This window comes from Dama dama, chromosome 12 (assembly GCF_033118175.1).
Source record: "Dama dama isolate Ldn47 chromosome 12, ASM3311817v1, whole genome shotgun sequence".
In the NCBI taxonomy this organism is placed as follows: Eukaryota; Metazoa; Chordata; class Mammalia; order Artiodactyla; family Cervidae; genus Dama; species Dama dama.
The window spans coordinates 59,328,764-59,617,121 of NC_083692.1; the positions used below are offsets into that span (position 1 = coordinate 59,328,764).

General features: G+C 39.6%; 11 protein-coding genes, 1 long non-coding RNA gene, 2 other non-coding genes and 3 pseudogenes across 28 annotated transcripts; 9 read left to right on the plus strand and 8 right to left on the minus strand.

The window, feature by feature from the left end:
* Positions 1–2,180: 2,180 nt before the first annotated feature.
* ARF6 (ADP ribosylation factor 6) lies at positions 2,181–5,773 on the minus strand. Its single transcript, XM_061157424.1, has one exon. It carries the CDS (start codon positions 5,458–5,460, stop codon positions 4,933–4,935), a length of 528 nt encoding a protein of 175 aa, XP_061013407.1. The 5' UTR covers positions 5,461–5,773; the 3' UTR covers positions 2,181–4,932.
* A 15,785-nt stretch (positions 5,774–21,558) lies between these two features.
* LOC133067485 (U6 spliceosomal RNA) lies at positions 21,559–21,665 on the minus strand. Its single transcript, XR_009695277.1, has one exon. It is a non-coding gene; the product is annotated as a U6 spliceosomal RNA (small nuclear RNA).
* Positions 21,666–26,228: 4,563 nt separating this feature from the next.
* On the plus strand, positions 26,229–26,335 carry LOC133067508 (U6 spliceosomal RNA). Its single transcript, XR_009695300.1, has one exon. It is a non-coding gene; the product is annotated as a U6 spliceosomal RNA (small nuclear RNA).
* A 12,466-nt stretch (positions 26,336–38,801) lies between these two features.
* Positions 38,802–86,685, plus strand: NEMF (nuclear export mediator factor). Of its 4 annotated transcripts, none has more exons than XM_061157411.1 (33): positions 38,802–38,950; positions 39,774–39,842; positions 39,956–40,058; positions 43,211–43,336; positions 47,397–47,545; positions 48,796–48,863; positions 49,868–49,954; positions 51,175–51,248; positions 52,106–52,176; positions 52,257–52,332; positions 52,724–52,786; positions 54,720–54,797; positions 54,889–55,097; positions 55,336–55,527; positions 55,964–56,027; positions 59,877–59,965; positions 65,999–66,102; positions 67,458–67,520; positions 71,017–71,129; positions 72,501–72,558; positions 73,024–73,082; positions 73,172–73,292; positions 74,874–75,150; positions 75,906–75,948; positions 76,097–76,146; positions 78,248–78,401; positions 82,680–82,757; positions 82,905–83,102; positions 84,328–84,360; positions 85,167–85,267; positions 85,366–85,409; positions 85,491–85,570; positions 85,830–86,685. In XM_061157411.1, exons 1-33 carry the CDS (start codon positions 38,892–38,894, stop codon positions 85,905–85,907), a joined length of 3,231 nt encoding a protein of 1,076 aa, XP_061013394.1. In that variant the 5' UTR covers positions 38,802–38,891; the 3' UTR covers positions 85,908–86,685. The 4 variants fall into 4 exon arrangements, with proteins under 4 accessions (XP_061013394.1, XP_061013395.1, XP_061013396.1 ...); XM_061157412.1 differs by having other exon boundaries at positions 74,877–75,150; XM_061157413.1 differs by having other exon boundaries at positions 73,172–73,259.
* Positions 86,686–87,058: 373 nt separating this feature from the next.
* KLHDC2 (kelch domain containing 2) lies at positions 87,059–101,937 on the minus strand. Of its 2 annotated transcripts, none has more exons than XM_061157421.1 (13): positions 101,001–101,937; positions 98,413–98,492; positions 96,626–96,743; positions 91,225–91,340; positions 90,845–90,926; positions 90,598–90,681; positions 90,001–90,081; positions 89,865–89,923; positions 89,345–89,454; positions 88,870–88,942; positions 87,745–87,832; positions 87,600–87,652; positions 87,059–87,368 (listed from the first exon to the last, which is right to left on the minus strand). In XM_061157421.1, the coding sequence occupies exons 1-13, from the start codon at positions 101,151–101,153 to the stop codon at positions 87,245–87,247; spliced, it is 1,221 nt and encodes a 406-aa protein (XP_061013404.1). In that variant the 5' UTR covers positions 101,154–101,937; the 3' UTR covers positions 87,059–87,244. The 2 variants fall into 2 exon arrangements, with proteins under 2 accessions (XP_061013404.1, XP_061013405.1); XM_061157422.1 differs by having other exon boundaries at positions 96,626–96,699; positions 101,001–101,140.
* Positions 92,113–92,236, plus strand: LOC133067571 (small nucleolar RNA SNORA11; annotated as a pseudogene).
* A 381-nt stretch (positions 101,938–102,318) lies between the features above and the next one.
* On the minus strand, positions 102,319–140,951 carry KLHDC1 (kelch domain containing 1). 7 transcript variants are annotated; one of them, XR_009695128.1, is made up of 15 exons: positions 140,810–140,951; positions 130,825–130,895; positions 130,251–130,368; positions 129,703–129,821; positions 125,862–125,940; positions 125,480–125,527; positions 124,162–124,245; positions 119,868–119,951; positions 119,329–119,387; positions 116,436–116,548; positions 114,865–114,937; positions 110,699–110,783; positions 108,813–108,865; positions 107,691–107,783; positions 106,045–106,110 (listed from the first exon to the last, which is right to left on the minus strand). XR_009695128.1 is itself a non-coding variant. In XM_061157415.1 (14 exons), exons 1-14 carry the CDS (start codon positions 140,903–140,905, stop codon positions 105,924–105,926), a joined length of 1,269 nt encoding a protein of 422 aa, XP_061013398.1. In that variant the 5' UTR covers positions 140,906–140,951; the 3' UTR covers positions 102,319–105,923. The 7 variants fall into 7 exon arrangements, 6 of the variants coding, with proteins under 6 accessions (XP_061013398.1, XP_061013400.1, XP_061013399.1 ...); XM_061157415.1 differs by lacking the exon at positions 107,691–107,783 and having other exon boundaries at positions 102,319–106,110; XM_061157417.1 differs by lacking the exons at positions 107,691–107,783; positions 140,810–140,951 and adding an exon at positions 133,162–133,974 and having other exon boundaries at positions 102,319–106,110.
* A 2,034-nt stretch (positions 140,952–142,985) lies between these two features.
* Positions 142,986–171,998, plus strand: POLE2 (DNA polymerase epsilon 2, accessory subunit). 2 transcript variants are annotated; one of them, XM_061157427.1, is made up of 19 exons: positions 142,986–143,075; positions 145,849–145,949; positions 148,457–148,532; positions 150,713–150,790; positions 150,923–151,016; positions 153,449–153,523; positions 156,329–156,412; positions 156,998–157,054; positions 157,228–157,276; positions 158,680–158,748; positions 161,584–161,760; positions 162,321–162,410; positions 162,584–162,638; positions 163,321–163,380; positions 163,467–163,544; positions 165,200–165,308; positions 166,125–166,301; positions 168,398–168,465; positions 171,636–171,998. In XM_061157427.1, the coding sequence occupies exons 1-19, from the start codon at positions 143,008–143,010 to the stop codon at positions 171,652–171,654; spliced, it is 1,584 nt and encodes a 527-aa protein (XP_061013410.1). In that variant the 5' UTR covers positions 142,986–143,007; the 3' UTR covers positions 171,655–171,998. The 2 variants fall into 2 exon arrangements, with proteins under 2 accessions (XP_061013410.1, XP_061013411.1); XM_061157428.1 differs by having other exon boundaries at positions 142,993–143,075; positions 145,854–145,949.
* On the plus strand, positions 155,008–155,530 carry LOC133066399 (cytochrome b-c1 complex subunit 7-like). The gene has a single exon (XM_061157433.1). It carries the CDS (start codon positions 155,047–155,049, stop codon positions 155,380–155,382), a length of 336 nt encoding a protein of 111 aa, XP_061013416.1. The 5' UTR covers positions 155,008–155,046; the 3' UTR covers positions 155,383–155,530.
* On the minus strand, positions 167,934–175,522 carry LOC133066401 (uncharacterized). The gene is made up of 3 exons (XR_009695129.1): positions 175,386–175,522; positions 174,060–174,141; positions 167,934–169,484 (listed from the first exon to the last, which is right to left on the minus strand). It is a non-coding gene; the product is annotated as an uncharacterized LOC133066401 (long non-coding RNA).
* DNAAF2 (dynein axonemal assembly factor 2) lies at positions 173,241–182,573 on the plus strand. 2 transcript variants are annotated; one of them, XM_061157426.1, is made up of 4 exons: positions 173,241–175,996; positions 176,225–176,358; positions 179,516–179,659; positions 180,564–182,573. In XM_061157426.1, the coding sequence occupies exons 1-4, from the start codon at positions 174,520–174,522 to the stop codon at positions 181,068–181,070; spliced, it is 2,262 nt and encodes a 753-aa protein (XP_061013409.1). In that variant the 5' UTR covers positions 173,241–174,519; the 3' UTR covers positions 181,071–182,573. The 2 variants fall into 2 exon arrangements, with proteins under 2 accessions (XP_061013409.1, XP_061013408.1); XM_061157425.1 differs by having other exon boundaries at positions 173,242–176,358.
* Positions 182,574–182,846: 273 nt separating this feature from the next.
* Positions 182,847–185,372, minus strand: MGAT2 (alpha-1,6-mannosyl-glycoprotein 2-beta-N-acetylglucosaminyltransferase). The gene has a single exon (XM_061157429.1). The coding sequence runs from the start codon at positions 184,896–184,898 to the stop codon at positions 183,558–183,560; it is 1,341 nt and encodes a 446-aa protein (XP_061013412.1). The 5' UTR covers positions 184,899–185,372; the 3' UTR covers positions 182,847–183,557.
* Positions 185,373–185,411: 39 nt separating this feature from the next.
* Positions 185,412–186,758, plus strand: RPL36AL (ribosomal protein L36a like). The gene is made up of 2 exons (XM_061157434.1): positions 185,412–185,570; positions 186,247–186,758. The coding sequence occupies exon 2, from the start codon at positions 186,278–186,280 to the stop codon at positions 186,596–186,598; it is 321 nt and encodes a 106-aa protein (XP_061013417.1). The 5' UTR covers positions 185,412–185,570; positions 186,247–186,277; the 3' UTR covers positions 186,599–186,758.
* Positions 186,759–187,175: 417 nt separating this feature from the next.
* On the minus strand, positions 187,176–199,298 carry LRR1 (leucine rich repeat protein 1). Of its 3 annotated transcripts, none has more exons than XM_061157430.1 (4): positions 199,018–199,298; positions 195,758–195,859; positions 192,684–193,405; positions 187,176–189,331 (listed from the first exon to the last, which is right to left on the minus strand). In XM_061157430.1, the coding sequence occupies exons 1-4, from the start codon at positions 199,228–199,230 to the stop codon at positions 189,091–189,093; spliced, it is 1,278 nt and encodes a 425-aa protein (XP_061013413.1). In that variant the 5' UTR covers positions 199,231–199,298; the 3' UTR covers positions 187,176–189,090. The 3 variants fall into 3 exon arrangements, with proteins under 3 accessions (XP_061013413.1, XP_061013414.1, XP_061013415.1); XM_061157431.1 differs by having other exon boundaries at positions 187,177–189,331; positions 195,758–195,856; XM_061157432.1 differs by lacking the exon at positions 192,684–193,405 and having other exon boundaries at positions 189,173–189,331; positions 195,758–195,856.
* Positions 199,299–208,046: 8,748 nt separating this feature from the next.
* RPS29 (ribosomal protein S29) lies at positions 208,047–211,700 on the plus strand. The gene is made up of 3 exons (XM_061157436.1): positions 208,047–208,206; positions 208,446–208,545; positions 209,850–211,700. The coding sequence occupies exons 1-3, from the start codon at positions 208,145–208,147 to the stop codon at positions 209,856–209,858; spliced, it is 171 nt and encodes a 56-aa protein (XP_061013419.1). The 5' UTR covers positions 208,047–208,144; the 3' UTR covers positions 209,859–211,700.
* An 18,074-nt stretch (positions 211,701–229,774) lies between these two features.
* Positions 229,775–230,193, minus strand: LOC133067243 (small ribosomal subunit protein uS19-like; annotated as a pseudogene).
* A 2,804-nt stretch (positions 230,194–232,997) lies between these two features.
* On the plus strand, positions 232,998–236,925 carry LOC133067244 (DNA mismatch repair protein Msh6-like; annotated as a pseudogene).
* The last annotated feature ends 51,433 nt before the right edge of the window (positions 236,926–288,358 follow it).

Here is a 288,358-nt window from a genome sequence, read left to right on the forward strand (position 1 = left end):
TTGAGGGATTTGCTATATATTTTGGTAATGCTTTTAAATTTGGGCTTTAGGGAATTCCTTGGTGGTTCAGTGATTAGGACTCCATGTTTTCGCTGCCAAGGGCAAGTGTTCAGTCCCTAGTTTGGGAACCCAGATCCCACTAGCCTCGAAGTGTGGTCAAAAACCATCCCCAAAAACAGGGCTTTAGATCTGGGGTCAACAAACATTCTCAATCAAGGGCCAGATAAGTAAATATTGAAGGCTTTTCAGGATACTGTCTCTGTCACATATTCACATTTGGGTTTTTTTTTTTCAGTCTTTTAAGATCCTTTAAAATGTAAAAAAACATTCTTAGCCCTTGACCAGTTTCCCCACCCTTGTTTTACACTATACATATTATCTTTTTGTTACTGTCAATTTCATTAATTTTTCTGCCTTCAAATATTTGTTCAAATGTCACCTTCTCAATGAGTACTTCTCTGGATACATGCCTATCTGTCCCCTATGTATATATATATTTATATATATATAAAACATACTATGTAGTACATAGTATATCACCTAACATTTTTATCAGTCCTACCTCCCAACACCAATATAAATTCCATAAAGGAGATTTTTGTCTACTGATATATATTTTTTTCTTCATTGTACCTAGAACAGTGCCAGGCACATCAGTGGGCTCTCAATAAGTAAACTTACACACTTAGAAAAACCATGGAGGAAATACACAGTTGATCCTAGAACAACTTGGAGGTAAGGAGCACTGACCATCTGTGCAATGGAAAATCCAAATCTTCGCATAATATTGTAGTTGCACAGTATCTGCTGATTCAACCAACTCCAGATTATGTAATACTGTAGTATTTACTACTGGAAAAAAAACCCATGTATAAGTGGACCCACTCATATCCAAACAGTTCAAACCCATGTTATTCAGGGCCAACTGTATATCAAAATGAAGGCAGTCATAAAACATTTTAAAATTCAAAGGTTATTTTCTTACTGCCAAAGAAAGGTTATTTCTAGACTAATTCCCTGGAAGTTTACCATTACTTTGACTTATTTAACAAATTTCAATTGTTATTCCTAAACCCCTCTATAGGATCTATTCCGCCTCTTTGACCTCACGTCTCTGTATTCCCTGCCCATTCAACTCACTTATCTAGTCTGGCAACTTTCAAGTCTAGCAAAGCAGGGAGAGAAGAGTTACTTTGCCTCTTTTATCACTCCATCTCCCAACATTCCCTTTCTATAAATTTCATAATATTGTAACCCTTCCTACTTTGTCTTTACCATTCAACATAAAAAAAGCAAAAGAAGATTCTAGTGAATATTATATTCCAAATACATTATATTCAGTGATTAGATTTATTATTTCTAATTGCTGAACATGGTTTTACAATTTTTACCTCTAAGGAAAAATCTGCCTTCCCACCACCCATATATATACTTGGCAAGGTAAGGAGGAAATAACTTTGGGAATTCAGTAAACTTCACCACCATTCACATAACAGCTATAATATCTCTAAGCTTATATTAAAACATAAAAACTAAGATATAAAATATCCTCTACCACTATCTCTGATACTTGATAGCCATTAATAATATTAATGTGGGAGTTAAAACTATACTAGATATCAAAGATATTCTAAACGAATAGTAGAATACTACTATTCCTTGCTAAGAAGGAATGCCCACAAAAAAAGATGTTTTTAAAAAACCCTTTATAGGTTATTCTTCATCTATTTTATTTTCTAAAGGGCTACAATTCTGCCACACTTATAAGACAAGCAGTCTTGGTTTTTAAGACAAACTTTCTAAAATCCAAGTCAATTGTCAAGGATTAAAACTATGCTGTAGGCCAATTCTTTAAGAGACACAATTTGTTCTAAAAAAAAAAAAAAAAAAAGCAACATAATAAAAACTGCTATAGAACTTTTACTTTCTAAATTTTTCAACTGTTTCTGTGTCCTAAAAGTTATCATAAATTCAGATTAAATTTGGAGGAACTAAATCAGCACAAAACTTCCTTGATAGCCAGAATCACAAGAACCAAACTGATTCTTTTTCTTCTTACAAAGGCTAGATGACTCCCAAATTAAGTCACGTTAAACCATACATCCCTGGAGAAAAACATGGCCCAACACACCACACATCCCACTTAATCTAGTTCAAACGAGTAACATAACGTGAGAAACTGCACTGTGTAATTCCTTTATTTTCTGCATATTAGTGCTTTACCAACACTACAACCATAAAGAACACAATTCCAAGTACTGTACTTTTTAGTTTGGGGAGATCACAGTCTACAGACTCATTTACTTATATTAGACAAGATTAACCCATTCAACTTACTGCAGTTTTTAAATGCACATAAAATACAGAAATTGATGCAATTAAACAAAATCTTCAGGATCTTATTTCTTAAATTCTTAGATTGTAATTATTTTCTGCAGGCTTAATTACCGGTCCCCATGATCACCAATGGTTATGGCTCAATTTAACTACACCAATTTATCAACCTTTTATATCCTTAAAGATAACGTAAGTGAAAATTACAGTCTCTTATCAAACGGTTTAGGGTTTTCCAAATTTCAAATATTTGCTTCCCCTCCTCCCCCCACCTTAAGACATTTCAAATAAACTAAAAATAACCACATCTCACCTGCAACATTCCTTAGCAATCACTTGATGTATAAAATTTTAACTATGCCCCCAGTTATTTTAAGACACAAAAATGGCTGCCTACCAATCTGTCTTGTCACAAGTTAGAAATACTACATTTAAGAATTAACATGAGGGTTTCAAGTTTCCTCCAGTTTAGGCATTTATACCTTTGTGCTTGTCACTTCAGGATGTTACTGTAACATTGATATTTGTATAACCCATGTTTATGTACCTTATATGTAATCATTTAAAACACTAGTAATTAAATGTATGATGGAGCTTTGGGAATTTTAAAAGCAACTAAAATGTTCTTAGATGTGTGTCAGCTTCATTTCCAGAGATACTTCTACTAAAGTGAAACTGAGAACTTGATACTTTAGTTGCATTTTGAATTCAAAAATCCCTCTGCACCATTAGGAGCCTACAACATAGCACCTTTTCTCATCTGCTTTAAGTAAAACATTTGTCAAGAGTTTTACTTTGAAGAGTTAATTTTCTATAGCCTTATATTTCTCATACATCTTTGGTAAAAGCTCCATTATACAATATGGCCAAAGCATGAAGGACCAATACTGTCCAATCATATACCATGATATCCCGTTCAATTTTTGTTTTCAGACACCCTCATAAACAAAACCCACTTCACCTTTTCCTGTAAACTGCATTTGCAATCTACATTTCTGAAATTCCCTAAGTTTTAATTCCTCAAGGATCTCTACAATTAATCCTTAAGGCTATATAAGAACCAGATGCTGCTACACTATTCTGTATCAAGCATTAACATTTGGTTCAAAGTATTATCATAGTGGTCTCATTAATCTAGTTACTGGTCCTAACCAGCTAAGCAAGTAATCTTGTTAAGATCTGGGTATCACCAGCAAGCACACTGCTTACAGTTGAAGAAAAATAAGTTTACATTCATTGTCATCTGTAGGTTCTTCTTCTACATCCTACTTCCCCTTTGTCATTCCTCAAGTCTACACATCATTCATTCATCACATTTCCTTCCTTAAAGGAGATAGTGTATAATTGAACCAACAGGATATCTATTTGCATGAGTTAACCCAACAGAATAACTTTTTTTATAAAACATCTTTTCCAGTGTTCTAATTAATGGAGATATGGATCACTCATTTACTAAAAAAAAAAAAAAAGACATCTTCAGGTTAATCAGTTGCTGTAATGTGGAAAGAGATTTTTTTTTTCCAACTAGGTAAAAGGTGAATATAATTTGAATTGTTAAATGATTTATTAATGAACAAAGTAACCATTCCAGGAATTTAAATCTACTGGTCTTAGATATTTGAAACATGGTAAAAGGATATATTCCAGTTTTGCCCAAAAGTCACTTAAAATATCTACAAATATTTCATCTGTGTATGTTATACACCATTATTGCTCCATTTTCTGGAAGAGTCTGTTTTTAAAGTTAAAAAAGAGGGAAAATACAGCAAAGTTGCTAACTTTGCAGTGAAAAAAAATCTGTATCCTTGACAGGTTATATTTTCATAGTTTTATGCAGTGTAAGTTAGCTTTGCAATGGGGAACTTGAGTTTTATCCTTACTCATGCATGATGTATGTTTCAGAACTTAATAGCTGAAATTTCAAAGAACTTCTTACATTACCTGTTTAACATACTGATGTGCAACTGGAACATATTACAAGGATATTACTCATCATTTGCCACTGTGGGCTAAGTTTACTATACTGGTCTTAGATATAAAAGGTCACATTTGAATTTACTAAGTTAAAGTCAGAACTCATAAGGGGCGGGGGGGGGGGGAGGCCTTAAATATAAAAGACAAACGGCAGTTTGATTAAGCAATAATTTTCAGTTTACTAGATGAAACAGACTTGCAACATAGTCTGCATGAATGCAAAATAAGCCATCTACAGCAAGTGATAAGGAAACTGGGCAAAAAGGAAAAAAGCATACATTGGAAAAGAAGATTCTCTTGAGATAAAAAAATCAAACCATTATTATAAAGGAATTTACCAAGAACTGCTATATTTCCCCCATCCCATTTGCTGGAAGTCAACAAGAGCATCTAGCACTTTGTGTTCATGTCAAAAAGTCAGATCGGAGCATCCTAACGCAAAGCAAAAAGAAAAAAAGAAAGAAAGAAAATCCCTAACCCCCTCCCCCAAACCGCAGAACTGTAACTCCAGAGTTCAAATTCAAAAGAAGAGAAAGTGGCAATTGAAAGAGGTGATGGTGGCGATAATCCTATGAATGGGTTTTTGATTTCTCTCCTTTCCGGGGGATGGGTGGAGAATGCTCATTAGGATTTGTAGTTAGAGGTTAACCATGTGAGCCCCTCATAGAGTCCGTCCCCCGAGGTGGCACAGGAGGGCTGCACATACCAGTTCCTGTCCCGAATCCGGGTCAGGCCCAGTTTCTCCTGGATCTCGTGGGGTTTCATGGCATCGGGGAGGTCCTGCTTGTTGGCGAAGATGAGGATTATGGCGTCCCTCATCTCCCGGTCATTGATAATGCGGTGCAGCTCCTGGCGGGCCTCGTCGATGCGGTCGCGGTCGGCGCAGTCCACTACGAAGATCAGACCCTGGGTCCCGGTGTAGTAATGCCGCCAGAGCGGCCGGATCTTGTCCTGGCCGCCCACATCCCATACGTTGAACTTGACGTTTTTGTAAGTCACCGTCTCCACGTTGAAACCCACAGTGGGGATGGTGGTCACCGACTGGCCCAGCTTCAACTTGTACAGGATGGTTGTCTTGCCGGCTGCGTCCAGGCCCAACATGAGGATCCGCATTTCCTTGTTCCCGAAGATCTTAGATAGCACCTTCCCCATCGCGTCGGAAGAGCCGGGGCCGGGGGCATTCAGGTGTCCCGGGTCCCCTCCGCCAACAACGCCGCCGCCGCCGCGAAACAGAAACGGAGCCTCCCAGTCGCGAGGGCGCCCGTGCGGCCTGCGTGGGAGTCGCCTCCTCTGGGCAGAGGCCCGGGGCCGCCGCTCACTCGGGCATCACCCACCACACAACTTGATTCCTCCAGGCGCCGCGGCCGCCGGGGCGCTGAGTCTGCGCCGGGAGAGCCGCCGCCCTGCTGAGGCGCGGCCCGGCCCGGAACTGCCCTTCCCCCCGCAGGCGCCGCGCGAGCGCCGCCGCGGTTCCCGCTCCTCCGCCTTCTCCTGGCTCCGCCGCGGGAGACTGCGGCCCTTCGGCCCGGTCCCCGGTCCGCGACCACCGCGCTCACCACCGACCCAGGCCAGCCGAGAAGCAGCGCGGCTCCGGCGCCCGGTCAGGTCATGGATCCTCGCGGGAACTCGGTGCGCTGCCTGCAGAGACACAGAGAGGGAAAAAGGAGTTACTGCTGGAGCCCCAGAGGAGAGTGGAGGCCGAGGGGGCCCGCCTCGCCAGCTCAGCCCAGGAGGTTACCTCCAGCCGCCGCCCCGCGCGCGGGCTCCCTCCGGCCTCCACAGCCTCCTCCCAGTTCTGCCGCTGCCGCCGCCGGAAAAGGCGCCGAGGAAACCGCCTCACTTCCCCTCCCGACTACGCAGGCGCAACAGAGGGAAGCCGACCGTTCGGGCAAGAGCGACCTCTGTAAGGAGAGCGGCCCGCGCGCCAAGCGTCGGGGCGCCACGCGCGAGGGGCGGGGCTACGGCGGCCCGGAGGTCTCACAGGTGCGGCCAACCCCCACCCCCGCGAACCTCGGACTCTGACTAGCTCCCACCTGTCGCTCCTCTAGCGACGCCTTCCTCTGTGCATTCTTTCTTCTGCGCTCTCACTTCCTCCACCCCCCTACTCGATCCAGGGGAGCCGATCCTCTGCGGAGCTCCAAGGGGTGGGGCCCACGAACTGCCCGCTCCCCCAACGAACGCCTTCCCCGTGCTCCTTCCAGGCCTGTTCGCAGACCCCGGTGCCCGCCTGATGCTCCGCGAGGTGCCTCCGGCCTGCCCCAGCCTTCGGGAGCCCTCAGTCTCCCCGGGAAGCCCTAGCCACGGTTTTTACCTTTCCCCTGGCCCTCTTTGGCTTCCTTTTATCCCTCGTGTTCTGTGCGTTTCCTGAAAGGCACGTGGGAGGCAAGTGGTTCGCGTGGAATCTGCCAGTCAGTGCGGCGCTTTTACTGGGCTTGGGTTTGTTCTGAAGCCCGACTTTGGGGCATTTGAGCCCAATCTTAACACATCTCGGCAGGACCAGTCCACGTTTTTGTTCTGTGTTTTTAAATTACAGTATTATCAACAGTTTCCATGCTTTTTCAACGTTTTAGAAGGTGATAATTTTTCATGTGTAAATATTATCATCTTTTAGTGTGATTAGTAATAACTTCTCACCCAGCCACTCATTCTCAACTTTAAGAATTAGAAAGACTACTTCTGTTGCCTCGATTTGAACATTTAACCTTACTGAGTTATCTCATGTTTAAACCGAGTGCACTACTGACTTTGCTGTCCGCAAACCCTATTTGAGGGTTAAGTAATAAGTATAATGTTTGTATAAAACTTCAGGAAACCTTTTTGTGTCAGATGTTTATTGGTAATGTGTTTAAGTGAAAGCTGGAAATAAACCAAAGGAAGGAATAACAGGAAAATAGTGTTTCGGTTTTTTTAAGAAAATGCTGTAATAACATAAGGTAACATACTTCTTATTTCACAATTTAAGAAAATGTGATAATGGTAGATGGGTTAAATGATAAGCTCATAAACGTCAGCCTGAAGTAAATTTACTTACCAAAGTTATTAATATTCTAGCAGTGATTTACTTATCATCAGCCTGAATATGCCATGCACTGTCTTAAAACTGAAAGAAGGATTTACAGTCAGAAGATTGGGGTTCAGAGTGTCACCCCTCCGTTTCACACCTGTAAATCCTTTCCTCTAAACCTTTGTAAATTCCATCTTCTTTAAGCTGTTGAAACAGATGAAGAATGATATCATCTAGACTGAAAATAGCCACTATTTATTGATTGTCATGATGAACACTGTACTACATACTTTAAATATTTTCCTTCAACCTGCACAGCAACCATGTGAGGTGACTTTGAGTGTTAGTGGAAACTGAGGGTCAGAGAGGTTAAGTAAGTTTTTGAAGGTTCCAGAGTTGAGATCAAATGGTGAATCTATGGCTCATCCTCTTAACCCAAAATTATGCTATCTCCCTGAGTACTTCACACGGTTGTTTGGAAGCTCGATTATATTACAGTTGACTCTTGAACACCATGGGTTTGAACGGCACAGATCCACTTGTATCAGTACTTGGCTTTTTTTGTTTTCCCAATAGATTTGTAGTATGTTACGACACAATCCGGGTTGGTTGAATCCACAGATGTGAATCCTGGGATATGGGAGGGCTGACCTAGAAGTTATCCTCAGAATTTGGACTGTGTTGAGGTGAGACCTCTAATGTCCCTATTGTTCAAGGGTCAACTGTATTTCTTAAAATGCTTTATAACTATTGGGTTGACCAAAAAATTTATTCAGGTCTTTCTGTAAGATGATATGGGAAAAACCCAAACAAATTTTTTGGCCAAGCCAATATAAATAAGGTGCCATCAGTTCAGTTCAGTCGCTCAGTTGTGTCTGATTCTCTGATCCCATGGCGTGGAGCTTCCCTGTCCATCACCAACTCCCAGAGTTTGCTCAAACTCATGTCCAGTGAGTCGGTGATGCCATCCAACCATCTCATCCTCTGTCGTCCCCTTCTCCTCTTGCCTTCCATCTTTCCCAGCATCAAGGTGTTTTCCAAAGAGTCAGTTCTTCGCATCAGGTGGCCAAAGTATTGGAACTTCAGCTTCAGCATCAGTCCTTCTGATGCCATAGTAATTATTGTTTGAGGAAGGAATTTTTTTATATGAGGCAGTGACTACTGTATCTTCCTTCATTGCAACATAATAGTTTTCTCAGAGCAGATTCCAGTTTTCCCAACTAGATGGAAGATTGATTTTCCAGGCTTTTACTTATTTTTCAGTGAAAGGTGTGATACAATTAAAAATTGAAGCAACTTGAAGCACTGGCATCTACCTGGCACTGGCACTGTGCTAGGGCTAAAACAGTTTATGTTTGAAAGCCAACTTCCATTTATCTTCTAACAAAGTAAGTGAAGGCAGAGACTTTGCATTCTCCACATTATGTCCCCAGTGACAGCATGTAGGTATCAGGAGTTCAGTCATTATTTACTGAATGAATATCTTTTATACCACAGAGGAGGTAAAACAAAAAAGGAAGCACACATACAATTTTTATCTGTGGTTTGAAATAATAGGTTAGTCAAGATTTTCATACAGTGGCATATCTTACAGTGGCTCTTCATGCAAAAAATTATACAATAGATTATTTTAAGTAATGATCATAAAAAACAAATTATAACCAGAATATAAATACAGTGAAAAATCTTAACTTTATATATGCACACTTTTTAAAAAAAAGTGAATTTCACTAAAGCCAAATTTCTGCAAAAAGTCACAATTTAGAGAACTACTAAATCATCATATCACTGATGAAATTTTGTTTTCTTGACACTTTCTTGAAACAATTCAAAAAGTAAATTTCAATTTAAAAAATACTACTGTCGGGCTTCCCTGGTGGCTCAGTGGTAAAGAATTCACCTGACAATGCAGGAGACATGAGTTCAATCCCTGGGTTGGGAAGATCCCCTGGAGAAGGAAATGGCAGGTAGTCTTGCCTGAGAAATCCCAAGGACAGAGGAGCCTGGTGGGCTACAGTCCATGGGTCACAAAGAGTCAGGACAGAACAACTAAACAACAACAGTAACACAACCAGTGTAAGTATATTAAAAAAAAAAAAAAAAAAAAAATACTGTCATTCAGTGAAATATTTTGTAAATAAACTAAAAATACATTTATAAAATAAAATATTGGATTTCTCAGTTTGCATTCTATTTCACTGCTTTAAGTTACAGACACTAATGTAAGCTCTAAAGACAAATTCCTATAGAAAAATGGATCTCTGCTTTTAACTCAGCTTGCAAATGAGATTTCTCCAGCTTGCTTTCAAACCAGACTTCACTTTTAAATGCCATTTTATAATGTCTAATCTGTTCAATATCACATATGTTTATTGTATCCCTGACTAAGGCATCATCTTTTAATAAAAATATTTACTTTCATAAAATGACTTAGCTTTCCACTTTAAAATGAAATAAATGTCTTCTTTAACAATAGCACCTCATGCTACTTACCCTTATTTGTGAACTCCTATAACTTTGAAAAATCACTCACTTTGTATGACTCTGTTGTATCTTTCTTTCTATCCTATGCAGGGTCAGGGAAATTCTGGCCACACACTGAGGGTGGAAACCAAAATGATAGTTCACTCCCTCTTCCCATGTCAGCTGAAGAACTACTTTCTAGTTCTTCCTCTTTAACCATTAAAACAAAAAAGTTTATCCCAATCAAAACCTTGATAATTACTTTACTTATGCCTGAGTATGAAGACTTTCATCTCATTTTCAGCAGTATTAAGAGTGGAAAAGATATAACTAAAAACAAAAGTTTGAACTACAGTTGATATTTTAGCAAATAGTTTAATAGTTATGTCTTCAGACCATAAAAATAAACATTGGGGCAATGAAGTCTAGTGGCACAAGTGAATACAAAAAGCTAAATTACATCCTTAACTTACTCCTAATACTTCTTGATTTAGGTGTAACTTGGGCAATTTGTTCATCCTCATTAATCATAAATTTATCTGTTCCTGCATTAGAGAAATCTCTCTTAATTGATTAGAGCAGTTTATGTTATTTCCCTTTTCAGTTGAAGGAGCTGAGGCAGTGAGAGGGTAAGCAACTCCTTAAGATCAATAAATGGTTTAGAGGAGATTTAACATTTTTTTGATCCAAGTCTGGTGTTCTTTTCTCTATTGTGTGAACCCTGGAAGCTGGACTAGATCAATGGTTTTCAGCTCCAACTGCACTTGACAATCAGCTGGGGCATTTTTAAGCTATAAATGCTTGAGCCTCACCCCGGGTCAATTAAGTCACAATATCTATGATAGAAGTTCTGCCCACCAATATTTTTAAAAGCTTCCTGAATGATTCTAATGTGTAACTAAGATTGAGAACCACTGAATTAATTACTAACTTCCCATCACATCAAAAATTCTATGAATTCTGAATGCTATTTATTTTCTTCAAAATTCAAAGCTTGGACTAGGACGTCGATCAGTAAATTAATTGAGCCCAGTTCACCTCCCCAAACCCCAGCTACCAGGTAAATAGGACAAGGAATATCCATTTTCCCCCTTTCATCCTATCTTCTACCTAAATTATGATTAAGTCAAACAGGAGAAGTGTCTGTATACTGGGCAGACAAATGGAAAGTATCCACAGACAAGTTTTAGTCTAGAGCTTATGACTTTCATCACCCTATGGTTGCCAAGAATTCTGTCTTACTTTCTGTTCATTTAACGGTGTTGACTAGCTGATGAAAATGTGAAAAGTGAAACTGTTAATTGCTCAGTCCTGTCCAACTCTTTGCAAACCGATGGACTCTAGCCCACCAGGCTCCTCTGTCCATGGAATTCTCCAGGCAAGAATACTGGAGTGGGTAGTCATTCCCTTCTCCAGGGAATCTTCCCAACCCAGGGATCGAACTCATGTCTCCTGCATTGCAGGCAGATTCTTTACCATTGGAGCCACTGCTACTGCTAAGTCACTTCAGTCGTGTCCGACTCTGTGCTTCCCCATAGACAGCAGCCCACCAGGTTCCCCTGTCCCTGGGATTCTCCAGGCAAGAACACTGGAGTGGGTTGCCGTTTCCTTCTCCAATGCATGAAAGTGAAAGTGAAGTTGCTCAGTCATGTCTGACTCGTAGCGACCCCATGGACCGCAGCCTACCAGGCTCCTCCGTCCGTGGGATTTTCCAGGCAGGAGTACTGGAGTGGGGTGCCATTGCCTAGATTAGAAACCAAATAATTAAATGGTTTTAAATGCTACACATTGCTGTTTCAAAGAGAAAATAAATGAATGAAAAAGTAAGTAGGAAAGAAGAAGCAAAAAAGGAAGGAATATAGAAGGGGAAAAGGAAGGGACGTAGGGAGGAGGGAAGGGAAAAAAAGGGATTGTATTGAAAAGCAGAGCTTGGCAATGTTTTAAACTGATAGCCTAATCTAATCAAAACCCCAGTTTGGGGTTGAAAGGAAAAATTCCTTAGAAAAGCATAACCAGGTCCTCTTCCATAACCTCTTCTTTTTTTAAAATATTGTTTTATGTGCACCAAGAATAAACAGTGGAACAGTTTTTGCTATTCAGTACCTTTGGACTATCAGTAAATTACTGTTTGTAGTTACTCCTACTAATATAAAATTCTGAGCACAATGACCAAGATTTATGAGTGTGGAAATGGTTGTAAAATCCTAGCTAAATGTTACACTATAACCAATTTAACAATGGCTTAGCTGGGCAAAATTTATGAGTTTGTTTCCTTTTCAAGTAAGAAAGATTTATATTCCAAAAGGCTTAGAAAGACACCTACTAGATTATATGTCCAGAAATACTAGTCAAAATATAAGCCTGCTGAGCTCAAGATTGGCTTCAGGGGTAACTTTATAATTTTATAAACAGGGTCAATGGTGTGGTGACTCTCTTGCATGAACTAGGGGGACACTTCCTATACTCTCTTCACCAAAGGAAAACCCTGCTCCCCTGTATGCTGACTTCCCAAATTAACTAGAATGATGCTGGAAAAGGAAAGTTCTGAAGCCTTTTGAAGCAGTTTCTGATGTTTGACTTCATTTCCAAATGTAAAAATGGGTCTTTCTGCTGCTTATTATATCTTTTAAACATTACAAGAAATATTAAGTCATGAATTCAACTTTCACAGTAGTGATGTTGGTTGTATAAGAAGGTAAACCTGTGACTTTATAACCGTTTCAATGTAGATACATTGTTAACCATGTGTCAGAGATTCTAGGAATAGAACAAGATACCCAGTGTATTGAACACTTCAGGCTGTCTTTGGAAATGGCACCCCACCCGCAGGAACGCAGGAGTAGACTTCTGTCAGCCCTACTGGTTTTTCCATGTTCTCCTTCCACACATACACCTCACACCATACCAAATGGACTACAGGTAGAATCATGATCCTAATTTGCTAATCGTACTCTTATTCCTGAGAATTTAAAATCAGATCACTGACTCAATGGACACGAGTTTGGTTAAACTCCAGGAGTTGGTGATGGACAGGGAGGCCTGGCATGCTGCAGTCTATGGGGTCGCAAAGACTCGGACACGACTGAGCAACTGAACTGAACTGAAATGAACTGAAGGAAGACCATTATCAGTCTGTCTCTTCCCAGTGGGTCCATATCCTGTTAACTAGGGACTGTGTCACAGCCATATTCTGGTGGCAGGCAGAGTCTTCGGCAAGAAAGAGAAAGCAGGTGTACAGTGAGTAGTAGAGACAAAATAGATTATATCTTGGGCTCCACTGCACAGTTCTAGGCCCTTCCTGGAGTCTGTCTCCATACCAACCCTTGAGTTTCATGAAGTACTTGCACTGTTATATAAAATGACCTTTCTTTTTGCTAAAGCAAGCTCCACAAGGCTTCCCTGGTAGCTCAGATGGTAAAGAATCTGCCTGCAATGCAAGAAACCTGGTTTCGATCCCTGGGTCAGGAAAATTCCGTGGAGAAGGGAATGGCTACCCAATCCAGTATTCTTGCCAGAAAAATTCCAAGGACAGAGGAGGGCTGCAATCCATGGGATAGCAAAGAGTCAGACATGACTGAATGACACTTTCAGTTTTCTTTCAAGCTCCAGTAGGCTTCTGTTACTTAAAAGTTATAGCTTTACAAAATGTATCAATGTAGTATGCAAGCAAAACAAAATTTTAACAAATAACATATCAAAGTTACAGACTTTAATGCTTCATTGAAAATTATATATAACAATACCTAATATAAAATAATTGTATACTGTCATCACTATTATGTAATAAAACCACCATTAGAACTGGAGTAGGTAGGAACAGACTATTGATAAATCTAATAATTGATTTAGAAAAAGCTCTAAACCACTCTGTGACCTGGTCTTTTGACCTATTGCTGAATTGCTTTATAGAGCTCTTAGAATACGTTAATGCATTCTCTTATGCTACAGCAATAGTTCTCTTAATATAGGGAAAAGACATCTTAGAATTTCTGGAGAACTTTTTCGATCAGTATCATTTGCCCTGATCAGAAGGTAACCAATAAAATTAATAAAATCCAGGGGAATCCCCTGGCAGTCCAGTGGTCAGGACTTGGTGCTTTCACTGCCATGGCCGAAGTTCAGTCCCTGGTTGGGGAACTAAGATCCCACAAGCCACGTGGTGCAGCTAAAAAGAAAAAAGTTAACACAGCCTCTTCCAGGAAGATGGCGTAAACATACTTTTTCAATTCCTCCTTCTAAGTACAACTAAGAACCCTGGATATTACATATAAAAGAAGCATAAGAATACTGAAAGATGGAGAGAAGGCAGACTGATCAGGGACTTAAAGGCCCAAGGAATGACATGGTGGTGAGTTCCCTGGGTTTTCTTTTTGCCTCATGTATCCCAGACTTGGAGCTTAAGAAGCTGGCAACCTGGAAATGCCAAAAAACCTCCAGGCATATTCCCTTTTTAAAAAAGAATTAGGAAAGGGGCAACCTAGCAAGACAGAAAACTTTTCAAAAACAACCACTTTACTCCAGCCAAAACCCAAAGAAAAAAGCTGTAGCCCTACCTTCACCTATGGTGAAGGGCCAGGTGAGCAGCCTAGACTTTCACCCTTGCCAGTGTCTTAACAAGGTGCCCTAATCTCCTGCCTCCTCACTAGGCAGAGTGGGGAATGAAGTCTTTCATCCCCATGTCGTGTTGATGAGCCCCATCCAAGCCCTTGGTGTCACTGGAAACTTCATGGGGAGCCTGAACTGCCACCTCCACTAGGCAGTAAGGAGGTTGAATCAGCAGGGGTGGTATCAGAGGAGGCCTACTGGAAAGTCAGGATTTTCAGCATGTAGAGGCCAGGCCCCTCTTCCACTATTATCCTTTTGATCCACAACACTGCTCACCGTTCATGGTGTGGTATCAGTGAAAACCATGTTGGGAGCAGTAAAGAGGCACTTCTTCCCCTTCCAGCCTGGGAGGTACCCCTGGAGGCTTAGTGGGGAGCCAGTGATCCCCACAGTAGTGAGGTGATGTTCCACTTCCCTGTTGGAGAAGTGCTAGAGGAAGCCAGCTAAAACAAAAGGTTAAATAAGATTCAGAATCTTACAATAGTCAAAATATTCAGATCTCAAACAAAAAGCACAGTTTATTCTCCAAAAAAAAAAAATCATCAAATTCTCAAACAACAATGTCAGGGTGAATGAAAAAGGGCAATCAATAAATGCCAATGTCACTATGACAAAGATGTTAGGATTACCTGACAAAGATTTTACAGCAGCCATTGTAAAAATGCTTCAGTGAACAATTGTGAACACATTTGAAACAGCTGAAAAAATAGAAAGTCTCACCAAAGAAATAGGAAGTCTCAAAAAAGACATAGAAGATATAAAGATCTAAACTGAAATTTTAGAATTGAAAAAATGTAATAACCAAAATTTAAAAACTCAGCAGATGAACTCAACATAGAATAGAAGGGACGGAGAAAACAATCAGTGGACTGCCAGATAAAACAATAAACCTGATTTGAACAACAGAGAACAAATAGAATTTTTTAAAAATTGAGAAGAGACTCAGAAACCTGTGCTACTATAACAAAATTTCTAATCTTTGTATCATTGGACTCATAGAAGGAAAGTATAGAGTGGGCTGAAAAAGTTCCCAAAGAAATAATGGCTAAAAATTTCCCAAATGTGGCAAAAGACACAAACCTACAGATTTAAGAAGCTAAACAAACCTGCGGAGACCCACATCAAGATACATTATAATCAAGTTTCCTAAAATGAAAGCCAAAGAAAACATATTGAACAAAACCAGAGAAAAACAGCACCTTACCTACAAGGGAGAAAACTATTTAAATGACAGTGGATTTCTTATCCAAAACCATAGAGGCCAGGAGGAAGTGGTAGGACATTTTTTAAGTCCTGAGAGAAATGAGCTGTCAACCTAGAATCCTATATCCAGTGAAATTACCTTTTGAGAATGAAGAGGAAATCAAGACATTCTCAGACAAAGGAAAATAAAGAGAATTTCACCAACAGACGTTTCCTACAACATTACCAAAGGAAGCTGTAAGTTATCTGAACAGAAAGGAAAGAATTTTTTAAAAAAAGAACCTTGGGGATTTCCCAGGTGGCTCAGTGATAAAGACTGTCTGCCAGTGCAGGATATGCAAGTTCAATCCCTGATCCAGGAAGATCCCACATGCTGCAGGGCAACTAAACCCATGCATCACAGCGGTTGAGCCTGTGCTCTAGAACACAGGAACCACAACTCCTGGGCCCGTATGCCGCAGCTACTGAAGCCCACAGGCCCTAGAGGTTGTGTTTTGCAACCAGAGAAGCCACAACAGTGAGAAGCCTGCACACTGCAACTAGAGAGTAGCCCCCGCTCTCTGAAACTAGAGAAAAGCCTGTACAGTAACGAAAACCCAGCATAGCCAAAAATAAATAAATAAAAATAAAATGTTTTTAAAAAAGAATCTTGGAACACCAGGAAGGAAGAAAGAACATGGTAAGCAAAAATATGGGTCAATATAACAGATTTTCCTTCTCTTCTTTCTAAATTATTTTTGATGACTGCAGCAGAATTTTATAACACTCTCTGACTTGGTTCTAAAGATTGTTGAGGAAGGATTATGTATAATTATATTATAAATAATAACAAAGGAACATAAATGTGTGAAGCAAAAACTGGTAGAAATGAAAGAAGAAATAGATGAATCCACACAGTTGGAGGCCTGGGGTGCTGCTGTCCATCAGTCACAAAGAGTCAGACATGACTGAACGACTCAGCAACAACAACAACAACATAGTTGGAGGCATCAGTCCCTCTCTTGCAACAACCGATAGAACAAACTAGACAGAAAATCAACAAGGTTATAGAAAAACTCAACAATGGCATCAACCCACAAGATAATCAAAATTAAGAGAACATTTCACCTAACACCACAGCATACACACTCTTATCAAGTGTCATATCCTGGGCCAGAAAAGCAATACCAATAAAATTTAAAGACCTGTAAATCATACAGAGTATATTCTTCATCCACAATGGAATCAAACTAGAAATTAATGACAGAAAGGTAACAGGAAAATCTCAAAATCCTTGGAGACTAAACAACACACTTCTGAATAATTCATAGGTCAAAGAGGAGGTCTTAAAGGGAAGGAAAATACACTGAAATGAATGAAAGTGAAAATACAATGTATATAATTTTGAAGGACACAGCTAAAGCAGTGATGAAAAGGAAATTTATATCACCATTTGCCAAACTTTTTCATCACCCCAAAACAGAAACTCTATATCCATTAAGCATCCCCCCCCTTCTCTGCTCCCCTCAGCCTCTCCCTACTTTCTGTCTCTATGCATTTGCCTTTTCTAGATATTTCATATAAGTCGAATCATACAATATATGTCCTTTTGTGTCTGGCATATTTTTATTTAGCATAATGTTTTCAAGGATCATTTATGTTATTGTGTGCATCAGAACTTTATTCCTCTTTATGGGTGAGTATTTTGTTCACATGGTTTTCTATTAGGACACTTGGGTTGTTTCCACCTTTTGGCTATTGTGAGTAATCCTGCAGCAAACATCCATCTACAAGTAACTGATTCCTTGTTTTCAGTTCTTGTGTCTAGGTATAGAATCACTGGACTATATAGTAATCATATGCTTAACTTTTTGAGGAACTGCCAAACCATTTTTCACAGCACCACTTTTCATTCCCACCAACAATGTGCAAGATCTCCCCATATTGTTGCCAACACTTATTATTATCCAGTTGTTTTTTTTTTAATTATAGTGATCCTAGTAGGTATGACATGGTATCTCATTGTGGTTTTAATTGTATATCCCTAATGATTAATGATAGAGTGAATGAATGGATGCATAAACGAGCTTACTAGTTTAATAAATTTCTATCACAAAGGGTAAATCACTTTTAGTTTATATTATATTACTGTATAAGAGCACAAATATTTGTTTTAAAAATGATAAAGCATAACTCAGCATTTGTATTTATTTGTCTTGCTTATACAAATACTCTTTGTAATATGTAATATTGTTTATCCATACATCACGGTGACTATAGATTATCTCCTTTTACAGAATACTGCAACTAATATATAGTGATTTTGTCTTTCTTTGTTTCTTGTCACATGTCAGGCCATGGCCCCATGGGAAATAGGCTGAACAAAATGAATTAGAGTTCTGCCATTGTACAGCAAGGGGGTTCATTTGAATAGGCACAAGCAGACTGTGCCTTTAGTACACTGTGTATAAATAGGGCTTTTTTCAGGGCACACCCTGAGGAAACTATTAATCACTTTGATATTAAATTGTTATATACAGAAAACTTACTGTAACACATCTTAATTATTATCAGTGTGACTTGTGATAATATAATGTATTTATAAAACATCTCCTAGCAAGCACCATGATGCTATATATTCAACCATCACATCATAAAATCTCAAAAAGAAGTTGTCTAAACCACACTCCAAAAGTTTAAAATTTCCCCCTCCAAAATAAAAGTGAAAGTACATTGCCATTTTAACCTCAGAAGGCCTCAATGAGCTTCCACTGATTCAAAGTAAGGGGAGGAGTTCAAGGGGAAGACATTACCCTCCTCACCACCTCTGTATAAGGAAAGCCCTAGGATTTTTATACTAGTCATAACCAGAGGCCAGCAGTCATGCAAGGTTAGAACTGTTCTAGTCATTCTTCTCTTAGAAATTATGCCCTTTTCTCAAGGCTCAAGGTGAATAGACATAAGCCCGTATCTTAGACTATTTGTATCATGTCAAACAACTTCCTTGTTTCTCTGTTTACACTTTTAATCTAACTTTTATCCCCAATATTAATTAATAGTTAACATTTCAGAACACCTAGCACATAGCAGGCACTGGCTCAGTAGTTAACTGTTGGATGAGTGAATGAATGATTTAAAGAATGTTATCTTGATCCTCTCTCACCTTCTTCATTATAAGCTGAATGAAGTTTAAAATATTCGTTTCTATACCAAAAACCAGGCTGTTCAAATATACTAACCTCGATAAATAATTAACCTTGAGAATAGAAATTTACAAAAAAGCAAATTAATTTGCCAATTATTCTGGCAGGGCGTGGCATTAGTCTAATTGTATGGTGTCCTCAAACAAAGGAAGCACCATCTCAAACTTAATCTGATGAAAGTGAAACGTTCTAATGCATTCTAACACTTTCAAAATGAATAAATTAAATACAGTAGAAAGCTTTTGGCACATTGGTGTAAAGAGTTAGAATCAACAACTGAGACAAAGTTTGCTAAATATTAGGATTTTAATGTATTAAGTTTGGGTTTGGGGACGTGATTTATTTCATCTCAGATCAGAATCAATGTAACAAATAGCCCTGTTGTAATGGAGTGCTACTGTCGCATAAAAGTCAAAAGACATTCAAATTGAGGACAATAACCTCACAAGTTTAATTTATAAGTCTAGTAGCGTGACACCGTATAAGTAACTGTGTTCACTTTAGGATTTATTCTGATATTTGAAAACCTGCCACAAGAAATGCGCTTCTGATAAGACATTGTGAGATACTGTGTATTAACTATACTAAAGGCTTTTCCTTCAGAGTGTGGCCAAGAAGTAAATGTTTATTACGTCTCGTTAATCCATTGTTCCTTTATTAAATGTAACAGAATCGGGGTTAGCCCACATTGGCGTGTCTCTGAAATGCAAGTAATCTATCATAAAGAAAATCCGCAGCAGCGAACTGTCTCGCGGTTGCCAGGGGCCGCGGGGCCGGGAGGCTTTCTTGGGAGGAGGAAGCCCAGGACTGGACAGAGATCCGGGGACCGCGGAGATCCTCGCCCCCTGGCGGTACCCCTCTCTCCGCCTGCGCGTCTGGAGTCTCGGTCCTAGAGAAGCCCCGCCTCACCTTCCCCTAGTGACCCAGCCTCTCACCCCCTTCCCCTCCACCGAACCCTCCCTCGTGTCTCACCCCACCGCGCTCAGTGCCCCACCCCACCCCCCTCAGTGCCCCACCCCCTCCGTGCCCCCGCCCTCCTACGTGCCCCGCCCTCCTGCGTGCCCCGCCCTCCTGCGTGCCCCGCCCTCCTACGTGCCCCGCCCTCCTGCGTGCCCCACCTTCCGCAGGCCCCCGGCGACTCTCCTCTCCAGCCCTGCGGGTCCCGCCTCTCACGCCCCGGGCGGCCCCGCCTCTCCCTGCCCAGGTGGCCCCACCTGCCCTTTCGGAGGCCCCGCCTCCTCCACTTCCTCATTCATCAGTAGTGGGTTGGGCTGGGCTGGGCTGGACTGAGCTGGCGGTTGGTGCTGGAAGCAGTGCACTGGGCTCGTTCTTTATCTTGTTGGCGGGTGATCGTTCCGTCTTCTTTTCTTCAACCGCGTCAGCTCTCCTCTTGTGTTCTCCTCCGGCTGTGTGGCCCAGGGTCTGGCTTTAGGCTAGTCCCCTGCTTGACTGTTGCTGAGGCGGTAAGCCGGGACCCGGTTTTACCCACAAGCCTTCTCTCCCGGCTGCCAGGGCAGAAACTCTCTGGGTCTGACCCCATTAACGTTCCCCTGAAGGACTGATTTATAAATGACTTGAACGCAAGTGAATGGACGTGTGTAGACAGGTTGAGACATTCCATTTGGAATGAATGCAGAATCGATTCTGACATTTAGTGCCTCAAAATTAACTGTCATTCAGGTTATGTTTTGAAAGAGCAAAACCCCAGACAGCCCATAACCTTGGTTTCTGCACTGTTAATAAGTAAAAACCTAGGTAAAAGCTGGCAAGGATGTGGCGAAAAGGGAAACCTTGTGCATCGTTGGTGAGGTTGCAAACAAAGTTTAGCTGCTATGGAAAACAGTATGGCTGTGTCTCAAGAAAGTCAGAGTAGAATGATCACATGATCCAGCAATTCCATTTCTGGATGTACAATTGAAATTTGCTAAGAAAGTAAAACTTAAATGTTCTCACCAAAATAAACACATGAGGTGATGGATGTGTTAACTTGATGGCAGGAATCCTTTTACAATGGACACAATTCTTTACATTGTACACTTACCTTAAATATCTTACAATTTTACTTGAAAATCGTTCCTCAATAAAGCTGGAAGAAAAGTGACTGATGCAAATTTGTGCATAATTAACTTTGTACTGGGTATTATGTATATCACTAATTCATAAAATAATACAGGTGAGAAGTATAGAATGATGAAATAGTGGTTAGTGTAACTGATAGTGGTTCAATTTATTTTTTTTCATTTATTTTTATTAGTTGGAGGCTAATTACTTTACAATATTGTAGTGGTTTTTGCCATACATTGACATGAGTCAGCCATGGATTTACATGTGTTCCCCATCCTGAACCCCGCTCCCACCTCCCTCTCCATCCCATCCCTCTGGGTCATCCCAGTGTACCAGCCCCAAGCACTTGTCTCACGCATCCAACCTGGACTGGCGATCTGTTTCACACTTGATAATATACGTTTCGATGTTGTTCTCTCAGATCATCCCACCCTCGCCTTCTCCCATTGAGTCCAAAAGTCTGTTCTATACATCTGTGTCTCTTTTTCTGTCTTGCATATAGGGTTATCGTTACCATCTTTCTAAATTCCATATATATGCGTTAGTATACTGTATTAGTGTTTATCTTTCTGGCTTACTTCACTCTGTATAATGGGCTCCAGTTTCATCCATCTCATTAGAACTGATTCAAATGTATTCTTTTTAATGGCTGAGTAATATTCCATTGTGTATATGTACCACAGCTTTCTTATCCATTCATCTGCTGATGGGCATCTAGGTTGCTTCCATAAAAATATGGAACGCTTCATGAATTTGCATGTCATCCTTGCACAGGGGCCATGCTAATCTTCTCTGTATCGTTCTAATTTTAGTATATGTGCTGCTGAAGCGAGCACTGATAGTGGTTCAATTTAAATCATCATCAATTATACATCAAGTTGAGAGACATACTGCCACTAAAGGTATAGTGACAAATTTGAAAAGCAGAACATAAAAGTTTTACTTATAATTATGATTTTTAAAAATGGATATGAGTATAAAAGGGTGATTGTAGAAGGATACAGAATGCAAAATAGAAAATCAGACTCATTACAGGAGGTCAAGGCTGATTCATCCTTTTGGGGTGCCCTGGAGATGCCTGGAGCTCTTTCAGTTCCTGCCCTTTCTGAGTTTTGGTTAGCCAGAGTTTCCTCTGTGAGCTTCCCTAAATTAGAGGACAGAGTATGCTGCAATAATAGACACCCCAAAATATACTGATTTAAATGAAATAGCCATGTTACCAAATCAAACTTGGGTCCACTTAACTATGTGAAGTAAAGGCAATCTAATGACACTAGGTTGTGGTGAAAGAAAATGCAGCTTTTATTTCAGACACTAAGCAAGGAGTCTAGGCCGCTAATCCTCAAAAGGCCCAGACTCCTCAGTGGCCTTCAGGGAAAGGTTTTTAAAGACAGGATGACTAAGAGGGTTACAGAGTGTGTGATCAGCTCATGGACATTCTTCTGACTGATTGGTGGTGAGGTAATCAGGAGTCAACATCATCGCCCTTCTGATTCCAGCTGGTCTGCAGCCTACATTCCTGTGGGCAGCATACAGTTAACTTCTTCCACCTAGTGGGGGTTTTGGTATCTGCAAAGCAGCTCAAAGGACATGGCTCAAAATATTATCTATAGCCCTTGATGAGGCCCTAAAAATCCTTGACTTTACTTAATGGCTAAACTTTATTATTTTTCTTGCTTGACTGTTTTCTTTTGTTTTTACATTTTCTCACTTCTCTGATTAAATTTATTCTTTGGAACCCAGGGAAGGCTGAGGACGCTAAAATTTTTCTACAAAATAAAGACAGGTGGAGGATATGAGTGGCTTGGGAGGGTATGTCTTGGGAAAGCCACATAGGGTCCTGCTTAGTTACAGGAACTTATTTCTCATGTAACACTCTGGAGGTAGAAGTGGCCCAGGCAAACAGGGTTGTTCAACTCCAGTAAGTTATCCATGGGCTCTGGTTTCTTTCCTCTTAATGCTGCACCTCACCTCACCAGAGGTGAGGTCCGACTCTTTGCAACCCTGGGAACTGCAGCACACCAGGCTTCTCTGTCCTTCACCATCTCCAAGAGTTTCCTCAAACTCATGTCCATTGTGTTGATGAAGCCATCCAACCATCTCATCCTCTGTCGCCCCCTCCTCCTCCTGCCCTCAATTTTCCCCAGCATTATGGTCTTTTCCAATGAGCCAGCTCTACATATCAGGTGGCCAAAGTATTGGAGCTTCAGCTTCAGCATCAGTCCTTCCAATGAATATTCAGGGTTGATTTCCTTCAGGATTGACTGGTTTGATCTCCTTGCTGTCCAATGGACTCTCAAGAATCTTCTCCGGCACTACAATTCAAAAGCATCAATTAATTCTTTGGCACTCAGCTTTCTTTATGGTCCAACTCTCACATCCATACATGACTACTGGAAAAAACCATAGCTTTGACTCTATGGACCTTTGTTGGCAAAGATGTCTCTGCTTTTCAATATGCTATCTAGGTTTGTCATAGCTTTTCTTTCAAGGAGCAAGCATCTTTTAATTTCACAGCTGCGGTCACTGTCTGCAGTGATTTAGGAGCCCAAGAAAATTAAGTCTATCACTGTTTCCACTTTTTCTCCATCTATTTGCCATGAAGTGATGGGACCAGATGCCATGATCTTAGTTTTCTGAATGTTGAGTTTTAAGCCAGCTTTTTCACTCTCCTATTTCATCCTCATCAAGAAGCTTTTCAGTTGCTCTTCGTTTTCTGCCGTTAGAGTGGTATCATTTTTTTTATTTGCATGATTAAAGCTGGGGCACTGCCAGAGGTTTGCATTGGTGCCATCTAGTGCTGGGGGAAGGGCAAAAGAGCAGAACTGGAGGACAGTTGATTTATTTTTCAGCAAGTGATGCAGAAGTGGCACATATCACTTTCACTCATATTCTGTTGCTGACAACTTGACCACACTTGGCCTTAAGAGAAACTAGGAAATGTGGTCTCTAACTGGGGCTTCATGTGCTCAACTGAAAATTTATTAGTTTAGTAAAAGGAAAGAACAGACTTGGGGGGACAGCTATCATTCTGCCACATTTCTCCTGTCCACAAAAAAGTTAGTCAGTCTAAGAATTGGAAAATTTTATTCCAGCCAAATTTGAGGATTATAACTCAGGAAGAGTGTGTCAGAAAGCTCTGAGAACTATTGTAGAAGTATAGGCACAGTTATAAGTTTTTTTGAGACAGAGGGCTGTACATCAAATGACGCATATTGACAGATTACATAATCCAGATCTAAATGCTATTGTGGTAGGTCATGTGACCCCTTCCTTACAAGATCAAGAAGAAATGTTATTTTTGAAGGAGTTGCCTTGCTGATGCTAGGAGAATGTTGCTGTTTAAGGTTGAGGAGATGTTCCTGCTGATGGGGATGGTTTGGTTAATGCACAATGCAGATACACTATGCACGGTGGCAGGAGAGAGGAGGCCAAAAGGCAGAATTTTTTATATTTAAATTTTTCTCGTCTTGCCACAAAACAAATTTTACTTTTTAAATTTTTTTTCATAAAATATAAATTTTATTTCACAGTCCCCTTTCCTTCCAGTTAATCCCTTCTTAAGTGGAGTTTGTTACTTCAGTTTACAGACAGTCCTTACTGCTTTCAATTGAAGTGAAGAACACATCTGAGTCAGTCTAAATGAGGTGGATGAACCTAAAGCCTGTTATAGAGAGTGAAGTAAGTCAGAAAGAGAAAAACAAATGAGACCTCATTCTTCAGGTCTCAATTTAAATGACACCTCCTCAAGGAGGCTTATCTAGCTGTTACCCAAAAACTCTGTTGTTCTCTTGGTGGATGTTGATCCAAGCCAAAGATTGAAAGAAGGACTTATTTCTTGCAGCAGAAAAGGAGAACACCAGGAATCTTTCCCAAGCAGTGAGCTCAGAACTGCAAAACTTTAAGCTCAGGGTAAATGCATAATCATGAAGGGGTTTGGGCAGAGGAGAAGCCAGCACAGAATCGCTGCAAAGATAAACAGAGTCTAAGCTTTAGTTGATTAAAGTCATCAGGGTCTGACCCATGGTCAATATCATCATCCCTTAGGTTCCAGTTGATCTGGGAGTTAAGCACTTCAGGCTAATCTTTACTACTGAAACAGAACTGGGAGTCTTTATAAACGATTTATTATCTTTGCTTTTGTTACTTCTCTTGCCTGATAACAGTCACTTGTTCCTGCATTCCTTTTTTCCCTTAAGATCATTCATTAGAGACTTGTTCAAGGATAAGCATTGTGACCAAGGTTGGATCACAGAATGACTTAGGCCAAAATGCCTTCTCTTATGTCAGGAAAGTCATGCATGGTTCTCTCTTTCCATGGATTTCTGCCCCGCCCCCGCCCCGCCCCCAATCTGCTTATATGATTGCTTTCTCTAAAGTAGGTCCTCTCCCCTTTTTCTGCCATTATTGTTTTTATCTCAGCACTTTGTTTCCTTTATGGCACTTAACACAACTTGTAATTATTATTATTATTATTATTTTGCTATGTCTATCTCTCCACTGTGTCCCTTTTCTTCACCACTATATCTCCATTACCTAGCACACTGCTCATTATTGGATAGACAAAAAATAAATTTTACCTGGCGTTAAATGAATCAAACAGTGGTCAAGAATGACTCAGAGAGTTCTGAAGTGACCAACTAGATGTATTGGTAGAAAGTGAGAATATAGGAAGTTAGAAACCATTTGGAGAAAGGGACCAGAAGATGATCAGTTTTGTTTGCACATGTTGAATTTGAAGTTTTGAATAATTTCAGTATAACACCTGGTAGGCAGCTTGAAATACAGATTTGGAGCTCTGGAAAGACCATCACATTGGAGATATATATTTGAGAACCTTGATAACTGGTGAGATCAGTCATGAAGAGCATGAAAAAACTACAGAGAAGGTTTAGGAGGAACTACAAAGAATAACATTTATATAGTGGGCAGAAAGAGCAGCAGAACTTTAGAGGACCCAGCAGAGGCTGTCAGCAAGAACCAGGGAGAAAACTTCAGGGAGCAGGTAGTGGTCACAAGTAGTTCAGATGGCTGAGGGGGGCGTAAATTATGTTGCATAGTCTGAAAGAATCCCTTAGAACTGCCAATTAGGAGGCTTAGATACGGGAACCTTACAATAATTTCAGTGGGTAGTGGGCTGTGGTCTGAAGACAGAATGTTAGGAGTGAATGCAGTAACTGTAGAACATGCTTTCAGGAAGGGCAACCATGAAAACAACAGATTTTATTTAGAAAGAGAGGCAAGGTCAAAGAAGACTTGAAAGAAAGCTTAGAGTCTCTATATAAGAGGGGAGGAGAGACAGGGAGATGGGTGTGGAAATAACTGGTGGAAGAATTTGATAGGGGCACTTGATAGGAAGAGACAACAAAGAGTTGCCCTTCTTTGAAAATGTAAAGATAGTGCTCACTTCAGCAACACATATACTAAAATTGGAACAATACAGAGACAATTAGCATGGCCCTTCCACAACGATGACATGAAAATTCGTGAAGTATTCCATATTTTTAAATTAAAACTACAATGAGGTATCACCTCACACCAATCAGAATGGCTATCATCAAAAATCTACCAACAATAAATGCTGGAAAGGATGTGGAGAAAAGAGAACCCTCTTGCACTGTTAGTGGGAATGTAAATTGATAGAATCACTATGGAGAGCAGTATGGATATTCCTTTAAAAACTAGGAATAAAACTACCATATGACCCAGGAATCCCACTACTGGGAATATAACCTGAAAAAATAATTGAAAGAGATGCATGTACCCTAGTGTTCTTTCCAGCACTGTTTACAATAGCTAGGACATGAAAGCAACCTAGATGCCCATGGACAGATGAAACGATAAAGAAGCTGTGGTGCATATATAAAATGGAATATTACTCATCCATAAAAAGAACACATCTGAGTCAGTCTAAATGAGGTGGATGAACCTAAAGCCTGTTATAGAGAGTGAAGTAAGTCAGAAAGAGAAAAACAAATATCATATATTAATGCATATATATGGAATCTAGAAAGATGGTACTGATGAACCCATCTGCAGGGTAGCAATTGAGATGAAGATGTAGAGAACAGATTTGTGGACACAGTAGGGGAAGAAGAGGGTGGGATGAAAGGAGAGAGTAGCATGGAAACATATACATTACCATCTGTAAAACAGATAGCCAGTGGAAATTTGCTATATGAAGCAGGGAGCTCAAGTCAGGTGCTCTGTGACAACCTAGATGGCTGGGATGGGAAGGGAGGTGGGAGGGAGATTCAAGAGGGAGGGGATGGATATACGTATGTGCTATGCTGTGCTTAGTCGCTCAGTCGTGTCCAACTCTTTGCAACCCCATGGACTGCAGCCCACCAGGGTCCTCTGTCTGTAGGGATTCTCCAGGCAAGAGTGGAGTGGGTTGCCATGCCCTCCTCCAGGGCTATATGTATATCTATGGCTGATTCATGTTGGTATATGTCAGAGACTAACACAATACTGTAAAGCAATTATCCTCCAATTAAAAATAAAATTTTTAAAATGCAAAAATAAATAAATATATATAAAAGAAAATGTAAAGATAAATTTTAGAGGAGGGCAGAGTAACAAGGAGTTGAGGTGTTTCTGACAGCCTTTAAATTATCTATGAAGAGGGAGCAAAATAATCTGCTGCAAGGGAGGAAATGGAGGGGGAATTTGGAATAGTTTCTAAGAGAAAAAGAAGATGGAAAAGATTGCCTATATAAAACAGAAAAGGTCTGCTGATTGCAGATCTATCATGGCTGGAAATTCTTTTTTCCTCCTTCCTCTTTATGCCTTCCTAACCTAGTCTTGTTCCCAAAAGACTTCAGGTTGCCAAATGCTAATTCTTGCAAAGTCTACTCCAGTACTAGAATTTTCTTTCCCCAACAATAACGGGCAACGAACTGACGGCTCCCTCACGCTCCCTTCAACAGTGAACATTGAGCTGGCCTCCAGCACTTCTGCGGACCCCAACCCCCGCTACTATGGGTCACATTCCTTGGTACAGCGAAGGCACCTCCTAAAAGCTTGCTGTGGACAATGGGAGATTTAAGGACGGAAGGTCCGGTTCCCTCGTGAATAGCTTCTTCACAGCGTGCAGCACGTGTTCAAGATCTGCTGAAGAAACTCAACGCTGAGGGACCGAGCACTGCATTTCCTTTTGTGCTAGCTGCGTGACCGAATACAACACCTATGAGGATTAAGAGCCTACTGACCAACTTCTCTTAAATGAAAATACAGTAGTCCAAGCAAAACACCTGGAGCTGAGGCTGGAACAGGAAAACGTGTGAGTTCCAAGCTCTCAAACTGACAGAACAGGACGATATCCCCGCCCCCGTGACGTCAGATGGCCTCAGCCTCCCGGCCCACCCTGCACTGGGCGTGTCTTATGCCCGGCACCGCCTCGGCTTCGCCCCGCCCCAGATGACGTCACCACACCACAACCTCTAGTATCTCTCTGCGGCGGTTTTTCATCGCCGGGCGCGGTGGCGCGCGCCTGTAGTCCCAGCTACTCGGGAGGCTGAGGCTGGAGGATCGCTTGAGCTCAGGAGTTCTGGGCTGCAGTGCGCTATGCCGATCGGGTGTCCGCACTAAGTTCGGCATCAATATGGTGACCTCCCGGGAGCGGGGGACCACCAGGTTGCCTAAGGAGGGGTGAACCGGCCCAGGTCGGAAACGGAGCAGGTCAAAACTCCCGTGCTGATCAGTAGTGGGATCGCGCCTGTGAATAGCCACTGTACTCCAGCCTGGGCAACATAGCGAGACCCCGTCTCTTTTGCCTGATTTAAAGGAACCTAAATTTTCTGTACAACTAACGGATTCAAATCAACTAACGGATTCAAATTCTGTGTAAGCAAACAACAATTTACCTTTTTCAAGAGAAATACTTTTACGTGTTCAGTAGTTCACTAATGTGTGCATTAAAAACAGACGAGATATAACTGGCCTTTATTACTGGCTCTCTCTTCTCACTCTTTAACACTTGTCTCCTAGTTTATGTCTCCTTTACAGTTAAAACTCACTGGATAACTAGGATATTCGAGGAATTGTATCTACCTCATCACTGACCCCTACTGGAGAATCAGCAGAACGTCTTTGCGAAAAGCTGTTATCACCCTCGAAACCAACAGGGGTTGCTCGTTTCCTCACAACCTATTGGAGAAAACGGTTGCTCCGTTTTCAGTGGAAAAAATACAACTTCGAGGCCAGATTTCCTAAATTCTTCCCGTGGCGGTTAGATTTGCTAATTTTTATCGCCGTTTCCCTTACTTAACCGACCTTCCTTCCCCACCGTCCTGCCACTGGATGTCACCTCATTCACCACTAGACTATCAAGGTTTTTGCTTTTAAAGGTTGCTGGCCCCTCTGCGAATCCTTACTTAGTGCGGGTTTACAGACAGGGCTGAGTTTCCAAATACTCCCTCCTTTTAGGGGAACAAGCAACCTATAAGAGGAACCCAGAAGTGCCTGTGATAACCAAGGTAACCGGAACAATGTGGCAAAATGCTGTTAGCCTGTCATACCCTTTCGGATTGCCCACAGCTAATCTTAAATGTGGAGAAGGCAATGGCATCCCACTCCAGTACTCTTGCCTGGAAAATCCCATGGACAGAGGAGCCGGGTAGGCTGCGGTCCATGGGGTCGCTAAGAGTCAGACACGACTGAACGACTTCACTTTCACTTTTCACTTTCTTGCATTGGAGAAGGAAACGGCAGCCCACTCCAGTAGTCTTGCCTGAAGAATCCCAGGGATGGGGGAGCCTGGTGGGCTGCCGTCTATGGGGTCGCACAGAGTTGGACACGACTGAAGTGACTTAGCAGCAGCAGCAGCAACCTTAGATGGCTTAAAATTCAACATTTAAAAAACGAAGATCATGACATCCGGTCCCATCGCTTCATGGCAAATAAATGGGGGGGGAAATGGAAACAGTGACAGATTTTATTTTCTTGGGCTCCAAAATCACTGCAGATGGTGACTGCAGCCTTGAAATTTAAAAACTCTTCCTCCTTGGAAGAAAAACTATGACAAACCTTGACAGTGTATTAAAAAGCAGAGACTCTATATAGTCAAAGCTATGGTTTTTCCAAGTAGTCATGTGAGGGTTGAAGCATAAAGAAGGCTGAGCACGGAAGAACTGAAGCTTTCAAAATGTGCTGCTGGAGAAGACTCTTGAGAGTCCCTTGGACAGCAAGGAGATCAAACCAGTCAATCCTGAAGGAAATCAACCCCAAATATTCATTGGAAGGACTGATGCTGAAGTTGAAGCTCCAGTATTTTGGCCACTTGATGTGAAGAGCCTTCTCAATGAAAAAGACCCTGATGCTGGGAAAGATTGAGGGCAGGAGGAGAAGGGGGTGACAGAGGATGAGTTGGTTGGATGGCATCACCAACTCAATGGACATGAGTTTGAGGAAACTCCTGGAGATGGTGAAGGACAGGGAAGCCTGTGTGCTGCAGTCCATGGGGTTGCAAAGAGTTGGACACGGCTTAGCAACTGAACAACAATCTTAGAGATGGAATTGGAGTGCGGGGAATTTCGACCACTATATGGGGATGGGTCTCAAACTCAATTGGTTAGAGCAATGCCTCAGAGCCCTCCACTGAGCTATGTAGAGCAAGTGTTGTATCTTTGTCTTGTTTTTAAAAGAAATAAGTGAATAAGGTATGAAAGAAGAGACTCTTTAAAATTGTCAGAAATTTTTGGTGGTCTATAATACTAATTTTATCTTTATGAAAGAACTGTCTTAGAGCATCCCCCTTTGAATTGAGGCATTTTAGGGGCAGAACTTCTCAGTTTTATGGAACTGAGGTGTGGTAGGCAGGATAATGCCCCACAAAAAAGTGAACTTCCTGATGTTATTTTATGAGTTCATAGAGTGAACTTCCTCTATGTTATTTTATGAGGTAAGAGATATTTTATACATGTGAGTAAATTAAAAAATTTGAGATGGAGAGATTATTCTGGATTATACCACTGGGCCCAATGTAATTACAAGGATTATTACAATTATATAAGGGAGGAAGAAAGATCAGAGTCAGAGAGATGTGAACTGGAAGCAGAGATTGGAGTCATGCAGGATCACCAACCAAGGAATGTGAACAGCCTCTGGAAACTGCAGCCTTGCCAACCTGTTTGGGACTTCTGACTTTCAGAACTGTCAGATAAAAAAGCTGTGTTGGTTAAGCCACTCAATTTGTGGTAATTTGTTACAGCAGCAATAGAAAGCAAAGAGAAGGTCAGTCTGTACCTGAAAAAACTTGTGAGGTCAGAAAGGAATCATTCCAGTATCTGTCTTCTTTAATATGCTTGTACCTTTTTTTTTTTTTTTTAACTTTTCATGTTCAATAAGTTTTCAGGGTTAATCTTTTTCTGAGGGGTGTGTGTGTATATCTTTCTTTAAAGCATAATATTTTAACAGTTCATCCATTTATTCATCTATCCATTCACTTATCCACCTATCCATTTTTTAAAAGTTTACATGCCAAATATTTACCAGACCCTAGGTAATTGGGTACTAAATACTGATACTAGATAATCAGAAATAAGACAGACAAACCATTGCCTTTGTAGAGCTTCAGGTCTAATGAAAGGTGGGGCAGGGGGCAATGTGCTCAGTCACTTAGTTGTGTACAACTCTTTACAACCCCATGGAATATAGTCCACCAGGGTCCTCTGTCCATGGGCTTTTACAAGGGGGGCGGGGAGGGGGGAGGGGCAACAGTCATTTTAAAATAGGCCATTTTTAAAGTGATTTGGGTTCTCATGATCTCTGCCAAAAATATCTAATTCATTAGCTTGCCTGAATGCCTGAAATATCCAATACCAAAAAACTCTCTCCTGGCCTGGGTTAAAATATGGTTTTCAGAAGGTCATTGTCACAAATGCACTTTGTTTGGCATTTACTCAAAACCATTACTAAATATGTAATTTAACTATCTACCCAATACTTAGTAATACTCTACAATTTCCTACAATATCCATGAAAGAAGTTCAGTATATCATGCAGTTGACCATACTTTTTTCTAAGCCTTTACTTTTGTTAACAGTGGAATATTTTAGACATTCAGCAACTTTAAAGTTTTATATTTTCAAACCTACTAAGCTTTATCCTTTGTGGTTTCTGTTTTTGGTGTTTGCTTTGAAGGGTCTCACCATTCCAAGAACACATACATAATGACGTTAATATTTTAGGACTCTTTTATCTTCAGAGTACACACGTACCTGATTAAAAAATAATGCTTTGTCTCTCCAAAACAATGCATTTTTGTTCTTAAGTCTGCTTTGCTTTACTATTAATATTAGAACACTTACTTTCTTAAAACATTTTTTTCTTATTTGCCTTGTGTGTGTTATCTTTAGGGTATACTATAGATCGAATGTTTGTGCCCCCTCAAAATTCCATATGTTGAAACCAACCCACAAGGTCATAGTATTTGGACGTGGTGTCTTTGGGGGTGATTAGGTCATGGAGGTGAAGTCCTCATGAGTGGGATTACATGCCCTTGTGAAGGAAACCCTAGAGAGCTCCTTTGCTGCTTCCACCACATGAGGTCACAACAAGAAGATGCCTATCTATGAACCAGGAAGCAGTTCTTCACTAGATGTCAAATCTGTGGGCATCCTGATCTTCTACTTCCCAGTCTTCAGAACTGTGAGAAAAAAAAGTATTTCTTATTTTAGCCACCCAAACTATGGTATTTTTATTATAGTAGCCTGAAGGGACTAAGACAATGTAGAATAAACTATTCCAAAATTTTGTCATTAGAAATAACTATTTTATCTCATTATTTTGAGGCTCAGGAATTTGGGCAAAGCTCTGCTGAACAATTCTGCTCCAGGTGATGCTGTCTGTGGTCACTTACTGGTATTCAGCTGATGGCTGGTATCTGGACAGTCCAAGATGCCTTAATTGACATGTCTGGTACCTTGGCAGACTCGACTGTAAAACTGCATTCAGTCATGACACTGTGTCTCCATGTAGTATTCAGAACTGTCTGTGGCAGATTGTGAGACTTCTCACTCAGTGACTCACTCTTCAAGAGACCAAGTTGAAAGTTACCAGTCCTCTTAAAGGCTAGAGGCAGAAAGAGCGTAGCATCGCTTTGCTTTGTCTGCTGTGCTTTATATTAGTTAAAGCAGCCACGGGCCAGCCTAGATTCAAAGGTGTGGAGAGAACAGAACCTCCTCTATGGATGTTAAAGAATTTGTGGCCAGGACTCCCCTGATGGTTCAGTGGTTAAGATTCTGTGCTTCTATTGCAGGGGGCACATATTTAATTCCTCATTGGGGAACTAACATGTCACTCTGAGCAGCCAAAAAAAAAGAATTTGTAACTATTTTAATCCCCCATATGTATCCATTACATGGGTTTTCTTTTTAACTTCTGTGATATATGTCATATTTATGAAAGATACAAATGTAAAATTTAAAGTGTTTATAAAATGACCAACTAGATAACTGGTATTCAGAAATAGAACTTGCTAGCATCCTAGAAGCCCATACCCAAACAGCCTTCCCTCTTGGACATAACCACTATTCTAACTTTGTGACATTATTTTGTTATACTTTATGGTTTTGCCACCTATATATGCATCTCTAAATATTTTTTCCTTCTTTAAGTAGTGTTGACTTCTAGGAAGTTCTTGATTGTATTAAGACAATTTAGTTCTCTGAAGCTATAACCCCAGGGGTTACAGATAACAAATAAAACATTTTTATCCATCAACACCTCAACCATTTCTTGTCCTGCATTGTTTCAATCTCATTTTACCTTTCTGTTTGTCCAGTTTGTATATCTTTCTTGGAAAGTAATAGCCCCAGTAGAGAGCATAATATTCTATTTCTGGTTTATCATCTAAGTGTAGAATGTCTCATCTTTCATTTTAGATTCCAAACTTCTACTGAGAAAGCCAAGTAACACTGATGCCTAATGCTCACCTTACAAGAGACTAAAATACCTGATATAAAACAATGCCTGGGGCTCAATCCATGGCTATTGAATGAATAAGTGGATAAATTTAAAAACCTTGTAAAAACTTGGCCTACTGGAACATGGAGCAGTAGGGAACTCCTAGGCTCTGTCTGTTCCTCTCAGAAGCAATGAATAAGCTGGCAAAAACTGTCAGAATCATGTTTTTTTAGAACTTTAGAATCTTAAGTTTAAAAATTTACAGCAACTGGGAAAATGTTTAATCGATTAAAAAAAAAAAAACCTGCAGAATTTCAGTACTGGAGCTCTGTGGCATTTTCATTTTCTCTGTTCCATTCCTCACTCTTCAGTTCAGCAGGAAGAGATGCTCTAAGGGATGTATTATATTTTTAGCACACTTTTCCTTACCTCATTGTGGAGTAGCAGTCAAACTTCTGCTTAGTAGTCAGAACAAATCACTGCAGGCAGTGTAGCAACTCCCTTCTTTGCTTTTGATTCAGAGGAACAAAGAACCCCAAATTACTAGGCAGCAGTCTAAACTTTTAGTTCAATGGAATCATTATTGTGTCTTCTAGAAGAAGCATTTCTCGCTTTAGGCCTGAGACCTCTACAAGGGGCAAGATGAAAAATTTTTGCTAGTGAGTTACTAGGGGTAGTAGTGAATAATGCCATTCCCATTTCCAGCCCTTCTTTCCTGGACTTATGAATATTGGCTATGGGAGAAATAACACCCTATATTGGACACTGAGTCAGAGCATATAGAACCTCCTGAAGAACCTTGCCTCAGCCCTGTGAAGCATTGGCACCTAGCTGTGTTGTAACTGAATCCTTGAAAGGTTATGCCATCATTCTATCAAGTCAGTTGCTTCAGGATGGTGGGGGAAAATGGTAAAACCAGTAAAATCGATGAGAACAAGCCCATTACTCTACTTCATCTGCTGTGAAGTGAGTTTCTGATCAGAAGCAATGCTTGTGAAAAACCATGATGGTGGAAAAGGCATTCTGTAAGCCCTGGATGGTAGTTTTGGCAGAAGCATTGTATGGAGGGTAGGCAAATCTGTGGCCAAATATATGTCTGTTCCAGTAACAACAAACCTCGCCCCTTCCATGATGGAAGTAGTCCTGTGTAATCAATCTGCCTCTAGGTAGTGGCTGATCACCTTGGGGAAGGGTGCCATGTCCAGGACTCAGCGTTGGTCTTCGCTACTGGCCAATTAGGCACTTGGCACTGGCTGCAGCCATCTGCCTTGGTGAGTGGAAGTCCATGTTGCTGAGCCTCCACATAAGCTCCACCCCTGCCCCTGCCACCATGCTACTCTGTTCATGAGCCCTTTGGTTAATGACAGAGGTAGCTGGGGAAGGAGTTTGGCTAGTATCTACAGAATAAGTTAGTCAGCTTTCCACTTGATTATTAAAATCCTTTTCTACTTAGATCAATCTTTGGTGAGTATATATATGGGATCCAAATACCTCCATATTCTTCACCTATTTTGATAGGTCTGTCCACATACTTCTCCCAGACTTCATCGTCACCAATTTTCCAATTGCATTCCTTCCAAGTCCCTGACCATCTAGCCAAACAGTTGGCCTCAGCCCATGAATTGGTGTATAATTGCATAGCTGGAAATTTCTCCTTCCAAGCAAAATGAACAACCAGGTACTCTGCTCAGAGTTCTACCCGCTAGGAGGATTTCCTTCATCACATCCCTCCAGGGAATGTCCCAGAAGGGGTCAATAGTGCCCACTCCAGTGTTTTTGCCTAGAGAACCCTGTGGACAGAGGAGCCTGGTGGGCTGCTGTCTGTGGGGTCGCATAAGAGTCAGACACAACTGAAGTGACTTAGCATGCCATACATTTCACTTCTAGGGACACCATGCTCACATAGCCAAACCATCAGTCTCCCTAGTCAGACTATTCTGATTGCTGCTTTGACTCTGCTGTTCACTGTGATCATCACACCCCCCTGTCCTCTGTACTTGATTGCTGCTATTGTTCTCTGCCACTCAGGCTCCAGTTACTCCCCTTACATTCAGGTTTTCTGAATCAGTGGCACCTGCTCCCACTGTAAGTTCTGGCCTACAGAGAAACATGATCACTGATATCTTCAAGGGTGCCCAGGACCCCCTCACAAATTTATTTCTCACTGTTGTGGGGCAAGAATTGTCCTCTGGGACAGTGTAGGCCACCCCAAATTGTGCCTGAATGAAACACTGACTACTTTGAATTCAAGTTACTTAAGAAATGGCCAACACGAGAGAGACACTCTCACCCTCCTTTCTCTTTCTCTGAAAGCAGGAAATAATCTCTCATGTGAAGGGTACACTCCCTGCCTCTGGAGGTAGGACACCCTTATTCCCAGAGCCAGGGAACTCAGGCTGTATAAATGAACCTCATTACTTCTTTATTACCCAAGTCTATAATCAGTTTAGATTCCTCACTACTTGAGTGCCCAAAACCTAAGATTTTTTGTCCTGTCAGTTCCTTACAAATTTATTAATTTATCTAAAAAGTATAAAGGCTGCCTGCTTTGGCCACTTCTTAGGTCCCATTTCTATGAAACCTCCATGTATGTTAATTAAAATTTATTTTTCTTTCTCCTCTTATGTTGTCTTGCATCACTTTTATTATTAATCCAGCCAGAAGAACTGAAGAGGGATGAAAGTGGAGATTTTTCCCTCGCTGACGCTACACATCAAATATTTCCATGAGTTGAATAGAAAGCAAAATCAATAAATTATATAAATATAATTATATGGTAAAAATAAGACAAGATAAAAATAGTTTCAATAATTATGTAATAAAATCGGCTTTAATAATTATATGATAAAAGTAAGAAACATTAAAATAAATAGACTTTCTTCCCATGTATATATCTCAATAAGAAGTACCATGTTTACATTTTTGCAAGACTGATTTCCTGCTGTATCGTGAATCCTTTTTGGTGGGGCAATCTTGTCTTATAAGACTATAAATTATTTTGAAGTGAAACTTTGTTGGTTCCTAATGATTACCACTTCATCTTCCTGAGATCAGTAAACTTCCAAGTATGGGCTACAGGCCCTATTCATCTTGGAAGTTACAAATGCAGATACCTTGAGCCAAAGTTAATTCAAAATCTCTGGTGTTGTGTTCAGGAATTTGCTTTGACTATTACCACAGTAATCAGTGAATCACACCAAAGCTTGAGACTCACAGCTCTAGATGATCCTAAGTTATCCATTAATAACTACCTCCAAATTTTCAGTTGGGACAAATGCCAATAAAATCTGTTAGTGGTTTCAGATATTCACCTTTATCTTCTCTTTGAAAATGGGAAGATGATTTGTCCATTTACTCTTACCTCTTATTTTTCTCACAAGCCTCTAAGTATCCCTGATTCAGAATTTTTTCAAAATCAAGAAACTCTTCCAAAACCCAGAAATGATAGAATTCCATAGTAAATGATAGTTTCTTTATAACACTTATCTTTATCTTCTTCTTCCCCTTATGTGTTTTCTTGTATTTCCTTCTGATGCTCATTTTCCTTGAGAGACAAAGCAGAAGCTACCTATGAGTCAAGTGGCTGTCTTATGTATAACTTAAATTAGTATCCTGCTCCTATCTCATGGGTCTAGGTCTAGGGCCCTAACGTGGGTGTTTTGCCAGAAAGTATTTCAGTTTTTGTTTATAAAGAAGATCTGAGTGTTGTCCCTTTCAATGTGGATTGCTTTTATGCAAAATATTTAAGCATTATTCGGGAAATGCCTGAAAGAGCCAACATAAGAACCTTAATATTATTTATGTACAGTTAGACCTCTCGCTTTTACTGTTTGTACTACAGTTAGTGGGGTTCCCCATCTTTCCTAATACCTTCAAATGGCTTATTGCATATTTTGATCTATTTTGCATGATTTACTTTGCCATCTGATGCAGTAATGCTGCGCTGTTCGTGTTAAAGCAACCCACTGGAGCATCTACAATTCCCGGTTTCTTCTGAAATATCAATCGAGCCGTTTTTACTTAGAGTCGCCTTCTACTGGTGGGAATTCGGCTTGCCACGACTTGCAGCCGGTAAGCCCTAGAATTCTGGTAGGTGTAGATTCCTCGCCGGGCGCTGTGGCGCGCGCCTGTAATCCCAGCTACTTGGGAGGCTGAGGCTGGAGGATCGCTTGAGCCCAGGAGTTCTGGGCTGCAGTGCGCTATGTCGATCGGGTGTCCGCACTAAGTTCGGCATCAATATGGTGACCTCCCGGAAGCGGGGGACCACCAGGTTGCCTAAGGAGGGGTGAACCGGCCCAGGTCGGAAACGGAGCAGGTCAAAACTCCCGTGCTGATCAGTAGTGGGATCGCGCCTGTGAATAGTCACTGTACTCCAGCCTGGGCAACATAGCGAGACCCTGTCTCTTTTGAATTCTTACCTTAAAAAAGGCTTTCTTATTTTAATATTTTTCCATTTTTATTTTTAGTCTTACTTCACCATTATCTAACGAAACAACTGAATATTCAGGTTGCCAAGTATTTATAGAGCCCCTATTGTATATCAGCTTCTATGCTGCACCCAGGGCCTCCCAATACTTAGAATGGATAAGAATCTCACAGTAAAACGCAAAATGCTCTTCGGAGAGGAACACTAATCATAATAGGAACTTTTTTTTTTTTTTTTGAGAGTTGGTTTGCCTTGATCATTGAGGGTAACTGTAGGGCGAATGAAATAGTCCACTGCGTTAAATTTCAAGTGTACGCCCTAGGGAAAGTGGTCGTTGCTCAGGTACACGGAACGGTACCTGGGGAAATCCTCCTAGTACGTTGCTCATAAATTGTTATGACCAGTAGGAGTCACTATGGAGGCTGGCTTGAATCCCGAGAGGCAAGGGAGCAAAGTAACCGGACTAGTTTGTAAGCTTTCCAGGAAGAAATGCAGTTTCAAGAAAATAATATGTATCTATTTCGAATTGTTTTGGTACGACAAGAAGCTAATCGACGACGACTTGACTGCCGACCGCTTCACAAAATGTGACGAAAAAAACGTTCGCTTCAAGGAGTATTGGATCTTCTGCGCGGCCGTAGATCCGCCCAGTGCGCTTGCGCATAAGAGTAGCGGCGTTGAGTCAGGCCGGCAGTGGAGGAAACTGCGGTGGCGACCCTCAAGGCTCGTCATGAAGACCCGCTTTAGCACCGTTGACCTCCGTGCGGTACTTGCGGAGCTGAATGCCAGGTACTGTACGACGGGTGACCAAGCTTGTGCGGGGCGTGCAGGAGGCAGAGGCCATGGCCCCACCGTAGAAATAAGAACGGCCTTGTGTCGTCCCCCCCCCCCCCCCCCGGGTGCTGTTCTCCAGTAGACCTGGCTAGGCCTGAGTGGGCGAGCGCGTGACATCTTTCCGTGGCCCTGAGGATACCGGGGGGACCCCGGCGGCCGCGTGCTCCACCCCCCGGCTCTCGTGGGCTGCTGGTCTCGCCAGGTCTTGCGTCCTACTTTGGCAGGGCTCTCGGCTTGCCGACCTGAGTCGCCCCAGTCTGGCAGGAAACGTTTACTAAAAGAAGTCAGTTGGACTCCAGGACACCAGAGTAAGTCATTAGTTCCAGAGGTTTCCAGACCAGATGCTTGGTTTGGTTGCTCTCCTCCTCACCCCAGAGAGTTTTAGCTGGAGATAACAGATTCGGCCGGAGATCTGCATTCGGCCGGAGATCTGCATTAGCTGTGTGAGCCTTGTCATATTTCTCAGGGCTTCGTTTACATTTTTTCTTCTGTAATTGAGTTAGATTTGACTGTATTTCCTAATATATGTATTGGATCACTTAAAAAAACTCAAAGCATTGTATGGTGTTCCTGGAGCTGATCTATCCCCTTTTTTAAAGTTACATTCGAGATTTGGGCAGAAGGTTGCTGGCCTTCAGCCTCTGCACTCTGGTTGACTCCTTATCTTTAAGGATTCCCTCTTTGGCAGGCTGTGCTTCCGCCTACTGCTTTAAGTTGTGGGAAGTATTATGTTTCAAATGGTAGTATGATTTGTTACATGTTTTCTTTCTTTTTGCAGCTTGCTAGGAATGAGAGTAAACAATGTTTACGATGTGGATAATAAAACATATCTTATTCGTCTTCAAAAGTAAGAGCATTTTATAGGCTTGTTTTATCTTTTGTAATTAATTAAAAAAAAAAAAAAGCCTACCGTTAGTGCTGGTAGGACCCTAAAGAAATTTTGACTTTTTTCTTCTACAGACCAGACTTTAAAGCTACACTTTTACTCGAATCTGGCATACGAATTCACACAACAGAATTTGAGTGGCCTAAGAATATGATGCCGTCTAGTTTTGCCATGAAGGTAAACTTTATTATATTTGAAGCTAAATGTTAAGGCCCTGAGTGTGGTCACTAACAATTGAAGTTATAAACTGGTTTTTCTTCCTTGGTATAAATAAAACAGATATATACAAAGTAGTTGAGACATACCGGATGAATAAAGGAGATGTTTATTAACTTCTCCCTTTTACCCATCACACCACTTTGTGTTCCAGATCTTTCCTTCCCAAAGTTACCATTCTAATTCAAGCTTTTATAGAGCTGGACGTTATAGTCTTTTAACTCTGTGCTTCTCACTATCAAAAAATTTTTGTTTCAGACCAACACTGATTTTTCTAAAGCATCATTTTGATTAGTTATCCCACCTTTTACAATTCTAATCTGAGTCTATATCCTACACCCCCGAATTCTTGGCTTTCTGTTTTCTGCCCTCCTTCCCTATCCTTGTCCTCCATAGTTCACTTTTCAGCTGCCAGTATGTATTTTGTCGGAATACTCAATGACATTAGTATGCTACCAGCCATATCTTTTTACTTTTCTCTTCTCTCTGTTTTACTGTTAAAACTGAGATCCTGCATCTGTGAATGTATTACCCATTTGCTTATTGACATAATAGGTATACTGAGAGCTCCTGGTACAGAGGAAAGATGTTAGAATCAGATATACATAACTTTGAATTAATGGTTTTGCTGCTGAATAATTTTATAACTTGGAAATTTTTACTTAACCTCTTGGAACTTGTTTCTTTAAATGTAAAATATAGATAATGCCTCTTTAATGGGGTTATTGGTGAGGATTAATTGCAGTTAAATGTAAAGCACCTAACACAATGCCTGACACATAATAGGGCTCCATATGTATTAATTTCCTTCTTCCTCTCCTCCTCACTTTCCTTCAGAAATTTATTTGTTTTGGCATTGTGTTATTTCATTAGAGGCTTTACAGAGAAGATCCTTATCCCCAGCAACTTAGAATCTGTTTTGGATTACACGTTAGGTAAGTGTTTCCCAAATCACAAGGCCTGTCACAAAATTAACCAAATTCTTAAAAGTTTCATTTACTTAATAGTAACCCAAAATGTTTCTTTTGGAAATTGTCCTTAATAATAATGACACTTTATATTTGTATAGCACTCTTCAAGGAGTAATACTTCATTTGAGTTGTTTAGCAACTCAGTGAATATGAAGAACAAATATCATTTCAGTTTTACAGATGATAGATGATAAGCTTTATGCTTTTGGGATTGTGTAAACATCCCCAAATAAGGCTATATCGATAGGAGATCAGACACTCAAAAAAAAAAAGAAAACTTTTATGAGTTAGCTATACGTGTCAATCTAAATATGTATACAAATTCCCTCCAGTGGAGTAGACAACATTAAGCACTTTATAAATAACTAAGAGCTGTTACTGTTGTATGTCAGGCAGGATCATGTTTAGTATGTGGTAAATCAGTGACTTTTCCTAATTCTCACATATGGGGATGCCAGATACAGCTTTGTGGCACTGACAGAAGCTTGTTTTCACAAAGATGCTAGGAGAGAAATAAAAAAAAAAACAAGTTTTACATATGTATTATGTGTCTGTCTATACTCATGATAATTTTCCCTTTTTTACCATTCCATGGTGTGGACTTCTATTCCATTCAAGGATGCCTTTTAGCTTCGTTTTAACTTTATTTTTCTCATAAAAATGTTACTGGACAAATTGACTATGATTTTCACCTGGGGATTTAATGATAGCCCTGAATGTAGGTCACTGTTTAAATAAAAATTAATGTAGGCCACTTCTAAATGAAAACTGTTAAATTTAGGAGGGGGAGAATATTTATTCTGTGAAGGTTGAAAAGTGACATATCTGCCTGAATATAATATGAAAATAAAATTCTGCCTGAATACATAAAAAGAATTTTGGTCAGTTTGAACTGTAGCTCTGGAAAACTCTTCCTATTTATGAAAGAATTGGCATTGATTTGAAGAATGACCCTGCAAATTTCTTCTTTTTTTCTTTTTTTAAGATGGTTTTAGATGAACTTATCTGTAAAATTTGTCTTGGAGTTGATTCTTGAGGAAAAGAAAGCATCCTTTCTTTCTGGTCTTGACTAAGAGGTCTTTCAGATTCAAAAATGAGAAACAATTCTTAAAAGTTTTTTAAGGAGCCACAGAGTAGTTTTGTTTTTAGTTGATGTCGTTCTTAGATATTTATACTAAAGGGTAGTATGGGTTTCCCTCATAGCTCAGTCGGTAAAGAATCTGCCTGCAATGCAGGAGACTCAGGTTCAGTTCCTGGGTTGGGAATGTCCCCTGGAGAAGGAAATGGCAACCCACTCCAGTATTCTTGCCTGGAGAATCCCATGGACAGAGGAGCCAGGGGGCTACAGTCCGTGGGGTCGCAAGAGTTGGACACGACTGAGTGACTTTCACTTCGAAGGGTAGTACACGAAATATAAAACAGTAGGTATTTACCAAGTAAGTTGCCTTTGGGTTTAACATGTTCATTTTATTTTAATTGCTGATAAGAACAAGAACCTTACGACTAGGGATAGAAATGGGATTTGATAAAAGATAGGAGTTGCTGTATTTGGGTTTGAGCTAAGTTGTTCAAAAACTCTGCTTGAGCTTTATTTATAAAGTTTGTGAGAATAGGTTATTGGTTGTAAGTTGGAAGACTGATTTATAGAATTCTAGTAAGCTCATGGTTCAGAATTTGTATTTGAACTGAAAGATTAGTAGAAATCACTAATTAATCTTGGACACAAACACACAAAAGGAAATTTGGAATATTTAAAAAATTGGAGTAGAAAGGCCTTTAAAAAAAGGTTACGGTTTTGTGTGTGGTCTTCAGGACAAGGACAGAAATTTATTTAGCAGTGATATAAAGCAACAAAGTAAATTTCATTATCTGTTATTGTCTACTTAAAAATTGAATATGAAATACTGTTTCAGAGTTAGCAGTCAGAGTGGTCTGAAATAAAATGTATTTCTTCTGATTATCATTCTGTAAGTTTTGATTTTAAGACTATTTTATCTACTATTTAAGTACTATTTTATCTACTAGTCTTAAGATATTATTCCTAGTGGAAATTAGAAGGAGAAACTTACTTACAAACCAATACCAAATGATTAGAAATTCACTTTTACTATTTAAATGCCCTTTTCTTTTCTTTCTTGCTAGTGCCGAAAACATTTGAAGAGCCGGAGATTAGTCAGTGCAAAACAGCTTGGTGTGGATAGAATTGTAGATTTTCAGTTTGGAAGTGATGAAGCTGCTTATCACTTAATCATTGAGCTCTATGACAGGGTAAGTTAAATTTGAGGGTGGGGTGAGGAGAATTCACCCTCGATTACTTATGTAAGAGTGCTATCAGACATGAGCAGGGAACATTTTTTTCTTGTGAAAGGCCATTGATACACTAGGATAATGTAGTGCAATGCAAGTAAAATGTAATCTTCCTTTAATCTTCATCTTATCTGGAGGCCAGAATTTAGGCAGACCTTAGCCATTTAAAATAGTATTTGAGGGACTTCCTTGGTGGTTTGTGGTTAAGACTGTGCTTCCACTGGGAACTAAGATCCCATATGCCATGTGTGCAGCCAGAAAAACAAAAAATAATAGCATTTAAATGTGGTGGATGAAGATCTGAGAAGTGAAAATATTATCTGGTACTTTAAATTTCAGGACTGATGTGATAGAGCCAGCAAATTATCAAATAGTATTGTCCTAAACAGCATTTGAGACTTATGGATATAGCCATGCTTTCAGTGTCATCAGTTATAAGAGGAAGACTGCTAATGGCCTCACCATTCTTCTTGCCTCTTAATCCTTCCCTTAGTTACCTGTTCTGTCTTGGAAATGTTTTTTCATGAGCTATCAACAGCAAAATAAATTCCATTTGCATGAAAAATTTAAGTATAAAAAGTGAGACCATAGAAGTGCTAGGTGAAAATATGGATTAAGATGGACGAATTTGGGATGCAAAAGACTTTTAAGCTTAACAGTGAAAATAATAAATATGACTACTTAACCTACCAGTAAGACAGTTTGAAAACTGAGTAAAGCAGAAAACACCATGATCTACATATGAAGTGAAAAACTGGGGAGAAATATTTTTAACTCGTATGGTAAACAAAGTGTTCATAACCCTCAATATGTAGTTTTCACAAACCATTCAAGTGGAAAAAATGGGTAAAGTACTTGATTTCACAATTCAGAAAAGAATAATACAAATGGCTTATGAAAACGTGTATAAATTCACAAATTACTGAGAGAAAAGTGAGATATTTTTCTTTCTCCTCTTATTCCTTTATTTCTCAGTCAGCGTAGAAATGATTGGAATGTTTGATGACAACCACTGTTATCAAGAATGTATAGGGCGCTCCCTGGTGGCCTAGTGGTTAGGACTCTGAGCTTTCACTGCCATGGCCCAGGTTTAATCCAGCCAAAAAAAAAGACGAGTTTAAAAAAAAAGGTGTACAGGAACAAGGGCAGATTAGAACATTATTTTCGAGGATTATTTGACAGATTATAATGTGATTTTTAAAGTTTATGTGTCTAAACCTTTGACCCAGGAATTCCACTTCTAGGAATTTATTAGAAGAGTTTGAGGAAGTTATAAGAGGAAGGACCTTGGAAAGGACCATGTCGAGGATATTCTTACAGTGTTTATAATAGTTAAACTTGGAAAGAACCTGAATGTCTTTGTTTCTTTGCTTTTTCTCCTTTTCTCTGTGATTATCATCTCCTAAATGGTCCCATTTATTTCTTGCATGAGTCATTTGAACTGGACTTAACTACAGCTCTTCGGTGGAAATTGGTCCCTATTTGTTCCTTATATGTGAGATAGAAGAGAATTGTTGTCTTCTTTCTAGACTCCAAGAAACTCCAGTATTCACAGCTAAAGTAATGGGAACCATCTTAACAGAAAACTTTTGGGAAACCTTGGTTTAAAGAAAGCCCTTTTAGGGAACTACCTTACTTGAATCTTCCAGATGCTCTTGATAACTGAACAGTTTGAGTCAACAAACATTTATTGAGCACTTTCTAGATGCTAGGCCCTATGGCCAGATCTGTTTTTCAAGTCACATCTTTATGAACTAATTAGACACTGTATGGACTTCTGTCCAAGTCTCCTACTTTCCTTATGCAGTTAACATTTCTGTTCTTTAAGTTAAATAAATATTTAAATTTCTAAATTCATGGTTTCTTTGAAGTTAGAACCTTTAGCAGTAGGTCCTACTCTTTCAACACCAGAAACTTCAGATTATCTACAGGCATACATCATTTTACTGAGCCTTATTTTATTGTGCTTCTCATATGCTGCATTTTTTTTTTTTTTTTTACAAATTGAAGGTTTGTGGCAGTCCTGCATCAAGTAACTTTTTGCTTGATGTGCCATTTTTCAACAGCCTTTGCTCACTTTGTATCTCTGTTTCATTTTGTTAATTCTCACAATATTTCAGACTTTTTCATTACTATTTTTATAGTAATCTGTGATTACTGATCTTTAATGTTACCACAAACAGCTTGCTGAAAGCTCAGTTGATGGTTAGGAGTTCTTGGCAATAAAGTATTTTTAAGGTAAGATATGTACATTGTTTTTACAGTGTATTATTTATACACTGTTATATGTTTTGTTATATATATCACATTATATTATTACACATTACAGTATAGTATAAACATTACTTTTATATGCACCGAGAAATTAAAAAATTAATGTGACTTGCTTTATTGCAATATCTGCTTTATTTCAGTGGTCTGAAACCAAACCTATAATACCTTCAAGGTATATCTGTGTATCTGTGATCAGGGTGAATCTTGGCCCCATCTAGTGACATTTATGTTATTCTTCATCAGGTTGAGACTATTCCCACCATCTTTGATGACAACTTCTGAGTACTTGCTAAGGCATTTGTGACTGCTTCATGAATGCTTTTTTATATTTTAATTATACAACAACCTGTAGCTTCACTATCTGTAATAAATTTGGAAGGTTGTGTTCTTTGGGAAGTTTATTTTCATTAGGCTTCTCCCCCTCTTTTTTATTAAAAAGATTATGTTAAATTTTAAAAAGATTTTTAAAATCCTCACTTTTTAATGGAAAAAAAAAAAAAGTTGAAGTGTTAGTCACTCAGTCATGTCCAACTCTTTGCAACCCCATTGACTGTAGCCCGCCAGGCTCCTCTGTCCATGGGATTTCCCAGGCAAGAATACTGGAGTTGCCATTCCCTTCTACAGTGGATCTTCCCAACCCAGGGATCGAACCTGGGCCTCCCCATTGCAGGCAGATTCTTTACTGTCTGAGCAAATAAGTATTTTAATTTTTCCCTGTATTTGCCTTTCGCTTGCCAGGATACAGGATTTTTTGTCTTCCAATTTTGTATCTTATTATAAAACATTTTTCTACTTTTTAAACATTGTCTTAACAGCTTTTAAATATCTTGTCATATTGATATAATTTATTTAACACTTTACCCAATTTTTGCATTTAGGCTGTTTCCAGTTTTTTTTCTGTCGTAAATAAGCTGCAGTTTAAGCATGTAGCTTTTGGTTTTATTGAGTTACTACATTAGGCCACATAAATAACCAATCGTGGAATTCCTTGGTCAGAGGGTATTATGACCTTTATTGATTTTGCCACATAACTGCCATTAAAAGACAAATTGCAAGTGAAAATATAAATAAATAGCTTTGTGTTTGGCTTCTGAAATATATGTGGTTTTTCTTAATAAGCCACAGCGTTTGTAGATTTGCCTCAACCAGGTGCAACATTAAGTTCAACTGGTGGTCATCAAGGTGTTAATTGAAAGGTAGGAGAGAAGACAGAGAAGGCAACGGCACCCCACTGCAGTACTCCTGCCTGGAAAATCCCATGGACAGAGGAGCCTGGTAGGCTGCAGTCCATCTGGTCACTACGAGTCAGACACGACTGAACGACTTCACTTTCACTTTTCACTTTCACACATTGGAGAAGGAAATGACAACTCACTCCAGTGTTCTTGCCTGGAGAATCCCAGGGACGGGGGAGCCTGGTGGGCTGCCATCTGTGGGGTCGCACAGGGTTGGACACGACTGAAGTGACTTAGCAGCAGCAGCAGAACCATCACACAGAGTTTAACGTTGTTCCAGATCCCTTCATTGTGTTGCAGACTTGGAGTGTTTAGATTTATTTATTTTATTTCACAGTCTATGCTGGGTCAGTGTAAGGAGCATTGTTGAGATGTGACTCAAATGTTTTTTGTTTGTAACTTCCTTTCTGTAGCCTTCATTGGGGTTTTAAGAGACATTTCCTTTCTCAATTTTTAAGAAAATTTAAGAATGATTTAGGAAAAACATTAAATTATATTTTATTCTATTACAGGGAAACATTGTTCTTACGGATTATGAGTACCTAATTTTAAATATCCTAAGATTTCGAACTGATGAGTCTGATGATGTTAAATTTGCTGTTCGTGAACGCTATCCAATTGATCATGCTAGAGCTGCTGAACCGTTGCTTACCTTGGAAAGGTAACATGTTTTGTTTATTAACTCATTTCATACTGTATTAGATAGTAAAAGAGATTATACATCAGGATATGAAAGCACTGTCACATAAGGAAATAATTTGTTTACTTGCATAAAATAAATTAGGACTGCTTGAATTATATAAATATGCACTTGAATGTAAGCAGTTAAGCCTTATTTGGGAGTAGCAAGTATATTTTTTTAATCTTAAGTTTGTTGTTACTTCAGATGTTTATAATTTCTTGGTGAAGTGAGGGGACTTATTAGCTGTTCTTTAAGAAGACAGTGGATATCTTGGCAGAGTGCAAAAGGAGATAGAAATTCTGGTTTAGCTAAAAGAAATAGGAATATGTTGGGATAAGGTTCTGACTGTAGCTATAATCTTCTGACTGGAAGATTGCTGACTAAGAGGCTACAACAGTGGTTTTCAAAGTTTAGCATGCATCAGGACCACCTAGAGGGCTTGGTAAAATACAGACTCCATGCACAACTCCCCCTCTAGTTTTTGATTTAAGTATTTCTGGTGTAGGTCCTGGGAATTTATATTTCTAAGGAGTTAGTAGATGAAGTTGATGCTGATTAGGGGGTTGTAATGGCCCACAGCGTCCTTGAGTTCTTTCTAAATGCTTAATTAGGTAAAGCCATTTCAGGTGTTAAGGTATATTAACAGAGAGGAATAAATTGGGAGATTGGAATTGACATGTACACACTACTGTGTACAAAATAGATAACTAATAACATGTAAAAAGCACAGGGAATTCTACTGTGTAGTGACCTACGTGGGAAAAGAATCTAAAAGAGTGGATATATGTGTAGGTATAACTGATTCACTTTACTGTACGCCTGAAACTAACATTTTAAATCAACTATACTCTAATAAAATTTTTTTTAAAAAGATGGTAACACCAATCTCCACAAACTACATTTAACTATTGCATAAAACTGTGTCTTTTCATGTCATATGAGCACACTGATGACAAGCAGTATGACTTGGTTGAAAAAAGTATTGGGTTTCTTTGGAAAAGTTGGTTTTGAGTCTCAGCCTGCTGTTCAGGAACCTAGTAACCTTAGATAAGTTGCTTTTATGACTCCCCCCCACCGCTTTGGTTTTACCTATAGAGTAAACTAACTCCTCTTCTACTTTAGGGTATTTTGAAGATCAGGTAAATAGATGCGTGTCAAAGTATTGTGAATATTTCTGTAAGATCTATTAAATATAAGATAGTAAGGGGTGTGTTAATTTTGTTTCACAGATTGACTGAAATACTAGCCAGTGCACCTAAGGGTGAACTATTGAAGAGAGTTCTTAACCCATTACTTCGTGAGTAATCCTACATAGAGCAACAAAGTGTTTGTAAAATAATGTGGTTTTCTGGAATATGTTTAACACATTCAGATCTAGTTGTAGTAGAAATTTAAATCTAGTAGAAAATTAGAACAACTTGATAAATGTAGGAAGGAGTTTAAAATGATCTTTAAATAGAGGTTTATTTTCAAAGAAAGAGAAATTTGTTATACTGTATGAACTTTGACCATTACTTTTTAGATCTTATTTAACAGCAATACAGTTATATAAACTAATAGTATGTTATCTAGTACTTGATTGCTAGCTATAGTTTTCTAAGAAATCAGTTGGTTTTTTCAATGTCATAAGCTTTTTGGTTTAATAACCCACTTAGTGTGGCTGGGTTTTCTTTGTTTTTGCTTTTTGATTTTTATTGGTGAGTCTCAGAGCATTCCAGGGTCTGCCTGGTACTGTTGATAACCAGCATAAAGATTTTCCAATAAACTTTTATACTTGAGAAAAGTCATCACTTATCTCTGTATTAAGGAATCTGAAAAGGACATATGAGAAGACAGGTACCATTGATTACTAAGGGAGTTACCCTTCCTCTCCTATGAAATTAGAATGCATTAAGAAGTTATTTTGAAAACTTTCCATCAGTTAGTATAACATGTGAAATTTGTAAGTTTGGATTTTTCAATAGAAAAATTTTTATTCTGTTAATGTGATATATTACATTAACCAGTTTTTGGATGCTAAACCAACCTTGCATCCCTGGTTTATAATCCTTTTTATATGTGGCTAAATTCCATTAAATTCTTGTAACTTTTGCACTGACTTCCTCAGGTTTATTGTCTCAAATTTTTATAAGTAATTTCTAGTAACTGTCATTTCTGATAACATTTCAAAATAAATAAACCAATTGTTATTTTCACTGGTTACTGCTACTGAGTAGATGACTTATATTGGGATATACATTAGTATTTTGAATGTGAAATTTTGTAGGAAAATACTACAAATAATATCCTTTGCTTTTATAGCCTATGGGCCAGCTCTCATTGAGCATTGTCTTATAGAAAATGGATTCCCTGCCAATGTCAAAGTGGATGAAAAATTTGAAAGTAAAGGTATACGTGCATGCTACAAGTTTTGCCCATTTTTATTTATTTCATTTTTTTAAACCTGTGAAAATTATTTCTGGGAAAAGTAATCAGTGAGTGCGTAGTTTTAAACTTAAAAACAATTTGACCTATGAGTATTCTGTCCATATGATATTCCTGACTTTGTACTGTAATGTGACATTTTATCCCTAGTAACATGCAGTTTAATCTCTTGATCTACCCTATTACCTTTCAATTATGAAATATTCTTCCTCCCTCCTCCTAAATTTTTGAAGGGGTTACTACACTTGAGACAGTCTCTGGAGGCTTGAAGGAGCTGAATTATTCACCTTCAGACTCAGCACCTGGGGTGTTTCTAGAAGTAGCATTATTTATGGATTTTAACTCTGTAAGTGCTGTGCTGTGACTACATAATGAATTAGGCTTTTGTAACTACTTAAATTCACTTTCTAGATTAATTAAACCTAAATTAACTTCCAGATTAGGATAATAAAAAATTGTAGGAAATATAAGGAAAATGGAAGATTTGGTCTTTGAAACAAGTTTTTATCTGCAGATTCTCATGTAAAATTTAAAAATAAATCATTTTTGCTATTAATGTTTTGGGATTATATATTATTTCTTAAGGTTTAGGGATCATTTTTATGCTGTCAAATTTTTTTGTGAATTTAAAAATATAAACTGAATGTTTGAAATGAATGATTTAGTTTCTGGAGTATATGAATTCAGTGCAGTCCTGTTCAAAATGCCAACAGGTGGTATTGCTAATTTTGGTATTACACTTCCTTTTTTAAATGAATCTGATATGTGCAATAAAAAGCATATATAAATGTTCAGGAAAACTCTGGAAAATAATAGTAATGATAGAAAATAATCTTTTCATAGATTAAAATGCATTATGAAACTGTAGTAATTAAGTTTTGGAAGATGGAATACACAGCATAAAGAATTCAGAAACAAGCCCAAATATATGTGAGACTTTAGCATATGAACAGAAGTACCTTTTAGATCATGAGGGGAAAGATGGATTCAATAAAAGCTGTTGGGACAACAAGCTGACCAAGATATATTCTTATTTAATACATTGATTATAAGCATGAAATAACTAATTTTCTTAAATAACTTTATTATTTCATAAGCACTTTCTATTTTCTGCATAGATGTTTGGTAATAGCTAATGGACAATTGATTGGTACTCATTCTTTCCTTTCTTATTTCCCTATTAGATATTGAAAAAGTACTTGTTTGTCTACAGAAAGCAGAAGAGTATATGAAAACAACATCCAACTTCAATGGAAAGGTAGTGCCACATAATACTTGCTATATATTGTTGTGGCTTAGATATTAGAATTTTCATTGAAGGATCAGTATATGTAAATTTTTTGTTGTAATTTGGAAGTTTAACACCTGTAATATGCTTATTCTAAGGTAGTTTTTTTTTTTTTTTTAATTGCTGTTGGTTTCTGATTTTTGTTCTGTTCCTTAAATCTTCTACAAAGTACTAGGTCAGTATCAGCACTCCCAGAAGTTTGAGGAATTTAAAGATATTTCCTCTTAGGTTGATTTTTAGATAGAAAAGCACATTTTAATTTGCCTTCACTTTCCAAAAATTTACAACATCTTTTTAATTATTAAATATCTGCTGAATTACCTCGTATCTTGTTTTTCTTTCCTAGTCCAAGTATAACTTCACTTACAAAAAAGTTTAGGAAAAGTTCTGATTATTATAGCTAAATTCAGTCCAAATATACCCTTCACCCAGTTACTAAAATGGACTAAAATTTCCTACCAGCAGTGTGAACCAAAGACTTTTTCTGCTGAAAGTAAAGTGCTTTTGGCTCTTTTAAATTGCAGAACATGTGAAAAATGGAAGAAAAGAGCAAAATGCATATGTATAATCTCACTACTTTATCAAATCATTAATATTCATTTTCTTTATTCCCTGTTTTTCTCTTGTCCATGTGAATTAGTAGGTTCTAATGATTCTTACTAATCCTTAAAAACGTAATTTTGAGAAGTGATGCAATCAATAGACAAATCCTACTGATTATTTTTAACTAGAATAATTTTATAAGCTAATAAAGTCAATATCATTCACGGAAAGTAAATCTTTGTTAATTATAAATATAAATTAGTTTTAATGTTGGATTTTTGTAGGGGTATATCATTCAGAAAAGAGAAGTAAAACCAAGCCTGGAGGTAGATAAGCCAACTGAAGACATACTCACGTAAGTATGTAGGCATGGGTCTGTTTGCTTTGGGTGTTTATTAATGTTCTTGAATGTGATATAGTAAATATGTTTTACAGGTATGAGGAATTTCATCCTTTCTTGTTTTCTCAACATTCACAATGTCCATATATAGAATTTGAATCATTTGACAAGGTGGGTTTTCTGATTCTGTTTTTTGACCAGTTAGCATGATATATGAATTGTTAGATTAATCCAGCTTCCTTTGAGAAATTAAAAATATTTTTGCTTTACAATCACTATAAATCTGGACATTAAAAATCAGTGAGGTCACAGATACAGACTGTTGGGAAAGTTTGTTGCCACTTTATTTTAAGATGAAGGACCAAAGATCTGAACTTAATTTGATTCTTGACTGTTTAGCTGTATAATACATTTACTGGAAATCTGCTCAAGTTCTTCGAGTGGTATTATGAAACAAAATGAACTCTAAAATTGTGTGTATGAAAGTTAATGTAGAGACCATATTTTTGGTTTTTTTTTTTCAGCTGGTTGATTGTCTTTTTCTTTTTCTTTTTTTGATAAGGCCGTAGATGAATTTTATTCCAAGATAGAAGGTCAGAAAATAGATTTAAAAGCTTTACAACAGGTATGGTATTATTAAAAACATTTATATTAAACCTTAAGTGTGGTTTATATAAAAACCACACTTTAATATAATATAAATAGCATGATATTTAATATAATTTATTAAATTTATTTAATATAAACTGGCCTTAAGTGTGGTTTGCTGGGTAGGTGATGCTCTCATACAGAAATGGGTAGCCTTTTAGAAGTAGTATGGGAATGCCCTGATCTCTTGGGATATTGATAAAGGTCCAGGGGAACCGGTGTGTTTTTTTTTGTTTTGTTTTTTGTTTTTGGGAACCAGTGTTAAACAGACAAAAACCCCACTCATTTGCTCTATTAGAGTATCAGATACTCTCTAAACCAGAAAATACAGTGACAAGGAGGCCTGTTATTTATTCCCTAGTATGATTTGCTTTATTACAACTACCCAGAGCTTTTCAGACTTTGCTGTAAGAGGAGTAGTGTTTCAAGGAGGAGATTTTTAAATGGGCCAAAGGAGTGAAAGTGAAGTGAAAGTTGCTCAGTTATGACCAACTCTTTGCAACTCCATGGACTGTAGCCTGCCAGGCTTCTCTGTCCGTGGAGTTCTCCAGGCAAGAATACTGGAGTGGGTTGCCATGCCCTTCTCCAGGGCATCTTCCCAACCCACAGATCAAACCCAGGTCTCAGTATTGCAGACGTATTCTTTACCATCTGAACTACCAGGGAAACCCCGGGCCGAAGGAGAGGGAAGTGTTTTCAGCACGTGTGTTAAAGTGGTCTTTTGAACCAGACCTTTATATAATTTGTGTGTATCGTGACTCCGCAAGGAAGCTTTAATACGCTGTGTTTTCCCAGCACATCTGACCATGTTTAAGGGGCTCTCACTGCAGAGAAGTTTTAAAAAATGGTGACAGTCACTCTTGAGTTCAGGGAGATTTGATTTTTAAAAATATTCATAAGATCTTAAAATATGTGTGCAAAAACTTTACGTGAATGCCTGTGTCCTCCCCACCCTCAGTTGTTTTTTTAAAAAAATTAGTAAAAATCAGAATTTCAAAGCAGATGGGTTACCAGTTACACAGTATGATTGCCACATGGTGGCAGCACTTTATCAAGTAAACATGTTTAAGGGTAACATTGAATCCCATATTTTTATGTGCATCAGAATACTCATGGATTATATTAGCAATTGTTGTACATTCTTTTAAGAGTCACCATTCTTACAATTTAAGTATTTTTAATATTACATCCAGCATGCTCATATTCATTTAGTGGTAATGCTCTCACTATTGTGAAAACTTAGCTCCCATATCAGTAAGTTGTGTGGAACTTAAAATGTAAGTTCCAGGTGATAAAATGCTACACAGTCATCCCTCACTGCCTGCAGTGGATTGTTCCAGGAGCCTCTGTGGGTACCAAAATCCAAGGATTTTTACAAAATGGTATAGTACAATGAATATAGTCGGCCTCCCATATCTATAGGTTTTGTATCTGCAGATACTGAGTACTGACTATATAAAAGGTCAGATAACTACCATGAGCCTTTGTGTAATAAATTTAGGAAAAAGAATAGATACAAATAAGAGAAATTAAAAACAGCAATAAAATAAAAAGAAGTTATTTTAGGAACTCATGCTAAGGATGCATTCCCCCAAACTTTACATTTATGTCATAGGGAAAAATGTCTTGAATTCTGCCTTGAATAACGCAAGGGCATTAGGGGCATATCTTAAATATACATTCCTATGTAGGGAATGGGAGGTAGACGGTCAGGAGAGGTAATTTTGGAGCATGAAACACTTTGGGGTAGGATAGACCCGGGGAGGTGGACTACAGGGAGCTTCAGCCGGCTAGTAACAACATTGAGGAGGCAGAAGTAGGGGTGGGAGAGTGAGTCTCAGAAGGTAAGAGAGAAGGTACAGATGGTAGAATAAATCTGATTTTTAAAAATTCTGTTTTGTCAACAAAAGGAAAAACAAGCATTGAAGAAATTAGATAATGTCCGGAAGGATCACGAAAACAGATTAGAAGCTCTTCAGCAGGCTCAGGTACCATGTTTAACTTTCTTTCAGATACTTTTTCAGAAATGGGAACTTCAACTGGCATTGAAACAAATGTTTTTTTGGCTTATTTCTTAAGGAAATAGACAAACTTAAAGGAGAACTTATAGAAATGAACTTACAAATAGTTGACAGAGCCATTCAGGTTGTTCGAAGTGCTTTAGCCAACCAAATAGATTGGACGGAAATTGGGTTAATTGTGAAAGAAGCCCAGGCTCAAGGAGACCCTGTTGCAAATGCAATCAAAGAATTAAAACTACAGACAAACCATGTAACAATGCTGCTAAGGTAAGTTTGATTCTTAGTTAAGCAGTTAATGTTTATTTCGCTGTTTAATTTTTCACTGTATTCATTAAAAATTTATTTGAAAACTTTTCTTTGAAAATACTGGGAAACATTAATTTACATTAAAATAATTCAACTTTTTAAGTACTGTAGACCATTTATAATTTCATTGAGAAAAAAATTGAAAATAAGAAAGTGATGTCATTGACGTTAGTGAAATACTATTGAATATTTTTAATAGAAATCCATACTTGTTATCAGAGGAGGAAGATGACGATGTTGATGGTGACGTCAGTACTGAGAAAAATGAGACCGAACCGCCAAAAGGAAAAAAGAAAAAGCAAAAGAATAAGCAACTGCAGAAGCCTCAGAAAAACAGGCCATTGCTTGTTGATGTTGATCTCAGCTTGTCAGCATATGCCAATGCCAAAAAGTAAGTCACAAATTTAAGTATAAATTAAATTTATTTTTTGGCTGTGTTGTAAGGCATGCGAGACTTTAGTTCCCTGACCACCAGGGATCAAACCTATGTCCCTTGCAGTGAAAACACGATTCCTAACCACTGGACTACCAGGGAATTCCCATAAGTATAAGTTTTAGGTAAAATATTACCTGCAATAAATCTGTTAGGGTATTATGGATAAGAAGTATTATTTTGACTATATATACTTTGGGGTGAAATACTTTTCAGAAAATATTTTAAAACCTTGTGCATTATTTAACTTTTTCATATACAACATACAAAACAAAGTTACATAATGTGCAAAACTGGTTCTTAATTGTTTGAGAGTCTGTAAAATTAGGAATAATGTAAATGGAAAACTAAAGTGTAAAGATTTTATCTAAAATTAAGAGATATATTTTTCTAGGTATTATGATCACAAGAGATATGCTGCTAAGAAAACGCAGAAGACTGTTGAAGCTGCTGAGAAGGTACTTAATATGTTTTAGAGTAAACGTTCATTGTTTTTCTCTGCCTTATTAATTTAATGGACTTAATTATTTCTTTGTAATCTCAAAAATGACGGAATGATCTCTGTCAAATCCCTTATGACTATACAGTGGAAGTGAGAAATAGATTTAAGGGACTAGATCTGATAGAGTGCCTGATGAACTATGGATGGAGGTTAGTGACATTGTATAGGAGACAGGGAGCAAGACCATCCCCAAGAAAAAGAAATGCAAAAAAGCGAAATGGCTGTCTGAGGAGGACTTACAAACAGCTGTGAAAAGAAGAGAGGTGAAAGGCAAAGGAGAAAAGGAAAGATACACCCATTTGAATGCAGAGTTCCAAAGAATAGCAAGGAGAGATAAGAAAGCCTTCCTCAGCGATCAATGCAAAGAAATAGTTAGGAAAACAACAGAATGGGAAAGACTAGAGATCTCTTCAAGAAAATTAGAGATACCAAGGGAACATTTCGTGCAAAGATGGGCTCCATAAAGGACAGAAATGGTATGGACCTAACAGAAGCAGAAGATATTAAGAAGAGGTGGCAAGAATACACAAAAGAACTGTAAAAAAAAGATCTTCACGACCCAGATAATCATGAAGGTGTGATCATTCACCCTCACCTAGGGCTGGACATCCTGGAATGTGAAGTCAGGTGGGCCTTAGGAAGCATCACTACAAATAAAGCTAGTGGAGGTGATGGAATTCCAGTTGAGCTCTTTCAAATCCTAAAAGATGATGCTATGAAAGTGCTGCATTCAATATGTCAGCAAATTTGGAAAACTAAGCAGTGGCCACAGGACTGGAAAAGGTTAGTTTTCATTCCAATCCCAAAGAAAGGCAATGTCAAAGAATGCTCAAACTACCATGCAGTTGCACTCATCTCACACGCTAGTAAAGTAATGCTCAAAATTCTCCAAGCCAGGCTTCAGCAATACATGAACCGTGAACGTCCAGATGTTCAAGCTGGTTTTAGAAAAGGCAGAGGAACCAGAGATCAAATTGCCAATATCCACTGGATCATTGAAAAAGCAAGAGAGTTCTAGAAAAACATCTATTTCTGCTTTATTAAATATGCCAAAACCTTTGACTGTGTGGGTCACAACAAAGTGGAAAATTCTGAAAGAGGTGGGAATACCAGACCACCTGACCTGCCTCTTGAGAAACCTGTATGCAGGTCAGGAAGCAACAGTTAGAACTGGACATGGAACAACAGACTGGTTCCAAATAGGAAAAGGAGTATGTCAAGCCTGTATATTGTCACCCTGCTTATTTAACTTATATGCTGAGTACATCATGAGAAACGCTGGGCTGGAGGAATCACAAGGTAGAATCAAGATTGCCAGGAGAAATATCAATAACCTCAGATACGCAGATGACACCACCCTTACGGCAAAAAGTGAAGAAGAACTAAAGAGCCTCTTGATGAAAGTGAAAGAGGAGAGTGAAAAAGTTGGCTTAAAGCTCAACATTCAGAAAACTAAGATCGTGGCATCTGGTCCCATCACTTCATGGCAAATAGATGGGGGAACAGTGGGAACAGTGACTTACTTTATTTTTCTGGGCTCCAAAATCACTGCAGATGGTGATTGCAGCCATGAAATTAAAAGGTGCTCCTTGGAAGGAAAGTTACGACCAACCCTGACAGCCTATTAAAAAGCAGAGACATGACTTTGCCAACAAAGGTCTGTCTAGTCAAGGCTATGGTTTTTTCAGTGGTCATGTATGGATGTGAGAGTTGGACTATAAAGAAAGCTGAGCGCTGAAGAATTGATGCTTTTTTTTTTTTCATTTATTTTTATTAGTTGGAGGCTAATTACTTTACAATATTGTAGTGGTTTTTGTCGTACATTGACATGAATCAGCCATATACAGAATTGATGATGCTCTTGAACTGTGGTGTTGGAGAAGACTCTTGAGAGTCCCTTGGACTGCAAGGAGATCTAACCAGTCCATCCAAAAGGAGATCAGTCCTGGGTGTTCGTTGGAAGGACTGATGTTGAATTGAAACTCCAATACTTTGGCCACCTGATACAGAGAGCTGACTCATTTGAAAAGACCCTGATGCTGGGAACGATTGAGGGCAGGAAGAGAATGGGACAACAGAGGATGAGATGGTTGGATGGCATCACCGACACAATGGACATGGGTTTGGGTGGACCCCAGGAGTTGGTGATGGACAGGGAGGCCTGGCATGCTGCGATTCATGCGATCGCAAAGAGTCAGATACGACTGAGTGACTGAAATGAATTGAACTGAATTATTTCTTCTATTTTTAAATGAGATTTTCAAATTCAGAAATACCTTTCAAATTTAATTTTGCTTAAAATGTGTGTATTTTCAGTATTTATTTTCTCCCCTAAGCCTGTCTTCCCCGGAGTTCTCTATCTCAGTAATTTCCCCTTTGCTCAAGTTAAAAATATTGGTGTCATCTTAGACTTTTCTCATATTCAGTAAGTCCTTTTAAATAAAAATGAAGTGATTATTCTCTGTTCAGAATCTTTCAGTTTCTTCCTGTCTTATTTAAGATACTGTAAAGCCCTTCTGGCCCATCAGGTCCTACACAATCTACTTCCCTTTGATCACATCACCTATCCTGTTAAATGGGTCTTCCCTGGTGGCTCAGTCAGTGAAGACTCCTCCTGCAGTGCTGGAGACTAGAGTTTGATCCCTGGTTGGGGAGTTCCCCTGGAGAAAGAAATGGCAACCCACTTGAGTATTCTTGCCTGAAGAATCCCGTAGACAAAAGAGCCTGGTGGGCTGTAGTTCATGGGGTCAACAAAAGTTGGACATGATTTGGCAACTGCACCACACAGTTACATATTCTTTCCAACTACAGTGGGATCGTAAACTGTTCTACAACAGTGGCCCATACTACTTTCTCAGGGCCTTTGCACTTGCTGCTCTTTCTTCCAAGAATGTTCTTCCCTCAGACTTTTCGTGGTTGGATCCCCCTCTTCATTCATTTGTCTACTTAAATAATCCTTTATCAGAAAGGCCTTTTTGGACCACTCTCAGTAAAAATACGACTGCCCTCAATTTCTCTTGACTCTTTGTTTTTCTTGTTTAAAAACATACACCCCAACATATGATTATCTGTCTTCTCTCTAGAATGTAGATTGCATGAACATGGGATCTTTATCTGTTTTATTCATTGCTGTGTCCCAGTCCCTAGAATATTGCTTGGAACCTAGTCACACTAAAATCTGTTAAACGAATGGCCTTCATGACTTAGTTCTATCTTCCTCTCCGCCCTCATTTTTTGACACTTTACCCTGTGATTATACTTGCTGGTCAAGCTGCCCTTTTCCTTATCTTTTTATTCTTTGCATTGGTAATTCCATTAATCCTTCAGGCTTCAGCCTAAGTGCCATTTCCTCAGACATACCTTTGACCATGATCAATTATAAATCTAGCTTCCCTTGTTATACTCTTGCAGCATCCTTTGTAGCATTTACCATGTTTATTTGAATAATTGTGTATTTATATATCTCTTCTCCTAGACGCCAGTGACTTATTCATTGTTGTGTCTCTGACATCTAGCCCCAGATCTACTGTATGGTTGCACTGATTATCTGGCAAACAAATGAACTGTTTGGAAGCCCCCCCCCCCCCCCATTTTTTTTGATAGATCTTAAGCAGATATTTGTTTAAAATCATTTTAATATTTAAGGCAAAGTTTTTTTCATTACTTTCATGTGCATGTTGTGTGTATTAATATATAGATTGCGTCATTTTGTGGCATTTAAACTATTTCTTGCCCTATCATTTATTTGGTATTATTTAAATAAATTTTTCAACAAATTACTTAAAAACTCTTTTCTTATAACTAGGCATTCAAATCAGCAGAAAAGAAAACAAAGCAAACCTTAAAAGAAGTCCAAACAGTTACCTCTATTCAAAAAGCAAGAAAAGTATATTGGTAAGTGTTCGTTTTTAAAATATATTTTGTTTTTATCAAACTTCTACATGCACATTGTTTAGAAAATCAAGCAGTTCTACAAAGCCTGTTAAAAACCGCTAACCCTGCAAACTTTTGCAGGTAGTGGTCTCAGAGTTGTGGCATGCGGGCTCCCGAGAGGGCAGGCTCTAATAGTTGCGGCATGTGGGCTCTCTAGTTGTCACCCATGGACTTCGTTCCTCTATGGCATGTGGGATCTCAGTTCCCTGAGCAGGGATTAAAGCCGTGTCACCTACATTGCAAGGTGGAGTCTTTACTGCTGGACCACCAGGGAAGTCTCTCCCTGCTCCTATTGCCTCCTCTCCCAAGGAAACTTTTAGTTCTTTTAGCTGATTGTTTTGCTGCATACTTCCGTTTCTCTTAGTAATATATTGCTGCCTAATTTTTCTGTTTTACACTCTATTAATAACTTCCCATTATGGAAAGATGAAGATTTTATTCTTTTCATTTGTGCTCCATTACATACACACACATCACCTAGCTTCTCAATATAGTTACAGCATAATTTTGTCAAGATTGATATTCTATATTAAGAGTTTTGCTGCCAAGTTGCTTCAGTCATGTCCGACTCTGTGCAACCCCATAGACGGCAGCCTAACCAGGCTCCTCCGTCCATGGGATTTTCCAGGCAAGAGTAGTGGAGTGGGTTGCCATTGCCTTCTCCGATTAAGAGTATTATGGATATTTAAATTGTAGTCACAGCTGGATCATATAGTATTCTGCTTTCTTTTCCTTTCCTGCTCAGCATTTTATCTTCCCTGAAGTTAATGATTGTATTGTTTCATTTGCTTTCTTTTTCTTTTGTTCTTAATTATGTTCAAATTCTCTTTCAAGTATGTTCAAACAATTGAAATCTTAGCAGTATCATCTCCTTGCAGAAGTCTTCACTGGAGCTTTTTGATCTACTTTGTTCTAGATGGTTTCTCTAAGCATTTTTAATTTTCCTTTGATTATTATTCTGCAAGTTCTCTTTAACCTCTCTCTCCTGAATCTCAAACTTCCTTTTTCTTTGGTGATGGACTGTGTGGTCTAGAAACTTCATGAAAAGGGGTATGGAAGAGGTAAAGCTTTGAGGTCTCCAATGTATAAAAAAATTATTTTACTCTTAACAGTTTCAATGGGTATTGAATTCTAATTTGAAAATGTTTTCCTCAGACTTTTGAAAAGGCATTTTCCGTTGTCTTAACTTCCAGATTTGATCTTGAAGTTTGGTGTCATTTGACAGTTGAATTTTAATAGGAAACTTGTTTTTATCTTTCTGTAAGCTTCTGGATCTTTTTTGTTTTCTCTTAATTTTCCAAAATTTCACAAGAATATAGTGAATATGTTGGTGAGGATGTTTTTATCCTTATGCTGGATAATTTGTGAGCCTTTTTCCTTTGGAAACAGAAATTTTCTTGAACTTTTTCTTAGAAAATCGCCCACCCTCTGTTTGTTTTTTGTTTTGCGTTCTTTTTCCTACTTTCTAAAAGTCTTATTTTGTACATATGGGACCCCCTCAACAGTTCTCCAGTTTTACTGCATTGTTTTTTTCCATCTCTCTCTTTTTGTTGTGTATTCTGAGATTTTTTTTCAACTTTGTCTTCAATCCTTCCATTGAATTTTTTGATCTTCTATTTCTTCCTATCATGTTTAAATTTTGAGCCATTTTTGGTTATTTCAATGTTACTTAAAAAACTTAACTGTTTTTTAACAGTACATTTCTTTATAACTGAGAATAGTTTTGCTGTATTACATTTTATTTAGTATTGTTTTTTATTTATTTAGTTTTATTTAGTATCTTAACAGGTCTGTCTTCTCCAAGTTTCTTTTTTCTATTTTTTTAGTTCTGTCTCCAGTGTTCACTTGTGTTAATGTCTGGTGATCCTTGACTGTCTGCTCATGTTTTCTAGTAGAACAGTAAAATGCTGATTGGAAGTTCTTTGTGGTTTGTTGGACTTGTAAAATAATCTGTGTGGTCCATTTTCTGTGCAACTCTTAATGTCTTTTTGTCACTTCTTTTTGCCTCTTCAGCTGGTCTCATTTCCTAGAAAAGCTTCTTTTGCTTATGCTTGTAAAGTGAAGACTTGGCTGTCTCCGTTTTAGGAGCCCAGTGGAAATAATAAGCTAGAGAGTCTTAGTATCCAGTATTTTATACATTTACTTAATTGCCCTATTTTTACATATTAATATATGTAACTTGTGATTTATTTCCCCTAGTCCAGTAATCTTCTTTGTACCCTTTTTAGAGATTTAATTTCTGGCTTTTCTGTTAGAATGTTGAAGGGGTAATCACCATGTTCAAAGCTGGAAAGATCTAGGGAGGTTGTTACTTCTTAATCAGATTTTTAGCCAGCCTTTCTGTTTAAACTTCATCTTAAACCCTATTTCTAGCAGTACTTTGTGCTTTCTATGGGTCACACAAGTGTAAGTTGATTTGTTTCTTGACTTTTTGCACCATCAGCTTAGGATTCAGCTTCTTGAGTCGGCTCACTTGTCCATTTATTTTCCAGCTTTCAAAATTTTTTTGCTTCTTTCTTTTCTCTCTCTCTAACATCTCTTGAATATCCTTGACCTGTAATTTTCATTTCTCATAATGCTTTTGTTAGCTATTGATACAAGATTATATTATCTCATAAAACAACTGAGAAGTGTTCCTTTGTCAACTGTCCTTGATGGAAGTCATCTGAGATTTTCTTTATGGGAAAGTTTTTCATTACAGATTCAAATTCTTTAGTAAATAATAGGATCACTCAGATTTTCTAGTTTTGGTTAGCAATGCTTTTCTAAGATGTTGTCTATTTTGTCCAAAGTTTGAAATTTATTGGCAAAAAGTTTATAATATCCAACTTAACCTTCTTTTCTTTTTTTTGGCTGTACCATGTGGCATGTGGGATCTTAGTTCTCTGGCCGGGGGTCAAACCTTTGCCCCCTCTAGTGAAAGCGTGGAGTTTTAACCACTAGTTCATCAGGGGAGTCCCTCCACTGAACTTTCTAACATCACTAGACTCTTTAATTACTTTTCCATTTTCATTCAAGAATTATTTGTGCCTTCTCTTTTTCTTAATTAAACTGACCAGAGGATTTTCAGTAGTATTAGGATCCTTAAAAAACTAGTTTTTAACTATTGATCTCCATATTATATATGTGCTATTTTAATAATTATTTTCATCTTTGTGCTTTTCTTTGGGTTTTTTTTTTTTGCATTTCCCTTTCTGATTTCTGGAAACAGAAGCTTAGTTCATTGCTTTTTTTTCCCCCTCCCTCAGCTTCTTTTCTAATATATGTAAGCAATAAATTTATATCAACATGGCTTTATCTGCATCTAAAGCATTTTGTTGTTTAGTATTTTCATTATCTTTCATGTCAAGATATATTCTCATTTCCAGTGTGATTTCTCCACCCGTGCGTTATTTAAAAGTATATGTCTTACTTTCCGAACATATTGAGAGGGGGATTGGTTATATTTTTGTCACTAATTTTTAGCTTAATTTGTGTAATAGAGATGATATTCTGTACCTCAGACATTTGATGTTTGTTGAAACTTGTTTTCTGGTCCAGTCTATTTATACACAAGCTTTATTTATAAGTGTTTCATATATAATTGAAAAGAATGTCTTTTCTAGAGTTATTGAGTACATTTCTTTAAATATCAAGTCATGTTTATTAATCATGTTCAAATTTTTGGCACCTTTGATTCTTTTTAATGATTGTTTTTCCAATTACTGAGAGATGTGTCGAATATTGTACAATTATGGATTGTCGCTCCTTTTACTTTTGCATTTTTGCTTCATATATGTCAAGGCTATCTAGTTAGGTAATACCAATGTAGAACTGTTTTATCTTTTCACTGAATTGAGCCTTTTATTTTAATGAAATGTCCTTTTAACTTACATCCATTTTATCTGTCTATGCTAGATGTTCAGACTGTTTCAACTGGTTTTGGTTTGTGTTTGCATGGTATTATCTTTTGCTGTCATTGTATTTCAACATTTTTATATCCTTATGTTTTAAAGTATATATATATATTGTTTTTTTCCCAGTCTGATAGTCTTTGCATTTTACCTGGAAAAATGACTGTGTGTGTGTGTTAGTCACTCAGTCATGTCCAACTGTTTGTGACCACACGGACTGTAGCCCACCAGGCTCCTCTGTCCATGAATTCTACAGGCAAAAATACTGGAGTGGATTGCCATTCCTTTCTCCAGGGTATCTGCCCAATCTGGGGATCGAGCCTAGGTCTCTCTCATTGAAGGCAGATTCTTGACTGTCTGAGCCACCAGGGAAGCTCCAAGAGAATTGACTATGTTTATATTTAATACAATTTCTGATATATTTTGGTTTAAATCTTCTGTCTTACTGTTTGCTTTCTATGTGTCATGTGTCATTCTATGTTCTTTTTTGTCTTCCTTATTGCTTTCTTCTGATTAGTTGACTTTTTTTTTTGGCCTGTTAGTTATGCATTCCTTTGCTAGGATGATTAAAAAATACATCCCTAATTTACCTTTCTCATTCTTTTTGTCCTTATTGGGTATATGTCATTTTACAAACCTTTTTACCATCAGTGGGAAGTGGTTAAATCCATAGTACATCCATTCAGCAATGAAGAAAATATATTTTTAAGTAAAAAGAGAAAAAAAGATGCAGAACAGTGTGTTGTGTCTAAAAATGAAAAGGTTTAGAATAAGCAGTTTATTTTAGCTTTTTTATATATAAAGAAATACTTGAGAGGGGTACATCAGAAGCTAATGGTCCCTTGGTCAGTAGCAGTGGTAGAAGATAAAGAGATGTAGGATCTCTCAATCTACATTTCTATATAGTCTTAAATTTTGAACCATGTATATGTATTAATAAAAAATCATTTTAGAAAATAAGAGTAGAATCCTTCTGCTGTTATATTTGATATGAGAGTTTCGTTTAATGCCTGTGCTCAACCTGTCATTTTTTTTTTTTTTTTTTAATATTTATTTATTTGGCTATGCCAAGTCCCTTAGTTGCAGCATGAGGGGTCTAGCTCTTTGACCAGGGATCGAACCCGGTCCCCCTGCATTGGGAGTACAGAGTCTTAGCCACTGGACCACCAGGGACATCCCCAATCTATTATATTTAGCCAGAAATTTTAAAATTGTAGGTTAAATCATAAAAAGATGATCCTACCAGTCATATGTAGCATAGAAATATTTATGTTCATCTCATTTTCTAAATATCATACAAATATACACTTTTCACTTAAAAAAAAAAACCTTATTTTGTATTGGGGTGTATAGCTGGTTAACAGTGTTGTGGTAGTTTCAGGTGAATAGCAAAAGGACTCAGCCATACATATGCATGTATCTGTTCTCCCTCAGTCCTGCCTCCCATCCAGGCTGGCACATAACATTGAGCTGAGTTCCATGTGCTATACAATAGGTCTTGTTGGTTATCCATTTTAAATATAGCAGTTACACTCTGTTTTTCTGTGGTGGTATGTATTAACCATGAAAACCCAAGTTAATTTGCTTCTTCAGAAAAGTTGTAATTTTACACTTCTGATGACAATTTTTAGTTTTACGTATTTTAAGTGTAAAGAATGTCATATATGTAAACATTCAGTTGATTGAGGACAGGATGGGAAAACAATTTTTCTTTCTTACCTGCAGTCCCAAAGAATATCCAGTACCCCACTAAAAGAGAGCTAAACCTAGGGACCAGGTGACATTTTATACTTTTTGTAATTCATTATTACAACTTCAGTCTAAGACTGTCTATATGGGAAGGAGATAAAGAGAGAACATTTTTTTAAACATAATATTAAATTGCTTTCTACTAAGACTGTCTTAAGAATACCCTAAGGCAATTTATTACAAGTTTTCGGTAAAATTGAGCTTGATATCTTAAGAAAAGAAACTAAGCCATCAAGTTGTCTTAACCTACATGTAGGAGAGCCTTCTGGTTCATTTTGTTAATTAAAAGGATCTGAATGCAGGCAACTATGAAGGGGAAAAAATGTTAACTTTTTTCTTTAAAATTTGGTAGGTTTGAGAAATTCCTCTGGTTCATTAGCTCAGAGAACTATCTAATTATTGGTGGACGAGATCAGCAACAGAATGAAATAATTGTGAAAAGATACTTGACACCAGGTAAGTAAGATTAAAATTCGAAAGAATTTTCTCTTAAGTAATTGGATTGGTTATCTCAATATTAGGTGTAGATTTTCATCTTGTACTCCTTTGTTTGACAGATTTAATTGGTAGTTTCATGGTTTATGGTTGAATATGTGCTTTGATACTTAATTCTCATTTTAAGTGAATATTCCTAAAGGATTAATGCTGAGGTAATCTATAGTATTAGATTTCTGATTTTCTGCTACATTAACAAAATAGCTTTTAATTCTCCAAAGTGGCTGTACATCAGATTTTTTTAAAGCTTAATTTTTAAATGCTGAAGTTTGTAAACTTTTTACGCATTTAGAAACAGGGCTTCACACCTGTGTTGTAAGGCCTCTCATTTGTTTTTGTTTGCTGATAACCATCACTTCACTGTGGCTGAACTCTCAGTATGGGTATCAGAAATCAATAATCAATATCAGAGCTAATGTTATGTCCTTTGAGGATCCAGAAGCAGGAAAGAAAACAACAGGGTTCAGGTTACATGGTACCCAGGGCTTGCTCTCTGTCTTCTCTAACTCTATTCATTGTGAGCCGAGCCTTTCATGGAACTGTATGGGCTTTGCTCTTCTTTGAGTTTCAAATCTCAGATGAACTATCCATGGCAAACAGTGGCTGCTCATTTTTTCTGTTAGAAACCAGGCACTTTACTTTTCCCTAGTTTACCATCATCCATGCATTCATCTATTTCCTCATTTATTCATTTGTCATCACACATTTCAGAATAAAACTAGAAGTCCTTATTGTGGCTTACAAGGTTCCTGGCTTCTTCCCTAGTCTCATTTCTTACTTATCTTCAGTCTGGCTTCATGATTGTCACATTTGTCAACCATCTGTGGTTCTCAGGACCTTTGCATTTGCTAGGATGACTCACTCATCATCAAGTTTCTCTCACCAATCAGCAGGCTAGCCTGGGCTTGCTTATATGGCAACTCAGCAAATTTTTGAGAGGAAAAAGAGGAAGCATACAAGGCCTGTCTAGGCCTAGACTGGGAACTGGCCTTTGGTCATGTCTGCCACATTCTCTTCGTCAAGGGGTAGGCCCATATTTGAGTGACAGGGGAGTGGACTCCACCTCCTGATGCAGCTTCAGGGTCATAAAGCAGAAAGGTGTGGATAGAGGGAGGGAGAAGAACTAGGGCCATTTTATCTGCCTTATTAGCATAGCTCTCCTCTGAGGAGGCCTATGAAAAATCCTCCCACAGGTGGGAGATGGTCTTTTCTTTCTTTATTTTCATATATGTTTTGGGTTTTGAACCCTTTAAACAATAAATAAACAATTTCAACTTAAGCAGAAATAAGACTTACAGTATTTATTTGTTTTAAAGGGGACATTTATGTCCATGCTGACCTTCATGGAGCAACTAGCTGTGTAATTAAGAATCCAACAGGTAATGTAATTCATTCTGTTATTCAGAAGTTTAGTCTTTTGTTTGAACTATTTTTAGTATAAGAGAAAAAACACTAATAGAGATAAGGGACACTTTATAATGATGTTTCAGTCCATCAATAAGATACAGAGTAGAAATAAAACAGAAAGACCATAGAGAAAATCAATAAAACCAAAGCTAGTTCTTTGAAAAGATCAATAAAATTGATAAACCTTTAACTATACTAACTGAAAAAAAAAGATTCAAATTCTTAAAATCTATAGGACTTTTAAAGAAGACTGAACATCAATCCTTCATAAACTCTTCCAAAAGACAGAAGAGACGGGAACTTTCTAACTCATTTTATGGAACTAGTATTACCCTAATAACAACCAGACAAAGACATCACAGTGAAGGAAACCACTGACCAATGTCATTTATGAATAGAGACACAAAAATTCTCAACAGACTATTAGGAAATTGAATCCAGCAGTATATTATAAGGATTATACGTATGATAAAGTGGGATTTATTCCCAGGAATGCAAGGTTAATTTAACATATGAAAATTAATCAGTGTAATACAGTATATTAGTAGAATAGAGGACAAAAACCACATGATGATCTCAACTAATGCAAAAAAGCCTTAAAGCCTTTGGTAATAATCTAGTACTCATTTGTGATAAAAATACTCAACAAACTGAGAATAGATGGACACGTCCTCAAGTTGGTAAATAACATCTATAAAAAATCCATAGCTGAAAATCATGCATAATTGGGAAAGACTGAGAGCTTTCCCCCCAAGATCAGGAATAAGATGAGCACATCTGTTCTTGCCACGCTTCTACTCAACATCATATGGAGGTTCTGAGTAGGCCATTAGGCAGTGAAAAGTTTAAAATATCCAAATTGGTAAGGAACAGATAAAAGTGTCTCTGTTTGCAAATGGCATAATCTTATATATTTAAAACCTCCCACCAAAAATTATTAATTAACAAGTTCAGCAGTATCTAGGATATAATGTCAATATATAAAATGTCAGTTATGTTTTTATATACTAGTAATGAGCAATATTAAGAGGAAATTAATAAAACATCCACTTATAACAGCATTGAAGAAGAATAAAATATTTAGTAACAAACTTACCAAAAAGTAAGACATACACACCAAACTACAAAACATCATTAAAAGAAATTAAAGAAGATCTAAATAAATGGGAAGATTTCCAATGTTTATAAATTGAAAGTCTTAATATTGTTCTGATGGCAGTATTTCCCACACTAATCAACAAATTTGGTGCAGTCTTTCTCACCATTGCCTGTTTTTGCAGAGATGGACAAAATTCATCCTAAAATTCATGTGGAAATGCAGAGAAACCAGATTAGCCAAATCATTCTTGAAAATGGAGAACAGATTTGGAGTCCTCACACTTCCTCAAAACCTCCTACAAAATAGCTATCAGTGTTGTATCAAGACAGTGTGGTATTGGTATGAGAATGAACTGATAGATTAATAAAGAGAATTGAGATTCCTTGTTTATAGTCAGTTGATTTTTAGCAAGGGTGCCAAGGCCATTCAGTAAGGATAGAATAATCTTTCCAACAAATAGGGCTGGGGAAATTAATATCCATGTGCCAAAGAATGAAGTTAGAAATAGGAACTTCCTACCGCTTATAAAAATGAACTCAAATACATCATAGACCTAAATTTAAGAGCTAAAATTCTAAGACTGTTAGAAGAAAATGAGGTGTAAATCTTCATAATACTGGCTTTGGAAGTTATTGGCTTTGGTGTCATTTTAGATACGACACCAAAAACATAAGCAACCAAAGAAAAAAATGTAAATTAGAGTTATGCAAAAACTAAAACTTTAATTCAAAGGACTCTATCAAGAAAATTAAAAGACACCCCACAGAATGGGAGAAGATATTTGCAAATCATTTACCTGATAAAGGACCAATATCCAAAACACTCTGGAACTGTTTTGACTCAACAGTAGAAAGGCAGTTTTAAAATGAACAGTTATTAAAATGTCAAATAGATGTTTCTCTAAAGATATACAAGTAGCCCACAAGCACATGATAAGATGCTCAGCATCATTCATCCATTAAGGAAATACAAATCAAAACCACAGTGAAATGCCACTTAACACCCACAAGAACATTTAAAAAACACAGTGGAAATTCCTAGTGGTCCAGTGATTAGAACTCCAAGCTGTCTGTGCTGAGGGCTCGGGTTCAGTCACTGGTTAGGGAAGAAAATTCCACAAGCCACACAGGGTGGGGAAAAATCCAAATAAAAAAGCCAAAAACAGTAATGAGTTGGTGAGGTTGTGGAGAGACTGGACTCTTTATACACTGCTGGTGGGAATGGACAGTGATCTAGCTGCAATAGGAAATAGTTTGATAGTTTCTGAAAAAGTTAAACATAGAATTTACCATGTGACCCACTCCTAGATATATACCCAGGATAATTAAAAATGTGTCCAAACTTGTTTGAAAATATTTATAATAGCCAAGAAATGGAAATACCCTGTATCTCTGTTGTTATTGTTGTTTAGTGACTAAGTTGTGTCCCATTCATTGTGACCCCACAGCCCACCAGGCTCCTCTGTCCATGGGATTTCCCAAGCAAGAATACTGGAGTGGGTTGCCATTTCCTTCTCCAGGGGATTTTCCCAATACAGGGATCAAACCCGAGTCTCTTGCATTGGCAAGTGGATTCTTTACCACTGAGCAACCAGGGAATCCCCAACCTGTATCTCTGTCAATTGATTAATAGATACAATGTGGTATATCCATAAAGTAGAATATTATTCAGTCTTAAAAGGAAATGAAGTATTGACAAATGCTCTAACATGAATGAACCTTGAAAACATGCTAAGTGAAAGAAGCCAGGTATACATGATTCCATTTATATGAAATTCCAAAATAGGAAAATCCATAGAGACAGAAAGTAGATTAGTGATTGCCAGTGGCTGGGAAAAATGAAAAGTTACTGTTAATAGATACAGAATTTATTTTGCAGATGATGAAAATATTCTGGAATTAATGGTAATGATTGTAAAGCTTTATGAACATATCAAAACTCAGAATTATATACTTTAAAAGTGAATTTTATAGTATGTGAGTTATATCCTAGTTTTAAAATATTTGAATTCTTACTTAGGGATCTGTTAATATGTTCTTGATTTTTACTTTTTAGGCAATATAGTAATTCTCGCAGTCTTTAACCTTTAAATAGGTTTTTCTAAATTATCCTTTCTAGAATGAGGTTAGAATTACTGATAAAAATGAAAGGATATTTTCTGAACTTATTTACTTAGACCATTTAAAAACCTGTTGTATAAATACATTTTTTTAATAAAAATAGTAACTTCATACACTACTGAAGTTAAAGTGTGATATTGTTATTTAAAATACAAGAGAAATGAACCTGTCATCCTGTATATGGTTTCCATGTCTTGCTCTAGAAGGTCCGTACTTCGGTACTGAAACATCGTAGTATTGTTATTACAGGAGAACCGATTCCCCCTCGGACCTTGACTGAAGCTGGCACAATGGCTCTTTGCTACAGTGCTGCTTGGGACGCTCGAGTTATCACTAGTGCTTGGTGGGTGTACCATCATCAGGTAATAAGGGTGGTCCTGTTTCTTAATTTAGTGAGAAGGGTAACTGTGTTCCAAATTTTGAGGGTATAGAATGAACAAGGCAAAGTACCTTGTGATGGAGTTGACATTTTGATATTGAAGAAAAATATATAGTGGCGGTAACCAAGTTTTTTTTAAAGCATAGTAAGGGGATAGAGAGTGATACAGGCTACCATTTTGAATATAGTGTCAGGGAAAGCCTTTCTGGAAGGGTAAGATTTGAGCAGAGACTTAGAGCGATCCATGCTCTATCCATGGGATGGACTGTTCCAGTTATGACTGGCACACTGACCTAAAAGGTCTTTCACCTGTTCATCTTTCTTGAAATTTTCTGAATTCTCTCTAGCTTTTCCTGTAAAATAGGTTATCAGTGTTTTTTCTTTTCTTTTTCTATACCCTTGGTTTTAGTAATTGCCATTTTTTTGTGGTTAATGCTATTTTCTTGATGGTACTTCATTCCATATATGATTTCACATTCCATATATGATTTCACATTGCTTTTCAAAGTCCTAACGTTATATAGCAAGATTAAAAAAGTTCAATACCATTATCCTCCCTTAGATTTAGTTTCTTTTTATATTTGTTTGTATTTGTTTTCTGCTGTGCTGTGATACTGTGTTCTTAGGAAATTAATATCACTTCTGGGGTTATTTTTTCTGCCTGTTGCAGTGTAATAAAAATGGCTTTAATTGTTTTATGAATAGGTTTTTTTAGTGTGCTTTTAATCCCTTGCATACCTATTACTAGTAAAGATACTCTCAGATTTGGGTGTTTCACAGATGTGTAAAATTTTTTTAAATTTCGGAATTATATTGCTCACTTCCTATTTTGCCAAGTTAGAATATATTTTTAAAAATAAGCTATTATCCTTATTTACTAAAATGAAAGGTTATTTCATTACCCCCCCCAAATTAAATAAGATGAAAGGTTATTTCATCCCCTTCCCTCTGCCCCCTCTCCCCCGCCCCAGCCAGGGGAAAAAATCTCAGGAAATGATTTAATGTAATAAATAGAGTTAATATAGTTTTATACCTTTATGTTAAGCTTTTTAAACTATCCTTGTTTTTCTTGTTTTATCTCACATGAGAGGCAATGTAGGTCAGTTGTGGCTCTGGTCTACGGCATTTGAAAATGATTGATGTAGTATATCCTTTGTTATTTCTTCTCTTTGTTACTGACAAAGTTACACCTACCTTTGAAGAGATATTTATCCTTTCAGTGTTAAGAATTTTTGCTAAATTATAAACTTTTCAGGACATACTGCTGTTTACTTTAATATGGCTTTACTTTCTCAGGTGAAAATTTTAAAAATGTGTTTAAGACAAGAGTATAATGTATCATTGTGTTTCTCAGGTATCTAAAACAGCACCAACTGGGGAATATTTGACCACAGGAAGCTTCATGATAAGAGGTAATGATTTGTCAGTGGATTATGGAGACAGGTTTGAAGACCATCTGCTAACATTCTCAGAAGCTAATTATTCTGATTTCATATATGAAGTATGTTATTAAATAAGGAAGATTTTACTGTGGTTTGGCAAATTTAGCATTTGACATGCTCATGCCACATATATTTTTATTAATGACAATGTTCTTTCACATAGTTTATGTTTATAAGGGTAAGAAAGTAAATAACATGACCTTTTTTCTCAAAATAGATTATTCAGGATCTGACTAATCCAGATGAGAGCAAGCTTTCATATTTTTTCTTTCTTAATTCTTATTCCTATACATAATGCCAGAGTCTATTAATGGAAAATGTTGCTTGATGACAGCAAAAAAAAAAAAAAAAGAACAAATTTGACCACTGTGTCAGATATCTTACAAGCATAAAATGCAGAAAATGGAATTTTAAAACTGTACATTATCTTTGCAGGAAAAAAGAATTTCCTTCCTCCTTCACATCTAATGATGGGGTTTAGCTTCCTCTTTAAGGTATTCTTCAGCTTCTTCTTTTTTTTTTTTCTCCTGATTTTCACTAGTCTTACCTAAAGTTCCACCAATGAAAAGAACTGTTTCTGTAGGTAGATGAGTCTTGTGTTTGGAGACATCGGGGTGAACGAAAAGTCAGAGTGCAGGATGAAGACATGGAGACACTGGCGAGTTGTACAAGTGAGCTCATGTCAGAAGAAATGGAACAACTAGGTAGTATACAGATTTTAATAAAGTAGCTGATCATGTTTTCCATTGTCTAGTTTTGCTTCTGAATTTTTTAGAAGATCATCTCTTTTGGGATAGTTAAAATTTCAAAAATACCCGACTTGTTATCAATGGTATTGAATTTTTGTTTTTTGAAATGTTCAATATACTTATTCTAGTGAATTATAAAGTGTTTGAATCCATAACCAATACTTGAATGTATGTTTATATTGTAAAACTTCAGTATTGAATGCATGCATGCATGCTAGGTCACTTCAGTTGTGTCCAACTCTTTGCAGCCCTGTAAACTGTAGCCCTCCAGGATCTCCTGTCCATGGGATTCTCCAGGCAAGAACGCTAGAGTGGGTTGCTTTGCTCTTCTCCAGGGATCTTCCCGACTCAGGGTTTGACCCCAGGTCTCATAGGTCTCCTGCATCGACGGGCGAGTTCTTTACCACTAGTGCCACCTGGGAAGCCCAGTGTTAATGAGTAATACATAAACATGTTTATCAGAGATAGACTCAGGTATATATAAATAAGCATTTACTTTTGGATTTAGGATTTAGAAGCAATACAAAGATGAGTTATTATACGTGCAGTTTCTTATGAGAATTTACCTTGATTTAATAATATGTTTGCCAAAAAAAAAAAAATTAAAAAAAAAAAAAATAATGTGTTTGCTTCAAGTAGAGAGCAGCTATGGTTGCTGGAATAAATTAACCTGCCTACCTAAAGGAACTAGGGAATATATGCCCTCGAAGTTATTTTTACATATTTTATAGTCATTGCTTCTTAAGAATAGTATCTCATTGTTTCACTTAACAACTACTGTTGAACATGATTCTGTTTTACTGAATTTTCACCATGTTCCTGACATGAATACTTTATTTACATTATTTTCTATTGAATTCTCACAACCATCCTTGGTTGGTGGCATCTAATTTTTATAGGTGAGGTAACTGGAGAAGATGCAGGAAACACGGGTGCGATCCTTGGTTCAGGAAGATCCCCTGGAGGAGGGCATGGCAACCCACTCCAGTATTTTTGCCTGGAGAATCTATGGACAGAGGAACCTGGTGGGCCTCAGTCCATAGGGTCGCAAAGAGTTGGACGTGACTGAAGCAACTGAGTGCACACACATGCACAACTGGACCATATTATTACCACTGGATGGTGGTCCTTTTGCAAAAGTGTGAACACTTGCTGTGTGCCAGTTACATAACTTGTTTTATTTCATTTCAGTTCTCATGTGCAAATTATGATAAAATTGGCAGAATTTCTACAACTGCTTCTGTTTTTCTCGTTTTGGAAATAACAAAGAAAAGATACAGTTTTCATTGCAGAAATGATTGCAATGTCTAAGAAATTTATTGTGGTATAGGATCTTGGAGATCATTTATTCCAGTCAATTCCGGATACAGAGTATCCTTTTATCTAAGTCAGAGTAACCTTTGGGGACGATCCAATATTTTTCTGGTGATGTTTTGAAGAACGAGGAAGTGAACAGAATATTTTTATGAAGTTTTCAAGGAAATCATCTAACTTTGTTGTGATGATAGCTCTCTGACTTTCCTTATTGTAATTTAGCAGATGGGGGTGAAAGTAGCAGTGAAGAAGATAAAGACGAATTACATGAAACTCCTGTGGAAGTGGAGCTCGTGACTCAGGTTGACCAAGAGGATATTACTATTCAGAGTGGTGGCAATGAACTAAATGAACTAATTCAGGAAGAAAGCTCTGAAGATGAAGGAGAGTCTGAGGGGGTGGTAAAAGATCAGGAACCTGTTGGTGAAATGAAGGATGAAGAAGAGACATTACATTATCCTGATACTTCCATCGACTTGTCCCACCTTCAGTCCCAAAGGTAATTTCAAAGCCATAATTTTCAGTCTTATTTTGTAAGCTGGGAGTGATGACTTTATAAAAATAATGCCAAGATTGACTTCAGTGCTTTTACCCTCCGTTGTCCTACCATCTTACTGTCTGTTCACCATTTGATAAGGAGGTAGAACTCTCTTAAATTCTCAGGACACTGGGTAAAAAAATACAGTAAATGTGAAAGTTGCCAAACTAGATGAAAATAAGAACAAGTTAATGTTTATAAATTCTAATAATAAAAGGGCAGTTACACTCTTTTAAAAAGGGTGTCTTAGTCTTTAATGTCTCACAGATCACTAGGTAAACAACACCATAGCTATAAAAACTTTATTATATTAGTAGTTAAGAAAGGCTTAGGAGTCAGACCAGTATTGAGTCTTAAAGTGGGTCCTTAGGCGAGTGACTGAGTCTAAGCTTCAGTTTCCTTCTTGGTGAAAAGAGAATGGTACCACCCTTCGTAGGGTTTTTGTGAAGGTTATATGCATGTAAAGCGTCTCGCAGTACCTGGCATATTATAGGTGTCCAATACATGTCAGCTATTTAAGAATATAAAGTGGGAAGATGAGCAATTTTTTTTAAGATGAGCAATTTGATTATACTTTTTCTAATTTTACCAAATTTGAAAATGTATAGATAGCATTGCCAATAATTATTTAGGAGAGTAATATGGGAATGTCTGGGGGCTTTGTAACTGAATGCCTGTAAAGGCTTGTAGACTCCTCTTTCTGTTTGTTTCCATAGGTCCCTCCAGAAATTGGCTTCAAAAGAGGAATCTTCTAATATGGTAACATTTTTCTTCAATGTGTTTTGAAGAACATCATGTCATTCTCAATAAATAAGAGTAATTTTCTTTTTAATTTTGGCTTTTGAAAAATTAACAGTAGTGATGTTATTGTTTGTATCTGCTTGTGTTTTTGTTTTAATTTTAATAGAGTGACAGTAAATTGCAGAGCCGGAGGCATTTGTCAGCCAAGGAAAGAAGGTAAATATACTTGTGTTATTTAACTGAAAAGCATCTATTTTTTATAACTGACAGTTTGGTTATGACAGATCACTTGGCTGTTATAAAGATCTCATTAAAATTACCAAGATTTAGCATAAATTTTGTTTTGTTCTTTACATTCAGCTCTGATAGGTTTTTCTCTTTTAAGGGCCCCGTCTGCCACTATAATCAGATAGGTCAAGTAACACAAAACAGACCTTTTATTACATAAATATGTATGGTATAATTGCAGTATATTAAATAGATAGGCTGATTCTGTGATACTATTGACAGAAGTGAAGACGAATACAGGCATACCACATTTTATTGTGCTTTGCAGATTTTTAATTTTTTTTTAACAAATTGAAGGTTTATGGTAACCCCGTATGGAGTAAATCTGTTGGCATCACTTTTCCAACATCATTTGTTTACTTCATGTCTCTGGATCATATTTTGATAATTCTTGCAATGTTTCAGGCTTTTTATTATTAATTGTTCAGGTGATCTGTGATCAGTAAACTTTGTTTCTATTGTAAAGCGATTATGATGCACTGAAAGCTCAGGTGGTGGTATTTTTTTTTTTAGCAGTAAAGTATTGATTAAGGTATATACAATTGCTTTTTAAAAATATATTGCTTTGCACACTTGATAGACTACAGGATAGTGTAAGCATAAATTTGTATGCACTAGGAAACCAAAAAATTCATGACTTGCTTTACTGCAATATTCTCTTTATTGCAATGGTCTGGAACAGAAACTGTAATATCTCTGAGGCATGCCTGTACTGAAATTAGGCAGTTTTTATGTAAGAGGAAGACTTGGGGGTTTTTCCCCATCTTTTTTTTTTCTTCTTTAACATAATAGGGCGTAGAAGGCAGACAGAAAAAGATAGAGTGAAGGGGACAACTGAGACAACTACTGCAGGGTGGAAAAGACGACAGCTGGTGAAGCACTCCAGAAAGAGGCCCTAGATTGGAATGGATAGTAAACCCATTTGTTTGATAATCTTTATAAATTATAGAAAACTGAGTGCTGGTATTTATGAGTATGGTATTATGCTAGATATTATGGTAGACTACAAAGAGGTAAAATATAAAGTTTGTGCCTTCAAGAAGCTTTTGAGTCCTGGATTCAAGAAATAGCCATAAATCTGTAAACAGTGTTATCTGAAAGTGATACAGTATTTCAGGAATAAGAATTTTTTGTGCATTGAAGTGTTTTGGGAAATACCATCAGAAGTTTTTACCTTGAAGATACAGTTGCATCTTAGGTAATGCAAGTTAAGGTCAGAAACTTCAAGGAGAATTAGTATGATCAGAGACGGGGAGGTGATAGGTATTTGGAAGTAATGTTGAGGGTGCTTTGGGGAAATAGATAAGTAGATTGAGGTGGAAAGAACAAAATGTTCATGTTTGTGAACTGATAGATGATAAAATTGGCAAAGTGAAATAGAATCAAAAGTGGAGAACCTAGAATAACAAGCTAAGTGTTTTAGACTTATCTTAATAGTGATGTGAAGAGGACTTTTGGAAGATTTTGAATGGCAATGTGACATAGGTAAACAATAATGGAAAATTAATGTAGAAGTTCACGTAGAACAGATTATGGGGGAATATGGAGGAAGTCTGGATGGTAAGTGATAAGGACTTGGACTGGGGCAGTGACATTGGGAATGTGATTGCACAGTAATAGGATTTTCCTTTCCTCTTTATTTTCTAAGATCCATTTATTCCACTAACAGACCCACAAATGTTTTACTGAATATTTAACATCTGCCAAGGCCATGGTGATACAAAGACTACAAATCCCTTTGCCTGGCCATCAAGGTGTTGAGGGACTGAACGTGGCTACTGAATCAGGATAAGTCAAGGATGACAGTGTGTTGAGCCTGGATGCCAGGAAGAATCATAAATTCATGAGAGAAAATTTTTTAGCTTTTTCTTGTATGATGACTTGCACTCCTTTTATACTGTAGCCTGGTGATAACAGGTTAAGCAGAAGGCATGATCTCATACACATTCCCTTCTGCATATAATTTTTTTAGGATATTAAGAATTTGGAATTCTAAGATTAAGATATTTTTCATTTCATTTATATTTAGGGAAATGAAGAAAAAGAAGCTTCCAAATGACTCAGGGGATTTAGAAATGACAGAAGGAAAGGACAAAGAAAAAGAAAATGCTCTACACATTGAAACTCATCAGAACACAAGCAAAAATGTCCCAGTTGTTCAGCCAATGAAACGAGGACAAAAGGTAATATTTAGTACTATATGATTCACAAGTGAAGTTGTGAGGTTCCTTTTTTAAAGTTTAAGTGAAATAGAAAAATAATCTTGTGTGACTTCTTTTGAAAATTAGTTGAAAAGATAGTGTTTAGGAGCATAGAGATCACTCTCTGTTCTTTTAAGACCATCTATACAGAAACTCTCAAGTTATGTAGAAGAGGAATAGGAGATTGATTTATTTGCCAGAGACACTTAGCTAAAAACTGGCAGTGCTGATCTGATAATTTAACTTAGTAGTTTCTTTTTCAATTATTAATGCAATTTTGGTTACAGTTCTTACCTATTTTATAAAGATAGGGGATGAAGAAAGATGAGGTATAGACTATACTTTAAAAAATGTAGCTGTGTAGAGATTATGAGCTGATGTATAGGTGTATCTTTAAGAAAATTAAATTCTTTTGAAATTTTTTTTTTAAATTTAGTTTTCTTCTGCTATGGAGTTTTTTATTTTTGGTTGTGCTGGGTCTTCACTGCTGCTTGTGCTTTTCTTGAGTTGAGGCAAGCAGGGGCTACTCTCTAGTTGCAGTCCACAGACTTCTCATTTCAGTGGCTTCTCTTACAGAGCACAGGCTCTAGGCATGCAAGCTTAAGTTGTGGTGCACGGGCTAAGTAATTGCGGCTCATGGTCTCCAGAGTACACGCTCAGTAGTTGTGGTACGTGGACTCAGTTCAATTCCTGGACCAGGGATGAAAGGGGAAAAAAATCAATTCTCCCTGTATTACTATGTAAATTCAACATGAAGTCATTCAAAAAAGAATTGAGATTTTTAATTAACATTTGAAAGTTCATTTGAAAGAGTACATACCAGAGAATAGTTAAGGGAATCTTGGAAAAGAAGATGAAGGATGGATCTCCTTACTAGGTAGTAAAATATTTACTGTTAGACTTTCTAAAACAGAATGGTATTAACATAGGAACAGCCAGGTAGAAAAGTGAAGCAGAATAAAATCTAGACACAGAACCATAAATTGTGTTTTAAAGGGTATGAAGCATTCAAAATTAGTGGCTAGTCATCTTTTTAAAAATCTGGTTTTAAATCTGGTGGAGAAAAGAACCATCAATATAACTCAATATAATTGAAAGAAAGGGCAAATTGCAGGGTAGGGGGTAGATCAGAGAAATGTTTATGTAAACAAGGGGAATTTTTTCACCCATCAAATTAATAGATAATGTGTATTCAGTCATTCAGTACAAGTTTGAGTATATACCATGGGAATTCCAATCAAGAGTCCTAACAGTGCATTTATCATCTGACTCAGCAATTCTTATTTTTAGTCATTTATCTTAAAAAAAGTCGTATGTATGCACTAAGGGTATTCGTCCAGCTGATAGTATTAAGCAGTTTTACTTGAGTATTTAACATTTCATCTACAGATGAAGGAGAAGGCAACGGCACCCCACTCCAGTACTCTTGCCTGGAAAATCCCATGGATGGAAGAGCCTGGTAGGCTGCAGTCCATGGGGTCGCAAAGAGTTGGACACAACTGAGTGACTTTACTTTCACTTTTCACTTTCATGCATTGGAGAAGGAAATGGCAACCCACTCCAGTGTTTTTGCCTGGAGAATCCCAGGGATGGGGGAGCCTGGTGGGCTGCCATCTGTGGGGTCGCACAGAGTTGGACACGACTGAAGCGGCTTAGCAGCAGCAGTAGCAGCAGCTACAGATGAAATTTAGGCAGTCAGTCTGCAAATAATGGCTTTGCTTTTCTTTCTCATGTTTCTTGTACTGACTCAAACATCAGTACAGTGTGGCATAAAAGTAAGAATAGCATGCCTCTTTGTTATAGTAATACATTAAAGGGACTAATTCTAAGATTTTTAACATTGTAGTATGTTTCTTGTGGGTTGTTGGTAGACATCCTTTACAAAGGGCTAGTTTTAATAATCATGAGTTAAGTTTTACTGAATGCCTTTTCTGCATCTATTTTTCTCCGAGTGAGTTCATGTGTAAATTACACAATAAAATCCCCTAATTCTGTCCTTGCCTTGTTTGGGTATCTGGGTGATACCAGCTTCATAAAGTAAGTTTAGTACTTTTCCTTTTTTATGCTCTCTAGTGCTTTGTATAAAATGGAGATCATTTGTTCCTTGAAAAATTTTTTTTAGCAGTTGGGCCTGATGTTTAGGGATATCTGGCTTCCCTGGTGGCTCAGATGGTAAAGAATCTGCGTATAATGCAGGAGACCGGAGTTCCATCCCTGGGTTGGGAAGATCCCCTGGAGAAGGAAATGGCAATCCACTCCAGTATTCTTGCCTAGAGAATTCCATGGACAGAGGAGCCTGGCTGGCTACAGTCCATGGGGGTCACAGAAGAGTCAGACACGACTGAGCAAGTAACACTTTCAGGGTAGGTTTTTAAGTACTTAATAAATTTCTTTAGCGATCATAACTCCATTCAGGTTTTTTTTTCAAAGTTGGTTTTCCCAAGCTATATTTTTCCAAAAAACTATTCTTTTTGTTGAGTTTTCCATTTCTTGGTTCAATTTATTGGTAATAGTTCATTCTATTCTCAAGTTTTTTGTTTTGTTTTTTTGTGGTGTAACATACATATAGTGGGCTTCCCAGGTGGCTCAGTGGTAAAGAATCTGCCTGCCTGTGCAGGAGACGCAGTGGACCCAGGTTTGATCCCTGGGTTGGGAAGAGCCCCTGGAGGAAATGGCAACCCACTCCAGTATTCTTGCCTGGAAAAATTCCATGGACAGAGGAGTCTGGCAGGCTGCAGTCCATGGGGTCTCCAAGAGTCGGACATGATTCAGTACACATGCTACAAATATATAGTAATATGCAGATATTTTGCTTTTAGTTCAGTTTTTATATGCACATATATCTGTGTGAAACCAACACCCAGAACAAGACCCTTGAATGTTTATATTACTCCAGAAAGCTCACTCTTGCCCCTTTCTAAATAGTATTCCCACCAGAGAAAAACATGTCTTAATCACAATAGATTATTTTGCCTGTTTTTGAACTTTATGTAAAAAAGCAATCATCCTTTATATATTCCTGTCTTACATCTTTCACTCAACCTTGTGAATAATCCATGTTGTTGTAACAGTTCACTTGCATTGCTAAATAGCATCTGCCAGTTTCTGTCAACTATGTTGTTCATCATTGAAGACCTGTATCTTTGAGATTCACAAATATGCATTTCTGTCCTGTATAGCTACGAGTGGAAATGCTGGGGTTATAGCGCACGTGCTGTGTTTGACTTAGTAGATATTATCAGTTTTTTGGAGTACTTGTACCAATTTCCCACCAAGCTGTGTATCCGAGTTCCAGTTGCTTTACATCGTCACTTTCATTTGGTATTGTTGGGGTTTTTCAAGTCATTCAAGTGTGTATATACTGAAATCTTAATTTGGCTTTTAAAAGTTGGGTTGTCCAACTTTCTCACTGATTTATAGGAGTTCTTTGAAATCCTAAATACATGTCTTGTCTTGGTTTTCTGTACTACAAATATTTCTCATGTTTTGTGACTTGCTTTTTCACTTCTGTAATAGTGTTTTTTGATGAGCAGCATTTGTCAATTTTAATGAAGTCTGATTTGTCAATCTTGTATAGTGTTTTTTTGTGTGTGTCTTACTAAATCTTTATGATTTTATAAATTTGTTATTTGGGTCCTAGCTAAGACTAGTCAAGATGAAAGCCTTTGGAGGTGAAGCCTATATGTCTATGGTTTTAAAAACTGGTCGAGTGATTTGGATGTGTACCCAGAGTAAAGAATCAGTTGTTTAATTGATGAAATCCAAAGTATTAAGAGTCTCTGCAATAAATACCCAGCTAAATTTTGCTGCCCTATTTCCTAGTATGTGTATCCTGATGACAACCATGTGTGATGACTAGCTGTTACTACTCTGTTCTGTCTTTACATTATAATCTTGCCTTTCCTGTATTCCCAGATGCAGTGAATCTTCCAGTTCTGCTTTATTTCTTCCCTTTAGTTCTTGCTCAAGCTAAAAAAAAGTCTTCTTTCTCTAAATTATCTTAGATATAAACTTGTTTGCATTTAGAATATTTTGCATTAATTTATTCTGTGTATCTTTTTTTCCACAAGATGGTCAATTGTTTGAGGGTGAGGACTATGGATTATCCGTCTTCAAAGACTCCATATTGGTTGTTAAAGTGGTGCCTTTTTGGTGTTAACCATTTTGACAGAATTAGAGAAGTGCCTTTTCTTTATATACATGTCTTAACATTTTCTTACTGCTGAATTTTTCCAACCAAAAATGTTTTTTATTTTGTAGAGTAAAATGAAAAAAATGAAGGAAAAATACAAGGACCAAGATGAAGAAGAACGTGAGCTCATCATGAAATTGCTGGGAGTAAGTAACATTTAATAATAAATTTTCATTTGTTTTTCAAGGGGCATCCAGACCACTGCCTATCATATGCTATGCATTCAGTACTTCGTTAAAGAACTGACAACACTGAAAATACTGTCAGCATTAACTGCTTTTCCCTCTATGAAGTCTGCAGGTTCGAACAAAGAAGAAAAAGGGAAAAAGGGAAAGAAAGGCAAAATAAAGGATGAACCAGTGAAGAAACAGCCCCAGAAACCTAGAGGTGGACCGAGAGTTTCAGACAGCATAAAGAAGGAAACTCCATCCCTTGAAGTTACCACTCATGAGTTACAAGACTTGGCTGTAGATGATCCACATGATGACAAGGTAAGGCCACCACACACATGGGCTTTTGCTTCTTCATTAGGGTGACCAACGATCTCAAGGTTCCCAGGACATGGGATTTACAGTGCTAAAATAAAACCAGGGTGAGTGGTAACCCTATTCCTAATGGGAAGTTACCTTAGAAATACAGCCTAAAAAAAAAAAAAGGAAAAAGAATTAGAGCCTAAAAGACCTAAATTTTAATTGCCGTATATAAAAAATGGCAGTGTTGGTTAGCTCCTAAAAAGTTTATCATAAGCCATTAGGAAATTTCATGGAGAAACTAGATTCTGGTGGAAACTTAGTTAAAACAGATAATTAGGATTATGTTGACCATGAATGAGAAATGAATTTGCACTTTTCTAGGTTTTTCTATAAGAATATATACTGTATTACATGATGTCAAATGTGACTACACAGTGTGAGATGTTAACATTTTTCCAGTTAAGATAGTTGCCTAGTTCTATCAGCTGAGTACAAAAGTCTGGCCTTAATGTGTATCTTCTTGCAAGAATATGTACATCTTTTTGAAATTCTGAACAAAGGATTTATTGTTTTATAAATTGGTTTCATTTTATATTCATGGGGTATTTTGTGCTTTTATTCATGGAGTTAAACTGGTTGTATGTGTGCTCCATTCAGTGCAGGTCGTGCTTACAGGGATCCTAAATGTATTCCTGTTTTCTTGGTCCCCTGAACAGTGTTGTTTAGTAATATTAACTCACTTTTTGTCTTCAGATTTTTATATTACTTACTCTGTAAACCTTACAAATATTCATAACTGTTAAAAGAATATTCATAATTATCAATGGGCTTCCCTGGCAGCTGAGATGGTAAAGAATCTGCCTGCAGTGCAAGGAGACCTGGGTTCAATCCCTGTGTGGGGAAGATCCCCTGGAGAAGGAATGGCAAGCCCTCTCCAGCATTCTTGTCTGGAGAATCCCATGGACAGAGGAGCCTGGTGGGCTGTACAGTCCATGGGGTTGCAAAGAGTTGGTCCCAACTGAGTGACTAACACTTTAATTAGCATATATTCTGTGGAAGTCTTTTTTTTAACTTTAGGGCACATCCTTTTTTTCTTTGAATGGCATCGCTTTCTCATGTATTAGACACATGTATGAACTTAATCTATCTTATATTTATCAGTTTTTCTCTTCATAGATTTTAATGGTATAGCGTTTCAATTTAAGTTACGACTGACTTTTAAAATTTTATATATTTGAAACAGGAAGAACAAGATCTAGACCAGCAGGGAAATGAGGTATGAATTTGTGTTGGGGTTCATACTACAACACTGACTGCAATCTGGGTCCCACAATATCTGGCACACAACTTCTAGCAAGAACTTTAAAAAAAGGCTAAAAAAAAAAAAGAAAAGACTACAAGCTCTGGAGTAACACATTCTTGTGTTTGAATCCTAACTCTATTACATATAACTACAACCTTGGAAACATTTTTCTTTGTGCCTCAGTTTCCTCATCTGAAAAACGGGATATAATTGCCTCTACCGGGAGAGTTGTGCGAGAACTAAGATAGTATCATAAAGCATTTAGAAAAGTTCATGGCATATAGTAAGCACTAACTGTACCAAGTGTTTTGTCCTAAATCTAAATTTACTCATGTTGTTAGATAAATATAGGCAATCTTCTAGGCAGCCCACAAAATAGGAACTCTAAGAAGCCCTAGAATTTCTCCTTAAGAACAGGCATGAGAGATGACTGTTCTAATCCAGTTTCCCGACTTTGACATCTTTAACATTTGGGGATGGATAATTCTTTTTTGTGGGGAGTTGTCCCATCCCTGGCATCTACACTAATAGATGTCAATAATATTGTTTCCGCCCCCAACCCTGCTTCAGTTATGACAACCAAAAATGCCTCCTGTTTTCTCCCTTTCTCTTAAATATATCTAAGTGTCATTTTGAAAATCGTCATTAAGCTCTGCTTTATATATAGCCCCAAAGGGTGAAATATTATATATCAGAAAATGATATTGTTTTATTAGAATTTTCCTATTTTAGGGCTGGTGTAAATAGCTTTTGTAATTGTTTTTGTTTTCCCTTTTTAGGAAAATCTGTTTGACTCTTTGACAGGGCAGCCACATTCTGAAGATGTACTACTGTTTGCCATTCCAATATGTGCCCCATATACCACCATGACAAACTATAAGTAAGTCATTATGAGTTTACTCAAGCAGCTGCCACAACATTGATTTATGAATCATTTTGTAATCTCTGTTTAGTAACACATGCAATTCCTTTTTAAAGATACAAAGTGAAACTTACTCCTGGAGTTCAGAAAAAAGGAAAAGGTATTTAAAATCTTTCGTGAATTATGATTTTAAACATTTCTTGACTGAACAGAAGTAGATTCTTCTATCTTCTGCTTACAGCTGCGAAAACAGCCTTGAATAGTTTCATGCATTCCAGAGAAGCAACAGCAAGAGAAAAAGACTTATTCCGCAGTGTAAAGGTAAAGTATTCCTGTAGAAATCTCTAGAGATTGGTGGTACAGTTAAATGTGAGCAGTTATAATTTTTTTATTTTTGCATTGTTAGCAGATGGAAGCTGCAGCTATTAGAAGATTGCTGTCTTGCTAGAAACAATATAAAATAAAAAAAAATTTCACATGAAAATTTTAGAAATGCCATTTTTTTTGGCAGCAGAGGACATAGAAAGATCATAAAAATGTGATTGTGAAAATATTCAGCCTTTTTTTTTTTTTTTTTTAGGACACGGATTTATCAAGAAACATTCCTGGCAAAGTGAAAGTGTCTGCACCCAATCTTCTGAATGTAAAAAGAAAATAGCTGAAATGAAATCCTAAAATATTTGAGAAGAGTCAGTTTTATAGCCTTTTGGAAGTTCAGAGATGAAAACATCATGTAACAAGACTTCCGCATTTAAAAGTGAACTAACATTGCCTTGCTGTATTCACCAAAATGACTTGGTTTTTTTCCAGTTTTATAGAGAGGAAACACTATGATAGGGTTTCCTAAAATATTTGTGGACAGCAAATGCTAATTGTAAACAACTGCAATTATTCTACATTTTCTTGAAATTTGGAAGGTTAATAGTAAGTATTCATTTCATGTTGTAAAGAAATGGAATAGTGAAGTGGCTCAACTGGTTAGACTACTGACTTAGTAGTCTACTGTACATAACATCTAATATATCTATTACAGGCCAATCGCAAGTTTTGTTTTTCCTGGTGGGGGCTGGGGTGGTTGAGGAAGTAGATTTCTTCTGCTTTTACTCATATTAGACTAGATTTTAAATACAAATCATTCCCGTGACTTGGCTTAAGATAACACCTAGAAGAAATTGGTGTTGATAACTTCCACGCATTTATATAATACCATTACTTTTCATCTTAATTTCTTTCTTGTAATCTCATTCAGCTTTGTGTCATTTTATTTTCCACCTCTAGTAACTATCAGTAGCATGTTACTGATCTTAACCTCAGAGTATCTTAACCTATAATATTATAAGTGCACTTTCAGGTTTACCACTAAAGACTCCTGACCCAGCTTTTTTTCTTCTGTCTCCTAACAATGGAGAATAAAGTCATACATTATTTCCATTCTTTATGAGCTATAAAAGCTATTGATTTTAAAACAATTCAACAGGCTGCCTCGAGTCAACATGAGCAACTCCGCTTGCCCCGGCCCTTACACCAAAGCACTGGGGTCAAGGACTGGACGGCCGTTGGTCCTTGAAAGGTTTCTTCCACCAGCGTAGTCCTATCAACAACCACTTTATGTAGCCTACTGTTTTAAATTCAACATAATAGACTACTCATGCCATTAAAGAAACAGCTAAAATATTAATGTCTTTAGAAAGTAACTTGACCATTTTGATAGTGGTAGGAATAATTAATACAATGTTTCTACAGATATAGACCCTGATATTACCAAATAGGAAATAATCATTCCTTTGGGTAAAAAGCCCAACTATTAACTTCTGCTGTTAAATACATTTATTGTAAACTTTAGACACAAAAATAGGTTCTCTAGGCCATTCACATGCACATTAAAACTAAAAAGCTGCAAACTACAACAGTGTATATAATTATACAAATGATTTCACTCTGATGTTTACAGAATTGCTGTCCATGCAAGTGATCAGAGGCATTATCTGTGAAGCCTTAAGATCCAGAAGTGTTGTTACTACCAAACCTCTGATTAACACTGTGAAGTAAGTGTTTTGGAAGGCAGTTCCATGAGTTGGCTAACATTTCTTTAAAGCAGATGACAGCTTCTAAACTTAGCCTGCAAGTGGACAAAGAAAAATAATTTCACTTTACTGTTTAGAAGTATATTCACTTGAAAAACTACAAAAAAAGAAAAAGCACTTTAAAGATTTTCACAGGAACTGGATAGTTTTATCAATGAAAGTTTATTATTGCCCTTAAATTATCCATAAACCTATTTTTTCAAGAACACTAATTTAAAGTGTTTAAGAAACAATTTTAAATATGTACCAAGTAAAAAGTTACTTACCTTACAAGAGATTTTGGTTGAACTGAAAATATAAGTATTTCATTACTGTGTGCCTGAAAAATAGACAAGAATACATTAAAAGTACTTAACAAGAAAGTTTCAGCAATAATACGAAGTGTCCTTTAATAAAGGGTGGTGTACTTACAGCTCTGTGATGGACAAGAAGGTTATTGGCACACCCTCCAAACACAATTACTTCTCCTTCATCACTGGCACAAGCTGTATGCCATAATCTACATTTAAAACAAGAACTTGTTTGAAGTCACCCCAAAGACCAAATTGATAATTTATACTAGAGACTAGAGATGATGAAATAAAGACTAAAGGTCTTTAGCGCAGACCAAAACATAAAATTGAGACACAGTTATCTCAACAGTACAAAAAGCTAGAAAAATCAATGTCTTTTATCTGGATATCATTATCTCTCTGGTCCATTCCTAATTTATGCAATGAGGAGTCTGAACTGAACAATCTGTTCTCTTAAGTTTTTATGAGCAATAAAAGTCTTTGGGAGATGAGTGGTATATGCCCTCTCCTTCTTTTCATAGTCAAGGTCAGTTGTCCTTACACAAAACATCTGAGGAATGTTTTACTCTTCCTGAGTAAACAAAGCATCTTCAGGCCTGACTCTCTGGAAAGAGTATTTGTGCCGAAAGGCATCCTAGTGGCATGACTATACTACTTAGGTTAGAGGCATGGACAAAAATGCAAGCTAATGTTATACACATGTGCTTTGAACACCAATTCTGACTATATCATTTCCTTTTAGCAGTCTCTGTAGCAATTCTGAGATAAGAAAAGTAGCAGTGTTCTAACAGGTTCTTTTTGGACGATTCAACTTCCTAATATTTGTTATACAGTGTAACTGTACATTTGATTGAAAGTTCTTGATTCCCTCACCCTCAAAGATTCTTTAGGGTTTTTAATTCTCTCCTAGAAGAGAACCAGAAGTTCCTTTTTCAAATGACAAATCTAGAAACAGTTCTACTCTGGTAAAGAGCTTTAGTATAAATTTTAACGATGTCAGTATTCTGATGAAGCAAAAAGCAAAATCCAGCCCTGTTTTTCATGCACAGATGATGAAAAAGAAAGTACTAATACTATAAGAACATTGGTTTCCTTTCAAAAGGTATGATGTTAAACCTTAATGAATGCTAGGGTTTTTATGAGGAAGTGAATGCAGCCAACTGAATTTTCTCATTCATTACCAGTCTTATACATCTCTAAGGACCTTACTCAACATAAGAACTACCTTTTAAATAGTTCATACCTTGGTTTTTCAGTATGGGGATGATTAAACTGTATCCATTCATTTTTACTGATGCAGTATGTCCAGGCATCACCTGATTAAAGCAAAGAAAAAAGCATGAAGTGTGTTATTCTGTCAATGTGACACTGATATTTAAAGAGTGCAGCTTTAGTAAAAACAATAATAAATCAGATTTTGAGTAGATACAGAAAGTATATTTCCTTTTTTTCCCTGCAGTTAGGCATGTAAGCCCTTTTCATGTTACAGCCATTTAGCATGGCAAAGAGCTCTAGGTAACTTTTTTTTTTAAACTGGACAGATAGATGTGTCATATGAAAACAATTCTATGTATATTACAGGATCAATATTAATACCAAACCTTCTAACTATCCCTATAGCCCTCTGATACACCTAAAATACTGATTTTTTCCAGCTATTTATATATTACTTATGGATGACATATAATAACTTTTTAAAATATTTTAAAAGTACTTACTTAGTGGCTGTTTATCAGTGGTAAATCCTCCAAAGAGAAAGAGATGATCTGAAGAAACTGGTGTTAGTGAGTGCCAAGATCGGCCAACTGGGCATATGCCTTGTGGAATTCTGAAAATGACAGCTAAGTTATAATAATCTGCATTTAAAAGCCACTACTGTATTTAAAGCAGAGAAATACTGAAGTTTTCTTTAAAATTTTATATGGAATTTTGAAGAGACTTTAAAAAAGGCTTCTTGATATTAACAACTACATGCTTTTCAATGAACTATTTCCTTGGAAGGAGGGTCAACTTTAGATCTTTTCAACAAACACTGAGCACATGCTATGTGCTAGACATACAGTTATGAGAACTTAAAATTTAAAGATTCCCTAAGGATTTAGTGATCATGTTTACTTAAATTCATTGTTACTGAAAAGGAAAGCAGGTATATTATGTACTAATAATAGAGAGTAAGGGGAAAATCCATTGGAATTTTTTTGCAAAACTTTCCTAAATAATTAGCTAAATGATACCTACAGTTCATTCCACTCCCATGTATCCAGATTAAGATAGTGAAGGTCATTCATTCTAGCATCCTAAAAAATGATAAATTAACTAGTTATCTTTCTGAGTAACTGAAAAGCACATCTTTGAAGCTGTTTTATGTACTCACTCGGTATCTGCCTCCAAACACAAAGCCTTTGTTTCCAACAGCTGCACAGGCATGGGCAGCACGAGGTGAAGGTGGTTTACCCTAGTTGTCATAAAAACAATAATGAATAAGTGAACGTTTTATAAATACCAGAAAGAAGTCTTTTCTGGAGGTGGGATAGAATGTGCAGAACACTTGAGCTCTTAAGCTGAAGTGCAAACTTGTAATAAACAGCAATACTGAAGGCTGACTACCAAAACTGGGAGCTTTTAGGAAACATTACTGAATGGGCTAGTTAATAGAATGCTTACTTGCTTTACTTTTCTTTTAAAATAAAAGCTAGCACATTATATGACACCGTGTCAGAGGAAAAAGACATCTAACATTTGAGTAATTTAAATCCCAATCCAGCACTAGGTCATTTACTTAATTACAGACAATACCACTTTTAACAGCTATTAGATGACAGATACTGGGCTAGTCTATACATTCATTAACTTTTTAGTTTTAGACTCCTTGGAGAATAATGAGCTGTCAATTTTACACCACTTGCAAACTGCCCTTCTCGTTGAGGCAGCTTTGCTTTAATAATTAATTCATTATTTTTCAGTAACTCACAGTAGTTATAGGCTGGCTCCAGATAAATGTTTCAGTGTCTAAAATATGTACATGATCATTCCATCCTCTTGGATGACTTGAATTCTACAGAAAGAAAGAAAGAATCTGAGTTAGTTTTCACAAATAATGTTTGTAAAACAACCTTTGGTTTATTAACAGGGCAAAATGAACAAAGCTAATAGCAAACGAAGTATATTATTTCAACAGACTAAGTAGGCCACATATGCAAATACGAAACTTCATTTACCCAAAAAGATGTTTCATCAAATTCAAAAGTTCCCAATACTTTATCTTCAGGTAAATATCCATACCCTCCAAAAAATATTAACCTGTTTGATAAAAAACCAAGACATTAAAAATTCAAACATCCATAGGATACAAGAGATTTTTTTTCTTTTGTAATATTCCATGAGCTGAGAAGGCACACGGGTATATAAAAATACTTATTCAAATAATAATGGCTAATATGGCTAACAACGATGTCATAGGTGCTTTGCCGTTAATTTACTTAATCTTCATGGGCCTTCAGAGGCATGTTACATGATTACAATGGTTATTAGCGAAGGATACGTGAATGGCAAAGTACTTTCCACATAAAAACCCAAACCTATAGTGCTGCTGACTCACTTGTTTTTATATACCCAGACACCGAGTTTGTCCTTTGATGATGGAGGAACTCCTTGGCAGTCAATTCTTTCCCAGTGTAATACTCGATCCGTGGACCTTGAATCCAGCATGTAGAACTGCCAGAAGCAATGTTAGATTTTGTTACATGAAGGAAATTCAACCATGGCATTTAATGTTATTGCACTTATGCTAATAAAAATGTCTAATTCAGTACTACTAAAAGTATAATTGCAAACTGGCTGCCAGTCTGCAAAATGTTACCTAGTCTGAGTCTAGATAAGAAATTTCTGCCAGAATGTAAATTACCTAAGTCACTGTGCACCTTGTTTGTGTTCAGCCTATTTTTTTTCCCCCCATACCACTTTCTGGCTGAAGGATTAGAAAGTGTGTTAATTTACTACATTCTTTGCCTGAGATAGGCACTTTGAATTGTACTGATCTAATTTATGTATATTGGGATGGTATTACCAAAAAAAAAAAATCAAACTTAGCAATTCATATTCAAATTCAATTTAACAAACATGTCTTAAGTGCCCACTTAACTCTAGGAGCTAAGGATAAATCTTAAAAGATTAAGTATTCATTTGTCTTTCAGAGGGTTCACATCCAGGTACTTACATTTAAATAGTCAATAAGTTAACTTCTTTTTTTTAGGCTCCTAAAGCTTCCTCAACCCTACTCATTTAACTATTAACCATTTCTCTGACCACTCCCCTTTACTAAAGCCACAACTAGTCTTTCCCCCGAGTTTCCTCATGTTGTGTCAAAGTTAAGTTTTCTCCCCTTTGACCCTGAAAAACACATGGCTCAACTACAGCCTACAGCAGTGCCTCACAAAACCTTTTAGGCACAAAACCCTTTCTTCCAACAAAATCTTAAGCAAACACCTAAATATAAAAGTAAGAACCTGAAGAAATGGCTTCTCTGTTTACAACATACCCAACAAAAATCTGGGTTCACTGTGAGAAGGGGCAAAACTTGTGGCCGTCCTATGAAGAAACAGAAAACACATGCTCCCCTGCACCTCCACGTGCTGCTGGGCAGGACCAGTGTGACAGGGCTCAACACTGAAAGAAAAGCTACAGCATTTAGTGGGGAAGTTCGCCACTCAGAGCGTGTCAGGTCGATGCATGGGTGAGCCAGTGGTGTCATAAAGGCTTTTCTCTGGATGGCAAAGAAGAGAAAAATAGATTCCAACTACATGCCATCTGGAAAAGGCAAAACTATGGAGACAATAAAAAGACTGATAGTTAGCAGGAGTTTAGGGGGAGAGAGGAGATGTATACACAAAGTACAGAAATTTTTATGAGCAGTCAAATACTTTGTGTGACATTGTAATAATGGATATACGTCATACTTTTGTCCAAACCCAAAGAGCATGCAACACTATTCATTTAATTAAAGTGAACTGTGATTTACCTTAGGGTGAACTGTAAATAAATAAATAGGTGGAGCTACAATTGTTAAAAGGAAGGAGGAAAAGGGTGGTGTGAAGCCTGCCTAACCCTATATACTTCTCTCACAGGTGTTCCAAAGCATCCCCCCACAAATCCCTAGAGTTCCTAGGAGCACAGTTTGAAATCTGAAACCAGTTCAGCCCACATGCTCCATCTATACCAAATCACTTGGCATTTCCATAAACCAGACATATCTGCTTATAACTCTGCATCTTGGTACCTATATATCTTGCATAATACCCCTTCCAATTGTAGTATGTGATTCCACTCAAGCATCACCTCTTGGGTTAACACTTTTTGTTTTTCTGTTCCTCTGTCCTACCAAACACAATGGTAAGGATTCTTTTTCAGATTCAACAATATTTACTGAGCTATTACTATGAGCCGACTCTGTTTCTCTTTATGCTCCTGAAATTGTTTATGTATATGTGTCCCGTCTAGAATGTGAGCTTCTAGAGGTGGGGACTGTATCATTCATCTGTCTCCAATGTCTAAGCAAGTACTCGCAGTAAGGTGCTTACTAAGTTGCTAAATAAACTAATTTTTTTTAAAGTGTCTACATATATCACTGAAACAGATCAAACAGGCAAGAGTGAATGGTGACATTTTAGGAATCAGCAAACTAAAATGGACTAGAATGGGTGAATTTAACTCAGATGACCATTATATCTACTACTGTGGGCAAGAATCCCTTAGAAGAAATGGAGTAGCCATCACAGCCAACAAAAGAGTCCAAAATGCAGTACTTGGATGCAGTCTCAAAAATGACAGAATGATCTGTTTGTGATCAAGGCAAACCATTCAGTATCACAGTAATCCAAGTCTATGCCCCAACCAGTAATGCTGAAGAAGCTGAACGGTTCTATGAAGACCTACAAGACCTTTAGAACTAACACCCAAAAAAGATGTCCTTTTCATTATAGGGGACTGGAATGCAAAAGTAGGAAGTCAAGAAACACCTGGAGTAACAAGCAAATTTGGCCTTGGAGTATGGAATGAAGCAGGGCAAAGGCTAATAGAGTTTTGCCAAGAGAACACACTGGTCATAGCAAACACCCTCTTCCAACAACACAAGAGATGACTATACACATGGACATCACCAGATGGTCAATACCAAAATCAGATTGATTATATTCTTTGCAACCAAAGATGGAGAAGCTCTATACAGTCAGCAAAAACAAGACTGGGAGCTGCCTGTGGCTCAGATCATGAACTCATTGCCAAATTCAGACTTAAGCTGGAGAAAGTAGAGAAAACCACAAGACCATTCAGGTATGACCTAAATAAAATCCCTTATGATTATACAGTGGAAGTGACAAACAGATTCAAGGGATCAGATCTGATAAGAGTGCCTGAAGAACTATGGACGGAGGTTCGTGACATTGTACAGGAGATAGGGATCAAGACAATCCCCAAGAAAAAGAAATGCATAAGGCAAACTGGTTGTCTGAGGAGGCCTTACAAACAGCTGTAAAAAGAAGTGAAAGGCAAAGGAGAAAAGGAAAGATACATCCATTTGAATGCAGGGTTCCAAAGATTAGCAAGGAGAGATAAGAAAGCCTTCCTCAGTGATCAGTGCAAAGAAATAGAGGAAAACAATAGAACGGGAAAGGCTAGAGATCTATTCAAGAAAATTAGAGATACCAAGGGAATATTTCATGCAAAGATGGGCTCAATAAAGGACAGAAATGGTATGGACCTAACAGAAGCAGAAGATATTAAGAAGAGGTGGCAAGAATACACAGAAGAAGTATACAAAAAAGATAATCACGATGGTGTGATCACTCACCTAGACCAGACATCCTGGAATTCGAAGTCAAGTGGGCCTTAGGAAGCATCACTATGAACAAAGCTAGGGGAGGTGACAGAATTCCAGCTGAGCTATTTCAAATCCTGAAAGATGATGCTGTGAAAGTGCTGCACTCAATATGCCAACAAATTTGGAAAACTGAGCAATGGCCACAGGACTGGAAAAGGTCAGTTTTCATTCCAATCCCAAAGAAAGGCAATTCCAAAGAATGCTCAAACTACCACACAATTGCAGTCATCTCACACGCTAGAAAAGGAATGCTCAAAATTCTCCAAGCCGGGCTTCAACAGTACGTGAACTGTGAACTTCCAGATGTTCAAGCTGGATTTAGAAAAGGCAGAGGAACCAGAGATCAAACTGTCAACATCCGCTAGATCATGGAAAAAGCAAGGGAGTTCCAGAAAAACATCTACTTTTGCTTTATTGACTTCCAAAGCCTTTGACTGTGTGGATCACAACAAAGTGGAAAATTCTGAAAGAGATGGGAAGAGATGGCAGACCACCTGACCTGCCTCTTGAGAAATCTGTATGCAGGTCAGGAAGCAACAGTTAGAACTGGACATGGAACAACAGACTGGTTCCACATCAGGGAAGGAGTACGTCAAGGTTGTATATTGTCACCCTGCTTATTTAACTTATATGCAGAGTACATCATGAGAAATGCTGGGCTGGATGAAGCACAAGCTAGAATCAAGATTGCCAGGAGAAATATCAATAACCTCAGATATGCAGATGACACTACCCTTATGGAAGAAAGCAAAGAACTGAAGAGCCTCTTGATGAAAGAGGAGAGTGAAAAAGTTGGCTTAAAGCTCAGCATTCAGAAAACTAAGATCATGGCATCTGGTCCCGTCACTTCATGGCAAATAGATGGAGAAACAGTGGAAACAATGACAGACTTTATCTTTTGGGCTCCAAAATCACTGCAGATGGTGACTGCAGCCATGAAATTAAAAGACGCGTGCTTCTTGGAAGAAAAGTTATGACCAACCTAGACAGCATATGAAAAAGCAGAGACATTACTTTGCCAACAAAGGTCCGTCTAGTCAAAGCTAGTAGTACGGTTTTCCCAGTAGTCATGTATGGATGTGAGAGTTGGACTATACAGAAAGCTGAGTTCCAAAGAATTGATGCTTTTGAACTGTGGTGTTGGAGAAGACTCTTGAAGAGTCCCTTGGACTGCAAGGAGTTCCAACCAGTCCATCCTAAAGAAAATTTGTCCTGAATACTCACTGGAAGGACCAATGCTGAAGCTGAAACTCCAATCCTTTGGCCACCTGATGTGAAGAACCTACTCATTGGAAAAGACCCTGATGCTGGGAAAAATGACTGAAGGCGGGGAAGAGAAGAGGATGACAGAGGATGAGGTGGTTGGATGCCATCACCGACTCAATGGACATGAGTTTGAGGAAACTCTGGGAGTTGGTGATGGACAGGGAGGGCTGGCGTGCTGCAGTCCACGGGGTCTCAAAGAGCTGGACATGACTGAGCAACTGAACTAACTGAACGTATATTACATGCATCTTTCTGACTGCATCTGTCTTGTGCGGGCCTGAGAAAAACATGCCTTTTTCCTATTTGGGCAAAACATAGACAAAAGTCTGAACAACAGTATCTTATGGTGCCATGTTATAGGAATGTTAGTATATGAAATTTTGTCAGTGTTAATTTCTCCTGACAGCTTTTTGAGTTGTGGCCAGTTAAATTTTACTGTGTGTGTTAGTTGCTCAGGTGTGTGCAACTCACTGTAATTCCATGTACTGTAGCCCGCCAGGCTCCTGTCCATGGGATTCTCCAGGCAAGAATACTGTAGTGAATAGCCATTCCTTTCTCCAGGGGATCTTCCCAACCCAGGGATGGAACCCAAGTCTCCTGCACTGCAGGCAGATTCTTTACCATCTGAGCCACCAATACCCCACCTCGCCCCCCAAACTGCACCTTGTTTTTAGTTTACTAATATTCATCTAATACTACAGCATTTTATTAATAAGAGAATAAGTAGCTGCAAAGAATATATCACAATCAAGTACACATGTTTTTGAACTTGAACAGGAATAAACTAGGTTAACCTTAGAAATCTAAAGTGGTCTGAAAAAGAACAAAATTATCTTAAACCATCCTTACACACACTAACCTTATTCGTATTGCCTCTTGAATGGTGTCCTCCAAACAAGTACAGCACCCTGTCCACACACACGGCACAGCTTCCTGACATAGAAGGAGGAACATCACCCTCAGTGTTAATTTTTTTCCTGAGAGGGAAAGAACTGAATGTAAATAAATTTCCCCAAGAAGAAGAAATGCAACAATGTATCCATTCTTCTAATTCTATCCCCACAATAAAAGGAAAAAATAAGGTGTGAGTAGCCATGCTGAGGTCTCTTCTAGCTCTAAAATTAATTAGAAGAATGAACTTGTCCCTTCCACCCCCTCCACAGGCTGTGCCAGCAGGCACTAACATGACAGCATGGGAGGTTCTGAAAGCCTACATGTCATATATCACTCTAGGAGCAAACCATCTTAACATATCTCTAACTTAATTGTTTGCTTTTTCTAGTTACTTGACCATAAATGATGGTTTTGTTTTTTGAGTGGGCCAAGAACCCAAAGGAAGAAAACTTCAATATCTCAGTCCTGACAGATTAATAAGTGTTTTTTAATTCAGTCATCGTTAGCCATTCAAATTAGTCTGATTCCAACCTTATGTAATACTACAGACACTCAGGTAGTGTCTACTATAGGCCAACCATTCCTCTGAGTGCTCTTTACCTGTTTTAACTCATTCTAAGTCTAAAGTGAATCTGAATCAAAAGGTTAATTCTAAGATTCAGAATATTAATATGACATTCAAGCGTTTCTGCTCCTAATATCGCTTCATCTGTGTTAAGCTTTATGTCTGTCTGTTTCTGGCTGTGCTGTGGCACATGCTGGAGCTTAGTTCCTCGACCTAGAACTGAACCCGTGCCCCCTGCAGTGGAAGCATGGAGTCTTAACCACTTGACCACTAGGGAATTCCCAATTTTTAAGTTTTGATAGGCTGATTTTGTAAAAATTCTTTATGGGGTTGAATTTTCTTTTTTAATTAAAGTTTCCCCATTAAAGGAATACAATTGTAAATGTCCAGTTCTCTAGAAAAAGATCATTAAACAGCTAGATTAACACTGGCTATATGCAAAAATAATCCTGGTTTATTTTCTGTTGAACTCTTAAATCAAGTGGAACTAGTATTCTCCTACTTCTGAGATCTCTAATGAGCTAAAATATATAACAGACTAAGTTTTCATAAAGCAAACCATGGGGAAAACTACTTTCTAAATCCTCAAACCCAGCCAACCCAGCATTTTGAGAATTCATTAATTCTGCTAAGAACGTACTCGAGTATTACTGGTATGAAACTGGCAAAAAGTCCTTTCAGAATAACCCCAGTTTGCATGGATGGCAAATTTAATTTTGTTTTTAAGGCAAAACATGCTAACTCAAAGAAATGTGCATAGAAATTTTAATATTAGAACTCATTAAAATAGAATACTACCTTTATTTCTAGCAAATACAGTCTAGAAATTCTTCTCACATTCAAAATACATAAGACATAACATACTGAATATACATATGGAACTTTTATTGTATTTCCATTCCAGGATCTGAAGCCTCTACCTCTTACTATTGCTATAATACTTGACACAGTTCTGAATAGAAATTTCTTCAAGGGTCATAAAAGCATCTAGTAACTACTGAAGAAATACAAAAGTATTTAAGCTTAGAAGCTAAGCTAAACTAGTAGAATACTGTTTTCAAAATATACAGCTAGGTTAGCATCTTTAATTAAAGTGCTTTTATTCAGTAGTATGGGTTTTACAGAGTATGTTTTTGTTTGCAACCTTATTTGGATGTTCTAGTCCCCCTCTTAATATGCACAGTTACCATCTTCCAGTCTCCATGTTGTAGATCCAGAGTTCTTCTCTAGGCAGATAGAAGTCATATAATCCTCTGACTTGATTACTCTAAAACAACAACAAAAAGTTGCAAATACAAAAAATAACTTGTATTCTAAAAAGGCACTATTGTATATTTTTTCACATCTATCTCACTTGAGATACTGAGAGTTACAAGAAGTTAAACAGGTTTTAACAATTCAGGTACAGTTCTCCCTACCCCATGCCACATACTCAAAGTAATGCTTAATATAGACAGGCCTCAATTCAAATTCTTGATACAGCAGTTGCAATGATGCACGAAGTTAAGAGCTCTCCAGGTAATCTCTAAGGCCACTTTATCCTGAACACTCCACGCACCAAATCTGAGTTACATGACCTCATGGGAGATTATCTGTGTCATGCTGGCAGGCTAAAGAAAGTTCAACCTTGAAAGCACCTGATCCACACTAACAGGCCAGACGTTCTTCCCTTTTACCCATTTATTCTCTACCAGGAAGCAGAGAGGGCAGAACTGCAAATATCAAGTCCTTGTACAAAATCTTAAGTTCCTTGTTGTGCTCCATTTCCCTTCAGATCGAGCTTACTATATGCCAGAACCAGCGAAGTGCTATCCATGGAGTGCTACATTTAATCCTCACAACAACCATAAGAAATAACTGGTGTAGGTTTCTCAGAGAAGTTGCCCAAGGCTACTCCGCAAGGAATGGTGGAGCCACAATTCCAGCCTCCTTTCTCTGAATCTGCAACTCCAGCCACTCGGCCTGACCCCTCCAGACTTTGAACCACCCTGGCCACCTTCTGGACAAGGTTGACATACAGTAAACAGCTGCAGTTCACTAGGAATGGGTGTCAGAGTCACAAGCTTGAAAAACACACAGAAGAGAACCTCTGGGCATGTAAACATTTCTCTTTCCACTCCACCACTTATGAAACAAAAACGCGGGCAGCAAGATAGCAGGTTGACCCAGAGTACGTCAGTCTGGCAGGAGGAGGAAAACTGACTTCTGTGTATGAAGCTAAGGTTTATTGAAATCAAAACAATCCCCCAAGGGCCTCCGGTGTGTGGTACTCTTAGGGTTGTAGCCAGAATGTGGAGGGAAGCCTGTTTGAGAACTACAAACTTACTTCATTAGTAACGCTTCTCCACCCCGCCTCAGCCCTGGGCATCCAGGCCCTTCACAACTCACCTTCAGAATCTTCCACCTGCACAACCCTTCTTCTCCCCTCACCTTCCCTCTTCCTACTGACGATTAACAGTTTTATTTTTCTCCAAGGCAATTATTTACATTTTAAGAAAAGTCACCCAGTACCAGCCACCTTGCTCCTACCAAATACCCTCCTCTGAACACCTATTCATTGGAGGCTGGGGAAAACATGTCAGATTAATTAGGATTAGGAGAAAGGAACCAAAGGAAGTAATCAAGACAGCTTTCCCCCAGCTATCTTTTCAGAGTTATCTCAAAAAATGGTCACATCAACTGTAGCATAAGCTAAAATCTATTACCAGAATCACCTAGTGCTTCTAAGTCATGGAAGGCACTGCTGTCCAGGACTAGATTTCTAGCAAATTGAAGCGGGGGCAGATCATTTTTTTTAAAAAAAGGGACTAAAAATATTTCTGGTAAGAACAGATCCAAACCACCCCAGCAAATGAAATAAGACGATTCTAGAATGTGGAGTGTTATTAAGAAGCTCTAAAAGCAAAAGGGCAAGAGAACTAGTGAGAAGGTTTAAATAGGAGGCACTTGGGCAGGATTTCCAGACAGAGGAAAAGAGAAGAAACACAACTACATGCTCTCAACTGGTAACTAATCATACTGGTTCATGACTAAGGGTCAAAGGGCTGCATTCTGTAGTTAAAAGTTGTTACTGTTGATCTTTTTTTCTTTCCGGTTATTGATACAAATTTTCCATTAAATTTTCTTTATAGGAGTTTCATGTAGAAAAATCTCAACCCTTTCTCAGCTGCAACCAAAAGGAAAATAGCCCCGAAACATTCGAACAACACTAGGATGGCAGGTGCACAGGGTAGCCGGGACTCCTGAACCGGCGGGAAGCTTCAACAAGCCAATTCTTGCGGCCTTGGGGAATTTCGGTGCATATTCCCTACGCGGCCGTCTCCCATAACTGGGCCACGGGACCAGCGGGCACCGGACCCCGGCTCTGTAAGGGAGTGTGCTCCTAGGAGGCCCGATAACAAATAAAGAGTGACCTCACACACCGTCCCTTCTTACACCCCAACCCTTTAAATAAAAACACGTTTCGAGATCTCGCACCGCCCGCCTCGCCCTCCGCAGGTAAAGCTCGGACATCTAAGAGCGCGCTGGGTAAGCGCGGGCAGGGAGCGGGGAGCAGGCTTTGTAAGCAGAAGGCGGGCGTGACAACAGTCCAGGAGCCCTGGGACGGGTGGGGAGACCCGTGGGAAGATTCCCACACTCGCAAGAGAACGAACCAACCGGCGGAGTCGCGGCGCGGGGGCGCTGAGGCGCCCGGGGCGGCCACGCTGGCCCTTTCCGCCCGGCCCGCCGCCCCCGACCAGTAGCTGCTGGCCGACGCCCGCCGCGACCCACTGACCTTGTAACCGCCCCAGACGAACATGTGGCGCCCGTCGCTGACGGCTACGTGGCCGCTGCGCTCGGCGGGGCAGGCGAGCTCCGCGGATTCGTAGCCTTCGTAGGCCGGCCCTGGGAGCTCGTCCTCCCGCAGGTCCTCGTAGCCATCGGCCATCTTGAGGCTGCACTTCGGCTCACCAGAATCCCCGCACCCGCGGAGGAGAAAAAGACAAAGGAAAAGAAAGAGACGCACGGCGGCGGCGAAAGGCTCGGCGTTACGGCCGCGCCCCGCCGCCCGGGCTTCTGTCCTCCCGGCCCGTCTCTGCGAGGACGGCCTCTCGCCGCCTGAGGAGGGCTTGCGGGCTGGGGGCGGCCAGGGCGCTGGGACGCGAGCAGGGCGGGCAAGGGTCCGCCTCGGGCTGATACCAGCTCCAGCCCGTCAGCCCCGCCTCCAGCTCGCTTCTCGCCGCGGAGGGCCCTTGTTTACGCCGCGCTGGGAGCCGCCTGTTCCGCTGACGCCGCTCGCCGGGATCCGGAAGTGCGGCTGGCGCTGAGCGTCCCCAGCTCCGAGTCCTCCGGCCGCCTGCGCCTGCCGGGCCGGGGCCCAGAAGCTAAAGGTACTTCCAAGCACCTCCGAGCCTCCCTTCATTACGAGGAAATGCTGAATTAGCCAGACTCTTGCAAAAAAGTCTTTCTTCCCAAGAAGGTCTTGTGTGACTGAAGGATATTCACAGCCCGGAAGGGGGTAGCAAATGGCTCAGCTATTCAGGGTCTCCAGAGTCGGTGCCCTCTCTTTCCCAGGACACTGGATGGGGGTGGCACCTCTACCCTCACGCGTGGTCCCAGGTGGCCGCAGCCGCGATTGCTGGGCGGCTTCCGGGCGGAGGCGCCGCCGTGTCGCGCGAGGCAGCTCCGGGACTGCGTGCCACCGCGATTTGCCTGCGGAGCGGATCGTGACGTCTCTTCTCGATAAGCTCTTTTGGTCCAGCAGAAATTTTAATTCAGTGCTGCATCCTCCACCCAGTTTGGAAAATTGTGCTTAAAAAGTGTTTCAGAAAAAAAAAAAAAAAAATCTGCAAAAAAAAAAAGTGTTTCAGAAATCTTCACCTCCCAGGCCTTCAGGGAGGAAAGTGAATCCTGTTCACACAGCCGCTATTTTAGCTTACATTTTACATGACACTTTTCAATTAGATCAAGAGAAAATTAAGAATTATTGTGATCTAAGCTAGCCGGAATAGCTTAGTCAGGAGAGCGTTAGACTGAAAATTAAGAATTATTGTGATCTAAATTTGTTTCCTCACTTGTAAAACATTTGAGACTGGAATATTATTCAGTACTGGAAAATGAGCCATTTTTTTCAAGCCATGAGAAGACATGGAGGAAACTTAAATGCATATTGTGTGTTAGTTGCTCAGTCGTGTCCGGCTCTGCAACCCTATGAACCGTAGCCAGCCAGGCTCCTCTGTCCATGGGATTTTCCAGGCAAGAATACTGGAGTAGGTTGCCATTTCCTTCTCCAGGGGATCTTCCTGACTCAGAGATTGAACGCGTATCTCCCACATTGCAGGCAGATTCTTTACCATCTGAACTACCAGGGGAGCCCAAATGCATATTACTAATGAAATAAGCCAATCTAAAAAACGTACATACTGTATAATTCTAACTGTATAACATGAAAAAGGCAAAAATATGAAAACAGTAAGATATCTATGGTTGCCAGGGCTTAGTGGGGAGGGAGGAATAAATGGGCAGAACACAGAGGATTTTTAGAGCAGTGCTTAGTTTCTATGTTACTATAAAGGTAGATAAATGTTACTACACATTTGTCTAAGCCTATAAAACATACACCACCAAGAATGAACCCCAACATAAACTGTGGACTTCAGGTTTGTCTTAGCTCAGGCAAATATAACAAAATACCACAGACTGGATGGCTTAAACAACATTTATTTCTCACAGTTCTAGAGGCTAGGAAGTCTGAGATCAAGGTACAGACAGACTTGGTACTTACTGTGGGCCCTCCTGCCTGGCAGTGGGCTGCCTTCTCATAGGGAAGGGACATAGAAGGAGAGCTCTGGTCTCTTCCACTAATCCATCCCCGGTCCCCACCCTCATGACCTCATCTTAACCTAATTACCTCCCAAATACCCCACCTCCAAAAATCATCACACTTGGGGATTAGGGTTTCAATATATGAATTTTGTGGGGATATAAACATTCAGTCCATTACATGGGTGATTTAGAAAATGTTCTTGCTGTACCCACGTGCTGGACCACATGGTAACTCCATCGAGCTGGAAATTCCAATAGAATCACAATATTAATACAATGGAAAAACAGGCACCAAAAAATGGGAATTCTTAAAACTGCTTCTTTTCCTTTGAAGTGTTCTGAAATCAAAATTTTACTTTTTCAAACAATATGTACTACCACGAAAATTATTCTACTTTAGTGAGTTTATATTATTTCTCTCTCACACATACATACATATAAATAATGTATTTATGAAACATCACTTTGTTTCTGGGTTGGCAGCATGAAGTTCTAAAGAATATTTTTAAGCTTCTGTCAAGAGGCTAATAATTTTTAAAGGTGTTTTTGCAAAGATACTACTTGGAAAAGATACTACTAATTTTGATATGCCATTTACTGTATCATTCTAAAAATGATAATACCTCAAAAGAATCCTTCCTGACAACTGGAAGAATATTCTGATACACATAATAAAGATGGCCAGAAATTCTTTTTTCTTGAGAATCAGACTGGAAACCTATTTTGTGAACCACCTGGAAAAAGAAAAAAGTCAACCCTCTAGACCCATCTTTCAAACAGAGAACCCATAAGGGAGGGTTAAAAGTTGTGAGGCTGAAGAAAAAAAAAAATAAAGTTATGAGGCTGATGTTGCCTTGGGCTCCTATACACAGCACAGGTCAACAACAAAAGAGTTGACAGTAAACCATACAGAGGTAAGAAATGAGGAATGAAGACTGCTTGACTAGGGATTTTCAAAACTGGTTCTGCCAGCTCCCAGAATCTTTACATCTCTTAGTAGCAGGGAAGCCCTGATTTAAGGCAAGTTTTGGAAACTGAAGTTCAGATTAGAATTCCCTGCCACTCCTAACATGGGGCTAGCTCAGAACATAACTTTTTGAAGTAGTACAGCATAATCAGTCAAATAAGAAGAGCACCAGATTTGTGTGCCAAAGATAATACATAGATTTTCATTCTCTTAAAGCCTTACTCAAGTGTGTGTGTTTTGAGGGGCTAATCTAACTTTTAATGTTTAGGTAAACTGTTTATAAACAGAAGTACTTTTCTAAGAGGCTAGAGAAGGTACTGAAATAATTCAGAAGCCATTTAAAAAGAGGTCATCCCACTGTGTCGTCTATCACTATCTAATATATTTAGATAGTTTTTCCTTATAGACTGCTGATACTAAAGTTCATAGTAATAAAATAATTACTTCTAAGACCTGTATTACCTGTGAGACTCACTTTCTAAATCTGTTATTCAGCCTAAAAATAGTAAGCAGAAATGAAAACTTATGCTGAAGTATCATCTGCACAATTCTAATGACTGGTTCACACTAACAAAACTAGGAAAATAGTAATTCTATATAGTTTGTATAATAAATAAAATGCAAACACAAAATATTTCAATACATAAATAGAAGTTTTACACATCCAAAATACAGTACATATATATATATATATATAAAATATATCTCTAAAATTTAAGAAGATCTACAAACTACTGTAATTTTCATTATAAATTACACATATACTTCAATATAGAAATACATTTACTCTAACATTTTAAATTGCAGAGCCAACTTGCATGGTAGTATGGTAGAGAGAAATTTTATATACCGAGTTTTCAGCAATTCCTTGTTATTAGTAATTTAATGGATGGATATGACTGTGATATATGAAAAACTTCTTAATTATGGAAAAAGTACTATTTAAGGACTACAAAGATAAATATTCATGTTCCATTTCTTTATAGGGAGTTAATACTGAAAACAAATGGTAAGATAACATTTTGAATAACCTGGGTCTTGAGCACCAACTCTGTAGAACGGTGTGGGCCAAAATGAGTTTCTAGAAAGATAAATTACTAGGTTATCATCCCATTTCATAATTCACTGAAGGTTACTTTTTAGAAGTACGCCCCCAAGACAAAATGTATTTTAAGGTGTCTAAAAAGTTAATAACTATGCTGCCTCTCAGTATGTCAAACCCTGTATGATAAATCTCCACTGTAACACTTTCAAACATTGTCTTTATATATACAGAGAAAATGGGACAATCTAACAACTTAGAGGTAACAGAAAGACAACGAAGACATTCATTTCCCTACTCAAATAAAGATGACCAAGAATACTTTACTAGATAAATGCTAAAAGGAGTTCAATATTTAATCCCATACCAGTGCCTGCCTATTTTCTCATTTTGGCCAGCTACATTAGTTATTTAAGGAGAAGTTCTTTAAATAACTGAATTATTTAATGGGAAACTTTAGGTGACTTTAAAGTGACTTGAGAAAAATCTATTCTTTCTGAAAGCTGACATGAGGTGTTTTTATATATCTGTTTGTCTTTATGTTGGAGAATCCCTAAGTCCTTGGGTATAATTTCTTAATTCTTCTCAAATTTGTATAATCTTTCCTGTAAAGAGGACACAGTGAGTTAAAATCTCTGACAATTGTACTTACTTTCAGAAAGTAGATTTTTTCTGCAACTTACAATTAAATTAATTTACAAATATAAATATAAATTAATCTGCCATTAACATCTTCTTTTCACATATCTCATGCCATACAATCACTTTAACATAGAATTTCTGTTTCAGATTTTATCTTCTAAATAAAGCCTCCAATTTGGGGGGTAAATATACAGTCTGATTAAAATGTTTAAACATATTAAACATATAGCATATATAACAACTTAATTGCTACTGATCCACTGATATTTATTTTCTGTTTCTTCTTTTTGGGCTCTTTGTTCTTCCCGGTGATTAGCTGCAGTCCAAAATGTTATTTTTTTGAGTACTTGTTGGAGAAGTTTAGGAGGTAATAAAGATATCTGACTTTCTAAAATTATAGCATTTTTACCAATGCAGTCAAGGCATGACCTGTGAGCCAAACATAACAGAATTATTACTTTTTGAACCTGAACTTATAAAATATGTATAGGCAAGTATTATAAAAATAAAATTATAAAAATCTCACAGGATTATGTACTCCCTTTGTATTGTTTGGAACGTGACAGGATATATGTTCTTTCCAGAGCACCACATTAATTGTGTATTTTTATAGCATAGTGCCGTGTCTGACCAAAATCCAGTTACAACTTACCATGCATACTGTTCTTTAAGTAAAAAAGATTCAGACTTAATTTTGAAGCGAGTTAGTCTGAAGCAGACTCCTTTTCACATATTCTTCCAGCCCAATAACCACTCTTCTCTGAGAACTGTCTTCTTCTCCATCACCCTGAGATGCAACACTTTGCATCCATTTCATTCCCTGTGACCCAACCCTCCCTGCAGCTTGCACCCACCTCCAGAAATGGACTGAGTCCTAACTCAGCCAAGCTGAGTCCTAACCTCAAAGGCAGGCACGTCCAGTGTCCTATACTGGTTCATCTTCCCCATCCCTGCTTATCTCCCCTTCCAAATCTTTCCTTGGTGCCTTTTGGAACACCAGTTGTGTCCACAAACACTCCTGCTTCCTCTGACTTTCTGTCCTTGTTTTAAGTGAAATCTAAGAAAACTGCTTTCTGCACAGTTTTTTTTTTTCTTTCTCTTCTTGAGAAAAGGGAACAAATTTCCCCTTATCTCCATTTTTACAGTCAGGAGCGGATACTAGTATGCATTCTCCGTGCTCCTCCCTCCCGCTTCCAGGCTACAATCATCTCACCCTCCGGTGCTGCCATCTGTTAACCTCCCGCTCATTTCCCCCCATTGCTGAGGACTTTGGCCCTGGGCTCAACACAGTCTTGTCCCTAGACTGATTTTAACATCTGTGTGGAAAACCCTCTTTACTCATATGACTTCACTCTGGACAGTTCACCTCTGAAATCTTAAACTTCTGTCCTCCTCCTGGACCACAACCTTATATTCTTTTAACTCTTATACCCCTTTCCTCCTTTGACTCTTTCCAGATCTCCAAATAATGACACCAGTCCTGTTGTAACTTTCTTCCCTAACCAGCCTGTCCATATTCATTTCACAGTTTATCCATATGCATTTGCCTGTCCATATGCACTTCATTCTTCATTCTCTTGCCAACAATCTCTTTCTCCACTGTCCCTCTGTTTGTACCATCCTGGCTAAACTCAGCCAACCATCTCCTTTCTGCACTTACAACCTGGCTGCTTCATGCTGCTGGAGAAAACCACGTTTCTGTGGATGTGGCATACAGATTCTGTTCCATCTGCGCTGGGCCCTCCTGCGTGCTCAGCAGGACAATATTGTATTAATACAGCCCTCATCAGCATCTGCTCACTGTCTCCTCAGCAGCTGTGGCACATCTTCACTGTTCTTAAATTCACAGCCTCACCTCTCCTCTTCCTCCTCAGACAACCTCGCTGTCAGCCAAAACCACCTCAGTGCCCTGTCCCACCATCAAAGTCACCTATTCTTATAACTATATTTCCTTCTTTCCCCATTATTTTAAAAGTACTCTTCCTCCAGTCAAGGGATAGTTCTATTACCTGTTTGCTAAAATCAACCTCCTCAAGAGCCTGCTCCATTCACTTTCCCTTCATTTATTGTGTTTCCAATAACTGCCTCGATGATGGCTTCTTCTGTAAGCATAGAAACAAATACTCTCACTCCTCTGGTCGTGCTCACCCCCAGAAGTCATCCTGGCTTCCCCCTTTACGGTACCAACAACATCTTAGTACTGCCAAACTCCAGGGCACTTGCCGACCCAGATGTTCCGTGACCTCCTTACAGGAAGCAGATGCTCCATCTGCAGTGACTTCCTCGGTTTTTGTGCTCCCTTTATCTCCTGCTTCATCTTTAACTCTGGTCACTCTCTTGCGCGTCCTTGTCCTGTGCCTCAAATGTTATGAGTTCTTAATGCTCAGTTGTTGGCCCCCCAGCTTACTCTCAAAACTCTTCCTGGGCAGAGCTGACCCACAAAGTCACACCACTAACTAAATAAAAACTTTGGGGTTAAAAGAGAAATTCTATATACTAAATGAGACGTGCATGTATGTGTCTAGTATTAGACACACTCTGATTTCAGAAAGTTAAAATATGAAAAAGTCAGGCCTAGAATCAAGGAAGTACACTATGTTTAACACTACCACATGAAGTAAATTCAATTTCAGAAACAAAAATGTGACTATACTGTATATTTTAATTTTTAGAAATTATACTGGCATATGATGCATCATTACAAATTTGATTATGCTCTTGCTGCTGCTAAGTCGCTTCAGTCGTGTCCGACTCTGTGCGACCCCATAGACGGCAGCCCACCAGGCTCCCCCGTCCCTGGGATTCTCCAGGCAAGAACATTGGAGTGGGTTGCCATTTCCTTCTCCAATGCTTGAAAGTGAAAAGTGAAAGTGAAGTCTTTCAGTCGTGTCCGACTCTTCGCGACCCCATGGACTGCAGCCCACCAGGCTCCTCCGTCCATGGGATTTTCCAGGCAAGAGTACTGGAGTGGGGTGCCATTGCCTTCTCCGGATTATACTCTTAGGCAGCTGTAAACTTAAATTCAAGTGATAAACTACTTGAAAAATATTATAACACTTCCCAAAAAGGAAGAAGAAAGAAATTATCATATATTAATAACATACATATTTTAAAGTAATGAATTTTCTTACCTGAGTAATGAATAAGGCTGTGTTTGAAAGATCAATAAATCATTACAATGACCCTAATCAACATAAAAAAGGAGTGGTCAAGACTTTTAATAAAAATAACAGTAACATTAATAACTGAATATTTTTATTTTATAAATGTAGAAGAAATTATGTAAAGCAGCAAATAAATCTCTAGTCACACACACACAAATATATACACACCTGCTAGCTATACAAACTTTGGGTGTATGGTTACCATTTATTCAGTGACCCAACTTTTAACTAAGCACAGCCTATATAACTGCAAATGTTTTTTTTCTTAGAACAGTGGTTTCAAAATGAGAATGGCAGTGGTCTTCAAGTTTTTGTCTTTTAAGCAGAACTTTTTCTTCCAAATGACTCATTTTAAAATCTCTATTCTGTCTCCCTTTTCCAGGTGATAGATTCCCTGGGAATTCCTAATTTGAAAATCACAGATTCAGATGATTTTTTGGATAATGACTCTCTCATCAAAAAGTTAATGGGGAGGAGTCAGCAAACATTTTTTTCTTATCCTTTCAAGTAGGTCTTTAGAACTTCACAATTTATGATCATGATTTTAATCAGAATTCATGTTAATGATAAAGTTTGTATCCTAAATAGAGATTTCTAGTGCCAAGAAAACAAAGACAAACCACAAAATTTGCTTTTTATTTTTTTTAATTTTTAAATTTTTTTAATTTGCTTTTTAAATAAAGGTAAAGTTGTGGTTTTAATCTTTTCTTAAAGCACCGAGTTCTTAGCCATAGAAAGTTCTAAAACTTTCACTATACCTAACATTTGATTTGGAGGCCCCAGAACCTTACAGTAAACCAAATTCCCAGGAGAAAAGCCACCTTATTTCAGCTTGCCACTCTGTAGGAGCAAGCCTGGAAAAAACAATGCCTGAAGAGGTGAGAGGGCGCTGGGGTTCTTGGGGGCGGGCTCTGGCTCAAGAGTAGCCCATCCCCACCAGCTCCCAGTGTCAGCCATTCCCCAGCGCCTGATGCAAACCAGAGCAAGCAATCCTGAGCTCCTGGTCCATCATGTACAGACTGCGCCCATCTCTCTGAATTTCCCAGGGTGCTAGGAGGGAAAGAAAAATACTTTCCAAAGTGAAAAGTGAAAGTCATGTCCGACTCTTTCCGACCCCATGGACTACACAGTCCATGGAATTCTCCAGGCCAGAATACTTGGTGGGTAGCCTTTCCCTTCTCCAGGGGATCTTCCCAACCCAGGGATCGAACCCAAGTCTCACACTGCAGGCAGATTCTTTACCAGCTGAGCCACACAAGCTACAAAATCTACTTATTTATCCCTTTGACTTTAGTTTTATCAGATTTTAAAATTAGAATGCTTTAACTAAACTCAATTGTAAAACAGGTGTGGATAAGGCAGTGGCAAAGGGAACACAAAATAGAAATAAAATATACTTTAAACATTTCAAAGTAGTTTCCTCATGAAGGGAAAAGCTAGCACTGATAATGTTCCAGTTATTAAGTTAGGTAGCAAATTTCAAGAGTACTTATACTTAGTAGTTTACATATACATTATATATATTCTTTTCATGTTTACAAATATTTTAATTTGATAAAATTATAAATACCCAGACTATGGGAAGGGTCAAAGAGAAAAGGAAGAGTCATCTTTTAAAAGCTCTTCTTAATAACTTGACTAATGTTAATAGACCTATTTTGATTTATCAACTCCAAATATCCTGAAATGCTTCACAAAAGTCACTCATTCTGGAGATTAATCATACAACGGTGTAACATTTTGTGCCCTTCCATAGTTTTCAATGTGGGAATATCAATAATCTTTTTGAACAGCCATTTAGCTTCAATAAAACAATTACTCAGAGAAAATATTTAGATATGAAAATTTCTTACTGTATCCAAGGAAAGTAAATCATCTTTGCTCCCACCAAATACCATTATTTCATTTTCTTTTCCCAAACAGGCTGTGTGCCATAACCTGTGATTGAAAATTATAAACCGTGAAATACTATCAAGGAAGAAGCTGTACATCACTTATAAATCAATTTTAAACTGAACACTCTAAAATTGAATCTATTTCAAAAGAGGCATGATTGAACATAAGCCTGTGCCATATCCTCAAAGAGGTTAGATTTTAAATTCCTCTAGAATCATTAGAGACTTGGGTTCTAGGGTTTATTAAATCACATTATTTCAATGAAAGAGATGACTCCCAATAACTCTTTCATATTATATCCTTCAACTTTTTTCTAACCTCTTTATCTCATAGATAGTATCACAAAATAAAACAATTTTAAAAAGAACTGACCAGCCTATTCCATAAACAGTTTTCTTACTGCTATCTGCCATGGCGCTATTCTCATCATTCTCTTTACATTGTCACATTAATCACTTTGGGTACAGAATACCATAACACGTTCCTCACTTTTCTGTCTCTAATCTCTTCCAGCTACATAGAACTGATAAATAATATATTTCAAATATTTATTGTTTTTAAACATGGATATTTCCTGATCAGGAAGCATCTGTGCCATTGTTCTTAGCCTCAAATTTATGATCAACAGCTATTTCTTTTTCTGATAAATTGTAACTTTCTCAAATGAACCCTCCCTCCAACTTCAGCCAAGTCCATTCATTTGTGTCCCCTAAGAGAAAAGCTTACATCTCTTTCTAGGCTTTGGTTCGCCCTGTTTCTTAGGCTTAGAATGAGAAGTCATTCTCTCAGGGCCTAAAACAGGCTCAAAATCCCCAGGAAGGATTCCGAACACCGCCCAAATTGGCTCTGTTACCCTCTCTGCTCAGCGCCTTTCAACATTTATGTGCTTATTTTACAATATCTTAACTTACATTTGAAGACAAATTGCTCTATCTACTACTTCAATTGTTTGATGTAATTTGTTTTCTAACTCCCAACAAAAACTCTATAAAGTCTTTAAGGTAAAAAATGGCCCCAGTGGTGTGCTGGATTTGGGTAAAGCCAGTTGTGCCTGTCAACTCCAGGCACATCATGTTCAATGATATGTTGGCCACAGTGGAAATCAGCAAATGCTACAAATTAGGACTTTTTTTGGTTTTGTTTTTCTTGGACAGCAGTTGATAACTATTTACCAGCACACCACTAGAATTCCGGTAATCTAATTTTATGTTCTCCTTAAAAATGCTTAATAAGGTTTTCTGCATCCAGTAGGTGCTCAAAAACTTCTGACTAACAAAAGCAAACACAAAATACTAGCATAATTTACTCAATACACAAATTATTTCAGAAAGAACTAGAGCATCTGATGTTGTTTTGGAAATGGTCTGATAGCTCATATTCATGTACAATTTCACATTATTTACCAAAAGTAATGTTACGTTTTTATAAATTTCAATGTTTCTGGGGGTCTAACTCTCAGAAAATAGTACACATAATTTCTCACTTTTAGAAAATAAATGAAGTTTTACAGTCATTGCTTTGTTTCTGAGAGTACTTGATTGCTTTCCTTAATAGGCCAAATTTCTGAAGCAACAGATGCCTCCCAAATTACGTACTACCACGTCTTTTATTACCACATAACTATTTTTAGTACATTAATTCTTTTTATTTAATTTCCACAAGTGCAAACAGTGGGATTGTGCACAATTTGTTAAAATAGTTTTCTCAAACAATCATGACACATTCAAGGACTAATGCACTTGGGACCCAGAACAGAACTGAGTCATTAGAAATTTTGTTTGGGAAATATTCTTCCCAATTAACTCTCCAACTTGTATGTTAGAATATAAGTTATATAGATCTTCAGCAACACGCAGATTATGTTGTAGGATTGGGGACAGGGTTTGGAGGAGGGACTGAGCAAAGGAGACAGAGTATAATGAATGCCCTCACAGGAAGGAACAGCTTAATTTTGAGAAGAGAAAGCCATGTGTAACCTTGGCAATACTCACGGGATTCAACAGTGCCTAAGGCTCTACATATTAACACTTTATTGGACGTCTTTCACAGAAACAAAAAAGGGACTTTGCTGATAGCCATCTATATAGCTGATCTGATATGACTATATAGATGGCTATTCACCCAAGCATAGTTTATCTAAAGTAAGACCTAGTGAAGAGAGTGCTACACTGTAGGACAGGGTCAATTTTGCCCCCAAGGGGACATCTGACAATATCTGGAGATATTTGATTGTTATAATACCAGGTGTGTGTGGCAAGGGGGGAGTGGGCGCAACACCACTGGCATCTATTACATAAAGGCCAGAGATGCTTCTAAATATCCTAAAATGCACAGGACACCCCTAACAACAAAGAATAATTTGGTCCAAAAAGTCAGTAATACCAAAGTTGTGAAACCTTTCTGTAGAATTACAAGAGGAGGATTGGGCAGCTTACATTTCAAATTGTAATTTGGAAAAGTTTGCACGAAATACATTTTGATGTTACATACACTCTTACTTTCATAAAAACAATTAGTATATATACACTTATATATGTTCTCCTTACAATAAACTGTATCCCACCTGTTCTCCTTCTCACCTTGTAACCTGAAGATAGATCTGCCTTTGTCTTATCTGCCTGAGGGAAACTCTGGCCTGGACTTCATCATCAAGGAATACTGGAAAGCCTTTCCTGCCTTGATTTTGGTGACATCTAGCTTGCAACCTGATGTTTTTTCTATAGACTGATAGTTTATGTCCTCTCACAGCTGCTCTAAACTTATCACCTAAACATTCTAATAAAGCATATGATTTACATGACACATCAGTTGAGTTCAAAGAAATCTCTTTACATAGATCAGTTCTAACTAGTATTTTATTGATAACAGTTGTATGGCTCTAATTACTCATTAAGGATTGAAATATTAAACAGGAGCAATTAAAAATTAAACATATTCTTACTACCACTTTGGTCTATAAGTAATGCATTCACACAGACAACTGGAAGAGAACTAAGAGCTCATCTAGTCCAACTCCCTCATTTCAAAGATGAAGAAATTGATGCTCAGCTTCTTCAAAGTGACTTTCCCAAGCCAAAAAACTAAGTGTTAGCTGAGCAAGGACTAGAACACTGGGCTCCTGGATTTTAACATAAAACTCTTTAAATTAAACAATATATTTCAAAAGACCCAGAATTGCGAATACATCCACTGAATTTTTATACATAAGAATATAATAATCACATATGAAGTTATGATAAGCTCTAAATGTATTATGCATGCTAATATAGATATACTCAATGTATATATTCTTTAGGCCTTTTTCTCAAGTATGTTACTTGTTATTTCTTAAATTTCTGAAATACATAACATTAGGTTATGCATTAATATATCATTATTAGTAATAATTAATAGTATTAATATCATTAATTAGCTTAATTGATTAATATATCATTAATTATGAATTAATATATCATTAATAAGCTTCACATTAATATAATCTTAGTAAAAAATTCTGAAATACATGACATGAAAATGGATAAAACTACTTGAATCTCCTATGAATATATCTTCATTACATTCAATCAAATTAGAAAAAATAAGAATTACAATATGAATGTGATTTTCTTTGCAGTCTAATAATGGTATATTTTTCTACAATCTTTTACTCTATAATATACCACAAATAACTAATACATTTTCAAGAAATTTACACTAATGAGTACATCAGTTAATAAACAAAATAATAATCTGTCATCTACTTGATAAACATGAAAGCAACTTCCTCATTAAATTGCTATAAACCACTTCAAAACCCAAATAACTACTAATAAAGCCAACCCCATTTTCATCTACTTATTAAAAATATTAGCATTATATGATACTTTCAACTTCTTAGCCTTTTGATATTTATCAGGCAAGATTATGCAGTTAGCTAAAAGAGTACTACTTTCAAATATACAAATATGGATAGAAACTGAATATATCCTTTCTACTATGTATTATTTGGGTAATATCAAGTTTACTTGAAAGATATCCTCCCAAATGGTTCCTGGTTTTAATGACAAACACTATAAATTTACTGCTATATCTTAATACTTTAAAATTCTTAACTATTTCAATATTTGCCAACTTCTGGACTTACCTGGGTTTTGTTTTCGGTAAATGTGTAAGCTGTTTCCAACAATTTGTTATGACATTATGAATCCAACCATCACCTGCAATATTATGACAGTCCAGAAATTAAGATCAGGTCTTTGGGATAAAATTTTAATTTTTTTCCCCAAATTTATCATGCTACATTTATATGACTATCTTTTGTGTGTGTGCCTATTTTACCATAAAAATTCTCAAACATGGACAAAAGTCAAGTGAACATGACAATGAACTTTCACATAACCCAGATTCAACAACTATTAAGGTTTTGCCACATGTGCTCCATTTATGTCTTTTTGTCATTCTTGCTGCTGAATTATTCTAAAGCAAATCCTAGCTCTCTTATCACTTTCCCCATACATAGTTCAGTGAGCATCACTAAAAAAAAAAAAACAACTGGACATTTTGTAAATAGCCACAGTGCTATTATCATTTAACCACAATGCTACAGTCACAGTCAAGAAAACTCCAAATGGTTTTCTGGGATCATCTGATACCCACATGACCATATCTTAAACTGAATCTCTAAGGGAGGAAACTGACTAGACTAGGAGTTAGGACATTTAGTTCTCCATAGTTCAATGACAAAAACCAGCATATAGGCATCTGAAGCACTAGAGCTCATGAAGATATAATTAAGTAAACCCTAGTGTAATGGGTAAATGTTAATTTTTTTCTTCCAGTTTTGTTATTGAGATATAATTGACACAATACTGTATCTATTTAAGATGTATAGATGTTAGTTTTTAAGTTAGATTCCAAATCTCTTTTAATTAAAAAACCCACAAATTAGACAAGCATAAAAATCTATAAAAACTGGCTGTTCCTCCAACCAGCATCTGGAGTTTCTTGGCCAGCAGACTGCCAGATACACAGTTGATGCACAATAAAAATTTTTGTTGGAAAACAAGTAATTGTTTTTACAGCCTATATAAAATTATACAGATGGTCTTAATGGTATATAAAGTATCTTAAGGAAAATGTCTAGCTATAGAAAACTGTGAGTTAAATTACAAAACACTTAATATGTCAAACTAAGTGAATATTCTTGGTCATTTGTCTATCTTGATGCCACAATTTTTACTGCTGAAGAAAAACTGGGATACAAACTCACAGCCGTTGGAATCAGCAGTGTCAGAAGTTAAAAAAACTCTAGCTAAGCACTTTCTTTATACTTCTGGAACAAAAAGAGAAGCAAGTGGCATTCCCACCTTGTCTTTTCAGAGCCTTCTGGGAAAGGCTCTTCTTCTAATCCCTCTTCTAGACTATAGTGTAAGCATCTGGGTCAAAATTAGGAGGACACAAAATCACAGAATACTATAGTTGAAAGGGGCTTTAATTCCCCTAGGTTCAACTACTTCCTTTCCCTACACCAAGGAAACAGGAGAACTTAAGGAGAGGTAAGGGTACAAAAGCAAAGGGGACTTCTAAATTCTTGATGTGACCACATAGTTGGGGATAAAGGTAAACTATAAAATCAGAAAAAGAAAGATACCATAGTATCAAATACAATTAGGTAAAAAGAATAAGATAATAATTGTAGGCTAAACTTCAGCTTACTTAATGGAATATTGTCTGCACTTAGTCCACCAAACAGGAAAAGAGTATCATCAGCTATTGGTGTTAAAGTATGCCATGACCGATGTTTAGGGTTTTCTCCATTAATAGGAATCCTGTGGTGAGGGAAAAAATAGAAAAGTCTAGTCAAAAAAATTTTGACTGTGTTAGTGAAAATAAAAGGTTTTTGATCATCTCAGATCTCGAAAGAAAAAACTGCCCTTCCCAGTTTAAAAAAATTTGATTATACTAATCCCACCTACAATAATATTTTTAAAACATTCTTAAACTCTTAGACAAATTTACGCCATTTCTTTCCTTGTAACATCTATCCCTCTTGGCCATGGAACACAGACTGAAAATTTAAAAAGTCAATTCCTAGTTATTCACAATGCATACTGAGCATCATTCCTACAGAAATGCTGGATCCTATGGAGCTCCTAGGCAAAAGCCTTTCTATGTCCCCTTCTCTGAGTTCCAAAGGGCAGGTTCAAACAGTTGCTGATCAGGGAAAGGAGGGGGTGCAGAAACAAGGGAGGAGCAGTAAAGAAACAAAAGTGCATTCTTGGGGCAGGGTCCTGGTTCCACCTCAAGGGATATATATAATATCTTTGAACTCTTCTGTAGCACTGAAACCCTCACCAAATGGAAGATGTTAACTACTCGATGAAACATTCATCATGGCAGGGAAGGTCACAGTTTGCCCGTCATCATCTGACGTCAGACGATCTCTGGACTGAAGGAATGTGGACCCTGCACAAACCCTGATCCTTATCAGCAGTCCTGTTCCTGGACTGTAAGACTCCTCACAAGCTCCCTCGGGTGGGGACACACAGTTTTGAGGGCATTAGCCCACTGTTGTCCCCTTTGCCTGGCACAGCGATAGAGCTATTCTTTTTTACTTCACCCAAAACTCTATCTTTGAGATTTAATTCAGTGTCAGTGTACAGAGTCCAGATTTGGCTTCCCTGTTGGTAAATCAGTAAAAACTTCTTCAGGTTTTCAATGTAATTATTTTCATGTATATCATTTTTGACTGTTGTTTCACATTTAATTTTGTATTTTCAGCTGACTGTGGGATTTTGTTGTTGTTTTTTACTTTGGTCTTTTTATTATGGAATTTCTTGAAAACACTAGCTACTCTAATTACAAAATAAAAGCATGCAAGCTATTCCAGATCCAGGATAAACCTCTAAAGATTTCAAACAAATCTTGTCATATTCTTAAAAAACATAACCACAAGGACTTCCTGGTGCATGGGACACAGGTTCAAACCTTGGTCAGGGAACTAAGATCCCATAGGCCATGCATTGAGGCCAAAAAAAAAAAAAAACACACGAAAAGACCATAAGTGAAAAAGTTTAACTAATATAGGAGGTGAGAATAACATGGGCCTGTGGTAGAAGATGTAATTTGTTTTTTCCAAAATGGAAATATTTTTACTGTTTTTGTAACTATTAAAAAATATTTGGGTTACAAAATGTTCAACCACAAAATTATTTTTCATAAAGGAGAGTTCTATAATCCTGTTTTCCAGCAATAAGAAATCATAATTTGGTATATATCTTTCCTGACTTTTATGCACACTTAAACATATTTATTAAAAATATACAAATAGGATCACATATTCTGTTCTGTAAATTTTTTTCATTCAATTAATATGTTGCAGAATATTCCATGAAGCATAGTTTCCTTTGGTAATGGAAGCATGGCAGTTCACTGGGCAAATGTACCATGATTTAACAGCCCCCACTTATGGACATGAGGGTTGATGTCATGTTTTTGCTTTTATAAATAATGTTGCCATAAACATCTTTGTTGTGTATGCACACACATATACATATATGTGCACACATATAAACACTTGTCCAATATTTGTCTTGGAAGGAATTTTGGATCAAAGTAGAAATTCCATATTTTAAACACATTGCCAGACCACCTTCCAGAAAATTGTACCAATTTAAACACCCACTAATTGTGTTGTTACAACATAGGATACACTGGTCATTTGTAATTATTCTTCCTGGAAAGTGAAAATTATTATTTTTATTTCAATTTATTTAATAATTTATGAAGTTGAACATTAAAAATAATAATTTATAAATATTCGTATTTCTTCTACGAGTTGTTCATTCATGTTCCTTGTTCACTTTTACTGTATTGTCTTTTTCTTTCCGATTTTCTGAGTTCTTGTGAATCATAGCCCTTTCTGTTAGAATTACTGTAAATATTACTTCTAGTTTGCTTTTTGTTTGCATTTTCCAACTTGCCTCTTAACATTTTATGGTATATATTTCTACACAGAAATATTTAATTCTTAAGTGGTCTTATCAGTCTTTTCATTTATGAATTTTGGGTTTATATCATCTTTAGAAAAGCTTTTTCCACGCCAAGATTTTAAAGATAAATTGTTATATTTCCTTCTAGTACTTCTGTGGTTTCATTTTTTAACAGTATTTGTACTTTGGCATAATATATGGCTCTCATTCTATCTCATTACATGAACAGATGAATTGATAGCTAAATATATTATTCTATTTCTAAATATATATTAGGAGCAATAAAATCTGATTTTGACTCACTTGATTATCTGTTTGTTTCATTATTTCTTAAAGACCCTTAAGAATTTGTAATATAAAACCAGTAATTTCAAAAAAACCCAGTACTTTCACATAATCAATTAACTGTTAGTGTTCTCATGTTTTAGGTAGCCTGATTAAAGAACAAACTCTATATTTATATCTACATATTCCTTGCTTAGGCAAACAATCTGAAGGGTAAGAAAACATCTGTTCAGTTTTACAGACCCAAATTTGGATTATAGCATGCATGTGCAGACACACACAAACACAGAAATACCTATAGGTTAAAACAATACTTAGAATTTCGAACTTACCTTCCAGACCAGGTCCAGGTATCTAAGTTTAGATAGTGCAAATCATTCATCCTAGTTTGCTAAAATAAAAATGCATGAAATTGGTCAGTTGGTGTTTTACATATTTCGTGGACTTAAATTTTGGCTTTAAAATAAAGTCATATTAAAAATAGATCAACTCTATTTTACTTAATATCAGAAGTTTACATATTGGGAAACAATGCTAAGCGTTAATAAGATTATCATAGAGCTACCAAATGAATGTGTCAGGGGAGAAAGGAAAAAATGAGTATAAACTAACAAGATTTAGATAATAAGAAGTAAGGTGTTTCTGATAAATCACTGAAGTGAAGGATTCTCCCCATTAAAATATGATTTATAATCATTTGTGATTACTTAGATATGGTCTGTTCAGGTAATAGGAGATTTTTTAAAGCTACTATTGAATGGTATTTTAATTTCCAGACTATCTGAATGTTCAGCTATTCCACAAAAACAAAGGATAAATTTTTATAGGAAACATCAAACAAGAAAAGACCATTTCCATAAAAAACACTAACCAAAACACGTCCGCCAAAGACATAGCCCTTATTTCCAAGAACTGCACATGTATGCGCGGCTCGTGGCTGTGGTGGAATGCCACCCTGCAAGCAGAGATCAGAAAACAGAGCACTAAGGATTAGAATGGCTCTAAGTTACATTCCTATGCTCAGGATGCAAAATACTTGCTGCTAAGTTACAATTATGTATGCAGCTTAATTAAAAACCCTAATGCAAAAGTCTGTCCAAGGTAGTAAGCAATTATAGACAAATACTACTCTTAAGGAATTAATTCACTCAGATCTTTATTTTTTTTAATGTTTTTCTTAAATACCTGACACTATTTGGCAGCATGAGATTTCACATTAATTTTAGCTCAAAATGTAAAGATTTAAAAATTAAATTTAAAGACATTCTCTTTGTCTCTCTGACACACCCCACCCCTTCTTTCCTCTCTTTTTTCTCTCTCTCTCTCTCACACGCACAGAGTTAATAATATGAATGAGCAGTACACAGAATGGTAATCTCAGAGACTCTAATAAAAAAATTAAATCTGTCCCTGAAGACTCTTGGTGCTTCAAATTCCACAATAAGAACTTTACTTTTGGCTTAAGCCAGTGTTTTCTCTCTTACTAAAACTCTTGACATTAACTGATAATACACCTTTATCCTTTGCTTTGAATAAATATAGCAGATCTTTTCTTCAGAGAAGTTTCAGATTGGTGGGGAAAAAAGTGTAATGAGTAGATGAATGAATAAAATATAAATACTTTTCTGCATAATTTCCACATGTTCATGATGAGTACTTTTCTGTTTGTATTTTTCATTCCAAATTCTGAAGGAACCCAGTATTTTCAACTCATTGGCTACCAAATGTGGGCATACAAAATTTAATCTCTGCATCAAAGATCACAACTTTCTACACTTTTCAGGTTTACTTGAGTAACTGTAAGGTCAACACAGTAAGAAATAATTCTGATATTACCTATATGTGTGTGTGTTAGTTGCTCAGTTATGTCTGATTCTGCGACCACACTGACTATAGCTCACCAGGCTCCAAAGTCCATGGAATTCTCCAAGGCAAGAATACTGGAGTAGGTTGCCATGTCCTTCTCCAGGGGATCTTCCCGACCCAGAGATCAAACCTGGGTCTCCTGCATTGCAGGCAGATTCTTTATCATCTGAGCCACCAGGGAAGCCCCATTACCTATATAAGACTTTTAAATAAATGAGAAGGAACCATTTGTGTTGCGATTCCCAACTCTTCAAGCAAGACAAGTTTTAGTCTCCAGTATCTGATGTGAAATTTTAGAAAAATTCTTCTACTATGTATATGTTCATTATGAAATAAATGTTGACCTTCTCCTTTTTTTATTTATGAAATACATTTAATAGCCAATCAAAGCTTCTGAATAAACTGGGTTCATATGAGTCCAAACAAAAACAAAGTAATGGCATTTGCATTAGCCTATGTGATTGTGTAAACGATGCATAGTGCTTATTAAGTTGTTTGAAATACTCAAAATAACGCAATTCTGTTCTGATAGAGTTAAGAATCCTGTGCAGGAAAACTCTTTCAACCTTCCACTTTATGGATGACATGCTATGTGTGTGTGCTAAGTCGCTTCAGTCATTTCTGACTCTTTGTGATCCTATGGGCTGTAGCCCACCAGGCTCCGCTGTCCATGGAATTCTCCAGGCAAGAATACTGGAGTGGGTTGCCATGCCATGCTCCAGGGGATCTTCTTGACCTAGGGATTGAACCTGGGTCTCTGGCATTGCAGGCAGATTCTTTAAGTATTAAAAATCAATGCATCTCCTCCATTGGCAGGTGGGTTCTTTACCACTAGGGTCACCTGGGAAGCCTATGTCACACTCTATGGCTTATCTAAAAATACACAGCTCTTTCATGACATAATTAGAATGCAAATCCAGTTTCTTCAACTTCAAAACAAGTAACTGTTACACTGTATCAAGCTACCTTGCACTTTGATGCAGATATTTAGGAAAAATGAATTAATTTAAGGAAGTCTCTAGAAAATAAAGAAAACAGATTCTAGCTGCAACCACATCAGAAAAACTTTCAGATAGAATATAAACAATGTAACAGTTCTTTGTTGGAGTACATTTGTTGGAGAAGACTTTTGAGTGTCTCTTGGACTGCAAGGAGATCCAACCAGTCAATCCTAAAGGAAATCAGTCCTAAATATTCATTGGAAGGACTGATGCTGAAGCTGAAACGCCAATACTTTGGCCACCTGATGCAAAGAACAGACTCACTGGAAAAGACTCTGATGCTGGGAAAGACTGAAGGCAGGAGGAGAAGGGGATGACAGAGGATGAGATGATTAGATGGCATCACCAACTTAATGGACATGAGTTCAGCAAGCTCCGGGAGTTGGTGATGGACAAGGAAGTGTGGCGTGGTGCAGTCCATGGGGTCGACATAACTGAGCGACTGAACTGAACTGAACCGAAGAACGTATCTGAAGAAATGATCAGAGAGATCACAGTGAAAATATTTTTAAACAATAACTAAAAGTGTCCCTGTCCCTGGCACAGAAGGATGGGAGGGATACAAACTACAGTAAGGAGAGACAGTCACGGAAAGACCTGAAGTCCCAAAGAACTCCTTAGAAACTACCTCAGCTCACTGATCCCAAGGAGCACATTCTAAAACTATGTGTGCAGTAGCTCCAGATTCTTGCTTATTCTCTAAGGAAGCAAAGGGTTAAGAAGCCTGAAAGAGATCTAGGATGAGTTTTAGTAGATCCAGTATCAATAAAATTTCTCTCCACCTGCTTACTGATATGAAATTATTTTAAGAGAGACAAGATGCTTTTATTTCATTAACACATAAATCTTAACATTCAAATACTGACTTGCAGGAAACTTCCATCAACAAATATGACTGACTGATAGTTGATCAGTTCCAAAATTAGAACAGAAGAACACTGGAAATGTGAAAGCTACTGCTAGGAAAAAGAGGATGCTGAGATGGGTCAAGACTTGTAACACTTTTTATTTTGCATAGAACTTCCCTCACTTCCATTTACACAAGCTGAACTGCAAGGAATTTTAGGCATACATGCGTGTTGTGGTTTATTTATTAAGTTGTGTCCAACTCTTTTGCGACCCCAGGGACTAAAGCCCACCAGGCTCCTTTGTCCACGGGATTTTCCAGGCAAGAATAGTGGAGTGGGTTGCCATTTCCTTCTCCAGGGGATTTTCCCAAACCAGAGATCAAACTTGTCAAACTCCTGCTTTGTCAGTGGATTCTTTACTGCTGAGCCAACAGAGAAGCCCACATGCATGTTAGTGGACAAAAATTTGTTTTTTCCCTAGACTGTAGCAGCATCACCTAGCAACTGTTCTCATAGCATTGCTTGAATGACTCATAACTGTACTTGTTGACAATCCTCCAATCCTCTCAAATCCTCTTTCCTCTCTTTTAAAATCACAGAGAATAGAATTTGAACCAAATTTTTGGTTTTGTTCAAAAATTTGAACAAAAATTTTGTTCAGTATTTTATTCTGCACAGTTCCAATGATCTGACCAATCACAATACCTTGCTCCCCTAGGGACAGGTCTCAGACTCAGGCCTGACCAATCATACCCTTGGCAACGGGGATTGATATAGAGGAGGAACATAGCTAAGTAGAGCCAGGGTGAAGATACAGACATTGAGAAAATACAGCACCAACAGAAAGAACTGCTGGTATAGGCAGGGCCATAGTCCCTCCTAAATGAGCTGGCCAGTCTGCAGCAGACAGAATAAGCTAGCACACAGAGAAGCAGGGAGAAGCCAATAGAAAGATGGAAATACTGTGACAAGGTTGGGTAACCTGCTCCAGTTCCTAAGACCCTGGTCCCTGTAGCCTTTCCACTGTGTGAGCCACTTCAAAATATACCTCCCAGCTATGCAAGAATTCTTTATGGCTTAAAATCATGTGAATTTGTGTTTGCTCACTAGCACATGAAAGAGTACTGAGATTTCATGAGTTTATGAAACATGGGCTTTTCAAAATCATGAACTTTGTTACGAAAGGACTTTTAAAAAGAGCCTTCATTAAATCAGGGCATTACACTTGTGGGTAAAGAATGATGATGGCACCTCTCTAGATTTTTCTAGAAAACCTTAACCTGGAGAAAAATATGTGATAAAAAAACAATAATAGTGACTGCACTCAAGAGAACCCCTTTGTACATGATTACAAACTCAATTACTAACAGCCAATAACTTAGTAAAAGAAATTCACTTTAAAAGTATTAATGAATATAAAAACATAAAGGTAACTTTTCACAATACTTACTTTAATTTCGGGTTGAAGCCAACTCTGTGTCTTTGTGTCAAATATGTGAACATCATTATGCCATCCCCAGAATATCTGCTCTTCCTAAAACATAAATTTTTTAAATATTTTAAAAGTTTTTAACGACTTTTAGATTTGCATGATAGCTTCACTGCATATTTACTGGTGAAATAATAGACATTTTCACAGAAATAGACTCAAGTGTGACCATAGTTATAAACTTAACGCATAGACCAGTGGCTCACTGGTGATCCCCAGGCTACAGCAGCATCGCCTAGCACCTGTTCTTCTCATAGCATTGCTTGCACGACTCATCACTGTACTTGTTAACAATCCTCCAATCCTCTCAAAGGATTCTCTCTTTGAAAATTGCAGAGGAAAGAATGATATTTAGATTTGAAAATCTGTTTTCCTAAAGTACATGCGCCAAATTTCTCATCTTTGCTGTTAGAAACTTAAGGGAACAGTGGTTCTTTTTGTAAAAGAATTCTAATCACTTAACTAAGCAGCTTATTCTTATACATTAAATGTATGCTTACTCTCCTCTGTCTTCTAGGAAGACCTGGCAAGGCAAAGATTTAGCAGTTAGACTGTATGTAGTTATCTTCTGCGTTGTTGAGATCCTCTACCACCACTCGAGCTTACCTCTGCAGCAGTTTTGTGTTATACATCAGGACTATGTCATTCATTTTCATCAGGACTTGTCAGACAAGTCAAATAAACTAAATAATTTACCTAGTTCAGAATCTAAGTGAAAAAACCTACCTGTACACCATAAACTTCAGGACATGGTCATTACCCTAACTATACTAGTTGAGAAAAAAAATGAGAGCTTTCACTGATGAGTAAAAATAATTAGACATAATTAGTGGGAAGTTATATTACTAAAATTATCAGTAACACTGTAAGTAGCAAAACTTAAAAGATACTTCATTTTAAAAACTCAAAAACCATGTAAACCACTTTAATCACTTAAAAACCATTCAATTTTATTAACATATATTAATTTCACACACAGTCTAAGTAAAGCCTATGGCGAAATTTTAAATACCCATATACAAAGGGATATACAAGAAATGTACATATATATTTACATTAATAATGTACAATAATAAAATACGCTAGTAGAAGGTAAAAGTGAGGTTACTGTGTATCTTGGTGGTGAGATCAATGGCTTTTAAAGTTATCTTTTAAAAGATTTCATTTTAAAACAGATTTAGAGGATTTCATTTCATGACTTCTTTCATTAATATAATAGTTTATTCTCTAGCCCGTAAGAATAAGTAGAAAAAAGCAGTATCACTACCAACTTACTCACTGTCATACAGAAGCCAGTCTGAGCTATGAATAGTTCTGGCGGACGTACCTAAAAGGAGGTGTATGTCAGCAACAGCCACTGTGGTTACCTATGAACAAAGTTTTTCAAGTTGTGCTAAAGCCACTACTTGTCTAATAGAAGCATCTTTAAGTGATTTATGATATCAGAAAAGAAATTACTCTGCCAGTAGCAATGAAGGCTGATACCATTAGGAGAGAGAATCTCTTGCAACTGAACCCAAATTCAAAAGAGAGAAAAGACACTTTTTTTTCATAGTATCAATTATAGCAAATTAAAATGAGAAGGACTGGGCTCATTATTTCTAAAAACTTTAAGGCGACACTAAATTAGAGGAAAAGGTAAACAGGGATTACTCTCTTACCCAAGATGCATCATGAACATCAAAACAATCTTGGAGTTCATTATGTCTCCTACACCCATAGCCACCAAAATATATTAATCTGAAAAACAAAACAAAGGACACACTTTGGGAGTTCTGCTTTCAGCTTGTTCACAGAAAGCTGAAAGACATCATTTCTCTCACAACCTAAACAAGACATATAAACTACAAAACCATAGTTAAAAAAAAAAAAAATCAAACCGCTATGGGAACAAAGAGACCTAAGTGAACTAATTCCAGAAAGTGATGAGCCTGCAGTAGGAGAGAGAAACCCACCGTTGCTTTCATCCTTGATGCAACAGCAGGAGGAGGAAGAACCTGGCACACACAGGGTTTATAAAAGTCAGCCAAAATTTCAATAGTCACGTTGGCTAGCACAGCAAATTAGAACCTTAAGAGACTCAGTCACCTAGGGAGTTTGAATCTATTCAAAAAGTATTCACATAATCTTCAGAGAGGACTTTGGGCCAGTCACCAAAAGTATGAAGCAGCAGAGATTACAGCAACTCTTCTTGAGGCAATCTGAGCTATCAACTCTAAAGTTTGGGATTAGGACAGGAAATCTGAAGGAAACACCTTGGAGTGCTGCCCACAAAGGCCAGGGAGGACATGCAATGCTTAAAGACGTCACTCAAGGTACAAAAAGTGTAAAGTGGGATTGCGGAGCAAAGAGAACTCCCTAGCAACTGAAATACCTACCAATTAGGCTATGAAACAAGGAGGGATCTCTCACAGTTCTGAGAAGTAGGTACATGGCTGTGAAGTCCAGCTCAACACCTCTTCACAATTTCTAGTGTTCAAAATGTGGGGTCCTAGCAAAGAAAAGTCTTGATCCTGCATTAGAACATTTGAAGCCAGTGCTAAAACGGAATGAAACTAAAGCTGCAACAAAGCCTAAGCACAGGCCAACTGCAGGTTAGACTGACTTAAAGTCCACTCCAGCAGCCTGAAAAAGAAAGAAAGGGCATGTCCTTTTCTGGAGAGATGATTGTTTACTACAACCTTTACTGTTCTTTCAAACAGAATGTCTGCCATATGATGTAAAGTTAGAAGGTATATGAAAAGGCAAAAAGAAAAAGTGACCCACGATCAAGAGAGGAAAGAGTCAATATAAGCTGACTTTAGATATTGGAATAGCAGACCTGGCCTTTAAAACAATTCTAACAGAAATAGTAACAGACCAGTTTGTAAAAGGTGGACAAAGTTCAGGAAGAATGAGATAATTCTGGCAGAGACATGGGGACCCCTATCATAGAGGCAATCAAGTTAAGATGAAGTGATTAGGGTAGGCACTAATTCAATATAACTGGTATTCTTACAAAAGGGGGAAATTTGGAGGAAGACAAGCAAGTACAGAGAGAATGCTACATGACTATGAAGGCAGAGATCTGAGTGATGCTTCTACACACCAGATTACCAACAAGTCACCAGAAGCTGGGGAGAGGCATGACGTAGATTCTTCCTGAAAACCCAAAGAAAGAACCAACCTTGCTGACAGTTTGATCTCAGACTTCTAGCCTCCAAAACTATGAGACAATACATTTTTTGACACACCCCATGGCATGCGGGATCCCAGTTCCCTGACCAGGATGCACACCTGTGCCCCTTGCAGTGGAAGGGCAGAGTCTTAACCACTGACAACCACGGAAGTACATTTCTGTTGTTTAAATCGTTCAGTTTATAGAACTCTGTTACATCAGCCCTAGCAAAATAAACATTTACCACAATTATAAATGTATTATCCTTTGATCCAGAAATCAAATTATGGAATTTTATCCAACAAATAGATCTGCAATTATATGTATATAAACACAAAGATATTCATTAAAGCATAGATTGTAATGGCATATGAATTGAAATAATCTAAGTGTTGCTTCATTTATTGGGAAAAAGTTAAATAAACTATAATATATCCTCATGGAAGAATACTATGCAGCTGTAAAAACAAAACAAAAGCAAAAAAACAAGCTTTCCAACTAGAGATACAGAAAAATGAAAGTTCTCCATGGTACAGTGTAGACTAAAAGAAGCAGTAGGATGCTCAACATCACTCATCATCAGAGAAATGCAAATCAAAACCTCAGCGAGGTACCATTACTCGCCAGTCAGGATGGCTGCTATCCAAAAGTCTACAAGCAATAAATGCTGGAGAGGGTGTGGAGAAAAGGGAACCCTCTTACACTGTTGGTGGGAATGCAAACTAGTACAGCCGCTATGGAGAACAGTGTGGAGATTCCTTAAAAAACTGGAAATAGAACTGCCATATGACCCAGCAATCCCACTTCTGGGCATACACACTGAGGAAACCAGATCTGAAAGAGACATGTGCACCCCAATGTTCATCGCAGCACTATTTATAATAGCCAGGACATGGAAGCAACCTAGATGCCCATCAGCAGACAAATGGATAAGGAAGCTTTGGTACATATACACCATGGAATATTACTCAGCCATTAAAAAGAATTCATTTGAATCAGTTCTAATGAGATGGATGAAACTGGAGCCCATTATACAGAGTGAAGTAAGCCAGAAAGATAAAGACCAATACAGTATACTAACGCATATATATGGACTTTAGAAAGATGGTAACGATAACCCTATATGCAAGACAGAAAAAGAGACACAGATGTATAGAACAGACTTTTGGACTCTATGGGAGAAGGCGAGAGTGGGATGATCTGAGAGAACAGCATCGAAACATGTATATTATCAAGTGTGAAACAGATCGCCAATCCAGGTTGAATGCATGAGACAAGTGCTCGGGGCTGGTGCACTGGGATGACCCAGAGGGATGGGATGGGGAGAGAGGGGGGATCGGGATGGGGAACACATGTAAATCCATGGCTGATTCATGTCAATGTATGGCCAAAACCACTACAATACTGTAAAGTAATTAGCCTCCAACTAATAAAAATAAATGGAAAAAAATTAAAAAAAAATAAAAATAATAAATTATATAAAGTAATGGCTAAAAAAATAAATAAAAGAAGCAGTAGGATGCAGAATAGTGTACAGAGAACACAGATGTTTGTGTAAAGAGGCAGAAAAGATACAGATAAATATATAGAGAGATATATACATATGTATACATACATATACATATGTTTGTATTTGCTTCTATCTGCTTAAAGTAACAGAGTGCAACTGTTTCCAAACGTGTCTGCATCTTGGAATTACTTGAGGAGCTTAAAAAAAAATCATACTCCCATGGATTGTAATTTAGTTAGTCTAGGGTATCACCTCGGAGAAGGCAATGGCACCCCACTCCAGTACTCGTGCCTGGAGAATCCCAGGGACGGGGGAGCCTGGTGGGCTGCCGTCTATGGGGTCGCACAGAGTCGGACACGACTGAAGCGACGCAGCAGCAGCAGCAGGGTATCACCTGGGCTTCAGAGCATTAAAAAAAAAAAAAATCCCTATATTATTCCTATGGCAGACAAGTTTGAGAACCACTGCTATAAAAATACAAAGGATGTTGATAAAAGTAGCTATTTGTGCATCTGGGAGGGGTAGGAACAGGATGGATGGGCGCAACAATGGGAGCTAGACTTTTTAATATGGCTTTGATTTTTAAACCATGTGACTATATTAACTATCCAGAAAATTAATTAGGTAATTAATTAAAAAAAACAAATAGTTGCTTCCACCATATTTATTCTTATGACCTGGCTCTTATCTAGGATTCAAAACTGCCCTTACCATCAGTGTCAAAACAGTTTGTAATTATATCTTGAAGAAAATTCAGTTTCAAGTTTTCTCTGTTTTGAACACAAGCTATAATTCTTACTTGAATGCAGTTAATCAGGTGGTTTTGCTGCATTACCTGTCTTTATAAACCCAGCAGGAAAGTTTATCACGTGGTGTGGGTGGTTGCCCTTCAAAGTTGGTGATTTTTTCCCAAACGTAGGTTCCATCTCTTGTTCGTAAATTAACAAAATAAAGCTTTTAAAAGAGGAGAATACTATTAACAGACAGGGCATTGGAAAATTAAATATATGTCACAGGGACAGGTGATCCAAAATTAATAACATTACTTTTTATTTTTAAAAAGTAAAAATTTTAATTGTAGAGTTAATGAAAATGGGACTATGTTTTAGAAGCAAAAATGATATATGAAACATACTGAAATGAATCTTTACCCTTCTTGTTCTCGCCCTATGGATATCAACCAAGTAAGCAGTTAATTCTGAAGCAGAAGGATCTGGGACCAGAGAGGAGCAGGTATGCTGCATTTTCACTCTATCTTTTAAAACCTTATCAGTTAGCTCAAGCTTTTCTACATATGTCTTCTTTGCAAAATACTTGTGAGATGAAGTGACACATTAAACATTACATTTTTCTGCACTCCTGAATTGAAAAGAAAAAAATTACTCGATTGCTGTATCCTTTGTCATCATATCCTCCAAAAACGTACAGCTTTCCATTAATGCAAGCACCGCAGCTTCCTGACATGGAGGTAGGCAGTTCTCCTTCCATGAGGTGCATTGTCCTGCAGCAAGAACAACGTGGGATGCCGTAACTTTCCAGAAAGGCAAATTAAAATTCCTTTTGAACTCCATCAGAACTTTTTCAATGAAAATTGTCACTGACAATTACAATTAAGATATCATGGTAGCCAATACTCTAAAAAGTGTAAGAAGATCCATGGTAAAGACTTTTCAACCTACTGAGGAAAAAAGTTACAAAATCTTCTCATGTCACCAGAATTGGGAAATAGTAGAACAAAACAAAGTCTTCAGATAGGAATAGTAAAGGACAACAAGTGAAGAGAGGAAGGGATTTGGGGAGAGAAACATCCAGGGGGAGTGAAGCACTGAAGGAAAGGGAAAGGGAGACAACACAATATTGCAGTGTGTTCTGAGTACGGTCTCAGATCTCCTGTTGTCTATGATAACAGTTGTAACAGATATTAAGACTGGACATTAAGCAATGTAAAATTACTTACCACAACCCACTATCAATATCATAGGTCCAAATCTCATCATTAGGCAAATATACTTCATTGTCTTCAATAGACTAAAAACACAGAATACATAAAATTATGTTTATTATTTACAAAGTAACAACTAAATAGTTGCTCAGGATGGGAAAACCACAATGTAAAAAGTGAAAAAGACAAAAACAATAAACAACCTCGAAGACGTTTTTTTCAATAGAAATTAAGATAGATCAAAAGAGAAGGGGAGGAGAGACATTTTCTAAGAGAAAGTAGGCAAATACAAAATAGCAAGTATATGAGGCTCAGAAAAAGACTGAGGGTCATTAAACTTTCCAAGAAGTTCAAGAAAGAGAAAACAGCAAAACAATAACATTAGAACAGAATACTGAAGACTATGAAGCCAGAAAGAAAAGGAATATAGAAAAAGGGCAATATATTTGTGGTAAAAGGGAGGAGTTAAGAAAGGAAACTTTTATGAAATATAATTAAGAGCACCATATCATATACCTTGATTCACTGGACATGTTTTTTGAGTGCCTACTATGTGCAAGGCATAGTGTTAGATGTTGATTAAATATAGAATCTAAGGATCAAGATAAATTAAACTAGTCAAAATGCCAACTCCGAATATGAATAATCTCTAAAGAAGCTGAAAACATATATAGTACATTCTGATATTTATGATAAAAAGAGAAATAAGAATAAAATAACAATTTTCTTTATGTTAAGGTTAAAAACCTAGGGATTAAAACAAACCCTTACCCAACTCTGTCAGGATTACTTAAAAGTTATAAAATAAAAGATGGTAATGATAACCCTATATGCAAAACAGAAAAAGAGACACAGATGTACAGAACAGACTTCTGGACTCTGTGGGAGAAGGCGAGGGTGGAATGTTCTGAGAGAATAGCATTGAAACAAGTATACTACCAAGGGTGAAACAGATCACCAGCCCAGGTTGGATGCATGAGACAAGTGCTCAGGGCTGGTGCACTGGGAAGACCCAGAGGGATGCGATGGAGAGGGAGGCGGGAGGGAGGATCGGGATGGGGAACACATATAAATCCATGGCTGATTCATGTCAATGTATGGCAAAAACCACTACAATATTGTAAAGTAATTAGCCTCCAACTAATAAAAATAAATGAAAAAAAAGTTATAAAATAACTCAAAAATAGCTAGTTGCAAAAGATGTTTAAGAATATCTAAGAATTAAATGTCTAAAAATTTAAGAATTTCTGTATGATGTATAAATTATTAACATGCTAAGTAGAATTAGTTAATATTCTCATTGCTCTATTAGTTAAAATTTTAAAATAGTATCCTGACTACTAGGTCGATGTCTCTAACTCCGTCTCTGTTTCTGTCTGTATCTCTCCCCATTCCCTACTCTCATACACACACACTCAGAGCAGAAGAACATTATGATAAAATTTCCAAGGAAACTTCCACTCTGTCTGACTGAGGAAACCATGTCTGACTGATGGACAAGTAAATAATTGTTAAGAAAGGCAGTTAACCGTATGACTCTAAGGTTTAATGGCATCCAGCTCTAGTAGCCACATGAGTACACCTTTACAACAGAAACAGTATGAAAATGGCTTCTGTCACTTTTCTGCTTAAGTCCCTTCAGTGCTTCCCTGATGCTCTCGGGATGGTCTAAAATTCTTAGGATTCTATGCTGTATAGCACCTGCTATCCCTCCAAAGTTCTTGCCTTTAGTCATTCAGTTCCAGTCTTCCTTCCGTTCCTAAACCCATGCAAGTTTCCTACTGGACCTTCACCTATGCTCTTCTCTCTTCTTGCAGTGCTCTCCCAGAATTTGTTTGGCTAATTACTCTTTCTTTGGGAATCATTTTGTTGCTTCTTTAATCTTCTAGAATAAAGTTAAGAGGTTAAGGTCCCTGTTAAATGCTCTCATAAATCCTATACCTTCCCTTCCAAGTCCTTTGTCTGCATCATATCCACACAGCACCACCACTGCCATGATACAAGTTTCATGAGTGCACGGGTCATGTTTATTTTGTTGTTTCCAGAGTCTACCACAGTGACTTGGGCATACAAGACAAATAGAATATTTGTGGCTTAAGAGAATGGATACACGAACAATACTTATTAAACTGACTGTATGCTCATCTCATGGTTAAAAAGAGAAGTCCATTTAACTAATCTTTTAAAGTGGTGTTGCAAAAAACCAAATGGAGCACAGAACTGAACAATTTGGCCCTAGTTCCTTATTTTCTCAGTGATTTCACTCCTAAATTATCCCTTCTTTTCATCATCCCTTCTCATCATCAAATTTTGCTTCTGTGGTAGATCACCCCCATCGATACTCAAACATGCCTTAGTATTGCTCATCTTAAAACAAAACTCTTCCACAACTCCTTCTCTTATTTCTCAGCTCCCTTCATAACAAAGGTTCCATACTGAGTTATAGTGGAACTCTCCATTGCTTCATTGCTCGTTACAGCATCAACCCAGATTAATCAATTCAGACTCATTCCACTAAAACTGCTTTTGTCAGTTACCCTAAAAAAAAAAAAAGAGAGAATTAGTGAACTTATTAATCCAGAAACATAGCCCAGAGAGATGGAATATACAAAAAAGAAGTTAAGAGACATGAAGGAAGAGAGAGAATGAGAGTGAGGAAACTTGACTCAAAAAAAATGGAAAATATGAATAATCTCATAGTTTTGATTGAATCAGAGATTTAAAATCTCCCCCACAAAGTACCAAACACAGATGGCTTTACAGATGAATTCTTCCAAACACTCACAGAACAAGTAATTAAATCTTCCAAAAAATCTACTCCAGAATATAAAAGAAGGAATACTAGCCAAACCACTTTTGAACATAGATGTAAATTGCTTTAAAAAGTAATGAGTAAATAGGATCCAGTTGATGTATATAAAAGGTAACATATTATACTAGTACTTAATCCGAGGAATGGAACATTGATTTAATATTACAAATATTACTATTATTTTATAAGTCATCACATTTGGAGAGTAAAGAAGAAAAAACATAATTATCTCAGTATAATGCAAAAATCACTCTTAAAAACTCAACATTTACAAATTGAAAATTGGGTAGAAAGGCACCTTGTTCATTTGAAAAGGGCCATTAATTTGAAAAAGGACACCTACAAACAAACAAACAAAACCCTAACCAATCATCAAACTTAATGGTTAATAGTTTAAAACAATCCCTCTGAGATTAGGAGCAAGGAAAAAATAGCTTTTCTTTTACACTGTACTTTAGGTCCACCAGTATAGTAAAAAAAAAAAACTAGGAATAAAGATTAGGATGGAAGAAACAAAACTGCCATTATGTGTAGATTCCATATAGAAAATAAAGATTAAAAAAAAGAAAATAAAGATAATTAACAGATGGATTTTGAGAATGAATGTATGTTTAGAAAGTCTGCCAGAGTAAAAAATATTCAAGTTAATTGTATTTCAAAATACCAGTGATAATCAAGAAATTTAGTTTTAAAGAAACTAACAACCAAAAATACAAAGAAGCCAAGCGTAAACCCAACAAAAGATATATAAGATACTGATGAAGATACTACAAAACTTTATTGAAAGACATCAAAAAGTCTTGAATAGAGATATACTAGATATTTGGACCTGAAGCCTCAATTTCATAACATGTCTATCACTCTCAAATGATCTAAAGATTGAGTACAGTAACATAAAATCTTACAGAGTAATTTATTTGACAATCTGATTCTAAAGTTTATACAAATGAGGAAGTACAGTGGAAAGCAAGTTGGCAGTTCTTCTAAAAGTTAAACGTAGTATAACCAAATGATCCAGGAATTCCATTCCTACGTACCCAAAAGAATTGAAAATAGGGACTCAGATACTTGTAATGCCAATCTTCATATCAGAACTACTTAGAATACACAAAAGGGGGCAACAACCCAAGTGTCCCAACAACAGATGAATGGATAAACAAAATGTGGCATATGCATACAATGTAATCCTGTTCTCCTAAAAGGAATGAAGTTCTGATACATACTGCAACGTAGGCAAACCATGAATGTAATATGCTAAATAAAAGAAGCCAGACTCACAAATATAAACATTATTAAGATCTCATTTACATGAAATATCTAGAAAAAGGCAAATGTATAAAGATAGAATGATTAGAAGTTAGCAGGGCCTGGGGTAAGAAGGGAGGGAGGCAGAATTTCTGTTTGGGGTAGAGTTTTGCAACTAGACAGCGGTGTGTGCTAAGTCGCTTCAGTCAGGCCAACTCTGTAAGACCCTATGGACTGTAGCCAGCCAGGCTCCTTTGTCCATGGGATTTTCCAGGCAAGAACACTAGAGTCAGTTGCCATGCCCTTCTCCAGGGAATCTTCCCGGCCTAGAGACTGAACCCGTTTCTCTTACATTCAAGCATTGGCGGGCAGGTTCGTTAGCACCGGCACCATTTAGGAAGCAGACAGTGGTTAACACTGGACAACACTGAATATAACGCTACCAACTGTACACTAACTTGGTTAAAATGACAAATTAAATGTTTTATATATTTTACTATAATAAAAATAGTAAAGAAAATGTATATGAAACAACAAAAGTCCCTACATAACCAAAATATTCCTCAAGAACAAGATAGAGTGTGAGTGGGGCTTTTACCATCCAACATTCAGACTTCTAGTAAAGCTGTTGTCATTTAGACACTGAGGGAGGTTCTGTTCCAAGAATAAACAGCAAACTTCACAGAATAAAGAACCTAGAAACAGATGACACAAACATGGAAACTTGATGCATGTCAGAGTAGGGAAAGAGGGGACTATTTAATATATGACACAAGAATAACTGATTATCCACATTGAAAATATAATCAAATTGGATCCCTACCTTAAACCAACCAAACAAACAAAAAATTCAAATTAAAAGAAATTAAATGTGGAAGGCAAAACCAAAAATTGTTTAGAAAACAATATAGGAGACTTTATGATCTCCACGCTGGGAAAGATTTAAGATGCAGAAAGTATAAAGCATTAATGTCATTAATTAAAAGCCTCTGTTGAACAAAATATAATCAAGAAAGTACAAAGATAAGCTACAGACTGAGAAAAGTGAAAGTTGCTCAGTTGTGTCCAACTCTGCAACCCCATGGACTATACAGTCCATGGAATTCTTCAGGCCAGAATACTAGGGTGGGTAGCCTTTCCCGTCTCTAGGGGATCTTCCCAACCCAGGGATCGAACCCAAGTCTCCTGCATTGCAGGCGGATTCTTTACCAACTGAGCTGCCAGGGAAGCCTCAAACTGAAAAGCCATATTAAACTCCTACAACTATGTAATTAAAGAATTCCTATAAATCAGTAAAAGACAACTCAATAGACAAGTGAGCAAAAGACATGAACCAGTGTTTTTACAGAAAACACAAATAGTTCATAAAGCTATGAAAAGACACTCCACTGTATTGTAATCATGGAAAGCAAATAAAAACTACAATGAAATATGTCGTCACACTCACTGCATTGGCAAATTTGAAGGCCAGATACCAAATGTTGTCAAGGATGTAGAACAAGGAAGTTGGTGAGGGTGGTGTAAATTGATACAAATATTTTGGTAACACTGATGTGTCCAATTTAATTTGGAAGTGTGTGACCAGGCAACCCAGCATCCCATCCCTTGGTGTATGCCCTAGAGAATGTATATGCCCCCCTGCAGGTATAATAGGTGACATGCTATAAGGAATGCTCAATGTAGCATTGCTTACAATTCCAAAAAGAAAAAAAACAAACAAACCTGAAACATTCAAATATACATCAATAGTAGAATAGATAAGGAAATTGCTGTGAATTCACACAATAGAATATTATATAGTACACACATCAAAGGAATAAATCTAGGGGCGATTTTCAAAATATTTAATAACTGCACAGCATAGAAACTGACCAAACAAAATAAACACTAAGCACAGTCACAGCCATGCAAGTGCACAACTAGCTGAATACAAATCATGTATGAGTCTAAAACACAATGTTAACTAAAAGAATTAAGTCATGAAAGAAAACCCATGCTCTGATTAAAAAACCAAATAATATATTGTTCAGGGACAGATGCATCAGTGATAAAACTATAAACAAAACAGTGATTAATAAGAAATCAAGATAGTGGTACCCTATGAGCGTGGGAGGAACAATATAATCAGGGAAGGATAAACAGGAAACTTCTACGGTACTGATTTTAGCTGATTTCTTAATCTGATGTCGTTATTTTACATATCCTTTTGTATAAATATTTCAAATTTTTAAATTAAAGAATACAATTATAATAAATGAATATTAGGTAGCTCATGGAATCATCAGGGAAGCTGGAGAACCAGCTTGTGTTAAGAGAAGCAAGACCTAAAAACCCAGAGAACCAGTCTGAAGTGTAAACTGCCCTGGTCGCTGGTGAGCAGCTTGTAGCACTGCAGCGTGTAGAACTGCCTTTTACGCCAGGGACCTTATCTTCCTACAAATTCTATGGGTAGCCAAGAATCCTCCTTAAGTCCTGATTTTTACGTCTTTATTCTTAAGTCCAAATCTACCACACATACATCTAACCAATAGCATCCAGGCTACTTGCCCAGAACCTAGCTGTAAGCGAAGCTGGAAAAAACCTGGTACTCTGGTTCTTTTTTATTGGGCACCTACTATGAGCTATGTCTGACTCAGGAAACCAAGGACAGAATAGGGAACAAAATTCCTATCTTACAGAATATATTTTCTATGAAGGTACGTAGGAGGTACTCAGACAACTAAAATAAATACTCAGACAACTAAAGCAAGACTCACTTAGTGGGGGATACAACAAGAGGAAGGGGATTCAAATTCTGGCCATCTAAAAAGAATTAACATCTCCACATAATATGGATGGTCTGTGTGACCATCTATGAATAAATAATTAAGTTAAAGAAATACTCCCTTAAGGCTTTTAATACACATTGCTAACTTTCTCTCCAAAGAAGTTTACTAGTGCATGAATAATTCATTTCCCCACACTCTTCTCAAAAATTCTGAATATTTGCAAGTTGGAAAATAAAATTTTCATTTCTGTTTCTTTGATTCACAATCTATTTCTTTCCTTTTAAATTTCTGTGCCTGTCCATTGCTCATTTTTCAGGGAAATATCAGTCTTTATTTTTACAGAACTTTTGTCTATGACACATGTTGCAAATAACTTTGCCCGTTTGTCATTCACCTCCTCACTTTATGGTGTTTAAAAAGCACAGATTTTAATTTTTAAAACTCTGATCTTAACCGCTCTAAGATGATTAAACAATTTTCCTTTTATATTAAAAAACAACTTTGATCTACCAAGCTTTTTCCCTTATAGTTTTTTCCCAATTCAGTTTTTCTTTTCCCAACTCAGAATTTTACACGTCACATATTTTCTTCTGGTATCAAATAGCTTAATTTCTCTATATTTGTCAATCCTAAACTCTACTATCATTTTCCTCCAGTAGTCCCAGGAACATATTGAATAAGCAACTGTTTTTCCAGAACTGAAATGCTGCCTTTTATATACGAAACACTCTTATATGCTTGGTTGTTTATGTAATTTCTTCTCCATTCCATCATGCTATCTCAACTTGCATCACTGATTTGTTTCAGTATTATGTTTTAAAATCTGGTACTGTAAACCTCCAACTTTCATTCTTTTCAAACATTTTTTAAATTGATTCTTCTTTCCTTTAAGTCCTTTTCCAAAACAGAAACATATAGTTAAACAGACTCATACAGCTAGTTTGTATAAGGAAAGGTTTAGGGCAAAATGTATTAACATCAATTGTATTACAGAAATAGAACTGTTCATACGATTAAACCTTAAGAGAAAAGTATATCATCTGTAAACATGCTAAAACATTGTGTTTCTCCTCAAAAATTTAGAAAAAACTACTCACTTTTAAATGTTCCTAGTTGTAATACTGAAGTTTGTATGAATTTCAGTAGTGTGGAAAATATATGAAAAAACTAGGAACAAGAGAATATTCTGGCACCAATTAGAATTTACTTTTTTCAGCATTGCTGCTCTTACCTCTAGAGGTAGGGTTATTTTCAGATACACTGGACTTTACAAGATGTTCAATAATAGGGTAATAATAATTTAGACAGGTATATGTGGGCCATTCAAGTTTTAGGATATACTTTTGTCAGTTTTAACACACATTGTGTTCATGAGGAGGAAAACTGGGCTTGGAACCATCTGGAATCAACTGAATACTATTCTTTACGACTGACTACTGGGTTATCTCTAGATTCCAGGGCCTTTTAGCTGTTCAGAAGAATGTGAATAAAACAATTGTTGGAATGATTCTACTTTTTCATCATTATATGCCATGTCTTCTTTTCTGCCTCCCACTCTCTCTTTCCTTTCCCTTATGCCTTAGACATGTTTTAAGTGCTGACAATCCCTGGATTTAAAAGTAGGCTTGATCCAAATCTGTGTGGTACTTTCCAGGGTGGTTCTTATAGCATTTACTCATTGGGTCAGTAGCAGGAAGTATTTCTACTCACTAACTGTGATCTGAAAACCTGGAATCTTACCAATTACACAATTTTCAAGATTAAAATGAAATGTAAAAACACCAGACCTTTCAGCTATGGGCCCAACAGAAATCTATACTGTCACCAGATATGAGATATTACAGATTACTATCTTAAGTGAGATTTTTTTCATCTGTCACAATACTAAAAATTAATATAGCCATGAAGTCTGACAACTGTACATCTTCAAGTAGTACAGCTCAAAACATTACAAATATTTCTTCTGCAAAAACCATCATTATATCTAGACTACTTTTTCACCAAGAACACGAGGTGGAACTATTAGACCTTAGGAAAGCCTAATTTATGTTTATCATAAAAATAAAATAGGCTTTGGAAATCCAATATATTTAAGTTGGAATCTGCTGCCCTTGCAGCCAAATGGTCATTCAAATTATTTACTCTTACTGACTCATAGACCTTATTTTTTAAATAGTATATTACTTACCTTACAAGGTATAGTAAGGATTATATAAGATTGGGAATATGAGATTTCGTAACACATGCCACGTATAGTAGGCACTCAAATGTGAGTTCTGATTTTCCCATCCTGACACTGAATCAGATTAAAAATAAACACACAAACAAAACAACAAAAACCAACTTGGATTTGAGAATCATTTAACATACACAGTATGTTCTTTATTTCTTTGAACGATTCAATCATGTTACATCTGTCACATAATAGTATTGAATCAGTCAGAAAAATATCTGTTCTACCTCCAGTAGAACTCCAGATGGCTCGCTTTTTTTGTTTTTCTTTTCTTAAATCTTAAACTAAAGGGGTTGGCATATATTCCAGAACTGCTTTCCATCTTTAGAATCCTTGATTCTATAATCCTACGATTATAGAAACAAAGCACATATTCAAACCTCCACTGTAATAAGAATTTTAAAGCCTAACATTCATACTGTTAATATGAGCCTGTTTTCAGATTCGGAAAAAAAAAAAAAAAAAATCATTACCCACTGGTAAAGGAATGCCACTAAAAACAACTTAGGAATACTTAAATGCTTCAGTGATTCCGAATCGCGCCGCGGGAATAAGGAAATATTTATGGACATCCTCGGTGGGCTTTTGCGTCTGCGTAAGCATTTAAAAATGATCATCAATCGCGCAGTAACCGCCTGCGCGCTGGGCAAGCCAAGCTATCCGCCAGCTGCGAGGACCCGGCGGACTGGAGAATGGGAAGAGCCCCGGAGCGGGCTTTGAAGGCTTTCCCAGTGCAAGCAACGGCGGCTCGGCGTCCAGCCCCGAAGCGGCGGGAGAGCGGCCGACAGCAGAGGGCCGGGCGGGGCGCCGGCGGCGCCGGCCCGGGCCGCGGACCGGCCCCCGCCTCTGGGCCGGTGTGGGCGGGGGCTAGCCGGCCGGTGGGCCCGGGAGGCCGGGCGGGCTCCCGGCGCGAGTCCGCCCCGTCCCGCCTCTTCCCCTTACCACGTAGCCCCCCCACACGTAGAGCAAGTTTCCGTCCACCACGGCACAGTGGCCGCTGCGCTCCTCGGCCACGCAGAACAGCTGCGAGTCCGCCATCCGCGCGGTCGCTGGGCCCAGCCGCTCGGCGCGCCGCAGCCCCTGCCCACGGAGCGGCCTCTCCTCCCGCCCGGCTCCTCCACGCACGAACGGAACGCGTCGAGGGTCGAGATTGGTGGGAAGGCGGCACCAGTGCGGCTGCGCCGTCCCGAAGCCCGCCCGGGAAGCCGAGCCCGGGGTGGCGTCGCCAGCTAGGGATGCTTGAGGTCTGAGTGGGCAGGGAGGTGCCTTCGCGTCTCCGCAGCCCTGCCACTCGCTGATTTCGTGTCCCTTGCGATTGTGTTGTGTGGGCGGAACAGCCTAACTCTGTACCTTATCCAGTGACTCTGTGGACTTCTTGTACACGGACTTGATGCTGCTGTGACTTAAATCAATGTATTAGTACACAAATGCTTTATGAGGGTTTGCCTTTTCCATTCAACTTCCAGCAGAGATAGTTATCCAGAGAGAGAGAGGATAGGAGAGAATGAGAATTATATATATATATATATATATATATATATATATATTTAATTGAAAATTTTCTAAAACATATGCCAGCAAGCTACAGCCTGCAGGCCAAATATCACTACGTGTTTCTGTGGCGCCCACAAGTTAAAAATAAGTATACATTTTTTAATGGTTGAAAAAAATTAAAAATGATATTACTCATAAAAAATACAAATCCAAATTTCAGCGTCTGTACATAGTTTATTGGCACACAGCCACTCTAATTCGTTTAAGGATTGTCTGTGGCTGCTGATGTAAGCCACAGAGTTGAGTAGGCCCCGCTGAGCACCTGCAACAGAGACCAGACAGGTCTCACTGTGGAAAATGTTTACTGTCTGGCCCCTTCCAGAGAAAGCTGCCTAACCCTTGCTATAATATGATGTTACTGAAGTAAAACTAGTGCCAAGAGGGAAGACAATAATCATTCCAGTGTCTATAGATGCCCCTGGCCTTTAAGAGAATGTGGCTGCTCACCCCTCAGAACGTTAATTTATTCATTTATTCAGCATATGTTTATTAAGTGCCTGCTTGCTGTAGCTAGTTGGTCCTGAGGTCCCGTTAGACACAAACGCTGAAATAATCAAGTATTATTGACTCCTCAGAGTCTAGTAGTAATAGATATTAAATAAATTCTAAATATATAGATACTGGCCTTCCCTGGTGGCTCAGCAGTAAAGAATCTGCCTGCCAGTGCAGGAGACCTGGGTTCAATCCCTGAGTCGGGAAGATTCCCAGAAGAAGGAAATGGCAACCCACTCTAATATTCTTGCCTGGGAAATCCGTTGGACAGAGGAACCTGTTGGGCTCCAGTCCGTCGGGTCGCAGAGTCGTACATAAGCAACAAGTTGAATACACTGGAAGTCACCATATAGCAGTTCTTAGGAATCATCCTCACATTTCATAAGACTACACGTTCACTTATATGTACTCCAAGGTTTTATTTTAACTCATTGGAACAAGCGTTTTGACGCGTGGCAAATTAACAACTCACTTGCTGGAATAAGCCTGAGTAATCCTGGCTCCATCCATCACTCACCAAATGTTTCATCTTGAGTGAGCCATCTACCTACCATATCTGTGTCTCACTTTTCTCATCAGTAAAAGGAAGATGTTGAAAAAACAGCACACAGCTCATTTGGCTTTACGAGCAATATATTAATACATTTAAAGCGCTCAAAGGCAGCTCGCAACTTAAATATAAAGTGGAGTGGGTGAGAATTACGGTGACGTCTAACAGCTGCGAGTGAATGTCGGGGAAAACCCTGTGGTGACACAGAGCATTTCCAGGGCTTGTGTGAAGCAGAGAACATAAGTACTGAAGGGCCCCAAGGTCCGGAGGAGCCCGGCCGGAGTCACGGAAGGTGGAGGGCAGCGATGAGAGCGCAAAGTGGGTTCCATGAAGCACTTGAGATAGGGAAGCACGTTCCCAACCAAACAACGGGGCACTCGCTGGTCAATGGCCCGCGGATCTTTCCACGCACCGAGAGGAGTAGTGGCCTCTGGCGCTATTTAAATTGCGTGTTATTATAAAGAACTGGCGTGTCTGGGGCGGGGCCAGGACGGGGCACGCCCGGGAAGGGGCGGAGCCGGGGCCGTGGCGCCAAAACGCGAACATGGCGCCTGAGCGGTTAAGGAGCCGGGCGGTCTCCGCCTTCAAGCTTCGCGGATTGCTGCTCCGGGGGTGAGTGGGCCGGAGAGCTGGCGTGGTAGGAAGGGAGAGCTAGGGCCAGGCCGCCGTGCGGGGCCGCGGGATGAGCCGTATGCCGAGAGAGACCCTGGTCTCTGGCCTTAAAATCACAGAGACCCTGAAAGAGTTCTAAGAAGCGAAGAGGATTTGGCGGTGCCTTAGATTCCCCGACGCGGACTCGTAAGGTTTCTCCCGGAAGGGATGAGGCTCTCCTGCACTTGCCAAACAGCCGGAGAAGCGGCGATAGGTTCCGCAGCATCCGTATATTATTAGCACGGTGCTTGGGCGCTCTCTGCTCGCTTAGTCTTTTCCTCTGCGGCTTGGGAATCCCAGCATCGCTGCTCACGTGGTTACGGAGACAGCGAATGAGAGCCCTGGGAAAGCCCATTGCTTGCCAGTAGCTGTCAGATTAGTACAAATTGTGGGCCCTGCCAGCCCTCCCAATTTTAGGTCCGGTCCTATTCTTGAAAGAGAATTCCTGACAGGTTAAGAAGTGGGTAGGTTTGAAGCATGTCGTCTTTTTTATTTATTTTTTAAAGATTTCCTTTAGAACTTCTCTTGCCATATCCGTGTTTTCTACGATTTGTAGAATGATCCTATACAAGATTTTTCTCATTAAATCTGCCTTTTTTTTTTTTAAAAAAAAAGAAAGAATACTGTATTTACATACGTAAATACCTGCTGGACGGGATACACGTCTCTACCAGGTTTTGATTGGTCTTGTGTGTGTAGAGGTTTTTGGTTTGTTTTTGTGAAGATGAGTTTTATGGGACTTTTACCATGTTTTGGGGTTAGTGGTGACAGGGGCAAGAGTGGATATTCTGTAGGAGAAAATAATAAATTCTGATTATTTGATTATCTGTTGATCCCCGACATTTAAAAAATACAAGCAATAAATCAGTATTTTTCTTTTCACTTAGGATTTGACTTAACACCGAGATGTCATTCATTAATTAAGTCAGAAATACACTGAAATATATTAGCTGTAAAATACTTACGGAGCAAGGGAATAGGAGAGTACAACACTGAGGAGGTTGGAGGGCAGATAGTGTATTAATTATTTATTGCTGCATAACTCATTACCCCCAATTTAGACGTTTAAAACAGCAGGCACTTAAATTCTCACATTTTCCATGGGTCAGGAATTCAGGTAGGCTTAGTTGGGTCCTTAGCTTCACCGTCTCTCAGCAGGCTGCAGTCAACATGCAGTCATCTCAGGTCAGTTGGGCAGGGTTTGCTTCCGAGTTCATTCAGTAATTGGCAGGATTCAGTTCATCCCGGATTGTCCGACTGATGGCTTCAGTCCTTCCTGGCTATTGGGCCTCCCTAACATGGCAGCTTACTTTATCACAACTAGCAACAGAGTTTGCTAGTAAATGAAAGTCACCGTTTTTTGTAACTTAAGGCAAGAAAGTGACATCTTGTCACTTAAAAATGTTTGTTTTTAAAAGTACAATACATTCAAATATTTGATCACTTGTGCTATATTCTATTATTAGAAGCAAGTCATTAGGTCCAACCTACACTCAAGGGGAGGTGATTAAACAAGGATGTGATTACCAGGAGGTGTGGATTATTAGGGGTCATCTTAGAAGTCTGTCTAGCATGGATATTAAATAATTCACAGTTATTTACTTTCAATTGTGAAAAGGATCTGAGGAAAGAAGTGCTATGATAGTGTATAACCAGGTGTATAAACAGTTCTAGAGTCAAGAAAGTCTTCATTAAGGAATGATTTGGAAAAAAAAAAAAAAAAAGAATGATTTGGGGGAAAAAAAAAAAAAGAATGGTTTGAACTGAGTATGAGCAGGACTTGAGTAGGTAAAGAGGAGGGGAGAAGTGACCATATAAAGATCTTGAAGCCGGAGAGCATCAGGAAGTCCAGAGACACTGGATAAGACCAGTGAGATTTGACAGGGACCAGATCCTGTATGACTTTGGTCTATCCTAGTAGCTTTCCCAAGATTCACCCAATATGTGTGTGATTTTAGGGAATCAATCATGTTCTATAATAAACTAAAGGGATGTGACACCCACACATGAAACAATAAGCAACCTAAGATATATGACTATAACAATTAATATTGATATAAAGTGTAAAGTTGTGGTCCACAAATACAGAATGGCATGGAATTAGCTAATTGTTTAAGGAGACAGTGTTCACTCTGAGAATTATTGTTATTTAAATCAAGAAGTCATGTGATTTATTAAAAATCTCAGTTTTATTGATTATGGGGGGGATTCATGTGAATTTAGTGAATGTTATTCCCTCTACGACAATATTCAAATGTCAAAGTTTTTTCTAGCCCGTTTTTTTTCCTTATTTTACAATTGAAAACGATGATGAAATTACTGGAACTTAAGCAAATGCATTATCAAGTTAATAAATATTTATTTGTCTGTTATATTCAGAACATTGAAGCAGACTGAGTTTATTAATGTCAAGTAATACACAGTACAAGGCTACTGATGTAGCAGATGTTAGGTACCTATAAGTGAGATTAACAATTTCAGAAGGAAAGGGAGATTGCAGCTGGTAGAGCTGGTTTAGGAAGTCTTCCTAGAAGAAGGATATGATTTGGGATTTTAAGAATGGTTCTGTTGGCAGTGGGTGGGAGAAAGACTTTGTTCAGAAAGCACAGGAAAGGGGAGTGTTGCTTGCCGGGAGGAGTGAGTGAGTAGGTCTTAATTTCAATGCTGGATTGATGAATGTTTGCCAGATTTTGGCATAAAACATGTAGCCTTAATTACCAGTCTTTCTTATCAGTGAAGCTGTTAAGTGCCTCACAGAAGCTCTTCAGTCTATCAATGAAATAGAGCTTGAAGATGCACTGGAAAGGATCATCGATGCAGTTGAAAAGCAACCCTGTAAGTAACATTCTCTGTAACTTATATTGTTCATATAGTTCTACATCCTCAGTTATCTTAAAAAGTTTAAGGAGCAATTGAGGACTCAGTATTGAATGTCCTGGTGGCATGAGACATACCCCTGGTAGCACTTGCTGCTAAGCGGGAACCTCTAATTCTGTTGGAACCTTGGGGCATTCCCAGAGACTCTTCTACAGTTCTTCCCTTTTATGAATTTCCCTCTGATTCCTTTATGGTCACTGTCTTTTCTCTGTATGCCTATTTCTTTGTGTTACTTCAGTTCAGGTCAGTTGCTCAGTCGTGTCTGACTCTTCACGGTGTCATGGACCACAGCACTCCAGGCCTCCCTGTCCCTCCCTCTCATCTCCATTGAGTCGGTGATGCCATCCAACCATCTCATCCTCTGTTGTCCCCTTCTCCTCCTGCCTTCAATCTTTCCCAGCATCAGGGTCTTTTCAAATGTGTAGTTCTTTGCGTTAGGTGGCCAAAATATTGGAATGTCAGCTTCAACATCAGTCTTTCCAATGAACACTCAGGACTGATCTTCTTTAGGATGGACTGGTTGGATCTCCTTGCAGTCCAAGGGACTCTCAAGAGCCTTCTCCAACACCACAGTTCAAAAGCATCAATTCTTCGGCACTCAGATTACTTTATAGTCCAACTCTCACATCCATACATGACTACTGGAAAAACCATAGCCTTGACTAGACAGACCTTTGTTGGCAAAGTCATATCTCTGCTTTTTAATATGCTGTCTAGGTTGGTCATAACTTTCCTTCCATGGTGGCCTTCCTTCCATCCTAAAATGGCTTACGCCTCTTTTAATTTCATGGCTGCAATCACCATCTGCAGTGATTTTGGAGCCCAACAAATAAAGTCAGTCACTGTTTCTACTGTTTATCCATCTATTTGTCATGCAGTGATGGGACCAGATGCCATGATCTTAGTGTTCTGAATGTTGAGCTTTTTTTTTTTTTTGAATGTTGAGCTTTAAGCCAACTTTTTCACTCTCCTCTTTCACTTTCATCAAGAGGCTCTTTAGTTCTTCTTCACTTCCTGCCATAAGAGTGTTGTCATCGGCATATCTGAGGTTACTGATATTTCTCCTGGCAATCTTGATTCCAGCTTGTGCTTCATCCAGCCCAGCGTTTCTCATGATGTGCTCTGCATATAAGTTAAAGAAGCAGGGTGACAGTATACAGCCTTGACGTACTCCTTTTCCTATTTGGAACCAGTCTGTTGTTCCATGTCCAGTTCTAACTGTTGCTTCCTGACCTGCATATAGATTTTCAAGTTAGTTATTTTTAAATGTTTGAGGGGGAAAAAGAGTGAGTGAGAATAACTTTCCCTTCCTGCCTCAGCCTTTCTTGAGCGATCTTTTTGTTAAATATTCAATCTTTTGCCATAAAGCGTGGACCTACAAAAGAGAAATGTTCTTCTCCTAGAAAAAAATGTCCAGTTTCTAGAGCACTGAAGGAGGGAGGTGGGTGTGGCTTGCTCTCATAGGTTGTACAGATGCCGGTTTCTTCAGTTAAACGGGTGGAAACTTTCTGTGATAAAGGAGAAATTGCTATTATATCTCATTTTTACTTCTAAGGGGAGAATTTTAAATATATCTTTGTTTTAAAATTTTCTTTATAGTTGAAAATTTAGAAATGGTTAATTTTGGAAAATTAGTATATATTAATGGCACATGATGGCATTTTGCTTGAGAACATACCACAGTGGTTAAGGGCACCCAATCTGGAAACAGGTTCTGGTTTGTGTTGCTCTCTACTCCTTCCAGTTATGTTCATCAGCAGGTTATTTGACCTCTTGGAGTTGCGCTTTCCTCATCTGTAAGACATGGCTTGAACATCAGTCTTATAGGACATCTATCCAGTAATGCTTGTGAAGTACTGAGCATAGTGTACTTGTTTACTAAGGGTTTGATAAATGGTGGCAGTTATTGTTATTACTGTTACTCTCATGCCTGTTGAAACATAGCAGTTGTGGGGATTTCTCTGGTGGTCCAGTGATTAAGAATCTGCCTTCTAGTGCAGGGGATGTGGTTTCTGTCCCTGATAGGGGAACTAAGATCCTGCACGCCATGGGGCAACTGGAGAAGCCTGCACACCGCAACGAAGACCAATCACAGCCACAAAAAAAAAAAAAAAAAAGGAAGAAACATAGCAGTCGTGATGAAAAGTTATACTACTGTAACCATATTAACCTAGGAGCTTACAGAAGCATTTGTATACCTGACTGTATATTGCTAAACAATACTTAGAAACCTGAGGCATTTGACTGTGTGTCAAGTGTATTTGAGAGAAGAAAATTAAGATATTTGAGATAAGACTTTTGTTAGTTACTGTTCTAACCTAACATGTTTTTTCCTCCTAAAACCTATGTAAATGAGAATCTTGGGGTTACTGTTTACAGATTATTTTAAGGAAAAACAGCCATGTATGGAGAGAACTAAATTGTATACCTGTTTTTAAAATTTGACTTTGAACTTCTCTTTTCAGTGTCATCAAACATGATTGAACGATCGGTAGTGGAAGCAGCAGTCCAGGAATGCAGTCAGTCAGTAGATGAAACTATGTATGTGGACAAATTTCAATTTTTCCCTGTACAGAAGTGTTTTTGAGTGCTTATTTTAAATTATTTTCTTGGGAAAATAACCAGTGGTCACCATTTCTACAGTGGTTCTTTCCTTGAGTTTCTTTTTGGTGATAGCTTACATTATAAGCTATCTTTGGGCTTCCCTGGTGGCTCAGATGGTAAAGAATCCACCTGCAATGCGGGAGACCTGGATTTGATCCCTGGGTTGGGAAGATCGCCTGGAGAAGGGAATGGCTACCCACTCAAGTAGTCTGGCCTGGAGAATTCCATGGACAGAGGAGCCTAGCAGGCTATAGTCCATGGGGTCGTAGAGTCACATGACTGAGTAACTTTCACTTCACTACATTATAAACCTCAATATTACATGACTCATCTTTACTATTTTTATCTCAGGATTTGAGATTTTGATGTGTTTGTACCATGACAGACTTTTGCCACTTACCCAACTGATTTGATTTAATATTTTATATGCTACAGGTGAATTGAATTGATTATTCAGAGGTATAATTTACTTTTTATCTTAGGAAAGGGCTGAATCCTGAAGTTCAGGGACTTAACTTGGGTAACATGCTGAATGGCCCTGGAGGGTGGAACCTCAGCTTTATGACTTGTTACCCTGTCTCATGCTGTTAGAGCTTAACAATTTATATGGCAGTAATTTTTCTGGGTTTTATTCCCAAGTGAACCTCTTTCCTTTCCTCCTTTGACTGTAATACTTCTTTCCAAATTCACAGGGTTTAACTGAAATGAAAACATCTGGGAAAAATGAAGAGAAACAGTTTTAACATTTTTTTTCCTATTGGGGCAATGGAGATAATTGAAAGGAGTCATTACTCCTTTTGGTCAATAGTTTTAATCTTTTTTTTTTTTTTGGCTATATGATAGGTTTTTGTTGGTTATCTATTTAAAATATAGCAGTGTGTACATGTCTATCCCCAAATATTAATCTTTTTTCTATTAGAACTTATTAGAGCTGCAAAAAATAGAGAAATTAAGGTATTTAAAATGTATCCTTGCCAACTCATTGCTTAAGATACTAGAGTACTTGCTCCTAAATCCTTCATTAGAAATTCAAAACAATTGTATCAAAGTATAAGGATTATAATCCTAAAATAGGCGTTAAAGTTACCCATTGTTTCTGTCAAGCGGTTCCTATGTGCTGTGCTCAGTCGCTCAGTTGTGTCTGACTCTTTGCAACTCCATGGACTGCGGCCCTCCAGGCTCCTCTGTCCATGGGGATTCTCCAAACAAGAATACTGGAGTGGGCTGCCATGCTACTGTCAGCCAATATAGAGGTCGAGTGGGGACTGAATTATAAATGATCTTTGCAACTCCAATTGTCAGAAAGTCATTATATTATAGCAGAAGGGACAGGCTCTCATTATTATAGATGCATAAGGAGCATTAAATAACTTGCTGAGACTGATCCACTAGAAAACCATGGAGCTGTACCTAGAATCAAGGCTTGCTTCAAGTTCACTGGTTTTCTGCTTCTCTATACTAGGTGCTACCAACAGGCGAGCATGAAGTTTTTTTGACCATTTTCATTTTGGGAAATAGATATAATTTTAGGGAGGTTTTTTTTTTTTAGATTGGAATATTTATGCAGCAGTGCTGAGAATAGTGCTATTTAACCTCATTCAAACATGGTTATATTAGAAGTGTCTGAAGGTAAATTATTTTGTGAATTGTCCTTCTCTAACACTGTAAGTGTCAATGATACAGTCAGAATTTGGGGGGCGGTTCATTTTTGTTTACATCTTTTCCTGGGTCACTTTTGCATGATATTTTGGATTAAAAAATAGTTGGAAATGAATTACACCCTTTAATAATATTGTAGCCTATAAAAGCAGTATATATTAGGAGAGATTGCTTTAAGATGCCACTATTTTATTATAAATGTTCTTTCCCAACAGAGGACATTATTAATTAGAAGTTGATTAAATTTTTTGTTTGTTTGAGAGTATGTGCTTTCTTTTCTCTGAGAGGAAAACATACAGGCTAAAAACCCCATATTATTTTTGACACTACAAGAAATTGTGTACATGATCTGTGGAAAGTATATGTGTATGACATAAGATTATAATGCAAGTTTTCATGTTCACTTGGAATACTTATTTTTTAGTAAATCAGGTTTGTTCTTATGGGTTGTTTTTCAGAGATCATATCTTCAATATCATAGGAGCATTTGATATCCCACGCTTTGTGTACAGTTCAGAAAGAAAAAAATTTCTTCCGTAAGTATGCCATCCATTGATGTGAAGCTAATTTCAAATGTATATTTTTTTTCAGAAGGTATATAGCTTTCATTTCTGATCTGTCTTTGTGTGTTACGGTAGTCATAAATAGACATATTCTTTTTTTTCTAGTTTATTAATGACCAACCACCCTGCACCAAATTTATTTGGGACAGCAAGAGATAAAGCAGAGCTGTTTCGTGAACGATACACAATTTTGCACCAGGTAAGTTGGAGGGGGAGAAAGAGACTGTTTCAATGTAGGTTAGACTCCGGAATAATCAAAGGATGGACTTTTGTGCACTAAAGTTTGTCCTTCAGTAGACTGCTATTGGGCTCTCTCTGTTTGAGACCGTATAGAGGATACAGATATGAAAAAAACACTTTAACCATCATGATGGTGGTAAAAATAGTAGCTAACATTTTTCACATGCTTTTGATGTGCCAGGCATTGTTTATTACTTTACAGACATTGCTTATCATTTGATCATCATAATATCAACATTCAGTATGTATAAATGCTATTATTCCCATTTTATGGATGGGGAAACTGAGACATAGAGAAGTTTAGTCACTAGCCCAGAGGTTATATCTAGTAAGTAGAATGAGGATTTGAATCTAGTCAGTCTGACTTGAGCCTAGCATTTGCCTCCTACACTATAGTCTATGAAGTTGAAGACATGTGCACAAATAAAATAAAGAGTAGAATTTTATACATGCTTTAGAAGAAATACAAAAAGAATGCATTCCATAGAAAAATCAGAGACGGCTTCAGGGAAACGATGACATTTGACAGGGACCTTGATTGCTCTGATCTTGTGGAAATGGGGGAAAGGTGGCAAACAGTGTGAACAAAAGCAAAAGGTAAAGTGGACTCTGTGCAGGAAATGATGAGTTCTCAGTCCTTCGTGTGGAGGGGAAGGCTCGTGAAGAGGAGTAGCTTGGGATAAGTCTGTAAAATCAAGTGGCAGCTAAATCACGGATGGGCCATCTCAGATTCCTCTTGTGTCCCGAAGCCCTCCGCGATCTCCAGTTGGATGCAGTCTCTCTTTGCTTTCAGCCACTGACAACTCAATGTGTCTCCCGTGTCAATTACTGGAGTGGGTCCTGCTGGGCATTCGGGGTGCGTAGCCCTGGTGTCAGACTGCACACTCCTTGTTTATTTCCTCCGCCACATTTGGCATAGTGCTTTTCACAGAGAAGATGCTCAGTAAATACCACTTTCTTTTTTCTTTCTTTTTAAAAATTATGTGTTAAAGCCTACGATATTATTTGGGGGTGTCACTAAACCCTCCCGAGCCTCATTAAAAGGGTTGAATCTGGTGGTCCAGTGGCTAAGACTCCACACTCCCAATGCAGGGGGCAGGTTCGATCCCTGATCAGGGAATTAGATCCTACATGCCTCAACTAAGAGTTCACAGGCTGCAGCTGAAGATCCTGCATGCCTCAGTGAAGATCCAAGGTCCCCTGTGCAACAGCTAAGATGCAGCACAGCTAAATAAATAAATACATACATTTTTTAAAAGGGTTGAATTTTAGTCCATGCATATTTTTATTGCAGTTTCTTCCTGAACACAAATCTGCTTTTACCATTCTGCTTCAAAATTGTTGTTTTCAATTGTGTGTAAGACTAACTTGGTTTGGCATGCAGAGTCTATATTGTTAGGGCTTTTTTATTAGAGGTAATGGAAACTCAAACTGGCAAAAACAGACAAAGGAATTTCTTGGCTTGTGGAGAAGGTCCAGCTGTGTCAAGCACGACTGGAGTCAGTGCTCACACAATGTCTTGAGGCATCTAGCTCTTCCCATCTCCCAGCAACTTTACAAAATTCATCTTACTTTCAAACATATTCTCCCTATGAAGGGACACAGGTGGCCAATAGTAGCCTTAGTAACTCTTAGAGAGTTCTTCTTTTTCAAAAGTTCTAGTAACTGTCCCTTATTGGCGTGGCTTTAGGCACTTATTCAACCCTGAACCAATCAGTGGCCAAGGGGATGGAGTACTTTGATTTGTTAGGTTTTGGTGGTATGTCAGTGGAGGGGGAAGGGCACCTGCCCTACCTAAACTTTGGGTACCACAGTGTGGAGGGGGGCAGGGTTTCCCAAATAGAGACTCCCACCAACCTCTCGCATTTTCTGACTTGTGCACCTTGTGATCCAGCTGTACTAAACTTCACATCACTTCCCTAACACTCCTTGACTCAGAACTCCTTCTGTGACACATCCCTTCCTCTGCCTAAAATATCTTGTCTCAGTCTCCTTCTGTTTCCTACTAGCAGAGTCTTTTTTATCATTTAGAATCTCATTAAATGGCCCCTTCTTCTCAGGGTCCTTGGTTGTATTGTGACCTATTGACACTTCTTTCTCACTCCCCCTGCCTCTGAGGATGACAGCTTTAGTTTGTCATTTCATATCAGCCCAGGGCACATTACTGCCAGGTACACAATAGACCTTTTTAAAAAAGCCTTAAAAGTTTTTTTTAAATTGCATGAGATGAGATATTTGTACTTTAAAGTATGTGAGTTTTCAAATTTGTTGAGAATAAATAATAGTAATGTTAATTTAAGAACAATGGTTTGTCAGGGTGCTATTTTAATGAACAGCACTCTGTTTCAAAGGTTTGCCTCAGTAATTCATGTGAATTTTTCTTTTTCCTAGAGAACCCACAGACATGAATTATTTACTCCTCCAGTGATAGGTTCTCACCCTGATGAAAGTGGAAGCAAATTCCAGGTTAGAACGTTATCCTTATTATTTAGGGGTGTAAGTGTACAAGCTTAATATTTGTTGCTTAATTCTAATTTATTGAATTTTAAATGCAAATGAACCACTGATAACTGTTTCGCTAACTGACCTGCATGTGCCCCCTCTTGGCAAAGTCCATGCCTTGTGTCCTGGGTGCTACAAATCTCTAACAGAATCATCTACTTCCTTCTTTGGGGCAGGCCCTGAGATGCTGGTAACCCCCAGATAGTCTCTCACCACCAGGACAGAACCCTAGTCCTCCTGGTCCATTTGCTGACTTTCTGACCAACCCTCACCATTACCCATCTTGCCCTCACTCCCACTCTGAAATCCTGCTCTTTGCCCAGTCCAGCCATCTAGTGACCACCACACACTTGTTCAGCCGAGACATGTTACATCAGTTGGAGTGAAAACTGTGCTGAAGGCGCTGAAGAAACCACATGTACAGAATGCATGAGAGGGCACAGACAGGCCACGGCGTCGTCTAGGGAGAGGGAGAGCGTGTGTTCCTTCTGCTGTTCTATTTCAGGAAGCGGTTACCAGACAGCACCGTCACTTTTGTTGCAGCCACATACCTGGTTACTGTCAGTGTGTCGGTGGCTTTGTTCCCTGCTTCAGCACATGGAACCCTGTGGGGGACACTCCTTAGTGCCTTCGGGCTAGGCCCCACCGTTTCTATGAGTTCCCACATAACTTCTGAAGAGCCCAGGCTCTGCTCAGGTGCATTCACTTCTCTACCATGTTAGATCAGAATTCATAATGATGAGCAGTCTGATAGATACTAAAACAATAATACTAGATGATGCTTAAATTAATGTTTGATGGCAGCACCATGAGGAGAAAACATTTATAGTGTTTGATAGTTCTGCTATCAGAAAAAAATAAGTTGTGGAAATTGACATTATTTATTATTTCTCTACCAATGATTATCTATGCATTTTCTCATATATATTAGGTTTCCTATAGCAACTCAGATACCTACAGCCCAGAAGCATTATTTCACCTTTCCTCTTTGCCAAAGTAACGTTAAGACTTAGCTAAATAATTTATTGTTCTTGTTATCTTTCCAGGCTGTTTAACTTTGTATCCCTGTTGGTATGTTATTTGAATCCCCATTTATAGTCCCTGTATGGTATTCTATCTTTGCAAACTACAAATATGGTATCCTCACTTTGTTATAGCTTTGTACTCCTGTGTTGCTTTATTTACTGATTGTGAATTGCAATATTTTTCCCAGTCTGTAAGTTGTCTTTTTATTCTCTCAACAGTCTTTTTGAAATACTTAAGTTCTTAATTATGTTGAAGTCTAGCTTATGTTTTTTTTTTCATGGCTCATATTTTTAGTATTATTTCTAAGAAATCTTTACCTAATCAAGTTTTTAGGATACATGTCTTTTCTTCAGATTTATTCCCAAGTATTTCATTTTTTAAAAACTGTTAAAAATGAACATTGTATTCTTGTGTCACTTGAGGTTCATGTTTTTAAAGAGAACTTCAGGTGTCAGGTCAACATGGCGGGCCGGCCAGCTGTTTCAGCATCAAGCAGGTGGCTGGAGGGTATTCGAAAATGGTATTACAACGCTGCCGGGTTCAATAAACTGGGCTTAATGCGAGATGACACAATACATGAGAATGACGATGTAAAAGAAGCCATAAGAAGGCTTCCTGAGAACCTGTATAACGACAGAGTGTTTCGCATTAAGAGAGCGCTGGACCTCAGCATGAGGCAGCAGATCCTGCCTAAAGAGCAGTGGACAAAACATGAGGAGGATAAATTCTACCTTGAACCGTATCTGGAAGAGGTTATTCGGGAAAGAAAAGAGAGAGAGAAATGGGCAAAGAAATAATTTAGTAGTCTAAATCTGTGGGTACAGCTGTTCTCAAGTATTTTTATGAAGTTGGTTAAACCTGAAGTGTACAATGTAGAACTATTTGGGCTGTAAATGTATTACTTTAAATAAATATCATAATTACTGTTAAAAAAAAAATAAATAGAACTTCAGTATCATATGTTAATGTGATTATTATGGGATGTTGTGATTATGTCCTTTAAGTTGTTTGGTATATTGTTGTATATATACTATAGATATTTCTATCCATTAATAAGAATTAAGTGTATCTAAATATAGTTAAATGCAACAATGTCTAAGATGTATTAAACTTAAAAAGTTAAGTTGAAGAATAATACAAATAATATTTCATCTTTGCAAATAAAACAAACTGTATGGGTATGTGTTTATAAATTATGTATGTGTGTATTAATATATTGTTAGGATTATATGTATAGAAAAGGGTCTGAAACGATTTCTTTAAAATAGTGCCCCAATTACTACTACGTTTAACTTTCTGGTAAAAATATAATGATCAAATTGAGACTATAAGTAATAATGACAGACTTTCAAAATACTAAATAAAGTAAGAGTAGAATATAACTTTTTAAATAGCCCACTAATTTACAGGTGCTGAAGAGACTGACAAAATTCATATTCTTCTATATTTTAAAGATAAATATACTTATCATTATTCAAAATAATAGGGTATGAAACTTCAGTCATTGGTAAGGGCCTGTGTTGACATGGTGTTTTTTTAGGCATAATTCTTCCAAGACATCATCAGTTTCTATTTTAGCTTTTTGTAGGATAAAATTATATTTTCTAAGTTTTGATTTTCTACTGTAAAATAGATGTAAATACTGCAACGTGCACTCAAAATTTACTTATTTTTATAAAAAAAAGATTGGTCTCTTAAAGGAACATATTTTCAGTCCTTAAGAGTTTCTTTTGTTTATTTTAGCTGAAGACAATAGAAACCCTATTGGGCAGTACAAGCAAAATCGGAGATGTGATTGTTCTTGGGATGATAACCCAGTTAAAAGAGGTAAGTGAAACTTGATAAGTATCCATCCTTTATTTTCAGCCTTCAGACTGATGAAATGTCAGTTAAATTCAGCATTTTTACAGAGGGCACTGGAAGGTATTCTTCTTTGAAAGCAGCTACTTCAGTTACCAAGTAACTTTTTCATTTGCATTTGGTTTCCTGAGTAGACATCAGAAAAGAGTGTCTTAGACAAGCCACCAGTTTGCATAGCCTGAAATTAGTTCCCCAGTAGTCTCTGGTTGACGTCTCAGTTTCTAAGCATTCAAAGCTGCAGACCACATCCTGCTCCCTGGGAGATGCTGTTGGCTATCTTAGTTGAAGGCACCTGGTGAGGTCCCTCTTGTGGCAGCCAGCAAATGTCCCTGCTGCCATCTCTTGATCAGCAGTAGTCATTGTTTGATACCTCTGAGGACTCTGAGTCTCAATTAAGTGATGGAAAAGCCTAGACTTGGAATTATTAATTTTTTAAAAAATCCATGGTACTCTCTACTATATTCTGTTGTCAAAATTGTCAGTATCTTAATTATTTTACCATAGTATTCATTTTTACATAAATGTGGACATATTTCTTTTAATTTTTTTTAGGGAAAATTTTTTCTGGAAGACCCTACAGGAACAATACAACTGGATCTCAGTAAAGCTATATCCTTCACTTTTATTTTTTTAAAATCTGTGTTAAATGAATTGGGGAAATTGATTATATATCATTTTCACATTTACCTATTTGGATACTTAGTGTAACTTCCAAAATGTATATTGACTTTATCACCACCTCAACCACAGAAATAGAATTATTTTCCTTAACTACTGTATACCAGTTCCATAGTGGTTTATATACAGAATCATGCTTTGTCTTAGCAGAGGGTAAGTTAGTATTTTTTTTTTCCCCCTGTCCTAATCATTCTACAGTAAAACCCTTTCTACATTGGTTAAAATACATTAACAGTGTAACTCAGGGGAATATTGATTATCAGAGCATACTTTTGACATTATGTAACTCTCAGACTTCTAGTGGGCACAGGGTTTCCTTCTGGGATGATGAAAATATTCTGAAATTAGTACTGATGGTTGTACAACTTGTGAATAGACTAAAAGCTACTGAGGTATGCACTTTTAATTTATTTTTATTGATTTACTTATTTTTGGCTGCGCTGGGTCTTTGTTGCCATGGGTGGGCTTTCTCTAGTTGTGGCAAGTGGGGGATACTCTTTAGTTGTGAGTCATAGGCTTCTCATTGTGGTGGCTTCTCCTGTTGCAGAGCATGGGCTCTAGGGTGTGCGGGCTTCAGTAGTTGCGGCTCCCGGCTCTAGAGAGCAGGCTCAGTAGTTATGGCAAAGGAGCTTAGTTGCCCTGCAGCATGTGGGAATCTTGCCAGACCAGCGATCAAACCTGTGTTCCCTGCATTTCAAGGCGGCTTCTTAACCACTGGGCCACCAGGGAAGTCCTGAGGTATACACTTTTAAAGGGTTGTATGACGTGTGAGTTATATCTCAGTGAAGTTAAAAGAAAAAAAGATTGCACGTAGAGTCATAAAATGAGACATTTTTATGCAGATGTAGAGAATGGCCTTGTGGATACAGGGGGAAAGGGGAGGGTGGGACCGCTTGGGAGAGCAGGATTGACATAGATACATTACCATGTGTAAAACAGATAGCTGTGAGAAGCTCCTGTGTAGCACAGGGAGCTCAGCTTGAAGCTCTGGGATGTCCTAGAGGAGGGGGAGGGAGGCTTGAGAGAGAGTGGATATATGGATACATTTAGCTGACTTACTCTGTTGTACACTTTGTTATATAATTATACTCCAATAAAAAATAAATGTTAAAAAAAAGAAACATTTTTATCTGTGTACCTTATCTATCTGTACTCTAACATGTACTGTGAAATAAGAAAGGGAAAAGTTTTACTTCTAAATCTATTACAGTTTCATGACTTTTTTTTTTTAATAGATCTGGGACTATCAGGAATTCTCTGGTGGTCCAGTGGTTAGCACTCGGCACGTTCACTTCATGGCCCCAGGTTCCATCCTTGGTCAGGGAACTAAGATCTTGCAAGTCACATGGTGTGGCCAAAAATAAAAAACAAAAAAAGAACTGAGACTGTCTGAACCTGAAACTGTTCTGTAGTTCAGTGGGACTGGTGAATTCTGTAGTTAGTTGACCGGGGATTAAACGATGGCCTAGCATTACTGCTTTATGTGCCACAGTTTTGTCCTTTCAAACAAGAAAATTGGACAAATAAAAGTGATTTGTTACTTATCTGTTTTTCAGGTTGGTTTGAAGATCAGGTGTTTCATGTCAATGCCTTTGGATTTCCACCCACTGAACCCTCTAGTACTACTAGGTATAAAAATGTTTCACTTAAGCTCTATAGAAATTTTAGAATACTGGCAGTAATAAATGTAAGATAGTATATCACATGTCAATTATTACAAGTCCTCAGACTTTGTGTTAGAAGGTGAAGAGCAGTGGAAAATGAGAGTTAAAAGACTGGACTTTATGTGAAACTGAAAACTAGGGGGTTGACTCCAGACTGGTTGCAATAGCATCTTTGTATTTGGCTCTCACTGGGAAAGATTTCCAATCCATTGGTCTTATTTATCTATAGGACTGAGACAAGAGATAGGAAAACAGAAGAATATAATTCCCATGTTAATATAAAGTTCTTATTTTTGTATTTTACTGAGTAAAAGCTATAAGAGGCAGATTATATAGTTATTTAATATGTGCAAAATCATTATAATATTAGAGGGGTTCCAAAAGGACCTTCTCTGAGAGGAGTGAATTCCCTGTCACTCAAGGAATTTGACAGAGGCTGAATAATGGTGTGAAAGTTGTAGCTGGTGGCCTGTGGGTTGAATGTAGTCTATAGACATTTCTTGTTTCCCCTTGGAGGTGTTTAAGCATATTTTGAATTAGTGTTCAATATTTGACAATTAGGAGATTTCTGAGTTATCTTGAACAGTCAGCTCTGGCAGTGCTTTGCACCTGAATTCTCTCCTGGAACATCTTCAGTGATGGCTCACTGTGGGCGGGATAAATGTATGCACCCTCATTCACACCTAGTCAGCCTCAGCTGGCTGCTGCTTTGATATTTAGTATTAGCTTCCTGGAGCCTCTAGGCATCTGGGGTAATTAAAGTAGTTGCATTCTGATCCTGAGATTCCATGATGATGGTGATGATTTCAAGAAGTCTGATGATTAAGATTTTAGGTCCAGTCTGCTGTTATAAATCAGGTGCTAAGGCCACGTTTGCTGGAGGGGAGTCACTGGCAGGCAGCTTTTGCTGTGCATCTTCTTCTTGGTGAAGTAAATCCAGGGTAAAGTGCTGGTCATACCACAGAGAATACAAGCCCGCATCAAGCCAGTTTACTTTTAAGTGAGTGCTTTTAGTGCTAGTTTGTGGCTAGGCTTATATCATGGTAGGGTTTCTTGGGGCTATATTGAAAGCATAATTGCTGTTGTCTTGGTGTTATAGTTTCATACAGGCCTCAAAATTACTCTTCCGAATGAGAGGTATAATCAAGGAAGCTGGCCTTGAGTGTTACCATTTGTTTCAGTTTAGCCAAGCATTCATCTTTGTAATGTCTCAAATAATCTTCTATTTAAATTGTCCCACTTTCTCTAAATTAAAGTACAGATTTGCTGAGATTCCATTGCCATGTTGCTCTCTTTCACTGGTACAAGACATGTGACTTATGTTTTCTGAGCCTGATGCATTGTTAAAGTTCCTAGAATTCCTAGATCATTTCTTGGGAAAACAGCCTTCCTCTTGCTCCTGTCTTTGTACCTTACATTCCATGAACCAAGGATGGAGGATGTTACTGAGGCTTTTTTAAGCTTTAATTTCTCAAGAATCAGCCTAATAGGTATTTCTGTTTGTAATGTTCTGGTTTATGTTTGGGTATATAACTGAAATCATCTGTATCATCTTATTTCATTCCTCTGATAGCTGCAAGATTAAAACCTAACACTGTCACCTGTTATTGGGATGGCCTCAGGCACGTCACTTAACACTTCTAAATCTGAACCTTGCTTTCTCTTTTGTAAGATAAAGAAAAATACCAAGATACCAAAGAATCTACCAAGATGAGGTTTTTTTTTAATGATTTAATATTACAATCTGTCTGATACCAGTACACATTTTCCTTAAGAGAAAGGTTCAGTATTCCCTAAGGCAGTGTTTGCAGTGACTTTATAGGATATAATTACAGTGACTTAATAAGAATATACAGGTTCTATATCTATTCACTTTTTTTGGATGCTGAAAATGAATACATACTGTACAATGCTTTGTAACCTGCTTCATCATTTAATAATATTCAGTCAACATTTTCCATTACCATGAAATTTATTACATGGTTTGTGACATTCAGCAATGTACTTTAAGCACATACTATATTGCCAGACTCTGCTAGGTGTTGGATTAGGGAGATAGACATTACACGTCACCATTACACGTCACATTACAGTAATTTGCTAATTACAAATTTGATGAGTTCTGTGAAAGAGAAGTGCAGGGTCCTCCAAGTGTGTGTAGTGGGGAAGTCTGACCTCTGTTGGGATCCTCAAGGGGCAGTTCTCTGGGACAGAATTCAACATTTAAACTGAGGACTGTAGAACGGCGGCCGGTGAAGGGTAGGTGGCAAGAGCAGTGGAGGCTGGGAGTGCAGATCACTCCAGTTTCCGTTTGGCGCAAGCTTTAGTGTTCCTTGCAGATTTTCACAGTTCTGGGATATAGATAAGTCTTTGTAGACATCCTTAAATTCTTAGAACAGATATCTAGAAGTGAAATTGCTTAGTCAAATGGCTAGCACTTTTTTTTGAGACTTTTATTAGTTATTATTCAAATTGAGTACCTATGTCTCCTACTTTCAACTATATAAGGAAATTATGATTTATTTTAATATTTGCTTTAGTAAGTTTTAAAAGGTCCAGATATAGTTTACTTATCTTACTTTGTTTACTGCCTCAGTGTTGCTTCCTTTCTCATTTTAGAATGTTTAAATAAACTTGTTTGCTTTTTAAGTGATACAGATAATACATTTTCATGGTACAATTTACATTGATGGGAAAATAACCTCATTAGATAGACAGAAGCTTAATTTGTAGAATTAGCAGAAAAATATCTTCAATAGAATATAGGATAGAAGGTAATAATTGTGTTATAATTACCTAGGGCATACTATGGAAATATTAATTTTTTCGGAGGGCCTTCTAATACATCTGTGAAGACTTCTGCAAAACTAAAACAACTAGAGGATGAGAATAAAGATGCCATGTTTGTGTTTATATCTGATGTTTGGTTGGACCAAGTAGAAGTATTGGAAAAACTTCACATCATGTTTTCTGGTAGGTGTCATTTTTTTCTATTCTTTTTTATGAGAGCTCATGTCTTAAAACGAAATTCTTTTTAAAAAAATGTATCTTTTTGAGTAGTCTATTTTTGTTAAAAAAGTTGATTCAGCCGTGAAATATTTTAAATGAGTTATCTTAAAGAGTTACATTTTTACATTTGAAAAATAACTGTATGTGTGTGTTCATGATAAATATGAATTAGTCCTAAAACAGTACAAGAGTGGATAACAGCTTAGGCTTTGGAGTTTGACAGAACTGGGTTTAAACTGCAGCCTAATACTTTGGGCAGGTTACTTAATCTCTTTCTCAGTTTAGAGAGATGTTGTGAGGACTAATCAAGCCTTTGCAGGGCCTGGCACAAAATAAGTGCTCAATAAATGGGCACTATTATTACTATTTTTTATAATAAGTTGTTACTAAAATAAGGTATTGCTTTTAGACAGTAAGGTTTTATTATTAAAAACTCATGGCTAAAAAAAAAAGCTCATGGCTAAAAGATTTTAATATGATTTCTAGACCAGAAAAGTGATGTTCATTTATTCTTTTATTTTTAGGTTACTCACCAGCACCTCCAACCTGCTTTATTCTGTGTGGTAATTTTTCATCTGCACCATATGGAAAAAATCAAGTTCAAGCTTTGAAAGGTATTGAGGATCTATTTAATAAGTGTTCCTACATTTATATAAACTAAGTTGATAAGAAATAATCTATATTAATTTAAATTTATTCATAATATATAGAGTTCTATCTGATCAAATAAAATTTGATTTATGTATATCATATGCCAATTAAATTCAATATCCCTTTAAAATTTTAGATTCCCTAAAAACTTTGGCAGATATAATATGTGAATACCCAAATATTCATCAAAGGTAATGATTTCTGTTGCTATATTTTTTCATTTAAAGGGTTATTTGAGAAACAAAAATAAATCCTAATTTAAGGAGTGAGTGGAAGAAAAAGTTGAGAAAATTAGTATAGCTGGGAGATAAAATTATCCTTCTGTCACAATAATATATTGGAAAGTATTAAATGGAAGAGTAATAATTTCAACCATAATCCAAATTTCTTGGTGACATTATTACTCTAAGGGTCTAGAACTATACTGTTCAATATGATAGTCGCTGGCAGCATGGATCTCTTTAAATTTAAAGCTATATCATTTAAAGGAATTCCCTGGTGGTCCAGTGGTTAGGACTCTGTGCTTTCACTGAGGAGGGGTCCAGTTTCGATCCCTGGTCAGGGAACTAAAAGAACCCTATAAACCTGGCAGTGCAGCCTAAAATTAAAAAACTAAAAAAAAAAATTCAGTCACACTAGCCACAGTTCAGGTACTCAGTAATTAGGCAGTACAGATATAGAACATGTCCATCATTGTAAAAAAGATCTATTGAATGATATTGATCTAGAGAATTTTATTAGTTCATTTATTAAAATGTATGAAATTTAATTTAAAAATTTTATAATTTAATTAAAGGTGATAACTTGGTTTTAGACTATTGGGTAGTGGTATGATAATATTTTTAGAGTGATTTATGTTGAATTTTGCTACAGTAGTCGTTTTGTGTTTGTACCTGGCCCAGAGGATCCTGGATTTGGTTCCATCTTACCAAGGTAAGTTTTATTCAGATATTTGCAACAGTAAAGAAAACTCTGTCAACTAAAAAATACATACTGTATCACCTTAATTGTATTTATAGGCCACCATTTGCTGAAAGCATCACTAATGAATTCAGGCAAAGAGTACCATTTTCAGTTTTTACTACTAATCCTTGCAGGTAAATATTAATATTTTATATCGTGTTTTTTCTTACCTTTCATTTAAAAATTAACCTATTTCTTAAAATTTGTCTAGATTTTGATTGTCATGGAGTAAAAAGAGAATTTCTCTTTATTTTAGGTTTCTCAAAACTTTAACAATACTTTAATATATTGTTTATATTGTATATATTGTATATATTATATATATACACAATATATATATTGTGTATATTGTATATATTATATTAATATATATAATAATTCACTATATATATATTATATTTATATATATATATATATATAATAATTCACTAACATTGAATTTAGAAACTTAATGGATGGAGATTTTAAAATAGATATTCCGATTATACATCCTTTAAGAAAAGTTACAATGGAAGGATGGAAGGATTACGCATTTACTGTATGTGCCACGGTGACCATAGGTTCTTATGGAGGGAATGCTTTCAGTCTTTGGTTCCCTCTCTTTTCTACCTACATTCACTCCTTCAGTGACTTTATCCAGTCCATGAGCTTTAAATATCCTCTATGTACTGACAAGTCCCACGTTGATATCTCCACCTCAAACCTTCTCCCTGACTCCAGATGCACAATTCAGTTGCCTACACATCACCTCCCCGTGGATGTCTAATAAACAACTTCAAACCGAACTGCTAATCTTCTTCCCCCATCAGCCCCACCCTGTCCTGTAGCTTTCCTCATTGTAGTTCATGACACCTTTATCCTTCCATTCATTCAGGCCAACCTTTGGGGTTTCTCCTCACATGCAGGGTTTTAGAAAGTCCTTCAAAAATCTGAAGGAGGACTTTAAACATTTATATCCAGAATCTGGCCATCTCTCTATACCTCCCCCTCTATGACCCTCTACCATCTTCTCTAGCCTTGACTACTGTAATAGCCTCCTCACTGGTCTCTAGCTTCTACTCCTGCTCCTCCGTAGTCGGCCCTCAACCATGTCAGCGTGATCCTTTAAACCAGAAGGTGGATCTGCCCTTACAGATTCAGAAAGATGGACCCATCGTTTTATTTGGTAACAGCCCATATCCTATGCAATGGTGGTCATGGCCCTGCGAGACCTGGCCCCGTTTCCTCTGTGATTTCTTCTCCTCCTCTTTTAGTCCAGCCACTCCAGCCCCCTTTTGTTCTTCAGATGTGCCAGGCATGGTTCATCCTAGGGCCTCTGCCTGCCTGTCCCCTCCGCCTGCCTCTGCATGTCTGCATGAATCTCACTTCCTTCAACTCTGTGCTCAGATCAGACTTCATGATGAGTCCCACCTGTTCCGGTCCTCCTATATAATACTCCAGCCTTTGACCTTCCCTTCCTGCACATGATCCCTGTTAGTCTTTTTCTTTTTGCCATACACTTAATCATCTCTCAACATACTATTAGTTTTCATATCTGTTGTTTATCGTCTTTGAACGCCCACCCCCAGTAGAATGAACTGCTTTGGGGTTGGGGTCTTTTTGTTTTGTTCACTCATCCCTAGAGTAATGCTAGACACATATTGAGAGCTCAATAAATTACTGTCAAATGCATGGATGAATAGATTATGGTTGAATTTGAAGTAGGGATGTATCATAAAATATCTTGCCTTTAAAATTACATTATATTTTTTTCGGCGGAAGTCACATTCAACTACCATTTTCATTTCAGAATTCAGTATTGTACACAAGAAATTATTGTCTTTCGTGAAGACTTAGTGAATAAAATGTGCAGAAACTGCGTCCGTTTTCCCAGTAGCAATTTGGATATTCCTAATCATGTAAGTTAAACATCTTCTTTGTTAAGATATCTTACATGTGACTTTATATAAAATTTTAAGTCACTTAGTCAGTTGCCCTTTTGTTTTTTGTTTATAGTTCAAAATAATTTCAACACACTTTTGTCAGTAAGGTAATTTTGGTTCCCTAAATCAGTGTTTCTCAGTTTTCTTATTGAGGTATCCCCTAATAGACAGAAGAAAGCCCAGAACAAGCAGGAAATTTCTTTGGAGCTTCCCATTTTGTCTTTAGAACTCACAAATCTTACATTGTACTTTTACATATATTTAAAGAAAATGTGTTTTTAATCATGTTTATTAAATATTTCCTATGATATGCCCACATTAGGAAGATGTGGTGTTTATCGAGATTCCCTGACATACAGCTTTCAATCACTGGTTACATGTATCCTCATTTGGAAGTATGGAAATAGATCATATACAGCATTTTTAGTATGTATTTTATAACCTTTAATGTGTATGTAGGTCAAGTATATATTCTTGGCATTACCCAAGCTGTGGAATTATTTTTAAATGAACAGAATTAGGAAATGAGTTTATTGTACAGCTAAAAATATAACTGCTCCAAAATGACTCTTTGGGGAAGTAGCTTTTATAGTATTAAATGAAAACTCATTAATTTCTCCTAAAATACAGGATAATTTCATATCAGTGTTCCCAAAGCTCTGGGATTCAGTTTTCCCAAATGTTTCTCAAATTTTCTGTCTCTTTGGTAATCGGTATTTAATTTGAAATCCTCTGTTGCTCTTTTAGCTTTTACAAATGCACTGAAGTTTGTTTTGTGTTGTTCTTTTGTAGTTTGTAAAGACTGTCTTATCCCAAGGACACCTGACTCCTCTCCCTCTTTATGTCTGCCCAGTGTATTGGGCGTATGACTATGCTCTGAGGGTGTACCCTGTGCCTGACCTGCTTGTCATCGCAGACAAATATGATCCTTTTACTTTGACCAATACCGAATGCCTCTGCATAAACCCTGTAAGAATGTAGTTAACATTATGTATCATAATTTGTCAAGATTAGAGTGTTACTTCTTTATGTTTAGTCAGTTACTGTTGGAGTAAAAACATACTATCAATGAAATAACAGAATTAATTTGGTATAAAGAGAAAGTTCTTAAATTTTCAAAAGAACATGTGACTATAAAGTAATGTGACTTAGTCTTAAAAAAAAAAAGGCACCATTATAAATCCAAATAAGTATTTTCCCCTTCAAAGTAACTTGCCTTGGGATTCCTTTCTGGAAATTACTTTCAGAGCATGTATCCTGCTCTCTGTACACATATTAATGGTACTTGTTCATTGAGGGTGATTTTTTTTTTTTTTTTTTTTTTTTAGAAATTGTCCAGGTCTCCAAAATCTAAGCCTGATGAATGTTGAGATTCTTACTGGGACACACTTTAATATTTCATTTTTATGCAGAACCTTGAAATGCTTCAGAATCCTGAAGTTGCTTCTGAATTTCTGTAAAAATATAATTGACTTTTTTAACTTGGGGCTTAAATGCTGCATAAATGTTGCTATTTATATCAAGTATCTTCACTGGTGATTTTTAATATGTATGTTTCCTTGATTCTTACAAATTTTAGACTTTAATTTTTTGGTTCTTTTTTTTTTAAATCTAGGTCACTTTTAGAAACATCATCCTTACTGCTTTTCTTACACATTTATTGTGTCTAGCTTCCTCAACCACAGAACTATCGACATTTTGAACCAGATAATTCTGTTTTGGGGCACTGTCCTGTTCATTTCAGGGTGTTTAGTAGCATCCCTGACTTCCACCCATTAGATGCCAGTAGCAGCCCCCAGGTTTAACAATCGACAGTGTCCTCAGGTATTTGCCAAATGTCTCTAGGGGACAGAACTGACCCTGGTTGGGAACTACTGCTATAAGGATGCACACAATTGACTTGGTTTCATTGTTTTTGTAATGTGTGGCCTAATTTTTACAGAATCTTTATTCATGTTTCAATATTCTTGTCATAATGAGGCTATTTCCTTATTTAAACTGAACTCTTTGGGTGTTCACATAGTTAATGCTGTATTTGAAAACACTTTATTTCTGAATTTTTCTTCTTTTTCATCTTGTAAATGAGTAAACCACCATTTCCTACACCATCATTTTATCTTTTTTTTACCTTATTTATACCTTTGTGGACAAGTTCAAAACTTTTTTTTAACTTTCTTTAAATAATTTTATTTATTTTTGGCTGCACTGGTTCTTTGGTGCTGCATGGGGGCTGTCTCTAGTTTGGCGAATGGGGGCTATGCTGTAGTTGCAGTGCATGGACTTCTCATTGCAGGGGCTCCTCTTGCTGCCGAGCGCGGGCTCCAGGGTAAGCGGGCTTCAGCAGCTGCGGCGACTAGGCTCTCGAGCACAGGCTCAGTAGTTGTGGTACATGGGCTTAGTCCCCTGCAGCATGTGGGATCTTTCAGGAGCAAGGACCGAACCCACGTCTCCTGCATTAGCAGGCGGATTCTTAACCACTGGACCACAGAGAAGTCCCCAAAACATGGTTTTTACATTTTTCCATCCTTTCTTGATACTTACTCACATTAATGAAGATCTGCAATAGGCCACGCATTGAGCTAGTGCCAGGGACACCAAGACTGAAAAGACAAGAGTCTGCTTTATTTAGTTTAGTAATGGACAGTTGTATATGTGACCCTGCTCTGTTGCATTGAGGGGACCATGGCGGGGCATCAATCCCAGATTTTCACTGGGGAGAGCGGCAGGAAAGATTTCTCGAACATGATGTTTGAGTGTCTTATATGCTTACTAAGCATCATTCAGTACTGCTTATTTCTTATACCAAGTAGACCCACTCCTAAGCATTTCTGGCCACATTTTTTTAGCATGACTATTCTGGTCAACTTTACTTTTTCCTTCTAGTGGAGATACTTTATAGTAATATTTTTGCTCTATAAAGAGCATGCAGAAATTTGTCTCATTACTTTATAGTCACATCTTGTACCTTCATCTTTAAGCCACGAGCAAGGAATTTGATTTTAAAAATAGGGGTTCTTTTTTTTCAAAAGTTGAGTATTCACTGATGGGCATTTTTCTCTCCAAAGGGCTCTTTTCCAAGAAGTGGATTTTCATTCAAAGTTTTTTATCCTTCCAATAAGATAGTAGAAGATAGGTAAGTGTGCCTTCATAAACAGCTGTCTCTTGGCATAATACTGCTAAAAATCAGATGTTCTGAAGGTGTGCTGAGGTTTTTAAAAATGACTATAGTAGCTCATTGGTAATGTTCTAGGCTGAACTTACTGTGTTCATGCTGTGTGACACAGAATTGTATGTACTTGATGGCACATTTGTATGAAACAGACCAAGAACTGTTTTCTGCGGGAAATCTCAGATTGGCTGTGGGGCTGGGCTAGTTCTTTTACAGGCTGATTTGTGATGAGGTTATTATTCCGAAAGGGCAGGCTTGCCTTCCACATGTGAAAGTCCCTCAACCAAGTCTGACTCTTTGAGACCCCATGGACTATATAGTCCATGGAATTCTCCAGGCCAGAATACTTGGGGGGGGGGGGGCGCCGAGGGGGGTAGCCTTTCCCTTCTTCAGGGGATCTTCCAAACCCAGGGGTCAATCCCAGGTCTCCCGTATTGCAGGCGGATTCTTTACCAGCTGAGCCACTCAAATCCCAGGTAATCTGCCTTAAATTGGTAGGAAAGAATTGTTGGTGTCGGGAGATCCTGAGGAAAAAAGAATAATTACCCAGTGGGTAGTAGTTTTCAGGGGGTGTCCTATAGACCACATGCATGAGAATCCTCTGAGGTCCATGTTAAAAGTGTTACATTACAAGATCCCACCCCAGCGTTATTAAATGTCTCTCCAGTTGTAGTACCCAGAAATGTGCATCTTTAACAGTTTCCCTTAGATGCAGGCATCCTAACATGTGATTTCTCCATTAATTGTATTTTGTTTCCCACCAGTTAAGAACAGTAACCAAATACCTCCAGGTTCTCGTTAGAGAATATAATCTTGACACTCAACCTTTTTTTACTTTTTGTAATTAACAAATTTATTTAAATAAAAGCACAAATACATGATAAAAATTTCAAACAATGCTTAAAAGTATAAAATAGAGAAAGAAAACATACCTCTACTTCGTAATCCTGAAATCATGATTAATAGTTTCTTATATATATTTCCTGAAAAAAATTGTTTGCATTATTTTTGCTGCTCAGTATTCATGGAGGTTAAAGTCTGTTCATTTTGGGACATACTAAATTTTATTATTGGATTCACTCATTTGACGTGTATTTTATTCTTACTGTATTCCAGCACTGCTTAGTTTTCAGAGTATAACCAGGCAGATACTCATAAAAGTAACTGATATTCTAGCCTCTGTTCCATAAACTGAACATGTGTTTGACTTTAGTTAACAATGAATCCTTAAGGAAATTTTTTTTTTTTAAATCTGGAATGCCTTTAGGTAAGGGCAAACACTCTTACCCTGTCTTAACCACTTCCTGTTATTGACAGTGATTTTGTGACCCCAGGATTAAGCTACCTCTGAAGCATATTTTGTCTATCTTTCAAAACAATCTTTGGCTGCACCATGCCAGATTTCGGGATCTTAGTTCCCAAACCAGAGATCAAACCCATGACCTTGTCAGTGAACGTGCAGAGTCCTAACCACTGGACCACCAGGGAATTCCGTTTTGTCCACCTTTAGATTGACTTTTACTGAACTGAGTTTTGTTGTAAATTAACAGACATATGAAAACCAATAGTGAGCACTTTCAACAGGTCTCAGAACAAAAGAAATCTGTGCCTGTCCCAAGCAACTGTTCATTTTCATCTTGGGAAAACTGTAAATCTGATAGACTCCCTTTGCTTTAGCTGCCAGGAGCACAGACAAATGTGCGGCCCACCTCTACAGCAGCAGGAATTACTAGCATAAATGTTGGCTGTGGCTCTGGCCTCATCTTTTTTGATCTGTATTTTTCTCTTACCTGAGTTTCCTTCTTTCCTTAACTTTTATCCTTTTATTATATCTATCTTAGCAAACCATTTAATATTCTAGAGATAGAAAAACCACAATAGGATTTAACTGATTTATTAATTATGATGGCACAGGACACTTCAGTTAAATTTCTTATAATGTTTCCTGAATGACATGCAGAATTGTTTAGTGTTTTAAGTACACACTTCTATGACAGTTCTTAACATGCTGAATGAGAAGTCACTTATGTGCCTGTCCCTCTTAAAGTTTCTAACACAGGCCTTGACTTGCAATTGATATTGACTATTGTTGACATAGTTGGTCCATTTATCATCTGTGGAGTCAGATACTAAAACCCTTGACCTAATTTCCAAACTATAATTTAGTAGTGATAATTTGAGGCGTTTTTTCAGTGCTAGATCAAACAAGTTGATGTATGCTTTTTCCTTTTTTTTGAGAGAAAAAATTTTTATGATACAGTGAAATAATTTTGTGAAATAACTAATTTAGTGAAATAACTTATATTTATACATAATACTTAGTTTCTCCTAAAAATAATTTTTTCTTAGAATATTTGTGAAATCATATTTTAGAGTTAACACAGAAATGTAGCCAAAGTGGACTGAGGTTAACCCTGTTTCAACATGTGCTTTCAAATGTAGTAGTTTTATTTAAAAACATAATGTTAGTGATGTACAAGAGAAACACCCACTCTCACACAATAGTTGGTCAGAATAAAAATGGTAAAAAAAAAAACAAACCAAAAACCTCTACAGAGGGCAACTGAACAAGATTTCTTAAGACCTCAACTGCATATACCATCTATTTCATTTCTAGGAATTTATCCTACAGGTATACTTGGGTTTATGCATAAAACTGGGTACAGCTGTTTTTACTGTAGTTTTTATAACAGCTAAGCAAGTAGTTTAAATATATACCTATGTAAAAGTTATATTCTGACTTTTCTAATTTACATTAATTTCAAAGCCATAAAGGATTAGTTAAAATTATAAATATATTGTGTATTTATTACTAGTTGAAAAAAAGGCATAGAATAGTGTTCATGTATTCTACCACTTGTGTTTGTGTTTTTAAAGCATTTATCCCTACGCATGCTTATATGCGATTAGACAGTCCTTTATATATGATTAGACAGTCTTTGTAAGGATATAACTAACTGTTGCTTCTAGAGAACAGAAATAGAGTGAGACAGGCTTATTTTCCACTGTGTCCCCTTTGGAATTTGGAGCAATGTGCATGTATTGACCTATTTTTAAAATTAAAACTAGATATTAAGAAATGTATAACTTAGCTTTCCAAGATGTTTAATTTTATGAATATTTTCTATTTTCAGCAAACTTCAAGGGTTTTGAGATTCTTAGACCATCTGAAGAAACAGAATTCATCAATCATTTGCTTATTTTATATAATTTTGTTATTAAATTATAATAAAATTATGGTAAACTTTAGAATGTCTTATTTAAATTTCTATTTATAAAATTTTTTTATAAACATAATGGTATACTTTACAGAGTTTCATAGGAAAAATATTTTCTGTATAATCGCTAGGAAAATGTGTAAAAATACATAATCTAAGTATATATTTGTATATAAAAATTTAAATTTCATTATTCCTATACTAGTTATATGCTTGGATATGAACTTGAGCAAACTCCAGGAGGTAGTGAAGGAGAGGGGAGCCTGGCATGGGAGCGACTGAACAATTCACATGCTAATTGTTCATCATAAGAGTCTTAATGGTGTATTTAATAATTTCAAATTGTTTAAATTTCAAGTCATAGAATTTATTCTAATGATAGTGAAAACCGTTGTTTCAGGATATTACTGAGATATTCATTACATTACCTTTTGGCACTGAAAATTTAAAAACATTGTCCCCACAGTTTTTACCTTTAAGAGGAGTAATATTCACTTTGAAGCAGCCCTGTTTTTCTATTTTGGGCATAACCACTCAACACCATCCCCTTATCTTTTAGTTTATGGCGGGAACTACAATGAAAGCCCAGAAATGAATCTGAGTGACAGGACATTGTTAAAGGTACAAAGAGTGTTTCAAACGTAGGAATAATCTTAATATTATAGACAACTTGGAATGGAATACTCTTCTTTCAAAGAAACTTAGCTTTTGGGGGAAGAGATACTAATAAAAAAACTAAAATGACATTGAAGGAAATTCCTCAAAAAATTTAATCTGAATATTGTGATATTGCGAATTGTGGTTAAGGATAAAGTGGCAATTTGAGATATGGTTTCAGGATGTAAATTTTCAAAATATTAGAAAAGACCTGATGTTAAAAGAGCAAGATTGAGCTTTAATCTCAAGAATAGCCTGGCAATTTTGACTAAAAGTGAAATCAAGGCATAATTCCAAAAGCTACTAGATTACTTGGAAAAATTTACAATCTAGGCCTTGAAAGTGTTACTGAAATAGACACTGCCAGATTGTTGGTCTAGTTTCAAGAACCATAGAGCTAAACATGAAAGATTTCTTTAGGAACACATTTAATGCCTAGAAATACAGGGTACATTTAGGGGTTAGCAAGGTGAAGAAAGATGAAGCAGAGCAGTTAATTATAATTATTAGAATTATAATTAGCAGAATTATAATTATTAGAATAAGACGGGAATTAGAACCAGTTAATGGTAGACATTGTCTGGAAATTAAAAGGAAGCACAGATCTGAAAAATGGGGTAGCAGACGAACAGTACGGCAGGAGTACCCAGAGCTAATACTGTTGAGGAACAACAGAGGTGGTATGCTCCCCAACTTGGTGTTTAATCAGCATGGCTGACCTCACCTCAGAAATCTGGGTCTAAAGCACTTTCATGTGACATTATGCCTTAAGAGGCCAGGTAGATCACACAAGAGGGGAATGGGCTGAGATTTCTGTGCTATGGAAAAAGCCAACACTTGGTCTCTGTGTGGGGAAACCACAGGAACTGTATCTGATGAGGTAGGAGGAAAACCTGGATAGTGTCTTGTCATTGAGGTAATGCCAACATTATGTTAAATGTTGCAGAGGCTGTCAACAAAATGAGGACAGAAAAATGACCACTGAATTTAACAACTACCAATTAATAACTTGGAGAAGGAAATGGCAACCCACTCCAGTGTTCTTGCCTGGAGAATCCCAGGGACGGGGGAGCCTGGTGGGCTGCTGTCTATGGGGTTGCACAGAGTTGGACACGACTGAAGCGACTTAGCAGTAGCAGCAGCAATTAATAACTACATCAGTCAATAAATATTCTTCTATAATATCAGTTTGAATGGCTGCTTAGAATCCCATTGTATGGCTCTACCCAAATCTGCTCAACCAGTCCCGCTGTTGAATTCTTAGATTCTTCCCAAACCTTTAGAATCATAATAGTGCCTTGAGCAAGATCTCAGAATCGGAATTTCTGCGTTAAAAAAAGTACGCACAAAAAAAAAAAAAAAAAAAGTACGCACATTCTAAAGGCTTTTGACATAGGTACCAAACTACTTTCTAGAAAAATTTTAATATAAATTCTACCACCCCAAGGAAATAGAGTAATTGTTTTTGTAAAGAAAGCCTTTTCTATTTTTATAGGTGATACGTGGTATCTTATGTTTGCATTTTTATTATTAACAAAGTCATGTTTACTGATGATTGGTTATTTATGAATGACCTGCGCATAACTCTCACACCAAATGAGAGTTGTAAATAGGGTAAATTGGTGAACTATCTAGACGACTGAAATGTTGGTTTAGCGAAGTGAGTAAAGCAGAAAAACTTACTGTAGAGTCAGTTTGTGACTGCTGGGTGGTGCATCGACTGTGTGACTTTGGTGAGGTAACTTTTCAGGTCTCATCTTCTCATCTGTGAATTGAGGATCAGGTCTACCTTGAAGGGTTCTGAACAACGAATAACGTACATAATGCTGGAAATTACAGTTATTAAGGTGCTTATTCTGCAGAGGTAACTGTACCATGGCACAGGAATCTAAACAACGTAGGATGTTGGTCTGAAGAAACTAAGGCTATTTCTGTCATTTCCATCATCCCTGTTCCAGCCCCTCCTCCTGGGTGTTGGTGGTGTCACTATGGCAACGAGCACGCGCCGCCCAGGCTCAATTCTGAAGCGGTTACTGACCTCTGCTGCCTCACTCTCCGCAGACTAGTGATTTCACCGCGCGTCCCACCCACTAGGTCTCAGATACATCTCCCTTGGTCTCCGCGCAAGGAGCCGAAGGGCAGCATGGCCAAGGCGGCAGCCTCTTCGCCGCTAGAAGACTTGGATCTGAGTGGAGAGGAGGTCCAGCGGCTCACCTCCGCCTTCCAGGACCCGGAGTTCCGGCGAATGTTCTCCGAGTACGCCGAGGAGCTCACAGACCCTGAGAACCGGCGGCGCTACGAGGAGGAGATCACGGCGCTTGAGCGTGAGCGCGGGGTGGAGGTGCGGTTCGTGCACCCGGAGCCGGGCCACGTATTGCGCACCAGCCTGGACGGGACCCGGCGCTGCTTCGTGAACGTGTGCAGCAACGCGCTGGTGGGCGCGCCCAGCAGCCAGCCCGGCTCTGGGGGCGCGGTGTCCGGCAGCCAGTGGTCCCTGCCCTACAGCCTGGCCCCGGGCCGTGAGTACGCGGCGGGGCGCGGCACCCGCTACACCGTCTACGACGTGGTCTTCCACCCAGACGCGATCGCGCTGGCCCGGCGCCACGAGCGCTTCCGCCAGATGCTGGACGCCACGGCCCTGGAGGCCGTGGAGAAGCAGTTCGGCGTGAAGTTGGACCGGAGGAACGCCAAGACCCTGAAGATCAAGTACAAGGGGACTCCGGATGCCGCCGTGCTGCGCACGCCCCTGTCCGGAGGCGCGCCGGCCCGACCCGAGGGGGAGCCGGAGAGCCCTCTCCCCGATTTCCCCTACCCCTACCGATACCCGGCGGCCGGCTTGAGCGCTGCGGTTCCCCGGCCCCAGGCGCCCTCCCCTCCGGAGGCCGTGCGGCAGCCCGCCCCCACCGAGCCTCGCTACAGCGTGGTGCAGCGCCACCACGTGGACCTCCAGGATTACCGCTGCTCCCGGGACTCGGCTCCCGGCACCGTGCCCCAAGAGCTGGTGGTTACCATCGAGCTGCCGTTGCTGCGATCGGCCGAGCAGGCGGCGCTGGAGGTGACGGGGAAGCTGCTATGCCTTGACTCAAGGAAGCCCGACTACCGGCTGCGACTCTCGCTCCCGTACCCGGTGGATGACAGCCGCGGCAAGGCACAGTTCAACAAGGCGCGGCGGCAGCTGGTGGTCACGCTTCCCGTGGCGCCGACTGCCTCGCGCCCGGAGCCCGCCGCGTCCCCGGAAGGGGCAGCCAACCCGCCAGGAACTGACGGTGCGGCCCGCGCTTCCGCTTGCCCCGTGGAGGCGGGCCCGGCGGGGGTTTGTGCTGGGGACGCAAGCTCAGGTCCCAGCCGAACCCGGGCTGCAGACGCCGGGATCACCACTCCGGACGCCGCCGGGGAGAAGCGCGTCGCAGAATCCGAGGAGCGGGATTTCGGCGGGCAAGAGATATCAACCCCGGGGACCGGGGAGGAGCCGCCTCCCGGAGCCGGGAACTCACCTGGGGACCGTGGCGGAGGCGCTCTTAGTACTTCCTGCGGGGTCCTTGACGCGGGCCTTTCTGTAGGGAGCGCGAGCGTGCGCCCGACCCTCGGCGTGGAGGCGCGCGAGGTCCCGGAATGCACCGGTAGGGAGCCGGCTGATCGAGCGATGGGTGGTCCCGAGACCGACCGCGGGGAAGCTTTGTGTCCGCCTTTGCAGTGTAGTCAGGATGAAGAATCCCTGACTCTGCTCATTCAAGTGCCTTGGATCCTGCCTCAAAGTCTTCAAGGGGAAGTGAACCCCCTCTGGTACAAATTGTCCTTCTCTACCCAAGACTTAGTTTATTATTCCTTCTTTTTGCAATTTGCTCCAGAGAATAAATTGAGTACCAAAGAACCAGTGGTTAGCATTTCTTCCAACAATGCAGTGATAGACCTGGCCAAGTCTCCAGAATGCCATGGATACTGGAGAGAGTGGTATTACGGCTTAAACAACTATTGTTTGGAGGTAACAGTTCTTTCTAGAGTCTTAATGTTTAACATATTCTATTCCACTTATCACAGTCATCTTCACAGTTTATCCTGAACAAAGGATTTCCCAGTATAACTTCTTTCCTGACGACTTGAAGTTGATAACCCTTGATGAAAGACGTCAGTACACGTTAAACGCATAATTGGGGAAAAAAAAAAAACACGAAGAAAATTTAACGCATCCTCTCTGGTGGATGGGTTTCAAGTCTTCAAAGTTGCCCTCAATGCATGAATCGATTCTCAGGGATCCGTAGACCTCTAAAATTGTATACACAAAGTTGAGGGTTTTCTTCTGGGGAGAAGGACTATAACTTCAGTCATATTCTCAAAGGGGTTTGTGACACAAATAGGGAAGAGACATTCTATCATAGCGTTATTTTCGGTTTTAAATAGCTTTTCCCAACCTTAGAAAGTAAATAATAGTTTACTTCCAGAAAGCAAAAGTAACGGCCTGTGCCGGTTTTTTTGTGGGAAAACCAACTCAGACCCAGGGCTGAATCTAAATACTTTGCGTTCTCTGCCATACGGTGCAGCTTAATTTTACTCCTTGGTGTTGGTGGGATTGACCTCTAGTGGTCTTTACATTACAGTGAAATTTCTTCTTTTGGCATCAGTTTTAATCTCTTCCCTACTAGTATTTGGCATAATGGCTGGCATTTAACAAAGTGTAATATAATCCTTTGTTAGCACCGACATCAGCTCCATCTCTTTTAGTCAAAAAACAGGCTGAATCTTAGGTTTACCTAGGATATAATTTTGTAGTTACTACTAGGATCTTGAGATTCAATTCAGTACTCCAGTACTATTGGCAAATACTGGAGGCGGGGGACCTACTTAAAATTTGAAGAGTTCTATAGAAAGTTTACACTCATAAGTCAACAATTGGTACTTTTGATTGAGGTTTGTGTCAATGTTACATGTAATTTTATTTTGCTCTTTTAAGATCTTCAAGGGTTAAATTCCCTAATTCAGAACCCTAGTTACACAGATTATATATTAAAATTTAAGCTTTGGGCCTTAGGCTTTATTTAACCTGCCAGAAAGTTTTACTTCTTCCTGTGTTTTTCTAGAAATTTACTAGTAAGTTAAATTTTTATGTTTATGAGGTGCATCTTCTATGAGAAGTGGTTAATTGAAACCCTCCAAAAATGGTAAAATAAATAGGCAGGGATAGGTAAGATACTTTGTGAGAAAATAAAATATGAAATCGACTATCTGTTTATGTCATCAGAAGGGGGAAATTTAGGAAAGGGCAGTCGTTTTCCTGTAATTGTTTTAGTAAATGAGAAAATAACTCACAAGGTGGGAAGAAAGCTTTAATGGACACCATTTGAGAGAATACTAAAGAATTTATTTTAATCTGACTTTCTAGTATCTGAATGTTTTTTTAACAAAGAAACTAGACCAAAATGGGATTAGGGCAACTGTGTTTTATATCTTTGAAGCCTGAAATAGATTTATAATTACTTCATTAATCATCACATTTGCTGAGGCTGATGGAACCATAATGTTATTTTTTTCCTTTAAATTTTATTGATCAGGCTGTAAGTATTAAAGTAACAAAAAATGTTTTTTTAAAATCACAACAGTATTTTGTGAGTAGACATATATAATGATTACATTATTATATGCATTATATGAAAATATTATAAAGAGACTGATTTGTGGCTGTCAAGGTCAGAATTTGTTACTTTACAGACAGGTGTGAAATACATTTCTGTAAACCTTAAGTCTTCACTGGGAATTTTCCTAGAGCTTTAGGACCTCTGAATTTATTATATTTTATAGTAAAATTAGTCAGACCGAGAAGGCAAGTTTATGCAAGTCCTTTCTATTTTAATCATAACCATTTCCATTATAAATGTTACTCTTCCGAGGTAACTGAACTGTGTAGTGTAGTTTTTGCAGTTAATGTGTAAGTCTTTTGCAGAGACATGAACCTTAGAAATGCTTTGAGGGGAGGGTTGTTTGTACCCTACTGTATTATTCTGTTGCCTAGATCTTCAGATAATACAAGGCAAATTATTTCAAATGTAAAGTTTTTCTTTCACCAAAGTTCACTTTTGTTTGGTAGGTGTTCACAGGTTATGTTTAATAGAAGGGAATTCGGAACATCTGATTCCCCTCCCCACCACGCCCCCAATTTGGACCAAATAATGCATTGTGTGTATTTGTAATTAATTTGTTTATATTGTAGTACAGAGGAAAAATTTTTACTTGGGGCAACGGTGAACTGATTTGAAGAATTTAAAATATGGTTATTCCTTCAAAGACCTAACCATATACCTATATTCACTTTACATACTCGAATAGGAACAAATTGCTTTGTCTTTGGGATTCCCTGCAAAAGTGACTTTTGTATATCCTACAGTTTGGTAATCTACCTCCTTCCTTTTTATTTTTTTAATTTTTTTTTTCTCCTTCCTTTTTTTAACTTTCAAAAATTTTATTTAAGTATAGTTGATTTATAATATTGTGTTTCCTCATTCTTTTTTTTTTTTAAGATTAGTTGATATAAATCAACTATAAATCAACTATAAAGTGCTTCCTCATTCTTATATACAGTTATATGCTAGTGTTGCAATGGATTATCACAGTGCTTAAAAATAGAACATAATTCTCTCAAATAAAATATTATATTTGGCTCTTACTTAGCCAAGAACTAAAAGGCAAATTGGTTACACAAAATTTGAATGCATCCTGTCTTGTCTATCTTTAGCTGACTCATTAGGAAGTATTCTAAAATTGAATTACATTTTATAGTTTGGACTGCATCTAAAACTAGAGGTGATGTTATTCTTACAAAATACTGAGAGGGGGAAAAAAAAGGAAGATATGATTTGTAAGTAGGATTATCTGGAGGGAAAGCATACCTCAGATTTATACAGACCTAGAAAAGGAACTAAGACTTTTTATTTTAGGGTCTTCTCCTAGATATGTGTGTACTCTCGCTATTTTTTTGCTCTGTATAATACTGTTTTCTTTGGCCAAAACAGCATAGGAATAACATGAAATAAACATTTTAAAAGTGAAGACCTGAACTGTGTGAGAATTGTTATGAGATGATTTTAGATACAATTCTTTCTGTCAAGTATGACCAATAATGTAGAATATTTTTTCTCTTTTTATTTTAGGAAAGGTTATTTGTCAATGAAGACAACGTTAATGAGTTTCTTGAAGAGGTCCTGAGCCCTCCATTCAAACAGACATTACCCCTGACGCCACCATTAATTGAAGTTCTTCAGGTTACTGATAGTAAGATTGAAATACATGCAAAGGTAAGGATTTGGGTAGGCTTTATAAAGTAGTGATTTGGGGCAAGGTTGAAACCTGACAAATCACTTAATTCTTGATTTTTTATATCATAACTTTAAATGCACATAATGGCTGGGAAGAGTGATGTTAAGAATACAGACCTTTTTTGATGTGTATTTTACTGTTAAACATCTGTGATTCATTTTCACTTATGTTATCTCATTTAATTCCAAAATAACTGTCCAGTGAGGAATAGAGAGAAACTGACATTTGGGAAATGTGAGTATTAGTCCAGGGACTAACAACTCTTTTTGACTCTCAAACCACAGGAACTATATACGTTATATATGGTTTGTTCATTCTTTCTAGTTTAAGTTTGATTATCTTTATAGTCTTCGATATTAGACTTAAATAATTTAGTAACTAGCACAGTTGACTTATATGTGAACTGGGTGAGAAAGAGGTTCTGAAGAATCACAGAAATACAGGAAAATTCAAGAATGCCCTTTTAAAAATTTTTTGGCTGCTTCCGGAGGCCTGAAGGATCTTAGTTTCCTAATCAGGGATTGATCCCAGGTCCTTGGAAGTGAGAGGGTGGAGTCCTAACCAGTGGACCAAGAATGCCCTTATAAGAATGACTGTTAATGGGCTTTATAGGCCATGTTAAAAGATTTGTAGGCCAGGATTGTTTTATCCTGAAGAAGATGAAGAGTCAGTGAAAGGATTTAATTAGAGCATCAATGCCAGGTTTGCATTGTTAAAAAATGACTGGCAGCATTTGGAAATTGACTTTGAGGGGGAAGCCAGGAAGTGGATTTGCAAGTCTACTGGGTTATTCCTTCACAACTTAAAGAAGTTTCCAGAGGGTACAATTTACTTTTCTGTTTGTTTCAATGAATTATTAATTTGCTGTTTCTCTTAACATAGTTGCAAGAATGCAGTAACTCTGAGCAGCTTCATGAAAAAGAAGAAAAAGTCCATGAAGGAAGTCCTCTAACAGAAAAAGAAAATACAGAAAATGCTTCCACTTCAACAACTGATTCTGATTCATCTGTAGCAGTCACGGTACTAGAAGCAGACAGTTGTGGTTCAGTCGCATGCTTGCAACAAGGGGCTCTTGATGTTTCTCAAAAGCTGTTTGCAAAGTCTCAGCAACCTAAGTCAGAAAAGGAAGGTGAATTTATAAAAGACAAAAGTGCTGTTTATGCAAATGAAGAAAAAGATAACTTAAAAGAACCAGCAATAACTGAAGAGAAAGAATTGAATGGAAATCACCCATCTTCGTTACTGAACAAAACTGCAGTTCCCAATACACCTGGTTTTGACCACATAAAGGAAACCAATATGCAGGACGGTAGTGTGCAGATCATTAAAGATCATGTGACTCACTGCTCATTCAGTTTTCAGAATTCTTTGCTTTATGACTTGGATTAATTCTGTATCATTTTTTAATTTAAAGGCTGAGTAAAAACTTTTGGACATAAAATAGATTGTTTACTATCTTAAAGCCAAAAGTATTAAAAAAAAGTATAAAATTAAAATTTATATTTTTATTCTTATGGGGAAACTGAAGCTAATATTTTGTGTGTGTGTGTGTACAGTTTATGTCAATACAAAGCTTCCTTAATTATGGAAATAAATTTTGTGATTCCTCTGTTGTATATTTTTTCTAATGGAGAGTTAAATGTTTAGTGTCAATACAACCTGTTTATAGTCTTGTTTTTGGTTTCTTTTGTTTGCCATTACTTTAATAAAGTTTCCAAAATATTGTGTCACAAAAAGTAATTCTCAAGAATGCAATGAACTAAAAGCACACACAATAGAGTGTGTGTGTTGGGGGAAGGAGAATCTCAAAACTATGTGTTTATAAATCTCACTTAATAGGATTTATTCAGTATTTATGCTTGTCATAGAGATTCTGAAAGAACTTTATTAACCAATATTAAATGATTCAAACAATACAAATAGACTGAAATTTAGTATTTCTGCTTCAACTCTGTATCTTACTCTTCTCATATGTAAGTCACCATATATATGTGTGGGTGTATACATATACAAATAAAAGTTATTAATGACTTTGAAAGCTCAAAATTTAAAATAATTTTTTGGAAATTAGTAAAACATTCCTTGGTTTTATAAAATTAGTTTACAAGTTTTAGAACAAGACAATTTAAGAAAATCTGAGAATTTACTCCAATAGGAAAATTGTCTTCCTGTATTATTACATGAAGACAACAAAAGCTAGTGTTTCCTAATCAGTTTCTTTTGTAATACCTAAAAGAGGGCAGCAGATGTTTCTAATAGTTGCTAAGTTATGAGTTGTGGAATATTTTATATAAGGCCAGGAGAAAATCCCAATAGTTTCTTTTTTCTCTCACAAAAAGTTTTAGGACAACACGAAAGACAATATAGAAAGGAAAGTATTTGTTGATCTAATTGCTGACCCCAAGACCATGAGCTGCTGATGTATTTCCGTTCCAAAGTCAGCTACTAACTCAAACCTCTGGCCTTATAGTCCAGGAAACTACCTAATTTCTTTAGTCTTTTTGAACTAGGGAGGTCAGGTCAGAGCACCAAAAGCTGGAACACCACCTGGCAGTTCATCCTGATATGCAGTATAAAGGAACTCATAAAACAGAACTATTTGCATCATTATAGATGACCATATACATTTTTCAACCATGACAGGAATCTCTTGATTCAGTAATAATTTTGAGACTGTCCATTAGGTACACAATCTTGAGGTTGAAATGACTATTTGCAATATGAACACAGAAATTAGTCTATGAGTATACTTTTGGTTGAATGCAATGATGTATGTTAAGGGAAACTTTTATGTTAAATATGGAATAAATTTTAAGCCTGTTTCTTATTTACTTTGTTGTTTTAAATTTAAAAGTACAATTTCTGATCAAATAAAGCTGGCTCTAGAACATGTTTCACTTCGGCAGGACTGAACTTTGTTTCACTTCTGGCTGTATTTCACTTATGCAGCAGCTTTTCATTGCTCATTATCTCTGTGAGGCTAACTTGAAAGCCAGTTTCCTCCAAAGGGAATGCACTGTCAGCTGGGTTTTATTTCAAACTTATTTACACAATGTACAAATAAGATGTAATGCTAATTTTAAACCTTCAAGAGTGTCTTTAGTGGACTTTGATGTAAAATTATTCTGAAAAATGATTAGGAACCTTTTAATGCAAAAACAAGTATTTTATTTTGGCAGCACTAAAAGAAAAAAAAAAAAATCACTGTATTTCTACATTGAGGTGAAAAGTGTTTAAACTTTCTTATCAGTCAAATACATTCCAAAAGAAAGTATGTTCTATGCAGGTTCCAGAGCACAGGCAATTCTTAACACAATAATACAGGAATCTTTAATACTGAAAATGACTCTGTTCTGACAGGGTGTTTAACAAACATAACTTTCTAATTATAAAACCACTGAAGCAACCTCTTCCTAGTTACTGTGTCAAGAGTGAAGCTGGGCTTGTACATTAATACTCTTAATTTCACTGTAATACTTTTTACTGATATGACGATTTTAAATAAACTTTTCTGTACTTAAAATAAGTCTTGAAAGTGGAAAAGTGTACAAAGTTCCAGATAAAAAGATTAATAGATGCAATTTAAATAGTTTCCCCTCTTCTCTCTTATCAATTAACGATTTTACCTCTAGCAGATACATACTGAACTTTAAAACGCAATTCTCAAAATGAAAACTTTTAAATCTTAATCAGACATAAACAGAAAAGATGACTATATTTGGACAACTTTTACAAGAATTTTGTTGTTGTATTAAAGCAGAAACCAGTTCCTAAACCTTTTTATTCAATTGTATATCCTATTTGAACAAATATCAAAAATAGAAGACTGTTACTACTTTTGCTTTTATAATTCTGATTTTGTTTTGTTTTTTTTTCTTACTGCAGTCTTCTATAACTTTTACAGAGTTCATGGTCCCTAATATCTCCCCACCCTCCATTTTTCCTAGGTGGGGAAAGGGCTGTCATAAACTTCTCACTGATAGTTAGAGTTTCTGGAAACAGGTACTGTTTGTTATTATTTAAGAGTGACTCAAGTTGGGCACTCTGGGTGGCTGGTCTACAAGTTTTTTGGTGATGCATACCACAGTCTCCAGCATGAAAAATCCTAGGAACTTGAGGAACCAGCACTTTCCAGAATTTTGGAAGACAAGATACAGTCAAATATTGAAGGGTCCAGTCCCAGTTATAATCATCATAAGTACAGAAAGTGTCTGTGCACTCAATCAGCTTCTGATAGGCTTCCCGGGTCAGGGCCAGACCCATATTGTGCTCTGTGGATTTCCACGTTTTCACATCTACCTTGTCAGCCACGTCATAGAAATTTCGAATGGCAGTATAGGTCCCCAGGGAGAGAACATCACACTCGGGGCACTCTAGCTGCTTTAATTTCCACATCTTTTTGAAGACATGGTAAAAGTCTGGGGCTAAGTAGTGATCCTCCTCTAGGAAAAGTATGAGGCCAGCATAGTCTCGAAGGACTTTGACCCTCTCCCATACAAAATGCAGCTTCCACCACCAGTGGTGTTTGGTTTGGGAGAACTTGGCCTCTCTATAATGGCCGAAGGAGTCGGGATATTCAGCGTTAATGCATCCCATCCGCAAAGCTGCATTCTTCTCCACGTCTCTGGGGCAATCTCTAGGGTCAGTGCCCGGGAACTCGTTAGGGTACAACTGAATGCTGAAAGGAAAGAACACCTGCAGAACTGGACAGAAATCCACCCCAGCAATCAGCTGATTGATTTCGGTCGACCAGAAGTCATGGCTAAAGATGACGAGGACGTCGTCGATTCCTTGGGCTTTTCGAAGTGAGTCCAGCAGCAGTTTGAGGTATTCGGGCCGGTTGTGCACCTGGACCACCAGCGCCAGCTCTCGGGGGGTCCAGGAGCCGGCCTTATCTACATTCCTCAGCGTCTGGTCAAAGTTCAGCTGGTACACTAGGGACCGGTACCGCAGCGTCAGATTGTCCACCTCGGGCTGCGGGGCCGCGGCGACCAGCGGAGCCGCCGACTCGTTGGAGCCCTGGCGGATGCCCACCGACACGGCGAGATGGTCCCCGGCCCGGACGCCCGCACCCCGCGCGGGATCGGCGTCCAGCAGCGGCGGGGCGAGGGCCTCGTTCTTCCTTTGTCGCCCATTGCTGCTCCAGAGGACGAAGCCGCAGGCGGCCACCACGAGCGTCAAGATCAGCACCTTCCGCTTATAGATGCGGAACCTCATGGTCTCCGGGGCCGGGCGCGGGAGGGCGGGCGCGGAAAGGAGCTAGCGGCTCCGGCGGGGAAGGGGCGGGCGGGCGGCGACCGTGGCGGTGGCCTGCAGCAGTCGGAACTGGCCCCCGCGGCTGCCCTCGCTAACTCATCCCGGGCCCCGGGGGTCCGGGGACCCGCAGGTTTTCAGCTCCCCCGCGCCGCCCCGGCTCCACACATCTTCACCTGGCAACTGCAGCTCGGGCAGCGGCCCCGCCGCTAGGAGCCGCGGCACGGCGTCGCTTCGGTCCTCTCCATTCAGCACCGGCGCGGCCCCACTGTACTTCGGCTCCGTTACCTGCGCCTCCAGCGGCCCCGCGTCCTCCGCACTCTCATCTCTACGCGGCCCCGGACATCCCGGAACGAGAGACACAGCCTCGCCTCGCCTCACCCCGGCGGCGACTGTCCTGACAACCAGCGACTGGCCCGCCGAGCGCCGCGGCCCCAGGACCCACACCCCTCAGGCCCGCCCCTGGCCGTCGGTTGGCGCTTCCCGGACACGTCCGGAGACGCCCGGCCGTCGCTGCCCGCCTCCTATTGGTCCGCTGCACTGCCGCTCAGGCCCAGTTCCTACTTCCGCCACGTCCCTCCTTTTCCGGTGAGGCGCGAGCGGAGCGAGGCAGGAACGTGGACGGCGCGTCTCTCGGTAAGCCGGGTTTTGGGTGGTGGCGGTCACGGCGGAGCCTCCAGTGCTCAGGATTCGAGGCTGGGCCGGGCCGGGGCTGGTAAGCCCTGTTAGGAGAGAGAGGGCGAGGCCCGCCGCCTTGGTTAGTGGATTTCCAGAATTCACTTTTCCCTTCCGGAAAGGGCCCTCTCATGGCGGCTGCTCGGCCTCGAGGCACTCATTAAGGACACGTCAGCCTTCAGGGCTTTTACGGGTGACGGTGCTTTGAAGGCAAAAGTGAAACTAGGCAGATGCTGTCCTCGAAGGGACTGAGCGGGCCGTGGCGGTGGCTGTACCCCGCGTCCGAGCCAGGCATGCCCGGGAGCTAGAACATGGAGGGAAAGGGTGCGCTGAGAGTCGAAAATAAACTCTAGCCTCGGCCCTCTCTCTGCCGGAGAAAATAAGGTATCACACCACTACGCTTTAGTTGTTGGGCAACCACGATAAATTAAGCCCCAAAAGGATCCCACTTTGTACGCGGGACTGACCGTACTGGGCGTCCCTATGCTGCTGCTTTTGCTGTTTTTCAGTGAGTCTCATTCTGTAAATCTAAGCATTCCAAAAAGTTGTGCACTTACTCATACGGAAAATGAGTACTTGGTGGATTTAACGCTGCTGTTTCAAGTGTTCTAACGTTTGCTGTCGGGTTTTACAACAGTTTGCACCGCGAAGACACCTCTACTGCAAAGATGGTCAATGTCCCTAAAACCCGAAGGACTTTCTGTAAGAAGTGTGGAAAGCATCAGCCGCACAAAGTGACCCAGTATAAGAAGGGCAAAGATTCCCTGTATGCCCAGGGAAAGAGGCGCTATGATCGGAAGCAGAGTGGCTATGGTGGGCAGACCAAGCCAATTTTCCGGAAGAAGGCGAAAACCACCAAGAAGATCGTGCTGAGACTTGAATGTGTTGAACCCAACTGCAGATCCAAGAGGATGCTGGCCATTAAGAGGTGCAAGCATTTTGAACTCGGAGGAGATAAGAAGAGAAAGGGCCAAGTGATCCAGTTCTAAGATTTGGGACTCTTTTGTTCTTATGTTTTGAGAGGAAAATGTTGAAGTTATAGAAAAATTTCCTGAGAATAAATACAGTGATATCCTTACTAAAATCTTGTGTATGTTTTACATTAATTGCATGCCTAATATGGTTCTAAATTAAAATAATGGCAAATTATTTGTGGGTTAAAGTTCATCCTCTTCTCAAATTCATTATTTAAATTTCGTTCCACAAGAACTGGCATTTTGTATGTATCTATAAAGAAGATAGGAGTCCCACCTCAAATTTTCTAACTAGGTTATGGAGATAAATCATAAAGAAGGGAAAAATTGATCCTTTACTTTTCCAGGTCAATTTAAAATATATATTTATGTTGGGTGAATTCATAATTATGATTGATGAGCTGCTGGGAAAGTTCTTAATCAGACTTTGAAAAAAAGTAAATGAGAGTGCTCGACCATTGAATGAAATAACCCCATTTGCAACAACATGGATGAACCTGAAGATTATCATAATAGGTGAAGTAAGCCAGAGAAAGACATGACATGGCTAAATATGATACAAATGAATTTAAAATTTTACAAAACAGATTGACAACAAACTTCGGGTGGGGGGGAAGGGATAGAGTGGGAATTGGGGATTGATGTACACACTGCTAATATTTAAAACAGACAACCAACAAGGACCTACTGTATAGCGCAAGGAATTCTCAATATTCTGTAATGACCTAAATGAAAAAATAATTTGAAAAAGAGTAGATCCATGTATAACTGAATCACTGCTGTACACCTGAAACTAAATACTGTGTTATGCTCCAATGTGAAATTTTAAAAGTGAAGGGGATAAGCTACAACTGTGTACAGTAGACTGAGTCAAACAGAGGATCCAAGTTGAAAAAATTAAAAGCTGACTTTGGGAATTCCCTAGTGGTCCAGTGGTTCCAACTGAGTGCTTTCATTGCTAAAGACACGGGTTCAATCCCTGGTTGGGGAACTAATATCTCACAATGGCTGCCAAAAAAAACCCCTGATTTTTTTGCAAGTTTACACTCCAGCAGGGACTACTAGCCCCATATAGCTACTTATATTAATGCAGTGCCTCATTTCATTACTACATTTATTGCTCACTAGCCACATGTGACCACCCTATTGGACAAGAGACAGAACAAACAATTCCATCAGTTTTTTGGACAGTACTTTATTAGACCTCAGTCTTGAATGTAAGGTAGGAGTTGATAATGGACTTCTAACTACAAAAAGTTCTGAAGCTTGTGAAAAAAGCATGAGTTATGACGACAAACTCTTGTTTGAACCCTTTTGAACACACTCGGGGGGGGGGTACTCTAATGTTATAAATTAACTGTGGGGAGGGCTGAGGTAAACAACCATGACTGAATAAAATGGAAAGTTAAAATCAGAATGAAGTGAGTCTAGTAAACACATAAAGGCAAGAAAGAAAAAGAAGTTTGAATATCAAGTGAAAGGAAAAATAAACTGGGAAAGGGTATGGGTTATGAGAACAAATTCTGCTTTCTGTACATGAATTTTAAATAGGCTAAGATGCTTACATGGAGATGGCTTGTAGATGAAGAATGCAAAGGGCTAGTGCGTTAGCATTTATTCCCAACATAGCCTATTATACCTGTGTTTATTGATGAAATAATTCTCTACAGGAACATGTAAAAATCAGGTAAGCACTGAATTACTTTTAAATATGTTCCCCCCAATCACTTTTTAAAGAACCATGTTTGTAAAGAAACTTACTAAAATTTTATAATATTTTTGGTCAATATCTCAGTAATTTATGAGTTTAGAAAGTCCTAAGATTCTTATAAAATTCTTAGTTTTAAAGACCAAAAGTTGGTGTACAGCACAGGGAGCTCAACTTGGTGCTCTGTGATGACCTAGAGGGGTGGGAGGCTCAAGAGTTGGGATGTATGTATACAGAGAGATGCAAAGAGTCAAACACGACTGACACACACAACACAACAACAGCTAATTCACTATGTTGTACAGCAGAAACTAACAACACTGAAGAGCAATTATACTCCAAGTTTAAAAAACCTGACCAACAGAAAAAGAACAACCCTCATATAATACAGAACTTAATCAGTAAAAAAGTAGAAATTTTCTCCTATTCCTATCCAACACCAAAACCTTATTCCAACCCTAAAAATGGAAAAACTTAAAAATCACAACAAAGATTATGCGATTAATATTATAAAACTTTTAAAGGCTGAAGTCTATTTGTCCAAAACAACTTCTACTTTATGTTTGGTGAATATAAAATTCCGTATATAGAAAAATATACCAGAAAATACAAGTGTTTAAAAACATACGTAGTTTCATTTTGAACAAGTTTTCACTACAATTTAGACTGTATTAGTCCAAAGTGTATTTTCTGCAAACAAACTCAATTTAACTTAAATGCAAGAAAAAAATTAAGAAAATTCTACAACCAGAGTGGTTAGGATCAATACCTGTTTAACATTAAAAGATAACCCCACCTATTACTTGAGCATATCACAAGAATTTACATAACAGGCTAGAGAACAGAAGTAAGAGATAATGGGTGCTTCAGTACCACCCATATTATCTACTAAGACCACAGTGTGAGCAACAGAGTGTAGATTCATGGTAGTAGTTCCTTGAATAAAACTGCTTATGCTGTATCTTCCACAAACACAGGTTTTTGCAGTATCCAAATCTTGACAAAGATGGAAAGGAATGATATGAGAGCCATATGGAATCCTATTGGAAAAAACATTTTAAAGGTATTTTTTAATAATTCAAAACTTCATGTATTAGGACATGAATTATTAGACACTGAATTATAACCATGGGAAAATAAATTAATCCAGTATGTTGTTTTTATTTTCCAAACTGGTACAAATGGGAAAAATATACTAAATAACAGCATATGACATAAGCCTAAGAGGATCTATACTACTCCATAAAGTAGGTACCTTTTAGTATGGCCACTTAATAGTATAACCCACTGAATACAAGGAAAGAGTCATCTGTCCTTTATATAATTATACTGTATGGCCAGTGTAACATAATTTAAATGTATGGTGCTCTCATACAATTCCTATAAATGGTAATGAGAGAATTTCTCAGTTCTATCTGTGAAGAAACATTTATTTAAATAAATACATATACACTCCTAGGCATCAGGTGTTCAAGAGAATCCTACACGGTGTGAAACAAATTTAAAAAATGTTGTTTGTGATATTAGTTTTACTTTACTAAAGCAAGCAAGGCTCCTAACGGTGCTTAAATTAAATCATTCACCCTCTTACTTAAAACTTCGGTGGCCCCCAATACAACTGCTCTCACCCTGTGTAACACTTTCCTGGTGGCTCAGGTGTAAAGCGTCTGTCTACAATGCGGGAGACGCGGGTTCGATCCCTGGGTGGGGAAGATCTCCTGGAGAAGGAAATGGCAACCCACTCCAGTATTCTTGCCCGGAAAATCCCATGGACGGAGGAGCCTGGTAGGCTACAGTCCTTGGGGTCACCGGACACAACTGAGAGACTTCACTTTCACTGCATAACACTGAGACAATCTCGAGATTGCCTGCTCAGTGCCCAGCTCTCTCCTGCACCCTAAACACAGTCGTACCCCAAGCACTTTTGTGTCTCCCACACTCTTTTCTTTATTCTTTCTCTAGTACATAGGCTGGCACATTAACAGGTGTTCAGATCTTTAGCAACAAGCAAAACCTACTGTTACAATTTAAACTGGTGCTGTTTGTTTTGCCACACAGCATGTGGCATCTTAGTGCCCTGACCTGTAACCCCTGCACTGGAAGTACAGTCTTAACCACTGGACCTCCAGGAAGTCCCTTAACTGGCATTTAAAACCCTAGTAGAAAAGTGCACATCAAATAAAAAATAGTGGCTTACTTACTTAAAGAATGGGATTGACTTTGTTTAAATTTTTCATTTTTTCACATGTACTAATCTGTTAACTTGTGTAAGTGATTTTTTTTTTTTTAAAAAACCACTTGCTTATATTCCAGGCTCTTGGTTATAGACTAAGAAAAACAGGAAACAGTTAAAAACTGTATTTTCTACCCAATGTAAGTCCCCGCATATTTTTCTAATAGACTATAAATTTATGTTTGTAACCAGTAGTTAGGACAATCTGCTGCTGCTAAGTCACTTCAGTTGTGTCCAACTCTGTGCAACCCCATAGACGGCAGCCCACCAGGCTCCCCCGTCCCTGGGATTCTCCAGGCAAGAACACTGGAGTGGGTTGCCATTTCCTTCTCCAATGCATGAAAGTGAAAAGTGAAAGTGAAGTCGCTTAGTCGTGTCCAACTCCTAGCAACCCCGTGGACTGCAGCCTACAAGGCTCCTCCATCCATGGGATTTTCCAGGCAAGAGTACTGAAGTGGGTTGCCACTGCCTTCTCCATAGGACAATCTATCAACAGCTAAATAGCAGAGATTGTTCTCATGGCTTTGGATCTATATTCTTAAACCTAGGCAGTTGGAAATTTGCAAAATTATACTTCAGTAAAGATCAGAGTCGTCCTAGCCAATTTATGATCCTTTCAAATCATCAGTGACCATTTACAGCATTTTTCACTTGGACATAATTTTCAAATTTGAATAAATACATTATTTTTTTTTCATATATAAGTCTCAGAGAATGCAAAGAACAAGAGAGCTGGGAGTAGTTTATTGCCAAAAGACACCATTTAGAGTTCTCTCAAATCAGCGGTTTTAACCTGAATCATGAATATCACTTCTGGAGACTTTAACAAATATATGACACACAGTAGGGGCCCATCTCTGGAGATTCTGAACTAGTTGATCTGAGGTAGAATCTAGGACCCATATGACCAGATCTAGGTATGTATTTCACATCTATATTATTTAGAAGCTCCTCTACAACTAATGATAACACTGATTTTTAATTTGCTAAATAAGCAAATCACATGTATTTATAAATCCAGTGAGTATTTATTGAGACCTATTATTAACCAGGCACTATTCTTGGCACTTACATGTACTGTCATTTAAGAGATAATTTTAAACTCCTAATTAAGAGTCAATACCTGAAACCAGCAGCCCTCCCAAGTGTGGTCCCCTGAGCAGCATTGTCAGCATCTCCTTAGAACTTGTGAGAGATGCAGTTTCTTCATCCCCACTCCAAATTTACTGAATAAGAATCTCTGAGGGTTGGGACCAGCAATCTGCTTTAGTTAAGTACCATGTTACAATAAGCATGATTGGTGATGCACTCCTCAACTTTCAAGGATCATTGCCTTAAAACAATAATGAGCCCTTTGAGGTACTTTTGGTGGTGGTGGTGATGTTGTTGCTAAGTTGTGTCTGACTCTTGCAACCCCATGAATGGTAGCCTGCCAGGCTCCTCCATCCATGGGATTCTCCAGGTAAGAATACTGGAGTGGGTTGCCATTTCCTTCTCCAGGGGATCTTCCCAACCCAGGAGTCAAACCCGGGTCTCCTGCACTGCAGGCAGATGTTTTACCAACTAAGCTACAAGGGAAGCCCAAGTTACTTTTAGAGCTTTAGTACTCAAAGTGTAACTCAGGAACTAGCAGCCTCACCTTGAATGCAGTTTAAAAAGCAGATCTCTACCTCAGACCCCTAAAACAAAATCTGCTAAACAAGACTCCCAGGGATGTGATGAATTTAGAAGTAAGCCAAGACTTAATCCTAGCTAGCCGTACATTAGAAACACCTGGATATTAAAAAAAAAAAAAAAACTCAGTCCTACTCCCAAACATTCTGATTTAGTAAGTCTGGGGTGGGGACTAATCATCAGAATTTTTTAAAGCTCCTTAGGTAATTCTAATGTGAAGTAAAATCTGAGAACCACTGCTTTAGGATAAGAGTACTTAAGCTGGGATGGTGAAGAGGGAAGACTGGCTTGGGTTTCAGTGGGTGTCTATGAGCATTATAAAGTTTATCTGTGTTTATTCATATGCCCATTCTTCTAGGCCCATAACTTTTCTTTTTAAAAGAATCCACTGGAGCAAAGGGTCAGATTGTGCACAGTATAAACAGCTATGTTAAAGATTTAACTGTGAGAATGGTGAAAATACCATGATGCTATCAAAGGCTTACCTATTATATAATATGGTTCGTGCAGAAGATTCCAGTAAAGTTAATGGCATTTGCAGGTGTATAATTGGAAGGACTTTTGGTTGTTCAAAAGTATTTCCAAAAAGATCCAAGTACTCAAGGGATAAATTTTTAAATTCACTAGGCAAAAATGGAAGCTTATTTCGAGCTGCTGACAAAAAACGCAGCTTCCTCAGTTGTCCCATCTTGAAAGGAAGTCGAATCAATTCATTATCATCAAGTTTTAAATCTGTAAGTTCTCGGAGCTGGCAAAACTGCACGGGGAGTGCCTTAATTTTGTTCTTGCTGATATCCAAACTCCGAAGTGACTTCTGGAGTGTAGACTGACACAAGGCTACACTAAATGATTCCAAGTGGTTATCATTCAGGTTAAGTTCTTGAAGGTGGATGAGGTCTCCAATTGTAGCTGGAAGCTTTTTTATATGATTATGACTCAAGTCTAATTTTCTAAGGTTTTTTAAGCAAAGCATACGCATATCAACCCGGACGAGCCCACAATAAGAAGTCTGAAGATGTTCCAGAGAATAGGGGAAGTTCTTGCTTAGAGGATAGTCCTTTTTGGATGTGATAACCATTTTAGTTTTAAATTTTTCAAATTCTGAAGTCTTCACTGGTGTGAGGGTTGACAGTGGTGCCTCAACATCACAGCCTCTATGAGCCAGTCGCACAGCTGAAAGGAAACCCTTTAGACTGCTGGAATTGGCCTGAAGATGTAAAAGTAGGTTGTACAATTATAAATTCCATTTTAGGTAATACATACATGCTAATTCATCCTAAAACGTGGTGAAGTTGTATATGTAAATCATGCAATTATTTATTGAAAATTACTAAATTTTTTTTCAGTATTCTATTTTCACTAAATTTCATTACATATACAAAAATTTTTAAAGTTTTTGAAAAAATTATGTTGACACGCTCTAAATAAAACTGTTCACAGGGGGAACCATATGAATATAAAATAAAACAGGAAAACATGAAGATTCCACTGAAGACTTGGATTTAAGATGAACTGACCCATCAACTATAATCCAACAAAAAATTTTTTTAAAGCCACTTAACCTTGGTAACCAAAAGAAAATGAAAAGATGAGCTGACTCAAATCTCTGGTGCCTTTGAGACAGACTGAGGTAGTGCTGTGAAGTGCAAAGTACCCAGGAGGGTTATTCTCAAAGACTAGGAACTGTGAAAAGCAATAGCCCAGTCAAAAGCAAGGCCAAGGACTTCCCTAGTGGCGCAGTGGATAAGAATCTGCCTGCCAATGCACGGGACATGGGTTCGATCCCTGGTCCGGGAAGATCTCACATGCTGCAGGGCAACTAAGTCCAAGAGGTACTACTGAGCCCACAGGTCACAACTACTGAAACCCACTCGCCTAGAGTCTATGCTCCACAAGAGAAGTCACTGCAATGAGATGCCCATGCACTGCAACTCTCAATGCAGCCAAAAATAAAAGAAGTAAAAATTATATATATATATACATATATATATCAAGAAACTTTAAAAAATAAAGGTAGGTGTAACTTAGCATTTACTGCCAAAAGTTGTACAACACATCAAAAGCAAGAGACTGCTTTCAGCTGGACAGAGAAATCACTATTAAAGTGATATGTGAATTAAGTCAGCAATAAAAATACTTGCTGGATACTTTAGAAGTTTCAAAAACTTTATATATGAAGGACTAGTGAAATTTCAGCAAGTTTGGGAAACTATTTGGTTGGAACGTGGGAGTTTTGCAGAAGAGTAAAAGAGTAGAAATATTGTATGGCTATAGAGTATAAATGAGTACCCTTGATGCCAGGGTAAGGAGGACAGAATGATCAAGCTGTGGGAAATCACTGAAGAATTTTGAGTTGAGAATGACGTAACAAGAGCTACATATTATTCTCGCAGCAATTTACACAGTGAAGTGAAGTGAGGAAAGTCTGGTGACCTGGGTTAGGTAGGTCCAGCAGAGGGACCGACTTGGGAGTTACACACATTAAAGGCTGAGCTGTGGTAACAGCATGTATGGCAGACAGCTGGCAGAGAAGGGAATAAATTCTTCACTCCCAGGATAGAAAAAAGGTTGCCAAGAAACAGGAAACAAAGGAGCAGCTAAGAAAACTGAAGATAAACCGGCACAGTGCCCTATCACAGGTGGCAAGAAAGAAAAGTTACTATGAAGGGAGTGGTCATCAGTGTCAAATTCTACAGAGCTCAAAAAGGATGAGTAATCATGGCAATGTGATTAGCATATAGGAAGAGATCACTGACTTTTGATAGTGTTTTATGAATAAAACAGTGAAAGTAGAGGTCAAAAGAGATACTGAGAAAGTGGAACCAACAGTTTTAGCCTCAATGTTCTAGAAATTTGTCTCTTCTATTGTAATTGGTAGGACTCTCAGCTTGTTTGTAGGTAGGAGTCAGTGGCAGGACAGGCTGAATAGCAAGAGAAAATGAAAAACCAGAACAGGAGGAGGTAGGACAAAGCGCCTCCATTCAATAAAACAGCTTAAACAGTTATTAAACTTCAAATGTTTACAAAGCACTTGACTTGGGGTCAAGGATAAAGGAAAATGCAAGGTTGAACAAATCACAGCTCCTACCCTCTGGGAAGGGAAAAAAAGGAAAAAGCGAGAAAAAAGGCAAAGAAGAAAACAGTTTTTTATCTTAATGGTTTCTGTATTTTAAAAAATGATTATAGTAAGTAAAATGTCCCCTAAAGTGTTTCTAATTGTATTTTATCCTTTTTTTTTTTTTTAACACCAAATTTAGATTTGTCACCTGTGATTCAGCTGGCAACATGCAGACCTGTGCCACCTGCTTACAGAGTTCTAAGAACACCCTGAGGCTCCATCTTGGGCATAGAAGCAAAACCAGTTTTCCTTCTCATCCTGGGCAACTTTTCTAAGACTGACTCTGCTCTTTTCAAGGCCACACAAGCAAGCCGGGAAGCTGCCATCACTTCCTCAAACATGCCTGCAAGTGCCTGCTCTGTTCAGCTCTGTGGGAGATCAGGCTCCTGACACAGCCTCCATTCTCTTTACAGTAAACCAACCTACGCATTAATACCATACCTTACTGAGACAGATGTCCACGGGAGGCTCCTTTAACCGAACAGTGGCTTTCCCCTCATCCACAAATTTGGTGAAGAACTGCTCAATGTTCTCCTTTAGCTGCTTAAAACCAATGGGGGAAGAAAATGACAAAACCAGGTACTGTTATTCAGTATTTATTACAGCTGCAATATGCCACTTAGTCAGGATTCAGTTTGGCTTTTAGTCCTTACGTCTGGGTGCTTTGTGGTTTTAAGATTTAAAGGTTTTTGCTTAATTGGTTTTGGGGGTATTTATACTCCTCATCCAGCTTTGGGTAAGATACAATTGTTCTACCTGTCCAGTAACTCTTCCTTCCTCAGAATCCCCTTTGTTTGAGGAGAATGCTTCTCCCCTCCCATTCTAACTCTGGCTGTAGTAAGAGTTGCCAATAGTAGTTACCTGCTTTCTTAACTTCAGTCTATTAGCCTGGGGTAGGCATATATATATAAACTTGATGAAAGCAGGAATCTTGTCTCCTTTGTTCAGTATTATTTTCCCAGAGCCAGAAGAGTGACTAACATAAAATAGCTGCTCAGTAATCTTTAATAACTGATGTTGATTCTGCTGCAGACTTTAACAACTATTTATTGAGAAGCCACTATGTACCAGGCACTATGACAGGGGGCTTGGGACAAGAGTGGTAAATAAGACCAACATGGTAATTACACTTATCAAGTTGCCAATTTCATGAGAGAAAGTTTATTAAACAAGTAATTACAAGCATAACACATATTAAGACAATAAAGTACAGGCCGCTATAAGACCTTATATAGGAAAGGAGTCTTACCTGGTCTGGGGGTATGAAAGAGAACCGAAATGAGTAAGAAATGAAGGATTAAGAGATGTTAGGCAAGTGAAGATACTGAGGGGAGGGGAGGAGAGGGAGGTAGTATATAAATAAGATGGAATAGTGTGCAAAGCCTTGAAGGTAAGAGAGTTTGGCAACTGTGAGGAGGTTGAAAGACGTTCGGTATGCCTGGAAGATCAAGTGAAAAGAGGTGAGTGTAGAGAGGTAAACAGATTAGACGGTAAAGATTAGATGAATATTCAGTGGATATTACTGTTAGATCTGCATTTTGAAAAGTTCCCTTTAACTACAAAGTTTAATAATGAACTTTGGGAGAGGGGGGAACAGGATGGAGGAAAGACAATGGTAGAGGTAGGAGATCCTTTAAGAAACTAGCCAGGCAAGGGACAATGGTGGTTTAGGCGACACCTGGGATGGAAGGGGGTATGAAAATACGAAAGTTACCCAGGAAGCAGAATTGAAAGAATTCAACAAATTGGATATGGGGAAGGAAAGTCTTTAAGGTTCCTGGAGAGGGACAGAATACTCCTTAAAGGAGTTGCAGAACACCATCAGAAAAGCTGGGTCAGGGGTGGCAAGGAAAATTAATCTGGAGGTATTCTGAGTTTGAAATACTGTGACACAACCAAATGAAGATTTCCAGTAGGTAGCTGGTTAAAGTTGGAAGTTAAGGGAGAGGACTAGCAAAGATACAGATGTGGAAATCAGTCAGATGGATGACAGCTGAAGTCATGGGACAGCAAAGTAGAAGGTTGTAAGAAAGAGCCCCAAGGTGCTTCCACACTCAGCACTAATTCCTACTCCTCAAGGCCAAGACCAAACCACCTTAACTTATCAAATAAATGTTTACTTGCCACCTACTATGTCCCAAGCCCTGTGGCACCCACCTCTTCCACAAAATTTCTCAAAGACTTGAATCAGAATTCATTTCATTTTTAATATTATACTATATGATACTACTCTGCTTCTACCTTTATTATAGCAATTATAGCCCACCTTTGTAAGTGGTGGCTTCTGTTTTTCCCTTTCTAGTCTTGGAAAAACAGTGACTAAATCAGGTTTATTTCCCATAGTATCTATCCAGCATTGCATCCTGCAAACACTAAGTCTTCAATTAGTGGTTTACAATAAAATTTTTGTTAGGATTTTCAGGTACTGACATTAGTACAGCGGAAGTTTTAAAGGAGAGATCATAACAGACTCTTAAAACAGACAGTACCTAAGGTAGGCATGAAGATAAGTTTTAGGGAGGTCAACAGGGAAAAAAGGGAGACCCAATTCTGGTTATGAGTTTGCTTCGCTCACCTAACAGTTTTCTAATCTTTAAAATTTGGTGACAGAAGTCCTTTCCATTTGAAAAATTACATGAGGTGATTCCACTGGAAAAGTGGAATTATTTAGACTTTCAACTACTTACACAAACATTTACCTGGCTCTGAAAAACATCAACTCTTCCTCAACAAAGAGTATTTACTGAGGATACAGCACTGTAAGGGAAACAATCCTAGAAATTGTATAAAACCCAGTCAAGAGTTAGATGCAACAGAGGGTGATGAATCGCCCCTCAATTTTATTATAGTAGGCACAAGGGTATTCCAATCATTTTCACAAAAGAACGTGCCTGGGAATCAAGGTAAAAGGATTTTATAAAACTTGTGCTTTAAAAATTCTATTTCAGTTTCCAACTTCTTCTAGAGGGTTTACTCCTGTTATGTAGATACAAAAAAGCCCTGGACCTAACAAATCAAAACTTAGGAAATTAAACAGCTAAGAGAGAGAGATGCAGTAGCCAAGAATTTTAATAAAATTGTCAAGATGCAACCCAAGCATCACTGCTTTACTGCTGTACTAGTCGGGAAGATCCCCTGGAGGAGGAAATGGCAACCCACTCCAGTATTCTTGCCTGGAAAATCCCATGGACAGAGGAGCCTGGCGGGATGCAGTCCCTGGGGTCGCAATGAGTCGGACAAGACTGAAGCGACTTAGCACCGCACAATCTGGCCTAACAACCTTAGACGCATCCCACAAAGTCTTAAGAACAAACAAACTTAGCGGAGGAACTGGGAGAAACAATCTACTGAACCAAAGTGTAGTCATAAAAAACAAAAACAAAGTGTAGTCATTTTACGGTTCTCCCAAACTGGACTGATGCTACACGCAGGCCGAAATTTCAATAAAGGGGCAGGGTTGCTATCTACTACTAAGTAGCAAGGCGGTCAATAAAGTCGCAGAAATGGGCAAGAAAAATAAGAAGTGACTCTCAAAATCTTTCCGCCTTCGGGTCCGTAGGGAGACGCCAGGGTCCGGATGATGGTGGGGTTCAGGGACCGCGCGCTCGGGAACCCCCAAGGCGGAGTCCAGCTGGGGAAACAGTCGAGCGCTTAGGGCAAGAACGCCTGGCTGCCAGCCCTGAGCCGCCGGCTCCACGCACCTCATAGCGGGTCCCGCGCTTGTCCTTCAGGGTGGAAATGAACAGGCAGGCGGGGTGCCGGCAGCCCCGCTCGCCTCCAGCTCGGGGACCCGGCGGAGTCCTGGGCGCCTGCTGACAGAGGCTCAACACCGCCCGGACGCCCTTGCCCCGGTTCCTCAGCCCCAAGGCGGGCAAGTGCCGGCTGACCACCTCCACCTCGCAGTGCAGCCTCATCCCGCCGGGACACCAGCCACCGGCTCCCACCACTCGGCTTTGAAACTTCCCCCTTCCCGCGCCGCCGCGCCGCCGCCGGGGCCCTCGAACACGGGCTGTCCGGGGATCTGCCTGCCGGCTCGCGGTGCCGACGCGCCCGTTTCTTCGGGCAGCGGCCCCACGAGTCCTGCGGGGGCGGACGGGGTCCCCTCTCTCTTGCAGGACCAAGCCTGCACTGTGGCTGTGAACCGCCGAAACCGACCGCCGGAGGATCCGGCTCGCGCCTCCCGAGCCGGGCGATCGGCGGGGGCGCCAGGTCCTTTCCCGGGAGCGCGCGCTGACCGCCCCAGCTGTAACACTTTGGGGCCGAGTACGAGTTTCCGCTGCTGACAGTTTACACGCAGCCCGCACACGTGGGGTCTTTGAGTTTCCCAAGAAAGGCTGTAGTTCCTGTGTTTTGGGGAAAGTCTTTTTGTCTACCTAGCTTTGAGAGTTGCCCACTGCCAGCTGGGGCGCTGATAGGCTGGTGTTTTGTTTTGGGTGCTCTGGAAGAGACAATAGCCACATCAGAAGGGAACTTGATATGATAATATTTGTCTTGGTAAATGATGGAGAGGGAACTGGCAACCCACTCCAATATTTTTTGCCTGAAAAATCCCATGGACAGAGCAGCCTGGCGGGCTACAGTCCATGGGATCGCAAAAGAGTCCGACAAGACTTAGAGACTAAACAACAATCCCTATTATACAGATTCCCTGTTTACAACCGCTAGTGGATTGGATGGAGTGACTGACTTAACTGCATCTGAGACTTGGAAAGACCTTCTGGACCATTCGGACTCCTTGTCTGACTCTTTGGGACCCGGTGAACCGCAGCACGCTAGGCCTCTCTGTCCATCACCAACTCCCGGAGCTTACCCAAACTCATGTCCATTGAGTAGATGATGCCATCCAACCATCTCATCCTCTGCCGTCCCCTTCTCCTCCTGCCCTCAATCCTTCCCAGCATCAGGGTCTTTTCAAATGAATCAGCTCTTTGTATCAGGTGGCCAAAGTATTGGAGTTTCAGCTTCAACATCAGTCCTTCCAATGAACACCCAGGACTGATCTCATTTAGGATGGACTGCTTGGATCTCTTTGCAGTCCAGGGGACTCTCAAGAGTCTTCTCCAACACCACAGTTCAAAAGCATCAATTCTTCAGCGCTCAGCTTTCTTTATAGTCCAACTTTCACATCCATACATGACTACTGGAAAAACCATAGCTTTGACCAGATGGACCTTTGTTGACAAAGTAATGTCTCTGCTTTTTAATATGCTGTCTAGGTTGGTCATAACTTTGCCTCCAAGGAGTAACCGTCTTTTAATGTCATGGCTGCAATCACCATCTGCAGTGATTTTAGAGCCCAAAAATTAGTCAGCCACGATTTCCATTGTTTCCCCATCTATTTCCCATGCAGTGATGGGACCGAATGCCATGATCTTAGTTTTCTGTATGTTGAGCTTTAAGCCAACTTTTTCACTCTCCTCTTTCACTTTCATCAAGAGGCTCTTTAGTTCTTTTTCCCTTTCTACCATAAGGGTGGTGTCATCTGCACATCTGAGGTTATTGATATTTCTCCCAGCCATCTTGATTCCAGCTTGTGCTTCTTCCAGCCCAGCGTTTCTCATGACGTACTCTGCATATAAGTTAAATAAGCAGGGTGACAATATACAGCCTTGACGTACTCCTTTTCCTATTCGGAACAAGTCTGTTGTTCCATGTCCAGTTCTAACTGTTGCTTCCTGACCTGCATACAGGTTTCTCAAGAGGCAGGTCAGGTGGTCTGGTATACCCATCTCTTTCAGAATTTTCCACAATTTATTGTGATCCACATAGTCAAACACTTTGGCATAGTCAGTAAAGCAGAAGTAGATGTTTTTCTGAAACTCTCTTGCTTTTTCGATGATCCAGCGGATGTTGGCAATTTGATCTTTGGTTCCTCTGCCTTTTCTAAAACCAGCTTGAAGTTCACGGTTCATGTATTGCTGAAGCCTGGCTTGGAGAATTTTGAGCATTGCTTTACTAGTGTGAGATGAGTGCAATTGTGCAGTAGTTTGAGCATTCTTTGGCATTACCTTTCTTTGGGATTGAAATGAAAACTGACCTTTTCCAGTCCTGTGGCCACTGCTGAGTTTTCCAAATTTGCTGACATATTGAGTGCAGCACTTTCATAGCACCATCTTTTAGGATTTGAAATAGCTCAACTGGAATTCCATCACCTCCACTAGCTTTGTTCTAGAGATGCTTCCTAAGGCCCACTTGACTTCACATTCCAGGATGTCTGGCTCTAGGTGAGTGATCACACCATCGTGATATGGGTCGTGAAGATCTTTTTTGTACAGTTCTTCTGTGTATTCTTGCCACGTCTTCTTAATAAATATCTTCTGCTTCTGTTAGGTCCATACCATTTCTATTCTTTATTGAGACCATCTTTGCATGAAATGTTCCCTTGGTATCTTAAATTTTCTTGAAGAGATCTCTAGTCTTTCCCATTCTATTGTTTTCCTCTATTTCTTTGCATTGACTGCTGAGGAAGGCTTTCTTATCTCTCCTTGCTATTCTTTGAAACTCTGCCTTCAAATGGGTATATTTTTCCTTTTCTCCTTTGCTTTTCGCTTCTCTTCTTTTCACAGCTATTTGTAAGGCCTCCTCAGACAGCCATTTTCATTTTTGCTTTTCTTTTTCTTGGGGATGGTCTTGATCCCTGTCTCCTGTACAATGTCACGAACCTCCGTCCATAGCTCATCAGGCACTCTGTCTATCAGATCTAGTCCCTTAAATCTACTTCTCACTTCCACTGTATAATCATAAGGGATTTGATTTAGGTCATACCTGAATGGTCTTGTGGTTTTCCCCACTTTCTTCAATTTCAGTCTGAATTTGGCAATAAGGTGTTCATGATCTGAGCCACAGTCAGCTCCCAGTCTTGTTTTTGCTGACTGTATAGAGCTTCTCCATTTTTGGCTGCAAAGAGTATAATCAATCTGATTTCGGTGTTGGCCATCTGGTGATGTTCATGTGTAGAGTCTTCTCTTGTGTTGTTGGAAGAGGGTGTTTACTATGACCAGTGCGTTCTTTTGGCAAAACTCTATTAGCTTTTTCCCTGCTTCATTCTGTACTCCAAGGCCAAATTTGCTTGTTACTCCAGGTGTTTCTTGACTTCCTACTTTGCATTCCAGTCCCCTATAATAAAAAGGACATCTTTTTTGGGTGTTAATTCTATAAGGTCTTGTAGATCTTCATAGAACCGTTCAACTTCAGCTTCTTTAGCATTACTGGTCGGGGCATAGACTTGGATTACCGTGATATTGAAATGGTTTGCCTTGGAAACGAAGAGAGATCATTCTATCGTTTTGGAGATTGCAACCAAGTACTGCATTTCGGACTCTTTTGTTAACTATGATGGCTACTCCATTTCTTCTAAGGGATTCCTGCCCACAGTAGTAGATATAATGGTCATCTGAGTTAAATCTACCCATTCCAGTGGTTTTTAGTTCGCTGATTCCTAGAATGTCGATGTTCACTCTTGACATCTCCTGTTTGACCACTTCCAATTTTCCTTGATTCATGGACCTAACATTTCAGGTTCCTATGCAATATTGCTGTTTACAGCATCGGGCCTTGCTTCTATCACCAGTCCCATCCACAACTGGGTGTTGTTTTTGCTTTGGCTCTATCCCTTCACTCTTTCTGGAGTTATTTCTCCACTGATCTCCAGTAGCATATTGGGCACCTACTGACCTGGGGAGTTAATCTTTCAGTGTCCTATCTTTTTGCCTTTTCATACTGTTCATGGGGTTCTCAAGGCAAGAATACTGAAGTGGTTTGCCATTCCCTTCTCCAGTGGACCACATCCTGTCAGACCTCTCCACCATGACCTGTCTGTCTTGGGTGGCCCCACACGGCCTAGCGTAGTTTCATTGAGTTAGACAAGGCTGTGGTCCTGTGATCAGATTGGCTAGGTTTCTGTGATTGTGGTTTCAGTCTGTCTGCCCTCTGATGCCCTCTCTTAGTGCCTACCTGCCTACTTGGGTTTCTCTTACCTTGAAACACAGTTTATAGTATTCTAATTCAGTTCTCTCATTTTACGCAAGAGTAGTGGAGGCCAAAAAGAGTAAAGGAGTTTGCCTGTGACCTCACAGATAGTCACTGGTAGAACAAATAGTACTAGAACGTAAGTCTCAAATGCTGTATTTAATTCTTCCAAGAAAACTTCATGAATTTCCACTCTGCAGTTTAATTGAATACAGTTACCCAAAGCCTTGCCTCTTTTTCTCTTTCGAATCCAGGTCCTAAAAACTAGCTAGACAAATCTCTCCAGAGCAGCCTTTGTGGTTTTCAGTTACTTCTTAATATGCGATCTTTGAGAGTCCATGGAGCTCACCTCTGCATTTTTAAATGTACCATGTTTCTTCTAGCAAGTTTGGATGTTCACAGCAAGAGGAATCTTAGGTTATCTTCTCCAAAATAATTGCTATATGATTACTTATTTAATGCCTGTCTTCACCAATAGACTACAAGCTTCCTGGACAGCTTCTTGAGTCACTACTGTTATATTTAAGATCAAGCATAATGTTCACATATTGTAGGTACTCAATGCATATTTGCAGCATAAATGAATGAATAAATGGATATCATTTAACAAATATGTATGAGAGCCTATATTGTGCTAGAATAGAGTAAGCTTACTGATTAGTAGGCATTTGGGTAATCCTTGTGTTAGAATAAGTAGGTAGCCATTTGGTAGGGAAAGAAACTGGATTTCTCCCATACTCGTGGGGGATGGAGACATAACTTTTGGGTGGATTCAGGATTTAAAATGAAAACCAAAATTATAACAGTACTACAAGAAAACACAGTGAAAAAAAAATTGTAAACCTATCAGTTTTATAAATTTTGATACAAAACCTTTAAAACCATTTGCAACCAATATGATGATCAAAGAGCTAATTTTCTTTCATGTAAACATTTACAAATACACAAACTACAGCCCAGTAAAACATTAAGAAAGTGGACTGTAGACTGGAAGGAGAAATTATCAGATAAGGATACATGGCTGGCTTATAAACATAGGAAAACATGCTCTGCATCATCAAAATTCAAATAGAAAGAACAGTTGTCATTTTTAGGCCATTAGAAGGCCAAATATAAAAAAAGTTTGTGAAAAAAAAAGTTTGTTACTTCACACTGTTGGGGGAGTGTGGAAAAACAGATACATTCTATGGGTATGAGGCTGAATTGTTATAATATCCATAGAAGGCAAACTGGTAATCTCTATCAAAATTTTTTAAAAGTTCATATTCTTTAGTCTCTGAGTCCCATTTCCAGAATTTTATTTTATAGATGTACTTTATAATATAGATATACTATATAGATATGACTACACTTTAAGTATGCAAAAGAATGTTCAAAGATGTTCCCATTTAACTTCATCTTCTACTTTTGCTACTTATTTCTTTATAGCTTTTATACTCTTCTGAGATGCTTTATGATCTATTTGTGAAAATACTGGGTATGGTATTCTGTTTGTGTAAATGAAAGGAGAAGTAATAAACATATATAAAGATAAGTACAAATGTGTATATGGACACATTTATACATATACCTAGGTATAACACACACACACTTCTGAGTGGATGAATACATAGACAGATAACACTGTTTTTTAAAGATCCTCTCCAAAACTGGTAACAGGTGAGTTTGGCCAGAGAGACTGGAGAAACAGGGGTCTGGGTTTAATAAAAACTTACTTTTAAAATATACTTTATGTATCTGTGTTTTTCTTAACAGTATGTGCTGTGCTGTGCTTAGTCGCTCAGTTGTGTCCGACTCTTTGCCATCCCACAGACTGCAGCCTGCCAGGCTTCTCTGTCCATGGGGATTCTCCAGGCAAGAATACTGGTGTGGGTTGCCATGCCCTCCTTCAGAGGATCTTCCCAACCCAGGGATTGAACCTAGGTCTCCTGCACTGCAGGTGGATTCCTTACGGTCTGAGCCACCAGAAAGCCTGCTTTACAGTATACAATTAATTAAAATATCAATATCTGTTGAAATGTTTTCTAAAAGAAAAATCTGTTAAATTTTTGATGGAGATTACCAGTTTGCCTTCTATGGAAATTGGAACAATTCAACTATACCCATAGAAAGTATCTGTTTTTCCACATTCCTCAACAGTGTGAAGTAGCAAACATTTTTTTTTTGGTACTTGTCCTTCTGATAGCCTAAAAATGGCAACTCTTGTTTCTATTTGAATTTTGATGATGCAGAGTTTAATGCATCATAAACATAAACATATATATGTTTATATATATATATACCCATTTCAATATATATATTTAATATATATTCTGAAATTGAAGTCAGCTCAATAGAGATATAGGTCTTTAATTATGGATGTAGAATCACAAATAATTGCAAGACTAAGTTAAGGAGGAAAATAGGCAATATCTTGAATAATGGTGTCTTAACATGCAGATAATTCCAATGTGCTTAAATTAAAAAATAATATCTATACTCAGATGAAACAAAATATTAATAGGTGTTATCTGGGCTAGGAGATTAGTGGCACATTTTTTCTTTGTCTTTGACTTTCACTGTATTTAAGAAAGAAAGAGTACTTGGTATGTATTATATTCAGGGAAAATGTAATCTAAAAGAAGGTTTTAAAAGCCAAATATAAATGAGTAATAGGATTTTGTAAAAATAGTATAGAATTAAGCTAAAAGCTCTTTACAAATACTGGGTTAAAATGGATTTTTAAAATGGTATTCTCAGCTTTCTTATTGAAAAAGAAATTGATAATTCCACTGATGGAGATAGACGGTGCTACATCATCTTAAGACTGAGTGGGAAGTACAGCTTTTCAACTGCAATTTTGTAATATCTCCATCAAGGAGAATAATTTTCAAGACCAGAATAAACATTAAGAACTACTTGAATATCACTATAGTTCAAGATAGTTTAAGGTATAAGAGATTGTTATTGTTCAAGTGTAATTAATTGTTTCTTGTTTATCCTCCCCCTTCTCCCTTGAGGATTTTATAGCAGAGTATTGAAAATATTTATGGAATTGATCTCAGTACCATTGTCATCTTTTAACAATTACGGAGAACAACTAGGAAAGGCCCGAGAGACTATAGGTGGGCAAATGTTTGATTAGCTTCTGAGAAGCATATGGATTTTGGAAACTCCACATCTATGACTGATACAAATTCCAGGCAAACTGTAGAAGCTTGAAATTGGACCGTCTACAGTCAGGCTTTAAATTTTAATTAATCATCTGTCACTAGGTCTTTTGTGCATCCTCCTCTCTAGTTCCCCAAGGTTGTCATCCTCCTTAAGCTTCTCCCAACTTCAGTTCTGGGCTCAAAGCCGCCCTCTCAATGTGTTCCCTTCCATCAAGTGCTGCCTGTGTAAACCTCACTCTTCACTTAAGGTCTACTTTAAAGGCCCCTCAAATGAAACTCATCCTGGAATTAATCTTTCTTCTTTGCTCTTCTTGTGCTCTATAAGTACATCTATCATTGAATACAGTTGTCCTACCTACTTAGAGTCATGAAAGTTGAAACTGAAAATAAAACAAAAAAGCTGAAACTGGAAGGAAGGGCTCTGAGATAGTTCTAGTTTTCTCAAGACATTCGTTTTGAGAACATGATCAGGTCATATCAGTTTTTAAATCTCTGGCTTGACTCCTTCCTTTATCAGGTAATAAAGCGCCTAATTTAGATTGGGAGGGGCACTAGACCTGAAAGAATATATCTTCAAGAAGTATAGTATTTCAATTCTAGTATAAGAGTTCATGTGTAAAAGTTTTCTGCATTATTGCACCCTGTGGTACATTTTATAGATCTGGTTAAAGCTTTGATATCAGAGCCATGTATAATTTTAGGTTTATTTAGAGACATTATAAATAACTACGTGGATTTTAGGGACAGTTTTCACTAGTTTATTGGATGGCATTTGGTTTTCACAAGTTGTTTTATTACCGAATCACCTAGTCAAATCAGCACACATTGGCTATTTACTTTTTCTTACTTTAAACTCAACTAGTTACACGTAAATATTAAAGACATTATCTCATGTCATTTTTCCGGAATAGTGTAGGTGTCTTTAGAAGTTGTGTGCCAATTAAAAAGAAGTTGCCTAACAAAACAGCAACTCCTACCGTCCACTCCTAGTTATTACAATTGATTTTAAGTTATTTTGCAATTTTATTCCAGTAGGTGTCAGTGCTGAGTTCAGAAAAAATTCTTTTTCCAAGTGCAAAATTTTAATTAGAAGAATATAAAAGGTTCAGACGACGAGGAAGAAACTGAATAGTTACGTCGTTTATTTCTTAAAAGTTCAAAACTCTTTCCTGGAGGCTCAAAAGAGACAGGGTCTCGCTATGTTGCCCAGGCTGGAGTACAGTGGCTATTCACAGGCGCGATCCCACTACTGATCAGCACGGGAGTTTTGACCTGCTCCGTTTCCGACCTGGGCCGGTTCACCCCTCCTTAGGCAACCTGGTGGTCCCCCGCTCCCGGGAGGTCACCATATTGATGCCGAACTTAGTGCGGACACCCGATCGGCATAGCGCACTGCAGCCCAGAACTCCTGGGCTCAAGCGATCCTCCAGCCTCAGCCTCCCGAGTAGCTGGGACTACAGGCGCGCGCCACCGCGCCCGGCGATCGCAGGGCAGCGCAAGACAACACTTGAAGCTGAGGTGTGGTGACGTCATCAGCTGTGCCCGCCTAGAATATTTCCAAGCCTCTCCCCGCCCCTGCGACTCCGTAGACGCATTGCGCACGCACCATTTGTCAGCACTGCCTTCTGGGTAAACGGTCCTAAAATTTTGAAGAGCGCATGCGTACGCTTTCTCGTTCTTTTTACCTCGTTGCAACCGAGAAAGCAACATGGGTCACCAGCAGCTCTACTGGAGCCATCCGAGAAAATTCGGCCAGGGTTCTCGCTCTTGGTGAGAAACAGAATGTGGCTGTATGGAAGGGTTGCTTTGGGGCGCGACACTGCTTGAAATAGAATATAGAGGAGCCCACGGGCGGCGCGTGGGGGCGGAAGGAATCGGAGAGGTGGCTGCCGCCATTTACAGGCCCCGGATGAGTCCGTGGTGACCTGCAGTGCGAGTGATGGGCCCTCCCCGCCGAGTGCCGATACTTTACTTTCTGTGACTAATGATAATGCCGTTTCTTTTTGCAGCCGGGTCTGCTCAAACCGGCACGGTCTGATCCGGAAATACGGCCTCAATATGTGCCGCCAGTGTTTCCGCCAGTATGCGAAGGACATCGGCTTCATTAAGGTACGCTGGCGGACGCCATGGTCTCCTGATTCGGGAGGGGCGGACAAGCCGGCCGTTGGGTGTTGGCGTTTGATCAATGCCGTTTTTCTTTTACGTAGCAGGGCTCTTCCTTTGTAGCGGACAACACAGTTGAGAGGCTCGGCAGTCATCTTAATATTATTGGGGGGGATGTGAAGGCGTGGAAAAGTAGTTTTTCTAATACCTTTTTACCCACTTCTGTTAGTTTTAGGTGCTATATGTAATGTTGGGTAAACATTACTTTTCAGAAGTCGCTAAAATGAAACATTAGATCACTAATCATATCTTGTTAATTTTCGGCAAAATACATGCCTTGACCGCTGCCCTGAAATAACTGAATATAGGGTCATGTAGTGGAATGAGCTTGAGGTTTGGGGCTAGATAGATCTTTTTAGGATTCAGAGGTCTGTCATTTAATAGTCATGACTTTGGTCAAGTCACTCAAAGTTTAAGTTTTTTCCTATGAAAAATAAATAGTAGGGTTGTTGCAAAAATTATATGTGACGGTTTCTTGGCTCCTAAAAGTCACTTAAATGTTGGTTGTTGTTTTTTTTAAGTTGAAGATTAATTTCGAACTGGCTCTTTGAGATATAAAATTCTGTCACTACCTTTTTATTAGTAATTAGAATGCAGCAATGTTGAGTACAACGTATTTGTTTAAATTAGAAGCTCTTATGTTGAAGTATTACCGTGGGTATAATTTGTTAATGTAATAGCGGAGATGAATTGTTAATGTGCGATTTCTGTGACAAAGTATCTTAAGCTTAAACTTTTGATTTTGACCGAATACTTAAGAAATACTTGTTTAGTGTTAATTATGGAAGTTGAGATAACTATCACAGATGGGAGAATGGAGTCAAGTCTGCCAGCTTTGTGATTAAGAGATTAAGAAGAAATGAATTGATTTACGAATGTCTTATAGAATAGTGTCTGGCACACAATGAGTAACAAAATATTAGCTGTGTTGTTAGTTACTACTTAATGACAGTCCTGAGCTTTTGGTAAGGATAATTTTCTGAAGCAATGTTTTTCTACTGGGAAATTTCTTTGATGGTAGAAGTGGGTGTCCCAATACTAAAATTCAGTTAGAGATCAAGCTGAGATTCATGGAGCAGCTTGTAGTAGGTGTTCAGTAAATATTTAAGCTATTTAGGTCTGGATTACTAGTTTGGGTGGGTCAGATTTCCAGTTTAAACCTCATTCTACAATGAACCATTTCTTTCTGAGAATAAAACGGATATTTAAGGCATTTTGAATTAATTCCTTTTCTTTTTTTTTTTTTTCAGTTGGACTAACTGAACTTCCTTAGATGGCTCATCCAGAACATCACCCCTCGGCGGAAATAATACTAGCTCTTTGTATATAAAATAAAAGTTTTCAAAACTTCAAGTATGAGTGAAATCTTTAAAAATTTACTTCTCTGGATTCAACTTAAAAATGCTTCTTTTCCCTGGCTTATGCAAAAGTATGCATGCTGAACTCTTGTAATGTCAGTTTTAGCTTTATACTTCAAAAAAGCCGTTTTTTGTTAGTTAAGGTGCCCACTGCATATAGCAGCATCCAGCATATAACCTGAGACAATTGGACTCTTGAGCAGCAGTTGCTGTCATTTAGATCTGCTCTGGGTGGGAAAAAAAAGACCTGCTCTGAGCATTTACCTAGTGTTTAGTAGTCCTGGCTTTTGGGATAATTCATCAGTTTACAAGAAAGCTTGTAAATTTCTCAGCGTGTTTGGGTGAGGTGATTAAAAGTGAAATGGGTCATATGAACAAAAGTAGCTTTTAGTGGGGCAGAGTTTAACAGAAAAACAAGTCAATCAGAATAGGCAGCATGAAAGTTGAGCTAGTCAACTAGCACACAAGTCAAAATGACTTATGAAGAGGAAGACAGGATTTGTTGAAGGATTAGGTGTGGGAGAGAACCAAGAGTGATTCTAAGGGTTTTGGCCTGAACAACTGGAAGGGTTACTCTTGAGCTAGGACTTGAGAAGGTAGCTTGGTTTAGGGAAGAAAAAGTTGAGTTTCAGGCATATTGAATTTTAAATGCTTATTAGCCATTTGTGTTAAGCTCTGAAGCAGGCATTCATCTGGGGTTGACAGGAGCCTATCTTGAGCTCCCTCTGGGGCCCGCTGTTAGGTGGGGATCTTGCAGTGTGTGGTGTGGCTTTGTCCCTGAATAACCTGGAGAAAGAAATGGCAACCCACTCCAGTGTTGTTGCCTGGAGAATTCCATAGAGCCTGGTGTGGGGTCACAGAGACAAGACTGACTAACCCTGAACTGAACTGAACTATGACAAGATAGGCTTGACTGGTTCTCAGGTTATGAATAGTGTCTGCTGTTTGGGGATCTCATTTTCCCGACTGGGTGAGATCTCAGCCCTAAAGTCGAGAGATTAAATGATAAACATGGAGAAGGCTGTTCTGGGTTATTCCCAAGAGCAGGTAAAATGAAGATTCAACAGAGTAGAAGGAAAGGCCAAAAAGTGGTATGTTAGAAAACTTCAAAAACAGTTGAACACAGTGTAAGACTTGAGCTCATGGAGGCTAGGGACCCTGAAGCTTAGGTCTCAAGAGCTTCATGGTAAATTCAGTTCTTACTGGCCCTGAGTTGCAGGAGTACATGGTAATTCTGTGGTGGACTTCTAACGAAATTTTAAGTGTTTCTGGGAAAGTGTTTAGGGAACAGGTTTCAAACAGGGTAAGGAAGTGGATAGAATTTTAGGAGAGGAGATCAGACAGGAAAGTGTTCTATGTTACAGATAGAGTGGCTGGGTGAGAAGCAATACCAGCTGAGCAAGAGTAAAAAATTTTAGGTGAAGAGGAGAGGTCTAAACAGTGATTTAAGTAAATGAAGTGATATATTTGGGTATGAGAACTGGGGGGAAGATGAACACTGCTCTAGTGGGATAGTCCTACGTAAATGGTCTTGTAAGAACTGTGTGTTAGTTGAGAATTATGTGGAAGGGAACATTCTCTAGTAAGTCCTGGCCCTGTGGGTGTGGTGGGTAGGAAGGCTGGTGTGAGCAGATGGTCTCTATTCAAAGTTGAATAACTTACTGCTAAAGATTATTTTAAAATGTATGTGCCCCAACATTGTATATCAACTATGACAACAAAATAAAATAATTTAAAAAGGTATGTGTGAGACATTATGCTAAGAGCTTTTATGTGTATTATCTTTTTCGAGTCTCAATCCACTGTGGATTGATGTGGATATCCACATTTGTGGATATCATTACAAAGCTAGAGATTAAGCAGTTTCCGCACAGTCTTCTTAAGTTAGAATGGTGTCAAGACTGGAACTTGAGACTGACATCAGTGCTAATATTCTTAATACCCACAGCACACTTATTTTAAGGTTGAAAGACTGTACCTCTTGATCCCAAAGAGGAATTTACATGACAGGAAGTACTATTTTAATTTTAAGGTTGAAAGACTACCTCGTCCCCAAAGGATGCATTTACATGATAATAAGTTATCTTCATATTTACCATAGCATGTAGCATTATACATTGTGTATTAATAGTAGATACTGAATTGTTGGAAGAGTTGAATTAAATTTGCTAGTAAAAGGTTGATAATTTTTTTTTTCTTGACCACACCTTGCAAGTGGGATGTTAATTCCCTGACCAGGGATTGAGCCTGGGCCCTTGGCAGTGAGAGTTTGGAGTCCTAACAACTGGACCACCAGGTAAGTTGAAGCTCAATAATGTTGATGGCAAAACAATAGATTGTACAGGAGAGGTTTAAACTACCATTAAAACAAAGAGTATATGGTCTTAGGTTGAATTACTGAGTTTGGACTGAGTTGGGACCTATTAAAGGACCTGTTGAAGATTTTGCTTAACTCATTAATGAAGCCAGTAAGATTTTTCTACCAGTTCAAAGGAGAATTGAAAGCATCACAATCAAGGATTTCTATAATGAATTTATAAATAAATGTAATACTGGATTTTTTTTTTTTTTTTTAACAGAGAAGGGAAGTCTGTTATCCACCAGACAAATGTGTGTGTCTATGGGTAAATGTGTGTGGACAATGTGCATGTCTGTATCACTTATGTATAACTTGGAAAGTTGTAAAATAGCTCTTAACACAAAAACTCGGGGTTCCTTACCTGGAAAGTGTGTAGGCAAAGATTTAAGTTCCATGAAAAACAGCTAGTAATTTTTTGGTCCATTTTGAGGTCTTTCACAGTAGTTCTCCATAGACTTAATGCTTTTACCTAAAATTGATAAAACTTTTTGAATGAATGCTATGCCAGGAACTGTTCGTAATGCTTTACTTAAATTAACTCTAATAAAACAACTCTGAGGCATAATAGTATATTATCAGTGATTGCCTTTGGGTCATAGAGTTAGAGGTGATTTGCTCTGAAGCATCAGATTAAGATTTGTTTTAGAGGTGGGCTATCCAGTGGTGCAGTTTAGAGTGCCCCAGCTAACAACTTTGCTAATTAGGCTTCTGCTCCTCCCCACACATCTGATTCTATCTTTAGATTGCTCTGAGAGCAAGTTCTTGTTATTTCCTTCCATCATTGATTTCCACCCATTGATATTGATTCAATGTGGTCCTATATAAAACAAGTCTAATATTTCTTCTGCAAGAAAACTGGTTAATTATTTAGGCATGAGGATTCTCATCTTCAGAAACCTTATTTCAGGCAAAACCATCCCTGATTATTTGAACTGTTCCTTATAGGATCTGATTTAAGCGCCATCTTTGGTGTTCTCTGATTTCCACTCCAGCTAGATCCTAACTGACCAGCATAGTATGTTTCATAGGACAGGCATGCGGAAGAAAATACAGTGAATGAATGAGCAGATTTGGTAATGACTTTAATCTGGTTGAACATCATTACTTTTTCACTTTTTATGGACCCTTTTTACCATTTCAGAAAAACCAGAGACCCTGGCCTTCAACAGCTATCTATATGGCTAATGCCCCTGATAATTTTAAATTAGCTTGCTCTGCATAACCTCTGTCTGAGACATAGTTCTTGTTGAAAACTATCTTTAAAAATTGGTACCATAGAGAATTGGGCTTTTGGGTAGGCAGAACAAAGCTGTTCTAGTGGAATGACTAAGGGTAAAACACGGTGTTTGAATTTCCTCAATATCCACAAAAATTGAAAAAGGAAAAAAGAGAAGGCTGAGCTACTAGATATTTCTTGAGGGTTAATCTAGAAAATTAAAGGCTCAGTTTGTTGATATCACTGGGTATATACAAGGGTAGCCATCAAAGCTATATAGTGGCTAAAGAGTAGATTATTGGGTGTGCTTCCTCCAGGTGTCCTCTGTCTATAAGAGCTTTAAAAGAATTGAGATTGGAATTGACAAATTTATCTAGATGGGCTAGTTATCATATAATGTCTCAATTTAAAGTCATTTGGTTAATGAGAAAATAATTCAAAGAAAGCAGGGCTGGCTTTGGTTTTTACTGAAAATCGTTTTAAATTCAGACTACTATGTTCATCAGTTCATCAGTGACCACTCCCTTGAGCTAATTCCAGACTTGACCTTCTGAGTTCTATAAACAAATGCTGGATTCCCCAACAGAAGAATTGAAAGCCACAGTGCCCCACTCCCTCCTTCTGTTCTCCCAACCCCTCACATTGTTCCTATTGGTCCCCTTATCCCCTAAACATCTTATCTGCTTGTGAAGAAATCCCTAACCTACTTGAATTGTTTCAGAACCACTAATCGTGGGGCAAGGACTAAAATATCTCTGATTCTGAGAGTGGCTGCTGGGGTCCTCAACTGGACCCCATCCTAAGAGTTCAAAGGATACGTTTCAGGAAGCTGTCCTTCTGGCCAAAATGGCCAACATTCCCTTTACCTTGGAATGTCTGCTGTTGGTCACTTTCCTGGACTTGTTTTGTCAGCAGATAGGTAGGAGATCATCAGAGAGAACCAGTCATGGCTTTCTTGACAGAAGAGAAGCCATTTTTGGCTAAGCCATTTTGTGATAAGCCTGGCCACAATGCTTGTCCTTGAACAGGTCTTAGTAATAATGATCTTAGGAGAACAACAGGACAAACTTCCATGCAAGAGAAATAACAGTGACAAAAATAACAAGTCAGTTGTAAAGACTCCCTGTTCTGTTTCAATGGTAAAGACTAAAGCCCTGTCTGGAGCTACTTTGCAGAATTTAAATCCCCTCCTTGGGTGCCAGCTACCAGATTCAGCTGGAATCTAAGGGATGATGCTGCTGACCTTTTCTGGGTGGCTGCTGACCAGTACTTTGATGTCCTTGGTCAACTCATTTGGTTGTTCAGCGGCCTGCCATTCAGCTGTCTCACTGTAATGTTATTGTCCTTTAGTCTCTCTGTCATATGTGACTCTTGGAACCCCGTAGACTTAGCCCTCAAGGTTTCTCTGTCCATGGGACTTTCCCAGGCAAGAATACTGGAGTGCGTTGCCATTTCCATCTCCAGGGGATCTTCCCGACCCAGGGATCAAACACGTGTCTTCTGCACTGACAGGTGATTTTTTTTTTTTTTTTTTAAACCACTGAGCCACCAGTGAAGCCTGTGTTACTTACTGTAAAACCTTTATTAATTCTATTAGGGGAACCACTGACTGAAACCACCCACCCTGACCCAGCAAGATAGTAACTTCTTGTATGTGTTAGCTTACAACAGTGTTGCAGGTTTGAAAAGCCAATTCTGACACCCATTGGGAACTGTTTCTTTGACTTGCTTTCCATTGCTTTTTAAAATTATAACATACTGGCCGGCCTCAGAGAATGCTGCCCCTCTGCCTGACTGTTAAACTAAAGTGCCTTTGTTCAGAACCCTATCCGCCTGTAGATGGCAGGAAAGAAGAAATTAACACATCCTCTGCCTGAAGCTTGCCATTCTAGGAAATATTTGCAAGATTAAAGACTTTTTTTCCTTTGTTTCCTCACCTGTCTGCATATTGATCTATAAAAGAACCTGGCATCCAAGACCCCAAAAAGGTGGTTATTTTGAGACCTTCGTCCGCCATCTTCTTAGTCAGGCAAGCTCAGGAGCAGGAGTCCTGGTAAGGAACGTGGAACTAATGAGCTGCCACCAGCTGGAAGTATTGGGGAAAGGTGAAAAGGAGAGAAGAAACACCCGCCCGTATATTTTACCAGCCTCCCAGAATCCTTTTCACTGGCATCCTGGGCTGAGCAATGTGTGCACCACCGGGAAGGACCCTGAGTCAGAGTGATTGGCCAGAGACAACCCCAAAACTAACCCCATTACTGTAAAACCCGAGGTTGCCAGCCACATGACACTGCACAGTCCTTCTGGGTTCTCCCTCCTGCTCTCCACCCAGGTGCCCCTTCCCAATAAAGCCTCTTGCTTTGTCAGTATATGTGTCTCCTTGGACAGTTCATTTCTGAGTGTCAGACAAGAGCCCACTCTTGGGTCCTCCTTCCTGCAACAATTTAGATAGCCTTAGATCTTAACAGCGTTAACAAAAGGGAAGGGAGGAACGAATTTCTGTCAACAGGGACTGTGACTAGAGTTGCTGAGGTCCCAGTGAAAGGGGGGAGACTGAAGAAGCACCTGGAGAGATGAGGAGAGAGAGATTAGTGTTAAGAGAAACATCAGCCTTTTTTCCTGCTTATATATAACAGTGATTCTGGGGCCAGTAATGCAGGATCTCAATGGCCTCTTCAAACACATTTTAAGACAGGTACGTATTCAGGAGTAACTGTGTAACTTCTTACTGTGTATAATCCAGGTTTCAGAATAGGATCACTGTAGGTATGTTTATGGTTTTAGATGTTGCGGCAATGAAAGGAAAAAACAGCCTTGCTTAATAAAGTTGTAAAGAGTGTTAAGTACCAGTAGCCTCATGCACATTATACAACCCCATAATAATTATGCTGATCGTGTAAACAGCTTCCCTGTGTAGACTAGCTGAGCCTCCACTGCCAAACATCAAGAATTAACAGCAGGAGCTAGAAAAATCAATAAGCCTTTACCCAGGGAACCAAAGATATGTAGGTTGCTAAAACTGTTAATAGTTGCCCATAAAGAGTAATATCCCATTATGTTAATGCTAAAGGAGGTTTTGTTTTATTTCCTAAATAATAAAAAGATTACATAATAAAGGACTAGTTGACAAAGTGATAAACATTCATGGCAGCAATGACAAATCAATAAAAGCATCAAATAAGAAAAAATGGAACCTGTTTCTTGGCATTCCAGTTAGTTGCATTTCATGGACTGAGTCTGGCTTATCTTGTGGTCTCTTTTCACATACCCACAAATCCCATTTTAAGATGACAGTGGTGCATCTGTTTGTCCTTTGATGCTAATAAACTCCTACTGCCATTCACTCAGATTAAGTGGGGATGGCTAGCACAGATGATACATTCAGTCCACCATGAAAAGAATATATTTTCACAAATGTTTTCACATTTGGAACTTTTTGGGTAAGTAATCTTAAACACAATTTCCTTTAAACTTTTCTCCATGATCAGGAGTCTTCATTATATGATTCCTGAGTATCCTAGCTTCTTTATTACCAAGGGAGCACCTCATGGAGATGACTGCTCCTCATTTGGAGCCTTCATTATAGGTTTTCTAAATAACCTTATCTCTTGTTAATGACTTTAATTTGTTCCTGAAAACACTGCCACTAGGTTAAAAGCTGTTAAATGAAAAATTTTTTTTCATTAGTTTTATTAGAAAAAAAAATATGGTGTGTTCCACTGCCCCACAAGGTCCTCAAGTAATTTTCACAGATACAAAATTTACCAAAATACAAAATATACCAATTAAGTAGTGGGGAAATAAAAAAGCTTATAAAAGTAAGAAACAATAATTGGAAAATGTTCTGTTACTAACCAGTATACTAAAATTTAATTCTGGTATTAACAAAGATTGAAGGCAGGAGGAGAAGGGGATGACAGAGGATGAGTTGGTTGGATGGCATCACCAACTCGATGGACATGAGTTTGAGCAAGCTCTAGGAGCTGGTGATGGACAGGGCGGCCTGGACAGGGCTGCAGTCCATGGGGTCGCAAAGTGTCAGACACGACTGAGCGACTGAACTGAACTAAACTAACTAACTAGAGTTAGCACACACCTCACAAGTTAAAGGTCATAGGTCCACAGCCAGACTGCCCCCACTTCCGATGCTAGCCACACTGGGCAAGTCCCCAGGCTACCTGTAGGATATTTACTTCCTGCCTTTTCAGGTGCAATGCTTTGTGGGAAAATGGGACAAAAGTCTGTCAAACTTCTTGATAGAAATTGGAGCTTAAGTGCATAGCCTCTGCACAGGGTACTAGATTCTGAGACCTAATTGTGCCATGTGGATGCCTGAGTCAAGAGAAGTATTCTTATGTCTGCCTGGAACTACTAGGTCATGCAATTCCTCCACCGTTGGGCAAGACGGAAGCTAAGCCCTCCCAGGAAGTGAGGGAGAGAGAGGCAGAGATGGAGAGAAGTGGAGATGGAGGAGTTGGGAGGTACAATTTGTGAGGCTCATTTCTTGAGAGCCTGTGAAGCAGGATAGATCAGCGTCTAATACAGCTGTGGCAACCTCCATGCAAGTGTATGCCTCAGATTCTCTCCTTGCAAGTTCAACTTCTCTTTCTTTGATTTTATATTTATGTGGAAAATAGCTGGTTTACAGTGTTGCCTAATCACCCAAAATAACCCTTACTGTCTGAGTGAAAATTCCCACTCTTATATTTTTTATTTTATTTTATTTTTTACTGTGCTGGGTCTCTGTTGCTGCACGGACTTTTCTCTAGTTGCATTGAGCACAGGCTACTCTCTGGTTGTGGTGCACTGGCTTCTCATTGTGGTGGCTTTTCTCTCGTTGCGGAGCCTAGGATTTAGAAAGCTCGAGCTTCAGTAATTGCAGCTTGCAGTCTCAGTAGTTGCTGCTCCTGTGCTCAGGAGTACAGGCTCAGTAATTGTGGCACATGGGCTTAGTTGCTCCACAGCATGTGGGATCTTCCAGACCAGGGATCAAATCGGAGTTTCCCGCGTTGTCAGGTAGATTCTTTACCACTGAGCCACACAGGAAGCCCTCCGTTCTTACATTTAAACACACTAATTGGTTAGTTATTTTCATAATAAAATGTCAATGAAATGTGGGTCCTTCTAGAGGACAGCAACCTCATCTACAAAATAAGCATGATAACAAGATTTACTTTATGGAACTGTTACAAGTATCCAGTGAGTTGATGTGTAAAAGTGTACAGATTGTTGGCTGTGGATGGTTTTGGGTGGTACAGGGCCTTAAGGACTGGATACTTGATGCAAGACTTACTCTAGGCATCTGAGGACCCTTGAGGAGACGGCTGAATGCACTAGGAGCACACATCTCACTTTCATTGGCCCATTGAATGGTCACCAGGAGTTGGAATGGTCGTGGCTCCAAGGGTCTGAAGAGTGTATTGACTCCTTGAGCTCTGCTGTTCCAGGGGTTAGAATATCAAAGCACTATGGAATGAGTGCCTTGTGTATCCAAACAGGTCACACTCTTTCTGGATATCAGTACCCTGTTTTCATTGTTCTATGTATTTGAGAAGAATGAGTATTTTGCTGCTGTTGAATAGCTTGTTCTATGTGTGTCTGTTAGGTTCATTTGATCTGCAATATGGTTCAGGTCCAATGTTTCCTTATTGATTTTCTGTCTGAATTATCTATCTATCCATTATTGAAAGAGAGGTATTGAAGTCCCCTACTATTATTATGTTTTTGTCTCTTTCTCCTTTCAGATCCATTAGTATTGGCTTAATATATTTAGATGCTGCAATGTTAGGTGAGAATATATTTAACATTATTATATCTTCTTAATGAATTGACTCCTTTATCATATAATGACCTGTTGGGACTTCCCTGGCAGTACAGTGGTTAAGACATTGTGCTCCCAGTGCATGGGACATGGGCTGGGTCCCTGGTTGGGGAACTAAGATCTTGCATGCTGTGTGGCACAGCCTAAAATATAAAAAAAATTAAGAATTATATAATGACCTTTGTACTTCTTTCTCTTTCTTTTAACTTAAAAGTTAATTAATATATAAGGTCAGAGGGTCTGAAGCCACAGACAAGAAAATGTCTTACATTACTGTGGGGTAGGGAACTTCCTTAGTGAAAATATCTGTTACCACTGATGCTCAGAACTGGATGCCAGAAATTCCACTGCTGCTACCCCTCAAGGAACCCAGTGATGATGGGGTGGAGATAGAGGTGAGGATGAGTGTTAGGATTAGAAAGTCCTGGCTTCAAGTCTATAACTCTATAGTCAATCCAGTGAAGAAAGATATGCTCATGCATGCACGCATTCATTCATTTCACAAATATATATGAACTGTCTCATTAGTGTGAACAACTATGCTAAGTACCAGGGATAAAGTGATGGCAAAAAAAAAGAATGTTCACATTTCTTGCTGTCATGATGCTTAGAGTCTATTGGATAAGATAGAGCTAGTAAGCCTATGTGGAGAATGACAGAGGCAGAGTTCTGCCGAGGAGTGTAGTGTTGAGAAGGAATCAGAGGAGGAGGGCTGTGTGTCCTGTCTACTGTCTGCATTAGTGTTCCTCCAGGACCTTTAGCTTCAAACTTGTAAGATTCCCTCTCCACTACATCACTGATGTCTCTGTTGCTGCCTTTGGGCTCCTTCTTTGGTCTTGTGGCTGTGGGTTGCAGCCCAACACTCCTGCTCTACTGGGTATCTGGAGAGGGACCTGTCCTTACCATTGGGGATTTTCCTTGAAAATATAAATGTTTCTTACAAAAGGTAAACTCCTACTTGGTTTTCAAAGAGTCTGCTGTCTCTTCCTAAATAACCGGGATGGCAAATTCTGTTCCCCATTGAAGGCAGGAGGAGAAGGGGACGACAGAGGATGAGATGGTTGGATGGCATCACCGACTTAACGGACATGAGTTTGAGCAAGCTCTGGGAGTTGGTGATGGACAGGGAAGCCTGGTGTGCTGTAGTCCATGGGGTCACAAAGAGTCAGACACAACCGAGCAACTGAACTGAGCTGAGCTGACAGTAGCTTAGGTGTAGCAAGTTTAAAGAAACTGTTGTTATAGAACATATACAGACTATCACAAAGCAGTTTCTCTTTTCAACTAAGTTTAGAAGATTTAGTCAACAGATGGATGCTTGGTGTTTTGTATGTTGGCTTTTCATGTTAACTTCACTCACTTTAAGTCTTAAAATCTGCATTCCAGATTCTTGAAAAGAAGGAATGCTATTCCATTGTTCTTTTGTTTTTTTCCAAGCAGAAATCTCAACTGGCTCAGTTATCTCTCACCACCTTGTAGACTGACCTTTCTGACAAGGATGTCTTCCTGTTGAAGAGACAGCATGCTTCTTGTTCCTGCTGTGTGTATGTGTGTGTGATCATTGAACGGTTGTTAAGTAATCTAAAACAATGCATTTTAAACCAAAGCAGCGCTTAGCCCTAATATGCCCCAGGATAGTCTCATGAACAGCTATATAGGCGTAGGAAGCTAGATGGCAGAGTAATCACACAGTTAAAGGCTTAATGTGGGGTTGGAGAGAAGATAAACCCTGTCTTCATTAAAAAAAAAAAAAAGAAACTCCTGTTTACCCATCTGAATGATAGAAAAGAGGCAGTTGAATGTGATGTTTAGGAGGTTTAGGAGGTTTAGGAGGAACAATTTTTTCCAGGTTACTGAGACATAATTGACATATAACGTGTATTTTTAAAAGTTTGCAGTGTGTTGATACAATATATTTACATATTGCAAAATGATTACCACTCACCATAGCATTAGCTAACACCTCCATCACAGAAACACCCTATCAGAAACACCCCCTTGTTTGGTGGTAAAATTGTTTAAGATTAGTCTCTTAGCAACATTATAGTGTATGATACAATATTATTAGCTATAGTCACCGTGCTGTACATTAGATTCCTAGAACTTGTTAATATTATAACAGAGTTTGTACCCTCTGGCCATGATCTCCCCATTTCTCCCACCCCCACTCCCTGGTAACCGCCAGTCTACTTAATTTTTAAGAGGAACAATTTTTTTTCTTTTATTGAAGTAGAGTTTCTGTACAATATTCTATGTTACAAGTGTACATATAGTGATTCACTTTTTGAAGGTTATACTTCATTTATAGTTATTATAAAATATTGGTTATATTCCCTGTGTTGTACAATATATCCTTGTAGCTTATTTTATAGCTAATAGTTTGTACTTCTTAATACCCTACCCCTATTTTGCCCCTGCCCCACTCTCTCCCCACTGATAACCCCTAGTTTGTCAGGCGAATGTGATAACCACTACACTACGGAAACCTGCTTTAACCCCTAGTTTGTAACAGGAACAATTTTCAAGGTTAAAAAAAAAATCAGGAAAATCGTCTGCTATGACAGGAATTTGATGAGCATAACCAACTTCATGCTAAAGGGTTCTTTAACCCTTTTGTGGAGTTATCAGTGGGGTAGGGGGTGTGTTAGAAGCATAGAGTTGGCATGAGCCTGGATGAAGAGTGTCTTCCAAGCCCTTTTGATGATTACCCTGTTATTTAGTCTTTTCCTCCTTGTGGTCTCACCTGTAAAGTGTACATCAACTCCTTTAAATTATGATTAAATAGGTTTAGTTGCTCAATCATGTCTGACTCTTTGTGACCCCATGGAATGTAGCCTGCCAGGTTCCTCTGTCCATGGAATTCTCTAGGCAAGAATACCGGAGTGGGTAGCTTCTCCACGGATCTTCCTGACCCAGATTGAACCCGGGTCTCCTACACTGCAGGCAGATTCTTTACCACCAGGGGGAACCCTTAAATTATGATGCTAAGTAACAAATGCAAATAACTTAAATACTTAAGACAACTGATTAAAGCTTATGCAACCAAGGAATATAATAGGGTAATAGGTGCCCAGAACTGTGGCGTCACCAAGCTTCCAATCCTCAGGCTTATGACCTCAGCCCAGTTATAGAGTTTCATTGTCTCATTTTTCTTATTAGTAAAAATGGAGCTTACAATGGTACCCACATCACAGAGGTAAAAACATCTTAGAAGCAGACAGGATAGGAAAGTTGCCCAAGCCCAATCCATCCACAGAGTTGGAGACTGTAGGACTTAAGGCTCAGAGGCACGTTCGGCATCCTCCTGCCGAGGTGGGCAGAGGGTGACCAGGAAGGAGCAGCCGGTTCCAGTGGCCTCAGACCCAATGACTGGGGAGTCTGCTATAAAAGCCTTGAAAGCAGACATCTTCATCTTTGTATCCCAGGTCCTAGTATGTGTCATTGCAGGTGCATAATAAGTGTGTGTTGACCTGTATGTATAAATGCCCCAGGAAGAGATATTCTTTCTATTTAATGACTGTGTTGAGATGGGATAAAAAGTATTAACATGAGAGAATCTGTGGACTTTCCATCCTGCACCCTGGAGTCCATCAAGAGGATTCTGCAACAGTCAACTTGGGTTCTTTATCTCCCTATGGGGAGATGTGTATGTGTGTGTTTGTGTGTGTGTGTTGGCTATAAACTATGCATATGTATTCATATGCTTGGATTGCCATAACAGAACACCTCAAACTGGGTGGCTTCAATAAGAAAAATTTGCTTTTTCACAGTTCTGGAGGCTGGAATCCCTAGATCAGGGAGCCAGCAGGGTTGGTTTCCAGTGAGGATTCTTCTCCTGGCTTGCAGACAGTGCCTCCTCATTGTGTCCTCACATGTTCTTTCCTCTGCATTGCCTGCACTCCTGGCGTTCTCTTCTTGTTTAATCTTAAATACCTCCTTCAATGTCTTATCTCCAAATACAGTCCCATTGGGGGCTAGAGCTTCAACCTAGGAATTTTGTGTGGGTGGCATACAATTTAGTCCATAACAACCCTCTTTAACACTCTTTGAGGAATTGGAGGAAATATCTTTAAAATTATTCTTACTACTAAACACTGTACTTGTTTGATCATGGCACAGTCCCAAGGCTGGCCCAAGTGAATCAACAACTTTACTAGAGTCACAAAGTAACTTAACTAGCAGAGTTGCCTGCAAACATACCAGCAAACCTGGTGGAGGCAATCCTGGAACACAAATTCTCTTTATTTTGTTTGACGTTCAAAGCTAGTTGATCACTTCTGGGGTCTCATTCCACACTGGTCTTTTTGACTCCTTTCTTCCCAATAAAGGGAGACCTGGGTTCAGGCCCTGGGTTGGGAAGATCCCCTGGAGAAGGGAATGGCAGTCCTCTCCTATATTCTTGCCTGGAGAAGCCCATGGACAAAGGAGCCTGGAGGGCTATAGTCCGTGGGGTTGCAAAGATTTGGACATGACTGAGCAGCTAATACTTTCACTTTTCCCAATAAAACCCAGAAAACATAGCTTAGCACTGTGTGCATTTGTAGATTGTTCATCAATGTGTGAAACTGTGTTCACATATTCAGCCTCAGTCTCTACTTAGAGCAGAAAGAACTTTTCAGGAATCAGCAAGTAAGTGGGGAGAGATTTCCCTGGGTGACCCTTGAAATCACCCTTGGTCTCTTTTTAATACGGACTTTGAAAATACCCCTTATTTGTCTCGTTGATCAGGGCCAGGAAGAGAGGCAAAGGGATGTGTCTCCACTCTAGAAGGCACCCCTAGTTTGTGAGGGCTGATAGAAATCCACTTCTGGGTCCTGGGCACAGATTACATGGTGGGACTTCTCTCTCTCCTGGTTACTCCTCCTTGATGTTTATAGCCAGCTCTATTTTTCAACAACTTTACTAACTTTACCTCAATATTTTTCTGGTTTTAAAGATTGAGCCTCCCAGGTGTTTATTTAGTAATTTCCAGAAGTTGACCATACCTTACTTAGAATCTGATGACTTTTATCTAATTACTTTTTTTTTTCAAACTGTAGAATCTTCTTGCCACCTTTTCAGAACACGTCTACATATTTTTTGTTTTTTCTTTTTCATTAGTTTGAGGCTAATTACTTCACAACATTTCAGTGGGTTTTGTCATACATTGATATGAATCAGCCATGGAGTTACACACATTCCCCATCCCGATCCCCCATCCCACCTCCCTCTCCACCCGATTCCTCTGGGTCTTCCCACTGCACCAGGCCCGAGCACTTGTCTCATGCACCCCACCTGGGCTGGTGATCTGTTTCACCATAGATAATATACATGCTGCAGAACACATCTACATATTTTATGTTATTTCCATTTCTGATAATTTTACTGATAAATCTGGGTGGGAACTGAATCTTCTTTATTAATAAGAACAGCTCTAGAAGGTATAAAGGGAGCCCTGAGGAAAACGAGACTCACTTTTGGACCCTAAATTTAGCCAACATTCCTCTTTGTTGTGTTATTCATTGGCATTTATTTACATTGTTTTAAAATTCAGCATCTTCATTACTGGGCCTGGGTGGAAGTCTGATAAAATATTGATAACAATTGACAGTGTCAGCAAATAAAGCCTGCTTGGGTTAAATAACAGCACGCAAAGAAAGATAATGAACAGCAGAAGGAAGAAGGGGACCACTTCCCCATGAGTGGCAGAGACAGCGCTGTGGGTATTCAGCAAGGGAGACAGTGTTGTGGGCTGGCGCAGTGGCACTCTGCAGAGGAGGGAGGCCCTGCTGGGGCCTTTTGGGATCTGCAGGAAGGAAGGAAGTGGTCGGGTGGGGGTGGTGGGGAGAAAGGGCCGAGGAGGGAAGAAGCTAGGGTAGCTTGGAAGAGGAACTGAAACTCCGTGAACAGTAATTCTATTCTAACAGTGCATTCCTGAAGCCCATATCCGTGCCTGGCACACCTGTAAACATACTGCATATTGTCTTTTTTAAATATATATATGTATATAAAATTTTATTTATTTATTTTGGCTGGGCTGGGTCTTTGTTGCTCTGCGGGCTTTTCTTCAGTTGCGGCGAGGGGAGGCTACTTTTCTTTGTGGTGTGTGGGCTTCTCAGCGCAGTGGCTTCTTTTGTCTTAGTGCTCCAGCTCTAAGCGTGTGGGCTCAGCAGCGGCAGCTCCCAGGCTCTAGGGCACAGGCTCACTAGTCGTGGTGCAGGGGCTTAGCTGCTGGTCAGCCCATGGGATCTTCCTGAATCCTGGCTTGAACCCACATCTCCTGCATTGGCAGGTGGATTCTTTACCACTGAGCCACCGGGGAAGCCCCTATATACTGTCTTACTTCGTGATGACCTGTGGCCTTGGCAGGCAGTTAACAAGATCCTCCTGAGAAATGAAGCACAGGTTCTGAAGTCCATGTTCTGAACCACCAACAGTCCTTCCATGGAAAAGGGGGTGCAGGCCAGGTTGGCGGGAGATGAAGCATCCTGGATTTAGAACACTGGAGAATTCGGTGTCTTAGGAAAGTGAGAAGATGTTGTTCAGAATTTCAGTATCCCTGGTCCACAGGAGTTCCGGACTGCACTGGCCAGACAATTCAGAGTCGATTTTTAGGGCGGCAGCACAGTGGAGAACGCGTTCTCACTCAGCAGGCAGCTATTCTCGGGAAAATGAAAACAGAGCGACTCCACAGTGGTTTCCTCAAAACACTGCTGAAGCGTTTTCTGGGGGGAGCTATCTCTCAGGTGAAAGGAGGCAGAGAGGGAGTGAAAGGAAACTCTGAGAGCAGCCGGAGGGAAGGCAGAAATAATAACACCAGCCACAGGCGACGAAGGGAGGTGGGCCGGCGTGCTGAAAGCACAGGGATATTGTTATGGTTCTAATCAAAGAGACAGCAAATGTCGGAGAGAAGCATTCCCTGCTAATAAAAGGTCTGCTATGACTGAGAAGTTGGCAGTGGCTGAGAGACAGGGTTCTTTGGGAGATGTGGCAGCTGAAAGGAATTCCCCTTTTCTCTTTGTGCGGCCCTTTACAGTTGGCCAAGTGCTTTTTCTCTCTGTAATCTGTTTGACATCAGTGCTGTGAAGCATGGCATTGTCAACACCGTGTGACACACAAGGAAGGAAGCTGCGAAAGAGAAAGGTCTTATCTGAGTTGCTATGGCTGCTTAGATGGAGCTGAGAGCAGAACTTGGATCGGCCCTGTTAGCCTTCAGCACCCTCTTCTGTCAGGAGGATGAGCAGGGTCATCCCAGAGTAAAGGAAACTTTGGGAAAGAAGCTACCGAGCCACCTTGGAAAAGTTGAGAGTCCTGGGGACTCTGTTCGTGTCTAATGACTTTGGAAAGTTTCTTTGAAATCCTTCCAGTTAAGACTGAATATACAGGAACATCTTATTAATTTATATTCAGATGACCAGAAAAAGCAACCTTCAATACAAAGAATTTGAATTATCTGATACCCTTGTGCTAGCAGGAGAAGAGAAAAGCATTCATTCATGATTTTTTTTTTTTAAAGGCTGATTATTTGTCTTTGCTCTCTTTCTCCAAGGAAAGGCTTTTCTGTTTCCACTCTCTCCTTCATAATAACACTCTGCATTTGCTTTAAAGACACTGGGTTTCTACTGGCAGTGCTCCTTCTAATAGCAGAGCCACCTCACTGAGCTTAGGGATCCGGTTTCACCACTGAGTTTCCTGTAGATTATGATACTTATTTTGGCTCTTCCCATACCAACATGGTGAGATTTGTGTTTTCCAGCTTCATTTTCTGATGCTCTTCATACACATGGGTAACTCCATTTCCAGTCCATCTCATTCTGTCCATAGCCTTGGTGTTTCTCCCTTATTCTTCTATCAAACCACTGCTATCTGGAATTTTATTATCTTTCCATGTGGTCAGCTATTGACTGCTGTGTAACAAATTGCCCTAGATTTGGTAGCTTAAAGCAACAAACATTTCTAGGGTCACAGTTTCTGTGGGGCAAGAATCCAGACACTGGCTCCTGATCTCTTGCGAGGTTGCAGCGAACTGGTCGGCCAGGGCTGCAAACATGTGAAGAGGTGGAGGGTCCATTTTCAAGATGTCTCATGGGGGTTGTTGGCAGCAGCTACAGATCCTTGTGACGTGAACATTTTTGTAGGCCTTCCTCAATAGTACAAGGTCTAGGACAAAGAAGGAGGGGGTGAGAGCACCCCAGATGGAAACTCCCGTCTTCATATAACCTACTGTTGGAAGAGACATCTTATCACTTCTGCTTTAATCTATTCAATAGATGTGATCCAATAAATCCAGTCCATACTCAATCAGAGAGAAGTTAAACCTCCATTGCAGTCCTTAATATATTGAGTTGTTTTTTGTGGGGGTGTGGTGGGGGTGGGGAGGGGTGCACCATCTTAGTTGCCCCATCAGGGATGGAACCCAGGCCCTGGCAGTGAAAGTGCTAAGTCCTAACCACCAGACAGCCAGGGAATTCCCAGTCATAGTTATTTTAAATTCCCATTTGATCATTTTAACATCTTTGCCATATCTGAGTTTGGTTCCGATGCTTGCTTTCTCTCTTCAAACTGTTTTTTTTTTTTTGCATTTTAGTATGTCTTGTAATTTTTTGTTCAAAGTGGGATGTGATGTATTGGTTAAAAGGAACTCCAGGAAGTAGTCCTTCAAGGATGTGGTGGTAAGTTTTTTTTGTGGGGGCAGAGGAAGTGTTCTACAGTCCTATGATTAAGTATCAGCCTTTTAGTGAGCCTGTACCCCAGGACTGTGAACTTCACAAGTGTCCCCACCATCTTAGGTGGGACAGGATGGCTGGAGGTACTAGAGTTGGGCGTTTCCTTTCTGCTGGGTTAGTTAGGCTCTGATAAGACCCCAAGAATTTAGGATCTGGTAAAATAATTTCTCTTGAGGGCAGGCTCTGTTAGAACAGGATACTCTGATTATTTCAAAATGGTTACTTTTCCCCTCCCCATGCAGGAAGCACCAGGGGATTTTTTTTTTTTTTTAATTTCTTCACTGGAAGAACCTGGAAGAGCTCCTGGAGGTAAAACTCACAGAATCCACCCCTCCCCCCACATTATCCCCCGCTCCTACTCGCATCCAATGATTGGGTCCACCTGGAATTTTCATCTCTCAGATTTATCCACACTGAGCTTCCAGCAATTTGTCAATTACAGTTCAGGTTTTCTTACCCCAGCAACTGTTCCTGTGGAGCTTTCTGCCTGTGGATTTCTGCTCTAGTAAGTTGTAATTCTCAGTATCCCCCTGTCTGTCTCTCCAGTTTTAGGGGTGTTACCTTGTAACCTCATTTCTGCCAGATCTAAGTCGAGCTGCTGATTTTTCAGTTTGTTCAGCTTTTTACTTGTTAGGATAGAGGGATGTCTTTTTTAAAAGGAATTTTATTGAAGTATAATTGATTTACAATGCTGTCTTAACTTCTGCTATATAGCAGAGTGATTCAGTCATACACATATATATTCTTTTTCACATAATTTCCAAACTCCCAACCCATCCTCCCCATTCCCTGCCCGCAACCACAGGCTGTTTGCTCTGTTGTATGGGATTTGTCTTTCTCTGTCTGACTTACTTACTTAGTTTGACACTCTCTAGTTTCATCCATGTTGCTGCAAATGGTATTACTTCAAGAGGGAGGACTTTTAATCTCCATACACGTTAACTGAAAGCCACGTTTTTTCTTTAAACTTTTTTTAAAATTAATTTTTTTTCATTTGAGTATAATTGCTCCACGATGCTGTGCCAGTCTCCACTGTATAAGAACGTGAATCAGCTATAAGTACACACATATCCCCGGCCTCCTTAAGCCAGGGGTTTTGTAACATCATTATTGTGATTATCATGTGACTGTCTTTTCTGGCCCATTTTCTACTCCGTGTTACTGAGAAATTACTACATGCCAGACACTGTTTCAAGTGCTCTATCTATCTATCTATCTATCAGCAACTCCGTGTGAGTAGTACTGAACTTAGTTTGGGCTCTATAAAAACGGAGTCTGCAAAAGCAGTTTGTGTGCATGAGGTTGATGACGAGAATGTTCTTAAGGAAAACTGGTAAGGGAGAAGCAGAGTAAGAAAAGAGAAGGTGCTACACAAGGATGGGATTTCAGGTGAAGTACGGTCTCAGCGTGATGTCTGGGGGCTCTGGAGTGTAAATGGTACCTTGCCTCATTGCTAGGAAGGGAGGAGGGCGTGTGTACCCTCACCCCAGCTAGTCATTAGTTACAAGCCATGATGAGGGCCCCCCCTACTCTTTCCACTTTACAGATGAGAAACTTTAGGCACGGAGAAGTTGAATAATTTACTCAAGTTCACACGGCCAAAAACTGGTGGGATTGTATTTGGACCCTAGGCATCCTGGCTCTGTGGATATATTTTATGCTGCATTTTAAAATTTTATCTATTTTTAGAAGTCTCTGCCTCCCTTGGCCAGCAGGCTACTTGAGGGGGAGGAATCGGGAGGAGTGTGTGGCCCCATGCCTGGCCCGCCGTGCTTCACGGGCTTGTAAGGGATGAACTCGCCTAGGTAGTGGCCAGTCATCTCAGCCTTGATTTCCGCCAGGTTGAAGGTCTTGCGGTTGTAGACGCCCATCATGCTGTCCAGCGTCTGTGGCAGGAAGATCAGTTCGCGCAGGTGCGTCGTCACCACCTCGGGCTTCTCCAGGGGCAGCACATCCTTCTTGGCCTTGCGCAGCCATTCAGCGGCCAGTCTCGCTTCTGCCGGAGGCAGCGGTTCAGCCGCTCGCCTTACAGCTGCGTCAGCTGCTCGTAGGACACGGTTGAGGTCCACGCCACGGTAGGTGAACTTGCGGATGGTCCGCTTCTGATTCTGTTCCACTTCCGCCATCTCGTCGGCTCCTTGGAAAGGATCTGTGCTGCATTTTTAAAAGGCATACTCAGGCACTTGTCTCATTTGACCTTCCAAAAGCTCTGTGAGGTAGTTCGGGCATCGATCATTACTCTAAAATTTCAAATGAGAAAATTGAAAGTTAGTGCTAGGTTTTTAAAATACTCTAGGTCTTGGTCTTGTTCTGTCTCCAGGTTAAATTTTAAATGTTCTGCTCTCTTAAATCAACCAGCGTTTGTTGCACTGACTGTATGATCACAATAGTAATCACCTGATTTAGGAGCACATCACTTAGTGGATACAGAGTACCTATATTCTGCGCTGTTCGCTGTTCCAATTATTGAAATGGAAAACTTCATCTCTCCAAACGAAGAGGGGTCCTAGCTTCTACTTAGATGTTATTTCAAATCACAGGCTGACTAGCTCTCAAATGAATGGATTTACTGCTTTGTAGTTGCAAAGTAATAACAAGAACAGCATCCCATTGCTGAATTCCTGATTGCAGAAGAGTTAAAAATTGTGTAAAAAGAACTTATTCATGGAAGCAATTCAGGATGTTATTGGGGAGAATCATACAATTATTTATTATCTTCATTGAAGAAAAGGAATTATAAAGTAACAAAGAGGGTTGTAAATTTCAGCAGAAAATGAGGAAGGAGAAATTTGCGGGAAAGCTATTCTATCTAGGGAAGAGTAACTTGAAATGGAGCTTCTAAAATCAGCGTGTAGGCGTTAGCTTCCCCCCTGGTGTGCTGCGATTCATGGGGTTGCAAAGAGTCGGACACGGCTGAGCAACTGAACTGAACTGAATCTCAGGAATGTAAGAATGCAAACAGGACCAAGTTTGCACTGGTAGGCTGAAACAGCACAAAGGACAAATGTGTGATCTACATCTGCTGCTTCTGTTTCTTATTCCTAAAGTCCTCGTGACTCCTCCAAAGCTTGGTTTCTGCCCAGTATTTGCAGTCGCTCCCAGGTTCATTCTCTACTCCTTCCCTGCCCTGTTTGTATCAAGCCTACCTTTCTGTGGCACGTGTATCTTGGTCTTTGTTTCGACATGCTGGATTTTTAGTTATGGCATGCAAACTCTTTTTTTTTTTTAATTTATTTTTTTGATTGAAGAATAATTGCTTTACATACTTTTGTTTACATACTTTTTTCTGTCAAATATCAGCATGAATCAGCCATGGCCCATGAAAGGAGCTGGCAGGAGACTAAGGTGGTTTCTCAGGCAGCGGTTCAATCTCTGTCATTTCTAGCTCAGTAGATTGCACCCTTTTCCCGTAGCCCCAGCTCATGGTAGGCAGCCTCGGCTCCTGTCCTTTCCGCCAAAATCCTGATTCTGGTTTCTGGCATCATCGTCTCCTTCTTTTGTTCTGTCAGGCCCAGGGGTGGCAAAAACTTCCTGGTATTGCTCATCTCTGGATTGCCTCATTGTCCCTTTAGCTTCTCAGCTGTTCCATCACTTGGGTAACTAATTACTTTTATTGAGTTTCCTTTACTTGAATTGCCTTTCCTCAGTTTTTAATTATTTGTGCCACTTACAGCTCTGTTCTTGGCCTCTACAGTTTTCTTTCCACACTGCTTTAACTCAGTGAACTTACCATTATCTCTGCTTCACTGGTATTTGCCTCTAGTACCATTTTTCTACCTGCCTAGAGGATGTCCCCACCTGGCAATGCTGCAGAACCTTTGAGATCCAGATGCCCCCAAGTTAGTTAGAAGACAGAGGTGATGGTAGAGGTGCTCTTTGGCTCGGAGATATTTGGAGATTGAGCAATAGTGGTAGGGAATAGCAATAAGTATAAAGAATATTGTGGGTAAGTGACATGAAATTTAGATGATTTTTCTGCTTTCCACCTGCATGGCTCTAGTCCATAACCTTAAGCTGCATTGCTTACAGGGTTCCAGGCAGGTAACATAATTGAGTAAAGTGGGCTGGGTGAAAGAAAAATGGTCTCTTGATTTATATCCTTTTGACACAGAAACACTTTGTGTGCATATTAGAACACTGTGGGACTGCTCTTCCCTTTCATAAAGAAAATGTTCTCTTCCATTTTTCAGGAAAAATTCAGCCCTGTTTTGTTTTTCCACCTTGGTAGAGACTAACAGGTTTCCCCTGCTATTCAAAAGTAGAGCATGCCTATGAAATCTTCTTTAAGCTGAAAGATAGAAGGCAAAGAAGCAATTACCTTAAGACACATCTTGCTAATGGAAGCACAAGATAAATTGAGAGAAAACACAGATGCTCACAGACACAGCTCAGCACTACGGTGGCCTGATGCTGAGATGCTGCGTGTCATTCCTGGGGAGGGAGCTTAGTGGGGCCACTCTGGCTTCTCAGGGTGCAAGCTGATTCTCTAAGTGTTTAAGGGCTCACTGCAAAACAAATGTGGAACACTATTTTTGATTTTCATCTTTCTTTGGTAAAAGCAAAAATCCTCCTCTGATTTCTTTTGGTTGTTGAAAACAGATACTAGTGTATGTCTTTTATAAAAGTGAAGTGATGAAAAGCGAACTTTTGAAAAGCAGGGATACCTGTGGATCCAGAAAAGTACTTTTATACTATAAGTAAACACCCCTGTTTACCTTGAACTTACACAGTGCTCTTTGTAAGTTATATCTCTTTTCTTAAATTTTATTTCTGTGTGTGTTATATGTCATAACATATATTTCATTAAAACTGGGAGAAAAAATATTGCAAATTTAAAAAGAAAGAAAGAGAGATTTCCCGCCAGCAGGCCCCGAGCGGTAGATGCCTTGCCTCTAGTGGCTCGGTATGACAGAGTGGTTGAACCTTGGCAGCTGTGGCTATGTTGTGACAGAATACACTGTATAGCTTCTTCCCTAAGTTTCCAGCCATGAATAATGCCAACAAAGCCCCTGTCAGGGCCTCAAATGAAAGCAGCGCCACCGCCACTAACACTGGGGCCTTCCTTTCCCCAGGCAGGGATGAGGCCTGGAGCGAGGCTGGGCCAGAGCCCCTAGCGGTTACCATGTCGTGGGCTGAGGCCAGGAACCTCAACGGAGGGCTGTGAAAGTCAGCATCCCTTGCGGTCCCCACCAGCAGTTCTTGTGACTTCTCACCAGGTGATTTGGTTTGGACCAAGATGGAGGGTTACCCTTGGTGGCCTCGCCTGGATTATAACCACCCTTTTGATGGAACATTCATTTGTGAGAAAGGAAAGTCTGCCCAAATTCATGTACAGTTTTTTGATGACAGCCCAACAAGGGGCTGGGTTAGCAGAAGGCTATTAAAGCCATGTATAGGTTCACATTCAAAGCAAGCCCAGAAAGGAGGTCATTTTTACAGTGCAAAGCCTGAAATACTCAGAGCAATGCAACGTGCAGATGAAGGCTTGAATAAAGACAAGATTAAGAGGCTTGAGTTGGCAGTATGTGATGAGTCCTCAGAGCCAGAGGAGGAAGAAGAGACGGAGGCAGGTGCCACTTATGCGTCAGATAAGAGTGAAGAGGAAAATGACATTGAGAGTGAAGAGGAAGTGAGGCCAAAGGTGCAAGGATCCAGGCGGAGTAGCCGCCAAATAAAAAACGAAGGGTTATTTCAGACTCTGAGAGTGACATTGGTGGCTCTGATATGGAATTTAAGCCAGACGCTAAGGACGAAGGAAGCAGTGATGAAATAAGCAGTGGCGTGGGGGACAGTGACAGTGAAGGCCTGGACGGCCCTGTCAAAGTTGCTCCAAAGCGGAAGAGAATGGTAACTGGAAATGGTTCCCTCAAGAGGAAGAGTTCAAGGAAGGAAATGCCCTCAGCACCAAATGAGCAACTGGCATTTCATCAGAAACCAGGAGTACTTTGAGGGCTTTCTCTGTCCCTCAAAATTCTGAATCCCATGCCCACACTGGTGGAGGATGTGATGACAGTAATCGCCCCACTGTCTGGTATCATGAAACTTTAGAGGGGCTTACGGAGGAAAAGAGAAGAGATGTGCACAGGAGGCGGCCCGATCACCCTGATTTTTATGCATCCACATTCCATGTGCCTGAGGATTTCCTTAATTCCTGTACTCCTGGGATGAAGAAGTGGTTACAAATTAAGTCTCAGAACTTTGATCTGGTTATATTTTAAAAAGTGGGGAAGTTTTATGAGCTGTACCACATGGATGTGCTTATTGGAGTCAGTGAACTAGGGCTGGTATTCATGAAAGGCAACTGGGCCCATTCTGGTCTCCCTGAAATTGTGAAAGGCCAATACTCAGATTCCCTGGTCCAGAAAGGCTATAAAGTAGCACAAGTAGAACAGCTGAGACCCCAGAAATGATGGAGGCACGATGCTGAAAAATGGCACACATATCTTAGTATGACAGAGTGGTGTGGAGGGAGATCTGTAGGGTCATTACCAGGGGTACACAGACCTACAGTGTGCTGGAAGGTGACCCCCCAGAGAACTGCAGCAAGTATCTTCTTAGCCTCAAAGAGAAAAGAGGAGTCTGCTGGCCACATTTGTGTGTATGGAGTATGATTTGATACCTCACTAGGGAGGTTCTTCATAGGTCAGTTTTCAGATGATCGCCATTGTTCCAGGTTTAGGACTTTAGTGGTACACTATCCTCCAATACAAGTCTTATTTGAAAGGGGAAACCTTTCAATGGAAACTAAGATGATTCTCAAGAGTTTATTATCCTCTTCTCTTCAGGAAGGTCTGATACCAGGCTCCCAGTTTTGGAATGCAGCCAAAACTTTGAGAACTCTCTTTCAAGAAGGATATTTTACAGACAAGTTAAATGAGGATGATAGGGTGATGGTACCCCAGGTGCTTAAAGGTATGACCTCGGAGTCAGATTCTATTGGATTGACACCAGGAGAGAAGAGTGAATTGGCCCTCTCTGCTCTTGGTGGTTGTGTCTTCTACCTCAAAAAATGCCTTATTGATCAGGAGCTTTTATCAATGGCTAATTTTGAAGAGTATGTTCTCTTGGATTCTGACAGGGTCTGTGCTACAAGACCTGGTGCTGTCTTTGCTAAAGCCAGTCAACGAATGGTGCTAGATGCTGTGACATTGAACAACTTTGAGATTTTTCTGAATGGAACAAGCGGTTCTAGTAAAGGGACCCTGTTAGAGAAGATTGATACTTGCCATACCCCCTTTGGTAAACGGCTTCTAAAGCAGTGGCTTTGTGTCCTACTCTGGATGCCATAGAAGACCTAATGGTTGTGCCCAACAAAATCTCTGAGGCTGTAGACCTTCTTAAGAAGCTTCCAGATCTCAAAAGACTACTGAGTAAAATTCATAATGTTGGGTCTCTCCTCAAGAGCCAGAACCACCCAGATAGCCGGGCTATATGTATGAAGGAACCACATATAGCAAAAAATAAGATTATTGATTTTCTTTCAGCTCTGGAAGGATTCAAAGTAATATGTAAAATTGTAGGGCTTATGGAAGAAGTCATTGATAACTTTAAGTCTAAAATCCTTAAGCAGGTCCTCACCCTGCAGACAAAAAATCCTGAAGGCCGCTTTCCTGATTTGACTTCAGAACTGAATCGATGGCATACAACTTTTGGCCATGAAAAGGCTCGAAAGACTGGACTGATTACTCCCAGAGTAGGATTTGACTCTGATTATGATCAAGCTCTTGCTGAGATAAGAGAAAATGAACAGAGCCTCCTGGAATACTTGGAGAAACAGCACAGTTGAATTGGCTGTAGGACCATAGTTTACTGGGGAATTGGTAGGAATCGTTACCTGTTGGACATTCCAGAGAATTTCATCACCCATAATTTGCCAGAAGAATATGAGTTGAAATCCACCCAAAAGGACTGTAAACAATACTGGACCAAAACAATTGATAAGTTGGTTAATCTGATAAATGCTGATGAACAGAGAGATGCATGATTAAAAGACTGCATGGAGTGACTGTTCTATACCTTTGATAAAAATTATAAGGACTGGCAGGCTGCTGTGGAGTGCACTGCAGTGTTGGATGTCTTATCGTGCCTGGCTAACTACAGTTGAGGGGGTGATGGTCCTATGTAATGTCCAGTAATTCTGTTGCCAGGAGAAGCTACTCCTTCCTTTCTAGACCTTAAAGGATCACGCCATCCCTGCATTACAAAGACTTTTTTTGGTGATGACTTTGTTCCTAATAACATTCTAATAGGCTGTGAGGAAGAGGAGGAGGAAAATGGCAAACTTATTGTGTGCTTGTTACTGGGCCAAATATGGGAGGCAAGTCTACACTCATGAGACAGGCTGGTCATTAGCTATAATGGCCCAGAGGGGCTGTTATGTACCATCTGAAGTGTGTAGGCTCACACCAATTGATAGAGTGTTTACTAGATTTGGTGCCTCAGACAGAATAATGTCAGGTGAAAGTACATTTTTTGTTGAATTGAGTGAAACTGCCAGTATACTTACACATGCAACAGCACATTCTCTGGTGCTTGTGGATGAATTAGGAAGAGGTACTGCAGCGTTTGATAGGACAGCAATAGCAAATGCAGTTGTTAAAGAACTTGCTGAGAATATAAAGTGTTGTACATTGTTTTCTACCCACTACCATTCACTAGTTGAAGATTATTCTCAAAATGTTGCAGTGTACCTAGGACACATGAAAATGAATGTGAAGATCCCAGCTAGGAGACTATTACCTTCCTCTATAAATTCATTAAAGGAGCCTGTCCTAAAAGCTATGGCTTTAATGCAGCTAGGCTTGCTAATCTTCCAGAGGAGGTTATTCAAAAGGGACATAGAAAAGCAAGAGAATTTGAGAAGATGACTCGGTCACTGCCATTATTTCAGGAGATTTGTGTGGCTAGTGAAAGGTCGACCATAGATGCTGAAGCTGTCCATAAGTTGCTGACTTTGAGGAATTATAGACTACATTGGAAGCTTTGAGTTCACTTTTGACAAAGGTGGTAAATTCAGACAACATTATGGTCTAATAAACTTTATTTTTTTAAAAATGAAAGAAAAAAAAAGAAATAAAATACCGCTCAGGCTGATTGACACCTCCAGGCTGAAAACTCACTCTCGACCTCAGTGTTAGGCATGGAAGAGAAGGTGGTGGGGTCTGAGGAAATTTGGACAAGGCATGCCCTGTCTAAAGGGGCTGTGGTTAGCTCAAGCCGAGCGTTGCGCTATAGGAAATGGGCCAACTGTTGCTGGATCTTCCAGTTTTTAAAGAAAAGCCAGAAATTATATTTCTTTGTGATATCTCCTGGTTTGAAAACATTTGCTGTTTTTGATTTGAACACATATGTACCCATATGTTCTATGCGCCAAGCAAAACCTGTCTACACTCTGAGGTTCCTGTGGGTTTGGTTTGTGACTTCCGGTTTAGTCCCAGTCTGCATGCTAAGTCTCACCTACTTCTTTAAACCAGTGCCTTCTCCAAAGACACGTGCTGGAGTATTACAACTCTTCATATACTTTGTTAACTCTGCTGGGTGTTTTTCATTTCTTCCACCAGATCTGCTCCTCACACCTCTCCCTCATTTTTTAAAATACTTTTTGCTTATTTATTTAATTGTTGGCTGCACTGGGTCTTTGTGGCTGTGTGTGGGCTTTCTTTAGTTGCAGCGAGCAGGGGCTACACTCTAGTTGTGGTGGCTTCTCTTGTTTCGAAGCCTGGGTTCGAGAGTACACGGGTTTCAGTAGTTGCGGCTTGTGGACTCTAGCACACAGACGCACAAGCTATGGTGCATAGGCTTAGTTGTCCCGAGGCATGTGGAATATTCCTGGACCAGGGGTCGAACCTATGTCCGCTCCATTGGCAGGCAGATTCTTATCCACTGTACCACCAAAGAAGTCCCTCACACCTCTCTTTCCTTATCCCTGTCCTGGGAAGCTAACTGTGTGTGTCTTGCATCCATAGCCTTTCTACTTGATTTCCTGCTACGTTTCGCCAATAAGAGGCATGGGGGGAGAGGGGAGAAAGGGAGGAGATCTAAGTCTCAAAGTAGATCATATGCGTGTCTGGGCAGTGAAGGTCATCCCTCTTGGATTATGACTTTGGCTATAACTGAGGAAATTATGAGTTGAGTAATACTTCAACCTGCTACCCAAAAAAGCTAGATCTGCTCCTCAGTAGCCATGGTCCTTGACAAGTCTTAACAGAGTTGCAACTTCTGTCAAAGATCTTTTTTTAAAACGTTTATTTTTATTTATTTATTTGGCTGCTCCAAGTCTTAGTTGTGGCATGTGTATCTCAATCTTTGTTTCGGCATGCTGGATTTTTAGTTATGGCATGCAAACTCTTTTTTTTTTTAAATTTATTTTTTTAATTGAAGGATACTTGCTTTACAGAACTTTGTTGTTTTCGGTCAAACATCAACATGAATCAGCCATAGGTATAGATATGTCCCCTCCCTCTTGAACCACCCTCCCATCTCCCTCCCCACCCCTCTGCTCTAGGTTGACACAGAGCCCCTGTTTGAGTTCCCTGAGATGCACAGCAGATTCCCATTGGCTGTCTATCTTACATATGGTGATGTAAGTTTCCGTGTTACTCTCTACATACATCTCACCCTCTCCTCCCCTCTCCTCGTGTCCATAAGTCTGTTCTCTGTGTCTGTTTCTCCACTGCTGCCTTACAGGTCAGTTCATCAGTACCCTCTTTTTAGATTCCATGTATATGTGTTAGTATATGATATTTATCTTTCTCTTTCTGACTTACTTCACTATGTATAATAGGCTCTTGGTTCATCCACCTCATTAGAACTGACTCAAATGTGTTCCTTTTTATGGCTGAGTAATATTCCATTGTGTATGTGTACCACAGCTTCTTTATCCATTCATCTGTCGATGGACATCTAGGTTGTCCCCATGTTCTTGCTGTTGTAAATAGTGCTGCAGTGAACATTGGGGTACATGTGTCTTTTTCAATTTTGGTTTCCTCAGGGTATATGTGTAGGAGTGGGATTGCTGGTCATATGTTGGTTTTAGTTTTTTAAGGAATCTCTATACCATCTTCCGTAGTGGCTGTATCAATTTACATTCCCACCAACAGTGTAAGAGGATTCCCTTTTTTCCACACCCTCTCCAGCATTTACTGTTTGTAGACTTTTTGATGATGGCCATTCTGACTGGTGTGAGGTGATACCTCACTGTAGTTTTGCTTTGCATTTCTCCAGTAATGAGTGATGCTGAGCATATTTTCATGTGTTTGTTAGCCATCTGTATGTCTTCTTTGGCGAAATGTCTGTTTAGGTCTTTTCCCCACTTTTTGATTGGGTTGTTTGTTTTTCTGGCATTGAATTGTATGAGCTGCTTGTATATTTTGGAAATTTATCCTTTGTCAGTTGTTTCATTTGCTATTATTTTCTCCCATTCTGAGGATTGTCTTTTCACCTTGTTTATAGTTTCCATTGATTTGAACAAGATCCAGGAGTTGGTGATGGACAGGGAAGCCTGGCATGCTGCGGTCCGTGGGGTCACAAAGAGTCAGACATGACTGAGCGACTGAACTGACTGACTGACTGATAGTTTTCTTTGGCACACAAACTCTTAGTTGTTTCATGTGGGATCTAGTTCCCTGACTAGGGGTTGAACCCAGGCCCCCTGCATTCAGAGTGTGGCATCTTAACCTCTGGACCACCAGGGAAGTCCCTGTGAGAGGTCTTGGTTGCAACTGTTGTCTGAAGTAGGATTTTGCTTCTTGTTGATCTATCTTTCCCACATTGTCACTTCAGACACACTTCTTGCCTCTAACTTTTTATACTCCAATGCCAGTGACAGGCAGATCTCTTGCAGTTAGCAGTTTTGGATGAATAGAAGGTTGCTTTCACTTTTTTGGAGCAGTATTTGCAGTTCATAGGCACCCTTGGCCTTTGCACCTATTCCATTTCCCCAGGTAGGATAATCACAATTGGAACATCTTGGTAATATCCCATACTATTAAACATAAGACTCACCCTTTCACATTTCCTTTAATATGGATTTGAAAGCCCAGCTGCTATCCCTCTTTGTGATAATCTTCAGTCTCCTCCCCCACTCTTCTCAGAAGCCTGTGAGCCCCTTCATGGTTTCATTTCTTTATTCTTTCTTTTTTTTTTCTTTTTCATTTATTTTTATTAGTTGGAGGCTAATTAATTTACAGTATTGTAGTGGTTTTTGTCATACATTGACATGAATCAGCCATGGATTTACATGTATTCCCCATGATGAAACTCCATGCTGTGTTTTATCCTTGGGTCTCTGTCTTGCTGGCATCCTTGCTTTCTTTGCCTCTTTTTCAAAATCTGCTACAGCTGTCCTGCAAACCCCAACTCATATCTTTTTTACTTCTGAGATGCTCCTTCTCCAAATCTTGTTTCTGAAAGATGCTAGAGGCAGTCACACAACATGGGTACTGTAGGTGTAGACGTACGTTTATAGCATCCAATGTCAATGGAATGCACACTCGTCTTAATACTGCCTCCAACCCTCTCCCACTCTTCTTAGGCACCCATCTCTACTCCAACTTCCTGACTTTCTGTGGATAACCTAATTTAACATTTCCTAGGAAAAACACAACAGTTGCTCCCATGTACACTTTTGTCGGCCTTGGCACCAGCCTTTGCCTCCCATTCTCCTTCTTTGGTGACGAGTCGCTCCTATTCAAGGCTCATCTGACAACTGAAGTGCTGCCTCGCTGGTCCCTTCTGTGAAATTTACTTTTTGTTTTCCATTGTTGTATCCTCTAGCTCTTCATTAGCACTTCCCTGCAAAATAAGAACACTTTGAAATATTTCCCATTAGAAAACCTTGGCAACAAAAGAATGCCTGCTGATGACCCAGCTTGTCTTCCAGAGATTCTCCTCCTCACGCCCAGCTCTCTTCTTCTTTCCTGGGACTGTCTACACTGCCTCACTTTCAATTACTCTTCAATCCTCAATAATCTGCTTTTTACCCCCATCTTGAAAAGGTTACCAATGATTTCCTGGTTGCTACATCCAAATGATATATTTTGGTCGGCATTTTATTTGAACTTTATAAGACATTTGACTTTTTTGGGCCACTCCATTCTTGAAATTCTCCCCTTAGTTTTTTTGGTAGTCTTCTCCTGGTTAGTCTAGCTGTCTTCTACTCAGGTCTCCTCTGGTGGTCTCAGTTTTGGTTTTCCCCTGGGACCTCCTCTCAGCCCCTTATGTTCTCATGCTGCATCTCCTCTGTGCTCAGGATTTCGGTCACTGCTTATGAGCTGTTATTTCCAGACTCTATGTCGAGACTAGACTACTCTCCTGAACTCTAGGCTTGTATAGTCAGTGCATTTTTGTTACGTTTCCCAAAGGTACACAGAGGAAAAAAAAACTTCTAAAACAGAACTGAGCTCATTCTCCTTCTAGCAACCCCCACCCTACCTCACCTCCCTGGAATGCCCACTACTCCTTATGTCAGTGAAGAGAACTGTCAGAACCCATGTTCCCTGAGTAAGACATCTGGGCATCATTCTCAATTCCTCCCTTTACTTTGGTTCTACATTCCCAATTAATCAACCTTGTCTATTTTCTAAAAAATCCAGTGCTTATCACCTCTCCTCCGGTAGATCTGCCTCTCATCCCTAAGTTTAGACCCTTTTGCTTTTTTGTTTAGAAGGAGTCTCCCTTTCTTCTTTTTGTACACACACATACACACATATATTCTTTTTCAGATTTTTCATTATAGGTTATCACAAGCTATTGAATATAGGTTTCCTGTGCTATACAGTAGGTCTTTGTTGTTTATCTGTTTTATGTTAAATAGTGTGTACATATTAATCTCAAACTCCTAATTTATCCCTCCATTCCTACGCCCCCTCCAATCCCTTTTGGTAACCATAAGTTTGTTTTCTATGTCTGTGAGTCTATTTTGGTTTGGTAAATAAGTTTATTTGTATCTAGATGGAGATTTCTAAAGCTCTGTGACCTGCCTTACAGGTGACTGTCAGGTCTGCTCAAAACTCCGGGATTCCCTGCTGGGCAGTCACACACCTGCCAAAAAGCACAGCATTCAAGGCTCCCAAGAAACCAGCTGTGGAAGGTTTCCTTCTTGAGGAAAAATTCTTCGATTTATTCAGAGATCACAGAGGCTAACACAGCTGCAGAATAGAGAAGCAAATCTGGCTCCACTGCTGTTAAACCCAATTCAAAGACTGGCTCCTTGAGCTCCCTGCAGGGTGATTTTACTAACTATTCCCTGAAGGCAGACAGACCCATTTGGAGCCTGTCTGGATTTGCTAGTCCGGATTTGCAGATTTTGTTATTTTCTCATCAGTGAAGGAGACAGCTTGGAATTTAAGTTCACGAATATAATAATTTCCTTATTGTTACCTCCCCGACTCCCACCCCTTAATGTCTCAAATCTTTTCCTGCTTTCCCCTCCTCTCCTCAGCTATCAGTGTGACCTTTCCTATATTTAATCAGACACTTTATTTCCCATCTCCTATAGGCAAAGGCTTCCCAAGTAGAGCTAGTGGTAAAGAATCTGCCTGCCAATGCAGGAGATGCAAGAGACATGGGTTTGATCCCTGGGTTTGGAAGATCCCCTGGAACAGGGAATGGCAATCCACTCCAGTATTCTTGCTTGGGAAATTCCATGGACAGAGAAACCTGGCAGGCCACAGTCCATGGAGCTGCAAAGAGGCGTATATGACTGACTGACTGAGCATATCTGTAGGCAACACTTGGCGAAGAACATGAAAGGAAGGACATGTGGGCTATTGGGTCAGGGAAAAGTTAATGTGTAGTTCTTCCTGTTGGAGCTTTAGGTAAAGCTCATTAGTTAGGTTAAGCTCCAAGCTATTCAAGTTTTATCTGGAGCACCTGATTTCCCCAAGCGTACTGCAGACTCCACATGCTCCCCTTGCTTTGTGCAAGCCCCTCCACCCCTCACTCTCCAGCAGTCTCCGTGTTGCCCTTGTTCTGTGCCTGTTTTCCCATTACAGTGTGAGCTCCATGAGAGCAGGGCTCTGCCTTTCCATGTCGATGTTCCAGGGTCAAGCCTATCCTGGGCGCTTGATTAAAGCATGTTGAATGAACAAATCAAACTTCACATCCTTCCCTGCCAGCATTGGAAAAAACCAAATCAACAAAAAACTGACACTCTCCCTCATTTGGATGCACCTGATCATGTAGATTAGAGACGTGCAAACTTCCCTTTTTTTCATTTCTCCTATCTTAAAAAAAAGAAAAAAAAAAAAACCACCCACTTTTCCCCCCATGGTTTGGAATTCACTCCCTGTTGTCCTTTCTATTACTGCCAAGCTTAGCCAGGTTCTTGTTTTCTCTGACCAGGAATTAAGATTTTTTTCTTTTTGTAAAAAAAAATATATTTTATTTTTGGAGCTGTGCTGAGTCTTTGTTTTGGCACACAGGCTTTCTCTCTAGTTGCAGTGCTTGGGCTTCTCTTGGCAGTGGTTTCTCTTGTTGTGGAGCACAGGCTCTAGGGTGTATGGGCTTCAGTTGTTGTGGTGTATGGACTTGGCTACCCTACGGCATGTGGAATCTGCCCAGACCAGGGATCAAAACCATGTCTCCTGCATTGGCAGGCAGATTTGTAACCACTAAACCATCAGGGAAGTCCTTTTCCCCCCCTTAAACATCACTATTTGAGTGACTATGCCAGGTTCTAATTGGTTGTAAGATTCTGTTCTAGAGATTTTAATCTGGAGTTCACCAATAGAGAGTCCTCTGGATGGTCTTTAAAGGTCTGCAACCCTCTGAAATATTATGCAAATTGTTCAGTGTGTGTGTTTTTTTCCCCTCTGGGAACATGGTCTACTTTTCTGCTTTCTTTCAAAGGGCCCTGTGATTCCCTCACTGGTTCTCCCATCTCCAAACTCTTCTCATTCTGGTACAAGTGTACCTGGGCATGACCGCCCTCCCAGTCTCCAGCTCAAATCTGCCTCCTTTCAAGGCCCTCCTTGATTTGGCCCCATCCTACTTTTCCAGCTTAATTTTACACTTCCTTCATGTCCTGAATGAACCCTTTGCTCTAGGCAGCCTGCTTTTTCCATAGTCCTGACTTTCTTTTAGCACGTAACACAGATTCTAGGAGACTTGGTTAGGGATTCCAGGCCCTGGCTGGAGTGAGGGGGACTCTGTCTGGGAATGGAGCTCCACACAGGGTGGTGCAGAGTGCTGCAGAGGTTAGTGAAGAGGGTGGAGGAAGCTGGGTACACATTGATAAGTGTTGTCTGAGCCTGGAGACGTAGCATTTTAGAGCAGGGCAATCATGCATCACTACGAACAAAGCTCATGGGGGTGATGGAATTCCAGTTGAGCTATTTCAAATCCTGAAAGATGATGTTGTGAAAGTGCTGCACTCAATATGTCAGCAAATTTGGAAGACTCAGCAGTGGCCACAGGACTGGAAAAGGTCAGTTTTCTTTCCAATCCCAAAGAAAGGCAATGCCAAAGAATGCTCAAACTACTGCACAATTGCACTCATCTCACATGCTAGTAAAGTAATGCTCAAAATTCTCCAAGCCAGGTTTCAGCAATACATGAACGGTGAACTTCCAGTTGTTCAAGTTGATTTTAGAAAAGGCAGAGGAACCAGAGATCAAATTGCCAATATCCACTGGATCACTGAAAAAGCAAGAGAGTTCCAGAAAAACATCTATTTCTGCTTTATTGACTATGCCAAAACCTTTGACTGTGTGGATCACAATAAACTGTGGAAATTCTGAAAGAGATCGGAATACCAGACCACATGACCTGCCTCTTGAGAAACCTGTATGCAGGTCAGGAAGCAACAGTTAGAACTGGACGTGGAACAACACACTGGTTCCAAATAGGAAAAGGAGTACGTTAAGGCTGTATATTGTCACCCTGCTTATTTAACTTATATGCAGAGTGCATCATGAGAAACGCTGGGCTGGCTGAAGCACAAGCTGGAATCAAGATTGCTGGGAGAAATAGCAATAACCTCAGATAGGCAGATGACACCACCCTTAAGGTAGAAAGTGAAGAACTAAAGAACCTCTTGATGAAAGTGAAAGAGGAGAGTGAAAAAGTTGGCTTAAAGTTCAACATACAGAAAACTAAGATCATGGCATCTGGTCCCATCACTTCATGGCAAATACATGGGGAAACAGTGGAAACAGTGGCTGACTTTATTTTTCTGGGCTCCAAAATCACTGCAGATGGTGATTGCAGCCATGAAATTAAAAGACGCTTGCTCCTTGGAAGGAAAGTTATGACCCCAACCTAGACAGCATATTAAAAAGCAGAGACATTACTTTGTCCACAAAGGTCTGTCTAGTCAAGGCTATGGTTTTTCCAGTAGTCATGTATGGATGTGAGAGTTGGACTAAACAGAAAGCTGAGCACCGAAGAATTGATGTTTTTGAACTGTGGTGTTGGAGAAGACTCTTGAGAGTCCCTTGGACTGCAAGGAGATCCCACCAGTCCATCCTAAAGGAGGTCAGTCCTGGGTGTTCATTGGAAGGACTGATGTTGAAGCTGAAACTCCAACTTTGGCCACCTGATGCGAAGAGCTGACTCATTTGCAAAGACCCTGATGCTGAGAAAGATTGAGGGAAGGAGGAGAAGGGGACAACAGAGGATGAGATGGTTGGATAGCATCACTGACTCAATGGACGTGAGTTTGAGTAAACTCCGGGAGTTGGTGATGGACAGGGAAGACTGGTGTGCTGTGGTTCATGGGGTTGCAAAGAGTCAGACACAACTGAGTGACTGAACTGAACTGAGCTGAATCATAGAACATGTCTTCTGGAGGAGAGCCCTCAGAGATTTAATGATGTGGTTTAATCTGCCAAGATGGAAAAAGGGTAGTGGTTGGCTGATGTTTTGGATCTATCTGCTCATGGAGGATGGCTGGAGGGCCCAGGGTGGGCAGTGAGCATGTGACCACTGAGGGCAAGTGGAGAGAACACAAAGGATACTATTTGAGGTCAGTTTCAAGGAGACCAGTGGAATGTAGCTGGTCAATCAACTAATATTAATTGAGTAGCTACTTCATATCTGGGAGAACTCTATTCATGGGTCTGCATTTCAGCAGCTGGAGTTTAGCCACAAGAAGGTTACTAAAGATATGGCGTTGATAGTACAGGATTGGACTTTGGGTAGATTACCAAGGCAGGGATGCAATGACAGGGGCCCCAGGCAGGGGTCTTACTCCTCACAGAATACAGTAGGAGTGTCACTGGACTTCTTAACCTGAGACTATGAAAAGCATAGGACTAGCAGCCAGGCCAGAATCCCTCCTTAATCCCAAGGAGTTAGTCTTTAGTAGTAGAATTTCAGGCATCATGGAAGATAATAGATAATGGCTCACAATTATTGAGCACTTTCTACGTGCTAAAGTGAAGTCGCTCAGTCGGGTCAGACTCTTTGCGATACCATGAACTGTAGCCCACCAGGCTCCTCCGTCCATGGGATTCTCCAGGCAAGAATACTGGAGTGGGTCGCCATTTCCTTCTCCAGGGGATCTTCCCAACCCAGGGATCGAACCCAGGTCTCCTGCATTGCGGGCAGACGCTTTAACCTCTCAGCTACAGTTCTAGGTACTGTTCAAAGCATTTCATGTGTATTATTTCATTTAAGCTTCACAACAACCTGTGCAGTAGGATGTGTTATCCTTCTTTTTTAAAGGGTGTAACCAATAACTTTCATTTATTTAAACAAAAAGATTATCTATTTATTTTTGGCTGTGTCAGACTCAGTTGCGGTACCTGGAGTCTTTGTTGCAGCGTGTGGGCTTCTCTCTGGTTGTGGTGCATGGGCTCCGTAGTTGCAGCTCATGGGCTTAGTTGCCCCAACGCATGTGGTATTTTAGTTTCCCGAACAGGTATAAATCCTGTGTCCCCTGCATTAGAAGGCAGATTCTTAACCACTGGACCACCAGGGAAGTTCCTTATCATCCTTACTTTAAAAAATTAAAATAATTTTATATTGGAGTATAGTTGATTAGCAATGTTGTGTTGGTTTCAGGTGTAAAGCAAAGTGATTCAGTTATACATATACATGGATCTATTCTGTTAGGTAGTTAGAATAGGAAAAAAGAATCCAGAATGGAGGTGACTAAAAGACAAGGGAGGGAAAAGCTTGCAAAAATAGAGCAAAGGAAGGTCTGAGGACCCGAGTGAGGATCTCAGGTAAAACAAACAGCACTCCTGGCTAGCCCAATTTACATAGGGCAGGCGCAGGGGGAGGAGAAAAAACATATAAAAAGAGGAGCCAAAATTGGGCCGGGGGCCTCTCTTCTCTTCTAGTCTTTTGGGTCGGCATTCCCTCACACCTCAATTATGTATTTTCCTTTCCTTTCTAAATAAAATTGAGCTGTAACACTGGCCCATTCAAGGGCTGTAACACTGGTCCATCTGTTGCTTCAAATTTTTGTCTTGACGAGACAGAACTGAGGAAATTACACACACCCCCAACATCTATGGTGCCGTTTCTCATATTTAACCTTGCTGAAACAGTCTCGGCAGGGTCCCACAAGGAGGAGGCCACAGCAGTAGCTCAACTCTGCGAAAGCTCCCATAGTGGAAGGTGAATGCAAAGAAAACCCAGGGCAGGGGAAGTGACAAGAAGCCCAGTGTTCTGGAAACTGGGACAGCGGAAAAACGAGCTCAGCAGAAAGCTCACATGGCTCAGTCTCAGATTCCAGAAGACCTCCGGTTAAGGTAGGAGGTTCTTGCTCCTATGGCTGGAAGGACATATGCTTAACAAAATCTTAATTCCTTTACAATCTCTCATTTCTTGTTTCCTCGAACCCCCCTCAAGAACAGGCGAGCGGCAGTAGGTGCATCTGAGGAACTCTGGAGAGACTACCCCTCAGTGTGTCCTGAAGACTCCACTATCCTCTGCGCTCTAGTGGCTGTTACACAAGCCAGTGGGGGTTCTTCTGTCTTTAATCTTCTTTATGCCAAGAATCAGGCCAATGAAAACTGTGAGCACAGATCAGGTATTTAGCAGATTTTCTGGCAGGTTATGAAGGGGATTCCTCAGCATGTTTTTTCCCACTGCTTTTTCCTCATGTCCTTCAGCTCCTCTCTCCTGGGACTTGAGCCTGGCCAAAACCTATGGTGCTTGGCTTCAGGACCTAATGAAGCCCAGGTTCTGATGTCTCATTGCAAAAATTCAGTTAGAGACACAGCAATAGGTAAGAGGTGGATTTGTTCTGATATAGAGAGAAGCAGACTCCGCAGGGTGTGGGCCATTGCAGAGGGCAAGTGCTTCGGCCATGGAATGTGGTGTGGCTAGTTTTTGCCAGCTAGGTGAATTCATATGCTAATGAGTGGGAGGATCATCCCAATCATTGGGGAACCACCCACTCCTCTGTCTTTTGACAGTGACTTGGAACTGTTCTGCCACCTCTGGGTGTGTCATTTAGCTTGCAGTTTGGGGATCAAGGTTTAGTTGAACTTGTCATCTTGGACCTCTTTGATTTTAATCAGTTTATGTTATGCCGTTGGGCTATGTCATTCTTTCAAAAGTTGTGCCCTGCCCCCTTCCCTCCTGTTTTATGCTCTTTTCCTGAACCCAGTCTGGGCCCACAGTGTTGCCTCTACCATCTTCTGAAGGGACAACCAGAAAATAGCTGGCCCTTGGGAGGGAAATACTGTATAATATCCAATCCCTCTAAATATTCAGGCCTTCATCTCCCATGTTTCCTACATCATGTGTAACAACAGCATCTCTCAGTGAACCGGCTAGGGTGGGTGACAGGCACACAATGCCTGCTAGAAGTCCATCTGTTGGTGGCATCCCTTCAAGGGCTATTGGGCTTCCAGGGATAATGTTTGCCACTTTAGTAGTTAGCCCTACATGCCATTTGGGCCCAGACCCTTACCACCCTTCTCCTAAAGTTACAAACATACTCCTGGATTAAATCTCCTCTCCACTTTTATGGAACATCTGGTCTGTTGCCTCTTATCAATTTGTTCTTAAGCCTCTTACTAACTCCTACAACCAGGACCCTGCCCCCTTGTGGGCAACATTGCTCCATGCTGCTTATTAAGGTACTCTTAACAGGACAAGATAACTCACTCCTTTGTCATTACTTCTGTTATTACCTAAAGTGGATCTATGACAATGAAGTGTTTATCATTGGAGACACCCTAACCTGCTCTTACGGAGGACTAGGGGAGAAAATCAGTGACTTACATTCCCTTAGAGCAGTAAGAGAATAAGGCTTATGGCTGCTTCATCAGGTTCCCAGTCTCAGGGCACAGGCTTGGATTGCTTTACATCATGATATCTATTCCCATCTGTGGTGAACAAACTGGCAATGAGTTAAGATTACAACCTACCCAGCACTGGTCACACTGGAGACCTTGGGGACACCCAACTCCAGTCTGGGGGTCCCAGGAGGTCAACCTGCCTCGACTTGCCTAGAAATCTGGTCCTTGAAAGGTTGTCACGCCTCAGTCTGCTCAAGGATCTGCCAATCCAGGGGTCCCAGGAGGTCGACATGCCTTGACCTGCCCAGGGATCCAATTCTCAGGAGGCCAGCATGCCTTGACCTGCCCGGGGATTCGATCTCCAGGAGGCTGTCATGCCTCAGCTTGCCTGGGGATCTGCACCCTGACCTGGGGATGCCTGGCTCTCAGGTTGCAATAGTACTGGGTAGGATAAGCTTCAAAAAGACTCACTCCTAAGGAAGTCCACTCATGGAAACTGAAGGAGGCCTATTAGTTTTTTTCTTTTCCTCCCTGTCATCACTGTCTTTCAGATGGGAACTAACCAATCCACTTCCCAACAGATGCCCTTGAGATGCATCCTTGATAACTGGAAGCTGTTCTATCCTCTAACTCTGAGGAGAAGTTGCTAAAATTCTTTTGTGCCACTGCATGGCCACGGTATCCTCTGGGGGACAAGGAACACTGGCCTGAGGGTGGGAGTTTATTTTATTTTATTTTAATTTTTTTGGAAGTTTAAATTACAGTACCATTCTGTAGCTAGACTTATTCTGCAAAAGACAAGGGAAATGGACAGAGATCCCCTATGTCCAAATTTTCTTCCAACTAAGAGATATGAAGGAACTCTGTCTTAAGTATGGGATTGTTGTATGCCCTAAAAGTGAGCCTACTAGGCAAATGGTGTTAGGCACAGACAACCAAGAGAGGGACCACCCCCACCCCCCACCCCCCGGCCCTGTGAAGGCTCACCTCCCACAGCTCCCGAGTTGCCTGGTGCTCCTTCCTTGTATCCAAACATGCCGCCATATCCGGGAGCACCCCCTCCATAAAAGTCAACTCGAGTATGTCCCTTAGTTGAAACTGGAGGAGAATTCGGACCAACCCGGATCCATAAGCCCTTCTCCCTCTTAGAACTAAGACAGATCTAACAAGACCTGGGAAGCTATACAGATGACTCAGGCAAATAAATAGATACATTCCAACACATTACCTTGGCCTTTGACTTGATGTGGAAGGACATCATGGTCATATTTAGTCAAACTTTATCTGACCCTGAGCATGCTAGGGTCTTAAAGGAAGCCTGAAGTTATGCTACGGGGCTTCACATGTCAAGCAATAAATAGCCAGTAGGGGAAACTGCAGTCCCCTCCTCAGATCCTAATTGAAATTAAAATGATCCTGAGCACATCTGGGAAAAGGATAATTTTCTGATCTGTGTGAAGGCAGGACTGAAAGCAGCCCAGCAAAAAGTAATCAGCTATGCCTGGGTCTTAGCAATAACTTAGGAGCCCAACAAGAACCCCATTGCCTTTCTGGAAAGGCTAAAAGAGGCCCTCCAAAAGTTTACCAGTCTGGACTTAGACTCTTACAAGGGACAGGTGATTTTAAAGGACAAATTCCTGTCTCAATGTGCATCAGACATCAGGATAAAGTTACAACAACTACAGCAGCAGGACCCTGCTGCCTCTTTAGATGAGCTGGTCCAGACAGCTACCAATGCCTTTTATAACAGAGAACAGGAGTGGGAAGCCAAGGCCCAGAAAAGGGAGAAAAGGAAAGAGATAAGGCATGCCCAGATGCTGGCCGCCCTCCAAGGAAGCCCTATGGCAAACCCCAAGTTATTGAAGGGCAAGGCACCAGGCAAATGCCTAATCTGTAGACAGTCGGGGCATTGGGCCAAAGAGTGTCCAAACCGTGACAAGTCTCCTAAAATGGCTTGCTACAAATGCCATCAGTTGGGACATTGGGAGGCACTCTGCTCTCAGGGCCCAAGAACCTCAAGGTCAAGTGGTTCAACAGGACTGAAGCGGCCCACTCCAGCCAGTCTGCCTGTCTCAGACAACCGTCATGGGGCTGGAGCCAAGGGTGCAACTGGATGTGGCAGTTAGGTCTGAGAATTTCTTGGTTGACACAGGGGCTGTCCTGACCTCCTACTTTGGAGTCTTCTCATCCCAAACCTGTACCATTTTTGGATGCTACAAGAAAAACAATTACTATAAGATTCACCCAAGCACTTTTTTGATGCTGGGATGGACAAATATTTTCCCACCAGTTTCTGGTGGTCCCTAAGTGTCCTACTCCCTTATTGGGAACAGATATACTAACTAATCTGGGGACCACCCTTGTAATGGGAAACTTTTCAGCCCCTAGAGCCCTACAGCTTCTGGTTACTACTGAGGAACCCATTACACCCTCTCCAATAGAGAGGACCAAAAACTATGGGAGGACAAGATTACCCCCAGATGTGGGATCAGGGGACTCCTGGACGAGCCCTCCAAGCTGAACCAGTCATCATTGTCCTCTGACATCCCACTTGGTTTCTTAACTGGAAACAATATTCCCTCAGAAGAGAAACTCAGGAAGGACTACAGCCTCTAATAAGTAAATTCCTTGCCTGTGGGCTATTGATTCCCACCAGTTTGCCATGTAACACACTGATCCTCCCCTGTAAAGAAAAAGGATGGAACGTGGCTAATGGTTCAAGATCTCTGGATCATAAATGAAGCTGTAGTCCCCCTCCACCTCACAGTACCCAACCCCTATGTAATCTTGGAAGAAATCCCACCCAGTGCCAAGTGGTTTACAGTCTTGGATCTCAAAGATACATTCTTTTGCATACCACTGGCTGAAGAATCACAATATCTTTTTGCCTTTGAGTGGGAGGCTCCAGGAGAAAAACACCAACAGATGACTTGGACAGTATTACCTCAGGGGTTCAGAGATAGCCCCCACCTATTTGGGCAGACTTTTAGCTGGGATCTCTTAGATCTGGACCTGGGACCAAATGGGAAGATATTACAGTACATAGATGACCTACTAATCTGCTCTCCAGATGAGAAAAATGCCAAGCAACATGAAATTCAGGTTCTAAACTTTTTGGCAGAGAGGGGATATAAAGTCTCCCATGCTAAGGCACAGATGATCGAGACAAAGATCACTTACTTGGGAGTTCAGCTTATACACGGGTCCAGGAGGATGTCCTCTGATCGAGTACAAGGAATCCTCCAGTTGCCCTCCCCTATGACTGGAAAACAATTGCGAGCTTTCCTGGGGCTAACTGGGTATTGTAGAATATGGATACCCAACTATGGTCTAATTGGCCAGCCCTTATATGAAAGCTTGAAGGGACGTGATGATTCAATCCCACTGATGTGGGGAACTCCTCAAAAGAAGGCATAGGCTACACTAAAACAAGCCTTAACTCAAGCGCCTGCCTTGAGTTGCCAGACCCAGAAAAAGCATTCCAACTTTCAGTTCAGTTCAGTTCACTCATTCAGTCGTGTCCAGCTCTTTGCGACCCCATGAATCACAGCACACCAGGCCTCCTTGTCCATCACCAACTCCTGGGGTCCACCCAAACCCATGTCCATTGTGTCGGTGATGCTATCCAACCATCTAATCCTCTGTTGTCCCGTTCTCCTCCTGCCCTCAATCCTTCCCAGCATCAGTGTCTTTTCAAATGAGTCAGCTCTCCGCATCAGGTGGCCAAAGTATTGGAGTTTCAGCTTCAACATCAGTTCCTCCAATGAACACCCAGGACTGATCTCCTTTAGGATGGACTGGTGGGATCTCCTTGCAGTCCAAGGGACTCTCAAGAGTCTTCTCCAACACCACAGTTCAAAAGCATCAATTCTTTGGCACTCAGCTTTCTTTATAGTCCAACTTTCACATCCATACATGATCACTGGAAAAACCATAGCCTTGACTAGATGCACCTTTGTGGACAAAGTAATGTCTCTGCTTTTTAATATGCTGTCTAGGTTGATCATAACTTTTCTTCCAAGGAGCAAGCGTCTTTTAATTTCATGGCTGCAATCCCCATCTGCAGTGATTTTGGAGCCCAGAAAAATTGACTGTTTCCACTGTTTCCAGCTATTTGCCATGTCCACGAAAAAGAAGGAATAGCCTTGGGAGTGTTAACTCGAAGGTTGTGACCTGAGTCCCAGCCTGTAGTTTACTTATCCAAGAGGCTTGACCCAACCACCCGAGGCTGGCCTCCCTGCCTTCGAAATCTTGCAGCTATTGCAATCCTGATAGAAGATGCTTTAAAACTCTCTTTTGGGGGCAAAGTAACTATTTTTACCAGCCACCAAGTGAAACAATTCCTAAATGGGAGAGGTAATTTTTGGATGTCTGATCAAAGAATCCTCAGATATCAAGTAGTGCTGATAGAAAATCCAGGCTTCACTATATCCCCTTGTGAGGTTCTTAACCCAGCCACCATCCTGCCTACCCCTGAGGTCTCTCTCCCTTTTCACTCTTGCCTAGAAACCTTGGTCCACTGGACAAAACTCTGAGAGGGGTTGTCAGAAGATCCTCTGACCAATTCTGAGGAAATCTGGTACACTGATGGACTCAGCTTTGTCTTGGATGGAAAAAGAAGAGCCAGATATGCAGTAGTTTCCAATTTTGAGACCATAGAGGCTAAGCCTCTGCCACCAGGTGCTTCAGCCCAATTAGCTGAGCTCATAGCCCTGACTCGAGCTCTAGAACTGGGAAAAGGAAAAAGAATAGCCATTTACACTGACTCCAAGTATGCCTTTCTGGTGCTACACGCACATGTTGCTATTTGGAAAGAAAGAGGCCACTTGACCACCTGAGGGTCCCTAATCAAATATGGTGATCAAATCCTTAGGCTCTTGGAAGCAGTCCATCTGCCTGCTGAGGTTTCAGTCTCCCACTGTAAAGGACACCAAAAAGGGAGCATGGAAGTGGCATCAGGGAACCAAGGAGCTGATCAGGCAGCTAAGAGAGCAGCATTACAGAACCATGATCTAATAGGGGTTGCCACCTTAGTTCCACAGACTAATTTGCCAGAAACTCCTCCATATACTAAAGGTGAGACTCTTAAAGCTAAGAGTGAGGGCTTTCAAGAAGATCATATGGGGTGGTTCCAAAAGGAGGGACTCCTTTTTCTGCCTGGGAACCTCCAATGGAAGTTGGTTAACTCCTTACATGCCACCACTCATTTAGGGGAGAAGGCCCTCCAAAGGTTACTAGAAAGATCCTTCAGAGAAAAAGGCCTCCACACAACTATAAGGCAAGTGGTTTCCTCATGTCCCACTTGCCAGTTAAACAACCCCTAAGGAGCTTGAAGATCCCAGCTGGCCCAGCCTGTCCAACGACATGCGACCTACCCAGGAGAGGACTGGCAGATGGACTTCACCCAGTGCCAGTTTCTCAAGGGTATAAATACTTATTAGTCATGATAGATACATTCACAGGATGGATTGAAGGTTTTCCACTCAAACTGAGAAGCCTGAGAAGGTGGTAAAAAAACTGCTCCATGAAATCATTCTGAGATTTGGTCTGCCCAGGTCATTACAAAGTGACAATGGGACATCATTTCCTTCTAAGGTCACCCAAGGGGTCTCTAAAGCATTGGGCATTGCTTATTATCTCCATTGTGCCCGGAGGCCTCAGTCTTCAGGAAAAGTAGAAAGAACCAACCAATTCTTAAAATCAGCGATAAAAAGATAACCCAGGAGACCTCCCTGGGATGAAGGAGGCTTTATCAGTAGTTCTCCTCTGCACTCGTATTGTCCCCAAGGAACAGGTTGGTCTTAATCCTTATGAGATGCTGTACGGGAGACCTTTTGTTTATGTCAGTGACCTCTTCCTAGATCTAGAGGCTCAGACGCTCTGGTTTTATACCATGGCCACCGGGCAATTCCAATGGGATATACACTTGTGGGGAGTCAACCAGGACCCAAAAGATTCTGAAGAGTCACCACTATATGCTCCAGGGACTCAAGTTCTAATTAAAGTCTGGAAAGATGGGTCCCCAAAGGCTCAACTCTGGCCCACATGGAAGGGCCCCTACCTTGTAATACTTTCTATCCCCACAGCAGTCAAAGATATGACTCCTGGATTCACTACTCATGAGTCACGCCATGGAAGGAAACAGAAGAGGACAGTCAATACACCTGTGAGCCCCTCGGAGATCTCAGATACCTATTCAGAACTACAAATGAGTGCCTTTCTAATGAACACCCCCAAAATTAAGTTTCTGGGGATAAAATTTCTCAGGAGAGCTCTAAAGAGCCAACACAGCTTGGTAGGGGTTGTACTCCAAAACAGACAGGAGATTGATCTCCTGATCCCTGAACAAGGAGGGACTTGAACCATCTTGAGTGAGACATATTGTTTCTGGGTAAATATATCCATCTAAGTTAAAGAAAGTCTCACAGTCCTCAAGAAAAACATTCAGACCCTACGGGATCTCAAAGAACAAGCTGGAGAGTTTTCGGGGTGGCTACAGTCTCTCTTTGGGGGATCCTCCTGGTGATGGAAAATTTGGAGTTGGCTAATGCCCCTACTAGTCCCTGTCATCACCGTATTGATGCTGCTTATGATTGCTCCATGTATTATCACTTGTCTAACCTGTTTTGTCTCTGCCTAGATCAAAAGCTACAAAATGGAGTGCCAGTTCAACAAGGATATATAAAACTACCGCTGACCACAGAAAATATCACTCACCCTTAGATGGACACCCCATAAGGACTCTGAGGCTTGAGACTAGCAAGAGGGGAAGGCCCGATGCCCCTTGACATCCCAATTCAGCAGGAAGTAGCCAGAGGGACTGCGATGCCCCTATTTCCAAAAAATTGGGCCTCCTATCTCTTGAGGGGGGAATGTTAGGTAGTTAGAATACGAAAAAGGAGTCCAGAATGGCGGTGGCTAAAAGACAGGGAAGGGAACAACCCGTGAAAATAGAACAAAGGAAGGTTTGAGGACCAGAGTGAGCACCTCAGGTAAAACAAAGAACACTCCTGGCTAGCCCAATTTACATAGGGCAGGCCCAGGGGGAGAAGAAAAAGCATATAGAAAGAGGAGCCAAAATTGGGGTGGGGGCCTCTCTCCTCTTCGCGCCTTTTTGGTCAGCATGCCCTCACTCCTCGAGAATGTGTTTTCCTTTCCTTTCTAAGTAAAACTAAGCTGTAACACTGGTCCGTTCAAGGGCTGTAACACTGGTGCAGCTGAGAGCTGTAACACTGGTCCATCCTTCCCTTCAAATTTTTGTCGCGATGACACAGAACCAAGGAAATTATGCACTCCTCTGACAATTCTTTTAAAAATTCTTTTCCCATTTAGGTTATTACAGCATATTGAGCAGAGTTCCCTGCACTATACAGTAGGTCCTTGTTGGATATCTATTTTAAATATATTAGTGTGTATGTGTCCATCCCAAACTCCCAATCTATTCCTCCCCCCACCATTCCCCTCCAACCATCAACTCATTCTCTAAGTCTGTGAGTTTGTTTATTTTGTAAATAAGTTCATTGTGAATAAGTTCTGTTTTGTAAATAAGTTCATCATTTTTTAAGGTTCTGCATATAAGAAATACCATGTGACATTTTCCCCTGACCTACTTCACTTAGGTCATCCTTATTTTCTAAACAAGGAAACTGAGGAATGGAACGGTTGTGCAAGGTCACACACACTTAGTGATGAAGCTGGGGTTTGAACCCAGGCTAGCCGTTTGTTAGCAGGAGACTGTACTTCAGGCCCTCAAATCCACGTCATTGGTAACGGCCGGCTCTGCGCATCTGGCAGCCTTCAGATGGGTGTCCGGAGTGTCCTGCAGCCTTCAGGGCGAGGCAGAAGCTCAGGGGGTGTGGCTGCCTCACTGTTATTTGTCTGCGTGGCCCCACCCCCTCTATTGCTTCCGTGGTCCCCCTACTCCTACGCTGTGAATGGCCCTGACATTAAATATTGGAACGTTGGAGACAGAGTGGGGAAGATTCTGAGAAAAGCAACAAAAATGATTCAGGAAAGAAAGGGGTTGATGTATGTGGAAAGATAAAAAGAGATATATTTATCTGCCTGGGCTGGGTGACAGCTGAGAAAGGATGTGAACACCCAAGAGGGCAAAGAATGGGCTGTCTGTTTTTGGAGGTTCTTTACAGCTCCAGCATCAATACCTCTCCCTCTGGTCTCATGCTGAAATTCAACAAGGATTTATTGAGTGTGGGAGGCTTTGCTTTTGTATTCAGTGTGTTTCCAGAGGCTGCGTCTTAAGCAGCTCAGTTGTAAGGTAAGAACCTGAGGGCACTGTGTTAGTGCCTTCCTCTGAGCTGGTGCGTTTTGGCATCATTGTTGGAAGTCATCAAATGAGTGGGATAAGGCAGAGAGATACGATTTTTATACCTGAAAGAGACCTGAAAGATCATCTAAGGGTCATTTTCTACGTATGAAGACTGAAGCTCCAGGTAGTTATGTGATCTATCCAGAGTCACATGGCAGAGTTGGTGACAGGCAAAGCAGAAAGGCATCCTGATTAGAAAGTGCAGTGTGCATGAAGTCTGTGATAAAAAGCCAGGCCGATCACATTCAAGACATATTGAGGGACATCTCTCTACCAGGTCCAATTCTAATCTCTGAGATGCAGCCATGAACCAGACAGGCCAGGTTCCTGACCTCATAGCACTTACATTGTCATAGAAATTGTAGAGGTTGGCAGAATCCATGTTTAAACCCAACTGTACCCAGCCAGTCACAGGAAGGGCTATGCTGGAGTAGGCGTCCCTGGTAGGACACTGGTGGGGTGGGGTGGGGGATCAGGAGAGAGCTCCTGTTCCTCCACTGTGATAAAAAGCAGATGCTGAGCATAGCAAGTCTGGTTACTTTTCTCAGACTTACCATGGGTTGCATGAGTTATGCTACCTTCTTGGGTTGAGTGCATCTTTGGACAGAGAGAGGTCAGCAGTGTATCACACATGGGGCTGTCTCCTATGGAAGGAAACTTTATCTGGCTGCATCATACAGCATATGGGATCTTTGTTCCCTGACCAGGGATTGAACCTGTGACCCTTGCAGCAGAAGTGCAGAGTCTTTAATGACTGGACTGCCAGGGAAGTCCCTGGAAGGAAACTTATTCTCTCCTCACTGGAAGAAATACAATAATAATCCAATAACCAAATGTACAAAGGTAAAATTTGCATTGTGGCAAGCTTCATAAGTGGGCATTCCTGGTAACTTAATTATCTATTGGTGGACATTACAGTTGCTCCTTTGTTTTATTCTTACAAAAATGCAGCAGTGAACATCCTGAGACATCTGGTAATACATTTGCTAACTAGTGATAAGTAAATTTCTAGGAGCAGAGCTAATGGCTCAAAGAAAATGTGCATTTCAAATTTTGATAGCTATTGCCAAATTGCTCTCCAAGAATGTTGCGCCGATCTGCATTCTCAACAGCAGCATAGGAACGTAGTTGCAGGTTCAAACGCTGGGCACGCAGTCTGTTTTAAATGATTCAGAGAGAGTGTTCAATTTCTACAATATCGTATAAAGTGATAGTACATAGATTTATAGAGTGTTTGTGAGGCATTTTACTTAATATGACCTTATTTAACCCTCATTCCTCTGAGGAGGTGATTATTGTTTCCATTTAAAATATGATGATATGGAGGGTAAGCAAGATTAAATTGCCCAAGGTCACAGAGTCATAAATGGCAGAGAAAGTTCCGAGTCCAAGCAGTCTGGTTCCTGTGGCTGGGCTCATAACTTTGGACATCATAATGCCACATAACACTCCAGCTGTGTGACACAGTGATTTTGCAAAGAAGAAAAGAACGTAATAAAAGGATGGTGCTGTAAAAGATGAATTTTCTTGAAAGATGGTGCTGCTTTCATGCAAATGTTCCTTATTATGAGGCCTCTGAAAGAATCATTGACAATGTGTGGTGTGTATGAGGAGAACTGCTAAATAAAATGTTTTCCGAAGATTTGCATGAAACATCAGCTGGGTTTTGATGCTTGCTGGTTGTTTAAAATGTTTATTCATGTTGAACAATGTTTATTTATTGAAAGTATCATCTATTTAAATCAAATTATCTCCATAACTGAATATTTATACGGATGCTTTATTGAATATTCCTAAACATTTGCCCAAACCACAAACGAGTTATTCACAGTTATAAATGTTTACTTCTTTAGAGTAAAAAATTGCTTAAAAGGAACTTAAAAGCAAATTGACATTTCTGCCATTTGTGAACATCTGCAGTGCTTTCTGCACATTAGCTGCTAGATAGTTCTGCCTTAGAAAATAACTAGATATTCTAATTATTTATGTTCAATAAAATATTTAAAATTTACACAGCGTCTCTTTTATTGTGTCATGTAGCAGCAGCAGCTCTTGGCTCTGGGACCCACTGGTAATAGATGGATTTTGAGATTTTTCAAACACCTCAGCTTTGCGCCAGCATTTAATTAGCTGAAACCCCATTTATTTCACTGTACACTCCAGCGCCATGAACGTTAGGCCTTAAATAATCCTGGGCTGAACAGATGCCAGTATGAGCTATGAAAAAAGCAATAAACAAAGTGATGTAGTGCCTCGTGGTTTTATTCACTGTACTGAAGGTTCCCAGGGACTAGCTTTGGAAACTTGACTGTTATCTGTAAAGGATCATTGACCCTTTGATGGATGGACTCAATTATGCGCTTGTTTGGCTTTGGTGAAGATGAACGCTTCAGGAGTCTGGAGGCCTCAGTGGGAAGGCTCACCTGTGCAGAGGGGGCGGGGCAGGGTGGGCACTGGATGGTCACCTCGAGGCCCTCTCTGGCTCTCTCACCTATGGCTCCATCATTCTGATCACAGTCCCAAGGCTGAGAGCGATTTGTGATGCTCCCTCTCTTTCTGGGTGTGCCGATTTGTCATGGTGGTCTTAATGAGCACTATCTTTCTGAATCGGATCAGGACCCAGATTTTCCAGGGTTACGCTCGACACCCTCTCTTCCCAAACACATGCACACATCTGGTGTCAAAAAATGCACTGTCTGGGTCCCACTATTGAAGCAGTGAACTTGTTGGGAAGATAGAGAGTGAGCCCGTCTGGGGCAAGCAGGCATATGCTTGCCAGGAAAGTGACTTCAAAGGCAGATTCTAGATGTCCTCGCCAGCCCTCCTCACCTTCCCATTGCATTCCATGAGCCTCACATTGGGTGTAAGGGTATACTTACTCAAGGTAAAGTCTGTTGAAATAGGAAAATAAACCAGAAAATAGGAAAAGGCTAACCTCAACCCTGTAAATCTCATGACCCTGCTCACCACCATCCTTTCCTCAAAGTTGTCTTTTCTCCTCTTTAACATTTCTCCTTCTTCTTCTTCTTCAACCATCTAAAAATTGAAATAGTTACTTTACAATGTTGTGTTAGTTTTAGGTGAACAAAAAAGTGATTAAAATTTTTTTCATTTTTTTTTTCTGTTAAAGGTTATTACAAGATAAGGAATATAGTTCCCTGTGCTATACAGTAGGTCTTGCTGTTTATTTTATATATAATAGTATGTATGGTATTCCTAATTTATACCCACCCTCCCCCCACTCTTCCATTTGGCAACCATAAGTTCTTCAACACTTCTTCAAAGTGCAAGGACATTTATGGGAGAAAAATGAGGGGAACAAATCAGAAAAGTGTGGAATAGACAAAGAGTGAGAAGAAATAAACTAGATGATTTAGATTATGCCCAGCCAGAAATGCCACTGGGGTAGCAGCTGAGAATAGGTGTGGACAGGGGTGCCCTTAACTCCCCAGCACTCACCTAACAGTTGGGGGCTGGAGATGAAACAGAGTCGGGACAGAAGTCTGGATTCTATCAGATTTTTCTCATTCCTTCCCAATTTGCTGTTAAACCATTATTTGTCTCTTCTAGGGGGACAATGTGAGACCATTGCAAGCATGAAACAATATCACATACCCCTTCATCCTCTGGTGATGCTGGCGGTGGTGGGAGTGAATGCAGGGCGGGACCTGCCCCTGCTCTCCTGTCCTCTGCCTGGCTTTTCTCTGCTCCTGCCCACAGTCCATGATTGTTGTGGACAAGGGTCTGCACCTTAAGCCCTCCTCTGACCTGGTTGGCCGCATCAGGTTCGGGCATCTGATGGTAGAGGTCAAGCTTGCTCCTCTGTACCTCACTCTGGGGGCCTGCTTATCTCTAACTCCATTTCTGGGACTGATTCTGTGATGTTCAGAAGACAGGTTGACTTAAAAGAACAGCTCTCTTAACAGGAAACTTTAACCAATATCGTCTTAGACATTTGTTTTTCTTAGCTATGAGCAAGTTGTTGACTGTAAATCTGGAGAGAAAATGTTTTGACTTTGGGCTGAGGTTTAAGGATTTAGGTTAATGAGGAAAAGTCACCTATATTTTCTTGATTTTAGCTCATTGTTTCTTTGTTGTAGTTTCATTTAATTCAATGCTCATAAAATTTAGAATATGCAAAAATGTCTAGTAAAAAATAGACATCACCTCCCCACAGTTTGATATCTTGTTCTGTTGTTTTGCTTTATTACCATATCAATAGCTTAAAAAATAATTTTATGATAATGATGGTGTCTAATACACTACTACTCACCCAGAGAGTGTGGATCTGATGGTAGCTCAAGAGTAATAAATGTCACTTGGGATAGAACTAATAAATCATCACAAAGCTATCTCTGGGTAATCATTTTATGGCAACCAGAGACAAACTTAATTTTGTCTTGACAGACATATTTGATGGTATGTCTTTTCTTATCAAAATTTCCATCTTTTTTCCATCCATTTCCACTGGTGTTGATATCTTACCCTAGTGTGTAGAACAGTGGCTTTCCCTTAAAGAGAAAAGATTTATTGAATGAATAAATGAATTCTGGAAAGTTTTAGGGTATAATAATGACATCTTACATCTGTCTATCTAGGGGATGTTCCATTTTTTTCAAAGAACTTACATATTCTTCATCTCATTTGTTTCTCAAAAAAGTCCTATAAATCGACACACAATCTCCTATTTCTACAAATGAAAGAATTGCAGTTAAAAAATTGTGACAGGGAATTCACTGGTGGTCCAGTGGTTAGGACTCTGTGCTTTCACTGCTAAGCCCCCAGGTTCAATCCTTGGTCAGGGAACTAAGACCCCACAAGCCTAGTGGTAAAAAAAAATATATTGTAACAAAAGTGGGACTAGATCTTCTTGTCCAGAGCACTGAAGTTTCATGTTGTGCAAAACAGTATAAATTAATCTTTTCTGCTTTTATTATTTTAGAGTTACAGAAGTAATAGATAAATGCACTTTTATTTTTTAAATATCAAGGAATACAGGTGTAAAAAGAGCAAAATGTAAGTTCTCTTGTCCTGCAAACACCATTCCTAGTTCTTCCCCCTGTTCACCTAGCCTCAACAATGAGTATGTATATTATATTCATCCTTTTATGCAATGACATCAATAGGTATGTGCACACATAAGTGTTCAGGTAAATGGAATCTGATTTGCTTTATCACTTCACACTCAGTATTGGAACATTGTCCATGTCAACATTTAATTCTACCTCATTTTTAAACAGCTGCTTAGATTTCTCAGAGTATGGTCGTGCCATAAATGAAAAAAATTCTATATTGATGGTTATATAAAGTTGTTTGAAATTTTGGGACTTCCCAGTGGTTAAGATTCCGCACTTCTACTGCAGGGGGCGTAGGTTTGATCTCTGGTCAGGGAACTGAGATTCTGCATGTTTTGTGGCACAGCCAAAAAAAAGGTTGCTTGAACTTTGAAGCTTTGAACTTTTATAAACAGTGATGCTGAATTTAACATCCTTGTACATGCATCCTAATTTTTTCAAATTCTTGCTTATTTCCAGCCTGGAATTGTTAAATTAAAAAAAAAAAGCTTTTAAAATCCATTTATATTGCAGGTTAGGTGGTTTTACCTTGCATCATAAGATTAAACGATGGTATATACTAATTTAACTATATCTTAAAACTAGGAGAGATTTTATGATTTAAGAGAGAGATAGCATTTTGGGTTTTTCTTCCTCATACTTCATGGCAGATTCTGATAAATTTCCCTTTCCTTAATATCATTCTCCTTCATGTTCCCTACTAACACTGGTTTGGGGCAATAATGGAGCAGTGCAAAACTAGATTTTCCAGGCTTTTTTAGAAGTAAGAGTGACTCTGTTCTGGACAGTTAGACACAAGTCCAGGAAAACTATTCTTTTCCTGACAAATGGACAGATTCAGTTGGTACACATCATTTACCTCTAGCCTTTCTTCTTTCCTTTCTATGGGGGCTTCCCAGGTGGCTTGGTCATAAAGAACCTGCCTGCCAATGCAGGAGACACAGGAGACTCGGTTTCCATCCCTGGGTTGGGAAGATCCCCTGGAGGAGGAAATGGCAACCCACTCCAGTATTCTTCCCTGGGGAATCCCATGGACAGAAGAGCCTGGCAGGCTACAGCCCATGGGGAAGCAGAGAGTTGGATACGACTGAGCACACACATGCTTCTCTTTTCTACTGCTGCCTAGAAGGAAGTCATCATGTGACCATGAGCACAAGGGCCACATGTTAAAGATGGAAGAGCAGGGGATTAGATGAAGCCTGAATCACTGGTGATTTCTTTGAGCATCTGGTCCAGCCATGGTTGGCCTGCTTCTGATTTCTGCTTCTATAAGAAAAATAAACCCTAATTTGTGAAGGCAATCAAGTCAGGTTCCTGCTGCATACAGCTTAACACAATCTGAACAGAATCTTATCTTAGTTACTGAACAAACAGAACTCAGCCTAAGTGAGTGAGTTGTCTGAAGATTCCTATCTCTGACCTTCAAAATTGTGTGTTCTATGTCAGAGACTAAGGTTTTTTTTTCTAGTGAAGTATTCTTATTTATTGCTTTACATATAACTGTATCCCTATCTAATATATATATCTAATGTAATTATTTTTTTGAGCTATTATGCAAAAAATTAAAAATATCCTGAGGATCATGACGGAAATTTGTGTATGTTTAGTCGATATTTTTTTGTGTCCTTTGTCTTTGGCATTGGCTGTTTTATAAGAAACCGAGTTTAAAACTTCTAATATGTGAGGTGTCTTTTCCTGAGAGACTCAGGAGGAAGAAAGACAGTGTCATTTGTTGTCAGGCTGAGCACTGATGTCAGATTGTTGTCTTTTGTCTTTTTCTTGGTTGTCTTTAGAACATGTAGAGTCTTTTATTTTCTCCTGGTGCCAGGTTTGAAAGGGGTGCTGTCAAACAGTAATAATGTAATATTGTTTTAAATAAATTTTGCATCAAAGTAAAAGCATGTGGGAGAAACATCCTTTTCACTTTGTTGATGGGTCGAGTTTGTTTTCATTAAAAAAAAAAAAAAAGTTTGAAAGCTCTTGATAGTGTGCGTTAAAGGGATTAACCCTCTTGAACCATGACCTTCCCGAGCCCCTGAGAGAGGGCTGTGAGTGTGTCTGAGTGGTGTGGGAATTGCTGGAGGATGGGGTGGGAACTGAACATGTCTGAGAAATTTTGGCATATATTATACATTTGGAAAAGCAAGGTGTATCAACTTCCTAGGGCTGCTATAACCAACAGATTGGGCAGCTTAAAACCATAGGCATGAATTGTCTCATGACTCTAAAAACTAAAGACCAAAACCACGGTGTCAGCAGGGCCATGTTCCCTCTAAAGCCTGTAGGGGCCTCTTCATTGCTTGTTTTGGTGGCTGGCAGTCTCTGGGATTTCTTTCTTATACATATATACTCCACTCCTGTCTTCTTGTAGCGTTCTCCTGAGTCTCTTCACACTGTCTTTCCTCTGGGCATGTCATTCTCTGTGTCCAGATCCTCCCTTTTATAAAAACTCCATTCCTATTGGATTAGACAATGACCTCAGTTTGATTTGACTATTCCTGTAAAGACTCTATTTCTAAAACGGTCTGGTGATAAGGTGCTTGGGGTGAGGACTTCACTGTGTCTCTTTTGGGGGGATACAGTTCAACCCATGACAAAAGGTTTTCCACGTCTAACTTGGAATAATCAGGAAAGAGTTTCTCACACATATCCACTATTAACCTGAATTTTGGAGCAGGGAAGTGGAGTCATAAATTTGATGTCATTTGTTGTAAGCACTTTATCTCCTTGAGAGTTCCCCTCCGAGATGTCATGTTCCATTTTGCCTCCTGTTAAAACCACTGCCTGGTCCTAATCAGGCTCCATGTGGGCCTCTCTTTCTAGTGATGCCCCTAGGATCTTGGCCTTTCCAGACCTCTCTCCATCAGGAGTGCTAGGTTTCAAGGAGTCATTTTCATGGTCACCTCCCTGCACTTGGGTTGGAGTAGTTCCATGAGGCTAAGTCCTTCCTTGTCACCCCTGAGATGTTCGCTGTCCATTCTCATAATGAGACCTTGCCATCTCTGGGCAGTTTCTCTTAAGCAAGGTGGTTGGTTTCTATCCACAATGTCTGATTTCCTCTCCCCTTCCCAGGGTATTGATTCCTTTCCTTGTCCACTGCCTTCTTTTCCAGTTCAGCAAAATGTTTACCCTTTCCCGATAATGATTTCTTTTGGAGTGGCTATTGGTTCATCAGGGGGCTCTGGAGTTTTCTTCCAGTTAGGCCTGGTCCCTGGGACCACAAAAGGTACAAAAGGACCACAAAAGTGCCACCCAGTGGCACTTTTCTTTGGAAGATGGCCTTAGCCTTAGAAATGCTGTAGCCAGATAAAAAGGGAACACAGGTCTTGCAGCCCATCCTTGGAAAGATTGCCTTACCCCCCAGAATGGGCAGAATGACTTCTATATAAATATAGCAAAGAGGAAGACAAAGTGAGATTTCATGTTAAAACTAGGTTGGATATTTGCCTCCTGTGATAGGCAGATTCTCTGGGCCACTTTTGTTTGAGCAGATCCATCAATATACTTCCTGGGCTGTGATAGTGGCGAGCAGGTTTGGTCATGGAAGTAGTCTCAGTTCTTTCTCTGTTGCAGACACATGTTCATTGCTTATTAAGAAGTATTACTTTTCCAAGCCTAAAATAACCTTCGGTGAAGTTTTATGTTGTGAAAATTCCCGTTAGGTAACTTGGCTAGTTGTTATATAACTGCCGCAATAACAGATCACCACAAATATCAGAAATTGATTCTCTGTCAGTTCTGGAGGCCGGAAGTCTGAAGTGGACATCAGCCGGCAGAAGTCTAGGTGGCGCAGGGCCCCACTCCCTTCAGAGCTCTCTCTTCCAGCATCCGGGGCTGCCGGCCCTCCTTAACTTGCGGCTGCATCACTCCATTCTGGCCTCCATGTCTCACTGCCTTCCCCTCTTCTGTCTGTGCTACGTCTTCCTCTGCTTTGCTTTTTAAGGGTCCTTGTGGTTATATTTGGGGATTCCCCAGTGGCTCAGCAGTAAAGAATCCATCTGCCATGCAGGAGACTCAAGAGACATGGTTTCAATCCCTGGGTTGGGAAGATCCCTAGGAGGAAGACATGGCAGCCCACTCCAGTGTTCTTGGCCTGGAGAATCCCATGGACAGAGGAGCCTGGCGGGATAGGGCTACAGTCCATGGGGTCGCAAGAGTCGGACATGACTGAAGCTACTGAGCATGCCTGGCACGTGATTGCATTTCGGGTCCCCCTGGGTAATCCAGGATCATCTCTGCTTCTCAGAGCCAGAACTCAGTCACATCAGCGAGGTCTTTGCCATATGGCGTCACATTTATAGGTTCCAGAGATTAGGATCTGATACCTTCTGATGCCATTGTTCAACCCACTGCAGGTATTATGTGCATCAGCCATGCGTCTGCCAGGGACTTTACACTGGGCACCTGCCTTTTGGATGGGCCTTTATCCCAGCTGGTGACTCCTCCCTTTGTTATTGTGACGGCCTCAGCACGCTCCCTGGCCCCTGGTGTGTTAGCAGAGAGAACTGTGGAGATGAGTCTTTGTATGACCCGAGATCTCTGCCCACAGCCTTAGCAATAAAGGGCAGACCAAGGAACTTGAGTTAATTGCCTTGGCACACAGAGGTGCGCTGACGTGTGCACACATGTGTGTGTTCACTGTGTTCCTGTTAGGAGCAGAGTATCCTTCCTTTGACTTTGGGACTTGGTTTTTGCTCTGGACTTGGGAATCATGGGGCCTTGACTGTTTATTTGGGAAGAGGCTTATCAAAACCTCATCCTAACTGTGAGTTTCTTCCTGCCTCTCAATGACGAAGAGAATCCTTCCTCAAGGTTCTCGTATCCTGGAGCTCTACTGCCTCAAGGCCGCAGGAGGTAGGAGGGAGCCACAGACAGTTCAGGATTCTTCCTCTCAGTGGAGCGACTGGTAAGTCAGGGCTGAGCTGTGGAGTCTTCCTTGAGGTTGTTATATTTTGTTGAAAGCCTCAGAGGATACATTTTCCCCCATCATTATCCCTGGGATTTGCCTATGCTGTTCGCTATTGATAACGTTTTGGGAAAATGATGTAAGAAGACTCTTGAGAGTCCTTTGGACAGCAGGGAGATCAAACCAGTCAATCCTAAAGGAAATCAACCCTGAATATTTGGTGGAAGGACTGATGCTGAAGCTCCAATACTTTGGCCACCTGATTTGAAGGTCCAACTCATTGGAAAAGACCCTGATGCTGGGAAAGATTGAAGGCAGGAGGAGAAGGGGATATCAGAGGACGAGATGGTTGGATGGTATCACTGACTCAGTGGACATGAGTTTGAGCAAAGTGCGGAAGATAGTAGAGGACAGGGAAGCCTGGTGTGCTGCAGTCCATGGGGTCTCAAAGAGTCGGACGAGACTGAGCGACTGAAAAACAACAACACTGGTATGATTTCCTGGTGATTCTTTAAATAGCTGCTGACACCACGCAAGGCAAGAGTTTGACATTCAAAGTGAGAACTAGAGCTGAGTCAGGTCGCAACTTTCAGTCACTAAGGACCCAGGAGGTAACATTCTTGTGCCCAGTTAGCATTTAAATTTGAATCCATCAACTTGGCTCTTTGAAGAGTTTCCCCTTCATTTACCTTTTCTAAGCAGGAACCACTGGCATGGAAGATTATTGGTGTAGTAACAAAAATAGAACTAGTAATAAAATACATTCACCTTGCTGTCTCCTGTTAGTTCTTAATCTATCTGGCTGTCTATCTATCTATCTGTCTATCTATCTATTCTGGGCCAAGAGGCTCTCCATCTTGTCTCACTCCAGGAAAGTCACTTAATCCCTTGCCATAGGCTGTGCTTACAGTGTGATGACACCCTTTGTTCATTATGCTGAGGACAGAGGTATTGTCTTCTCGGATGGCACATCTACCCAAGGGTACCCCTTTTGAGTTAATTATGGTCATTGCCTTACTGCTTTCTGGATGCCATTTCCATTTGCAAAGTGTAACCCGTGAAGATGTTGGGAGTTTTGTGTATGAAAAGGAGCTGCCCCCAGGCTGTGGAATGCTGGTGCTTTAGTGGTCCTCTGACAAAAGGCAACCTGAAGTACATAAGTACTTTGTACATAAGTACACTTTCCAAATGAATGAGAAGAATCAAGTTCTCCCCTATATAGTTCTTATATCATTGGCATCTACTATTGTGGGCAAACTTGAGCACACCAAAAATGACTGACTAAGCAGCAGGTGAGTGTTGATGGTGAGATTCTGAGACTGCTGATCTGGCTTAGGTGGAGTTATTTTTCCCATGGACCCAGGGACTCATAGTTGCAATGTTGCTAAATCATAAATACCTGCTATCAATATGGTATGACATGATCATGTTTTTTCCCCCTGCTAATACAAATGTTCTAAGTTGTGTGATGGAATAAGTACTTTCATGGTGTCAGAAGAAAAGGATTTAGTGACTCAAATAGAGCTGAAAGGCTTTCTTTAGCTGAGGTACATCAGAGGGCACCTGCCGACTGGGTGACCTCTCCATCCAGCAGGGAGTGGCAGGGTATGAGGCCAAGTTCTGGCTGTGTGGTGTCAGCTCGTGTGTGCTCAGTCATGTATGACTCCTTGCGACCCCATGGACTGTAGCCTGTCAGGCTCCTCTGTCCACGAAATTCTCCAGGCAAGAACACTGGAGCGGGCTGCCATTTCCTCCTCCAGGGGATCTTCCTGACCCAGAGGTCAAACCCGAGTCTCTGACGTCTTCTGCATTTGCAGACAGATTATTTACTGCTGCTTCACCGGGGTAGCCCCGTGGGGCCAACTTAGGCAGTGGTTTTCTATGTTAATTGAACCTGCAGCTGGGGACTCTTGTTTCCCTGTCTGTTGTTTGGGGTCCAGACGACCGTTCCAACAGTATTTTCTGAGGACTGTTTTTGTAAGCCTTGTGATTTATTGGCTAGTTGAAACAGGGGACAGGGAAGGTGGCTGTCAAAAAGAGAAATAAAGACAAAGGTAGAAGACATGGCAGAAGCTGAGGACCCTTTATCACGTTTGTCTTTGTCCTTTAAGTTTTCAAAGAGTACCTGGGCTTCTAGTTTCTTCCTAGTGTTTTAAAAGTTACTAGGAAAAATGATTGATTTCAAGTGAATTCCATTTGTAGAAAATTGTAAGTCATCTGTATATATAAATTATGTAAGTATATATTTAAAACATTATATAGTACAAATATGTTATACAATTTGACATAAAATAACATATAAATATGTATGTTTAGAATATAGACATATATAAGCATATTATATATAGCATATATATAGCATACTATATTAGCATATTATATAAATAAATTATAGTATGTTTATCATATAAATGTTATAGAAATATGTAATATGTATTACATTTTAAGTATATTATATAAAATAAAGGTTATGTGATAAAATACACATTAGACCAAATTATATATGAATATATACAATTTGTGAAACTCAACCATGCTAACACTGTTAGGACTTAGTAACATGGTAATCCTAGACAAGAATACAGTTGGCTCTTGAACAACACTGGTTTGATCTGCTGTTGTTGTTCAGTAACTCAGTCGTGTCCAACTCTTTGCAACCCCATGGACTGCAGCACGCCAGGCTTCCCTATCCTTCACCATCTCCTGGAGCTTGCTCAAACTCATGTCCATCAAGTCGGTGATGCCATCCAACCATCTCATCCTCTGTTCACCCCTTTTCCTCCTGCCTTCAGTCTTTCCCAGCATCAGGGTCTTTTCCAGTGAGTCAGTTCTTCGCATCAGGTGGCCAAAGTATTGGAGTTTCAGCTTCAGTATCAGTCCTTCCAATGAATGTTCAGGACTAATTTCCTTTAGGATTGACTGGTTTGATTTTCTTGCTGTCCAAGGGATTCTCAAGAGTCTTTTCCAACACCACAGTTCAAAAGCATCAGTTCTTCAGTGCTCAGCCTTCTTTATGGTCCAACTCTCACATCCATACATGACTAACTGGAAAAGCCATAGCTTTGACTAGATGGACCTTTGTCAGCAAAGTAATGTCTCTGCTTTTTAATATGCTGCCTAGGTTTGTCATAGCTTTTCTTCCAAGGAACAAGCATCTTTTAATTTCATGGCTGCAGCCACCATCTGCAGTGACTATGGAGCCCAAGAAAATAAAGTCTGTCACTCTTTCCATTGTTTACCTTTCTATTTGCCATGAGGTGATGGGACTGGATGCCATGATCTTCGTTTTTTGAATGTTGAGTTTTAAGGCAGCTTTTTCACTCTCCTCTTTTACCTTCATCAAGAGGATCTTTCGTTCCTCTTCACTTTCTGCCATAAGGGTGGTGTCATCTGCATATCTGAGATTATTGATCTGCTGCAGGTTTGCTTACATGCAATATTTTTCAGTAGTAGATACAGTACCACTATATTTATAGATCCATGGTTGGTTGAATCCATGGATAAGTGGTACAGGGTAAAGAATCCACCTGCCAATGCAGGAGACTCGGGAGACTCGGGTTCAATCCCTGGGTTGGGAATATCCCCTGGAGAAGGAAATGGCAAACCGCTCCAGTATTCTTTCCTGGAAAACTCCAAGGACAGAGGAGTCTGGTGGGCTGCAGTCCATGGGGTCAAAAAAAGTTGGACATGACTGAGCACACACCCACACACACAAGTTTATGGAGGGCTGACTATAAGTTGTGCAGGGATTTTCTATTGTGCAGAAGGTTGGCACCCTGATACCCACATTGTTCGAGAATCCACTGTAGTGTCTCTTTACCTAAGAACAGAGGTAATAATCCCATCCAGCCCCTCATGGGTGATAGGAAGCATAATAATAATAGCTACCATTTATTGAACTCCTTCCTGAGCCCAGGCACTTTACATGTTTCCTAAAAATGACTTACATCTACATAGTAAAAGGCCTGATTAAAAAAAAAGAATTGACTCAGAAATTTGGAGTGGTTGTGAATGGTAGTTTTCTACTCAAGATGGTGCTCAAGGTGCTCATGGGCTTTGTTTTAATTTTCTGTGTTGAATAAAAGTTTATAGTAGTCTATAAATTATGCCACAACTTATGGAATTGTGTTCATGCAGTTCTGACAATTCTACCACAGGTCTCACAGTTCTAAAAGTTTTACCCCTTCTGGGCTCACAGAGTATTAGCTTGTAGGTGGGCTGGGGGTGGAAGTTGAGAGTGCTGGGTCCCTTTTTATGCCCCTGATGTTATGCATATGCTAGAAGTTATTTATCCAAGCAATTGTCTTCTTAAGAGATCTCCATGGGGTTGATAATACACTTATTCTACTGCTATTGTTGCCTGAAACATAATAGAAATTCTTCTCAGTCTGCCTTCAGAACTAGTCTTGGGAGCACACATATTTAAAAATTCATTCTCAGTACTTTATGGGTATTTTGGATGATAAAGTAATTTTAACAAGCTCCATTGTCCACATTATTGACCAACTGTGAATTTTTAGCTGTGAATTCTAGTTAGCTGTTCCCAGTCAACAAATCCTTTCCTTAAAGGGAAAAAAGAATCCCACTAGTTAGGATAGATAAAAAAACAAATGCTACAAGACTTTAAGGTAACTGTAAGAAAGAATTTCCAAAATATTTCATAAACCAACATCTACTACTTTAGGAATAAGTGTATAGCCACTTAACAGGGGTGGGGGGGGGTACTTTGAAAATTTTGTGTTTGCTAAGAAGACACAACTCTACTGTGAATGAGGAGCCCTGCATGGATGTCTGATCAATCAGATGTGTTTGGTCACAACAGGAAGTGTCAAGGCCAGGAAGCAAATTCAGTGGGTGGAATTACTGTCTTGGGTTATTGTTAAATAAGACTTTGGGAGAGAGGGACACAGAGGGAGATAGGACAGAAAAACAGTTACTTTTTTGGGTTAAGAATATGTAGATCTAATTATTGTGGTTTGCCACTGTCTCTGTAGACTTGCATATATGCATATGTGTGCAGTGTCCTTATTTGGATTTAGTAAAATTGACTGGAGAACTTGAATGAAATGGTTTATTTTGTCCCACAGCAAAACTGATGGAAAGAATAATTTTTATAAATGTTGTTTTTATTTCTAGATCTCTAAAAGAAATGAATCTGAGGGATGAAATGTGGATTGAAAACAAATAAATGTAGTTCAGACCTTCTCAGGATACATCGCTTCTTGGAACTCCCCTGACTATATAGATACGTAGTTAGTAAAGAATACTGACCACTTGGGGGTAGTATGGAATCTCTGAACCCTAGAGGATGGATTTCACATTTGGGAAAAGTTTCTGATTAATGAACCAAAAGCATTTCTTTTTCCACTATCTTCAGATACTATTAGAAAATTATACAACAAACCAGTCTTGCAAAACTGTAGTCATTTAAAAAATGGACATTTTTATGGGAAGTGTAGATTCACATGCAGGTGTAAGAAATAATACAGAGAACTCCTAGGGTGCCTTTGGCCCAGTTCTTCCCAGTGATAACGTTTTGCAAAACAGTATTATAATCAGGATATTGACATTGCTGGGATCCACAGTCTTTATTTAAAATTTATTTATTTGGCTGTGCCAGGTCTTAGCTGTGGCCTGTGGGATCTAGTTCCCTGACCAGGTATTGAGCCCAGGCTCCCTGCACTGAGAGTGTGGAGTTTTAGCCACTGGACCATCATGGAAGTCTCAGAATCCACAGTCTTATTTAGATTTTTCTAGCTTTGCTTTTGTTCATTTTTTATCTATGTGTCTATTTAATTCTTGGGTTTCCCAGGTGGCGCTAATGGTAAAGAATCTGCCTGCCAATGCAGAAGACACAAGAGATGGAGGTTCAGTCCCTGGGTTAGGAAGATCCCCTGGAGGAGGGCATGGCAACCCACCCCAGTATTCTTGCCTGGAGAATCCTGTGAACGGAAGAGCCTGGTGGGCTACAGTCCATGGGGTCGCAAAGAATCAGACACAACTGAAGTGACTTAGCGTGTACACACATATTTAGCTCTTAACACTTTACCTGTTGTTTTAATCATTGAATGCGTATGCTTCGGTGGGCTCCAGTGCGCCACCACGTCATGCAGCCATCACCACTGTCTAATCCGAGTCTTGTTCCATCTTAGCACATAGATAGGTTTGTGTATCACCGCCGCAGTCAGGGTTGAACTCAACGCTCAGTTCAGATGGAATGACCACATGGAAACCCACGTGGTTGCCTTTTTATAAGTCCACCCACTGCTTGTCCCCTCCCTTCTATTCCTAACCCGAGGCCACCACCGATCACTGCAGTATTTTTTATTGTTGTTTTGATTCTTTAGATGTGAAATCTCAATGATTACCATTAGAAAGAAAACCCCTTTAAGCTCTGGCTTGGGGATTCTTAGCCACTCCTCTATTTGAGAATTCTAAGGTCTGTGTCTAGGGAGGGCATTTTTAAAAACCATTAAAAAAAAAACTAAAGTATAGTTAACTAAAGTATAACATTGTGTTAGTTTCAGGGTTATAGCAAAGTGATTCAGTTATACACATATCTATATATCTATTTTAGATTCTTTTCCATAGGTTATTATAAGACACTGAATATGTTTCCTTGTACTATATGTTAATTCCAAACTCCCAATTTATCTCTTACCTGCTGGCTTATCAAAGTGGGCCCAAGGCAGTTACCAAGGTCCTTCAAGATGAAAGAGGAAAGCAGAGGCAACAGTATCAAGGTGATAATACTAGAGGAAAACTTGCTCGGCCATTGCTAGTTTAGAAGATGGAAGAGGGCCATGAGGCCAAGAAATGTAGTTCTAGAAACTGGAGAATCAAAAAAAGAGATTTTGCCGTAGAGCCTCTGGAAAAACACAGCACTGCAACCAACACCTTGATTTAAGCCCAGGGAGACCCATTTTGGACTTCTGATCTTCAGAACCATATTAATATAAGTATGTGCTGTTTTAAGCCGTCAAGTTCACAGTAACTTGTTGACAGCTACAACAGGAAACGAATACAGCAGAGGACGTGGAAAACACCCAGTGGCCACTGCTACTCAACATGAGGTGATAAGACTGAAGACCAAGATGATGGCTGTGAAAAAAATGGCCAAATTGATTGATCCCAGGACTGTACCCACTGGCTTTATAACAGAAAGCTAGAATTTATTAGAAGATTTATCAGAGTTAACGTTATAAGGAGTAGAGAATACCTTGACGTTTTACCTCCTTCCATACCTTCTGAGCCAAGTGAGGGGGGGTTTCTGAGGGAGCCACTCAGAGAGGCTAAGCTTGAAGACCAGTGTCTCATGTGTGACTGGATGCTTGTTGAACTGCTGAACCAAGGACTCAGGGCCTGAAGGGACTGGAGCACAATATGGGGAGAAGGTTCTCGGAAGAGTTTGACTCTGTGTCTCTGGAGATTGGGAGGCCTGAAAGCTATGATTGACTGTTTTTTATTTTTAAAAATTTAAAATTATTTATAATTGACATATATTTGATTTCCAACATTGTGTTAGTTTCTGTTGTACAGTGAAGTGATTCAGTTATATATATATATATTTTCTTTTTCAGATTCTTTATAGGTGATTGTGAAATGTTGAATATAGTTCCCTATGCTATACAGTAGGATCTTGTTTATATATTTTATATAAATTGGTGTATATCTTTTAATCCCAAGCTCCTAATTTATCCCTCTCCTTCTTTCCTCTTTGGGCTTCCCTGGTGGCTCAGAGGTTAAAGCGTCTGCCTGCAGTGCGGGAGATCTGGGTTCGATCCCTGGGTCGGGAAGATCCCCTGGAGAAGGAAATGGCAACCCACTCCAGTATTCTTGCCTGGAGAATCCCATGGACGGAGGAGCCTGGTAGGTCCACGGGATCCCAAAGAGTTGGACACGACTGAACGACTTCACTCACTCACTCTTTCCTCTTTGGAACCATAAGTTTGTTTTTCATCTGTCAGTCTGTTTTTGTTTGTGAACAAGTTAATTAGTGTCATTGTTTTTCTATTTATATATTTTTTAGTAATGGCATTTCTAAGTGAAATATTTGTTTTTGGCTGCGCTGGGTCTTCATTGCTGTGCAAAGCCTCTCTCTAGATGGGGCGAGAAGGGGCTACTCTCCAGTTGTGGTGCTCCGCCTTCTTAGGCTGGTGGCTTTTTTTGTAGCGGAGCATCAACTCTAGAGGGCATGGGTTTCTCTGATTGTGGCATCCAGGCTTAGTTGATCCGCGGCATGTGGCATCTTCCTAGACCAGGGATTGAACCAGTGTCCCATGCATCGGCAGGTAGATTTTTAACCACTGGACCACCAGGGAAGTCCCCAGCTATATTTTAAATTGTGATCTTTATTATGTGTCAGGGGCCCTTTCAATGTGAAAGCATATTTGAAATAGGCAGAAATCAATTAGAATATAATTTGATTTGCAAAATCATGTCTGTCTAGAAATTCTGTTGTTGTTTAACCTCTGAGTCATGCCTGACTCTTTTGTGACACCATGGAGTGTAGCATGCTAGGCTCCTCTGTCCTTGGGATTTGCCAGGCAAGAATGCTGGAGTGGATTGCCATTTCCTTCTCCAGGGGATCTTCCCAACGAGGGATTGAGCCTGAGTTTTTCTGCATTGACAGGCGGATTCTTTACCACTGAGCCACAGGGGAAGCCCCTTAGAAACTTTGTTGTTTGATAACTAAGTTGTGTCCAATTCTTTGTGATTGCATAAAGCAAGGCTCTCTGTCCCAAAACACAAATGATCTAGGTCCTCAATGTGTTAAGACAAATTGTGTGCAGTTCCACAGATAGACACTAGGCGGCACTCTTGTCAGGCAAACCCTGGCTCTACTAAAAGAGTCTGGGTTTTGCTGGTAAAGTGTAGTCACTCTAAGTTGATTCCCTCATTTAGTAGTAAGATTTTCAGCCTGCTAAGCATGAGAAATAGAGAAGAATTGATTTATCCTGATACTCTAAGAGAGACATTGCAAGGAGCAATCTTATAAATCCTATGTGTGTAGGACTTAATGGGACACCACGTTTTGTTGAGTTGACCTAGAACACAAGAAATCAGCAAGCCCTTTGGTGGAAGTGGGTAGTCCCTCAATCCTATTTTGAACATTTTAAGCTCCACACTTATAGATAGATTTGTATTTTTTAATTTATTAAAAAAAAACCTTTTATTTTGTATTGGGGTATAGCTGATTAACAATTTTGTGATAGTTCCGGGTGGATAGTGAAGGGACTCAGCGATACATATACGTGTATCCATTTTCCCCAGACTCCCCTCCCATCCAGGCTGCTGGATAACATTGAGCAGAATTCCATGCGCTGTGTAGTAGGACTTTGTTCCTTATTCGTTTTGAATATAGCAGTGTGTGCACATCCAGGCTTCTCATGTGGCTCAGTGGTAAAGCTTCTGCCTGTCAATGAAGGAGACACAGGAGATGTTTGATCCCCGGGTTGGGAAAAGCCACTGGAGGAGGATATGACATTCCACTCCAGTATTCTTGCCTGGACAATCCCATGCACAGAAGAATCTGGCAGAGTATAATCCATGGGGGTGCAAAGAGTTGAACATGGCTGAGTGACTGAGCACGCATGTGTACATGCCCATCTCAAACTCCCTAACTATCCCTTCCCCCCCATTCTGCCCTCCTGGCAACCGTAAGTTTGTTCTCTAAGTCTGTGAGACTCTTTTTGTTTTGTAAGTAATTTCATTTGTATCATTTCTTTTAGATTCCACATGTAAAGGATGTCATATGATATTTCTACTTCCAGGATAGATATATCTTTAAACTAATTTTGTTTCCAGTTTGTGCTTCCACATTCATTTGATTAGATGAACTTGATGAAGAGATGGTGGGAGAGAGAGCATATAGGGATACAATTTGGGAAGCTTCATTTTCACCTACACACAATTCAGCAACAGTCCTTTTCAGAATCCCCTAGTGCTGTATGTTGAAGAATATGCATAGGTTCCTTGCCCCACCTCTACCAAGGAACTGTGTGTGTGTGTTAGGGATCTTGAGTCTGCCTAGGTAGATGTTCATTTAGACTCTTTCTTCCTCCCACTGATCCTTCACCCAGGGCCACTCTTACCTCTGACTCTCAGATGTGCCTTGGAGTCTGTCTTCTGCAGTCAAAAGGAATGACTTTTTGTCTGATCTTTATTAATGACCATGAAAAAAATTGTTACATATTCTAAAGAAAGGGGAGGAGAGAAATCATACTAACGTAATCAACTAGTTTTCAGTCCTTTAACAGTGTTGCTGTGAGGAATATCACTTACTGTGAGAGACCCTTTGGGGGATCCTTTAATTATAGGTAATTTTGATATCTAAAAAAGAATTTGCCCTGATGGTAGGAAGGCATATTCTAATCTGTCTCCTCATCTTTCCACATCCTTTGTAGTCTGCTGAGGATGCTGTGTCTGTGTTTACCCTCATTGTTGGTTGTCTAACTATCCATCCACCCATCCTTCCATCTCCCTCACTCTGATACTTTTCCCTCACCCAGTAAACAGGCCTCAGCGTATCCTCTACTCCAAGTGGGATCTTTCTGAATCAAAGATGGGTCTTCTGATTTTCTCTTTTTAGTTCTACACTCTAGCTTCTGAGTATTACAGGGAAATATACTTTCCTCACCAAGTTAACCATCAAGACACAGAGAATGCTCATCTTTTCAGAAGCCAAATTTTTAAAAAAGGAAAAAATAAAGATGTGTATGTATCATACATGCTTCCCAGGTGGTGCTAGTGGTAAAGAATCTGCTTGCCAATGCAGGAGATGCAAGAGACTTGGATTCAACCCCTGGGTCAGAAAGGTCCTTTGGCGTAGGAAATGGCAACCCACTCCAGTATTCCTGACTGAAAAATTACATGGACAAATGAGCCTAGTGGGCTCATGGGGCCGCAAAGAGTTGGACACGGCTGAGCAACTGAGCACATGTATTATACAGGTGCATGCTGTTCTTTAGCTGTAAATTGGAGACGGGACTCATTAACATTCAGGAGACATAAGATGTGACCCCCAGAAGCTTCATGCCTAATGTGTGGTTTTTTGTTTCAGTGGATGACTGTGTTAGCACTTTCTCAGTCTGAGTGGGTATTTGCAATTCTGAGCATTTGAGTCACAGTTTTTAGTTAAAGAATTGAAAGACCCTGTTAATATGCAAAACTCTTTACAGAAGAAACTTATCCTCATCATCACCTGTTAACAGAGGTCAGTCAGTTCAGTTGCTCAGTCTTGTCCGACTCTGTGACCCCATGGACTGCAGCACGCCAGGCTTCCCTGTCCATCACCAACTCCCGGAACTTGCTCCAACTCATGTCCATCGAGTCGGTGATGCCATCCATCTCATCCTCTGTAATCCTCTTCTCCTCCTGCCTTCAATGTTTCCCAGCATCAGGGTCTTTTCCAATGAGTCAGGTCTTTGCATGAGGTGGCCAAAGTATTGGAGTTTCAGCTTCAACATCAGTCCTTCCAATGAATATTCAGGATTGATTTCCTTAAGGATTGGCTGGTTTGATCTCCCTGCAGTCCAAGGGACTCTCAAGAATCTTCTCCAACACCACAGTTCAAAAGCATCAATTCTTTGGTGCTCAGCTTTCTTTATAGTCCAACTCTCACATCCATGCATGACTACTGGAAAAACCATAGCTTTGACTAGACAGACCTATGTCGGCAAAGTAATGTCTCACAGAGGTCAGTTGATCAGAAAAACTTGCTGACAGAGGACCAGGTCCTAGGAGAAATACAGCTTCAGAGAATATGTTCTGACAGAGAAGGGGAATGTCCTCTGGACTTGGGTTCTTGCTTAGGAAGAGGGCTGCCTCAGAGGGAAACTGCATGAAGACAGTGAGGGCCTGGGGCATGATGAGGGCAGAGTAAAGGCTGATGGGGAGGTAGCCTGGGGTTACAGAGGAATCACCCTTCCCCACAGGCTGCCTGCTCTGGTCCCAGGGACGCTCGGGCAGGTTCTGGGCCAACTGCTCAGCCTGTAGCACACACCTTTGGCTTCCCTTCCTGATGTATTCTCCCTGTATGTCTCATATGCGTTTTGGCCCCTCCCTTGAGTCCCGGCAATGTCAGTGTTCATGAGCACTCTCTCGTGCTTTTGTGTATGCAGCCTCACGGTTTGGATGCTGAGGCAAAGCTGAGGCTGTGTGAGGCCACCAGCTGGGACCACCGAGATGCCCATGGGCGTGTATATCTCCCACTCGAGACCTCCTTTCCAACCAGAGGCATTTCACTGTGATGTCCTCCTTGGAGCTAGAGATCTCATTCCTGTGGTTATTTTTCCTTTGCAGTTCTCTCTCTCAGCTCACTTGGTCCTGCGGCTTTTGGCTCAGCAACACTTCTCCCAGGAGGTAAAGGAGAGTTTAATTAGAAAAAGATCCTCTTGCCTATGGTGGCGATTATCATCCTTTATCATGGTCATGGTCTTAACCCCGGTCTGCTCCCCAGATTCATTGCTTGGCTGGGAGGCCAGTGGCCTGATTCCACGCTGCTCTCCTGTGTTCAGCAAGGGAAAGCACCTTTCTTCCCACCTCCGTCCCTTTAGCAAAACCAAATGGTTCTATGAAAAGGCTTGTGCAAAGCTTTAAAATCACAGTGCTTCAGGTGAGGTCAGACAGAGTTTTTAGTGAGGAGTTTATGAGCTCAAACTTTGAGGCTGTCATTGCCTTTGCCAGGAAATAAGGCCCTGGAAGCACATGCTCTCTGGGTGCCTCCAAGGTCATTGCTGTGAAGGGCATGGAGCCAGGGGCTTAGAATTCCCTCTTCTGATTAAATGTGGTCGGCTGAAGGCTGAACATTTTCAAGAGATGCAGCTTGTATGTTTAAAGATTAAGGTTGTGCTGACCACGAAAAGAGCATGCGGCTGTGAGTTTGGGAACTGGAGGTCACAGGTCTTGCCTTCATCTTCCTTTTGTGACTGAGGAGCCATATATGTGCTTCGGTTCTGGCATTTTTTTTTTTTTTTTAAACTGGGACACTATTGTTATAAAGGAATCTGCCCGGCTGCCTGTTGGCCCAAGCTGAACTCCACAAAGGGCAGTTTAATTCCAGAGATGTGTTCTCCCTGCCCTGAGGTAAGAGAGCGCCGCCCTTCATGGGCCGGGAGCCACTGAGGCAACAGCTCTAATTCCACTGCCTGCCCCCACCCCCAAACTGCATAATCCCAGCTCCATCAAAGTCTCTGCAGTCATAGTGTAACCCCAGCAGCCCTTAATGTACAGTCCTGGGGAAGTGGTTGGGACATGTATGCAGGGTGCACCTCGTTCTAAACTTCTTGATGTTCTGGACATCTGGATATGAAGACAAGACCTTCAACTTAAAAAAAATTTAAACTTTCTGCCATCTTGAGCTGTAGTGGGGGCATCTGCTTTTTTCAGGGAAATGATTGGCACTCATCAAGGTAGCATGTTTGGATAGGGCTCCCTGACTGAAAATATCTGCTTATCCTCCTTCCCGTTTATAGAATATTTCATTTGGGTTAAGGAATTGCTCATTCCAGAGCCTCTTTTTAAAAACTCTTGACTTCCCTAGTGGTTCAGTGGTTAAGACTCTGCACTTCCAATGCAGGGGACATGGGTTTGATCCCTGGTCAGGGAATTAAGATCCCACATGCCTTGCAGCTTGGCCAAAAATGAAAAAAAAAAAAAAAAAACACACCAACAACAAAAAACAAACAAAAAAACCAACCCCAAACTCAAACCATCTGAGAGGTCTTAATAAAAGGCAGCCATTGTTATTCACAAACACTTTAGCATGAATTAGTTTGGCTATTAATTTTTTTTTGGAAACTGCTTGTGGGATCCCCAACCAGCGATCAAAACCACGCCCTTGGCAGTGAAAGTGCAAAGTCCTAACCACTGGACTGCCAGGGAGTTCCCAGACTTTTTATTGGCAGCCAGGTGAGGGCTCCTTGGGAAGGCACAACCGCAGCTTAGTTGATACATGTGTTTATGCCTGTGTTGGGGGAGTGGGAGTAAATGAGGAGGGTCCTGAGCACCTGGGGTGGGGGGTGGGATGCTCCAAAGACAGTTTCTTCCTCTGTTGTTGTTTTCTTCAGAGCACTATTTCTGCAGCACTTCCACCCACTAGAGGGCCACAAAGCCACTGTCCTTATCACTAATGCCATTAATTATGGGTGGAAGCTGATGGGAGGAAGCATTTCACTCTACCTTCTCTTGCATCCTGCTTTAAAACAACCTTGGCAATTACTAGTTGTGTTGTCTTCTTACGGCTTTTATACTTTTTTTTGCTTGTAAATAAATACAGCTATTTTTGTTTGGAGCTTTGTTTTTTTGGAGGGGGAGATAGAATTAACAAATTTCACATTTTTGCAAGTCTTTAATTTTTTTCTTAATCTTTTTCTTGGATTAAGTGTCTTAATGCGGGAATCCAGACTGTACACAGGCTGTTAGCTGGTACCGCCAGCATGGCCCTACCTGTTGTTAAAATATTGGAAACTTTTTATACTGGTTGAGCTAGCTGTTGTCCTGAAGCTCCTGACAACCCTTCCAGTCCCTCATCCGGAAGTCCCTTCTCCTCACAATTCGATAATAAAAGGTTAATGCCTGGTCCCTCAGGAGGCCTCTGCACTTGCACCAGCTCCATTGTGAGTACACGCTTCTGGGGGATGATGTTTTGTGGTCCCCTTCTCCTTGCCAAGCACTGTCAACATTTTTTTGTTTTGTTTTTTTTTTCTTATACCATTTTAAAGGTTATACTCCATGTATAGTTATTACAAAATATTGGCTATATCCCCCACATTGTACAATACATCCTCATAGTCTATCTTACATCCAGTAGTTTGTTCCTTCCACTCCCCCACCCCTATGTTTCACCTACCTCCACTGGTAACCGCTGGTTACCATACTCTCTATATCAGTGAGTATGCTTGTTTTTGTTGTATTTACTGGTTTGTTGTATTTTTAGATTCCTCATATAAGTGACATTATACAGTATTTGTCTTTGTCTGACTTGTTTCATTTAGCATAATGCCCTCCAGGTCCATCTATATTTCTGCAAGTGACAAAACTTCGTTCTTTTTTATGGCTGAGTGGTGTTTTGTTGTGTATGCATATAAACACATCTTCTTTATCCATTCATTTGTTGATGGACACACTTAGGTTGCTTCTATATCTTGGCACTTGTAAATAATGCTGCTAAGAATATTGGGTGAATGTATCTTTTTGAGTTAGTGGTTTTTTTTTTTTTGATACAGGACTGGAATTGCTGGGTCATAGGATAGTTCTATTTTTAGTTTTTTGAGACTCCTGCATGCTGTTTCCCTTAGTGACAGCACCCATTTTCATTCCCATCAACAGTGTATGAGGGTTCCCTTTTCTCCACATCCTCACTAACCTTTGTTATTTGTTATTCTCTTTGGGATGGCCATTCTGACAGGTGTGAGGTGATGACTCATTGTAGTTTTTTGTCTAGCAGTTTTATTGGTTTATTATTATTGTTTTGGGCGTGCTGGGTCTTTGTTGCTGTGTGTGGGCTTTCTCTAGTTGTGATGAGCAGGGGCTACTCTTTGTTGTGTTGTGTGGGCTTCTCATTATGGTGGCTCTTCTTGTTTCGGAGCATGGGCTCTAGAGGGCACGTGCTTCAGTAGTTCCAGCTCAGGGGCTCAGTGGTTGTGGCTTTTGCACCCTAAGGCTCAGGTTCAGTAGTTGTAGTGCATGGGCTTACTTGTTCTGAGGCATGTGGAATCTTCCTGGATCAGGGATTGAATCCATGTCCCCTCCACTGACAGATGGATTCTTATCCACTGCACCACCAGGGAAGTCCTGACTCACTGTAGTTTTGATTTGTACTTTTCCCTGATGATTAGCAATGCTGAGCATCTTTTCACGTGCCATCAAGCACTATTTTTAAAAAATACGTCATGCAGTAATTCAGGGGTCTGGAAATCTGGCTTGGGGGGGCACATCTGGCCACCTCCTTTTGAAAAAAGTTTTATTTGACATGGCCTTGCCCACTCATTTGCATAGTATTTTGGCTGCTCTCACCCTACAGAGTTGAGTAACTGCAGCTGAGACTCCATTGTTCACAAAGCCTAAAATATTTATTACCTGATCCTTTGCAGAAAAAGTTTGCTGACCTCTGCTTATCTATTCCTCAGACAAGCAGTGTGGTCTGAGGAATTTGCTTGTGACCACGCTGAGTCCTTGGCACGGTCACCTGATCAAGGAACTTCTTGTTTTCCTGAAGTTGATTTCTTCCTCCCGCTTCCTTGCTCCTGCATCCTGCCTCACTCTACTTCCATTAATAAATGAAAAAAGCAATGAAGAGATGGGAGCTAGTAATTGTTTTTTTTTTTTTTTAAACAAATGTCAAAAAAATCCTCAGAGTATTCCTGACATTTAAAAAAAAAAAAAGTTGGTGGTTCTCTATTTACATAGAGTTTTATGTGATTCAGAAAGCCCATCTGTAATTCATTTGAGTTGAAGTCCCATTTGTCACTGCTGTCAGGATGGTAAAATATATTTGAAACCTTTTTGCTTTAAGGAAAATAGAAGGCTTCGCTGCACTTGACATTGAGCTGAACACTTTGCCACTTTCGGGGAAATGTCAATTCTGAGAAAGACTTGTGCAAAATGAGGATTGGACAAAGTAATTATCCTTGAAAAAGGGTTCTTTTTTTTGCTTAAATAGGACCCACTTCCCCAAAAGCCCGTAGGTTCCTAAAACAAGAGGCTGTGAGAGGGCTAGGGTTGGGGTCACCATCACAAGTAGTAGTAGTGAAGTGAAGACTTCACTTACCCCTCAATGGAGAGTCAGTAGCAACCCTCTGGGATGTGTTTTGAAGTCACTTCTAGAATAAAAATTTAATGTATTTAGATAAAAATAGGTAAATCACTATAAAATAAATTCATCACTATATATATATATATATATATATATACATATATATATATGTATGCTTCCCTGGTAACTCAGACAATAAAGAATCCACCTGCAATTCAATGCGGGAGACTTGGATTTGATCCCTGGGTTGGGGAAGATACCCCGGAGAAGGGAATGGCTACCCACTCCAGCATTCTTGCCTGGAGAATTCCATGAACAGAGAAGCCTGGTAAATCACTGTTAAAGAATTCATCAGTATAGAAAAGTACAATTTGAAGAAACTTAAAAAAAAAAAAGCACGAATTCTAAATCCCTCTTTTCATTTTTGAGACAGTGTCTGATGTTCTTGAACTCACTGTAGTTGGACCCCCTTTGAAGATCTGTATTGGGAGGAGCAGGGGATCTGGCCACTTCAATATAAGGTTTCCTCAGCACCAGACCCTCTTTGGCTGCCTACTTTCATTCTGAGGGATGGCTGTCACAGAAGTGACCTCATCTGAAAAGGGGCATCCCATTATATTCTTGCTTTTTCTGGGGCAAAGAAATGGTTGCAAAAGTCATTTTCTAGCCTTTCTGGTTGATCAACTAAGGAACTGTTCTGTTAGGGCCATCCATGGATTTAGTTAGATCACAAGACAATGAAAAAGTGGCCAGAGACTCCTCAGCACGATAGCTTGATAAGAGAAGAGATGACAGGTTGGCAGCATTTCCTCCAGGACTTGCAGGAGTGGCCCCTGGGATGTTCAGGCTCCAATGACAAGTTGACAAGGCTTAGGGTGAGCTGCTTTCCACTCACAGATAAGCTAACTGTGCCCTGAGACTGAAGGCTCTTCTCAGGCAAGGTTCATGTGACTATATTATTGCTTCTCTACTCTTCCCTGTCATTTTCTCATCGCATTTGCTCCCACCCACCCACTCTTTTTCACATGTGGTGAAAAGAGCCAAGAAGAAAGAAAATCAAGGAAAGAAGGGGAGAGGAAATGGGGGTTTGGAAGGGTAAGGAAATGTCAGTGACCATACAGACTTTTGAGTCAAAAAGAAAGGAGGGGGAAAAAAAAAGAAAATAAAGAAGATATAACCACTATGATATCAAGGAGCAAAAGTAATCCTAGGAGCCCATATCCTATCCTAAGAGAGTTCCACAGGAGCCATCTCAGAGGGGATGACTCAGGGCTGCAGAATCTTCAGAGAAATCCTAAGAAACAGGCAGTTTGTGCAGGACATTTTGATTCTCTGAGTAATGAGTTTTTACATGGAAAAAAGTTGACTTTTTTAAGAATTGAGTTTTTACTGGAAAAGGATTGACTAAAAGGGAATAAGGAAATAGATACATGTATAAGTGTGTGGGTGTATGTCCTATCCTGTTTCCATCTAGGGATCTTTCCTTCCTCCCTCCCTTCTTTCCCTTCCTTCCTTTCTCTCTTCATATGCTGGAGAGCAGACTGGCTCAAAGCTATCTGTAGGCCTTGTGAGACTTTTTAATGGAAACATGTAAAGCAAATGTTCCTTATTTAGAAGAGATACATAAAAAGGAATTGGCATTCTCCCTTTGATGAGAAGCCAGAAATAAACCCTGAGCACACAACCAGCAGCTGTGGAAAAAAAATTCTTAGGTACCCAATGGTGAGAAGAAAGCAAAGTTTAGGTCAAAAGCTTGAGTTGAGCTTAGTTATGCTTTGAGTACTCCTCAGGGTCTAGTTATTTTTGCTTGTCAGCTCATATTCCCCTGGGGCTCTCCTCTCTAGTAATGTGGGGTGGAGGCCAGGTCTTAGTCTGGATCAGTCCTGGAGCATAGAGGAGGGGGCGGGGAAGGGAGCCCAAGCACTGCAGGGCCACGGTGATCCTCCAGCTCTCCTATTTGGAGGGGGATGGGGAGTGAAGGCTGCAGGCAGCTTGTTACTTGTTTCCATCACACATGGAGACACTATAAATTTATTTTTATAAACTGTTGTAAAGCATTGCCAAGCCTGCTCCATGATCTCTGTTGGAAAGTGTACACTTTTGTAGGGCTAGCTTTAGGCTGAGTAGAACTTGCTTTTCTGGTTAAAAATCTGGTACCCTGCAAAATCAGGAGTATAGAAGATGCTTAGGGATTGTAACAGTTACAATGTGTTTGGGCTTCCCTGGTGGCTCAGTGGTAAAGAATCCTCCTGCCAGTGCAGGAGATGCAGGTTCAATCCCTGGGTCAGGAAGATCCCTTGGAGTAGGAAATGGCAACCCACTCCAATGTTTGTGCCTGGGAAATCCCATGAACAGAGGAGCCTGGCGGGCTACAGTCCGTGGGGTCACAAAAGAGTTGGACACGACTTAGTGATTAAACAACAACAACAAATAATGTGTTTGGTGGAAGGCAAGAACGCCGACTTGCAATGGGTTGAGTTGAACACATGGACATTTCTTTTTTCTCAGATAAGAAGTTTAGAGGTTGGTGGCTGCTGCTCTTGTTTCATAGGCTCAGTGATGTCAAGCTGGTGTGTCTCAGAGTCTCTTAGCCTTTCTTTTGACCTCATTGCCTCTTGGGAGCAAGGCTGGCTGCCCCAACTCTAGAAATCAGGTTGGAAATCAAGGCAGAAAGGGGAGGAAAGGGGGTAATGCCAGCTATGACTGTCTTCTTTATGAGGGGAGCGAAAACTTTTCCAGAAACTCCAATCACACTTCTATTTGTATCTCAATGACTGGAGTCGTGTTGCATGGCTCTCCTTGGAAAAGCTTGGAAAAGCTTGGAAAAGCTTGTCTCCATTAAAAAGTCTCGCAAGGCCTACGGATAGCTCTGAGCCAGTCTGCTCTCTAGCATATGAAGAGAGAAAGGAAGGAAGGGAAAGAACGGAGGGAGGAAGGAAAGATCCCTAGATGGAAACAGGAAAGGACATACACCCACACACTTATACATGTATCTATTTCCTTATTCCCTTTTAGTCAATCCTTTTCCAGTAAAAACTCAACTTTTAAAAAAGTCAAGGGGTGGATGTCAAAATATAGTTTTCAAAGAAATTAAAATGTGACTCTCGGGGACTTCTCTGGCGGTCCAGTGGTTAAAGTTTCACCTTCCAATGTAGGGTGGTGCCAGTCCATCCCCTAATCTTGGATCAGAGAACTAAGATTCCACATGCCTCAGGGGCAAGAAACCAAAACATAGAACAGAAGCAATATTGCAACAAATTCAATAAAGACTTAAGAAATAAAATGACGTATAAAGAATATACATCAAGCATTAATTTATTAATAAGGCAAGAAGCAAGACAGGTAAAGGAAGTTCAAAGTAGGGAGGAGAAATTTGCTGAAGTAAGTTTCCCAGGTTAGAGACAAGACAGGTTAATAGTAAATAAACCGTAACCTTTGGTATTCGACCACACAAAATGATACAGTACATTAAAAAAAACATATATGTGATGTTAGCATGTGACGTCACAGAACCTGGCCTTTTTTCCTCAAATATCCCAACCAAAAAGATTTTACTGAAAGGGTTTTCCAGCAAGAGAAAAACAGAAGTGTATTCATCTAATGTCTCCTGGACTTTTTACATTGTCAAAATTCAGTCAGAATTTATAAGGTCTCCTCAGATCTAGAGGGAATAAAATAAATTGATTTATGATTTTTAACAGGCATGACTGAGTAAGGAATCATGCCTATACAATTTCAAAGTCATGAAAAGATATTAATCATAATTAAATTTCCTCTAAGAAGACAGTTTAAACAGAGATCAGATGCCAGGCTAATTGATTATACAACTATAGGATGGTCACTCTGACAGTGGCAGGAATAGGATATTTTAGACTCAGTGTCTAAATATTTAATAACCGGTGGGAAGCAGGGAATTGGGACAAAGGCTGTAATGAGGAATAATAGAAATCAGCTAGAAAGGCAATGGACATGTCCCTACTGATTATGTAGTATGTAAAGAGAAAAAGTAATTAATAGAAACAAGAGAATGAGAAGCA

Excerpts from the sequence above, each read along its gene's own strand:
- KLHDC1 (XM_061157415.1), bottom strand. The coding sequence starts at position 140,905 with ATGGCGGACTCGCAGCTGTTCTGCGTGGCCGAGGAGCGCAGCGGCCAC. Across the intron at positions 129,822-130,250 it reads ACAAAGGATACAGCAATCGA|CTTTATTTTGTTAATTTACG; the intron begins GTAATTTTTTTC and ends CTCTTTTAAAAG. Across the intron at positions 119,952-124,161 it reads GGCTTCAACCCGAAATTAAA|GGTGGCATTCCACCACAGCC; the intron begins GTAAGTATTGTG and ends CTCTGCTTGCAG.
- POLE2 (XM_061157427.1), top strand. The coding sequence starts at position 143,008 with ATGGCGCCTGAGCGGTTAAGGAGCCGGGCGGTCTCCGCCTTCAAGCTT. Across the intron at positions 145,950-148,456 it reads TGCAGTTGAAAAGCAACCCT|TGTCATCAAACATGATTGAA; the intron begins GTAAGTAACATT and ends TTCTCTTTTCAG. Across the intron at positions 151,017-153,448 it reads GATACACAATTTTGCACCAG|AGAACCCACAGACATGAATT; the intron begins GTAAGTTGGAGG and ends TCTTTTTCCTAG.
- DNAAF2 (XM_061157425.1), top strand. The coding sequence starts at position 174,520 with ATGGCCAAGGCGGCAGCCTCTTCGCCGCTAGAAGACTTGGATCTGAGT. Across the intron at positions 176,359-179,515 it reads TAAACAACTATTGTTTGGAG|GAAAGGTTATTTGTCAATGA; the intron begins GTAACAGTTCTT and ends TTTTTATTTTAG. Across the intron at positions 179,660-180,563 it reads AGATTGAAATACATGCAAAG|TTGCAAGAATGCAGTAACTC; the intron begins GTAAGGATTTGG and ends CTCTTAACATAG.
- ARF6 (XM_061157424.1), bottom strand. The coding sequence starts at position 5,460 with ATGGGGAAGGTGCTATCTAAGATCTTCGGGAACAAGGAAATGCGGATC.
- KLHDC2 (XM_061157421.1), bottom strand. The coding sequence starts at position 101,153 with ATGGCCGATGGCTACGAGGACCTGCGGGAGGACGAGCTCCCAGGGCCG. Across the intron at positions 98,493-101,000 it reads TCGTCTGGGGCGGTTACAAG|AGTAATCAAGTCAGAGGATT; the intron begins GTCAGTGGGTCG and ends TTGTTGTTTTAG. Across the intron at positions 96,744-98,412 it reads AACATGGAGACTGGAAGATG|GAAAAAAATTAACACTGAGG; the intron begins GTAACTGTGCAT and ends TTTCCCTCTCAG.
- NEMF (XM_061157411.1), top strand. The coding sequence starts at position 38,892 with ATGAAGACCCGCTTTAGCACCGTTGACCTCCGTGCGGTACTTGCGGAG. Across the intron at positions 48,864-49,867 it reads AGTTCTTAACCCATTACTTC|CCTATGGGCCAGCTCTCATT; the intron begins GTGAGTAATCCT and ends TTGCTTTTATAG. Across the intron at positions 59,966-65,998 it reads AAAGCAAGAAAAGTATATTG|GTTTGAGAAATTCCTCTGGT; the intron begins GTAAGTGTTCGT and ends AAAATTTGGTAG.
- MGAT2 (XM_061157429.1), bottom strand. The coding sequence starts at position 184,898 with ATGAGGTTCCGCATCTATAAGCGGAAGGTGCTGATCTTGACGCTCGTG.
- LOC133066399 (XM_061157433.1), top strand. The coding sequence starts at position 155,047 with ATGGCGGGCCGGCCAGCTGTTTCAGCATCAAGCAGGTGGCTGGAGGGT.
- RPS29 (XM_061157436.1), top strand. The coding sequence starts at position 208,145 with ATGGGTCACCAGCAGCTCTACTGGAGCCATCCGAGAAAATTCGGCCAG. Across the intron at positions 208,207-208,445 it reads GGCCAGGGTTCTCGCTCTTG|CCGGGTCTGCTCAAACCGGC; the intron begins GTGAGAAACAGA and ends TTCTTTTTGCAG.
- RPL36AL (XM_061157434.1), top strand. The coding sequence starts at position 186,278 with ATGGTCAATGTCCCTAAAACCCGAAGGACTTTCTGTAAGAAGTGTGGA.
- LRR1 (XM_061157430.1), bottom strand. The coding sequence starts at position 199,230 with ATGAGGCTGCACTGCGAGGTGGAGGTGGTCAGCCGGCACTTGCCCGCC. Across the intron at positions 195,860-199,017 it reads AGCGCGGGACCCGCTATGAG|CAGCTAAAGGAGAACATTGA; the intron begins GTGCGTGGAGCC and ends ATTGGTTTTAAG. Across the intron at positions 189,332-192,683 it reads CGAACCATATTATATAATAG|GATTCCATATGGCTCTCATA; the intron begins GTAAGCCTTTGA and ends TTTTTCCAATAG.